This window comes from Miniopterus natalensis, chromosome 7 (genome assembly GCF_054644295.1).
Source record: "Miniopterus natalensis isolate mMinNat1 chromosome 7, mMinNat1.hap1, whole genome shotgun sequence".
Taxonomy (NCBI): domain Eukaryota; kingdom Metazoa; phylum Chordata; class Mammalia; order Chiroptera; family Miniopteridae; genus Miniopterus; species Miniopterus natalensis.
The window spans coordinates 26,310,493-26,597,754 of NC_142087.1; the positions used below are offsets into that span (position 1 = coordinate 26,310,493).

The 287,262-nt window shown below is 44.1% G+C and overlaps 8 protein-coding genes and 1 pseudogene across 9 annotated transcripts; 7 read left to right on the forward strand and 2 right to left on the reverse strand.

The window, feature by feature from the left end:
• The first annotated feature begins 22,217 nt into the window (after positions 1 to 22,217).
• Positions 22,218 to 28,117, forward strand: ZNF133 (zinc finger protein 133). The gene is made up of 3 exons (XM_016211984.2): positions 22,218 to 22,351; positions 22,489 to 22,584; positions 26,432 to 28,117. Exons 1-3 carry the CDS (start codon positions 22,231 to 22,233, stop codon positions 28,030 to 28,032), a joined length of 1,818 nt encoding a protein of 605 aa, XP_016067470.2. The 5' UTR covers positions 22,218 to 22,230; the 3' UTR covers positions 28,033 to 28,117.
• Positions 28,118 to 30,534: 2,417 nt separating this feature from the next.
• DZANK1 (double zinc ribbon and ankyrin repeat domains 1) lies at positions 30,535 to 74,133 on the reverse strand. The gene is made up of 21 exons (XM_016211983.2): positions 74,047 to 74,133; positions 71,669 to 71,785; positions 68,715 to 68,868; positions 65,911 to 66,025; positions 64,458 to 64,554; positions 63,305 to 63,429; positions 60,661 to 60,746; positions 55,021 to 55,138; positions 52,489 to 52,602; positions 49,884 to 49,976; positions 47,764 to 47,883; positions 46,519 to 46,683; positions 45,070 to 45,280; positions 43,314 to 43,417; positions 41,274 to 41,348; positions 39,376 to 39,472; positions 38,849 to 38,949; positions 36,217 to 36,297; positions 35,573 to 35,700; positions 31,667 to 31,741; positions 30,535 to 31,220 (listed from the first exon to the last, which is right to left on the reverse strand). The coding sequence occupies exons 1-21, from the start codon at positions 74,048 to 74,050 to the stop codon at positions 31,097 to 31,099; spliced, it is 2,304 nt and encodes a 767-aa protein (XP_016067469.2). The 5' UTR covers positions 74,051 to 74,133; the 3' UTR covers positions 30,535 to 31,096.
• A 441-nt stretch (positions 74,134 to 74,574) lies between these two features.
• On the forward strand, positions 74,575 to 88,582 carry POLR3F (RNA polymerase III subunit F). Of its 2 annotated transcripts, none has more exons than XM_016211981.2 (9): positions 74,575 to 74,748; positions 76,177 to 76,294; positions 79,556 to 79,623; positions 80,092 to 80,159; positions 82,173 to 82,285; positions 85,159 to 85,302; positions 85,510 to 85,617; positions 86,448 to 86,639; positions 87,697 to 88,582. In XM_016211981.2, the coding sequence occupies exons 1-9, from the start codon at positions 74,687 to 74,689 to the stop codon at positions 87,772 to 87,774; spliced, it is 951 nt and encodes a 316-aa protein (XP_016067467.1). In that variant the 5' UTR covers positions 74,575 to 74,686; the 3' UTR covers positions 87,775 to 88,582. The 2 variants fall into 2 exon arrangements, with proteins under 2 accessions (XP_016067467.1, XP_016067468.1); XM_016211982.2 differs by lacking the exon at positions 74,575 to 74,748 and adding an exon at positions 74,932 to 75,023.
• Positions 88,583 to 89,736: 1,154 nt separating this feature from the next.
• Positions 89,737 to 98,320, reverse strand: RBBP9 (RB binding protein 9, serine hydrolase). Its single transcript, XM_016211979.2, has 5 exons — positions 98,222 to 98,320; positions 96,668 to 96,710; positions 95,429 to 95,534; positions 91,936 to 92,021; positions 89,737 to 91,541 (listed from the first exon to the last, which is right to left on the reverse strand). The coding sequence occupies exons 1-5, from the start codon at positions 98,318 to 98,320 to the stop codon at positions 91,306 to 91,308; spliced, it is 570 nt and encodes a 189-aa protein (XP_016067465.1). The 3' UTR covers positions 89,737 to 91,305.
• A 3,486-nt stretch (positions 98,321 to 101,806) lies between these two features.
• Positions 101,807 to 132,745, forward strand: SEC23B (SEC23 homolog B, COPII component). Its single transcript, XM_016211978.2, has 20 exons — positions 101,807 to 101,863; positions 105,480 to 105,703; positions 107,196 to 107,253; positions 108,377 to 108,463; positions 109,907 to 110,143; positions 110,252 to 110,337; positions 111,174 to 111,318; positions 111,734 to 111,892; positions 112,685 to 112,800; positions 116,736 to 116,859; positions 118,545 to 118,625; positions 120,118 to 120,207; positions 120,901 to 121,007; positions 122,816 to 122,969; positions 123,400 to 123,477; positions 126,190 to 126,351; positions 127,005 to 127,091; positions 129,049 to 129,204; positions 129,660 to 129,725; positions 131,762 to 132,745. Exons 2-20 carry the CDS (start codon positions 105,483 to 105,485, stop codon positions 131,849 to 131,851), a joined length of 2,304 nt encoding a protein of 767 aa, XP_016067464.1. The 5' UTR covers positions 101,807 to 101,863; positions 105,480 to 105,482; the 3' UTR covers positions 131,852 to 132,745.
• A 4,671-nt stretch (positions 132,746 to 137,416) lies between these two features.
• SMIM26 (small integral membrane protein 26) lies at positions 137,417 to 139,386 on the forward strand. The gene is made up of 3 exons (XM_087818589.1): positions 137,417 to 137,551; positions 138,909 to 138,959; positions 139,067 to 139,386. Exons 1-3 carry the CDS (start codon positions 137,434 to 137,436, stop codon positions 139,219 to 139,221), a joined length of 324 nt encoding a protein of 107 aa, XP_087674715.1. The 5' UTR covers positions 137,417 to 137,433; the 3' UTR covers positions 139,222 to 139,386.
• Positions 139,387 to 142,000: 2,614 nt separating this feature from the next.
• Positions 142,001 to 232,692, forward strand: DTD1 (D-aminoacyl-tRNA deacylase 1). The gene is made up of 6 exons (XM_016211977.2): positions 142,001 to 142,132; positions 146,239 to 146,329; positions 148,088 to 148,323; positions 156,920 to 157,026; positions 226,580 to 226,751; positions 232,152 to 232,692. Exons 1-5 carry the CDS (start codon positions 142,090 to 142,092, stop codon positions 226,730 to 226,732), a joined length of 630 nt encoding a protein of 209 aa, XP_016067463.2. The 5' UTR covers positions 142,001 to 142,089; the 3' UTR covers positions 226,733 to 226,751; positions 232,152 to 232,692.
• On the forward strand, positions 173,097 to 174,516 carry LOC107536331 (large ribosomal subunit protein P1 pseudogene; annotated as a pseudogene).
• Positions 232,693 to 245,520: 12,828 nt separating the features above from the next.
• Positions 245,521 to 245,991, forward strand: SCP2D1 (SCP2 sterol binding domain containing 1). Its single transcript, XM_016211954.2, has one exon. It carries the CDS (start codon positions 245,521 to 245,523, stop codon positions 245,989 to 245,991), a length of 471 nt encoding a protein of 156 aa, XP_016067440.1.
• Positions 245,992 to 287,262: the final 41,271 nt, after the last annotated feature.

Below are 287,262 nucleotides of genomic sequence, written 5' to 3' on the forward strand. Positions count from 1 at the left end.
TGTTTCTGTCACATATTTTCATTCCTATAGAATAAACCACAGTTTACTTATCTATCCTGTTGATGGACATTCGAGTCATTTCTGGTTGGAGGATGGTACAGAAAGAAATACAGAGAACACTTTGGGTGGCTCCATGAATTTTTCTTGCTGGATCAGAGGGTATGGGTGGAAATGGTGCCAAACAGGTTTCCCAGGTGGTTGTACCGATTTACACCTGCCTGGAGTTAGTTAACTTTAAGAGGTAGGGGCCTTTCTTTAATAGTTCCTGTACTTAAATAATTCAAAGGAGTCTTGGTATGGCTTGTAGTAATCCCAACTGTCTTCATTTTCAACAAAGGATTGTAAAATGCTGCTCAAGGAATATAATTTGCTTTCCATTTACTAACAGTTAAAGAGAGAAGTTATTTTATTGACCCAAAGACCCAGAGAACAAGGGAAATTAGCATTCTTAAATCACTCTTCCCTGTGTTAACTATCAGTTAATTAACAGCGTGCTGGTCAAGATCTGCGGCCCTGGAGCCAGCCTCCTGGGTGTAGGTGTTGGTTGCCCCACCAGCTAGCTGGGCATCCCAGTGCAGGGCATTTGTGCCCCTGTGTCCTCATTTGTAAAATGGGGATACAATAGTACCTACTTCATAGGATGGTCAAATGAGATTTTCTATGTGGAATCCTTAAAATAAGGCATGACATGTCATAAATGCTCAATAAACATTAGCGGTGGTTGTTCTGATGTCTTCAAAAGAGGATCAATAATTTAAAATAAGATTCAAGGCAAATGTATTAAAACAATGCTGTTAGCTGCTTTGCTTATTACCACACCTACCTCTCCTGGCCAGAGCCCAGTTACTCAGAACCACCACCCAGCGAGCAACCACAGTGGGTTGTGGGAAGCCAAGTCTCCACACTAAGGCTCAAGTTCAAGGCTAGAGTACAGCTTCTCACTCACCGCAGCATAGATGTTGGACCCCAAGTATAACGGGAACTAAGGTTCGGCTCCCTGATGCCATAAAAAACAAACTCATGGGATTCTAATCTGTGGGATTGAGTGGAAGCTACACTGACACCCTCCCAGGACCAAACTGGAATTACAACTAAAATATAGAAAAACCATCCTGAATAATCAACTGCAACTGACGACGAGCTGGAGAGCACCCTCATCACCAAGGACGTAAAGTGGAGACCACACAGAGACTGGTAGGAAGTGAGGAGGCGCAAGAGGGCTGGCTGGGCTCCCACAGGCAGCGGCTGAGGGTCCGGAGGGAGATCTCAGCTGTGGAGGGTTTCCCCTGAGGACTCTGGGGCCTAAATCCTAAGTTGGGCTTCCCAGCCCAGAGCACCAGAACTGAAAAAGGTGGCCACATAACATCTGGCTGTGAAAAGCAGCAGAGTTTCTGTCTGCCAGGGAGAGACAGCTGGAAATGCAGGCACCCTCTTAAAGGCCAACCCACAAAGTTTTGTGTGCAGCCACTCACCTTGGGCTCTGGCAGAGGGAAGGCAGAGTGGACTGGAGGTTTGTGAGGAGAGTCCAGGAATGCTGGCTTGAGGAATAGGCTCATAGGGCAGCCATCTGGGTTCCCGTGCTGACTCATTCCCCCATACGGCAGAGGACATCTTTCTCAGGCAGACATTTACCATCCAAGCAGCTTTTGCCTGGGCCGGAGAAGTCATTGCCCCACCCTGTTGGAAAACCCCTCACCCTCACCCGTGGAGTTTCTACAGCCTGAGGCTCATTAAGAGACTGAAGAGCAATCAGCCACCCCACCCTGTGGAGTTTCTACCGCCTGAGGCTCATTAAGAAATTTAATAACAATCAGCGTCTGGGTGCTTTGAGTCTTTGCCCGATTTGCCTCTGGACCCAGGGCTTGGAAAAGCAGACCTTGGTGCCCATCTTGGTCCTGTCCAAACAAACCCAGCTGCAGCATAGGGAACCACAAGCTGTGGAGGGGGGAAAGCTTCAAACAGTGTGCTCAAGGCCAGTCACAAATAGTATCTGACATTGGCCTGCACCAGAGACCATCCAAAAGACTGGGAGTCCTTGCAGACATACCTAATACATAGAAACAAACCCAAACAGGCAGCCAAAATAGGGAGACAAAAAAACAAGCCCCAAATGAAAGAACAAAAGAAATCCAGAAAAAGAGCTAAATGAAATGGAGATAAGCAATCTATCAGATATAGAGTTCAGAATACTGATCATAAGGATGCTCAGCAGCATGAGAAAAGAAATGGAAACTATGAAGGAAATTAAGAATGACATAGCAGAAATAAAAAATATATTGGAAGGAATAAATAGCAGATTAGGGGAAGGTGAGGATCGGATCAGTGAGTTAGAAGACAGGGTAGAAAAAATCAATCAGAGAACCAAAAAGAAAAAACAATTAAAAAACAGGAGGACAGTTTAAGAGAGCTGTGGGACAACATGAAATGTAACAATATTTGCATCATAGGAGAGTGCCAGAAGATCTAGAAAGTAAGCAAGGATTAGAGAACCCTGTTTGAAGAAATAATGGCAGAAAACTTCTCTAACCTGGTGAAGGAAAAAGTCACACAAGTTCAGGAGGCACACAGAGTTCCAAGCAAGAAGAACCCAAAGAGGCCCACGTCCAGACACGTCATAATTAAAATGCCAAAAATTCAAGACAAAGAGAGAATCTTAAAGGCAGCAAGAGAAAAGCAATCTGATACCTACAAAGGAGCTCCCATAAGGCTGTCAGCTGATTTCTCATTAGCAACTCTATAGGCCAGAAAAGGGAATGACATGAAGTATTCAAGGTCATGCAAAACAAGGATCTGAAACCAAGAATTCTCTATCCAGCAAGGTTATCATTCAAAATGGGTGATAAAATAAATAGCTTCCCAGACAAAAAAAGGTTAAGGGAGTTTATCACCACCAAACCAGCATTGCAAGAAATATTAAAGGGACTGCTGTAATTAGAAGTAGAAATAGAAAAGAGAAGCATAGGCATAAAGAAATAAAATGGCAATAGATAAGTACCTATCAGTAATAACCTTAAATATAAATGGATTAAATGCTCCAAATCAAAGGACATAGGGTAGCTGAATGGGTAAGAAAACAAGATCCAAATATATGCTGTCTACAAGAGACCCACCTAAGAACAAAAGCCTCACACAGGCTGAAAAAAACAAAAACAAAACTTCTGGAGGACTTTAAAGGAGAGATCGACAGCAATACAGTCATAGTAGGGGAATTTAACACCCCACTGACTTTACTGGCTAGATCTTCCAATCAACAAGGATACATTGATTCTAAATGACACACTAGATCAGATGGATTTTATTGATATTTTCAGAACGCTTCACCCCAAAGCTGTAGAATATGCAGTCTCCTCAAGTGCACATGGGACATTCTCAAAGATAGGTCACATGTTAGGACACAAAACAAGTCTCTACAAGTTCAAGAAGACTGAAATCATATCAAGCATTATTTGGACATTTACACCATGGAATACTATGCAGCTGTAAAAACAAAGAATCCCTTACCCTATGAGACAGCATGGTGGGACCTGGAGAGTATTATGCTAAGCGAAATAAGCCAGTCAGAGAAAGACAAGTATCACATGATCTTACGCATATGTGGAATCTAATGAACAAAATAAACCAATGAACAAAATAGATCCAGAGACATAGAAGCTCTCGCCTGGTGTATCCCAGGTGGGAAACCAAAAGGGGTGGGGCCAGATTTGCTTTTGGAATGGTGCTCTGAGCAGGCAGGGCAAGCAAATGGCAATTTTATTTATTTGTTTACTAAATGTGATTTTTCATTACAGTTTATGTTACATATTACTTGTGTTATAAGTATAGTGTTAGACAATCATATACCTTACAAAGTGGTCCCCCTGACATTTCAAGTACCCGCCTGGCACCATACGTAGTTATTACAATATCATTGACTATATTCCCTATGTTGTACTTTACAGCCCTGGGACTCTCGTTACTACCAATCTACTTCTTAATCCCTTCACCTTTATCACCCAGCCCCTCCACTCCCTTCCCCCTGGAAATTCTTTTAGAGAAGCACACAGAACCCTAACATAATAGTTCAATAGTGCCCCCCTTATCCACGGAGGGGGGGGGTAATATTCCAAGACCCCCAATGGATGCCTGAAACTGAACCTTATATGTACTATGTGTATATGGGCCCCTTAAGTATTTCTAGGGCCAGGCCTACATTTGCAAAATGGCAAGGCTCTGCCATGGATAGCTTGAGCACCTTTCTGCTAAATGATTCAGGCTGCACCTAATCTACTTAGCAAGGAACTTGGAATTTCAAAATGGTCAGAGACCTTGAGTAGCACTTTTATAGTTCACATCCAAGGTGATGTGCCACCGTGACACAACCTCCATTTCCTCCTCCGTGAAATGGGTACACATCCTCAAGGTGGTAGGAAGAAAAAACCAGCCTGTTGTTAACATGGAGAGGTCCTTGATAAGAGGTCCAGGAAGCTAGCCTCAGGTAATTCTTTTCCTCCTTGGGTGTGCCCCAGAAACCTCTCCTGCCTTTCTCACTGTGAGGTACTGGGTGACTCACCAGGTTCATCTGGGAGCAGCGCCGAGGGTCCAGCCCATCTTTCCAGACACGCAAGATCCCAGGTTTGTTCTCCAAGTCTTGGTCTCATCAGCCAAAGTTCCTGGGTTCTGGCTGCAAACCGTGGGAGAGTGGAGCACCCAGTGGCTCCTTCCCGTGGGGCATCGTCAGGGCATTAGTCACCTAGCAGAGCCCTGGTGCATTCATTTAACGTAGCAACAGGAATGTTCCATGCCAGCAACTTCTTTGGTATTTCAAACTCCGTCATCTCCAGAAAGCCTCATGGAGCCATTGCCATTGCTCAGCACAGTGCCCGTCAAGGCCTAATGCCAGAGCGTGGGCTGCGTGCCTGGCTCTGCCCATTGTCTGAGCACATGAAAAGGCTACTTACTCTATTTCAAAAGCCCTACCCAAGTTATCTGGGCTCAGGATGTCACTCCCTGGCCACACCTGGATTCTTGACTGATTTATTACATTTTATGGGGAAAGGCTTGTCTCTATTATTTGCTTGGCTCCTGTTCAGAGATTACAAGAAGCTCAGAGTGGAGGCTCCAGCCACGTGTGGTCCCCAGCGCTGCTCCAGCAGTTTCCTGAAGCCTGAGGAGCTGGGCTGGGGCATATGAGGCTGGGCTGGGGTGAGCCACTTAGCTAAAGGTTTGGACACATGGGCAAGCTGAGGGCAACACTGAACATTCCCGCAGACCAGGCAGCGGGGTGTTGGGGACTGCGGTGAGCTGGAGAATGCCTGCCCTTCTAGAGAGCTGTCCCCACCCCTCCTGCTGACATTGCCGGTGGGAATAAGTGCCCAGCTCTACCAGATCTTTTGATTTGTCAAAAGAGGCCAGGAATTTCAAGTTGTGCAATTTCCAGATTTTTCATGGCAACTATTTTAAAAAACACAGCATTGTATAAGCAAATGAAAAGATGCTCATCAGTTATCACTAGGGAAACACAAATCAGACTACAGTGGAATACCACCTCGCACCCATTAGGGTGACTGCTATTTTTTAAAAAGTGTTGCTGAACCCGGCCGGGCGTGGCTTAGTAGTTAAGCATCGACCTAGGATCCAGGAGATGGAGGTTCAATTCCCGGTCAGGGCACATGCCCGGCTTGAGGGCTCCATCCCCAGCTGGGGCCGTGCAGGAGGCAGCAGATCAATGACGACTCATCTTTGAGGTTTCAACTCTCTCTCTCCCTCTCCCTTCCCCTCTCTGAAATCAATAAAGATATATTAAAAAAAAAAAATTGTTGCTGAGAATGTGGACAAATCGTAGCCCTTATGCACTATTGATGGAACCAAATAGTACAGCTGCTGTGGAAAACAATATGGCTACTTATCAGAAAATGAAAAATAGAGTTACCTTATAACCCAGTAATTCCATTTTGGGATATATATTCAAAAGAATTGAGTACAGGGTCTTAACAGTCATTTGTACATCCATCTTTACAGCAGAATTATTCACAATAGCTGAAACTGGGAGCAACCCAGGTGTCCACTGACGGCTGAATGGAAAAGGAGATGTGGTATATCCATTTGATGGATTATTCAGCCTTAAAAAGGAAGGTTATTCTAGCTCATGCTACAGCATGGACAACCTTGAGGACATTATGCTGTGAGAAATAAGCCAGTCACAGAAAGACAAATACTGTGTGATTCTACTCATATGAGGCACTGTACTTAAGAGTTGTCTAATTCATAGAAACCCTACAGAAAGTATAGCGGTTGCCAGGCACGGGGGGAGGGAGAGTGGGGGAGCTGGTGTTTAATGGGAAACGTTTCCGTTTGACAAGATGGAGTCCTGGAGACGGATGGCCATGATGGTTGCAAAACAATGTGAATGTACTTACTACCCTTGAACTATATACTTCAAATGGTTAAGATGCAAATTTTATATTGTGTGTATTATACAACAATAAAAAAATTGGGAAGAAATTTCAGTACAGGCCGAACAAAACTTGCCTTTGGGCTCAGCCGAGCCCCTCTGCTGCACGTGATCCTATCAGCCCTCTCGCTGGATCCACTTCCCTGCCCAGCCCAGCTCCGCAGTCTCAGGCTGGGCACACCTGGGTTTGAATCTGGCTCTGCTTCTTACCAGTCATGAAATGTCAGATCCTTCTATGGGTAGGTTGGGGATTTTAAAAGCTTTGTGTGTTCGTGTTTGTTTCTTACCCAAAGGTTTCTGGAGATAGTAACCCAAAATGCCTCAGTCCAGAGATGTGAACTGGCCATATCTGAGTTTTAAATAGTTGACTCTGGCCAATGTGTGGGCTGGGTTTGAAGGAGATGAAATTAGAGGCAGCAAGTCTGATGAGAGAGCTACTGCAGACATCCAGGTAAGAGCCCATGAGCATCCCAGTTAGAACAAGGAGTGTGGGATGGAGAGGAAAGAGTGCCCTGGAAAGTGTTCATGATGTAGAAAATGGAGTCAGTTCGGCCCCATCTAACCAAAAGGCAGCAAATATGTAAGAGAGCCATTAGCGAATGAGTGAATATCAAGCTCCCCATGGGTCCCAGAAGGACTGCAGGGCAAGGCTGTGCCAGCGAGCGCTCGCCAGGGCAGCCAGCCTGAAGACGAGTGAGGCTGAGGGGCCCACCCAGCACTCCCCTCACAAAGCAGAACGGGGCAGTCTGTAGGAGGCAACAAGGAGATCGGAGACAGAGATATGCCCCCCACCCCAGGCAGCTTACAACGCTGACTTGCAAACCCCAAAGGTCTGTGATCACCTGCAAATTGCTGATTCAGGCTGGGCGTGCAGTTTTGAAAAGGCAAAATGCCATATCTCAGTTTTCTCACATGAGATAAGAGTTGGCTTTTTTTAAAATCAAAAAACAAAATACCCCAACAACTTTCCTTTTTTCCCTTTGGGTAAGATTAACCTTCAACCATGTTGACTCAAGTGTGACTCAACCAATGGATTCATATCTAGAATTTTCCTTTAGGAAGGCCGGGGAGTGTTACCAGGTCCCTCTCGACTGCGATTTCAAGAGAAAATTTAGGAAGATAAGACACTCAGTGAATGAAACACTGAAGAACTTGGGCCAGTGGTTCTCAACCCTGTCGTTAGAAACACCTGGGACCTTTTTTAAAAAATTATTATTTTATTTTTTTCCTGGGAGCTTTTTGAAGTACTTGAGCCCAGCTCCATACCCAGAGTTTGGGATACAGTTAGAGGGCAAGGCCCCAGCACCTGCGTTTGTGTCCTTCTCAAAAGTCTGTGTGTGGGGGGTGCTGCAAAGGTGTTAGCTCATGCACTGATGGAAGAGAAAAGCGTATTGTGAGGCCAGCAAGGAACATTATGCACAGGGGACTTTAAAATCACTAACTTTCACTAACTCGTTTTGTTCACATATTATACTAAATCAATGCTCAAAAGTCTCGTTCATGTTCTCAGACCAAGCCTTTAAGATTTAAATACAGGAGAACTGCAAGTTGAAAAAAAAAATATTCAAGAAGATCCCATCTTAGCCTGGCTTGTGCGGCTCAGCGCAGTTGAGCATTGACCTAGGATGCAGGAGATAGCAGGGTACATGCTATCTCGGTTGAGGACCCGATCCCCAGTGGGAGGCATGCAGGAGGTAGCGGATCAGTGACTCTCTCATTACTGATGTGTCTATCTCTCTTTCCCTCTCTCTCTCTGAAATTAATAAAAGTATGTATTTTTTTAAAAAAGATTCTATCTTACTGATTCAAACTTAAGCACATTATCAAGCACTTAGAAGGGTGATTTATCAGTGTGTTGAATGGGTTTTTAAAAAAATCACTAATTAAACAAACAAATTAGATATAGTGCCTGGAAGCTCTGATAATTCAGTTGACATCTTACATTCTGATGACAATTTTTGTTTCATCAAAAAGTAAACCATATATAAAGGTGTACAGGACTCAGGGGATTTTTTTTCCCTAATAAGTCCCCCAAAAGGTGTGGCACAGTCTGGAGAAACCTGCTTTTCATGTGCTCTTGGGTTCAGCTGTCAATTCCCCTGTGGCTTTAAGAAATCTCTTCTTTTCAGTTTTCCCATCAATGTAATTAGTGAAAGGCACCACACCCCCAGCATGAGACTCTACCAAGTACTTTCAAAAACATAGAAAAGACATGTTCTCTCTTCAAGAGATGCTTAAATTCCCAAACAACACATTAATTTAGACAGTTTAGTGAACAAAGAAAATTATGAACTCCTAAGTAAAACCTTGCTAAGGAAATATGTATTACTAGTGGGATTAATTATCTATAGCAGAGGTCCTCACAGTGCCGATTGTCTCAGTAATTTTTTCATGAAACCCCCTAGGCCAACAAGAATACTTTAAACTTCTGTTATTAGGTTCAAATAATACAAGCATTATATAAGCTATTTAGGAGCCTTTTGAAAAAATAATACACATAGTTTGAAATACATAGTTTTCATCTCTCCCTTAAATGAATGCGCTGAAATCAATTAGATGATGAGCCCGTTGGGCACTCACAACTTCTCAAGCTTGGCATCAGCCAGGATGACACCACTTCACTTCCTGTACTGTGTTGATCTTCCCATAACGTATTTTTTTAAATCACAGCAAACACTGAAAATCCAGCTTTGCAAATTTTATTGAAAGGAATGAGCATGATCTAGAGTTGAAAATGTGAACTACTTCAAGCTAGTCTCAACCTCTCTGAGCCTCAGTTTCCTGACTCCGGAAATTATAATAAAATAAACACATGCCTAGTTTACTTGATGTTACTGTTATGAAACATGAGTGGGATAAAGTGTAGAAATGGTCTAGAAAAATGTAAAGCGCTATGGTAAGAGACACTCTTGTTTCCAGTAATAAATAATAAAAATAAGTTTGCAAATACCATAAAATAAATGGAGTTAAGAAGTTAAATCCTAAGTATCTTGAGAATGGTTAGCATCCTTTAAATCTTGCCAAAGTGTAGTGTGAAGACTAGCAGCCACTGGGAGTATGTTCCAAGTGCAGAATCTCAGCTCCACCCCAGTCTTACTGAATCCAAATCTTCATTTTAACAAGAGGTCCAGATGACTCAAGTGCACATTAAAGTTTGGGGAGCACCCATTTAATTTACTTCTGTTATTTTGTATTAGTTATCAGAGTAAAATTATTTGCCCCAACCATATGGAGTAGAAACCAACAACAGAAAGTAATCTTCGCAATCTCCAAATGTCTAGAAATTAAATAGCACACTTTTAAGTAACCCATGGATCAAAGAAGAAATTCTAAGAAATATTAAAAAATATCCAGAAACTGAATTAAAATGAAAATGCAACATGTAAAAATGTATGGAATGCACTTAAACTAGTGCTTAGAGAGAAGCTTATAGCATTAAATGCTTACATTTAGAAAGGAAGAAGGATCTCAAATTAATTACAAAAGTTTCCACTTCAAGAAAATCGAGCCCAGCCAGGTGTGGTTCAGCAGTTGAGCATCGACCTAGGATCCAAGAGATCGCAGTTTGATTCCTGGTCAGGGCACATGCCTGGGTTTCGGGCTCCATCCCCAGTGGGGGGCCTGTAGGAGGCAACCGATCAATGACTCTCATCATTGATGTTTCTCTCTCTCTCTCTCCCTCTACTTTCCTCTCTCTGAAATCTCAAAGACATATTTAACACACACACACACAAACACACACTCTACAATAAAGTTATTTTTTTAAAAAAAAGAAAATTGAAAAAGAGCAGCATGTCAAACTCACAGTAAACAGAAGAAAATAGTAAAGATCAGAGCAATAATCAATGAAATAGAAACCAGAAAACAGAAAAATCATTAAAATGCAGTTAATTATTTGAAAAAATCAACAAAATTGATGTTTAGCTAAACTGACCCCTTGAGCAACTGTAAGATTTTGTGGCCTCCCAGAGAATAGCAATCGATTAACCCACAAAAAGGACTCTCACCAGGCCGGGTTCGATTCTTGGTCAGGGCACATGCCTAGGTTGTGGGTTCGATCCTCTGTCAGGGCACATGCAGGGGGTGGGCGGTGGGAGAGCTGCATGTGGAAGGCAACCAATGGATGTTTCTCTCTCCCTTTCATAAAAACATATCCTGGGATGAAGATATTAAAAAAAACCCACATAACACTCAAGTGCAAGAAGCTTTTGTTTGAGCCCATTCCCCCTGGGATGATCCAGAAGCATGGTGGGAATTCTGAAACCCACCTAACCACCTGGAAGCCTCAGAATTGCTCAAGCTGTTGAAGTCAAATTCTTTCACAGCAGAAATGGACAAACAAGGTGGCTTCCTTGGCCCACATTTACTTATCTTGTCCTCCGTTTCCCAAGACACTGGAAATACGCACTAGTGTGTAGACAACGCCAGGAGGACCCTCTGAAGTACATTGCTGGAAACAGCAGTGATCACGCTGGGACACACCAGTGTGTGTGTCCCTCTGGAGACGACCGGGTGAAAGACGGTTGTAAGGAAAATGCATCATTAACACACCTTCCTACACATTGACTGGCACTCTTAATTCTCTTACCCTTCTCTGTCCTCATAAAACACCCCATCGTGATCTCCTTTAGACAGCTGCCAGTTATAATGAAACCAGGCAGAGATGAAGGACATTAGAGCAGATTGCACTAAAAACAATGACTGCTGCCATCACTGTGGCTCCATAAATCTTCTTCCCAGGAGCTGAGCTGAAAGTCATTTGCAGACATGACCTCATTTATCTATATGACAAGCCTATCCATAGGTGGGTGATCACCATCCCATTATGCCTTTTGCAGTTAGGACTGTCTCAAGATCACCTGGGAAATTGGCCGTAAAGGTGAGACTGAAACTTAGTGCTGCAATTTTCACTTTTGTTCTGGACCTGTCAGAGCTTGTTGCCACTAGCTGAGAGGAGCAGGAGACACTGGGAAAAATGCATATGCACGTTGCCATCCAAACGTGAAAACAGCAATAGAGCCGGGGTGCTTGAAACACTCTCCAAAAAAGGAAACAAAAAAGATTCTAACGCATCACTGAAAGAAACTGTAGGCTATCTTTGGCTAACGCACATGCCAAAACAACTTGGGTCTTCCAAGTGTCACAATATGGGGGGAAAAAAAAAGATATGAATTTAAAAAAAGATGAAATCAAGAAACATTCCTGTTAACAAAATAGTGCAGACACGGGAGAAAGTTTCCTTCTGGAGCCCTCCACTACAAGAGGTGCCACAAGACTCACACACAAGAGGGAGTCAAAGATGGGGGAAGAAATACAGAGAAATAATTTGCCGTTTTAAGACATCTAATTTTAACCCCCATTTCACTGCCATCTTCTTCCTATCTGGTGTAGTGTTCAGTGACAACCTAAGACCTGAAGCGTCTCGGGGTCTTCTCAGGTAATGCATATGCCCTCAACACGTGTGATGTACTCATGACGCAATGTGGCTGACATACACATCTACCTCGAGCTGAAAATATCCCAGCCTGTTGTTAACACAAAGCTATTTCCTAAATCAGAAAAGTTAACTAGAACTATAATAGGACACAGTTTTAAAATAAAATTGAAGGCGTCTCTAATGCATCAAGTCAAGAGTTTGGTTTCCACCTGGCCCAGCAATGCAAAGCTGTCCTCGCCCACCCGTCCAGATGTTAGGGCGTCTTGTGGAGTGGGACCCGGCTGGGAGGACAGGCACTAGGCACTAGGCATTGCCTGGGTGACCCTGCACAAACCACAGTTCCTAAGTCTTGAACTTTCATTGTAACGGGATAGGGCCAAACCAGAAGACTCCAGAAGATCCTTTCTTGAGCTCACACCTGCTTATACATGAATTTGCTTGATTAAACTGGACACTTTGTGGGGGGTGCAGCTTGTGTCCCCCTTTGTGATGTGTACCTCAGTATGGCCAGAGAATTATCTGATTGAACTCTGTGCACCTTTGAAAGGTTAAAGACCTTTCAACACTCACTACATTTACATGAATATTTCTTTACTTCATCATTTCCCCAATGAGACTGTGAGCATCTTGGGTGCATGAGCAGGGTCCCTCCCCTTCAAATCCCAGCAGCCTGGCTAAGCAGGACGCAGCACCCAATACATGGCGGTTAGCTGTCCACATGTTAGAGTATGCTATTGAACTAGGATAAATATATAACTACTATATCAAACTAATATAAATATAATGTAAATGAATATATTTGCTTTTTAAATTAATCTACTTAAATATTTATAATCTAAGGTAACCTTTTCGTTTCTCTTTAAAAAGTTCTTAAAAACCTTGTTTTCAGGCAGGCAAAAAGAAAATGAATTAATGAATATAAACTGGCTAGATAATGGGAACCATTCATATTTTATTTTTAGTAGAATTTTGAACTCCAAGGAATTAAAAATATATCATATAAACAAGACTGAATTAGCTTTTGTAACAATTTTGAGCAATAAATTGAAGAGAGATGTAAAAGGTAACCATTTATTATCTGACCCCTTGCTGGAGCCCATAAATCAATTCCATAACTCTGAACTTTCAACTCAGTGATTTTTTTCTTGGTGTCTGTCTTTCTAAAGATAATCACTTTATAGTCAACAGCACAAATCCTTTTATTTCATTCTGTAAAGCCACAGTCCAACAGAATGCCAGAATGTCAAGTGTACAAAACAGGAAACTTTCTGGTGAAAGTTCTGATTTTCAATAATCTGAATTTTCTAGTTAGCTAAGCAACCAGTGGCCCATGAGGGCAGCAATAGTCTCCTCCCTGCCATCCCCAAAGCTCATCAAAAGTCTCCCTACAGTCCATGGAGTCACCTGCCTATCTGTCATTCTTGCCTTTCCATTTCAAGGTTTCAACCAACTCTTGAGGACCTCAGAGTATCTGCTCTGAGGGCCTTAGGATATGCAACGACACCAAAGGTAGTTAAGGAGCCCCTGGAGGTTTACAAGTAGTTCAGGTAAATGGTCAGATCTCTGTTAGATAATAGGACAGCAGAAAATTGAAAGGCGAGGAGCCTTCGGAATGCCAGAACACTGGCTAAGAAGCTGCTGCCTTAGTCCCAGGGAGAAAGGATAAGGGACCAAGGCTACACCCAAGTCTGAGACCACTGAACAGAACCTGGCAGATTTCAGAATCTAGAATAGGCAATGGGTGCTTGATCAGTGATTTGATGTTGGGGTGAAGGGAAAGGGAGATGTTGAGGGAGACTCTAAAAAAGGTGGTTTAATCATTTGTGAAACTGAGAGAATAATGAAATCGATGGAGGTCAAGGGACTCAGGAGAAAAATGAGGATTAGGAAAGGGAAATGGGGTAAATTTCAGACTTGATGAACTTGAGTACTTGACAGTCAAGCAGAGACATCCACCTGGAGCTGGAGACTAGGTCTGGAGCTCAGAAACCGATACAGGACAGATCTTATATTCTCCCACGTATACAGAGTTTGGTTTTGATTCCAAGAGACTGCAGAGCCATTGTAATTCCAAAACAATGGAACAATACTCATTCACCAGAGGTGACAAAAGCATGAAAGCTAATCTGGCTGCTGAAAAAGATGGCCCAATGCCAGACCAAACTGGGATGTCTTCTGTGTGTATGTGGGTTTGGTTTTTTGGTCTTGTTTTGTTATGATTTTTGAAGGGGTGCATGTGCAATTTTGCTTGTTGTTTGTTGTGGTCATCTATATATTAGCTAACTGCCTTCTCCCAAGAATGTACTTAATTGCAAGAATATGGTATAGACTTTCTAATCACTGGCATGAAATTTTGTGTTTCCTCCAGGTGAGAAGAGTCAGTGACCAGGGGAAAAGTAGACAGAAAGCAATTACAAAATTAAGTTATGAAATATGTTGGTCTTCTAGTTCTCTCCTACAGGGCTTGATTAGAACTATCAGGAGAGCTGCTTGGTATCACCGTGCAGGGTGTGCACTGAGAAAAATTAGGGAGTGCAATTCACATATCAGACCTGGTAGAAATAAAAATCTATTAGGAAAAATTTCAAGAAGATGGAGGTAAAGTGCCTTAAGGAAAAGGCATTTTTCTACTTTGCACAAAGATGCTATCTGGACTAGTGAAAGCTTTCCTTTCCTGCTGAAGATGGTTGGTTCACTGGTGAGAAATGTAAAAGCAGGAACTATATTCATTTCACCCAAATATTAGAAGGCTGAAAGGAAACACGATCCGTTCATTCCCTAGTTGCTGGAATTATACTACTGTTATCAATCTGGAATCCAGTCTTTAGCCAGAACAAGCACAATTCAAGATATAACCAGGCTTAAACTCTTACTACAATTAGATGCAATGTTCTTTTACCAAAAGGAAATGTGTAGCATCTCCAGCTTCAGCTTATACCTTGTGGAAATGGAGAAGGTGGCCAGAGATATCCTGACTTAAGGTTTTTGCTATGATTCGCTTAGCAATTTCTTAAGTGGAAGATGTTTTCTTACGTGAACACAAGTCTTAGTCCGTTCCGGCTGCTATGGCAAAAATACCTTAGATTGGGTGGTTCAAACAACAACTATTTATTTCTCACAGTTCTGGAGGTTGGAAAGTCTGACCAATAACAAGGTGCCGGCAGATTCCGAGGGCCCACTTCCTAGCTCACAGATGGCCATCTTCTTACTGTGTCCTCACAGGGCGGAAAGGGTGAGGACCGCTCTGGATCTTTTTTGTAAGGTAACTAATCCCATTTATGAGGGCTCTGCCCTCAAGACCCAGTCATTTCCCAAAGGCCGGATCTCCAAATACTTTCACACTGGGAACTAGGTTTCAACACATGAATTCTGGGGGGACACAAATATTCAGTCTCTATCAACATATCATCAAGAATACCGCCAATTATATTTTAATGCTGTTAAAATTAATTAATTTTTTTAAAAAAATATATCTTTATTGATTTCAGAGAGAGGCAAGGAGAGGGAGAGAGAGAGATAGAAACATCAATGATGAAAGTCATTGATCAGCTGCCTCCTGCACGCCCTGACTGGGTATCGAGCCCGCCTGACCGGGAATCAAACCCAGATCGCCTGGATCCTAGTTTGACACTCAACTGCTGAGTCATGCCTGGCAGGGCTGTTAAAATTAATTTCAAATAAAGAAATGCAACTTACATCTATTATACCTTCACTTGTTTATATTATTTTTTTAAATCGTCTTTGGGGGATATTTTTTCCATTGCTTTTCAGACAGTGCAAACGAGGGTGGAGGTGGGGAGAAGCATCCATGTGAGAGAGACACATGAATTGGTTGCCTACAGAAGGCACCCCTACTAAGGCCATAATGGAGCCTGCAACTGAGGTCGGGCCTGGAGGGAAAGGAATGGATCACTGTGTTTAGGGCGCCCCCTGCTGCTCAATGGTGATGAGCCGGCTTGGAAACCAGGCAGGGCTTTCAGTGCATGAGTTAGTTCTTTGGTCAAAGGTAAGAAAACCACCTGTCCTTTCATTCCTGAATAGGACCTTAGAGATGATTAGTTCAAGCACAGATATTAGAAATGGGGAAAGTGGGGCCCAGAGAACTCAAATGTGGTCACATAGATAGTTAAATCTCAAAAAGGAAAGAAGCTGTACTCCCTGACCAGCACTCCCATCAAGGGAAGCTGAACTTGTAATTCTAGTCTCTTCTGTCTTTTTTAAAATTAAGATCACAAAAATTACTTGCTGAAATCCAGCCAACAAAATCGTGACATTAATGAAAAACTCACATTTAGAAAAGCTGCGATAAATGGAATATTAGAGAGCATAGGATCCAATTTAATATAGATTCAAGAGTGTTTATAGGAATTAGTGTAATTTATAGAATGTAAATATGTAAATTTTTCCAGAATAAACAGTTCACAAAAATTGAGTGTTGGAGAAATATATATATACACACATATATATACATGTATATAATATATATGCCTATTTCCACGTTTCTCACAGCAAGAAATCAATAGGTACTGTCTAAAATCGATGTGGTTAAAAAATTAACTCCAATTGCTTTTTCATAATCTTCTATTCCTTATCTTTAGAGAGGGGTCATATTATAAATATTTAGCTGATGTTCAAAGTTCATTTAGAGTCATTTCCCTTTTTTCCTATAAATTCAAGTAAATCTAATTTAATATGGAAATATTAAATTATTTTAATATTTGAATAATTAAAATACGTGGTTAAAAATTACTCCAATTGTGCCCTGCCGGCGTGGTTCAGTGGTTGAGCATCAGCCTATGATCCAGGAGATCAGGAACATGCCCAGGTTCCGGGCTTGATCCCCAGTAGGGGTCGTGCAGGAGGCAGCTGATCAATGACTCTCATCACTGATGTTTCTCTCTCTCTCCCTCTCCCTTCCTTGCCCTGAAATCAATAAAGACATATTAAAAAAATACTCCAACTGCTTTATGTTTTTCATAATCTTCTTTTTGAATATGAGTAATTGAAATATGTGGTTAAAAAACTACTCCAGCCAAGCCAGTGTGGCTCACTGACCTACGAACCAGGTCACAGTTCAATTCCTGGACAGGGAACATGCCCAGGTTGCCAGCATGATCCCCATTGGGGACCATGCAGGAGGCGATCAATCAATAATTCTCTCTCATCATTGATATTTCTAGCTCTCCCTCTCCCTTCTTCTCTCTGAAATAAATATATTTTAAAATGCTGATGCTTGGGCTCCATCCCAGGCATGTTGGTTCAGAACCTGCATGTATACAAAATCCCACATGATATGTGTATGCACATTAACATTTGAGAAGCACTATGGTCAAATGATATGCCCACGTTTGCAGATCAATAATAGCAACAACTAACCAACAATTAAACTTCCGATTTTCTAAAACAGGTTTTTTCTCTACATGACTTTCCTTTCTTGGGGTGAAAGCAGCTTTGTATGAATAATGGATGCCAGAGCCTCACCCCAAACTTATAATCTCTTGCAGATGGTATTCAGTCTTTTTAAAAGCTTCCAGGTACAGCCAGGGTCAGAGGAATCTCAAGTCACCACAGGAGAGAGATCAGGGAAGGTTTCATGAAAGAGGGCTGGGAATTTGTTCTTGAAGGACGGATAGGATTTAGAAGGGTCAGGGAAGGCGGGGAGCAAGCAAGATACTCCAGATGAGGGGTGGAGTGGGGTGGGACATACTCTAGGAAGGAGAAAGAGGCAAGGAGTGTTTTTAGAAAGCAGGCAATCCAGAGTTCTACATGGAAACTCCTAATTATTAAATGCTGAGAACTTTCAAATATGAAACATGAGGCTGGCCAAACAAAACATCTATAGGCCCGGTTGTACAGCTAGATGACATCCTTGCCTATATGCAAGGAAAATCAGACAGATGCAAGACCTTTTGCTACTGAAAACCACCCTCACTGAAGCCAGGGCAGTCTTCCTAGTGGCTCAGACCCTGAGACCGGCCTTTCTCCAACTCTTCTCGCCTATTCCCCTCACAGCAGCTCAGACAGCCCCTCATCTTGGAAGCCTTCCTGGTCTCTTACCACCAGGACCCTGAGATCCCTGCCTTTCGCATACAGCAAGCATCACTGGAAACTTAAACACGGACGTCCCTGCACTGTTACTTTGAACCCCCGAGCGTTACAGCTCGTTTCTAGGTAAATGACTGGGCCACAGGTGGGCCCGTGAAAGAGGCCTGAGAAGGTTCTAAGTAAAACTAGGCACTTATCCGGGGCCAGGGCTGAACTGAATTCACTACGAACAAGGCGGCCTGAGGGCAAGAGACGGGAATGGATTCATCCTGCAAGAGCGTATAAGAAAATTTAGAAAATTCTCGTCTCTACCGGGTTCTCTGGGACATGCAGAAAGTCTCTGTTCTTCCTGGAAAGGAGTAAGTTTCAGAAAGCCTACCCAAGTAAGGTAAAGAGACGCGAGACCGTGTCCGGGTGGAGATGCGCTCCCACGGGCGACGTGGGGCTTGCTCTCCGGCTCCCCAGTAGAGGGGTCCCAGGTGGCCCCTGCACCGCCGTTCTCAACCAGGGCCCCGAGAGAAGACCCAGAGGGCCGACCCGACGACGGGCTCAGCCCCACGCTATGGTCCAGGAGAGATAAGTGAGTTTGCCTGTAATTCTGCGGACTCCAGTTGAGGAAAAAGGTCTCAGGGCACCGGCAGTGCAGGGCCTGGGTGGAGGGCCTGAGCGCAGACTCAGCGTCCAATTCGCTTTGAGGAGCCCCGGGGAGAATGCTGTACCTCTCGGTTCGCCATGGGTTCGTTTAAACGAAGTTAAAAGGGTAGGCCAACTGGACGAGCCCACACCCGTCCGGCGCTCCAGAGAGAGCGGGAACGAACTCGCCGCCCGCAGGAGGAGCTCGGAGCTTCCCCGCCGACCCGCCTCGACCCGCCTCGACCCCAGCGTCCGAAAAGCAGGCGCCCCCGGGAGACGTCATTTCCGCGCGCCGAGGGGCGGGCCGGCGCCGGATGCGGAAGTCGCTGCAGGCGTCACTGGGGAGTGTAGTCTTTGAGGCGAAGGCGTTAGAGGAGGGGTCCGGCCACGGCGGAGTGCTGCGCCCATGGCCCTGTACATATTTTGTGAAAGTGGTTTGAAGAAAAGAGAGTGGGAATCTAGAGGCCGCAGGGGTCACTCTCCAGAGACCCGAGCAAGTTATCCAGAAGCAGCGGCTCCCTCCGAGGGCAAGGGGAGCTGCGGGCCGGCGGCGCGCTCTGGTTGCGCAGAGCATCCTGGGAGGTGTGGTGCGGGCGCCGCCCCGCGGATTATGGGTAGTGTAGTCCGGCCGCGCCGCTGGAGTAGATCCCCAGCTGGTGGAAGGACTGACCCCTTGTTCTTTGGTGGCGCTGGTGAGTGAGGCTCCCGCGGCACCTTTGCCTCAGCCGTGCCCTTCGCTGCTCAGGAAGGTAGGTGTGAAAGGCTGGCCGTGGGCTGAGGTGGGTGCACAAGGCGGGGTGAGGAGGTAGTGGCGGGGACGTGCTGTCGTGGCTCAGGCCGTGCTCCACCGGATGTCTTATTTGGGGGTGTGGGCGCTCATCTCCGACGTGGGTGAAGCTCAGCCTTGAAGCCCAGTGGTGGTGGGCTCTGGGCTCCGGCCTGTCGTCCTAGGGTTCCTGTGGGTTGGTACACGTTCGGCCTTGGCCGAAATAGCGATGTTGGGAGAGGGGGTCGCTCATGCCACAAGCCCCCGGGGCTGTCACTGGGGTTTTAGGGGCGCTCATAGTTTTACTTCGAGCCCCACTACCCTTGGCTGTGGGGAGGCGGGGTGTGGGGCTGGCGGGCTTGGTCAAACGTCCCTGGCTTGGACGAGGTGTTAGAAGGGCCATTTGGGCGCCACCTTAGGGTCTCAAATTGGCGGTTCGCCCCTGGGTTCCGGCCTTGGAGGAAGAAGTGGGGCTGAGGCCCACTGGGCAAGTTTTTCAGAGATTCTGGGGACTGTCACTAACCACAGGAATCGAGAATTCCCACATCTCCGGTGTGGCCAGGCTTTGGGATTTTAAGTTTCATTTTAACTTTTTATTATGGAAAAATTTAAGACAGAAGTAGATAGAACTTCACAGACCCACCACCCAGATTCAGCGCCTATCACCTCGTGACCACTCTTGATTTCACCTCAGAACGATACCCCGAGAACCCTTACAGTCCACAGTGGTTTCTTATCGCTGCCCTGTTCAGGAGCATGGCCTCCACAGCCACATTTCATCCAGGCTCTGTCACTGTATGGCCGTGTCCCCTTGGGCAAGAGACTGACCTCACTGTGTCTCAATTTTCTTATCTGTAAAATGAAGATAAGAAGTCATACTTCATTGGGTTGGGAGGGTAGAATGAGGTAAAACTTGTACAGTGCGTGGAACAGTCTCTAGTATATACCAAGTGCCTGGTAGGTATTAACTTTCCTTACTGAGAGCGAAGGTGAGACTGGACCAGCGCAGGGTCAGTGTCAGTAGCAGGTCTGAGCAGGCAGTGTTCACAGCCCACTTACCAGCTCTCTTCCCGGCAAGCTGCCCACAGTCTTTTCTAATGTGACAGGTCCATTCCTAATGCTTTAAGGAAGAGGAATCTCTACCCTGCTGGATCATGAGGGTTTCCAGTGACTCTCCTGAATCTTTTTGTTCTTGTTCTGCCCCCTTATGGCTCCAGCCTGCCCAGAGAGGACTGTCTAGTGGGCAAAGGGAGGACTCCCGGGCTCCTGACAGCCCTGCTTCAGGTAGGGTCCCACTTACCCTTTGCATGCTGAACTACTGGTGGGTTTCCTTTGCCCAACATAAATAATGTTCACTTAAGCTACATTAAGTTTATAAAACAACTTGAGATTAAGTCAAGCACAAGAGGAAATGATGCGATCAAGAAACATGGTAAGCATGAGATGCATGAGGCTGCTGCTGGCATAACACGGCACACTGATTCACAGCAAACTTTTTTATGTAAGTAGAAAGAGGACACTAAAATAATAATAAATAGTATAGAAATATATAAACCAGTAACAGTTACTTATTATCAGATGTGCCATACAGATGTGCCAGCATCACCATAAACATATGAGTAATGCGTTGCACTACAACGTCACTGGGAAGAGGGATTTTTTTCAGCTTTATTATAATCTAGTGGGACCACCATGGTATATGTGGTCTGTTGTTGACTGAAATGTCTGCAGTACATGATGTACTAACTTGTCATTTAACCTGCTAGAAAGAAACCCTTTTTTTTTTAAATCCACCTGAGGATATTTTTTCTATTGCTTTTCAGAGAGAGTGGAAGGGGGGGAGAGAAAGAGAAACAACAGTATGAGACACATCAGTTGGTTGCCTCTCACATGCACCCCGACAGGGGCCAGGGTTTGAGCCTATAGCTGAGGTACAGCACTTGCCTGGAATCGAACCCGGGACCCTTCAGTCTGTAGTCTGATGCTCTAACCGCTGAGCCAAACTGGCTAGGGCTGAAAGAGACCTTTTCAATAATCTGTTTAGCTTCTGTTCAAACTGCAAAGTCAGACTGCTCAGGTTCAAATCTCAGCTTCACCATATTCTAGCTGTGCAGCCATGAGCATGTTACTTTACCTCTCTGAGCCTTCTTTTCCTCATCTGTAGAATGGGAGTAATCAGTGGTGTCCACCTCACAGAGATGTTGGCTGTGATAACACTTGTGATGAAATTAAAGCACCTGGTATATAGGAAATAATAATTGTTAGGATTATTATTTCCAACTTCTCCTGCAAGTCACTTTTTCAGTCTCTTCCCCTACACCCACCCTTGTCAGATCTTGTTTTACAGCTGCATGAGAATATATTCCATCCTATGCTTTCTCCATGCCTCTGCTTCGGTATGAACTCTTGTTGATTGAGCTCAGATGTGATCCCACAGTAGAACACTCCTGGATTTTCCCAGGCAGTAGTATTTCCAGTCTCCCTGTGCCATTATTGAATTATATGAACTTTAGTCACTCAGGTGCTTCAATATTGATTCAGTTGGTTATGCTATTTAATCTTTTAAATTCTTAAAACTCAGAAAATATGTTATGTTTTACTATTGTTTAATTTTTATATGTTGTCCACTCTTCTCTCTGCCTACATTTAAAGTTTCTGAGAGTTAGGGACTCTTTTTTGCATATATTCTCCAAATAGCTCACCCAGGATCTTGAATTGTAGATTCAGAAGTGCTGCTTGCTGGATAGCCACAGTGGTATAAAAGTCTTGGAACACAGGGCACCAAGGTTGAAGTCAAAGGCAGGATTTAGATATCTCTCTTGCCTGCCCCAGGGAAGCCTTCTCCCTGCCCTCCACCTTGAGTCATGGGCAAGGCTGGGTCCTTGATGAGCAGGGCTGTATTTTGTGTTACAGGCACACATGGCATTCAGGGATGTGGCTGTGGATTTCACCCAGGAGGAGTGGATATTGCTGAGCCCTGCTCAGAGATCCCTGTACAGGGAGGTAATGCTGGAAAACTACAGCAACCTGGTCTCGCTGGGTAAGCCTGGCATCTCTTAAGACTTCCATTCATGCTACTGGGCATTGTAGGATATGCTTGAAGCAGCCATCTTGCCTTCTGACTTGGCCCTTTAGTCCATAACGTGCAGCTGCCTTGTTTTCTTTTCCTGTGAGCAGGAATTCCATTTTCGAAACCAAAACTCATCACCGAGCTGGAGCAAGGGAAAGAAACCTGGAGAGAGGAGAGAAAATGCCCACCAGCCACCTGTCCAGGTGAGTGGGGAACACTGGCCAATGAATCATAGAGCTGTGGGCAGCTCAGGAGGTGGGGGAGAGGAGGTATTGCTCAGGGGTCACAGAGGGAAGACACACACCTCCCCTCCCCACTGCTGTTTGCGTTGCCTGGCATGGCCTCCCTTCCAGACCTTCATCCTTACCCCAGTGAGGGGCTTTCCTGGTGTGTCTTCCTCCACTAGAAGCCTTTCTTCCTTCTCCTGAGTTCCCCTCTCTACCTCACTCAGTTCTCTTCCATATTCATAGACTCCTTTCTGTTGTTACTTTTTTTTTAAAGATCAAGGAAGACTGAGGAAAAAATCTGAGTGAGCTAAAGAAATAAGGCAAGCCCAGGAGAGGAAGGAAGGCTAAAAATCCAACTGAGAAATTGAAATGGAATTCTTAAAAAACTGTGAGCCAAACATAGTTTTTACATTTTTAAATGGTTATATAAGTAACTATATAGTATCCTCATTTTTACCTCTTATCCTCAAAGCATAAACTATTTGCTATCTGACCATTTAAGAAAAAGTTTGCTGACCCGTGCTCTAAGGAATGAAGATATGTAATCCCAGCTTTTCTTCTCCTACTTATCCTGGCTACCACTTTATGTAAAAATGTAAAAACACTGCAATTGCACAGTTCCAATTACTCCTTCCCCTAACATTCTTTATTCTGTAGTTGTCATTTGTATTATACCTACATACATTGTAAATATCCTAATACAATATGCATTTTTTAATCAAGAAAAAATATTTTATATGCATTCAGATAATTTACCATTTTCTGTACTCTTCATTTTTTTCCTGGAGACCTGAGTTTCCACCTGGTATGATTTTAGGCTAAAGTACTTGTTTAGCATTCCGTGTGGTGCAGGTGGCAGTGTATTTGCTTATGTTTTGTTTTTCTGAATGTGTCTTTAGTTCTCCTTTACTCTTGAAGGATATTTTCATTGGGTATAGAATTCTAGATTGGTTTATTTATCTTTGAGGCAATTTTAAGAGATTGTTTCCTTGCTCTGGCCTCCATTGTTTCTGATGAGAAGTCAGCTGTCATTTCCATAATTGTTACCCTGTTTTTTGTTAACTTTTCTTCCTCCCTTCTGGCTACTTTCAGACCTTTCTCTGTATTTTTGGTGCTTCACTGTTTGTCTCTGATGTGACTGTTCAGACATTCCTTTCTTGTATTTTCCTGCTTGGGGTTCACTGAGATTTTTTTAATTGATTTGTAAATTGATGGCTAGAGCCAAATTTGGGAAATGTTCAGCCATTATTCCTCATGTGGTTTTTTTCTGCCCTGTACTCCCCCCCCCCCCATTTAACTGTACTCTGCCCTGTACAGTTAAATGTGTATTAGTCCCTTTGCATTGCCCACAGGTTATGGAGCCTGCCTGTATTATTAAATCTTTTTTTCTCTCTCTTATTCACATTGGATGATTTCTGTTCATCTGTTTTCAAGTTTACTGTCTCTTCTGTCATCTCCAGTATGCTATTAAGCACTGGCCAGTGCATTTTTCATTTCAAGTATTTTATTTTTTCAGTTTTGTCATTTCTATTTACTTTTATTATAATTTTCTGCGTTTGTGTTTCTATTTTCTGTTTATTAATGATAAGCAGATTTTCCTTTACCTTCATCAGAATAACTCAGGTACTTAATGGATATATTATTAAATGAAAAAGTTGCAAAACAGTGTTGTTCAGTTTTTGTTAAAAAAGAGAAGTATGTGAAAGACTATATACCAATATGTTTATATGAACATAGAAGTCTGTATTGTTGTTTACCATGACTAGTGATTACTTCAGTGGGGATAGAATTGGAGAGATTAGGGCAGGTGTTTCTGGGAACTTTTCTTTTTCCTTGGAATTATTTTTAAATGATAGAAATATAGATAATTTTAAGGAATTATGTTTTAATTTTTAAAATACTTTTGACAGTTTTATAAATGATTCATGCACAGAGAAGTATATGTTTTGTGTTTTTAAGAAATTTTCTGTTTCTCTGTTTTATTAAATTTAAAAGAGAGCCTTACAATTAATTTTCCTAGAATTGAGGGGTTATAGCATGTATAATAGAAATTATTTCTATTTTTCAAGTTATGTCCTTATTTTTCATGCACTAGGAAGAGTCATAAAGCTCCGCAATGTCATTGTAATTTATATTAAGTCCTCCATTTATTTCTAAGTTTTTGCCTTATATTTTACTTCAGTAAAATGTTAGGTATATAAAGATTCATCACAATTTAATCCATTTATTAATGAAGTTTTTAACATTAAAATTCTCTTCGTTCCATGTGATACTCCTTTTAAATTTTCTTTCTGGTTAGTCTTAGTGCTCACTTTCTTGTGTATTTTTTTGGTATAGTATTTCTGTGTTATTCTTTTATTTTTAAATAAAAATAATGTGATTTGGGTGTTCTACTTTTAAGCAGTAGCATGTAACTGGTATTACATTTTATGCGGAACCAATTGTCTTTTATAATAGGAACTGTGGCCCTTTCACATTTACTGTAATAACTGATGTTTCATAGGACTTACTTAGGGGCTGACCATGGGGCAGATGCATAGGCGCTTGACTGCAGTGATAGGAAAGATTAGGGCAAAGGAAGTAAAGGCTGCCAAGACAAAATACTACAGACTAGGGGGCATAAACAGAATATTTTTTTAAGTTCTGAAGGCTTAGAGTTCTTGGACAATCAGTATGTCAGCAGGTTTAGTTGCTCTGGACGCCTGTCTTCTTGGCTTGCAGCTGGGTGACTTCTTACTCTGCCCTCACCTGGCCTTTCCCCTGTGTGCACACATCCCTGTTGCTCATGTTTCTCTTGTAAAGATAACACTTATATTGGGTTAGGGCCCCACCCGTATGAGCTCTTTTAACCTTAATTATCTCTTCAAAGGCCCTATCTCTAAATACCATAGCATTTTATATAGGATGCAGTGATTCTGGAATGTAGCCGGGTACACAGTTGATTTTCAGAAGTTCAGTTCATTGACCAAGGAAAGAGTGTACCTGGTGTTTCAAATTGTGTGGTCATTTTATTGCCTTCAGCTGACTAGAACCAGTTGCGATGAAACACTGCTTTTAACGTTGGGATCTCCTACACAAGAGGTACTATAAGAAGAAAATTTTCTTTTGTATTGATTTCAGGGGAAACTTTTATTTATATTATTTATAGAAATTATCAGGGCTTGAATTGGTCAGGAGCACCAGCAAGGAGTATCGCTTACGGCTGTTTGTGTTGCCCATTGCTGTAGACCTACTGCCTTGTAGGAATTCTGGCACAAAGAAACCCTGATAAATATTTGTAGGTGGGTGGGGAAACTAGTTCAGGCATCTCACACATGATCTGTTTAGCCACTTTTTTTGTGCTATTGGTTACACTAGGAGTTCTCCAGTCTGAATGACTGCTCTCTCTGTCTCTCCTTTTGTTCATAGGGAAATAGGGAAAGACATGACATTTCCACAGGGGTCCTCTAGTTAGAGATCTCTCAGTCAAAGAAAATACATGCGGACACAGTTTATATTAGTGTGGGTGGTTGTGAGTAGATAATTGTGGTGGGGGTAGGGGGGAGACTGTTGCATATGAGCCCTATTTTCAGAGCGGAAACTGACTGTGATGCTTTTATAGTCTGATACTAGGATAGGTTTAGCAGTGGACTTTCTGGATTGTATTGGAAATTGGAAGATGTTGTGATGGGCTGGAAAGGTGATCATATAAAGGAAGGTCTTATTTGAGTAGCACTTAGGTTTTAAGCATTTTGAAGAACAGGAAATTAAGTCTTGCCATCAGACTCGGCAGAATTACCGGGTTGCCCCGTCTCAGTCCTGACTCTCACTCATCTCTCTGCAGGAGAGCCGACGCCAGAGCTCCTGCGCCGTGCTTTCTGCGCCCCGGATTTCCCCAGTCAGAAGTTCCACGTGCAGCACGTGCTGTGCGGCCAGCCCCCCTGGATCTTCCCGTGCTTGTGTGCAGACAGTCACGCCCAGCCAGGGGATCTGCGCCAGGGAAGCCGGAGAAAGCAGCAAGAAGCCTCTGACCCAAGCTGCTGGAGTGACAAAACAGAGGGTCCAGAGAGAGAAGGCTCCAGGCCTGCCTTCGGAAAGACAAAGAAAAGAACTTCAGCAGCATTCTCCAGGGCCCCCCCGAGGCAACCAGGCGGCCCCAGGACGGGCACCGGCGGGGTGGCAGTAGAGGCCAGCCCCGCGCCCACGGGGAGTCCCGAGGGCACGGGCGCGTTGCTGAGGAGGATGGAGGCCTTGGGGTTTGGGACAGTCCACTGTGGAGAGTGTGGGCTGGGCTTCAGCAAGATGACAAACCTGCTCAGTCACCAGCGGATACACTCGGCCGAGAAGCCGTATGTGTGCGGGGTGTGTGAGAAGGGCTTCAGTCTGAAGAAAAGCCTTGCCAGGCACCAGAAGGCACACTCGGGGGAGAAGCCCATTGTGTGCAGCGTGTGTGGGCGGGGCTTTAACCGGAAGTCCACGCTCATCATCCACGAGCGGACCCACTCGGGCGAGAAGCCCTACATGTGCAGCGCGTGCGGGCGGGGCTTTAGTCAGAAGTCCAACCTCATCATCCACCAGAGGACACACTCGGGGGAGAAGCCCTACGTGTGCCGGGAGTGTGGGAAAGGCTTCAGCCAGAAGTCCGCTGTCGTCAGACACCAGAGGACACACCTAGAGGAGAAGACCATCGTGTGCGGTGACTGCGGACTGGGCTTCAGCGACAGGTCGAACCTCATCTCACACCAGAGGACGCACTCGGGGGAGAAGCCCTATGCCTGCAAGGAGTGCGGGCGGTGCTTCAGGCAGAGGACGACCCTTGTCAACCACCAGAGGACACACTCAAAGGAGAAGCCTTACGTGTGTGGGGTGTGTGGGCACAGCTTTAGCCAGAATTCAACCCTCATCTCACATCGGCGGACGCACACCGGGGAGAAGCCTTACGTGTGTGGGGTGTGCGGGCGAGGCTTTAGTCTGAAGTCGCACCTCAACAGACACCAGAACATACACTCAGGGGATAAGCCCATTGTGTGCAAGGATTGTGGGCGAGGCTTCAGCCAGCAATCAAATCTCATCAGACACCAGAGGACACACTCAGGGGAAAAGCCCATGGTGTGTGAGGAGTGCGGGCGAGGCTTCAGCCAGAAGTCAAACCTCGTTGCCCACCAGAGGACACACTCGGGGGAAAAGCCATACGTGTGCAGGGAGTGTGGGCGAGGCTTCAGTCACCAGGCAGGTCTCATCAGGCACAAGAGGAAACACTCGAGGGAGAAGCCTTACACGTGCAGGCAGTGTGGACTAGGCTTTAGCGATAAGTCCGCTTTAATCACACATAAGTGGGTCCACTCAAAAGAGAAGCCCTGTGTATGCAGAGAGTGTGGCCAAGGCTTTATCCAGAAGTCATACCTCATCTTACATCAGACGACACACCAGGAGGAGAAGCCTTAGGTGTGGGAGGTGTGGGCAAGGCTTTAGCCAGAAGTCTCACCACCACCACAGGCCCATCCAAACTGACTCTGAGACCTATGGGGCAACCTTCTGACCCATCACACTCTGAAAGTGTAGATGTCGGTGAGGACTGAATACTCAGTTTTTACACTTTGATGAAATGGAGCAGAAAAATGCATTCCGTAAGTGGTCGAAGGACATTTGGCTTAGTTTACTTTCTTCACACTAAGTCTTCATGTTTTGAGGCCTTTTGTTCTAATAAACTTTGCTTCTTTACAAATCTGTAGCCTTGGCTATGTATCTCATTTACTCATCTATAAAAATAGGGAGTAAGGAGTGGTACAGATATATTGAACGCCTAAGTCCACTATTCCACAAGAATTCACTTCCTTGGAAGACGTAAGTACTGAGTCACTAGTATATTTATTAGAAAGTCTGATCCCTTATACAGGGAGGACATTTAGAAACTATCCAGAGATTTCAGGTGAGGGGAGGAAATCTTCCAGATTTCTCCCAGAAAATATGGCTTCCTCTGGAGTCCACTTTCATCTGGAACTACTCTTCCCTTGGCTTTGGTGACAGATCCCCTTCTTGCATCTCTCCTCTTACCTCTCAGATGTCTATCGTTGTCTTTGCTGAATCATGTCCTAACCATCTTTCTTGCTTTTTGTCAGGCTTTTAGTCCCTGGTTGTCCCACCATGGAGCCTCCTTACCAATACACTGTCCCGAAAACTCCATTTCCAGGGGGGCCTTTCAGTTATGACCAAACAATTCCTTAGTGTCAGAGCCTTGGGTCTCCAGTCACACCCATATCAGACCACCCCTAGTGACGCCTCCTTATTGGCACTCTAACAATAAAATGGTGTTGCCCAGCCAGGCGTGGCTCAGCGGTTGAGCATTGATCTAGGATCCAGGAGATCGGGGTTTGATTCCCGGTCAGGGTACATGCCTGGGTTGCAGGCTAGGCAGCCGATCAATAACTCTCTCATCATTGATGTTTCTATCTCCCCCTCCTTTCCTTCCTCTGAAATCAATAAAGATATGTTCAAAAATAAATAAATAAATAATAATAAAAAATAAAATAGTGTTCAAACCATGTTCCCTCCTTGGCCCTCCAATAACAGGTAAGACTCTTGAAGCCACACTCCCAAATTAGTCCTGTAATAGGAGTGTTTAAGACTTACAGTCATGCTCCATCTCAGGCCCAGTCGATTCCTATGAGGTCTGAGCCACAGCAGCAACTGGTGCCCTAACCCACCTTCCAAGCATGATGGCCATTGTTTCACTCCCACCTTCTAAATCTCAAACCCTGTACAGTTTCTCTCGCAGCCAACCTTGAACCAAGAGAACTCTGGGAAAGGTCCCAGCTAAGCAAAGTTGACACAGTGCAACCTCTTCTCCATCCCCAGATGCCAGACCAGATGGTCACACTCCACGGGTCTCTCCAGGCGCTGGCTACCCTTGCAGCGTTCTAACGAAGACCAAGGCTGTGACCAGAAGACACTGTCCCAGCTCACTGGGAGCTTGGATTCCAAGGACTGCACCTGTCCTCCCTACAGACAGCCACCTGCCCATAGGAAATAAAGTGCAGGTAGTGATGATAGCAATACCTTAACAAAGTCTATTATTTATTGTGCCAAATTAATTATTTAAATTAATGAATATTCTAGTTATATACGTTAAAAGAATTTAGAGACTCCATGACTCAATCACCAAAGATTGAAATAACATTCTGAAAAAAATAGGTCACATTTAGACACACCTGCAAATAGTTTATTCAAAGCTTGTCACCAAATTATAGACTATAACAATAGGAATATTGATGAGTTCAACATAAGAAAAACATTTTAAATTCAATCTTTACATACTACCTTGGAACCACCTACAAGACACATTAAGCCAAAGAACAAGATGGGACAGTGTGTAGTTTGCTACTACTTGTCTTACAAGGGGGAAATAATATATATGTGTGTTACCTATGTTTACATTCATGTATACTCTTATGTGCATAGATATACACTACATATACATGCTTCTACCAGCCTACACTACTGGAAAGATACGACACTGGTACCATTGGCTGCCTGTGAGGAGAGGAAGTGGGTGGCTTTGGGGCAGGGATGGGAAGCAGGTTTTTCACTACATTATACTTTATAGCTTTGAATTACATGCAATTATTACCTATAATAAAACATGCATTAAGTTCCTCACCATCCAGGGCACATTAGGAAATGCCCCTGCGGTATTGGTACCTTACACTGTCAGAGAAAGACAAATATCACACGATCTCACTCATATGTGAAATATAATGAACACAATAAACTGATGAACAAAATAGATCCAGAGACCTAGAAGCATGCAACAGACTGACAAATCTCATGGGGAAGGCAGGGTGGGGTGGGGGTGGGGGGGTGGTTAGGAGGGATTAACCCAGGAACTTGCATGCACATACACATAACCCGAGGACACAGACAATAGTGTGGTGAAGGCCTGGGGGAGGGGGGTGCGGGGAGGAGGAGATCAATGGGGGAAAAAGGGGGACATCTGTAATACTTTCAACAATAAAGGTAGGCCGAGCTGGTGTGGCTTAGTGGTTGAGCGGTGACCTATGAACCAGGGCACATGCCTGTGTTGCAGCTTGATCCCCAGTAGGGGGCGTGCAGGAAGCTGAGCAGTAACTCTCATCATTGACGTTTCTCTCCCCCCTCCCTTCCTCTCTGAAATAAAAAAGATAAAAAATAAAAATAACTGATAGTTATTGTATTATTTAAAGTGCTCAAACCACACTCTGTGTTTGATTCATCCAAGTTATAGAATAACATAAGCTGCCACAAAGAGAATTCAACATGCCCAATCTTTGAGCTCATTAGCAAAATACCAATGTTCATAAGTGTAAATAAAATAAATAGAACAAAATATACATACATATAAAAAAGGAAAAAGCTTAAGAGTTCCCCTTAACCTCAACTCCCAAACCTCAAATACACATTTCAGTAAGAAACGAACAAAGAACAGCCAGAGCTGGATGGTTTCTTTCAGTGCACCCCGCGGAGGCCCTCGGGTCTAACACTCGTCCAGGCCAAGCTTAGCTGCAAAGAGCGAGGAGATGAGGTCATCCCCAATCGCCAGAGCCAGGTCGTGGGCTGTCTGGCCTCTGGCATTCTTCTTTTGGATGCTTGCGTTGCATCTGGGAAGGGAATGGGGGTGAACTGAAGGTCGTGGGCACTTGGACCTGAGGGCCTGGCTCTCCCCTGACACAAAGGCCAGTCTGGGAGCCTCCTGGACCCACCTTCTCAAACCTGTCCCCAAGAGGCCACCATGATCCCCAGTCTCTAGGGTGTCTCTCACAAGGGTGAGACCTTTTGGGGAACTTTCTGATTTCAAATGTTCAATTGCAAATCCTGGCTATTGGTCTCCATTGCATCAAAGTCCTACAACCAAGTATGTTTAAGAGGGGGACAACATTTGCATTGTGCATTTAAAAGCCCCTAGTGCCTGGAAGCCATGGTGAGATGGTGGCCCCAATTCACAGGATTAACTATATATCCAGGCACCACGGCCCTCTGAAATCACCCCAGGTCAGCAGGGGATCCCTGTGGCCCTCAAGTCTCCCTAAGAGGCCAGGGAACTTACCCCAGTAGGGCAGCGATGCACTCCCTTCCTGCCAGACCAAGCAGAGTTGCTTCATGAAGAGCTGTATTTTGGAAACTGGAGAAAAAAAAAATCACCCTGGCTAAAGAAACTGGAGAGGGAGCACATGACCAAAGGGGCCTTGGTTTCACCCACTGACCTGTTTAACAGATTGGGATCATGTCTTGAGCCTCCTCTCACTGCCGATTCCCTTGGAGAAATACTGTGATGGTGGCTAAGCTGTGATGTTACGTAGAAAGTGAAACATCTATGAACGTGTTTATTTTTTATTTGTGTATTTTAAAAAATTTATCTAATGCATTTTTTTAAAAGTGAGAAACCCCACAAGGATCTGGTTCGTAAGTGATTTAACAAATGCTAGTAAATACTATTTTAGTAAATTTCCTGCCAGAGTTTATGGAACGTATTAGACATAGTCTCCCCACTGGCTTGGACCTCTTGGGCATTGTCTACATGATAATAACCTTTCAGGGCTGAGGCTCCTATTGTGTAGGGAAATGACTTTGGCTTCGGTGAGTTGGGTTTGTATGATATGAAAGTAAATGACAATCTTAGAACCCACAGCAAGCCCGAGAGGTCAGACAGAGCATGTGTGACTGCATGCCAGACTGTCTCTCCACCTTGCCTGGCCAGGCTTGGCCCGAGGAGGGAGCAATGGGAGGCTGAAATGGAGGGTGGGGTGGTGCCTGCACTCTAGAACTCACGAAAGGCTCCTGATCAGAGATGGCAGGTGATGGTGCCCGGGAGTCATGAGTGGAGTAGAAAGGGGATGAGCAATTGAAGTTCTGCATTCTCCCAGACCTGCTCTTTCCCTTGACATCACCACTCCATCCCCTGCACCTGCAGATGTACCTGCAGCCATAAATTTACCCCAGTGGAGAGAACAATACGGTGGCCTCTTCTCTGAAACAGATAAGTGGAGCCTCTGGTGAAAATCAGGTAAGCAACTGCCATGCCCAAAGGGAAGGCTTCCACTTGGCCCAGCCTGAGAGCAGCTTCATCTACCCCTCAAAACGCCCCAGCTGACAAACTCCACTCATGTACACAGAATCCCACTCATCTAGCACATTCCCCATGTTAACATGGACAGACAACAAAGGGTCACAGACATCAGAAAAACCAAGACACTCAAACATAAGAAAAATTTAAAAGAAGAAACCTAATTGGTATCCTCGGGATGACTGAAGACAGGATCAGACAAAAACAGGAGGCCATGAAGAAGAAACAACCCGAAAAAGTGGTTCTTAGAAAGGAAACAGTTTGCTCCCTTCTGCCTCTAAGCTGTGCTGTCACCACAGAAGAGTCTATTTCCCGCTCTCCACCAGCAGGATTTCTAATGCTCACCTAAGTTTACACTTTCCATGAGGGCTTCTGGATTACCTCTGCCTGGCTCTCCATCACTCTGATTATTTTTGAGTGCCAGCCTGATGCGCCCATTTGTGCCAGGGTCACCATGTCACACGTGGCACAGTGTCTGTTCCTCTCTCCAGGAGCTCCGGGAACCGGTTGTAGATGCAGGGCAGAGGGGTACACAGCATGCTATGGGAGCACTGACAAAGGGTGCCTCAGTCACACCAGGGACACCAATCTCCTCCGTACCTTTCAGCTTTCCTTCCTGCCTAGCAGCATATAGCTTCACTGTCATTTCACCCTCAAGTTCCTTGGGTCTTTATAAGGCACTTGCCATTTGAACTTCGATATACCCATGGAGTTGCCACATCTCAGTAGACATAAGATCGTCTTTCTTCACAACTCTCCCCAAATTGAGAGCAGAGTGTGTTCTATTTACAGTTTAGTTTTGGAAAATGGTGAATTGTGACTCTGCCAATTCTAATTTTGTACACTACTCATCAAACAACTCAAATATGGGAAGCAGAGGGGGTGGTAGAGGTGGAAGAAGGCATAAGTGGTGATGGAAAAAATAAAAAATAAATACATTTCCTTGTCAGAACCCCATGCTTCAGAGAGTTTGTGAGTTAGATCCTCTGAATAGCGATGTTATCTCACTAGACCTTCTAGAACATGTTTTGTACACCAGTTATACCTTGGTGTTCAGGAATTTGTATTTTAAAGAAAGTTTACTAGTAAGGCACAAACAACTAGTAATTCCAATCGAGGCATCACGGTGGATAAAGCTACATTCTCTTTCTAAATCTTGATTACCTAATAGAATAAATCTCCACAGCTGATCCTCTAACAAGTAGACTGGTGGTGGCATTTTCTCCACCTGGGGCAGAGCTAAGAGATTAAATGTTTGAAATTCCCTTGAAGAAGGGCAGCTATTGCCTGGCTGGTGTGGCTCAGCAGTTGAGCATCGACCTATGGTCCAGGACATTGCGGTTCCATTCCTGGTCAGGGCACATGCCTGGGTTGCAGGCTCGGTCCCCAGCAGGGGGCGGGCGGGAGGCAGCTAAATTCTAATAGTAACCATGATAATGCAGCGAGAATGACAGAGGGCTATTACACATCATTTAGACTGACAGCATAACCACAGCGCTAGCCTTAGTAGAAATGCAGTGAGATCACATGTGGATAAATGTCTTGGTGGGTTCGAATGGTGACGAAGTAAAAATGGAAACCGTTAATCTGTTCCCTGTCCAGAGGAGTTTCATCCTCTTAGCTGGACTTTTCATAAAGCTAGGACTCATCAGACTTAAGCATCAATTCAAAATGTGCTCAAGATGTTTTTGTATCAACCACAATGTACTTACACGCTATAAGAAAAGCTTGTCTGAAGTATATATATATCTATATATATAGTATACCTTAACACAAAACAAGGTAGCATTATTTTTATTGATGATAACACAAGTGTGGGATAAAGAAGTTGACAGAGTATGATGAATGTGAACCCTAAGAAAACTTGAGAAAGTAAATTCTAGCCATCAAATATTTATACCAACATGCCAAACATCCTGCTATAAAATAAAACTAAAAAAGGGGTCATGTCTACTGGTATAGCTGTCTTATTGGGCAGAAACTTATAAAAATGCACATCAAAAAACTCAGAGGGATATATTTTGAATAAAAACACTAGAGGAAATTTTGAGAGAGAAACAGAAGCAAAACTATTGAACTCCTGTCCGCTATGCAGGCTTGAGATACTCAGCAGTATCACGCACTGGCTGGGCTTCCACCCTGACTTAGTATTAATTCAGGAGGCAGCAGTGTTAGCCACCTGGGATACCCCTCGAGGCTTCTAGTTCAACAGTTTGGTCCGCAGGATAGGCAGTTAACAGGAAGGGCCCATACTCAAGGAACTTTCCACCCCGGGTTTCCTACAACCGAAACACAAGACCGGGAGTGGTCAGGAGGCAGGACAGTACCAAGACTAGGAGAGCATGTAACAAAGCCATCCACACGACTTGGTATCTCTCTGTCCCGCTTCACAGCTGGGGAAACCAAGGCACCAGGTGGTTATGTGGTGAACTCAGATAGACCAGTCTCCCCCCAGTGATGTTAACATCTGGAGACAACGGTATATCATTTTCTTTCTGCATTAACTTCGTGGGTATATTTCTGTGGAGCTCTCTTATGGGCCTTAACAGTTCAGATCATCATGAAAACATTGCTTAACACCGCAAGCTCTAAGAACCTGCCAGACCCATGATAACATAAATTCATGAATTAACAAAAGGTACCATCCTTGAAAAAGCTACTAAAATTTAGGCAATCCAACAGTCCATTTTGAAGGTTTCGTTTTACCCAAATTTGGAAAATATGAGCAACTGAGTTTCTTACTAAGGCCACAATGGGTTTGAATGGTTCTTAAGTGGATCGGGTTGAACAGGGCCTGCGTGTAGACTGATCCCGCTGCAGCAGAGCCCCCGAGGTGCCGGCTGGCTGCCTCAGGGCACCAGAACTCTCCTTTCATTGTGTTTCACTTACGGTCCCCACTGCCGCTCGATGTCCGCTCCTCTCTGCACAAGGACTGGGATCGCCTCATGGTGCTTATTGATCACAGCCACGATCACAGCGGGTCGATCTTCATTATCACTGCAGTTGGGATCTGCTCCCTGCAGCACATGGAGGACACACCTGCCACAAACCCTGCCCCTGGCAGCACCCAATCACCATCTTACTAACAAACATCCCCGATGGAACTAAATGGCTTTAAATCCACAAGGAAGGGAAACAGGAACCCGGGAACCAACAAAGAACAGACAGAGCTGCCACGTCCCTCCGGCGGTAAAACTCCTGCTTCCACATTGGGCAGGCAGGCACCCAGACAACCTGGCTTCTTCAGGAAACATGAAGGTCATGTGGGGTCTCAGGCCAGAGGTTCTGTCCACCTTCACGCACGTTATTTGGGCTCATGAGCACTTTTCTGCCTATTTTCTTTGCCATAAAAACTAGCACAGGTAACAACACTTCATGGAAAGCTTTGGACTTGCCATTTAATCCATTCCCAACATTTAAAAAAATAAAATGGCCCTGTGATGATCACAATATGAACAGAACTTCCATCTGAAAGAGACAATGAAGCAGGCTGACCCCCGCCCCGCCCAGGCCAGCTCTTTGGATGCACTTACTTCATCAAGCAACTGCTCAATCACAGAGACTCTTCCTTCCCCTGTCGGTCCGACTTCCTTCAGCAGGAGTGTGTTTTCGGGCTGCAGCATTACAGAAGGGGGTCATTTCCAGCGCCGCAAAATATTTTCACGTGGAGCCCCACTTGCCTAGGCTCAACCCTCCAGGTAAATGATCCTCTCCAAGGTTAAGCTCTGAGCCCCAGGCAGAGGTAGGTGTGTGTGTGTGTGTGTGTGTGGGGGGTGGGGTGTGTGTGTGTGTGTGTGTGTGGGGTGTGTGTGTGTGTGTGTGGTCTTCACCAGCGAGCAGCACTGATACACATCTCATGTAAACCCTGCTGGCCCTGAAGACATAGCCTTGATGAAGGGCACCATACTCACATAAGGACCGGGATGCAATGAGAAATCTCGCCAAAACCCAGAAACACCACACTAGCTTTGTTATGACTATTCTAGGAAAAGCAACCAGGTGAACCCTAAAATTTGCTCTGCATGCGGCATAAAGTGTTCGCAGCCAGCCTGAGTATGACAGTTCAGAAGGCAAGCTCACCTGAGGTGGGAGTGAACCAACAAGGCCGGCCTCTTGCTTGGGAGAGAAAAAAATCTCTCATCTATCATCAGAAATCTGAAGATTCTATTATCTTTTATATTTTCAAAATGCAATGAAACTTATCTTTATATAATCTTTCCTTATTTACAAAGGGTTGCAAATGCTGGTTACTGGAAGACTACAGGAAGCCTTCTGGAAGGCAGGAGACGTTACTTCTAGTAGGTGTCTGCCAGTGGATCCCAGCCAGGGTGGCGGCGGGGTAGTCCCAGGGCAACCGCTTCTCTGCTTATGTGGAAGTAACAGCGCCCTTCCCTGGCCCTCAGGAAGCCACGAGGACGCTGGCCAAGGCCTCTGAGCCTTTCAGAAGACGCAAGGCTCACCCTGTGTCCTCCCAGTGAGTAGCTCGGAACAAGGTGCTCTAATCAGTTAAATCCACATCTTTTGCAGGGAGGGCAGTTGTTTATACTGAATTCCATTCCTTATGGAAAAAATGTACTAGAATGCACTAGAATGTCAACTTCATGAGGTCTCAGACCTTTATGCCTTTTGTTTATTTTCAACACCTAGAACTGCACCAGGAATATTCATGCTCAGAAGTAATCACTGAATGAACAGATGGTATAGCTTCTGTCACTTACCCCCTAAATGCGAATGAGAAAATAAAGGCACACAAAGGAGATTCAGCTCACGTACGGAGTAAGTGGGTAGAGTATCCAAATTGGTAAAATTGTTACTAAGTTTATGGAACTCTATACTTCTCATACTTAATGACAATATTTCAAACTGGAAGAAGGTAGAGAGTACAAGGAAATCATAAGCAATTAAATTTAAGACAATTCTCAGGTATTCTTCCCAAATTTATTGGTGTGTATGACACAAGATGAGGAACAGAGTCCCTGCCTCCAGGGAAATCACGACAGGAGTGAGGCAAGTGAGGAGGCGAGTATGTGCGCCCCTGAGGACCCCGAGGGCCTGGCTTAGCTGATGCTGGAGGGAACACTGACACTGTGTCCATCTCCAATGCGAGTTGGAGACCCAGGCTCTAGGCTTGTTGCTAAACACCTCTGCTCTCTCTGCTGCAGCCAGAGGACCGGCTACAAGGGGAACTGGCAGACTGAGCAAGGACACCCACTGTCTCTTTCTGCAAAGCTCCCACTCAAATGCTAACAGCTGTGGGAACCCTGCAAGGATGCCCTCAGTGGATCAGAAATGGGGAAGAATCCATGAGACTGAAGGAGATGGAATCTGACCCACAGGGAAATCTAAGCAAAGAGAAAACCCAGGTGAAAACACCTGGGGTATGAGTGTGCTCTCTTCAGGGAGCCCCGCAGGTGTTCGAAGGGAATCAACAAGGGCAGAAGCTGGTGCTGCTGGATCCATGCGTGTGTCATTAGAGGCTTTACCGTAAATAGCTGGGTCCTCCCCTGGTGGTGTCCTCCCCTCCCCCAAGGGCAGGAGGCTTCACTCCCGGTTTAAACTCTGATAACAGTTTTCCAGAGGGCACATGATTTGCCTAACAAGGGCTTCTCCTGGGAGCACGGGCCCAAGGACCGAGCTGGCCTCTGTGACAGACACAGGGAGGGTTTGGGCCGACAGCCCTCACCTGAGCCCTTCCCAGCACCGCCCTCACCACCACAAGGAAGGCCTCCTGCCCCCCTCCCCCAGGGAGGTCTGCCCCAAGCCAGCCCATCCGCCCTCACAGGGCCCCAGGCCCACAGACCCATGCTGGCGCCCACAGGCTCTTGTGACAATCAGACTAGCCCTTCGAGTGTTAACATGACCTGACAGTCAAGGATCATCACACATGAGACAAACAGAAAACAAGAACCAGAACGATGGGCACCTGGAGCTGACACCAGAGGAAACAGGTGTCTTGGGACACTGATGAGAATTTTAAAATAATTCTAATGAATAATCGTGAGATATTTTAAAGGATTACAAAAAATAAAAATATGCTGTTGTAAAAAAAGGAACAGAAAATGAAAATGAAAAAAATATTCTTCTATTAAAAAAAAAAATCTCAAAATAAAACATTAAATAGATGGGCCAAAGAAGACAGCTGTAAGGACCAAGGGATCCACATACTGTAAGCTGCTCCTCCTTTTCTTGAAATGTTTGGGTCTTGAAAGTCTTCGTCTTCTTGCTTTTTTCTGTGGTAGCTGAGGTGCTCTGGCCACAGTCACTCACTGGAATGACAAGAGTTGAGGACGAAAATGATGCCCCCCAGCCTCTCCCCACAGGCAAAGAGCTAGAGCCTAGTGCCGCACCCCTCAAAAGGACAAGATGGGTTTTGTAAAAATTTGTTTGATTAAACCTGGCAGGAAGGACTCCTGTGGCCACTCCTCTCTGTCCAGGACCAGGGGATGGGTGGGCAGGAGGAGAATAGAAGAGACTATAGTTTTTAGGCCCCAAAGAGCACCCACCCCCAGTTTACCTTGAAAGACTTCAAGAGTCTCACCCCTGCCTTCAGGGAAACCAGAGGAATGAAATGGCTGGCTTGTGAAAGTAAGACACATGCTTGGGCTGGCAAATTTTAAGCAATTCCACCATCCTTGCCAAGCCAGTGTGTTCCTGGTCAATGGCTTTGAAATCAACGGAAGGGCACAACTCACCCAAGCTGGACCTGCTGCCGAACAGCCCATCACCACCCTCGGTGACACTGCTCAGAAAGTGGTCGCTGAAATTCATCGCCTTACTGAGGTAAAGGTTCTGGCCAATAAGAAAATGCAAGCACCACAAATGATGAGGCTGCGGTGTCCTAGCTCCTCCCTGCCCACCTGCTCTTCTTCTGTTAATGACAAGTGTCTGCGCAGAGTCAAGACTGAAACCCGGACATCCTTCCAAAACTCCCTCACCTGCTAGGATGTTCTGCTCACTCGCCTCTTACACAGCTCCTCGGTCTGGCCCCTCCTCTCGGTCACCACAGCCTCACACAGGTCATCACGGCGGCCTCACAACAGGCTCTTGCCAGCCCACCTTCCATGTGGCTGCCCCAGGCACCTTTCTTATGAGTAGCTGTGTCCTGCCCCTGCTTAGAACCCTTCTGTGTCTTGGAATTAGGGCAGCATGATGGGGAGGCTCAGGCTATAGAATTTAAATCCTGGCTCTGTCACTTGTTAGATTAGGGACCTTGGAAGAAGCAAGTTGCTTAACTTCTCTGAGCCTCCCAGGTCCCTCCCCTATAAAGTGGAAATATTATGACCTGCCTCAGACGGATGTTGCGCAAGTAAAACGAGGTGAAAGAGCTGTGCATAACAGGCCAGATAATACACGGGCGGACCGGGGATCCTGCATCCGGCCGGGAAGATGCCAGCCCTGCCCTACCCTCAGGCGGCTGCCGGCTCCTGCCGGCTCCTGCCGCGGGGGAACCACCTGCTACTCTGAACACTACACCATGCAGTTAGGAGAAAACAGGGAACCTGGGCATATTTACTCCCCTTCTACTTGATAGGCAGCGTGCCCACCCGGTTCCCCCTCACTGGTCAGCTGCTGTGTCAGCTGCCAGCAGCTCACAGCTGACCCCCTTTTCTGGCCAATTGCCCTCAGTAGTTGGGTGCTGCCTTGCCCTAGGTTATGCCCCTCCCCTCCCTGCCTCAATTAGGGACAACTGTGTGGTGTCATTCACAATCCAGAGCTCGGCATGGGTTCAGCTAAAGCTAGACATTACTTATGACCACTTGCTCATTTAGCCCCTTCCCCTGCCCTGTCCCATGTCCTTCACTCCCCTTCTCCTGAGGCGCCTCCCTGACCCAAGCTCTGCTCTAGCCACACAACTGGACATGTGGCATTTAGTGCTTTACTTGGTTTCAAAGCACTTTCATGGGCGTTATCCCGATGGACATGCCCAGCCTCCCTGTGAGGTAGGCAGGGCCCATGAATGTATCTTAACTTTAAAGACACTGTCAGCACCCTGCTGGGCATGTGGCCAGGACCTAATAAAGGGCAGTTCCTCTCCTTTTCCTTGCCTACGTTACCCATCTTCTCAACCCACTGATTATTCTTTTGTGTATTTTGACCTCTTGTCAATGACACTAAAGCTGTCAATATCAATCAGTGTTTGTGACACACAGGCAATGTGGCAATGCCTCAGTCACCATATAAGAGGGCAGATCAAGGGAGACATGGGCACAGTGTTTGGTTTCTTTTTTATAGGCAAATAGGTCACAGTACACATCAGCAAACACTTTTGTCAGTCTTTTCCCAAAGCAGTTGTATCACAGACTTGCCATCAGATGTCAGTGAGCAGAAATAAGCCTGAGAACCACAAGCCAATCGGGTGGGTGACAATTCCTGTTCTCACTGAAACACTGTGTGCCTGAAAGCTAGCTTCTCTCAGGCTTAGCTCAGGTATTTATCTAATTCTATGAAGGTGTTGGCCTACAGTTTAGTTTTATAATATTTGAAAATTTTCCTTTCTGTGGATTACACAGAAACATTTCAATAAACCATAAGCCATGATTTATAAGTTCCATCAATTCTCCAATAAATAACTTCTGAAGGTTCCACTCACCTTGTTTGAGACTTGAATATAATTCAGCCTGATGCTAACTTCATAGCCATCTTCATGGACAGTAGCAGAAACAAGCTTTTAAAAAAGTATTAGAGGGGAGTCACAACTGTGGGTATGGAACTCAGTGCCCTGAGCAACAACAAAGAAATTCTGAGAAGTTAAACTGTAAATTTAATAAAATATTTAATTAACACAAAAGAAGATAAAAAGAGAAACAGAAGAACAGAAACTAGATAAAATAGAGCACAAATAACAAAATGGCAGACACAAATCTAGCCATATTTATAATTTCATTAATACTAAAAAAATACTCCAATTAAAGAGCCGAGGCTGCCAGGATGGATAAGAAAGCAAGATCCAAATTGATACTCTCTACGGGGGACACGCTTTAAGTCCAATCAAGCCATATGGCTGGATGCCATCGCCTTGGGAAAGGTGTTCTGGGGGCCAGGTCTTGGCACTCAAGGGCTGTGTACCACGGCTGAGCAGCTTTCTCTGTAAGTAGTGGGAGGAATTTAGATCAAGCCAGGGATCAGCAAATGCTTTCAGGATCACATAGTAAATGTTTTAGGTTTTGTGGGCCATAGAATCTCTGTCATGAATACTCAGCACTGCCATTGTAACACAAAAGCAGCTACAGAAAATAAGAAAATGAATGAGTATAACTGTGATCTGATAAAACTTTATTTATAAAACTGGATGGCAGGCCAGAATTGTCCCACAGGCCATAATTTGCAGACCCCCGGATTAGGCCAAAAAATTAATAAACCATCAAAATAGATTATCGAAGGAAATTGAGCAATGCTTGACAATGAAATAGTTTCAGTGTTGGCCTTTTAGTGGCAGAGGAGCAGACAAGCTGTTTCAAAGGCTCCTCTAGTCTCGTGACAGAGGAACGGGTCTTCTCACAAGGTGTCTCTTTACAATGGAAGAGAAAGGGCATGGTGTTTGGGGTCTGACAGATCTGCTTCAAAGCCTAAATTCCTTGAGACCAAGCAGTGTAGTCCTAGGGAAGTCACTCCCCAAACCTCTGAGCCAGTTTTCCTTGGAGCCACGTAAGGTTTGTTCTGATTATCTACTGCGGTGTAAAAAATCCCAAACTCAGTCTCACTAAAGAAACCCCATTTTTATCATGTTCATGAATTCCAACGGGCCCAGCAGCGATGGCTTGTCTTTGTTCCATACGTCTGAGGCCTCAGCTGCAAAGACTCAAGTGGCTAGAGATGGATTCACGTTTGGAAACTGGAATGACCTAGAGTCTCGTCAGTCATTGCCTGGCTCCTGAGCTGGGGTGACTCAAGGACTGAATATCTGGAGCTGCAGACGGTACGACTAATGTGGCCACTCCATGTGGCCTGGGCGTCTCAGAGTAGGATGGCTGGGCTCCAAAAGGAGTTCTGAGGTGAGCATGCCAAGCGAGAGGAAGTCACATGCCTACAGGACCACACCTTGAGACCCTCATAGCATCATTTCCGACACTCTTTTCCAACAGTCACAAGCCCACCCAGATTCAAGGTGAGGGGATATAAACTCCATCTTTTGAAGGGAAGACTATCAAAGAATCTGTGGCCATGTTTTAAAAACTGCCACAATAGTAATACTCCTACCTTGCAGGTTTGTTTTGAGGATGAGAGATGATAAACGTGATACAGATATTAAGTGCATTGTTAAATGGTTAGATCTTATCATTACTATTGTTAGTATAGTGTAGGGCTTAAGTACACAATTTGGCTAGGTTAACTATTCTGGGTCATTTACCTCTGACCATCACGATTTCCACAGCATGTGGCATCTAAAAGCATGAGATGCTCACAATTTACTGTGTTAGGTCAGGTGCCCAGGAGCAGACCCTAAGACAAGACTCATGTGCAAGTGGTTTGTAAAGGCAGTGCCTGCAGGGGAGAGTAAGAAGTGCAGAAAGCAGAGCAGGGGAGGAAAGAGCCAAGCAAAGTGCAATTTCAGGTGAAGTCGGTGGAGGGCAACTTGAGCCTGATCCCATGGGACACTGTGAAGGGGAAGTTCCACTCAGAGTCCACTCACCTTTCCCATCCTGGGTTCGGCAATCAAGGCCCGGAATTCAGGGTTGTTCTGAGCATAACATCTGAGGTGAGCAGAGATGTGATCCAATTGTTTTCTCCAGTATCCTAAAGAAGAACAGAGACCTGTCCCCATGGATAATTCTCAGGATAAGAAAGAAAGTGCTGATGTGGATCATGTGTTCTCAGAAACACTGTTTTCCTTTGCCAAACTTTGTGGTGGTTTTACTTATTTGAACCTCAGCTATACAGTAGGATAGGTTCTATTTTTGTTCCCAGCTTCTTTGTACACATGATTAATCACAGAATACTCTAGTATCTCAAAAGAACATATTTTGATTGCTGCACATGGGGTCTTCTTCTTTTATTCTTTTAACATTCTTTTAAAATCAATCATATTGAGATATTATATTAGTAAAATGCACCTATTTAAAATGTACAATTTGAGCGCTGGCCAGGTGGCTCAGTTGGTTGGAGCTTCATCCCATACACCAAAGGGTCGCAGGTTTGATTTTCAGTCAGGGTACATACCTAGGTTGTAGGTTTAATCCCCAGTTGGGGCACATACAGGAGGCAACCAATCAATGTTTCTCTCTCATATCAGTGTCTCTCTTTCTCTCCTTCCCTCTCTCTCTAAAATCAATAAAAAAACATATCCTTGGGTGAGGATTTTAAAATATATATATATGTATATATAAAATGTACAATTTGAGCTTTGGCAAGTGTATACATCCCCATCAATATATAGAACGTTTCCCTTGTGCCCCTGTCCAGTCTACACAGGGTTTAAAACACCTTTGAATTAGTTGCCACCATTTAAATGCTGGGGGATTTCACATGAGTCTAGCTTTCTGGTTTCTCATATGCAGGGGGGAGGTGCAGCAGGGTGGGAACTGCCTTCCTGCGCAGGTTTGGCTGCCTGGGGCGAAGGGGCAGCTGCTCTCTCTGGACAGGGCACAAGCCTCCAGCTGGCCACAGTCCTGCAGGCCCAGCCGCCTGCCTGTACTTCCCGGTTCTGCCCTGTTGGCACTTGAGCCTGTAAACGTGCATCAGGTTCCACCTTCACTCTACAGTGAAGACACCAAAGTTGAGAGCAGTCAGGTGGCTTGTGCGAGGTAACCCAGCGTGGTTTTGTGGAAAGAGCACATGATTTGGAGTTTAGAGAACCCTGCATTTAGATGCTAAATCTACCATTTATTAGCTTAGTGAACTTAATTAAGCCAGACACTTAAATCTCATTAAGCCTTACTTTCCTTACCTATAGAATGGGACTACTACCTCTTATCTCATGTTATTGTGACATTAAATAAGAAAACCTAAGTGTCCTAGTAATATTTGGACTTTAACATATAAAAATGTAATATATTCACAATAACAGGACAAAGAAGGTGGATGAAACCAAAGTTGCTGAGCTGCACGCTTTAAATGGCTAAAATGGTGAATTGTTATGTGCATTTTACCACAATAAACTAAAGTGATAACAGCAAACAGCAATAACGACACAGATTAGCAACATTTCTGCCGTAACAGTAGAAATCCATGTGCACTATTTACAAACTAGATAGGGGGCTGTGAGTCAGACAAGCATCACAGCACTAAAAGTGAAAGGGAGAGCTCTTATTCATTCAAATGAAAATTACTTCAAAAAAGTAAAATAAAGGAACTTATTTCTTATATATTAAAATAAATCTAAAGGGAGAAAAACGGAAAAAAGGGAGAGCGAGTTCCCGCCTGAGAAGCAAGCATGTCTCCCTCCTCACCTCTTCCCGGGCTGATGGCTGTGAGCACAGGCTTGTGGTCGCTCATTTTCTCCTGCCTCTGCTGCTGAGAAGCCATCTCCAGCTCCTTTTTCGCTAGCAGGTTGCCAGACGGGTAGAAGAGGCCAGAGGTCTGTGTACCTACATTCTTTCTAGTCCCGACATCATGGCCTTTGGGTAAAGGAGCACTTAGGGGCTGCCAGGCAGATCGGGGCTACAAGTGAGGCAGAAACGTAAAATATTAGAACAGAATTCAATTAATCCTTTGTGTTACTCCCAGAAATCAACTGTAATCAGAAGTAAAAGTATCTCAAAAAAACAACTGTATTTTGAACTAAAAATGGGTTTTCGCCCCTGCCTCATTTTCCTTGTTTCTGTCTTTCCCAGCAACTCTCAGCCCCAGCCCCTTCACCATTTACTGTCTCAAATTCAGTAAATCAACTGATGGTCCCTGTCCTGCATTAGTTCTGAAAGATACCTCTCTTTTCAGCTCTATACTCCAATAGAGCATAGACTTTACTATCCATCAACCCAACTACTGGGCACCAACATTTCCTGTGAAATATTCCCCTGCATCTAGACCATGGGACCTAAGAGAATGAAGGTTATGTAGGTTGTGTATCTAAAGGGGTACTAGTCACATAGTGGACATGATATATTTGCATATTTATTAGGACAATTTTTCTGGTGAATAGAAAATGTCTAACAAAATTAGTATATTATAATCAATTTCCAACAGATGGCGTTCAAGTGTCTTGAGGAAAGAATACATTTGCACAAAGGTGCCATGTGGACTATTGGCAGTCCCAGAATGTATAATCCAATATGGATTAAGGCGGCTATGAATTCCCTAAAAATGAACACAAAGTTACTGAGTGCACGTGCATTCTCTCTAATAATGATCAATTCTTCTAATGAAGAGATAAGAAGAAACCTGGAGTATTTATGTAGCTTAGCGAAAGTCATAAAAGGCTAACACAAAGCTCGTGAGTGTTTAAGTTCTTCTGAAAATAACCTTGTGAGATTTTCCTTAAACTACATCCAGTTTTTATAAATGGAAAAAGTAATTTTATATATCTGATCTAAGTTTTCTAAAATAGAAAAGACTGGGGGGAAATTCTTGGTGTGCTACACAGAAATTCAAGAGAAGTACTTTTTATCTCATGTATTCTAAATTCACTTCTCCTACATGACATTATATCTACTTACTGTCTTGTAAATACAATTAGACTTCAATCTATTATAGATAACCACATAGATAACTGATTTCTGAGGAAATCACTGCAGTGTTTAAAACCCAAATTAATTTATTTCCACACCTGGTTGAAAACTCCACAGGAAAGATCTAAATGTGTTGGCTCTCTCTCCCCAGGGTGATTCACAGAGTAGAATACACAAACTCAGTTACAACCTCTTCCCAGGCACCAGTTCTTACAACGGTGGAGGCCTCACCTCAGCAAAAGGGTCAGGGTCTGCAGCCGCTAAAGCCAGGCTGTTCTCCACACTAAGTTTTGCCAAGGACTTCAGGTAAACGCCACAGGCACCACAGAATCGGGCAGATGGGTGATTGCTGGCCCCACATTTAGGGCAAACAGAGTAGCAGGTAGGAACGACAGGCTAGAGGACAGAAAATATTTTTTTATTTTTATGAATATTAGTCATAATTTTCCCACATAAATTATTCCCATATCAGCCATCAAAATAATACATGCCCATACCCTCCAACCCTGCAATTCCACCTTCTAGAATAAATGTGTATTTTACTCTATGGATGGACAAGTACACAAGGAAGTGCATCCAAGACCATTCCCCGAAGGAAGGTGATTTTATAGAAAATAACTGGAAATAACCTAAACGTCCAGCAAGAGGGTATGGCTTAAATATATCATGGTACATGCAGACAGTGGAATATTATGAAGCCACTAAAAAGAATGGGGAGGTTACTAACAAGATATATTGCTAAGTGCAAAGAAATGGACCAATGTTCATATTAAACTATCAGTTTACTTAATGCATTGAATGGCTGAAAGAACGGTAACAATGACTGTTTCTAGGGAGACGAGCTATGGGACTGGGACAAGAAGAAAGACTAACCCTTCAGACTAAATCTTTGGTATTATTTATATGAAACACTCAAATAAATAATTTTGAGTATTTTATTAAAAAGGTTAGCAGATGACTAATTCATAAAAGAAAAAATATCAACAGTCAACAAATGACTGAAAAAGTTTAAGCTCAGTCCTAGCAGGTTTGGCTCAGTGGTTACAGCGTCAGCCCATGGACTGAAGGGTCCCGGGTTTGATTCTGGCCAAGGGCACATACCTCAGTTGCAGGCTCTATCCCGAGCCCCAGTCGACGTGCGAGCAGGAAGCAACCAATCCATGTGTCTCTCTCACGTCGATGTTTCTCTCTCTCTCCCCCCACTTCCACTCTCTCTGAAAAGCAATGGAAAAAATATACTTGGGTGAGGATTTAAAAAAAAAGTTTAACCTCAAAGAAATGCAAATTAAAACAGCAAGGAGGGACCATTCTCAATTTAAGAGAATTAATTATCTGTCTCCAGATTCTTGGTAAATAAATGCTAGACCCAAATCCCAAGATGTGATTTCCACAAGGCTGTGGAGAGGGGGAGCCTGGCTCTCTCTAGGGTTGTGGTGAGGTGCTCGGCACAAAACAGCTCAGTTTCAAAATACCCACCGTGGCTCCACACCAGTCACAGAAGCAAGCACCCCGGCGGTTCCAGCGGCCACACTTGAAGCAGGAAACGGTCTCCCCTTTCAGAGTGGGCCCAGGAGCTTTCTCGCCGCTGCACATGGACTGGTGGACACAACGGCATTGACAGGCAGATCAGTGCCATGCTCTCCAATCCCCTCCCAGTCCAGAAAAGACAAAAGCCCCAAGTCAACACAAGACCTGGAAACAAGGTATTTCTGGCCCAAAGAGGAAAATGATCATAAGCTTCATTGATTAATAAATTTGCACAAAGAGCATGCATTCCTTCACAGAAAGTCAATGAAACTGGTGCCTCACACAACTTAATATTCTTCAGTATCTTGAATACCACAGTAGCAAGCCTACTGCTGATTTACTATATACCAATATCAACAAAGAAAGAGTGTAAGGAGAGCAGAGCTACCTAAGGTGTCACCATTGAAGTTTATCTTCTATCATTTGGGATTCTGGTTTCCATCTGGAAATGCGAGTTTATTTTCCACTCCTGACATATGAAAATAATTACTTTTTGGGGAGGGAGATAGAATTGTTCCGTGAGAATTTCTGAGACTTTGTTAGGTAGATCTGTATTAGAATCTTTGCTCCTACTACTTATTTGTACTGCCTAGTAAAAGATTTTCTCATCATATACATAGGGATGATATTATTCATCATTGCCATGTGATTACCTACTATGTGCAGGCACTGTTCTGAGCACTACCCCTGTACCCTCACATCAATTCCCACAACAGACCTGTGAGGAGGATGCCATAATCATCTCTGTTTTACAGAGAGGGAAGCTGAGGCACAGATAGGGTAAGACCCAAGATTTGAACCCAGGCCATGATTTTTATCCATGGCTCCACAAGTCCTTTTCAATACAACAGTTTTTTCACAGGTCTGTAGGGGGGCTTCTGATCAATAACGGTAGGCCTTAATTTGACACGACTAGTGTTTCTATAAAAAAGAGAAATCTGGACACAGAGACAGACACACAGAGGGAAGACAATGTGAAGACACATGGGGAGAGGTCGCCATGTGATACATCTACAGGCTAAGGGAAGCTTGAGGCTATCAGAAACTAGGAGAGAAGCATGGAACGGAACCTTCCCTAGAGCTTCAGAGACAGTGTGGCATTGCCAACACCTTGATTTTGAACTTCTGTCTTCCAGAAAAGTGAGATGATAAATTTTTGTTGTTTTAAGCCACTCAGTTTGGGGTGCTTTGTTTTAGGAACCCCAGAATCCAACATCCCATTTGATACTAACCATGTTGACCACAGGAATCATCACCGGTTTGTCCAGTTTCCCAAGGAATCTCTCTGAGATGAAAACAAATCCCCCAAACTGTCAAATATAGGGTGTCCTCCCAAAATGTATACACACTTTAACTTTATGAAAATGAAATGTATTTTAATAAACACTGCCTTTACAATTATTCAAAGTATAGTGTATACATTTTTTAGGACACTATATAAAGTGGCTCCAAAGAAGCAAGTTTGTTGGCTTGCTTTTCTTCTAAGTTGGCTAGGAAATGACAACGTCTTTTTGGTATTGTTAGGTCAAGGCAACAGTCACCTGGAAGTAATTTTTAAAGCCTCCTCTTCATTAGAAACATTTTATAAACATAAAACAGATAATCTAAACCGAACCCATTCACTCTGCTTAAGTTGCATCTACTTCTATTCCTTGGCCTTAAACACTCAAAACAGGCTGGCAGGAAACCCAGAAATGGGTGCCCAGTGTTCTCAATTTCAAAAAATGGTATGGTACAGTTAATAAACACACATCTGACTGTAAATGAAACGTCAGTGGGTCCACTACCCCAATGGCTGCTGACAGCCTTCCATGCAAAGCTACTAAACAAAAGTGTATAAAATCGTAGATTTGATTGCATCCCTGGGAAGGTTTTGAAAACAATTTTGTACCGATGACCACATGAAGCTCTCTCCACATTTAGAAGAGTTGCCTTGTTTACCACGAGAGGCTTTTCTGTCATTGTCTCTCCCTCCTCCCACTTCCCCCTGCTCTGCAGATTATATTTGTTCATTAACACTGAACATTAGCAGCCATGAGGTAGAGGACAGGCACATGCAGTCCACCCACCTCTTGTGATGAAGGCAGGGCCCTCTCACAGGTGACGCAGTATTTCAGGTGAGCGGGGTTCCCTGTGCCACAGGTGCGGCAGATCACTTTCTCCTTGAAAACAGACCATGAGAAATTCAGGTTCCTCTGAGCAAAGAATTGTGCAAATAAAGCAAACAAAAGCGTGAAGCCACTTTAAGATTCAAAGTCGGCATTAATTGCGATGTTCAAGTTTAAACATATGAAGTAAAAAATTGTCTAAGTTAGCTGATAGCAATTTGTCCTCCATGTCCACGTTCAGGGAACACATTTCTGTGTGTTCCTCTCTTTTTCTTTTTTGCTCAGTCCCTCCACCGCCCGACAGCTGTCAGCATGCTCTCTGTCTATGAGACTGCCATTATTTTGCTTGTTCATTGTGTTCATTGGATTCCACACGTCAGGCAAATCACATGGTACTTACTCTCTTTCTCTGCCTGGCTTATGTCACTTAGCATAATGTTCTCCAGGTCCCTCCATGCTGTTGCAAAGAGTAAGAGATCTTTCTTTTTTATGGCTGAGTAGTATTCTGTTGTGTAAATGTCCCATGGCTTTTTTATCCATTCGTCTACTGATGGACACTTGATCTGTTTCTAGATTTTGGTTATTTACTGTAAATAACTCTGCAATGAGCATAGGGGTGCATATATTCTTTTGAATTAGTGTTTCGGGCTTCTTTGAATAAATTCCCAGAAGTGGAATTGCTGGGTCATGAGGCAGTTCCATTTTTATTTTTTTGAGGCAACTTCATACTGCATTCCACAGTGGCTGCCCCAGTCTCCATTCCCACCAAAAGTGCACGAGGGTTCCCTTTTCTCCACCGCCTACAGGCACTTGATATTTGTTGATTTATTGATGGCAGCCATTCTGACAGGTGTGAGCTGGTATCTCATTGTGGTTTTAATTTGCATTTCTCTGATTAGTGATGTTGAGCATCTTTTCATATGTTTATTGGTCACTTGTATGTCCTCTTTGGATAAGTGTCTATTCGAGTCCTTTGCCCATTTTTTAATTGAATTGTCTTCTTGGTGTTGAGTTGTATAAGTTCTTTCTATGTTTTGGAAATGAACCCCTTATCAGATGTATCGACAAATATGTTCTCCCACTCAGTGGGTTTTTATTTTGTTGATGGTTTACTTTGCTGTACAAAAACCTTTTAGTTTGATGTAGCCCCATTTATTTATTTTTTCCTTTGTTTCCCTTGCTCAAAGAGATATATCAGAAAAAAATGTTGTTATGAGAAGTGTCCAAGATTTTATTGTGTATGCTGTATTCTAGGATTTTTATGGTTTCATGACTTACATTTAAGTCTTTAATCCATTTTGAGTTTATTTTTATGTATGATGTAAGAAGGTGGTCTAGTTTTTGTTTGTTGGTGTGTTTTTTGTGTGTGTTTTTTAACATATCTGCCCAACATTCCCAGCACCATTTACTGAATATACTATCTTTACCCTATTGTATGTTTTTGCCGCCTCTGTCAAATATTAATTGACTATAAAGGCATGGGTTTATTTCTGGGCTTTCTTATGTCTGTTTTTATCCCAGTCCCGTGCTGTTTTGATTACTATGGCCTTGTAGTATAGTTTGATATCAGATGGTGGGATTCCTCTAACTCTGTTTTCCTTTCTCAAGATTGCTATTGCTATTTGAGTTCTTTTGTGGTTCCATATACATTTTTGGAATATTTGTTCTAGTTTTGTGAAATATGCCATTGGTATCTTGATAGGGATTGCATTGAATCTATAGATTGCTTTGGGTAATATGGACATTTTAATGTTGTTAATTCTTCCTATCCACAAACACAGTATATGCTTCCACTTACTTGTATCTTCTTAAATTTCTTTCTTCAGTGTCTTATAATTTTCTGAGTACGGGCCTTTTGCATCCTTGGTTAAATTTACTCCTAGGTATTTTATTCCTTTTGAAACAATTGTGAATGGGATTGTTTTCTTAGTTTCCCTTTCTGATAGTTCATTATTGGTGTATAAAAATCCAACCGATTTCTAGATATTTATTTTGTATCCTGCTACTTTACTGAATTCATTTATCCATTCTACTAGTTTCTTGGTGGAATACTTAGGGTTCTCGATATATAGTATCATGTCATCTGCAACTAAGGACAGTTTTACTTTCTCCTTTCCAATTTAGATGCCTTTTATGTTTTCTTCTTGTCTGATCACTGCGGCTGGGACTCCCAGTACCATGTTGAATATGAGTGGTGAAAGTGGACATCCCTGTCTTGTTCCCAGTCTTAAGGGAAATTATTTTGGTTTTTGCCCATTGAGTATGATGTGGGCTGTGGGTCTGTCATATATGGCCTTTATTATGTAGAGGTATGATCCTTCTACTCCAACTTTGCTGAGCGTTTTTATCATAAATGGGTGCTGGATATGTATTCCTCTTAACATTATAGATCCCATTGATAAGTTAAACTTTTGGACAGCACGCCTTTACAAAAATTAGGGTGCATTTTGTTCATAGATATTAGCTTATCAATTGTTAGCCAATTTCATCAGCTGAAGACAGACAGTTAATTGTTCAAACATTATTTTTTATATATTCATGTTTTTACAAAATTGCATTTCGTTACCTTTAAGCGGAGGCTGGCCTGTGGTTGAAGCTGTAGAGCAAGAGGAGCCTCACACACCACACAGAAGGGAATGTTTATGGGCACCATGCTTCCACATTCTGCACACAAGCCCATCTGTGCAAAGAAAGAGGTCAAGTTTGTCTTGGCATACAAAAACTGAAGCTGTAAATAGATCTTAGAATGTAAGGTTTAATTTGCTTTTGTAAGAAATTTTTAAATAATTACCTTTATTCTTATTTTTTCATATTAAGAGTAAAACCATGTTTATTATAGAAAACAGATGTAAAAACACAAAGAAAAAATATCTTCCAGCATGATAAAGCAAGGAAGTTGACAAATCCTCTCTCCAAAAAAGCAATTACAAGTTGGTAAAACTGTCAAAAACCAACCATTTCAGACTCAGAACATCAACCAAAGACAGACAACAAACTGAAAAGTACTGAACTTCAAATAAGAACACCGCAAGTCTGTGTGGTTCTTGCAGGTGCCACTCTCATACCCCTCTAGTTCTATCAGCGTGGTAGTTCCACCAGTGCAGGGCAGGCTGTGAAAACCACAAGCTTTGTAACTACTGATGAACAGGGCTCACTTGATTTAGAGCACTTCTAAGGTTACAATCTCAGTGGCAAGAAGGTCAGTGGCTCTGCTATTTTGAGATTGTGGTTCTGTTTAGGGCAATCAGTGGACCAGCAAGCAGCCAGGAATTTAACAGGGAGTTCTAGGAAGTAAGTCAACCCTATGGGACAAGTTAAGGTGTTGGCAGGGGCACACTCTCTTTGAAGCTCTAGGGAAGGTTCCATGCCTCTCTCCTAGCCTCAAGCTTCCCTTGGCTTGTAGACATATCACTCCAGCCAGCTCTTCACGTATCTTTAGTTGACTGGAGGCTATGCACATGTGCAACATAAACGGGAGTGGGTCCACGCCACCTATACAGCCCTGGCTGTACATGGAGATACAACAGAGTTCAGCATACAGTAAAAGCTGGGGCAGATTTGAAAACAGCCTGAAGTTTGAAGGCTCTACCTAGCCCACACATAGACCCATCACCAGAGAGTGGAAGCCTCATTGTACCAAGGTATCTGAGCACAATTTCTGGCCAATCTTCAGTTTAACACTAAGTTATGTACACCCAGGGGTGACCCCAGGCTTAAAACTAAAAATAAGGGGGGGAAATCCTGATATCAGTGGTTGGAAATTGCAGGGAAGGTAGACATGAAAGATTTAATGCAAGTAAAAAATAAAACACTACCACTAGGAGACAAAGTCAAAATCCAGAATTATTATATTACCTAAAATGTACAAAATTTTAAAAAAATCAATGAGATGTACAAATAACAAGAAAATGTGACTCATACTCAAGGGAAAAAACAGTTAATAGAAATTGTCTATGAGTATCCTCAGATGTTAGGTTAGCAGGTAAAGTCTTTGGAACAGATGTTATAAAAATGTTCAAAGAACTAAAGGAAACCACATGTCAAATTAAAGAAAGTGTGATAACAATGGTCTGAAAAATAGAAAATCTCAAAAAAGAAAAATTATTTTAAAAGAACCATTTCAAACCAATGGGACCTATTAGTATTTTATTTGTTGTATTATCTCCTCCAAGGAGTCCAAAACATATCACAGAAGTAAACAAAATTAACTTCTACAACATGTCCATTTAACATCTGACCCCTTACTTGAAGTCATAACTCAATTTTATTTTATTATTTTTTCCTTTGATTTTTCCCCATCACCATTTATCCCCATACTCTCCTTCAACCTCCGCCCATCCCCCTACCCCTGCAACTACCACACTGTTCTCAGTGTCCATAAGTTCTTTCTCTTTTTTGATCAATCCATCCACTCCCAGCCCCAGCACCCTCCCCACCGGAGATGTCTGCATGCTTTCTATCTTTGAGTTTCACTTTCATGGTCATTTCACAGATCCTTTTATTCCCCCCTAAACCTCAAAGTATCAAGTACATAAAAGACGGATACATTTTGGTGGAGGCATTGATTTTTAATAAGCCAAGTATGTTTTCTAACTAACTGCAAATTTAGTGGTAGGATAACATCAATTATTATCTATACTTGGCTAAAACTTTTTAAATTTAGATACACTGATCTATCTATAGCCTATATAAACAGCTTCTTTGGACAGAATGATGTATCTTATGACTACATATAGACTTGTAATTCATACATCTCATTTATTTCTAGAATATATTTCCTTATTGTACCCAGGTTATGAACAGAAATATCACATAAGTAGGAAATTTATATTTATCCATGCATGCATCATTGAAACAATAAGATTTCACTCTGTTTCTGAGCCTGCACTTCTACAAGGCCACATACCAAAAAAAATGGCTTTGCAAGCATGTTTCTTCATTCCTAAGTAAGGAGTCAGACAGTAAGAGATTAACCTGCCAGTAATATTTTCAACAAGTATTTATGTTTGTGGTTTGTGTATGCCAGGTACTGTGCTACTGCTGCAAATAAAGATAAAATAAACCAATGAAAGAAGCTTTTAAGGACTGTGCTGCTCACCTGAACTCCTTCTGAGGGTGGGAGACGACAACCAAACATGGGTGAGACAGGAAAGCCACAATCTTGACAGAAGCGAACAAACGGATCAGTTGGCCGGGGGGCGAGGCACTGGGCACACCTACAACAGAAGAGGTTCCTGATTGGCCACGCTCTGATGGGTTCACATTAAGAAGTCTGGTGGAAATCTAAAAGTGTTCAAGAATTTTTAAAAGATAAAATTAAAAACAAAACAAAAAGCAAAACACTCTCAAAGGCTATGGAACAAGTTCCCTAGTCATTTTATTACAAAGTGGCCTCAAGCTGGAACCACTGGTTCCCTTCACCTACAAGGCCATCTCACTTCCTGAAGCAGCTGAAGTTAGCAGCAGCCTTGATCCCACTTCTAGTGGGACTCGGACTTGTCCTATCACATTGGATTTGGCATTGGATTTGTGAGAATAAGCCTAGGGAATTCTAGTAATGTCTACACTGCAATTTTCTTACTTCCTACTTGAGAACTGAGCCTAGTCTGTGTGACACTCTGGAGGGTCACTGTCAGTTAAGCTCTGCCTTTGTCTTCACTTACCTGGTTAGAGTTCCAAGACCCTGCCCCAGCAGCACCTGGCCAGATGAATCTCGTCGTTTCGCCCTCACGTACCTACCTGGGTTCTGAATATCAGCCAAAGTGAAAGCACTGACAAAATTTAGCATCCTTTTATGATTAAAAGCATTGAATAAACTAGGGACAAATGAAAACATCCTCAACATGCTAAAGACCATATATAAAAACCCCACAGCTAGCACCATACTCAGTGGCGGAAAGAGCAAAAGCTTTTCCTCTAAGGTCAACAAGAAGACAAGGATACTGACGTTCACTGTTTCTATTCAGCATAGTATTGGAAGTTTTATACAGAGCACTTAGGCAAGAAGAAAAATAGAAGGCATCCAAACAGGAAGGAAAAAAGTAAAATTATCTCTGTTCACAGATGATATGATCTTATATGCAGAAAACCCTAGAGAACACACACAGACGTAAATCAGTAGCACTACTAAGGAAATTTAGAAAAGTGGTAGGATGAAAAAATCAACACACAAATATCTGTTGTATTCCTATGAACAAATTGAAAAGGAAATTAAGAAAACAATTCCATGTATAATAGCATCAGAAAGAATAACATATTTAAGAATCAATTTAACCAAGGAGGTAAAAGACTTGTACAATGAAAACTACAAAACTTCTCAGAAAGAAATTTAAAAAGACATAAATAAAAGGAAAGGCATCCTGTATTCGTGAATCAGAAGACTTAGTACTGTTAAGATGAAAATACTACCCAAAGCAACCTACAGATTCAATGCAATCCCTATCAAACTCTCAATGACGCTCTTTTTTGCAGAAAGAAAACTTATCCTAAATTTATAGAATCTCAAGGAATCTCAAACAGTCAAAACAGTCTTTAAAAAGAACAACAAAGTTGGATGACTCACATTTCCTGATTTCAAACTTTACTACAAAGCTAACTAATAAATGAAGTGTTGTTCTAACATAAGGACAGACATATGAACTAAAGGAATAGAGTAGAGAGCTCAGGAATAAACCTTTGCATGTATAGTCAACTGACATTTGGTGAGGGTGTGAACACCATTCAATGAGGAAAGGACAGTCTTTCTAACAACGGTGCCAGGAAAACTGGCTTATCCACATGCAAAAGAATTAAACTGGACCCTTACACCATCTACAAAAACTAAACCAAAATGGATCAAAAACCTGAATGTCAGAGGTAAATATATAAACCTTTTAGAAGAACCCATAAAGGACAGGCTTCATGACACTCGACTTGGCAATGATTTCTTGTACATGCCACCAAAAGCATAGGCAGCAAAAGAAAAAATAGATAAACGGGACATGATCAAAATTAAAAACTTTTGTGTATCAAAGGACACTAATAAGGGAGTGAAAAGACAATCTACAAATGGGAGAAAATATTTCCAAATCATATACCTGATAAGGGATCAATGTGCAGAGTATATAAAGAACTCGTACAACTTAAAAAACGAACAACCTATTAAAAAATGCCAAAAGACTCGAATAGACATTTCTCCAAAGAAGATATACAAATATCCAAGCAGCACATGACAAAAAGCTCCACATCACTTGCCATTAGGGAAATATAAGTCAAAACTACAATGAGATACCACATTATACTCATTCGAATGGCTATTATCAGAAAAATGAAAAATGTTGGTGAGAGTATGAAAAATTGAAACCTTTGTGCGTTTCTGATGGAAACATGAAATAATGCAGCTGTTGCAGAAAACAGTTTGGCAGTTCCTCAAAAAGTTAAACATAGAGTTGCCATATAATCCAGGAATTCCACTCTTAGGCAAATACCCAAATGAATTGAAAGCAGGGATTCAAAATATATACTTGGTACACCAATGTTCATAACAGCATTAATCACAATAGACAAAAGATGGAAATGACTCTGATATCTATTAACAGATGAATGGACAAACATACAATTAATATGGTACATACATACAATTAAATATTATTTATCTTCAATAAGGAATGAAATTCTAACACATGCTACAACATGGATGAACCTTGAAAACATGCTAAGCAAAATAAGACACAAAAGAACAAACATTGTCTGATTTCACCTACATGAGGTTACTACAATAGACAAAGTCATAAAAACAGAAAGTAGAAGAGAGATTACCAGAGGCTAGAGGGAGGGAGTAATGGGAAGCTATTGTTTAATGGGAATGGGGTTCTGTTTAGAATGACAAAATGGTTCTGGAAATTGATAGTGGAGATGGTTGCATAACATTGTAAATGTACTTAATGCTATGAGATTTTACACTTAAAATGATTAAAATGCTAACTTTTATTTATGCATATTTAACCACAATAAAAAAGTATAAAGGACCTCAAAAAATGATTGATTATATGAACTAAAAGTAATAATGTATTAAGGGGGTTCATAATATTTGTAAAAATAAAATGTATGACAATAGCACAAAAGCTATTGGTATTCAGTTGTTGGAAATATACTGTCAGAGATTCTTATGCTATATACGAAGTAGTATAACACTACTTGAAGATAGACTATGATAAGTTAAAAATGTACATATATTATAAACTCTAGAGCAACCACTAAAAAAGGTATAGCTAATAAGCCAACAAAGGAGACAAAATAAAATGGAATCATGGAACATACCAATTAATCCAAAAGAAGGCAGAAGAAAAAAAAAAAGAAAAGGCAACAAAGAATAAATAGGATAAACAGAAACCAAATAGCATGATGGCTTATATAAATTCAAACATATCGATAATCAGAATAGGCTCTCAACATTTCAATTAAAATGCAGAGATTGTCAAGTACAATTTTTAACAAAGCAATTTTTAACTATATCCTATTTTTAAAAAAAACAATTTTATATAATAAGATAAAAATAGGTTAAAAGCTAAAGAATGAAAGATAGTCCTAGCCAGTTTGGCTCAGTGGTTAGGACGTTGGCCTGGGACTGAAGGGCCGTGGGTTCCATTCTAGTCAAGGGCATGTACCTCGATTGCAGGCTTAATCCCAGGCCCTGGTCGGGGTGCATGCGGGAGGCAACCAATCTATGTGTCTCTTTCACATCAATGTTTCCCTGTCTGTGTGTCACCCCCTCCCTTCCATTCTCTCTAAAAAATCAATGGAAAAATATCCTCATGTGAGTATTAACAAAAACAAACAAACGAACAAAGATTTTAAAAAAAGAATGAAAGACACATCATGCAAAAACTAGTCTTGAGAAAGGAGTGGCACAAGAACAGGCATACAGAGAAATAAACCCATGCCTTTATGGTCAATTAATATTTGACAAAGGAGGCAAGAGCATACAATGGGGTAAAGACAGTCTCTTTAATAAATGGCGTTGGAAAAATTGGACAGATACATACAAAAATATGAAACTAGACCACCAACTTACACCACACACAATAATAAACTCAAAATGGATAAAAGACTTAACTGTAAGTTCTGAAACCATAAAAATCCTAAAATAAAACATAGGTAGTAAAATCTTAGACATCTTTTGTAGTAATAAGTTTGCTGATACGTTTCCTACGGCAAGGGAAACACAGGAAAAAATAAACAAATGGGACTACATCAAACTAAAAAGCTTCTGCACAGCAAAAGAAACCATCACCAAAATGAAAAGGGAACCCACTTTATGGGAGAACACATCAGCCAATGATACATAAGGGGTTAATTTCCAAATTATTAAAAATCTTATACAACTCAACAACAGGAAGACAGACAATCCAATTAAAAAATGGACAAAGGACCTGAATAGACACTTCTCCAAAGAGGCCATACAGATGGCCAATAAACATGTGAAAAAAATGCTCAATGTCACTAATCATCAGAGAGATGCAAATTAAAACTACAATGAGATATCACTTCATACCTGTCAGAATGGCTAAGTCAACAAACAAGTGCTGGCAAGGCTGTGGAGAAAAGGGAACCCTAGTGCACTGGTGGTGGGAATGCAGACTGGGGCAGCCACTGTGGAAAATAGTATGGATTTTCTCAAAAAATTAAAAATGGAACTGCCTTTTGATCCAGTGATCCCACTGCTGGGAATATACCCTAAGAATCTTGAAACACCAACTCAAAAGAATATATGCACCCCTATGTTCATAGCAGCACTATTTACAAGAGCTAAGATCTGGAAACAGCCCAAATGCCCATCAGTAGGTGAGTGGATAAAAAAGCTGTGGGACATCCACACAATGGTACAGTACATGGCTCTAAAAAAGAAGGAAACCTTACCTTTTGTGACAGCATAGATGGACCTGGAGATTATTACACTAAGTGAAATAAGCCAGTCAGAGAAAGACAAATACCATATGATCTGACTTATATGTAGAACCTAATGAACAAAATAAACTGACGAACAAAATAGAAACAGAGGCATGGATACATGGAACAGACTGACAGCCTCCAGGGCAGAGGCAGAAGGGGGGACGACGAAAAAAGGTGGAGGGATTAGCCAAAGAATATATATGCATAACTCACAGACACAGACAATAGTGTGGTGGTGGCAAGCAGAAAGGGTGGGGGTGCGGGGGCGGAGGGCAGGGTCTGTGTCCAGATGAGCCAAGGGGGGAAAAATGGGGCCATCTGTAATCAAGTCAATAATAAAAATAAAGAAAAAAAATAAATGTTTGATACAGGCAAAACATGGACAAATCTCAAAATAATTAGGCTGAGTTAAAGAAGCTGGCAAGAAAAGGAGTACATACTGAATCCTTCTATTTACATGTGGAACCAAATGCAAACTAATCTACAGTGACAAGAGCCAGATCACCAGTCGCCTGGGGAAAAGGAAAAGCACGAGAGAGAAGTTTCCAAAGGTACACACTTTTGGAGGAGACAGATTCGCTCATTTTCTGACTGTGGTGATAATTTCAAAGTTATATTCATATGTCAATTGTACTCATTAAATAAATGCAGTTTATTGTCTGCCAATTATGTCTTTAAAATCTGTAAAAATGTAATAAAAAACAGTTAAGGGTGGGCAAACACCATTATGCTCCATCCTTAAATTCTTTTTGACCCCAACATGTCTCAGAAGGATTTAAGAAATAGTAAAGGGAATGAGATTACTTACTTGAGAAAGTCTGTCTCCCTTTGAATTCTCATGATCTCCGTGGCTGTCAAACTTGTATGGCCATTTATGTGCGCAAAACTAGGGAACTAAAATTAAGAATATAACAGAACCATGGTAAAAGCTGTGGTATAGTAAAATGTCATTAAAAATTAATTGTAATATTGTGTCTTACATCCAGAATCCACCCTTTAAAAGCCATGATTGAGGAAGTCACAAGAAATGATTATCCTAGTACCCACCATTAAAAAATTAGTCCGGCAGCATGGCTCAGTGGTTGAGCATTGAACTATGAACCAGGAGGTCACGGTTCAATTCCAGGTCAGGGCACATGTCCAGGTTTCAGGCTCGATCCCCAGCGAGGGGCATGCAGGAGGCAGCCGATCAATGACTCTCTCTCATCACTGATGTTTCTATCTCCCTCTCCCTCCCTGAAATTAATTAAATATATATATGTATAAAGCAGTTGTGTCTGGATAAAAAAATGTGACTCCATGTACGCTCCACCTGGCGCTCAGACTGGAGGACAAGAGAGCAAGAGCTCTTGGGCTGCATTTAGATGCCAAAATTCTAAGTAGGCTTTTAGAAACACTGAAGAATCACATTGCTGCAATAGTAGCAGTAGTTGGCAACTGACATAAGGGCATCCTCCCTGTGTTATATGGTAAAAAATGTACTGACATAGCTTTTATTTAGGTCATAAGTCACCTCCAACTTGTCAAATCCAACGGGCAAGTCCCTGTCCTTGTCTAATTGAATCCCAGTAACATCTGACAGAGATGACCATGGCCTTCTCCTGAAACCCTTTCTTCTCTAGGCTTTTCTCCCCATTCTTCCTCCTTCTCAGGCTCTTCCTCCTCTACTCAACCTCTAAGTCAGGGGCTTTGTCTTGTGCTATCTTCTTTTTCTGTACAGCCTTGGCAAGTGATCTCATAGAGACCCAAGCTTTAAATACCATCTATCCAGGGCTTGGCAAAAGTAGGTTTACAGTTATGAATATGCAAAACGAAGTTTATCCTTGTATTATTATTTATTTATTATTGTATTTCCTGTAGAAACAACTGTAAATCTACTTTTGCCAATATGCCATATTAAATATTTCCACACATATATATTTCCAGCCCTGACCTCTAACCTGGGTTTGAACTTGCATGGCCAACAGTCTATTTAACACTGCTTGAATTTTTTAAAAATTTATTGATTTTGAGAGAGACAAAAAGAGAGAGAGAGACATCAATTTGTTGTTCCGCTTATTTATGCATTCATTGGTTGCTTCTTGTATGCGCCCGGATTGAGGATTGAACCTACAACCTCGGTGTACCCAGCCATGGCTTCCACTTGAATTTCTAATGAGCCCTTGAATACCTGCTCCTCCCTCATCTTCCTCATCTCAATTAATGGTACCATCACCTCCAGATGCTCAAGGCAGAACCTTGAGAGTCACTCGTGACTCTTCCTTTTCCATCATCTGATCCATCTGATCCCTCAGCCAAACCTGTCGGCTCTACCTCCAAAACACATCTGGATTCCCACTGCCTCCTGTGATCACCACGTGCACAACCTTGGTACAAACCACCCTCATCTTTCACCTGAAGCAAAAGCCTCCCAAATGATATTCCCTTCTAATTCCTCTACAGCCTAATCTCCATTCTATGGCCAAAGAGAAAACTTTTTCCCTCTCCTTTTCTTTTAAATGTAAATGAGATCATGTCTTATGGTCCAAATGTATTCCCTTTACAATTAGAAGAAAATGCAAACTCCTTACAATGGGACTCACTGATAGCATCTGTGATTCCCAATCATGCTTGCCCATTAGAATCACTTGTGGGTGAATTAAAAATAAATAAATAAATGAAACCATGCCCAAACCCCACACCAGACCAATTAAATCAGGATTTCTGAGGTTGGCTTTCTGGGATTGGCTTGAAACCCCTTAGGTGATTTTAATGTGCAGCGATGTTCGAGAGCCCCAGTTCTCCATGCTCTGGCCCCAGTCTACCTCTCCCACCTCTTCTACAACCTTGCTCTCCACAGCAGCCTCCTTGCAATCCCTCCTTTTCTGTACTTGTTACTGCTGCCAAGATCTTTGCAGGGCTGGCTTCTGTTCATCTTGAAGGCTCAGTTCAAATGCCGTCTTTTCAAGGAAGCCCTCTCTTATTACCCTAAATTAGAACACTGTTCTTCCTTCATGGTCATTCTCTATCCCAGTGGTTCCCAAACTTGAGTGTGCATCAGAAGGGTTAATTAAAACAGATTAGTGGGCCCACTTCCAGAGTCCCTAATTCAGTAGGTCTGGGATGGGGCCTGATAATTTGCATTTCTAATGAGTTCCCATGTGATGAGGTCCACACTGTGAGAACCACTGCTCTACCCCATAACCCAGTGGTATCTTTTTCATTATACTTATCACAATTTTAAAAGTTTTGTTTGATTATTTACATATTTATTATCTGCCTGCCCCCACCCCCAATAAAATGTAAGATTCATGAGTACAGGAGACTTTCTTGTCCAACACAGTATTCCCAGCTCTGGAACAGTTCCTGGCACATGGTGAAAAGGCTAGGAAACACTGCCTTAAAGTATTTCATGGGAAACATTTAAAAGGCAGTAGATATTTAGTATCCTAAAGATTTTCCTTAGAAGTTACCTGGGACTGGCGGGTGGGTGGTCTAGAACGGGATTCTTCACGGTAAACTGGCATTTCCAGAGGACCGTCTGAGAAGCGAAGATCTTTCAGTGTTTTAGGTTCACTTCTTTCACCTACCTCGAGGTCTACAATTACATCAAAAATATTCTGTGAACAACTGTAATTATACATGTAATCATGCATATACATCTTCGTAGTTACAAACCTTTTAATAAGGGACCACTGTCATCACAGTCTTTCCCTAAAGTAGCAACTACATAAAGATGCCCCCACTCAGTGGAATGAGCACTAAGAAAGAAAAAAAATTAGCCCAGACTGAGAAAATGAAAATCTGCCCTGCTACATTCCAAAACACTTCACATCAGGCTGGAAAAATAGATAAATCCAACTGCAAGTTTATAAGGAAATATTTCTTCCCGGGACACAGTGCAGCAGTAAAATGTCCTACCAGCACCCCCTTTGAGTGACATTTTTCCTGACCTGCCTAGAAACCTTGTTCTCTAAAAATCAGGTTTTCAGAAATTGCTATTTCAAATCATATCAGTAAGAATGAAACATCTGACTCTTGCCTGAGGACCTAAAGTCACCATGACATAGACAAGCAGCCTTAATTTCCAGCTCTGGTGTAGAGCTTCAGAGGAGGGTTTCTGAGCACAGCAGTCGCATTTATCTTTGTTGTTTCCAAGGTAACAGCACACTGGTTCCCTTAGGCAGTCCATTCCGGAAGGTGACCACTTCACTCAGCCCTGCTGTGCTTTGAGCCTTTTAAACACTCTGCTTTCATTTACATTTCACCCAAACTCCACTCTTCCCCCAAACCCTCTACTATCTTTTCCTTTGTTTGGCGATACAATCCACGGGTCCTCTGGCGTGTGGCAAGGAGTCAGAAACCTGACTTCGTTGGGCTGCACGATGAGCCCTCATGGATAAGCCATTAGCTAAGGCAGCACTAAAACTCAAATTAAGAACTACAAAGGAATACGTTTCAATTAAAGATCATTTGACAATGAAAAAATAAATCAATCAATCTCAAATTATAGCTTGCTTTACAGTTCCAGTGTTTCTTATTCCGACCCTTCTGCGGACAAAGTAAGCTGTGACCCTGTCTGGGGTTTAGAATACTAAATGTTACCCTCATTCTCTTACGTCATACCTAGAAATTTCCTACGGTTAACATTCCAACCCAGTTTATTTTCAGCACTCTTAGATTTCTTCCTTAGTTTTGGTCCAACAAACCCGTTTTTCAGTTCCTAGGAATGAGAAGATTGCATGTCAATAATTTAATTAGGCCCACTTAGAATGTGAACATCAAAAGTTACCTGGTAGAGGCAGGGTCATAGCATGTACTCCCTACTTGAGAGGATTTCCAGTAGTTTTTACAAAGTGACCTCTGCCTTACCTTACTCTGGAAACACACAGCTTTGTATCTGGGCTGCTCGGTTGGCAGCCTGTCTGGTTGGTAAGCCACCAGGTCAAGTGGCCAAGATGAGAGGCAGGTAGTAACACACATAGGCAGGATGTTACTGTTATGGGAGTCTGAGTAATAACAGAGGGACCACCAGATCCAGGGGCAAAGACAGGGTGGGGTCAGACCAAGATAGGACTTAGGTACACTACCTGCCCACGTACAGTACTTAACACTCCTGTCTGGGCTTTCTTCTCCATGGATCAGTCTCTTATGCCTGATCATCCTGAGCACCTGCTGAGACATGTAGGCTGGCTGCCGCTGCCCCAGCGTAGGTCCCTTCCCTGATCATACCTGAGCGCCACACTCTGCCTACACCTACTGCTTTGGTCCCACAGCCTTCTCTCTGGCCTCTGGTCCACTGTTGGGCTGAAAAGATTCCCCAGAAAACTTTATGTCACCCCCAATAAGACCTCTGTGACAGACTCTTTAGTTGGTTGCCTTACCATGGGTTGGCCCATTCTCTGAACCTTGGATCTGTCTCACTGATGCCCACAACCCAGGGTCTGAAGTTTCAAATGTCCTTTTTAGATACGTCTGCTTCACTCTCCAAAGTGAGGCTTTGCAGCTATTTGGGAATGAAGATTTCAACATAACAGAAGGCTATGCCCACTGAGGACTTCTCTACTAGCCTGGTGCATCTATTCAACAAATACACACTCACCACCCTCTCCTACCTGGCCCTGTGCAAGGAATTCAATATGGCAGACATGCTCTCTGCCACCTTGGAGCTTACTGTGCAACCGGGTGATAGACAAGGAGCAAAGTAATCAATATTCAAAGCATTTTATAAAAGGAGAAGGTCTGGGTGCTAGGGGAGCAGTGATAAAACAAAGAAAACACAGTTTAGTTTGGCTGGAGCATATACAGGGGAGTCACAAAGCAAGAAAGGATGACTGAGGACAGAAACTGATCACTTGGGATGCCAGGCTAAAGGTTTCTGTTTCTTCAATAGGTAAGGGGGAGTCATTGAGGAACTAGAGCATGGGCAGTTATGATAGGGGGAATTTCTAATGTGCAGGGTAGAAGACTGACCACAGGGGGAAAATCAGCAAAGATACTTTGCAATGGCTGACATGACCTCAATCATAAGATCCTGACTGTGGTGACTATCTGAATGTATTATAATTCCATTACTTGCCTGTTTTGAAGAATCTTCGAGAACGTTTTCAACACTGTCTTCTGAAGAGACTGTGTTTGGTGGTTCATAGTCCACCTGAAACACCTTTGTTACAACGCCACTCTGTCTGCAGTCTCTGAAAATTATTTTAAAAAGAAAAAGTCTGTGTATTACACAAAGATTCCAAAGAAGCTGGCTAGCAATTAAGATAACTCTATTAAAGTCCCTTAGTCTAGCTACTAAATGTATTATATTTTAAATTGGAGAAATCAAAATACAATTTCTATGGTTTTTCTTTACCTTATTCTAATTTAGATTATCTATTGCTTTGTAACAAACCACTACAAAACATACTGTCTTAAAACAAATCTGTGAGTTAACCAGGGTCAGCTGGGCAGCTCTTGCCTGTGATTTCTCACGTGGTTGCAGTCAGATATTGGTTGGGGCTGAAGTCAACTGAAAGGTCAACTTGGCTGGATGCCCAAAATGGTTTCTTCCCTTCTCTCCCCTCCCCTCTCCACCTCGCCTCTCTGATTAGGTGGTTAGCTTGGGGTTCCTTACAATATGGAAGTCAGACTTCTTACATGGTGGGTGGCTTCACCTAGTGTTTTTGTTCCAAGAGACCAGAGCAGAAACTGCAACACTTTGTGTAATCTAACCTTAGCATCATTTTTAAAGCATTCTATTGGTCAAAAGTAAGTCATAGGGCCAGCCCAGAGCCCAGTGGAGGGACTCCACTGGGAGGCATGGTGCATTTTTGGAGACTACCTACCATACTCACCATAAAGATTTCATACTTTAAGTCTCAAACTATTCTAAAACAAAGAATAGGATTACCTGTGTATCATTCCATGCGACTCAAGGGAATTTTCCTTACCCCAGCTGTAGGTAGCACAATATATGCTGCTCTGGTAGATTTAAAATGTTATTCCTCAAATACTACCATGTTTTCAATTTATTCATAATATTTTACAATTAATCTTGTTCCTCTCTGGTGCAAAAGAAGTTCCATGAGAACTTCTTAACTATTTTCAATTAAGAAGTTCTAAAAACTGGTGGTGATTTATTCTGAGCACCAGCAGCTTACCTATATTCTGACCTTTTAAAACAGTTTTATTGAGGTAAAATTTACAAGCCATAAAATTTACTTATTTTAAGTATATAGTTTGATATTTAATAAATTTATATAATTGTGCAATTATAGTCACAATCCAGTTTTAAAACACTTCCATAACCCCCCCAAATTGAAAAGAAATATAATCATACAAGTATAGCCTTAGCTGTCTTACTTCTTTCACTTTTTGCAGGTTCATCCATGTTGCTGCATGGATGTATCAGTATCAGTATTACTTTTATTGTTGAATAGCATTCCATTTTATGGATGCACCACTGATTGTTTATCCATTCCCCAGTTGATGGCCATTTGAATCATTTACAGTTTTGAGCTATTATGAATAATGCAGCTGTGAACATTCACATATTAGTCTTCATGTGAACATGCTCTCATTTCTCTTGGATAAACAGGAGTGGAACTTCTGGGTCACATGGTTTAAGTATATATTTAACTTTTTAGAAACTGCTAAATTCTTGCTGTTCCATTTTACATTCCCACCAGCATTCTCTGAGGATTCATTTCTCCACATACTTGCCAACACTTGATATTGTCAGCCTTTAAAAAAAATTTTTTTTTTTTAATCCTCACCTGAGGATATTTTTTCCATTGCTTTTCAGAGAGGATGAGAGAGAGAAACATGAATTTGAGAGAGACACACTGATTGGTTGCCTCCCCCACACACCCCGACCGGGGCCGGGGATCAAGCCTGCAACCAAGGTATGTGCCCTTGGCTGGAATCAAACCTGGAATCCTTCAGTTTGCGGGCCAATGCTCTAACCACTGAGCAACTCAAAATGTCATGCAGGAGTTCAGCCACCAGAGGGAGTCCTGAGAATCTTTTTTAAGAAATGTTTTTATTGATTTTAGAGAGGAGAAGAGAGAGAGAAACATCGATGAGAAACATCGATCAGCTGCCTCCTGCATGCCCCCTATTGGGGATTGAGCCTGTAACCAGGGCACGTGCCCCAACCGGGAATCAAACCGATGACCTCTTGGTTCATGGGGTGACACTCAACCTCTGAGCCATCCTGGCCAGGCCTTAGAATCTTTTAAAGTAGTACCTGGGCCAGCCAGGTATTGGTTTGGGGCCTAAAAGTGTTCCAAAAATGTGGTCAAACCTGCACAAAAGAATTCCTGTATCACAGACTTGCAAAGCAATTGAGTTTTTTTCCCTACAACACAAGGTTTCCAGCTTAAGACATGTTTCCATATTGGTAAAGTGGTAAAAGTCACTGAATAGGAAAGAAAGGACAAAGAAAGGAATAAAGTAGCTAATGTCCAACAAATGGCAGCAACAATAGCTTTCAAGGCCAATTAAATCAATACAAAATAGAGAATGATCATGGTGGTTGTAGGCTGTGTCCTGGGGAATAAAAGAGCTATTCCTTAAAAACAGTATTTTCTTCAGAGCCTGATGAATCTCTTCAAAGGTCCCAAACCCTGAAGAGGTTCCTGAAATTTGAATGTGGAATTCAAAATAAAAACAGTATTAATATACAAAGCACTTCATTGAGCTGTACTCTTATGGTTTCTGCATTTTACAGTATACCTCAACAGAAGACAAAAAACAAAAGTTACAGATATGTGCTGAAACAAAAATAATTTTTTCTTTAGTGCCCTTCTAGTCCAGCACTGATTCTTACAGGAAGATATAAATAAACTGAAAGCGTCATTATATTATGTTATTTTAATCACCATGCTCTTAACTTACTTAGAGACTGCAATAGCTTTAACTTGTATTTTTCCATCAGGCAGAGTAATAGGCCTTGTATACTTAAACGTATTATTTTCACCATAACCAATTCTTTTTAGAAATTCAGGCTTGCTGCCATCCAGGGTATAATATATGCTGACATCTGGGGTATCTGAAAAACCCAAAACAAGATAACTGCATTTAACACTAAAGTAACAAGTCTGTGAATAATGCCGATGGGTTAGTTATTTAAAGAGAAGTTTTTACATATTGTAGAAATCAATACCAACAACAATTGCTGAGTCCCTTCTCTGTGCCAGGTACCGTGCCTTTCGTGAATATGCTCATTTCATCTGTACAACCCTATGAGATAGGTCTTATTTTATACCCACTCTATAGATGAGGAAACTGAGTCCCAGAGGAGTTAAGAATTCTGTCAAATAACAGTAGAGTTGTGTTTTGACTTCTGCTAAGTTGGATCCATAGCCCATGCTCTCGAACCACTAGGATTTTCTGCATCTCCAATAGGGCATTGATACGAATAGAGTAGGGGTCTATTTTAAGACTAGAACAGCCATGTAGAAAGCAGTAGCTAATTTTTCCTTTGCTCCTGAGCATTGCTTAAGAAATGCTTTTATATTTTATTTGGACTTGGTAAATGATTTGGTCCTACATTTCTTAGAAAATTTGTAAAGGTGGTAAATTCATATAAATCAGGATTCAAAATGTCACGCCCAGCCGGTGTGGCTCAGTGGTTGAGTGTCGACCCATGAAACAGGAGGTCACATGGTTCGATTCCTGGTCAGGGCACATGCCCGGGTTTCAGGGTTGATCCCCAGTAGGGGGTGTGCAGGAGACAGCTGTTCAATGACTCTTGTCATTGATGTTTCTATTTCCCTCTCCCTCTCCCTCCCTTTCTCTGAAATCAATAAAGATATTAAAAAAAAGATTCAAAATGTCAAAAAATGATATATAATTAAAGCTCTCCTTCCCACTCCCAACATCAGCTTCCCAAAGGCAATCAATGGAATCTTGAATATCCTTTCAAAAATACTGTATATCCATAGAGGCATAAATGTACATGTTCCTATTTCCCTTATTCCTTTTATACAAAGCTGGCATATCATACCCTGTTCCACACATTTTTCTCTTCATTTAACCACGTATCTTGGATACTGTTCTATATTGGTATATAGAGTCCTCACTCTTTGTGATGGCTGTGTCGTATTCCCTCCTTATATAGATGAACCATAACACAGCCACCCCTACAGATGGACATCTAAATGTGCTCTTTTTCTGTTTCTTTCTTTCTTTTCTTTTGCCATTATGAGCACTGTAATGAATAACCTTGAAAAAGCCTTTTATAAGTAGATTTGTAAAATATGTAGAACTAGTACTGTTGAATCAAAAGATATGTGCATTTATATTACCAAACTCCCCTCCATGGATGCTGAAACAATGTGCACTGCTACCAGCAATTCATGGAAGTGTCTGTTTACCCACAATCTCACCCATATTGTGTGCTATCAATTTTTATTTTATTTTTGCTAATGTTAGGTTAAAAAAAAAGTATCTTTAACTCATATTTCTTACATTTTGAGTAAGATTCATTCATTCCTTCAACAAATATTTACCAAGTACCTATTATGTGCCAACACTGTTCTTGGCACTGGGGAACACCAGTGACCAAAGTCCCTGCTCTCATGGAGCTTCCATTTTAGGAAGGACACGCAGACAGTAAACAAACAAAAAATGATATACAATCTGTTAAATGGTAATTAAATGCAATGCAGTAAATAAAGCAGGGGGTAAGGTCTGCTAAGCAAGCAGGTAAAGGGGTAGGCAGAAGCATATTTTCACATGTTTAAGAGACACTTATATTTTCTTTCCTATAAAATGTCCTTTCACATCCGTTGTCCATTTTTTATTGGGTTATTTTTATTCTTTTTGTTACTGAATTATAGAACCTCTTATTTATGAGACATTGTAAATACCAGAGAATATAGATACCCTGTTATTCACATCATCAATTGTCAATAAACATCCAGCTTCTTAGAGTCATGGGCACATACGTTAAAACTTGTATTTTGCTTTGAGAATTTTAAAAAATAATATTAGCTTTTAAGATAAAAGGAGACATAATATATTCTTAGCTGTAACTCTTGGTATAGGAAGCCCAGGGGTCATAACATAAAAACTGATAAATTATTTTTACACATATCAGTTAATAAAGTATACTGGAATCTCAAAGTCTGTTTTAAACAAGTATTTGTTCATATGTTTTATCTATAAAACTTTCCCTCCTTGTATTATACATACATATCCGTAAGTAAATACATATGTATGTATATATGTACTATCTATATATGCATACACACACACATATATACATATGTATATGCTCACTGGGTTATTTCTGTAATAATAACTAAGATTTATTTTGGCATTACTACATGCCAGACCCTGTGTACCTCACATCAATTCATTTAATCCTCACAATGGCTTGAAATGGTAGAAATTATTATCACTATCTTATAATGAGGAAACTGAGATTCAGAAAGGGTAAGAAATATACCAAAAATCACTAGAGGTTGTCAAAGCCAGGATTCAGTCTTCAACATGAGTGGAGAGCCTGTGTTAGTAGGTCAAATTTATTATTCCAGCAATATAATGAGCACTCTGGGAACATTTGGGGAAGCACTGGGACATCTTACCTTGGCTAAGGTGAGTCAAGCATTGCTGCAATTATGCACCTATACAATTGAAAGGGTAGTCAAAGCTAACCATTTCAATCTAAATACACACCACTTTATAAACCACCGAGTATAACACTGTTGCAAATTTGGGAAGTTTTATATACCTCCCAAGGTCCTGATTATATAAAACATGCAAAGAAGAAAATCAACAACTAGATGAACATAAAGGGTATGGTCATGTTATTTTATAGCATTTCAAGTATGTTTGATTCTTACCTGATTTCATTTCCAATAGTGTATTGTTATCAATTTCATGGTTGGCTTTTCCAGGCTGAGGCACTCGCAGTGGTATGATCTGAGGAACACACACTGAACCAGCAGTCATTTTCCCTGCTTACATTTAAAAAAAAAAAAAAAAAGGCAGATGAAAATAAATTCCAACGGCCACCTATATTTGAACACAAAAGCTGAAGAGAAGCACCTCATTTAAATACAGTAAACTAGTAAAAACTAAAGAGAATGCTATTAGTATATCACTTAAAAATATTACTCAATTTTTATTTGAAATAATTATTGCTTCAGCTGTATTTTTGCTGTTGAGGTCTTGTGTGAGGTTTTGATGATCTAAATACTTACCTTACTTCTGGGAAAAGAGAATGAACGAATGAGATGGGGGAATGGAATTATTTTAAATGGGCAAATTAAATGAACACATCAGAACAGAGACCATCACTAATGATCTGGCGCGAGCTCCCGCTGGATCATTATCAGCGTTTCCTGTCTTTTATTCATGTGCTACCTCTCTTGGCTTCAAGGCAAATTATCATGCAAGAAAAACGGAAGTAACTCTGTATGTAGCATGAAATGTTAATTTAGAGCCAACTCCTTTGGGAAAGCTCCAGGTTCAAGGCCCTGCAGTCGTCACCAAGTAATTCTTGCATTTGAAAGCTGCAAAGAAACGTTAGAAGGATGGCGGAGTATCACACCTTAGCTGAAAGAAAGTTGGCACCAATATAAAGTGAACAACAAACACAAAAGTCTCCCACTCCATCTCTTATATTTATAAATAAGTATGAGTATGGAAGCCTTACTGATCTTTTCCTGGGGCAGTGTCATAATTTTTAATATGTAAAGGATTCAGGAGGAAAAAACAACACTTGCCTTAATAAAATAACCATTTACATCACTCTTTAGCCTACTCAAATTCCAATGATTATGGATACATAGGTTTCACTCAACTATAATCTACATATACATTCCATTTTTATAGTCTACTTATTGCACTCTCACTCTATTATTTACAATTTCAATGTACTTATATAATCTTATTTATCAATTTGTGATTGGGTATTAAGGATATTACTAGTTTCTTTTAGTTTTGGTTGTTGCAATTCTAAATAATGCTGCTCTGAACACCTTGAGATTTGAGTTTTGTCACAGACTATTCCCAAAAGTGAGATAAACAAATGTAGGAGTGAACCTAATGCCTGGTTAGGTAGTCCCAGGTTAGAGGTCAAGAATTTGAACTGGGCCCTAGCAGGTTTGGCTCAGTAGTTAGAGTGTCGGCCTTCAGACTGAAGGGCCCTGGGGTTTGATTCCGGCCAAGGGCACACACCTTCATTGCAGACTCCATCTCTGGCCCTGGGTGAGTGCAGGAGGCAACCAAGGGATGTGTCTCTCTCACATTGATGTTTCTCTCTCTCTCTCTCTCTTCCTCCCCCCTCCCCCTTCCATTCTCTCTGAAAAAGCAATGGAAAAACTATCCTCAGGTGAGGATTAAAATTAAAAAAAAAAAAAGATTTTTAAATGCAAATACTGACAGATCACTAGCCCCTCCGAGAGCATGGCTAAACTTGGGAGACTTGCCCAGCTTCACATTTCCATTTATGTAGGAGGAAGTTAAAATAAAAATAGTTGAAAAATTAGTTCAAAATAAGAACAGCTGGGGAGGGAGAAATTCGACCTCGAGGTAACTAGGCGCTGCGCTTGGGAGGCCAGGGCTCCAGTGGCCCCAAACAAAGGGAATCAAGAAGTAGACCAAGGTGCCCGCCCATGTGGCTCAGTGGCTGAGCTTCGGCCCACGCACTGAGACGTCTCCACACGGATCCCTGGTAGTGGCAAGTGCCCGGGTTGCGGCTCCATTCCCATTGGGGGGGGGAGGGGGCGTGCAGGAGGCAGCCCGTGGATGGTTCTCTCTCATCAATGTTTCTATCTCTCCCTCTCTCTCTCAAATCAATACAAACATATTAAAAAAAAAAAAAAAAAAAAAAAGGAGGGGCGCCCGCCGCTTTGCTCAGTGGTTAGAGCGCGGGCCCGCGGACTGAAGGGTCGCTGGCTCGGTTCCAGTCAAGGGCACTTACCTGGGCTGCGGGCTGGGCCGCAGTCGGGGCGCGAGCGGGAGGCAACCAATGGACGTGTCTCTCTCACATCCCTGTCATCCATGTTTCAGCCTCTCCCCCTCCCTTCCGCTCTCTCTATAAATCAATGGAAAAAATATCCTCAGGTGAGGATTAACAAAAAAATTTTTTAAAAAAAGGAATACCAATCCGACAGGCCCAAATGGCCCCCAACAGCACCCCTAACCCCCAACTCCATCCACCCCCACTGCCCCTCCACCGCCCAGATCCGCAACCCCGGCTGGTCCCGGTCCCCACCCATCAGGGGCAGTCAGAGACTCTCTTCCTTTCCGCAGGAGTGAGAAAGGTCCTCCTCCTTCTCCTCCTCCACCTGCGGCCACCGAGACGGAATTAGACCCCCGAGGTACCTTCGGCGACCCCAGCCAGGTAATCTCACTGCCTCTGGCCTTCTCCTTCGTCAAGGTCTCCGTTACCACTGACGCCGCAAGCCGCGCCCCGCCTGCCGGGAGCCGGGCGGTGATTGGCGGGAACGCTGCTTCCTAGCAACAGCGGCCCGTGACGTGAGGCCGGAGAGCCGTCACCGCCCGGACCTCCTTTCCTAGGCCCTCGCCGTAGGCATCCGCGAAGACGCCTTCACCGAGGTCGAAAAATGCTCGAAAGCGGCGTCTCGGCTCAGAAGGAGGAAGCCAGGCTCGTCCGTCCGGCAGGCACTGGCATTCTGGAAGGCGGGCATGAGCGCGCGTAGCGGCGCCGGGGAGCGCGGCGGAGCAGGCGCGGCTCGGTCACCTCAAGCCGACGGGCGAGGAAGGACCGGCTGCGACGCTGGGAGAAGCGCGGCGCCCAGGCGGGCCGCGTCTTCGCCTCTTGTCCGGTCCTGCCGTTTGGGGTCTGGCAGCCACGCTCTTCTGTCCCCCGCGGGGGTAGGAACCGCGTCCTCATGGCCGAGGTGAAGGTGAAGCTGCAGCCGCCCGACGCGGACCCGGTAGAGGTAGAAAGCAGGTGGGTCCGCGGGGGAGGCTCGGTTCCTGGCGCGGGAGCCCCCGCAGGCGGCGGGTCGTTGGGGAGGCAGGACCCTTTCTCCGGGGACCGCCGGGAGAGCCGGGACGAGTTCAGTGATCACGCGGCGAGGGGCCGGCCGGGTTTGGGTCCCCCTCCCACCCCTGGAGAGCAAAAAACTCGAGAAGTTCGAGACGAGTTGGACGGTGTGCAGGTTTGTGCGGCTGTCTCGATGCTGTTGGGGAAGTTACGACGATGCGCTGCCTCCCCGCGTTAAGGTGATCGAAGCTCACAGAGGAGATGGCATTTTTTACCGTAGTCCTTGAGGATGCAGGTTCTGACCCAAGAGCGCCCCTGTCGCTATGGGAACTCCCACGACAGGACGTTTGGGCGAAGTTAGGGTGCAGTTTGTGATTAAAAGCAACAGTAAGCCAACAGTGGTTTCGGTGCAGTATTTAAGTCAAGATTGTAGGGCCCCTAAAGCCTCTCAATTTTATAATTCTCCATCAGTGCTCTGCTATTTGTAGGTTACCACATAGTTTTTTAAAGAACCCAACCTTCTCAGACTGTTATGAGTAACATATGAGGATCCCAGGGGCTTATTTCTGTTTGGTAGGGACAATTCCAAAAGCAGGCCCCAGTTGTGGTAAATTGTCATAAATTTTGGTTTCCCACCAGAAGTATCTGATTTGCCTCCTGCTTGCAGACTTATGGCTGCCCAATGCACTGTATCTTTTTTTTTTTTTTTTTAATATATCTTTATTGATTTCAGAGAAGAAAGGAGAGGGAGAGATAGAAACATCAATGATGAGAGAGTCATTGATCCACTGCCTCGAGCCTGCAACCTGGGCATGTGCCCTGACGGGGAATCAAACCCTGATCACCTGGATCCTAGGTGGATGCTCAACCGCTGAGCCACACCTGGCCGGGCAGCACTGTATCTTAACTTCGTGTGCTTGCATCTGAGAAAAGTGAAGCTGCAGTGTTAATTTTTTCCCCGTGTTTTCGACTTTTGTTCTATTTTAAAGTTCTTATTAGTGAGAAAAAGAATGTTTTCCTTAAATAATAATACAGACATGTATTTTGAAAGCTTTGATTCAAAACCGTCATAGAAACCCAGACTATGTGCCAAATGTGAAAAAAGACAATTTCAAATTGTTCTGCTGGTTTTCCCCCCACTGCCTCTTTTTAAAATTTTTTTTTTTTTTTTTTCACTTTATGTTTTTATTGATTTCAGAGAGAGGAAGGGAGGGGGGGAGAGAGATAGGAACGTTAATGATGACAGAGAGTCATCGATCGGCTGCCTCCTGCATGCCCTGTACTGGGGATCCGGCCTGCAACCGGAGCATGTACCCTGACTGGGAATAGAACTGTCCCACTGCCTCTTGAAATAAGTAACATAAATAATATCATTAATGCCTTTGTTCCTAGGATTATAGAATTATGTCACCAGTTCCCTCATGGAATCACAGACCAAGTAATTCAAAATGAAATGCCTCATATAGAAGCTCAGCAGCGGGCAGTGGCAATCAATAGACTGTTGTCTATGGTAAGGTGAATCCAACTAGTTAATGTAATTACATTTTTAAGTTACCATTGTCATTACTTCCTGTTATTATTCATAAAAACATTGGAAGATGTGTTAGGTTGTGACTGACAAGATTCTAAATCAGGAAACGGCTCAGACTGCTTTATTTGTTAATCTGATTGTCATTAAGATACATAAAGGCACATAGGCATAGTCTCTTCTCACCTTTTGTTTCCCACTCCTGGTATTGGGCCATTCTTTATGAAATATATCCCCCTGATTTTTCTGTGAGTCATCACAGAGCCAACTCATTAGGGTATCATTTTCTACAATCTCACCCTGAGCATTTCAGGAGGCAGGAATGAGTACAGTTAAATGTGACCATTGCTGGGCCCCTGGGAGGAAGTGCAGGCTCAGCCCCCAGTGATAGCAGTGGGTTTTTTTCAGTGAAGCCCTTCTACCTATTCTTACCTTTTCTGTTTTCCTGGAGCCCTAATGTCATTCTCCTCTACTGTCCAAAACACCCCACATAGTGGTACCGCATGCTCTAAATCTACCTGTTTCTCCTTCCTTTCCCCATTGTCAAAATTCCCATGTCCTGAGAGCATTTCAGTTTGTCTTAGTAGCAAGTAGGTAAAACATTTCTATACTAAGGAATCATCTGAAGGCTGATTTGCTTTTTTAAATTTTATTGTTTTTTTTTTTTAGACGGAGGGAGGGAGAGAAAGAGAAAAACACCGATTTGTTTTTCCACTTATGGATGCATACATTGGTTGTTTCTTGTATGTGCCTCAACCAGAGATCGAACCCACAACCTTGGCTTATCAGAATGACACTTGAACTAACTGAGCTACCTGGCCAGGACCAAGGCTGATTTGCTTTTAAATATACCAGCTTTGTTGGATTTCTAAGGGCTCTGGATATGGAGGTTTGAGGACAGATGAACTTTCTGTTAAATTATTCCCTTCAACCTTCTAGTTTAGGGGTTGGCAAACATTTTTATAAAGTGCCACATAGTATATGTTTTAGGCTTTGCAAGCCATATGGTTTCTGTTACAGTAGATTAACTCTTCAAGAAAGTAGCTGTGATTCACACATAAACAAGTGGGTGTGACTTTGTCCCAATAAAACTTTATTTATAAAAACAAGCAGTGGGCCAGATTGCTGACCCTTGTTTTAGCACTAGGAAAAAAGGACTGTTGATTATTTCTAGTCAGTTCATTATGATGAAGGTCTTCAGCTCCAGGAAGGATAGAGGAAGGGATGCTGGGAGGTTGTGGCAATAGAAAATGTTTTTGTCCTGTGACTACCCTTTCACCCCTTTCCTTTCTGTCTGAAAATCATCCTCAGTACCTCCCCCTTGTTTACCATCTCTGTGACCGACCCCACCTACTGTCAGTCGTATTGGCTATAGGCTGTAGGCAGTGGTGGAGCTATTGAAGAATTTTAAGCAAGAGAGTAATTATTAATAAATCACAAGTTATTACTGATTTTAGCTTCTAAATAAGTCTCAAATCTGTTCCTCTATTTCCATTCCTACTATCACTGCATGTGTTCAGGCTCTTGGCTTTTACCTGGACTATTACAGTGCATCCTGACTGGCTCTCCTGACTCCATCTGCCTCAGAGCAGACAGCTGATCTGTCTTAAATACAGATCTGACCAAGTCACTTCCCCATCAGAAATGATTCTTTCAGTGCTAGAGATTTAAGCCCAAACTTATGGGTTCACCACATTGAGCCTCTACCTTCCTTACCTTCCTCATCTTTTGCCATCATTGTGCCTCAAAAGTTAGGTTTCAAAGGGAACAGATTCTGTTTGTTTCCCAGCAACATCATGCTGTTGCATGTCCCAGGTCCTTTGCTTACACTGTCATCCCTGCTTAGAAGGCCCTTCTTCCCATTCTTCACAGATTAACTCTTCGTTGTCCTCTAAGACTCAGTTCTGCTGTTGTCTCCAGGAGGCCTCCCTGAATCCCCAGATGGGGCCAAAGCTGCTTCTCTGAGAGCCCATCCCACCCATTACTTACCTCTGTCTTAATGCCAACCAGATGGTATTGAAGTTAGATGTGTGACTCTCTTTTAGAATTCATAGTCCTAGTGTTCATTAAATGTTCACAGGTTGAATTAAATGAGTAAAGCCTCTAAATTGAGCTTTGTGTCTCAGTTTTGTTACTTAGTGGGATTGGGGGAGGGAGGGTATTACTGCTCAGCCGTATGTAAACCCATTTCTGAATCATGGGTCTGCCCAATCTTAACATGGGAATGAGGCCTCTCTTAGCTGTGGTTTCCCCAAACTGCCAGAAGCCCAGTGGTATAGCCATATAGGTGTTCCTAAGTTCAGACCCAAGGAAATTCCGAAGCATGTCAGACATGCTTTATTTTACTTTTGACTTGTAGAAAAAACAAAACTGTGGTCTTTTATTCATTGGTTGACCTTTCTGCCTAATTTTTGTGTAACACAATAGAAAAATCACATACCAGTAAATGTCACTATTAACTTTGTAAATTTTAATCATCATGTTATAGAATGTTTATGCATGTTAGCTTTTTTTATTTTATTTATCTTTATTGTTGAAAGTATTACAGATGCCCCATTTTCCCCCCATTGGTCCCCTCCACCCTGCATCCATCCCACCCCCAGGCTTTCCCTATACCAATGTCTGTGTCCATAGGTTATGCATTTAAGTTATTTGATTACTCTTTCCCCACCCACTGTCACCCCCACCTTCCCTCTGAGATCCCTGTCTGTTCCATGCTTCTATGTCTCTGGGTCTATTTTGTTCATCAGTTTATTTTGTTTATTGTGTTCCACATATGAGTGAGATCATGTGGTATTTCTCTTTCTCTGGCTGGCTTATTTTTCTTAATATGCATGTTAGTTTTTATTTGAACTTTATATTATGTAAATTATATTCTATTTGTATTATACTTATTTATATTTATTGAATATGTTTTTATTTGAATACAGATTTTTATTCTAAAGCTGCTTATTTATAATTCTTTATGCATTGTTCATGTAACCAAGCCAGGATCTATCATATAAGTACTGGTTAGGTATTAATATTTTAGAAAATGACAAGATAAAGAGCTAAGGTTTAAAAATTGCACTGCATGTGATAAGTAGGCAAAACTTAAATCTCAAGTGAGGAACTGACAAATAACTATGGGAGGTAGGATATTTTAGTCTGTGTAAAATATTAAAGAATGCATTAACATTTGTCATTGGATATGATGTATCTCCAAAGTAATTCACTGCTATTTTCTATTTTTAAAAAATTTAGGGTCAGTTGGATCTCTTAAGGAGCAATACAGGCCTGCTGTATAGAATAAAGGATTCTCAGAATGCTGGGTAAGCACCTAATTATATCATTTTAAGAAAACGTTAATTATTACAAAAGTAACATGTGGTTTTAGAAAAAAGCCAATACAGAATTGCATAATGTCCCTGCCTCCTATTGGGAGTTCCATTTCCCAGAGATAACTGCTCTTAATAATTTGGTATATATCTTCTTTTCTAGATATATATAAATACATATAGGTGATTATATGTTTATATATAATCTCTCTTTCTTTCTTTTTTAACAAAAATGGGATCATTCTATCCATACTGTTTTGCACCTTGTTTTTTCACTTACTCTGTCTTGGACATCTTTTCATTCTGGTACATACAGCCCTGTCTCATTCCTTTTAAGGTAAGTCCTTCTCTTGGTAAATACTTGTGATGACCTTGTCTGCTAATTCGTTTAAGTAGTCATGTAGATTGCTACATTCTCCTGTACCTCTTTTGCTGTTTTAATTCTACTTTATTCCCCTGCAGTAAAATGAAGGGATCAGATAACCAAGAGAAACTAGTTTATCAGATCATAGAGGATGCAGGAAATAAAGGTAAGCACGTGAAGGAAACAGCAGAAAAAACATTGACTTTAAGACCAGATATAGGGACTGAGAGCCTGTCTTCCCAGGGTATGGATCAGCGTGTATGCTGCCATTTATGTAAAAAGGAGAGGAAAATGTAACATACTTATATACAAGGTGGGGCAAAAGTAGGTTTACAGTTGTGAGTATGCAAAACAGTTTATTCTTATATTATTATTAATTACTGTATTACTTTCTGTACCAACAACCGTGAACCTATTTTTGTCCTGCTCTGTACTATACATATGCTTGAAGGACATGCAGAGTGGTGTCATTGTTGACTCAGAGGAGGCAGGAATGAATTACATGACTGTGGGCAGGGATGGAAAGAAACTTCTGAATATTTAACCGTGTGAATATATTATCTGTGCAAAATAAATTAAAAATTAAGATCCCTTTTTTAATCTTCACTTTCTATACTTTGGAAGCCTTAGTGTCTTCATCTTATGTGTAAATTGTGGCCAATAAAAACCTCTGGTTTTGGGAAACAAACCAGAGAGATGTGTAGTGCAGCGTGGCCGTGTCCGACTCGGTCCCGCACAGCTACTTAGTTCATCTGTCTTCACTGGAGAACCGTATCTAAGCTGCTGTTGCTACAATTTAGGATTTGTTTGATCTATAGGCTTTAATGTTTATGATGTAATCCGCAACCTTATAAGTCTTTTATTTACTAGAAAGGTCAATAGACCTATGAAAAAGCCATTCTCTTGTTTAAAAAAAAAAATTCTTCCCATCTCGTTACGCCTCTGCTTTGGGAAGGAAATACGGCAAAATAGTTTTACATAAAATTCCCTCTTCCCATGCAACACTTTGTTTCTTTGAAAGAAACATTATGCCTTCCTGCGCAGGGCTTTAGTGGCTGTAAGAACTATAATCTTCCCATTTCCCATCTCCTAAATACAGTGCCGTGTAAATAATGGGCATGGGTGCTCGCATAACGGGATTTCTTTCCCTTGAGGATTGCAGCTGACCATAGCCCAGGCATAAGTTTGTGTTTCACATGTACAATCTGAAGTGAAATTTATAGGGAATAGGTTGGGGTGCAGGAGGGGATGGAAGAGACAATACAGTCAGGCACCACTTAACAACAGGGATAACTTCTAAGAAATGTATTGTTAAGTGATTTTGTTGTCATTGTGCAGACATCATGGAGTTCACTTACAGAAACATAGGTGGTGTAAACCTACCACACACCTAGGCTATGTGGTACAGCTTATTGCCCCTAAGCTGCAATCCCGTATGGCATGTTACTGTACAGAACAACACAAGATTAAGTCAAGTGCAAGAAAAGCATATAATCAAGAGACAGTAAACGAGATGGATGAGACTGGGGATGTGTGAGGCTGCTGCAGCATACTGTTTTACAAAAAGCTTTTATTTATAAGAAAGTACACCCTAAACTCATGATTAAAAGTATAGTGTAGTAAATATGTAAACCAGTAATATAGTCACTTATTATCAAGTATTATGTACTGTACATAATTGTATTGCTGTATTTTTATATGACTGGCAGGTTTGTTTACACCAGCATCACCACAAACACATGGGTAATGAGTTGGGCTACATTAGGACAGCTATGATGTTACCAGTTGATAGGAATTTTCAGCTCTATTATCTCATCGAATCACCAGTATACATTCGATCCATCATTGAGATGTCAATATGTAGCACATGACTGTATAAATTCAACAACATTCAAGATTTTTTTCTATTACAAATACGTCTTTTTTATTTGTTTTTAAAAAGGTTCCACATGAGAATTCTAAGAAATTTCCATAGAAAATAGAACATATAACTTACGTATTATTTTTGCATATTTTTGTTACTTTATGTGATTCTTACCTCTAAGGCACTTAATTTTCTAATAGTTATGCTCTAGGAATATAAACATATGTATATTTTGCTGATTTTGGAATGAGATATAAGCAGTGGTATTATAAACCCAAATCCTAAAGTTTTCAACTTATGTTACTTTACTTACAGGAATATGGAGCAGAGATATCCGGTACAAAAGTAATTTGCCATTAACAGAAATTAACAAAATTTTAAAGAATTTGGAAAGTAAAAAGCTTATCAAAGCTGTTAAGTCTGTGGCAGTGAGTAGTTTTCTCTTTTCTTCTCCCAGATGTTGGCTGTACATATGTTGCTCCAAGTATATGTCAGGTTTTATTCTTCTTTAAGCTATATTGTGAACTAAAACAATTGATCAAAAAAGATTTTTAAAAATTTAGCTTATATTGGTTTGGAGATGCTGCTTAGATATGTTACTGTCTAGTTAACTCTTAGTGTCTTACCCACTCATAAAACAAAGCTGATTTACTCTATTCAGGAAAGAATTTTTGGAATCATGAACATTTTTCCTGGATTTTGTGATGTGTAAGAGAATTTACTTCATCCTGGCATATTAGATTACTCATTGAACAAATATCTATTGTGCATTTGCTGTGTGCCAGGCACTGTTCTGGGTGCTTGGGATACGTCAGTAAATAAGTCAGAGAAAGATCCCTGCCTTGGTAGAGCGTCTGCTCCAGCACATAGCATTTTTCCTCTCCTCAGCCCACCCTGCCCATCACATCCTTCGGGGGCTCCACGCTCAGAGCGGGGTCCATCAGGGACATCTGCTGCTGACCTCACTGATTTAGGTGTCAAAGGAACCAAAATTCCCCTAAAGTTTGCTTGAACACAAATTTCAGCATGTAAGAATTTGATACTCATGCAAATTGGTGCAGCCTCTACGGAAAACACTATGGAGGGTCCTCAAAAAATTAAAAATGGAACTCCCTTATGACCCAGCAATTCTGCTTTTGGGAATATATTCAAAGAAACCCAAAACACTAATTCATAAGAACATACACACCCCTGTGCTCATTGCAGCGTTATTTATAGTAGCAAAGATATGGAAGCAACCCTAGTGCCAATCAATAGATGAGTGGATAAAACAGTGGTACGTATGTACAATGGAATATTACTCAACCATAAGAAAGAATGGAGCCCGGCTGGGCATGGCTCAGCAGTTAAGCGTCGACCTAGGATCCAGGCAATCAGGGTTCGATTCCCGGTCAAGGCACATGCCCGGGTTGAGGGCTGCAGCTGATCAATGACTCTCTCATCATTGATGTTTCTATCTCTCTCTCCCTCTCCTTTCCTCTCTCTGAAATCAATAAAGATATATTTAAAAAAAAAAAAAAAAAGAAAGAATGGAATCTTTTATCCATTTGTGACAGCATGGACGGACCTAGAGAGTATTATGCTAAGTGAGATAAGTCAGACAGACAAAGACAAATATATGATTTTACTATTTATATGTGGAATCTACAGAACAAAATATATGAATAAATAAAACAGAAACAGACTCATAGATACAGAGAACAAATTGATGGTTGATGGAGGGGAGGGGAGTTTGGAGAGCTGGGTGAAAAGGTAAAGGGATTAAGAAGTTCATATTGATAGTTACAAAATAGTCATGGGAATGTGAAGTACAGCACAAGGAATATAGTCAATGATACTGTAATAACTATGGTGCCAGGTGGGTACTTGAAATATCAGGGGGATCATTTTGTAGGGTATATGATTCTCTAACCACTATGCTGAACACTTGAAACAAATGTAAAATAATGTTGAATGTCAACTGTAATTGAAAAATAAAATCAGGTGAACTGCCAAAAAAGATTTAATAATCATTTGATTTTATTTATCAATGATATTTATGTCATACCACTCCTTAAATTAGAATATTATTTCTGTTCTACATTTTTAGTGGATAATTTCCAATATATACAAAAGTAAAGAAAATAATACAATGAACTCCACATACCCACTAGCTTCATTTTGACATTTTAACTTTTATTGAGATAATTTACATATTATAAAATTAATCCTCTTAAAGTGTATGATTCATTGGGTTTTAGTATACTCACAGACTTGTGCATCCGTCACATTCTTCTAATTTTAGAACATTTTCATCACCCCAAAATGTGACCCCACTAGCAGTCACTCCCCAGCTTCCCTACCCCAAGGCCCTAACCACTACTAATGTACTTTCTGTCTCTATAGATTTGCCTATTCTGGACATTTTCTATAAATGGGATCATACAATATGTGGTCTTTTGGGTCTGGTTTCTTTCACTTAGCATGATGTTTTCAAGGTTGCAGATTAAAGTAGTATAAATATTCATGAGTCCATACTGATAGATAAATGCTTGAATAAATAAATGAATGGGGCAGATTAGACAAATCTTCCCAGACAGAATAATTCCAAATTTATGTAGACACTTCACCCTAAAGGAAGCAGAGCATAATTCCCAGTCCTTAACTGTGGGCTGTGCATGGTGACTTTCTTCCAAGGAAAGGGCAGGAAACAAAAGTAACTACAGTGAAGAAAACTGTGAATCACCTTTATCCAGGTGATTAAGGTTAGTGTCAACACTGATAAGTCATATTGATGACAATCAGTCATCACTTGGTGACAATCAAATACCCTTGATATGATGTGATAAGGTCATTTGATCTCTATGGTCTTTTTTCAGTCTCATCATCAGAAAAACATCAGACTAAATCCCAATTAAGGGTATTCTACCAGTAATTCTCAAAACTGGCAAGTTCATCAATAGCAACACTTAGAAACTGTCACAACTAAAATTTGCCTTAGGAGACATGACAGCTAAATCTAATGTGGTATCTTGGATAGAATCCTGGACCAGAAAATGACATTATGGAAAAATTAAGAAAATACTAATGAAGTGTAGATTTTAGTTCATAATATATCAATATTGGTTCATCAGTTGTAACAAATGTACCCTATTAATGTAAGATGTTAATAATAGGGAAAACGTCACAAGGTAAATGGGAATTCTCTACCATTTTTACAATAAGTAAATCTAAAACTCTGATGTTTTGTGTGTTTTTTCACATCTTAGTTTTGGGAGACTGTTAGCTTATAACCACATCTGCTATGCATGCTTTTTCCTAGGCCTCGAAAAAAAAGGTGTATATGCTCTATAACCTGCAGCCTGACCGGTCTGTGACTGGTGGAGCCTGGTACAGTGACCAGGATTTTGAATCTGAATTTGTAGAGGTGCTTAACCAACAGTGTTTTAAGTTCCTACAAACGAAGGTGAGGCATAATTGAATAAACAATCATTTCTTTTTACGTTTCTTCATAAAGAATGTTTAATTTTGTAGGTCTTGTTTTATAGGAATTAAATATTAAATTGGTACTTTTTACTAAACAAAATATGTTCTGCTGTTGATTTCACTGTGTATAAATTGTATTCATAAAACACTAGTGCTCTTGCTGAGATTTATGTTTCTATCCTTATAGGCAGAAACAGCCCGAGAGAGCAAACAGAATCCAGTGATACAGAGAAATAGTTCGTTTGCTTCATCACATGAAGTGTGGAAATACATCTGTGAACTGGGGATTAGTAAGGTCAAAGCTGTTTCTAATTTTAATCTCATTTTTAAAAACTTATTTATCATAGGGATATAGTTTACAGTTTATTCCAAACCTATTTGACCCAGACCCTTTCTTCAGTGATAACCTGTGACCATTCTGCAGGACCCACTTTGAGAAAGCACTTTCCTGAGCCAGTTAGGCAATGTCGATCGTTGCCATTGGCACTGTCCGCAACGTATGTACTTGAGCTTGGGAGATAGGGCAGCAGAGTGGAGGACGCTGGTCGTACATTTTACAATCCGAATTCAAAAGTCTGTTCTGACAAGTTGTTGACTTTCTCGGACATTTCAACATATGTGCCAAACATCAGTCATCACATCAGTTGTCATTTATTGGTAGTTTCCTTCTTATGAGATATATGGTGGTATTAGCATATTTTTTTTGAAGACCTATACATAAGGTACTATATACATAAGGAAACTGAATGCTTTTCATGATCAGAGAAGAAATTGGACCCTTGGACCAGTCATTTTTCATTTCCTAGATTTCTCATTTATTAAAAGAAAGACAGGAATTTTGACTAAAGACTGATGTCTAAAGTACCTTTCTGCTCATGCATTTTATAAATCTCCATCAAGTTCTTGCCAAACAAATGTTACAAGACTTTCAGATTTTACTTACGAAATAAAGATATCAGAAAGTGTCAAACTCAGTTTGAGGTAAGATTTCTGTCCCTAGCATTTGAGTGGTTTGTGCTAACTTGGACCATTGTTCAACCTCTTTGTACTTTCGCTTGTTTTTAACCCTTCCAAAACAATGTCTCCTTGTCCTTTTGTTTCCTTTTTAATATATCCCCTTTATAGGTAGAGTTGTCCATGGAGGACATTGAAACCATTTTGAATACACTCATATATGATGGGAAAGTGGAGATGACTATCATCGCTGCAAAAGAAGGCACAGTTGGCAGTGTAGACGGACGCATGAAACTCTACAGGGCAGTCAATCCAATCATCCCACCCACGGGGTTGGTCCGGGCCCCCTGTGGACTCTGCCCGGTGAGTTAAAGGGGCTTCACTTTACACTTGACTGCCACCAAGTGCAAATGCCACGTAACATACCAGCAAGCATGCTCCAGTTTTCTGACTCAGGGTTGACCAAGAACTACTCAAACCTCCATGTAACCTTTATCACAAACGTTTAATGAACAAATCATTGTCTTACCTAAGAAATTTGTGTTTTCTGTTCTTGGCCCTAAAATGGACCAATTTTGACAACCATTAATCATTTAACCTAAGTAGGATGGGAAATGAGGTTTGTTGAGGACTTACCATGGCCAGACATGTTTTTGAAGATTTATGTGATTTCATTTAACCCTCCTTACGTCCCTTTGAGCTAGTGGTGAATTTCCCCTTAAGTAGGTAGGAACTTAGGCTAAGGAAGACCTGAGAGCATGCAGCTTAGAAGTAACAACCAGGATTCAGACTCCAAGGTAATGTTCTTTCCCCTGCAGCATGCCCAAGCACTCATTCATTCATTCATTCCCATATGGTTTATGAGTGCCAACAGTGTACTATAGGCACTGTCCCAGCCCTCATCACATTTATATTCTTGGGCTGTGAGTCTGTTTTATTTCATTATACTGGCCCTTTTCTATACATCTAAGCACTCCATGCCATGGTTTGAGTTACTAGAAAAAAGGCTAGCGTATTGGGAATTCTATTCAGCACCCTTCATGAAAAGGAAGGTAGCTAAACATGAAACAGTTAGTCAAAACTAAGTCATTCTTATGGTATAGATCTCCCTTCTTGTATTCCTGTTACCTGCTGATAGCCTTTTCCCCAGTTGGCAGGCGAACATGGTCATCTTAATGCTATAGTATAAGGTTTCCCAGATCATAGAGCAGGTCCTATTATAGTAAGTTCTTAAATACAGCCCTAATCTCTTTCAATTTGAAAGTTTTGTCTTAAGTAGTGCTTTAAATAAATGTTTGGGTCTTGGATATTTTGTTAACAGAAATTTGAGTTATAGTTGACATTTAATTTGACTTGATCTATTAGTGTAATAATTTTTTTAAAACTTCAGTTTGAATATAAACTTTTTTCTTTTTTAAAGGTTTTTGATGACTGCCGTGAAGGTGGTGAGATTTCACCATCTAACTGTGTTTACATGACAGAATGGCTCGAATTTTAGTAGAGGGCTAGGAACTTTATGACATTTTTCAAATGAAGTTACTTTGGGAGCAAGTAATTTAACTCATGATGGAACATCAAATTCCCGTGAAAGCAAACTTCACAATAATGGATACAGACTTGCTGCTATGAAAATATATATTTTTTATCTATGAAGACTAAATTTATATTGGTAGAGTATCCAACAGGATATGAAGCAGGTAAGTGAAGTCCATTCTTGAATAAATAAAATACTCTGAAGTTCTGGACAACAACATCGGAAGCTTTCAAGACTTGATTGTCCAAGAAAAAAGAAGCCAACAAATGCATATTCACCACTGGATAATGGCTAGAGTCTAAAAACGCTTGTTTTGAAGTTATTTATTAGTTTTCAGGGAAATTGTTTATACTGGTTCACTATCACCATTTATGTTTTCTCAGTGGTTCCAGTGAGAAGAAATTAAAACAGGGAGGGTGGGAAGAGCAGAGCAGTCTACGCACTGTGAATGGAGGGGAGAGTTGGAACATCCCTTTCCCACACTATTGATTCCTTTTTACGTGAGAAATATTTAGAGGATTACGCCACTGCGTTTACCGCAAACCTAAATGATGACTATTGTTAATATGTTTTCAGTCCATAAATAATATTATTCTCATCCTAAAGGATTCTTTTCACTAGATCTTCTTTGTTAAAGTCTTACAAGTTCACTCTGTGACTCAATTGTGTTATTTACTAGGATTTTCCCCCTAGATTCTTAGTATTTTAAATTAAATACTAATTAAATTAAATTAGTTAACTGCTAAATAATTAAAATTAAAACTAAAAGTAATCCATTGTCCTCCACACTTTATTTTCGGGAGGGGTACCATTCTTCTGTTCTTGTTTTAGATTAGTTTCTTTTCCTTATTCTGTTCTAAAAATCATGATGTAATATGTCTAAACTGAGCAGAAAGCTATTATAGTTGTCCTCAGTTCTAACAGCACTTTCAATTCCAGGCTTGAGCCATATAGAAAACACTAGTTTATTTGATGTAGTGTTGCACAGAAGTTAGCTGGAGGGCTTTTTAGGATCCCAGCTGTTGTATTTTCCCTTTTAACTCCGTTTAAAAGTTTCTGTGTCACCCTGGCCGGTCTGACTCCTTTGAGCATTGGCCGGTGCACCAAGAGATCACTGATTGATTCCCAGCCAGGGCACATGCCCAGGTTGCAGGCTTGATCCCTGGAGGGGGTGTGAGGGAGGCAGATGATCTATGGTTCTCATCACTGTTTCTCTCTCCCTTCCCCTCTCTAAAATCAATAAAAACTTATTTTTAAAAAAAAGGTTTCTGTATTTAGTCCAAAAGTATGGTACCAAAGGAAAGGAATGCAAGCTCAGCTACTTCAGAGGCCTGAGTTCAAATACCAGTTTGTAGATACTCCAAATGGACAACCATCAGAAGGGTTATTTTGAGATAAATGGGGTTTGTAAAATGAATTCAGCTCAGTAACCAGTTTAAGAACCAGATAAATTCTGTGGCCAACTGTATAGAATTAGGATTTGATAACACTAGCTCTTTGAAACAAAGGTCATATAAATGTTTTATATATATATATAAAACAGAGAATCTAGGAGCCTGCAACTATGGGTTTCTATTGCACCCCAATGAGAGTTGGAATGGAAATAATATCTCTTTCCTGGGACCTGGCCTATCACAGGGGCATTGTCTTATTTAATAAGCAAACTGAACTCCAAGGAGAGTTAGAATTGGAGAGCAGGAACCAGTTTTAAATACAGACTTTGCATTATGTCTTGATAACCGGAGATTGATTTTTTATTCAGAGATTGATTTTTAAAGTTTACAATCAATGGCTAAAATATAAAAATATCCCTTGCCTCACTAGAATAAAGAATCTCTTTAAACATTTTTCTCAGAGTGCATTTTAAATTCTGAATATTAAGGAGGAAAGACACAATAATTTAAAAATACAACACCACTGGTATTTATGTACAGGAGTAAACTCTGACCAAAACAAATACTGGGGCTCTAGACCCATGACACCAAAAAATCAAATTGTGAGTGAAGTCCTAATCCTTATATTTGATTTTCATTTAGTATAAGGTATTTTGCTCACCTGAGAACAGTTATTCACTGGAGTCTGTCAAGGCCTCACTGTGGTTAATAACGAGCCGTATATAGTCAGACACAGAATCATGAGAATCTATGATTTGATGGATGGTGTAAACGAACAGTTAAGGATTCTTCTGTGAAACTGCTCTGATCTTAGTTTGGTGATAAGTTTTATGGAGCCATGATTTTTATGGTGATCGACTAAGCAAACTAGTCAAGTAATTTCAAGCAGAGTCAGTTTTACTTCGTACTATTACTAGATGGATGATGAGGGGAGAATATAAAATACATGCCCTAGACTCCAGTGCTGTCCAATAGAACTTTCTATAGTAGCAGACTGGAAATGGAGGCAATACTCAGGGATTGTAATAGGCAAAAACTGTTGAGAAATGAAAAAGGGTTCTTTTGACATGATCAGAAGAAAAACCATGGAGTGATGCTTGAAGTTAAAAGGTAGAACTCTACAGAACAAAAACTTGAGGAATGGAAAGATTATTTTAAAAATTAAGACTTTGTAACAAAATCCAAATTGTTTCCATGATTTTATCCTTTGACATTATGTTCATTTCTCAGGCTTTGTAGAGCCTTTTAAGGCACCTGCCTAAGTTAATTATGGCACAGGCCCCAAATGGGTGGCTTGGATTTTGTGTGTGTTGCAGTGTTTATAAATTTTTTATTTATACTGTAGTTGCCAACTAAACCGTATGTATATGGACTGGACATAATTCACGTACATATGGAATATACATACATATATATTCCCTGAATATAAAAACCACTGTATAAAGTTTTTCCTCGAAAAATCAGAAAATTGGCAATACCTTGCCACATTCCCACATTACATGAGTTCTCCACGTTGCCCTTGTCCTCGAGTACCACTGTGGTCTTAAAGCTGATTGCTCGTGTTCCCTGCCCAACCCTTGCAGACTCCTGCCTCACAGCATCCTTATGTTTCATTCGCAACCTGTTTGAAGGACGGGAAGGGAGGGCAGGCTGTCAAAGGTGAAGGCCCCAGCCTGGGTTTAATGTCCTGGGCCAGCTCAAAATAGCTAGTGTTTTGAGCTCTAAGCCAACACTCTGGACCTTCAGTCATGTTTTCTTTCTCTAACAAAATACAAAAGTTTTACTTCAAAGAGTACAATTCCTGTAACATGCATGAAATTTACTTAGTTTTAATCTGGGCTGGAAATCAGGAAACCCGGGTTCCATTTCGGTCTTACTCACTTTGGGTGGTTAAGAAGTCCTTATGTCCCTTATCATAGAGAGAAAATACTGTTTTAATTCAGAGCAATCTGGAGAGATGTAGATTCTATGGAAAGTGGAAATGCTATTTGTAATTTAGTTCGAACACTAAAACTTGTGTTTGTTTTTTAGGCATTTTTGATGATTATTTACCTGTAATCTGATAATTGCTCTACTATACTGGTATGCAAAATAGCAGAGATCATTCTTTTTGTGCTGGTTCTTTCAGCATAGATTTCACCACATTAATCAGTTCGGGAAACTCCGTGTTTTGAAAGTGGCCACGGTCGGTGAATCTGTACAACTTGGCTTCCAACCTATCGGCCACTTCTTGTTGTTCCTTCCAGGGAAGGAAAGGGTCATCAGTGGAGCCAAACTGCACAATGTGAGGGCAGTTGGCTTTGATCTTCTCCCACTGCCAGGGGCGGTTGAAGTAGCCTATGGAGAAAAATACATATAACCTATCAGTGCCAATGGGCAATTTCCCTTCTAGCCATTCTAAAATATGTAGTGAAGACTGTAGGAGAAACACAAAGAATCAGAGCCTAAGTGGTTTTCAGATCCGGGAGCTTGAAACCACGGGTACTTGTGAAGGGGAAGTATGGCTCAGATACAGTCAGGCCTTAAGGGTTCCATTCTAGACTATGGATTAGAAATGGTCTACGCCGCTCAAAGTGCCAAACTTATAGCTAAAGATGGGTGGTAAATATTTTTCATGTGCTATCAGATTTTTTTTGTAGCTTATCCAAAAGACAATGCTGTTCTATGACCTGAACAAGGAGCCCTGTGACTAGAGGAAGGGCGCCTCTGCAGTTTCTGCCTTCAAACTTACCACTTGCACGCTCGTTTTCATCTCCTAAGTCTGACGTGTACGCAGACACCAATATGATCATGTAGACTCGATGTGTTTCTGCATACCTGGGGGGAGAGAAATGACGTTAGCTAACATTTAACGTTAAATCTGGTCACCAGAGTCAGTTAACCACCAAAAACTCATTTGGTTTCGCTTATAGGAAGCATGTGCTATATGCTGTTAAAGTTAATCCGAAAAATAGTAAGTAAACTGCAGAACTACAAGGCCAATGGTTAATCACTTAACCGTGGCTACTTAATGATTTTCTACTCATTTTTCAAGGTAGTCCAAACCTCTTCTGCAATCCTTTCTGAATACACAGAGAAAGTAATCATTTTCTTCAGCGTGTGCAATCTACCTTTAGTATATATCAGCATTACTTGGTTAACACGTAGATTTCCAGGCTCAGTCCCAGAGCATGATTCAAAAGGTTGGGAATGAGCCCCAGAAATCTGCATTTGGAGGAATGCCACCTCTCCCAACCCGACCATATTTGAAGAAACACTGCAAAATGTATCTCTTTTACCACACGCTCCATGTTGCATTGTATTACTCATTTGTGTAGTAGTATATCTATCTCCCCCAATGTAAACCATCAGTTCCTTAAGGGCACATCTGAACCTCAATTGTCGTGACCCTGGTGCCTAGTACAGTGCCTGGTAAGTAGACAGTTAACTTTTGCAAATAGTTCCCTCAGCAAAAACTAGGCTAAGGTAAGACATAGAATGGTAGCAGTTTCAAGGAGCCTTTATGCCAGGAAAGATTTAGGGTTGGTGTTTTGTACTTGCGCCTAAACTTCTTTCCCCAACCTACAGAAAAGTTAGAATGACAAGCACCTAGATTAATGCATTAATTTTGCTATATATCACCCCTAAATACTTCAGCATGTATCCCTAAGAATAAGGCTATCCTCTTATGTGACTACAGTACCACTATTACACCTAATAAACTTAACATTGAAACAGTAATGTTAACTGTATTTTCCCCCAAATGCTTTAAAAACTGCTTTTCAATCCTAGATCCAGTCAAAGATCATGCACTGCATTTGGTTTTCATGACTCTGTAGTCACTTTTAAATTATTCATGTTAAATAACATTGGTAATTTTTAAAAATTTAGGGTAGTGCCCTGGCTGGTGTTGCTCAATGGTTAGAGCATTGCCCTGCACACTGAAGGGTTGTGAGTTTGATTCCTGGTCAAGGGCATGTACCTGGGTTGCAGGTTCAATCCCTGCCCCAGTCTGGGTGTGTGTGGGAGGAACCAATCGATGTGTCTCCCTCACATTGATGTTTCTCTCTCTCTCTCTCTCTCCCACGCTTCCACGCTCTCTAAAAATAAATGGAAAAAGTATCCTCAGGTGAGGGTTAACAACAAAAATTTAGGCCAGTTGTCTTGTACATTGTCCCATAAGCTGAATTTGCCTGTTTTTTCATGATTAGACTGAGTTTAAACACTTGGCAAGGATGCTACATAGGCGATGTTGTGAACCTCCCAGGCCTTCCTTCAGAGGCACCTGAAGCCAATTTGTCCTATTATTGCTGAGATTAAGTTGGATTACTTGCTTAAGGCAGCAATTTTCAACCTTTTTCATCTCCTGGCACATAAACTAATTACTAAAATTCTGAGGCACACCAAAAAATACATCTTTTGCTGATCTGACAGAAAATAGGTACAATTTTGATTCATTCACGCTGGATGGTTATCGTGTTGGCTGTTGTAGTTTGTTTTTATTTGACAGGCAAAAGAGGTCAGTGCCCCTAACTAGTCAGGATTTGCACGTTTCAAAAATCCTTGTGTACGCCAGTGTGCCTGCTGTGGCATCAGTTGCAAACTGCAGACTTAAGGTGATATCCATCAAATCCTTCCATTGTAAAGTCACTATTTCCCCTTTGTGATTAACAAGTAAACTGTGGGGTGATCCTCTGTGACTGTCGATATCCTGTGCCCCTACAATCCCCCATGGTTTTGGCATCTATTTTTCTCTTTGCCTACCTTAACTTTATTTTTTAAAAATATATTTTTATTGATTTCGAGAGAGAGGAAGGGAGAGTGAGAGAGATAGAAACATCAGTGATGAGAACCATTGCTCGGCTGCCTCCTGCATGCCCCCTCCTGGGGATCAAGCCCGCAATCCGGGCATGTGCCCTGACCGGGAATCGAACCTCAATCTCCTGGATCCTAGGTCGATGCTCAACCACTAAGCCACACCTGGCCGGGCCCTACCTTAACTTTAGAAGTTAGTTCGTAGAAGGTTGCTGACAGTCCTGCAGTGAGTTACAGGGATCTTTAAAAGAGGGCACATCTTCATTAGCCAGTGGCCTGAGAAAAATCCAGTTGGCCTTGAGTTTGTATAGATTTCAACAGAAAGGGATTTCTTCATTTTCCAGACAACCCTTGGCAGCTTGTAAGCACTGACTGTACCGTCATTGTGTAGCTCCATATTGGAAAGCATTATTCTTCTCGTAGCTTTGATTAGTGTGGCTGAAAGGTTATGGAATCTGGTGAGGCTCTCTGACATGCAATTCTTGCGACATCTTGAAGGACTGCTTGGGATGAGGCTAGATGAATGGAAACCACAAGCCTTTGCCATCCAGCCTGGCAAATATGGAAGAAACCCAAGCCAACAGGCTTATTCAGCCACCTAAATCCCTAACCCCTGGCCTTATAAACCTAAAGGGAGAGGTGTCATGTTCTATGGAGAGCATCGGGGATGTGCCCATGGGTCCTAAGCACTTAGCGGTTAAGGAGGAAAGGAGAACAGCCTCTAATCGCTAACAAATATTTATTGAACACCTACCATATGCCAGACACTCTTCTAGGCACTGGGGTTTCCGAGTCAGAGTGAACAAAGTCCACCCTCATGGATCTTACATTCTATCGGCAGGAGACAGATGAGAAATAAACAGGATGTCAGATGATGGAAAGTGGCATAGATAATAAGGGCGATGACAAGGCATAAAGGGACCAGGAGTCAGTGGGGTGAGGGGTTTCAAATGGAGTGGTTAGAAGAGGGCCCCACTGAAAGGGGACATTTGAGTAGAGCCTAAAGAGAAGGAGAAACCAGGCTGGTACCTAGGGACAGAGTTCCAGGTAGAGCAAGACCAAGCATGGGCCTAAGGTAGGTGCACACTTAGCATGTTGAAGAACTACAGTGAGGTCTAAACCAGGCTCGGGGAAGGAGGCAGACATGACATTAGAGCTACTGGGAGCCTTGAAGGCTGAGGATTTTTTCTGAAGGGATGGGCAGTGGCTGGGGTTCGAGCCACTAATGTTTTCAAAAGATCACTGTATCCCAGTAAAAGCAAAAAACCCCAATTTTTTTAATCCAGTAACCAAACCAGGAAGGAATTAGGATAGGTTATGTTACACTTTTGAGGTCAGCACTGTTCTCGGCAATGGAAACCAGATATACACAAGGTTTTTCCCAAGCAGACTTGGTCGGAGCCCACATGGGGTGATAACAAGGATCCCACCTCATGGCTGCAATGGCCCCGGAACTGTGGCCTATGATGATGGTCTTCTCGTCACAGTGCAGCTCTGTCTCCATGAAGGGCAGCCAGATGCTCTCTCGAGCTGTAACTAAGGTTCAGGGTAAAGAAAGAGTCTGTCACTTGATAGGGACAGCCTTAGTCTAATGCCGCCCACCTTTCTAATAGAAGACTACGCAGCAGTTCACAACTTTGAAAACTTCAGGACTACAATGGGAAATGGGGCCACTTTAATAGAGACAAAGATTTGTATGTTGCTCTTTGAAAGAATCAAATCTGTAGTCCTTTTTTAAAAAAGACAATATTGCCCTGGCTGGTTTGGCTCAGTGGTTAGGGCATTGGCCTTTGGACTGTAGGGTCCCGGGTTTGGTTCCAGCCAAGGACACGTACCTCGGTAGCAGGCTCAATTCCCAGCCCTGGATGGGGTGCGTGCCAGAGGCAACCAGTCAATGTGTCTCTCTCACATCGATGTTTCTCTCTCTCCTTTCCACTCTCTCTGAAAAAGCAATGGAAAAAATATCCTCGGGTGAAGATTTAAAAAATAAAAAATTCTCAAATTTGTATATAATTTCTTTTCAAAACAGAAATTTCTGAGACAAGTCATAGCCAAACTCCAAACAAAAGTGGCATTGTTATATTTTTAAATATTAGGACCTCATAAATGCTGTAAAGTTTTGTGTTACCTCTGCCTCAAGTGAAACACCCATAAATTTTGCCTGGAAATATTTGTTGAGTTATAGAAGGGAAAATCAAGTTGTTTACCAAGTTGAAAATTAAATTTTACCAAGTCCAACTGCTTTTCTTTTTTTCCTTTTTTTAAAAAATCCTCACAGAAGGATATGTTTTTATTGATTTGAGAGAGAGAAGAAGGGGGGGAGAAACATCATTTGGTTGCCTCTTGTACACGCCCTGACCGGGGATCAAACCCACAACCTAGGAATGCTCCCTGACTGGGCATTGAACCCGCAACCTTTTTGGTATATGGGACAATGCTCCAACCAACTGAGCCACCTGGCCAGGGCCCACATGCTTTTCTTGATCCTTACTAGAATTGTCTAGAATGTTTTTGGTATACACCCCCCTCCCCAAGCTACCTGCCATCATTCGTTCTTAGGTACATATTCTCTTTGGCTGCTCTACTAGAATATTCTTGCTCTCTACCAGGAAAATGCAAGATCAAAACCCAACAAGAGGAGGCTATTTAAAAACACTTTTAATACTCACAGGGGTCAGGCATGTTTTTAGCCAAACACTGGAAACCAGGTACCTATGACATGAGAGGGGAAAGAAAGCTATAATAAACAGCTTAATTACAACTAATACTTTGCTAATAAACAGTGTGACACCTGATATGATCTTTCTCTATTTTAATAAGTATTTGTTTATGTTATGAAATGAAGCGGATTAAGCACTACAGGATTACATATGAACATACAGTCCCTCTCATGAACTTCATGTGTCTGTAGTTCTGTATCTAGCCAGCTCTGTAGGTCTCTACATAGAAAGACCTATGTGTATAGAAAGGGCATGACTGAATGTGTTCTAGACAGAATGACCCAGAGCCAGACAGACTGTGATACAGAAAGTTGGAGACTCTCCCTCTCCTTTCCTCTCTCTGAAATCAATAAAGATATATTTTAAAATAAAAAGATGAGAGAGTCACTGATCAGCTGCCTCCTGCACGCCCCCAGCTGGAGCTCAAGCCCACAACCCAGGCATGTGCCCTGACAGGAAATCGAACGGAGATCTCCTGGATTCTAAGTCGATGCTCAACCACTGAGCCACTCCTGGCCAGGCCAACCCAGGAATTTTATTCTAGAAGCCTACTCTAGAGCTCTAGAGGACGGCAACCCAGGAAGCAATCCTATTGTCTGGTTATGGAAGAGAGTTAAACCCCAAGATGTACAAGACAACCTACAGTAGAATGCCAATTTATAAAGCTCACAAAGAAGCCAAATTAAACAATATGTTGTTTAAAGGATACATACATAAGTTGCAAAAGTACTTTAATTTTTAAAAGAGCAAATGCAAAAAAAATTCAGGATGGCAGGGAAATGGGATGAGGGGCACAGAGATGGCTTCTATTGGTAATGTTCTAGATTTTAGTTTGATGATGGATTCTCAGGTTTGATTACATTATGACTCATTTACATACATGCTACATAAATCCTTTGTATATACTAATTAATATTACATGTTGAATTTTTCAAAATCTGAGCCAGGGAGCAAAGAAGACAGCTGTAAAACTTCATGGGGCCCTAGCTGGTTCTGCTCAGTGGTTGGAGTGGCTGGCCCACAGACTGAGGGGTCCTGGGTTCGATTCCAGACAAGGGTGCATACCTTGGTTGCAAGCTCGATCCCCGGCCCCCAGTCGATGTTTCTCTCTCTCTCTCCCTACCTCTCTCCCCCCCCCCCCCCTCCACTCTCTCTGAAAAGCAATGAAAAAAAATATCCTCGGGTGAGGATTTTTAAAAAAACAAGAAAAAAAATCTACTTTATGGGAAGCCCCAAATCTGACCCCACAGCAGATCCAGGGGGGTGGTCTGCGGTTCTGAGAGGTGGTGCCTTGTACTCCAAGGACTCAGAGAAGTCCTCCTGGCAGCTTTATCAGGGTTCCGACCACCAGTCCTGGAGCTGAAGACGGCAGCAGAGGAGAGGAATGAAAACACAGGGCTTGGGGCTGGGGAGCAGCGGGGAGACGACGGTCCAGCTTCAGGCCGCCAGCCCTCCTGTCCCCCCAGCTCCGGGCTGACTCCCCGCAGCGAGGCGCCCTCCTACCTGATCCAGCCTCTTCTTCACCCAGCCATACCAGCCCTGGGTGGCCACGTCCCCGCCTCCGTTCCCGGGAACAATTACTGCCTTGCTAGGACAAGCCATGGACGCAGAAGGGCCTTGGCACCCCGGCGGCCGACCAGCAGCGCTTAGAGCCCCAGAGCGAGTGGGGGGAGCCTGCCGCGGCCTTCTGGGAGCTGTAGTTCCAGGGAGCCAGCGGGGCAGTCCAGTCGCTCCGGCCCCCCTTTCTCTACCGGGCACCCGAGGGAAATCACCTTTTACTTGCCTCTTACTGGCGCTCGCATCTCCTCCTCTTGATTAAGACAGGCTGTGACATGCCCAGAATGTGTTATGTCTTTACTAGAATTATTGGTATTTCCATAGGAAAGTGTGCTTCTAGTTCCAAACCTGCAAAACACGACTATTAGTTCAGGGTTCCTGGAATCCATATCATTTCTCCTTCTGATTTCAAAACAGTTCTTAGTATAAGCACCTCCTAACTACCGGCATGAGTTTGTTTGCTCCCGGGGTGAGTCCTTTTACTGGTGGAACTGGGGCAACTGGTGATCCAGGGGTCTTTTGAGAGCCACGCTTTCCTCCCACCAGGCCCGGGGTTGGCAAAATTTGGGCAAAGAGATCATTTGTGAGGCTGTGGCAGTAATCTGATGAGAGAGGATGGGGGCCTGAGCTAAGTAGATAAATGGAATTGAGAAATATTTAGCCCTAGCCAGTAGGCCCACGGACGGAAGGGTCTCGGGTTCGATTTCAGCCAAGGGCATGTACCATGAAAGGCAACCCATTGATGTGTCTCTCTCACATGAGTTTTTCTCTCGCTCTTCCTTCCACTCTCTCTGAAAAGCAGTGGAAAAAACGTCCTCTGGTGAGGATTTAAAAAGAAGAAAACAAATATTTAGAACAGCAGATCAACAGGGCCAAATGATTCATTGTTAGTTTTAGGGGTGGAGGGTTAGAAATGTAGAGGAAAATATACAAATTTGTTCGTTATAAATTCTGCATGACATAGGAGCCTTCATGAGGAAATGAAGACCCAAGGAAGCAGTTAAACCTGATGGTTTTTATGCTACTAGGTTTGATGAAGCGTGGAAAGTCATGGGGAAATGTGATGGGACAAAATGAGCAGTATGGGTAGTAAACTGGGGGAAACTTAGCAAGGCCTGTTCAATCTGTTTCATCTTTGGAAGGAAGAATGCTCCTCTACTCCTGGTGAAGGGAGGGGACCTTTCACATGAAGGACTTAGGATCTGCTTTAGGGAAGGGAGGGGGAGGTCAGAGTCCTTCCTTGCATCTATAATTTCTCAAATTCCTTCAGGTTAAAATATTCAATATGCCGAGGTGCCATATTTTGTAGTAGTGTGTCCTGAACCCTGTCACAGGGGAGGCCAAGGATAACTCCCTAGTTTTCAGCCTGAGTCACTGCGAGAATGGTATCTCCAAGTGAAACAAAGCACAAGAGACAGGGGTTAGTTTAGTGGCAAGGGGAAGTATGAATTCAGTGTAGGACATAACGAGATTGAGATGCCCGAGAATATCCAGGGATATCCAGCACATTGTTGAATCTTATGTTAGTTAGAGAAGTACCAGCCAGAAATACAGAATGTAAATGATACACACTGTATCATATCTCAGGGCAACTGTGGGAGAGACTTTGAAATAGTCAAAGGAGAACTTTCTATGGAATGCTGGGCATTGTTCAAGGACCCTATGGAGTGATCTGATCTTAAGAAGTGTGACCTTTTTCTTTGGCTAAACTCTTTTACAACTCTGTAGAGATAGAAATTAATGTACAGAAAATGGATAATCACACAAATGTTTTCTTCCCATAACGATGCAAATGATTCCTGTGCACAGCAATGAAAATGAATTTTGCGTGGTAAAGAGTATGTCTCTATAAATCAAATTTTTCTTTGAACCAATTTAAACATTCTTATTGGTCCTCTTATTAGTGAATGAGTTATGGAGAATCTTCGACACCTTGTCACCTTGCATTTGTATGAGGGTCATAATTTTACCTTTTTGAAACTTTAACAATTTTGGAGGTTTCACCAACATCCCAATGGATTCACCTGACAAAACCAGGGAAATCATGTTGCTGAAGAACATGAACTCAGGTTAGCACATCTCTTAAAGGAGCTCTAACTGGCTTATGAAAATAAATACACATATAAATTACCTGTCCCTAAATTCCCAGAAAATAAGGACATTAAATTTCTAATACTTTAAATGTGCTAAATTAAAAAAAAACCACCTTACAGAAATTTCTAGTACAGAAAGAATCTAGGTTCAAATAATCAAAACAAATCTTTGCCAAATTGTATTTAATGTCTGGTTAAAAAAACCCCATCTATGTCTTCCCTCAATGTAAAGTATAATACAAGTATGTATTTTATTTGAGCTTATTTCCTGAGGGAATAACTACTTTGAATGTCCTAAATTTATATAAGTGTAATGGTCAAATGACCTAACATTACTCTTACATAATGTTTTAGGAACATGAAAATGCAAATTTGCTCAACAAAGCTGAATAATTATTCTGACCAACTTCTTATGTTAACAATAATTGTTTCATAGGACATCGACTTAAACGAATTTCTACGATCTGTAACTGAAAACTCCCTACTGATACTAAATGGAGCGAATTCATCGTAACTCTTGGATGCCTATATTCTAAGCATAATTTTAAGTTTATGGTTTTGCTTATTTTTATATGCTACAGAAAGGCTATCTCTAAATCAGATTAATAAACTTAAATCTCATTTTTGCCGCGTATAAAGGAGTGACACAGTCGCGGCGGCTGGAGAAGTTGCGCCCGACGTAGCTATGAGGGCTGCTGAGTCTTCTCAAGCGCTTAGCGAGGGCAGTTCTCGGCCATTCGCCTCCTCGCACGGCGACGGGGCGACAAGCGCAGCGAGGACCTGGGCCCAGGTGCGGGTCTCCGCAGAGCCCACGAGCCGCCGGGGCGGGCGAGCGGAGGAAACCCCGTGACGCGCAGATGCAGAACCACACCTGTGGACAGACCCGGGGACCTGCCTCCGCACAGGTAGGTGTGCGCGCGCATGCGCCCCTCCACGCTCCTTGTGCCCCGCCCCGCCCTTCAGCGCGCTGACGCCTCCTTCCGGTTAGCGTCAGCTTCCTCCGCGTAGCGTCACTCCTTCTTCCGGGGCCGTACGTCATCGTTTTCGCTTCCCGGTAACTAAGGCGATGAGAGGAACTTCCCACTGAGGCGGGCGGATGTCATGTTGAATCAGAGGGAGCGCCTGAGGCCTGCGGGCTGCGCCTAGAAAACAGTCCGACAGGCGCCGGGGTTCTCTAAAGCGGGAACGGCTAGAGGTAGACGTGGAGAAATGTACGTTCGGAGGAACTGCGGTTTTGTAGAGCGAGGCTCAACGGTCTTGCCCTTTTCCAACATGGCGGCTCGGCGTCCCTGAGTGTCTTGCTTCCTTCCGCTCGTCCGCCGGAAGGCCGTCTTTGATTGGGCCGTGGGCGGCACCCTTGCGTGACGCATAGGGCCGCTGACCAATCGATTGAGAGCTGAGCTGGACTTGGCGGTGGGAGCCGGAGCCGGAGCCGGGCTGGGCTCACGTAGTTTTAGGTGCCAGCGGCTGCGGCGAGGCGGGCGGCTACGGCCAGGTGAGTGGGGAGCGCGGGAGGGGACGGAGGTCTGAGGGCGTGGGCGTGAGTCTGTAGGCGACTAATGGTTTGCTTGCGGGATGAGTCCTTTGGTGGGCAGAGGAACCGGGCAGTTGGCGATCCAGGGGTCTCCTGAGAGTGATGCTTTCCCCGCCAGGCCTGGCGTCAGGCCGGCTTCTGACTCGGGTTTCCTTACAAAGGCGGGGTGCGGAAGGACCCAAACCCCCCTTTTCAGTTGAGGTCCTCGCGTTTCCGGTGAAATGATTTCTGCTTCGTAAATGAGCTGAAACTAGAACCCAGGTCTTCTGATTCCCTTGGATTTAACCTTTGGTTAAACTTGGTGTCTGTGTCCTGAAAACTTATGCCTTGGTGGGATAAGAGTGGTTCTGATTTTTTTTTTTTTTTGGTCGGAGACTCCTATTTGATCTTTCCAGACCGTTCATTTACTCATTCATTCAGCTATTAATATTTTCAGATACCCTTCTCCTTTGAGAATTTGTTGTTAAGACATAGACCCATCTCCCTAGAAAAATGCATATTTGCTCATGCACAGAATTTCATGTAAGTTTCAGAGGATAGTTTGAGCCCCAAACCCCGGGTGGGTTTTGTGTCCAGGGTTAAGAATCGGTGCTGTACTCACACACTCAAGGGGCAGACTCCCTGAGGACCAAAACCCAGCAAAGCAAGTCCTGCACCTAAGGGTCGGCTCCTGCACAGCAGCTCCTGTGCTGTAGTCGCAGCAGGTCCTCGCAGTTGATGGGCCTGCGGTGAATCCCTTCCAGGGATGCCAAGAGCAGTCAAGGCTCAACTACAACAGGACAGTGCACACAGGGGCCCTTGGACCGCTCATCTCAGGTGAATGGAGAGGCTGTGCCACTGGACCCTACAGGACACCTAGTACACAAGGCCACTCCAGCAAGTCCAGGACACATAGCAGCTCTACCTAATACGTAGAAATAAGCATAGGGAAGCAGCCAAAATGTGGAAACAAAGAAATGGATTCCCAAATGAAAGAACAGGAGAAATTTCTAGAAAAAGCACTAAGTGAAATGGAGGCAAGCAAACTACGAGATACAGAGTTCAGAACAATGGTTATGAGGATGCTCAAGGAAGTGAGAACTTCAACAGCTTGACAAAGGACATGGAAACCATAAAAATGAGCCAGTCAGAAGCGAGGGATGCACTAACTGAAATGAATAATTTATAGAGAATCAACAGTAGAGTAGGTGAAGCTGAGAATCAAATCAGTGATTTGTATAAGAATGCAAAAAACACCCAATGAGAAAAGCCATAAGAAAAAATTCCAAAAAATGAAAATAGTGTAGGAAGCATCTGGGATAACTCCAAGCATTCCAACATTCATATTGTGAGTGTGCCAGAAGGAGAAAAGAGAACAAGAAGTTGAAAACCCATTTGGAAAAATAATGACAGAAAACTTCCCTAACCTGGTGAAGAAAATAGACATACAGGTCCAGGAAGCACAGAGTTCGTAACAAGATGAACCCAAAGAGGCCCGCACTGAGACACATCATAATTAAAATGCAGAAAGTTAAAGACAGAGAATCTTAAAAGCAGCAAGAAAAAAGTTAAGTTACCTATAAGGGAGCTCCCGTAAGACTGTCAGCTGATTTCTCAACAGAAACTTTGCAGGCCAGAAGGGAGTGGCAAATATTTAAAGTGATGAAAAACAAGGACCCACAACCAAGATTACCCAGCAAAGCTGTCATTTAGATTGAAGGTCATATAAAGAGGTTTCCAGACAAGAAAAAGGTGAAGGATTTCATCACCACCAAACCAGTATTGCATGAAATGTTAAAAGGTCTTTTTAAGAAGAAGAAAAAGATAAAAAATATGAACAGTAAAATGACAATAAATACATATCTATCAAACAATTGAATCTAAAAAACAAGCAGAACAGAAACAGACTCATAAATATGGAGAACATTTTAATGGTTGCCAGATGGGAAGAGGGGAGTTGGAGGATGGATGAAAAGGTGAAGGGGTTAAGAAGTACAAATTGGTGTTACAGAATAGTCATGGGGATGTAAAGTACAGCATAGGGAATATAGTCAGTAATATTGTGATAACTTGTATTGTGTTAGGTGGGTGACAGATTTATGGGGATGATTATTTGGAAAGTTATATAATGTCTAATCACTGGCGTTTACACTTGAAACTAATATAATATTGTATGTCAACTGTAACTGAAAAATAAATGTTAAAAAAAGAAGGAAAAAGTCCATGCTGTAGAAGAGGGCGTGAAAGGAAGAGACATGGGAAACCGATAGAGCAGGTTTTAATATGCTGATTGTTGAGGACATTGGATGGAGCCAGTACCTTTTAATAATGAAATGTTTTGAGAAGGGAAACAGTTATTGAAGCCTGTTGATGTACTTGCTAAGAACTGTGATCGTAGAACTTCATCCCTTTAGCGTCTAGGAAGCTGCAGAAGTGCCTCCTGTGTACACGGTGCTTCAGTTCCCCGCTTTTGCCAGAAATAACAAATATGTGCCTTAGAGTAGCAAACATTTGGAGCTTGTGGGGGCTGGGTTGTGTGTAGTAGAGTAATTCATTCATTTGCTTTTCTAGCCATATAGTCCTATTGGTTCACATTATTTACAGTATGGTGCTTCTGATCATAACATGGAGGCAATTATTATTCAGCACTGTATGAAATGAACACTACAGGCCAATAATATGGTAGATTCTTTAATTTGCTCCCCCCATTTTTCTTGAGGTGTTTGTTCCCTTAAACCCTAATAGCTGAGGTGTGTGTTAGCCTAGATTTTAGGATGTAAACAGGATGTATAAAACATTCAATGGAGTTGGTGTTATTGGGGTTTGAAAAGGTTAGTCTGAATGACTATTACTGGAATCTTGCAAGGCATAGGCATAAGCAACCATGGTGAGGAGAGAGGTCTTGGTGAAGAACTCTCTCAGCACAATAGCAAACTTCCCTTTGTAATTTTGGTGATCCCAAGTAAAAATTCACTCAGAACTGGCAGCTGTTCCCATTATGAATTGGAGTCACACATCAAAATCCATTCCTTTCCTCCGCAGGTAACAAAGGGAGGAGGGAAAAGGGCACAAAAACAAGATCACCTGGAATGTAAAATATAGTAGTGTTTACTTTAGTAGAGCAAGGAAGGAAGGGGATCACGGAGGAAGGTAGCTGGGTGCTGAAACAAAGTTTTAGTCTAACTCTCAGGCAAGGGGCTGAAATTAGGTTGGCTGAGATGATGAGATGATACGAGGAAGTTTAAATGCAGCTTAGCGGTGATCAAAGGATTGTAAGCCTCCTGCTCCATTTATTTATTTATTATTTTTAAAAATTTATCTTTATTGTTTAAACTATTATAGATGTCCCCTTTTTTCCTCCATTGGCCTTTTATTGAGTTCTTGACAGGAGGGTTGAGAAAGGAACAGTAATCAAAAATAACTGAAGTTAACCAGCTTTAGGGGCCAGCAGAAAGGGAAATGTTGTCATCCTATGGTGACAGTTTCTTCCAGACTAAGTGTTAAGAAACATTGAGGTAGGGGACCATTTTTTTTTGTCTTTGAAGTTTAGTTGACAATTTCACATACAATTAAAACTGTATCTTCATTTTCTTTTTAGACTATGGCAACATATCTGGAGTTCATTCAGCAGAATGAAGAACGGGATGGTGTGCGTTTCAGTTGGAATGTGTGGCCTTCCAGCCGTCTCGAGGCTACAAGAATGGTGGTTCCTCTGGCTTGTCTCCTTACGCCTTTGAAAGAACGTCCAGACCTGCCCCCTGTACAGTATGAACCTGTGCTCTGCAGCAGACCAACTTGCAAAGCCATTCTCAACCCACTTTGGTATGAATTCTTTTATAAACTAGTAAATGATGAATACAATAAATTAGGACTTTTCTGTGATTCTTATATAAGTGATTGAATTTGTACAAGTCGTAATTTGAGATTAGTAGATGGTGAGATTCTTTATTGATGAATGCTTTTAGAAATCTCCCTGGTGGCCTGGCCAGGAAGCTCAGTTGGTAGAGTGTTGTCCCGATATGCTAAGATTACAGGTTTGATCCCTGATCAGGCCACATACAAGAATCATCCAATGAATGCATAAATAAGTAGAATAACAAATCAATGTTTCTCTCTCTCTTCCCCTCTCTCTTTCTCTCTCAGAATTAATAAATTAAATTTTTTTTAAAAAAGCGATCTCCCTGGCATAATACTTCAGATAAAATTAGAATTTATGGGAATGAGATGGAGGTAGAGGGAAAGGATTTGAAATTCACTTTTTTTTGGGTCAACTGTAGATTTTATTGGTGCCATTTAAAGCATTTTTCCAAAAAAATCCAAAAGGTTTTTCATACATACCTGCTATAATGATGCTATAATAGAAGAAATTTTAACTTTATGTAAATTTTTATTTATTGCTTGATTTTGAGAGAGACAGACAGACACAGACATAGATTTGTTGCTTCACCCACCTGTGGATTCATTGGTTGCTCTGACCAGAGATTGAACCTGCAACCTTAGTATATGCAGATGACACTCTAATCAACTGAACTACCCAGCCAGGGGGAAATTTTAACTCTTAATGATTTTATTGTTAAGTGTACTTTTTTTAGTCCCTGAGATAGTGACCTATGATATTTCTCTTAAATGTAGGTACTATTTGAAAGAATTTCTAAATAGGTGGAGTGTCATAAATACCCTTTAAAAGATAAAATTTTTATATGAGGGAACATTTTTTACTTCATTTCCTAATGTGCCCACATATAATATATAAGATGCTGCTGGCTTTTTAAAAATGGTAGCCGCTGATTGTTAATTTTCTAAATGTAGAAAGCGGGGGTGGGGATGGGGGAGCAACTAAAGTATCTTGAACCCATGTAGGAAGTTTATCAGCTCAGAAGCCTGCTCATCTTCAAGTAAGCTGTGTGGTAAGTCTGGGAAGTTTTTTCTTGTGTGAAATATACTTTTTAGTATTGAAATTTAGTAGTTTCACATATTTGAACACTGAAGATGTTAGAAAAATTACAAAGACTATGTTAAGATAACAGGGTAAAAGGATATAATCTACAATTCTTACAAAGCATAGAATTTTAAATGTTATCTAGGAGATTGAAGAGAAAAAATGATTTACTAGCCCTCCTCATCGCTGTTGGAAGGGAACTTTTGTTGTACTTAACAGCCAGAACACTAACTGCAGTAAGCGTTTTGCATACCTTTATCCATGCACCCATGCAGAAACACATCTGTAATTTATGAAACTTGAAGTTTATGTTTGAATGCTCTCTACCTTAAAAATGAAAATGTTACCTAGTTGTAATATTTATTTTTTTCACAGTCAGGTTGATTATCGGGCAAAACTTTGGGCCTGTAATTTCTGTTTCCAAAGAAACCAGGTACGTGAATTATTTTTAAAAGTATTTCCTATGCTCGAATTGTACTAGTCTGAAAAAATTTAAGTGAGGTTGAATTGTGCCTTGGTAGGCAACAGTTTATGCTAAACTCAAGATGATAGCTCTAGTTAAGTGTGAAATTGAATGCTGAACATTTGGGACTTTTCTGTTGAACGGCGACTCCATTGTATCATTTGGGTCCTTTTCATTTGCTGTGGAGGGATACAGAATTCCCTTTCTTTGTAAATTCTCTGTAGGCAGTCAGTATGCTACCATGAGAAAGCGGGTGTCCCGTTTGTGTTTCATTTGACTTTGGTTTATCCTAATTGGATAGTATACATACTGACAGTGACTGCCTCAAGTTGATGGGATTGCAAGGCTTTTTTCTTTGTTTCCTTATATTTTTCTGTACTTTTTCATGTTTTCTGCAGTGAATATGTATTACTTTATTGATAATGGCTGCAATACTAAACCCAAATAAGAGCTTTGGTCTTCCACATAGACTATTGATGAGACAGCTAAAATCTTTGCCTTTAGTTTGCAGGACAACATTTAAGAAATGTTTTTTAATAGTGCATTTTTTAATAATTTAGATGTTACAGTGTAACCCAAAACTGCATTAAAAAATGCTATAATGTTCCCGGCTGGTGTGCTTCAGTGGTTAAGTGTCGACCTATGAGCCAGGAGGTCACGGTTTGATTCCCATCAGGGCACATGCCTGGGTTGCGGGCTCCATCCCCAGTAGGGGTTATGCAGGAAGCAGCCGATCAATGACTCTCTCATCATTGATGTTTCTGTCTCTCTATCCCTCTCCCTCTGTCTTCCTGAAATCAATAAAAACATTTTTAAAAAATATATCTTGATTGATTTCAGAGAGAGGAAGGGAGAGAGAGATAGAAACATCAGTAATGAGAGAGTCATTGATCAGTTGCCTCCTGCTTGCCCCCCTGCTGGGGTTGGAGCCCACAACCCAGGTATGTGCACTGACTGGGAATCAAACCGTGATCTCCTGGATCCTAAATGGATGCTCAGCCGCTGAGCCATACTTGGCTGGGCAATAAAAACACACAAAAAAAATTATAATGTGATATAAATATAAGGCATGTCTTTGTTTTTGTCCCCCCAGTTTCCTCCAGCTTATACAGGCATATCTGAGGTGAATCAGCCTGCTGAATTGATGCCCCAGTTTTCTACAATTGAGTACGTGATACAGGTAACTTGTTTGTCGCACATTTAATGGACAGTGTTAAATACTGAGATTCTCTTGAATGCTTTGTTTTCCATGTCTCTTTACCTGTCTGGGGGAGTTAAAGCTGTGAGGGCAGGAAGATCCTAAACATTAGGTTATGGTGTGTGTGCACTTTCTGGCATTGTTTTCAGGTCTTGGGAGAAGGTTATAAAAAAAGGTAGCATTGCCCTAGCTGGTTTGGATCAGTGGTTAGAGCTTCCGCCCTAGGACTGAAGGATCACAGGTTCGATTCTGGTCAAGGGCATGTACCTCTGTTGCAGGCTTGATCCCCACCCTGGTTGGGGCGCATGTGGGAGGCAACCAATCAATGTGTCTCTCTCACATCGATGTTTCTGTTTCTCTATCTCCCCTTCCACTCTAAAAATCCATGGAAAAAATATCCTCAGGTGAGGATTAACAACAACCAAAAAAGGTAGTGCTGAGTAAATTCAAACCCTGTATTCACAGCCTTCTCCATTTCAGTTGATGGTACTCAGTCTTCTAGTTGTTCAGCTTAAAAATCTTAGATTCATCCTTGACGTCTCTCATCCCATATCGGATTCATTAAGCCATCCCATTGGGTCTGTATTCACAATTTATCCAGAATCCATCCACTTCTTTCTACCCACTGCTTCTGTCCTGGGCCAGCCACCACCTCTCACTCGAATTATTGGGGCAGTCTCTTAATACTTCTTGTTTTACCCATGTCCATTTACATTTTATTCTTAACTCAACAGCCAGAGGAACTCTAAAAACATATGTTATTTCTGTGTTTGGAAACTTCCAGTGGTGAAAGTGGCTCCCTTTTCTCCCAGAGTAACATAGTTTCACAGCCCTTTGTGAGCCAGCCCTTGCCACCACTCTGACCTCGTTTTTGCTGGTGTCGTCATTCAGCCAGATGGGGCCCCCTGACTTGCTTCAGGCCTGCCAGCAATGCTTCTGCCTGTGGGTCTTGCTCTCGCTTTTCCTCAGGTGCACTCTTGCCCTTCTCCCTCCCTGTCCTCCAGCCTGTTACTCAGATACTACATTTTTAACGAGACTGTTCTGACCTACTATTTAATACTAGAACCTGCCCCTTAACCTCCATTCCTGGCATTCACAATCGCACTTACCTTCTCCATTCCAGAAAATTACTTCCTTGAGGCCAGCTGGGATCTTTACTGTTTTGGTTCACTGATTTATCCCAGGACCTAGAACAATGTCTGGCACTTAGAAGGCTTTTAAAAACGTGGAATAAATTGTTAGATACAAATAGTTTTTTCTTTTAGTTTGTTTTAGTAGAACCTGCTATTAAATCAAGTTTGTTTAGCTGTTCTTACCCCCTGTCAGTAAATATAGAAGACTTGTTATTTATATACTTGATGTGACTTAAAAGCTGGATATGTCTTCTTGCATACTGATTATTATTTTGTACTTCTCTGCATAAAGCGAGGTCCACAGTCTCCTCTAGTCTTCCTTTACGTGGTCGACACGTGCCTGGAAGAAGAGGACCTTCAAGCACTCAAAGAATCTCTACAAATGTCTCTGAGTCTCCTTCCTCCAGATGCTCTGGTGGGTTTGATCACGTTTGGGAGGATGGTGCAGGTTCACGAACTCAGCTGTGAAGGAATCTCCAAAAGTTATGTTTTCCGAGGGACCAAGGATTTAACTGCAAAGCAGATACAGGTTTGTGTTTTAACTTGTACACAAGCAGGAGCAAGGATATTTCTTAAAAGTTAATTAGTCCTTTACTTTCAGTGTTAGAGGAAATGAGTCTTTTTGGTTCTTTTTTAGGATATGCTTGGCCTGACCAAGCCTGCCATGCCCATGCAGCAAGCAAGACCTGCTCAACCACAAGAGCACCCTTTTGTTTCGAGCAGGTGAGCAGTGTGTTGCACATATAGTAGTTGGTATGCAGGGCAGTCCACTCAAGTGAGGGAAGAAAAATGTTAGAATTTTTAGTTTCTTATTTTTAGAGAAAAAAATAAATTGTTAATCCTAACCAATATTTAACGTTAATAATGTATTTAACACAATAGTACCTGTGTATCATATATATGTGTTCACATACATGTGTGGCAGGTTTGTTCATAATGTTTTTCCTGTTAGCGTTGTATCATCACAAAGGTTTTGAGACGGTGTTCAGTTCTGCCCCTCCTCTTAAACATATGGCTCTTGTCCTTTTTGATTCTTAATTAAAACTGGGAAAACTGAAAAGGCTTCTGTTGGGTGTCCTCAAACCTGGAGCCAGGCATACACTTCACTCAGTTCTTGGAGTGTCCGTCTGCCCTGGGCCGGGTTAACATTCAGCAAACATGATAAAATGCGTTGCCTGACCTGCTGGGGACAGTCTTGTACACTAAGAAACCAGTGTTTCTCTATTACTACAAAGGCTCAAGAGAAGCACAAATTGTGAGTCTTTAGAATGATGAGGATTGTCTATATAATGAACATTATGATTTGCTCCTATTTAAATTGACTTTTTTCCATGCTACATATTTGAATTGCTATATATTAGGCTTTAAGGTGTATTTTTGAATAAAATAGCTTTGAGTTGTTTTGTTTTTGTATTTAGAGATAACTTTGAAGAAAAAAGTTGGAAGGTTTTTCTATTCTGGGTAATTATTTTGAAGAGCAGTAACTGTGTGTTACTTAGTGCTGAAGACCAGAGTACTTTTTTAAACCAGGATTGATGTGTCTGTTCAAAATCATGCAGGTTTCTGCAGCCTGTTCACAAGATTGACATGAACCTCACTGACCTTCTTGGGGAGCTGCAGAGGGACCCGTGGCCCGTAACTCAGGGGAAGAGACCTTTGCGATCCACTGGTGTTGCTTTGTCTATTGCTGTTGGCTTGTTGGAGGTAACTGAGAATTTACTGGGACGCCTCAGACCATGCATACTCGCTCTCAGAAGTTGTGTTTATTGGTAGTGCTTGCAAATCAGTTGCAACCTAAGTCAGCTGACTGTTAACTTATCAGAAAGTGCTTCAGTTATTATTATCCACCTTGAAGAAGCCCTCGATTTTTAAAAAATACCAGGTTTTCATGAGAAGCACAAAGCAATGAGGGCAATGGGAAGTGCTCTTAGTAGATTAATAACAGTGCAAAACCTTCAGCTTGGAAGAGAGAAGGCTGCTTCTTTGCATTGTCGTCTGTGTTATTCTGCAATATTAGTACAGCTGATGAGAACTCATCTTTGTAGTATTTTTTTTAGGGAAACAAACATACTTGGAGTGGGGTTGTCTGCTTCTAAAATGCTGTCATTTACTGTTTTAGGGCACTTTTCCGAACACGGGAGCCAGGATTATGTTGTTTACAGGTGGTCCTCCCACCCAAGGGCCTGGAATGGTGGTTGGAGATGAATTAAAGGTTCCTATTCGTTCCTGGCATGATATTGAGAAAGATAATGCACGTTTCATGAAGAAAGCAACCAAGGTAGGTGCTCCTGGATACAGGGGTGGTCGAATCGTGGTAGCCCAGTTCTGGGTTTAGGCTCATCTGGAGTGACAGCTACTTTGCTGAGGCCGTGCTTTGTGGTCAGCAAGTTTGTCTTGCTGAGATGACCCTGCAGATCTTGTTGCTGTTAAATTACTGCCCTAACTTTGAGAACTTAGGGTAGGTGGCTTAAAATTGCCCTAAGTGCCCGGCTGGGTGTGGCTTAGCGGTTGAGCATCTACCTAGGTTCCAGGAGACCATGGTTCAATTCCTGGTCAGGGCACACGCCCGGGTTGCGGGCTCTATCCCCAGTTGGGGGTTTCTAGGAGGCAGCTGATCAGTGACGTCTCTCTCATCATTGATGTTTCTGTCTCTCTCTCCCTTCCTCTCTCTGAAATCAATAAAGATATATTTAAAAAAAACCAAAAAACTGCCAAAAGTGTTTCGAGATTGGAAGCTGTATTTTAATTGTTTGGATATGTTTTATTTAAATATATCTTCATTGATTTCAGAGAGAGGAAAGGAGAGGGAGAGAGAGAGATAGAAACATCAATGATGAGAGAGTCATTGATCAAGCCCGCAACCTGGGCATGTGCCCTGACCAGGAATTGAACCCTGATTGCCTGGATCCCAGGTCGACACTCAACCACTGAGCCACGCCCCGCTGGGCTTGGATGTGTTTTAAAAGCCTATCTCCGTATCCCTATATTTGATTGCGTCCCTTTGGTACAGTAAGGCGCACCTGGTAAGCAATGTTCTTGCTTCATGAAGCTGGTTTACTTCTCTTCACAGCACTATGAAATGCTTGCTAATCGAACTGCTACAAATGGCCACTGCATCGATATTTATGCTTGTGCCCTTGATCAAACTGGACTTTTGGAGATGAAATGCTGTGCCAATCTTACCGGGTATGTTGATAGCAAACACCTGGAAACATGAGAGTGTTTATCTTAAGGAGACAAATGTGTGATGGAACGATGGGGAAGGGCAAGGCTGACTTAGATAGGTGTTCGCATAGCTCCAGGCTGTGGCTTCAGTGGCTGGGAAGGCGTGTGGGCTCCTTGAAGGAAGAAATGTGAATAGGTCTCAAGGGTTCACTACGAACAAATCATTATTGGAGAAACTTCATTTCCTTCTTAGAGTTACAGATACCAGAGCCGGAGAGCAAGCAGGCGTGGAGTATGTGCCTTCAGCAAGGCTCTTCCCTGTGAGAAGGCAGGGGGAAATTGGGTTTGAGTGCCAGAACAATTAGGAGACCCTCACCTGCCTTAGTGACCTTGCCTCATGACTAACACTGAGCACATGCTAACCCTGGAGGGTGCATTGCAGGGCACACTAAGAGCCTAAGTCTATAACGTGGGCACAGATCACAGTGTAGAGTTATGATTCTCAAACTGCAGTGGTGTCGGGACAGCAACCTTCACAGCTCCTGGGGACCGATTAGAAATGTATGTCCTCAGGCCTCACCCCAGACCCGAATTAGGAACTGTGGAGGTGCAACCCGGCACTTGGTTTTAACCAGCTCTTCAGGGAATTCTGGTGCATGTGAAAGTGAGAACCACTGATGTACAGCACTGATCTGAGGCTGGGGAATCTTATCAGAATCAGGCGGGGAATTTGAAAAACTACTCTTGCTTTGAGTCTTGTTCCCAGAGATTCTGACTTAACTGGCACGGGGTGTGGCCTGGGCATCAGGATTTTTTAAAGTCCCCACAAGTGATTCTACTAGGAGCAGAATTTGAGAACCACTAGTGTGGACCCTTGGTACTCAGAGTGTGGCTGAGCACAGGCAGCATCAGCCCACCTGAAAGCTTGTTAGGAACGAAGCGTCTGGAGCCTTACCCTAGACCTGTTGACTCAAAACCTGTATTTGAATAAATCCCAGGTGGTTTATATTCACAGGACAGTTTGAGGAGCACTGGTGTGGGGCTGCTTGGGGGCCTGTGATGCTGCTGGTCCTCACAGTAAAGGGGAGAGGGAAGAAGATAGAACCCAAGTCACCTGAAGCTGTCTCATAGAGAGAGCCCAGATGTGTCAGGTGACACTAGCTGTATCAGAGAGCCACATTTAGTAAGGTGAACTCCTACAGTCCCTCCAGGAATTCGTGACCTGGAGCATCCACACAGAAGCTTTAGTGTATTAGTGAACATTCCTGAGTTTGTATGCCAGAGTTTATGTATGTGTCTGTGTATTTCTTCTGTGGAGAGGAACCATGGCTTCCAGCAGATTTTCAGTAAGGTCTTTGACTCCTGAATGACTTCAGTATTTAGGTCATAACACCTTTTGCACAAATAAAGTCTTGGAAGTGTGCAATGACATTTCAAAAGAAAAATGTTCTAGAGGTTTTAGTTGATAACTCACCTAAAACGGGCCAGCAGTTTGGGATGACTTCCAGCAAAGACAAGATGATCCTACACTGTTCCAGGAATCGATTATCATCAAAGAAGATCATAATCTTGATTTTCTTGTTTTTGCCATGCATTCTCTCCATTGTATCATCTTCCATTCTGAGCATTTCAGTTCAAAAGGAGTGTATAGATGAACTAGAGATGTTCAAAAGGGAGCAGTAAGAGTGATGGAGACAGCCTGAAACTATGTCATATAGAGGATGATGGATGGAGCTAGAAAAGTGCTGAAGACAGATGGTGTATGAGAACTATATTCAATTGCAGCCTGTTCTGTGGAGAAGAAATCAGATCTGTACGTGACCAAAGGGGCAGAACTTGAACCAGTGGTGGAAGCTGCTGGGAAACAGAATTTTACTCAGTATAAAGGAAGACCTTTCTTAGCAGTCAGCACTGCCTAAGCATGGAATTGACTGCCTCTGGAGGGCTTAAGCACCGGTGCTGGAGGCGTCTAATCTGGGTGATAACTTGGCAGGTGCATTGGTAGAGGGTGGATGTGAGCCAGTATTAGGTTTGTGTGATTATGACAGAAAACCCCAAACTGGTTTTTTTTCTCTCTCCCTGGAGGTAGGCAGCAGGGCAGGTATATTGATTTCATCGTCATCGGGGGCTGAGGCTGAGGCTCCTCTGCTGCTCTACTACCTCAGTGTGCTAGCTGTGGTTCAAGATAGTTGCTGAGCTCTAGCCACATTGTAGCAGCCGGAAGGAAGGAGGGTTGAAAAGTACATGTCCCTTCCTGTAAGAACACCCCTAAGGGCCACTTCCAATAGGCAAAGCTGAGTCACAGCCACATGCAAAGCAGTGTGGGAAATAGTCTTAATTCCAGGAAACCTTGGGTCCCATGATAGGGAAGGTGGGGAGGGTTGATATTTAGGGCCAAATAGCAATCACTATCAGTGGAGGAGCTAGACAGTGAAATAGCTGGACTAGATTATCTTGTGTTCTCAATTCTGAGGTCCTGTTTAATGAACGAGGACTGGATGCATAACCTGCAATAAGCTGTGCTCATTTGCCCAAATACGTGAAATGCTGACTTTTTTTCCTTTAATATGTTTTTATTGATTTTAGAGAGAGAGGAAGGGGGAGGGAGAGATAGAAACATCAATATGAGAGAAACATTAACCGGCTGCCACCTGCACACCCCCTACTGGGGAATGAGCTCACAACCCGGGCTGAGCTACACCGGGTAGAGTGAAAAGCTGAAATTTTGAACAATATTTTTCTCTACCTTCAAAAAGAGATGAATATACTTATAAACTAGAAAAGGTAATTCATGTAAAACCAGGAGTTCACTGTTTTGAGGCAGTAAATTAAACCGAAAAGGATTTCCCACAGGCCTGGGCATTTTTCCATACCAAAGAAGTGTGAGGAGAGTTGCAAATGTTTTCTCAGTTGATGATGTATTAAACCTGCACCCGTGGGTTTATTGATTGGAGGTTTGGGGTTTTGTGTGTTTCTTTTTTCTTTTTTTTCTTTTTAAAATATATCTTTATTGATTTCAGAGAGAGGAAAGGAGGGGGAGTGAGAGAGAGAGAAACATCAATGATGAGAGAGTCATTGATCAGCTGCCTAGCCCGTAACCTGGACATGTGCCCTGACCGGGAATCGAACCCTGATCTCCTGGATCTTAGGTCGATGCTCAACCGCTGAGCCACACCCGGCTGGGCTCTTTTTTCTTTTTTACTTTTTATTTTGAAATAATTGCAGATTCACAAATTGTAAAAGTAGTACAGAGGTCTCTTCATACTGTTCATCTATCTACTCCCAGTGGTACCATCTTACCCAATGGTACTATTTTACTTACATACTTATAAGTATAGAGTACAATGTCAAGGTAGGAAATTGACACTGGCACAATACACTTAGCTCTATTACGGACCTTACTTGGATTTCCCCAGTTTTTACATGCACTTGTTTTTGTGTGTGTGTGTGTGTGTGTGTCTAAAATTCTGAGATTTTCTTATCTCTCTAGATTGTATAACTGCCACAGTGATTGAGATACAGAACTGTTCTAAAGTGTTCTATTTTTATTTTATTTTATGTTTTAAATATATCTTTATTGATTTCAGAGAGAGGAAGGGAGAGGGAGAGAGAGGTCATTGATCAGCTGCTTCTTGCATGCCCCTGACTGGGGATTGAGCCCGCAACCTGGGTATGTGCCCTGACTTTGGAATCAAAACTCAATCTCGTGGATCCTAGGTTGATGCTTTACCGCTGAGCCATGCCTGGCTGGGCTAAAGTATTCTATTTTTAATGTTTTAAAAATAGTGTTTTTCCTAAGTATAAATTGAATTTTCTGTTTCCATTTAAGTTAGTAGCACTTTTATGGACATGGTTTCCTTTTTTTCCTTCCTCTTTAAATTATTGTTTGTAAGTACTGAGGGAACATCTGAATGGCCTTCAGGCATCCTAAATATTTACCTTTTTTTCTTTTCTAGAGGCTACATGGTCATGGGAGATTCTTTTAACACATCACTTTTCAAGCAGACATTCCAAAGAATTTTTAGTAAAGATTTTAATGGAGATTTCCGAATGGCATTTGGTGCTACTTTAGAAGTAAAGGTACAATAAATTAAAACTTTAATGGAAGAATCGTTTTCTTACTTATTTAGTGATCAGACTTATGGAAGCCTTAACTTGCCAGACACGGGTAAATTAAAAGGTTCTCAATACTTTGCTTCTTGAGAATGGCCTATATATTCATTAATATTCTAAACAAAGAGTTTTCTGGCTCCCCTGTAGGCTCTGCGCTGCTCTAGGACAGCAGGCCTTAGAAGGGGTGGTGGGTTCAGCACAGAGGCAGCCACACAGTGTGGAGCATTTTCCAGCTGTCGGTATGGGTCACTGCTTGCACAGAACCTTGGTTTATGCTTAGTACTTTCCCAAAATGTAGCCAGCGTGCTCTAAATAAAAGAGTGCAGATTGTGAATTGAGTTTCGTTTTTCCATATAGGGACTGATAGAGCGCTATACTTGATCATAAGTCATTGAGAAAACATTAAAAGGGGCTGTTAGGACATACGATTGGAATTAGTACTTTGAGAGTTGGAGATGATCATTAAATCATCTTGGTGAAACGTCAAACAACATTCTCAAGTGTTTGAGTTTTTAAAAATTATTATTTATTATTTATTATTTTTAATCCTCACCTGAGGATATTTTTTCCATTGCTTTTCAGAGAGAGTGGAAGGGAGGGTGGAGAGAGAGGAGGGAAAGAGAGGGAGAAAGAAGGACGGACAGATGGACGGAAAGGAAAGGAAGGAAGGAAGATAGATATGAGAGAGATACATCAACTGGTTGCCTCCCACATGAGCCCCGACCGGGCCGGGGGATTGAGCTTGCAACCGAGGTACGTGCCGTTGGCCGAAATCAAATCCTGGACCTGCCGATGCTGAGCCAAACTGGCTAGGGCGAGTTTTTGTTTTTTTTAAAGATGAAGAGGAATGGACTTTGCTGAAGTGAATTCCATTTAAAAATTCTAAGTGTTTGTTGGCCTTGTCATCATGTTGGAGTTCATGAATTAAGTATTTTTTATTTTTTTACTGATTTTGAGAGTATGTTTACTAAAGTTGGGGACAGTGAAATAATGAAGGGCTTATGATAGAGGAAGCAACAGGTGGGGCTGCTTTGGCTCTCTAGAGATGTTATAGGAAAGAAATGAGCTCAGGTGGGGTTGCTTTGGCCCACTGGAAAGTCAGAGAAAAGGGGCTTTGGAGACAGGTTCCAGGGGTTAGCCTGGGATGAGCTGCTGCTGCCCATTGCTCCCCTGGTTGCAAGTCTTGTGGGGACCCTAAGAGTTTAGGAGAGGCACGCCTGAGAGGGAAGAAAGGTGTGGGCATGCTCCTGAGAGGGAGAGTGCCTGAATTATTAAGGCAACACAAGTCAGTATATTCACAGATTAGAAGTTATAAATCATTATGACTAGGTGGCATTAGAAAAGAATGTATTAGTAAATTGTTATCTTTTGTGTGTACAATGATTTCAAAGTTGAGAAAGTTGAAAATCTGCATCAGCTTTGGAACAAAGGTGATGTAGTTTCTAAGGGAGGATTTTTACTGAAATTTTAATCATATCACAGTGGCCCTGGAAAAGCTTCTAAGAGCATTTGTATACCATAATCCCTGTGGTCTCTTCTCTTGGTGGGATGATATGCTGCCCCGTTTTTTATCTAGTCTTCAGTTGTGGCCTTTGCGAAAGGGTGGTTCTCAGTGATTTCTAACTTTATACTCTTATTTAATTCTGTTTTAGACCTCTCGGGAACTGAAGGTTGCAGGAGCCGTTGGTCCTTGTGTATCTCTGAATGTGAAAGGATCATGTGTGTCAGAAAATGTAAGGAATACATTCTCTATCACCCTCACTTCCTGTGCCCTGAGATTAGCCCATTAGAAATGTTGGCGCTTGCTGACCTTGCAGTGTGATACCTGTTTGGATGTATCGGTTGACGGCAGAAGGGCTGAAGATGGTCACAACTCTGAAGTGGTTTTATTTCCATTTGTCCATTTATCTAAAGGGTCGGAGAGGAGGAAACTGAGGCTCAGAGAAGTTAAGTATCTTGCTCAGGGTTAGAGCTGATATAGAGGAGCTAGAATCTAGGTTCCCCCTGACCCCACTACCCATGCTTGGGTTGCTGTGTCAGAGCATTGTATTGTATTCAGCACAAGGTAAGCGGTCAGCAAAATCCTTCAGGAATAACCCATGTGCTGCCCTTAGAGATGATTCCTTTGTCTCGCTTCTCACAGACCATTTTGAGTTGATTGGGCAGTGGATGACACTTTCGTGTATGCAAACATCTGTGTTCCTTGGGTAGAAAATTTTGAATATTATGTATATATACACACACACACATATGTATATGTGTTCTATATGTATAGAACAGTGCCTGGCTCCTCTGTTTCCAAATCTCATTAATTTGCCCTTGAACCAGCAATTCCATATACCAGCACCCCAGAACTTTCTATAACCTGGGGTTGCTGGCTTTTCACAAACTATCAGACCTTACTTGAGAGAAACACTTATTAAAATTCTTTTGCAAGGAAAAAAGTAATATGACTCTTAATGCCTAATCACATTAATTTCTAAACATGGAATTCCTCATTTTGATGAGGTGTGTTAAAATGTGTAGTACTTGCTGTTTCTAGAGTGATAGAATGTATGTTTCAGGGGCTGGTGATCTTCTCAGTTTGTGATTCTAGGTATTTTGATACCTGCAGCCTTTTCTTCCAGATAGCATGCTTAAAACAGTGATACACTTCACATTTTAGTGAACCTCATGCTTATCACTGGGAGCTATTCAACTAGTTAATAAAAAGCAGCCTTCATACCACTAAAATCTCAGTTCTCTTGCCAAGAATTTATATGTAGCTTTTGCACAAAGGAATTAGATTAAAAATTAATATTTAATAGTTAAAATGTGTAACTATTTCTTGTTCTAACAATGAAAGAAGTACATAAAACTTACAAGCTAAGCAGATAATTCTTTTTCTTTTCTACTGTTTAATTCTTGTCTAACCCTATTCTGAGTCTTTCATTTGCTTTATTGTCATGCACCATACGTGTATGTATATGTGTTTGTATGTATAAATATACAGATATATCTTGGTGATGTAATGAAAATGATCAAAGTACTAGTATAAAAAGCTTAAAGTACTGTAAATACAAATGTTAAACCATATTCTAATTTCTAATTGTACTTTTTTCAGTTAAATTTTCATTTGGAATGAGATATTTTAAGTGTCCTATTCTCAGCGTCTGTGCTGCTTCATCAGCGTTTAACAGCAGGAATAATTTTTTGTTTTGTTTTAATTCCTTTTCTCACCCCTAGGAGGTTGGTGTCGGTGGCACGAGTCAGTGGAAAATCTGTGGTCTGGATGCCACAACTACACTTGGCATCTACTTTGAAGTAGTCAATCAGGTGACTTGAATTTCTTCATGAATATTTATGTCTCAGTGTTGCTTTTTGTGACTTACTTCAAGACTGGTCGCCTCTGGTTTCTTTCTACATAAACCGATGCTGCCAGTCTCTGATGGTCTCTTTTATTCCCTCCAGGGTTTGGTCAGAGTTAGACAGCAAATTGTTTTCTTGACTTTATTGTTGAACTGATAAAGGTCATTAGAAGAGTAATGCTTTATCAGCCATTGTTATATTGGTGAATTTTTGAGTGTGTTAATTCTTTCCCCAATGTTTTATTTTTTAAAAATTCAAACATACAGAAAATTAAAGGAATTGTAGAGCAAACACCCATACACCCACCACTTAGATTCCATAATATTTACTGTATTTGCTTTGTTACATATCTATCCATTCATCAGTCCACCGTATTTTTGTTGGATTTCAAAGCAAATTGCAGTCATCAGTGTGTTTCATGTACAAACACATCATTAACTTGATGATGGCAGCATGTATTTGAATTTGGTTCTTTTTTTTCTTTTTGAGTTAAAAGGTATATACAGTGAAATGTGCAGATCTTAAGTGTACCATTGAGAGTTCAAGAGCCTTGCCGTCACCTCCATGTCAGTCATTTCAGGAAGAGCCCGGTGGGCTCTGACTGCTTTGTCTGAGTCATGCCTCTAACAGTGACGTAGTGTATGGCCTCTCGCCCTGCAGCACAATGCCCCGATCCCCCAAGGAGGCCGCGGCGCCATCCAGTTTGTCACGCAGTATCAACACTCCAGCACCCAGAGACGCCTCCGTGTGACCACCATTGCCCGAAAGTGAGCAGCCCAGTTTCCTTTCTGTTGAGCTACTGACCAATATTTTGCCCTGTGAAAGATAATTTAACGTCTGTTAGTTTATCTTTATAATTCCATTAAATGTTTCTCACTGGCTCATTCAATCAGAGGAGGAAGAGGCATTGTTGGCTGACCCAGTTAGGCTGGCGGCACTTGCCCAGAGGAATCCTCTCTCAGTATGAATAAGTCCATTCAAAATTAGTTTTCATTATTTTATTCATAAGTAACCTATAAATACATCCTCCTTGGAAAAGGTTCAAGCAGCACATGGTATATAAAGAATGGGTCTCGCCCTGGCCCAGGTGGGTTCGACCCCTGGTGGGGGTTCATACGTGAGGCAACAGACCAATGTTTTTCTCTCACGTCATGTTTCTCTCTCTCTTCTTCTTCTCTCCCCTCTCCCTCCTTTCTCTCTCTAAAATCAATAAAAATATATTTTTTAAAAAAAGAATGGATCTCTTTGCCCACCCTCCCCAGAAGTAAAATGCTATTACTGTGCTGGCATTTAATGTTACAATCCCATTTCTGTGGAGTTATATGCTATATGTGTTTATTATATACATGTATGGCTTCTTAATACATTTGTGTTTTCCTCAATTTGTGTCAGGGAGCCCTGGCCGATGTGGCTCAGTGGATGAATGTTTTCTCATGCAGGAAAAGGTCGCTGGTTTGATTCCTGGTCAGGACTCATGCCTGGGTTTTGGGCTCGATCCTCAATGGGGGTGTGCAGGAGGCAGCCAATTGATGTTTCTCTCTCACATTGATGTTTTTCTCTGTCTCCTTCTCCCTTCCCCCTCTCTAGAATCAATAAAAAAAAGGACACTGACCTTCCTTAAAAATAAAAAAGTGTCAAGGACATCTTCTATGACAGTAGCATAATAAGGCTCTATCTCATTCATTTTAATGGCTGTTACATGGTTTGGATGGGATGTACCACTCCTTTACTAAAGGCCATTTCAGGTCTTTCTTTCCTGCCAGCAGTGGTGCTACATTCATAGTTTTAGGTCTTTGTGTACATGAGTATTTCTTAACAGCCACTTCACAGAAGTGGAATTTTGGATACTGCAAAACGACTTTCCTAAGAAGCTAATTTGTATTTTCCTTAGTGTGAGGAGAGGACCCTGTCTTATAAATAATGATATCACTAATCTTTAACATGCAAATATAGAGCAAATGTCACTTTTATATGTATTTTCCCATTTACCAATGGGTGGAGCACTTTCCATGTTTATTGACCAGATGTATTTCTTCTGTGATAGCCTTTGCCTGTTTTGTAAAACCTGTTTCTTTCCCTTGTTTATTGAGTTGCGGGACTGTGCATATTTTGTTTGTTGCTTATACCTGTTCCTGGTCTATGTTTTGTCTTTTAGCTTTGTTCATATTACCTTTATTCATGTGGAAAACTTTTATATATGTGCTAATAGTTTTCTCTGCCATGATGCTGAAGACATTTTGTGAATTTGTAAAGATTTAGATTTTTGTAAGATTGACTTAGAGGAAGGAACACTAGCTGGAGACTTAGGTACCTTTTGGGTATCTACTTTCATGATGTCTTGTAGTATATTGGGAGGTTCTCTACAATTTTCTTTCATACTTACAGCCTTCAGAAATCACATTAGGGTAAATGAAAATATGTGTAAAACTGCTGGGACTCTACCAACAGTGCAGTTGGAATTGGTTTAGTCTGAAACTTAGGTGAAGGAATAGGACCTGTGTTTCTTTGTCTTAATGAAGAGCTGGCTTTCTGGGCTCCTGAATAATAAGCGTGGTACTGACTGTGGAATTGTCAGTTGGGCAGATGCACAGAGTCAGTTCAAGCACATAGAAGCAGCATTTGACCAAGAGGCCGCAGCAGTCTTGATGGCACGGCTGGGAGTGTTCCGAGCAGAGTTAGAAGATGGGCCTGATATACTCCGGTGGCTGGACCGACAACTCATTCGACTGGTAGGTTGGGAACGGTGGCATTAGGTTCCATCTTAGCATTCATGTCACTTTGCCTTTGAAAGGGGGAAGAAAATTGAGTTGTAGAGTGACGGAACATCAAGGCTGATCTATAATTGGTAGTATTTCATGGACTTAGAGGGTCTTTTTTTGTTTCTTGTTTTGGAAGAGGCACCTGACAGAGTGGTTTTTGGCCAGCTTGGCTTGGGTGCTGGTTAGAATGCAGGATCTCCAGGCTCTCCCCAGGTCTACCAAACCAGAATTTGCATTTTAATAACACCCTCAGGGATGTGTCTGCCCCTCTGGCTGAGAAGTGCTGGTCTGGGACATAGTGGCAGAGTTGAGATTGAAATGTAGCTCTTTTGCTCTGAGGATTTTTCCAGGTGACACTAACGTAGGGTTTTCCCCCCTTTTTTTCGTTTTCTTTCAACAGTGTCAGAAGTTTGGGCAGTATAACAAGGATGATCCTACCTCTTTTAGGCTATCGGATTCCTTCTCTCTGTATCCTCAGGTGAGTAATATAAAATAACAATAGAAGAATAAATTGTGATAGAAATAAAACTTGCTGCTCTTACTGTTCTCGGTGCGAGTGACGACGTGGCGTGTTTTGAGACAGACTACAGGAGATGAAGGTTGTTCACTTTGAGACCATACTGTGTCTCTGTGTGAGGCGGTGCCCGAGCCCTATGGAAGACAGAGGTGACATGCAGAGAGGAGAAAATAACTGGAAACTTTCATGGAAAGGCAAAACAGGATTGTTGCTATAAGGCCCCAACAAAACCTCTTAATTTGTAGAAGTTCTGGGTGGGCAGTTACTTACCTCAGCAGTAAACAAACATGAAGCATAGAGGAAGATGGAATAATAAAGGAGATAGTGTTAATATGACATGTTTAATGACATGGTTATCATGTTGCATTGTGACTAGGAATCCACAGTAATAAGTGGCTTCTGTAAATAACCGCTTTATGTGGGAACTAAGCGTTTGGGAGCCGTTGGACAAAGGAAAGGGGGGGTGAGGGGGGAACCTGAAGTTGCTGTCAGGAATCTGGGTATCTACCTTTTTTGAACCTTCCTCCTCATCTGTAAGTGAGGAAACTAGAGCTTAGCTCAGTGGGTGGCTGAAGTTACACAAACTGAGCCGGTCAAGTGTTTAGTGCTTTGTAAATGTGAGCCCGTGGACTCAGCTGGGGCCTGGGACTTTCGGGGTGGGCTCTTCACAGGTGCAGCTTTTCCAGCACTGGAAGCAAACTCAACTTTAGTTCCTCTTTCCCTAGAGACACCTTTGTGAGGAATAAAGACAAGGGGACCTAGGTATCCAAATGTGCATTACCCTTTCAAATACTTGTTTTGGAAACCGCGCACGTTTTTCAGTCATGAACTTGTATAGCTTGAACTCTTAGGGTTAAAAGGGGCCTCACTCAGCCCCTGGCCCAGGGGAAGACTCTAGTACCTGACTTGTGCCTCTTCTCTGCCTGTGCCTGAGCAGTTAAGGCTGTGCAGTGTTCTAGAAAGAGCCAGAATCAGGGCCAGGTTCCAGCACTAGCTCTGCTGCTGCTGATCTTGGATGAGGTACTGGACCCCTGTGAATGCTGGTTTCCTCTTTTAAAGGAAGGTGTTGTTCTGGAGAGCTGATGGGCAGTCTTTTCACAGCTGTGGAATTCTTTCTTCCATAGGACCCTCTTAAAAGCCATTACCTAAAGCAGACAGATTGGGTGCTGCTCTGGTTTTGCCCAGGCACCACCTGCACCCACTGGGTCCCACCACTGTACTCTCCACCACCTCACTCCTAGGGCCCTGTAGTTGTGCTAAAACTCAGGAGCATGGTGTGAAAGCCACTGAATGAGATGGTTTTTAAGATTCCCTCTGTCAGGCACCTAGGATAGAGTTCAAGAGCCCAGTCGCTGGAGCCAACAGCCTGGATTTAGAGTCTGGCTGTGCCACTCAGTAGCAGGTGGCCTTGGGCAAGTTGCTTACCCCTCAGTTTCCTGATGTGTAAACTAGGGATGGTAAGAGAATCTATCTCATGGGCTTATTAGAAGGATTTGAATAATTCTTGTCAGGGGCTTTGTGCCTTGCACATAGGATGTGAATGTCAGCTGTGATTATTGTTTAGGGACCTATGCTTCAATATGTGGAGTCTTCGGAGGAAGCTTTATACTTCTCAAGGCAGCTTATTTCCATGTTCTGGTAACTCTTTAGAGTGAGTTAAACATCTGCCCTCCGCCTTCTAATTCTCAGGGTAAAGAACATAACCTCTCCAGCAGCATCATCTTGTCCCTCTATCCTTTACATCCCTCATTCCACCATATTAGCCTGTGTCTGAGCTCTCTAACATCTTACCTGCTGTTACTGTGCTTGGAATCCCCTCTCCCCTGGCCCTCTGGCTTCCTCATGAATGTCTTTCAGTTTCAGTGGCTTTGGGAAGTCTCCTGCTGCTCCACCCCACTGTAGCAGTACTTTCCTGTATGGAGGCTGAAAACATGCTGCCCCAAATGTACCTTTTCCCTACTAGACTGTGACCTCTTTGACAGCAGACATTCTGTCTCTGCAGCCCAACCCAGTGACTCCAGAAATAAACGCTTCTTTGCCTTTCCCATTTCATGTGGAATCTTCGACATACCCAGAAACGCCCCCACCACCCTTTAAAAATAATTTAGAAAACTTTTTAATTGTAAAAAACACATAAAAGTTACCCCCTTGCTTGGCCGGGTGTGGCTCAACAGTTGAGCATTGACCTAGGATCCAGGAGATCATAGTTCGATTTCTAGTCAGGGCACATGCCTGGGTTGTGGGCTTAATCCCCAGTTGGGCGTGCAGGAGGCAGCCGATCAATGACTACTCTCTTTCATTATTGATGTTTCTGTCTCTCTCCCCCCTCCCTTCCTCTCTCTGAAATCATTAAAAGAAAAGAAAAATTTACCCTCTTAACCATTTTTAAGTGTACTGTTCGGTAGTGTTAGGTATATTCACATTGCTGTGTAACAGATCTCCAGGATTTCTCATCTTGCAAAACTAAAATGTTATTCCCATTCAGCAGTAGCTTTCCATTTCCCATTTTCCCCATCCCCTGGTACCAGCATTTTATTCTCTGTTTTATGAACCCAGAAGCCTTTTTCTTAAAAAAGGGTTCTCCTTCTTCAGAGACCTAAAGCAAGTCTACTCTTTGGGTATCTAAGAAGGTTACAGCTATAAGTGTGTGTCTTTTGTTCTTTGTGAATGCAGTTCATGTTCCATCTTAGAAGATCTCCGTTTCTTCAAGTGTTTAACAACAGTCCCGACGAATCGTCGTATTACAGACACCATTTTGCCCGACAGGATTTGACCCAGTCTCTCATCATGATCCAGCCCATTCTCTACTCCTATTCATTCCATGGACCACCAGAGGTAAGGTTTTATGCGAATGCCTTTCTCAGAATTGGAATCACCCTAGTATACTACAGTAAACGGATTCTGTAGACCTTGATTTAACAGACTCAGGATTTAACAGACAAAATTTCTGCTCCCTATGCCATATGTGAAAATTAACACCCTGTTAATTTTAAAATGCTTTTAACCAAGATTTGCTTATAATTAAATTACCAGGCTTTTTTGTTTGTTTTGTTTTGTTATTCACTGTTATTTAAAACAAATTTTAGGGAATAGTCCATATGTTGGAAAAACCACTGTAGTAATTCGCTGACATAAAAAAGTCTTACCTACCTACAACTATAGTCTACATATTTAAATTCAAGAGTCACTGCTTGTAAACAACATTTGGCAGATGATTGGATAAAATACATTTTTAGCACGAAACAATGTTTGGAATAACTATTGGTTCGTAGAGCAAAAGATACCATTTATCTCCCTTCCCAATTGATGAGGGATTATTTGGAGCCTCTTTCTTTTACAAAGCTGAAACAGAGCTGCTGAGTCAGGAAGCAGAAAGTGGGAATGACATGAAGAGGGGGAGAGCCACTGCTCCTGGGGCCATTGGCTGCTGTTGTGGCCATGTGGGGAACGCGGGAAATCCAGCGTCATCTCTTTCCCTTTTTCTTCAGCCAGTACTGTTGGACAGCAGCAGCATTCTAGCTGACAGAATTTTGTTGATGGATACTTTCTTCCAAATTGTCATTTATCTTGGTGAGGTAAGGTATTAATTTCTTTTCTATTGTTTTTACTTCTTAATTTAGATTTTTATGCATTTGAAACAAGAATCTGGGCTTAGAAAATCCACAGTTTATTATAATGAGTATTATAGTGAGTAAAATCTTTTTTCAGGTTCCTGGGGTATTTGTATATTAGTAATTTTACTAATATTTGCTGTAAGTAAATGTCAGGTGGTCCTTTCAGATCACCATAATTTATTGCTTTCTGAGTTGTCAGGCAAAATCAGTTACTTTTCTTCAGTAAACTTGTTACATGCACCACTACCCTTTCAGAGTTATGTAAGAGTTAGTAGTAAACACTCATGTATTTGGGACTAAAGTTTTTCTTTGAAATAATGTGGTGCAGTGAACCTCACGCTGGGTCTGTGGATCTCCAGGATGGCTGTGGATGGCTTTCAGGGCAGAGTCCATTTCTTTCTCAGAGGTTCATTCCCTAAGAAAGGGAAGGGCTCTTCTGGAGCAAATCCTTAAACTGAGCATTATATTCAGTGACATATTCTTTTTTTCCCATTGTGCATTCTTTACCTTCAGAGAGTTGCTTCGGTTGTTGACTTGACTTCCCAGTATCTGTACATTAGAAGTGATTTCAGATGTTCTGAAAAGATATAAATTATGTTTCAGAATTCTCTTAATACCTTAGAAAGAATTCATTTTCTAATACTAATGGGCATTTTATAACTTTAAACTTTCTTCAGCACATTAATACGCAGCCTGCTAGGCACTTGCCCACAGATGGTAGGCCATCAGTAATGGTCGTAGACCAAGGCCATTTGTGACCAGCGGCAGTTCCCACTTGTTCCTTTGAGGACAGTAATCACAACATAGCTTTCTTTGCTTCAGCTTATTCCTTTTAGATGTCTCTGGCCACAGTTCCTGATAATATTCATTCACATATTTCTTGAGCACCTTCTGTGTGCAAGTGATTGAGTCTAATGACAAAGACAGTGACCTCGTTCTCACCTTCCAAAGCTCTAAATCTGCTGGTAGTTGGGTGTTCTTATGAACTCTTGGGCCCAAGTGAGGCTTATGGTAATTTCCTCCATGCCACCAGTCAGTCAGAAAATTAAGACCTAGCAAATGGTGCTGGAAACTCTCAGAAGGGAGAAGAGATTGCAGAAGGAAGCATCTAAAGAGAATCCTCCTCCTGATATCAGGTTAATAGTTCACATGTGAAAGCACTTCAGCTTATTTATAAAGATATATTAACCAGTCAACAGGTATTTTTTTATTTCCTGTGTGTTCAAGATATTTCCTAGACCAGTTGCTGATAGGATCCAAAGAGGGAATGAGAAAGTATTTAGCCTAGTTGGGGAGACTTAGTATATTGCCTTCCACTTGTTGCCTAATTAAGTCCCATACTTGGATTCTTACAGCATTTATATTCTATAAAATACTTTCCCACCAAGAATGTCCCTACTCAGAGCCTAGGGGAGCTGGGGATGGGGTCAGTCCCACCAGGTGCATGTGACTACTATGCACTGGAAGAGGGTGCACAACGTGTACTGATTGGAAAGAGAAGGGGGAATGGATTCTGTGGGGGCAGCCCGCAATCCCTTTGCCTGCCAGGTTTAAGAAAGGAGAAGCTAGACCAAGTGATGTCAGGGGGAGTGGGAAGGAAGGGAGCCCATAGTTCCTGGGACAACTAGTCCCTGGAGGTTTAGCTGGTTGGCATTCACTGTAAGAAAGGGAAGGAGTGTGAGTAATGACTCCGATACTTCTGGGAGAACTGTGTGGTTGGGGTGTCCTGGGTCACCTCTTTGCTTACTTATACTTCTAGTCAGCTCCCTTTGTTCCTGTCTAACACTTGTCCTTCCTGAGATAAGACTTCTGCACTGGAAGCAAGCTTGGGGTGGAGAGGTGGTGGTAGAATGTCAAAAGTATGCAAAGCTATTGTTTCAGTGTTTCCACAGTGGTTTGTTTTGTTTGTTTTGTGCAGACCGTAGCCCAGTGGCGTAAAGCTGGGTACCAGGACATGCCTGAGTATGAAAGCTTCAGGCACCTTCTGCAGGCACCACTGGATGATGCTCAGGAAATTCTTCAAGCACGCTTCCCAATGCCCCGCTACATTAACACAGAGCATGGGGGCAGTCAGGTGGGCTTTGGTATTTGCTCATTTCTGTGGTGCACTTTTATGGCTGTAAATCCAAAGGGCATGATTAATATTTTGTTTTTATGATGTACTTTTATGGCTATAAATCCAAATGGCATAATTAATATTTTGTTTTTATGATATATTTTTATGGCAAATCCAAACGGTATGGTTAATATTTTATGTGGTGACATAAATTGACATACAGATAAATTTCCAAATATGACTTCTTTTTAAATGAGTGGTCAGAATATGTTAATGTAAGAGTAGAGGACTGCCAAAATAAAATACATTTTATGTGTCTGAAACCCTAATAAATTGACAGCTATTGGTCTTAAGCTAAAGAAATGGGTTCCTGTGCAATAAAAAATGTATAATTTAACAAAAAAATTAAAACTTTTTTTCCTAGTGCACTAATATTAATGCCACTTTAATCTTTAAATCCTTTTTTTTTTAAGGCTCGATTCCTTTTGTCCAAAGTGAATCCATCTCAGACACACAATAACCTGTATGCTTGGGGACAGGTAAGAAATTGCCAGGTATTTGGCGGGGGAGGCCAGGCTATAAAAACTAGTTATAAATTGGATTCTTTCTGGCCCAGAGACAGAATAACTTGGGTATTTTGCTGGGAAAAAACTTTGAACATAGCTTGGGATTTGGGGGTTGCTACCAGTGTGGGTCCCATTCTGCAATACACAGTGTAATATGGCAGGTCCAGACTGGAGAACAGAACATCGTAGTGTGGCCTCCATTTGGCTGTCATAGACACAGCAGCATTGCCCCAAGTCCTCCCTCCCCTTCTTCCTCTCTCCCAAGAGGGCAGCGCAAAAACATCTACAGATGCTCACCATTGTTCCGTGTCCTCTTTACTTTTCAGCCTCTGATTCCGTCTTTAATTAATCCAGCCATTTATGTCTCTCCCAAATGAGTCTTTTTTTTCATTCTGATTTCTTACAACATTTTTAAAATTAAACTCTTTTTGAGGTAAATTTATATGCAGTTGTAAGAAATACAGAGATTCCCTATACCCTTTACCCAGTTTCTCCCAATGGTAACATCTTGTAAAACTGTAGTGCAATATAGTCAGAATTCTACATTGATAACAGTGCAGATGCACATTTCCATCAGCACAGGAATCTTTCATGTTACCCTATTAAAGTCGCTCACTTCCCTGCTGCCTCCACCCCTTCCTAATGCTTGGCAACTGCTAATCAGTTCTCCATTTCTATAATTTTGTCATCAAGAATGTTATCTATATGAAGTCACATGGTACATAACTTTTGGGACTGCCTTCTTTTCCATCAGCATAATTATCTAGAGATTCATCCAGGTTGTTGTATGTATCAGTTTGCTGAGTAGTAGTCCATGGTACAGATGTACCATGGTGGTTTAATCATTCACCCATTAAAGGACATATGGGTGGTTCCATTTCTGACAATTAAGGAATAAAGCTGCATTAAGTATTCATGTATAGGATTCTTGCGAACATAAATCTTTGTTTCTCTGAGATAAATGCCCAGGAGTACACTTGTGTAGCTGTTTGCGAGCTTCTGCAGCCCCGAGTCTGGGATGTATAAGGCAAAAAGAAAACTCAGGGAATTCACCATTGTGTTGTTCCATGGATGCCAGGGTCCCTAGTTTGTCTGCTGTCTTCTCTCTACCTTTCAGAGTCGTCTTACGTTTGTTTTATAGAAAATGTCCAGAGTTTTTAGTTGTACCTAGTGGAAGGAATAGGGAAAGTACATCTAATTCTTCTTCCTAGGAGGAGTCTTTTTGTCACATTTTTATCATGCTTACATTTTTCTAATTATAATAGTACAGTTTTATTTTAGAAAATTCGAATATGTAAAAAAAGATTAGAAAATTAAAATTACCTATAGTGCTACTATCTAGAGTTAACTACTTCTGATTTCTTGTTAGGTGATGTCAAATATGTATGTCATGTATATATATATTTTTTCTTTCTTTACTTTTTTTTTTCCTTAAACAAATTTGGGGTCTTATTAGAAATTGAGATTTATATTCAGCTCTTTCCCTTAACATTAAATAAATCATAAGCATTTTCTGATAGTATAGATATCATCTGTTCAGTGGAGATACTGATTTACTTATTTGTGAATATAGTATTATCAATCTTCTGTTGTTAGCAGAGCATTTAAGAGCACCGGCCTAGGTGCTGTGGCAGACTACTGGGGAAGGTGAGAGGCAGGGTGTGTAGGCCTCTAGGAGTTTGTGCCTGGTGGGGAGCCAGACTCTGGATGAGTCATTAGAGCTGTAGAGGGGGGGAAGTAGAAGAGCATGTGCTCAGATCTGTCTGGTGGCAGGGACGGCTTTAGTTTAGTGGGTCAGGGAAGGGTTTTGTGAGGAATTGGTGCTTCAGTTGAAAGAATTAGTTAGCAAGGCAAAGGATGGGGTTGGTGGGAGTTCTCATAGCAGAGGGACAGCACTTACAAATGTTCTGAGTTGGACAACTTTTGGGAATGTTCTGAGTCATTAATAACCCATGAATTCTAACAGTTTTTAGGATTCCTGCCAATTAACCTTTATCATTAAATTTCAGGAAACGGGAGCACCCATCCTAACTGACGACGTTAGCTTGCAGGTGTTCATGGATCATTTGAAGAAGCTGGCTGTCTCCAGTGCCTCTTAAGCTGGGCATGTGAGCTGGAAATTAAAGAAAACACTGTCAGTTGTGTTTATGATTGTTTATAAAAACGTAATAGCATTCCTTTTACTTTTCTTGTCGATTTAAATAAATAATCAAAGGAAATGTATGTAACTCTTTTTAATTTATTTGTATTTCTTCTCTGTGCCTCTTTTCTTGCATCATAAAATTGTAAATGTTTATATGCTTTTTGTATCCTAACTTTACAGTCTATATAAAATCAAAGGTAATGTATTTTGGCAACCTGCTTAGATGAAAACCATAATGGTCAGAAAGGAAATAAATTTGAATGAAGAAAGCACTGGCTAAAATGATGCTAATACAAATTTGATTTCCTGAGAGATGTGTGTGTTTTAAGTGACAGCCCCCCAAATTTCCTGTATTTAATCCTCATTTACTCCCTAAATGTTAACAGATCAAGGAAAAGTTTGAAATATGTGAAACTTTGTTGAGGCAGAGTGGTCTAGAGAAGCACTGTCCCTGAGTCACTTAAACATGCCATGTAAACCGTCCAGCCTAGGTAGGCTGATGGGCATATGTAGCTCTAACAGTGACAATACATTTATCTTGGGCACAAGTAAAATAACTTTAACAGGTACTGCTTTTTAATCAAAGTAAAAAGAAACAAAAAAACTTAAAGAGCTTATAACAATGACAATTTCCTCCACTTCCTAAGCCTAGACCCTACTCTTCAGTGGTAACTACTTTTAACCTTTCCTTTCAAATTTGTTGTTGTTGATGTATCGGTTTTAGCCAGTACCTCTCAATTCCCATTTTTAAGAATGAGGATTTTAATACCTTTCTACCATTCAGTTTTGATCAGCTATACCTTTATTTGTATATTATCATGGTTAGTAAAATTTACATTCTAACCTATAACCATAGTTGTGTTTTTTATTTTAAAGTTGATTCTGAAAGTTGAAAATGAATAGAGTGTCTACACAGCTGTGATAATGTAAATGTTGTTCATGTCCGAGTCAGGTAGTAAATTTTTCTCCAGGGGTTTGATGTCCCAGTCCCTATGCCACTTGGAGAACAACATTCCTAATGACAAAAATCACTCTTCTTACATTCTAGCATTCCACAGGTTGGTTTGCTTCCTTTTTGGATTATGACTTATATTTGCTCTTGTTTTCCCTAAAGTTTCTAATTTTTGTTTTTTGAGAGATTTTGTTCTCTATTAAGGAATTCCATATTCTTCTTCTACTGAATGAAGTATTCTATAGAGGTCACTGATGTTCCCTTTAAATATAGACCAATTTCTATGACAACTCTCATCGAGGAATTTTTTTATTTGGACTCCTGGGTTCTACTCTTTTTTTCTATTCCCTAAGTCATTTTTCCATTTTATGTGAGTTTTCCTTAAAAAAAAAGTACATGGAAGATAATTCACTGAATCGATGCTGCCTTCATACTTGACATCTTTGCTGAGTATAAAATTCTTAACCTAAATAAATTTCTCTTTCAGAATTTTGGAGCAACGATTTCATTCATTTAACAAGTAATTCTTAAGTATTTGGTATGTATGGTGGTGTCTTCTGGGCACTGGGAAGGTAGCCAGTGAGACAAAAATTCCCACTCTCGTGGAGCTTATGTTCTAGTGAGGGAAGACCAACAGTAAAAAATTAGAAGTAGCCCAGCCGGGCGTGGCTCAGCGCTTGAGCGTCGACCTGGGATCCAGGTGATCGGGGTTTGATTCCCGGTCGGGCACATGCCCGGATTGTGGGCTTGATCAGTGACTCTCTCATCATTGATGTTTCTGTCTCTCTCTCTCCCTCTCCTTTCCTCTCTCTGAAATCAATAAAGATATATTAAAAAAAAAAAATTAGAAGTAAATGATGTAATTTATTAGAATGAGTGCTATGTTGAAGGGTAAAGCTGGGAACTCCTGTTAATTGGGTGTCGGACCATCCGGATTGATCCTGATGCTGTCTTTTGAATTTGTATGTTCTGCCGTTTTGGATCCGCTCTTCATTCTTGGGAGGGTTTCTTGTCTTAAAGTGTTTAACAGTTACATTTAAATGGTAAGGGCTTTTATTTTCTGTACTTTTCCATAGAATACTTTTCTTACTTTTTGGATATAATTTTTAATTGAGTTACATCATGTAGAAGAGTATATAAAACTGTGTATACAGATTAAAGCTGAAACTGTTTTCTCCTTGGGCCTTTCTGTTTCAAATTAACAGAAGAATGTGATAGACTGAGCTCACTCGGGTGATCTCTCCAAGCGAAAATGAGTTGTGCTGGCGGGAGAGGGAGTACCGGTAGGTGACCTAATATGGAAGACGTGACTATTTCCATATTGAACGTGGAGGGTGGGGATTAGTGGTCTGTGGAGAGCAGCTGTCCCAAGAGGGGTACATGGAGCCCTGTGTGCCTCATGAGGACTCTGGATTCCATCTTAAAGGCAAAGAAAGCCTGTGAAATGGGCTTAGGGTGTGAAATGACCAGTTGGGGTTTTAAAAACTCTAGGGAAGTGACATCTGGGAGGAGGCTGGAATCCAGTGAGGTCTGAACCAAAGGTATGTGTTTAGACAGAGGTTATAGATTGGGATGTTTAGGCAAGAGGAGGAGTCCAGGTTTCTGGCTTGGGTGATCGTTCTCTGAATTACAGAAAAGGAAGGAAAGGTTTCTTTCCTTTTGGGCGGTGGAATTGATATATTTAATCCTGGACATTTTGACTTTAAGGAGCTAGTGGGATCTAACAGTGTAAGTGCCCTGCAGGTTGGCAGTAATTAGTGTGGATTTGCTTTCAAGAGGACTGGGTAGATTTGAGAGTCATTACATATAAAGTAAATAACTTGAGTAAAGTTGCTCAGGATGAAAAGAGAAGGAAGCTTGGAACAGAATACTGATTTTTCTGTCTTGTTTTTAACAACTTTATTGAGGTATATAACTTACAATCAACTGCACCCATTTAAAGTGTACAATTCGGTAAGTTTTGACAAGATTGTGTACACTTATGAAGCCACCATGAACATACAAGAACATTTCCGTTGTCCACAAAATTTCTCAGGTCCCATTTTTAGCCCTTCCCTTGCTCCACATTTAGCCATGGGAAACTACTGTCAACTTTCTCCCACCACTACAGATTAACTTGCTTCTGGAATTTTATGTTTGGTTTCTCTTGTGTCTGGCTTTCATGTGGCATCATCCATTTGAGATTAATTCAGTAGTTGCATGTAGCAGCAGTTCTTTTTTATTGCCAGGTAGTATACCACATTGCATTTGTCCGTTCAGTAGTTGATGGACATTTGAGTTCTCATTTTAGTCTCATGAATAAAGATCTGTGGACATTCATGCACATGTCTTTGTGAGGATGTAGTTTTCATTTCTTTTGGGTAAATAGGAATGAAATGTCTGAGTTGTGTACGGCAGGTGTAGTTCAACGTTTTAAGAAACTGCCTGCATTGCCCCGGCCTGTGACTCAGTTGGTAGGGCATCGTCCCGTGCAGCAAAAGATTGCCAGTTTTCCTGGTCAGGGCTCATGCCTGGGTTTTGGCCTCTAGGTCCAATAGGGGCATTTAGGAGGCAGCCAATAGATCTTTCTCTCCCTTTCTCTAAAAATCAATAAAAAATCTTAAAAAACAAAATACTATAAAAGATTAAAAAAAAAAAAAGCAAGCCCTACCCAGCGTGGCTCAGTTGGAGCAGTCTCTGTACAATGAAAGGTCTCAGGTTCAATTCCTGGTCAGGACATATACCCAGGTGGTGGGTTTGATCTCCTGTTGGGGTTCTGGGCAACTGATGGATGTTTCACTCTTGCATCGATGTTTTCCCCCCCTCTTTCTCCCCCTTCCTCTCTCTCTAAGATCAATTTAAAAAGAATGAAACTGCCAGTATTGCATAGAGGTGGTGACATGTTATGTTCCCACCTCTCCAAATCCTTACAACTCTTGGTGTTCTCAGTCTAGTTTTTAGTGATTCTAATAGGTGTGTAATGATGCCTAGTTGTGGTTTTAATTTACATTTGTGTGATGACTAATGATGTCCCTGTGCTTATTGACCATTTGTGTATCTTCCTTTGTTAAGTATTTGTTCAAATTTATTGCCTGCTTTTTTTAGTTGGGTTCTTTACTTTTTATTTTTTGTTGTTTAGTTGGGTTGTCTTTATAGGTTGAGTTGTAAGGGTGGTTATATATTGTGGATACGAATTCTTTTTCAACTATATGTATTTTGAATATTCTGTTGCTTATTTTATTTTCTTAACTGTGACTTTGAAGAATGAAAGTTTTAATTTTGAAAATGTCTAATTTCCCAATATTTGCTTTGTTTCATGCTAAGAAACATAAGTCTTTACTTATCCCAAGGTGGCAAAGATTTTTCTTCTATTTTTTTTCTAGGTTTGTAGTTTTAAATTTCAGCCTCTGATCCATTCAGAGTTAATTTTTGTGTGTGGCAAAACGCCAATTTCTAGAGGATGGGCAAAGTAGAAAGAGCCCTGAAGGATTTGGAGGTATGGAAGAAAGTGCTTATGAAGCCATAAAAGAAGCAGGTGGGGTCAGTGGGGTCAAATGCATTAGAAATTAAGTTTGATTATGGCTGAGTAGTTACTATATATGGCATTTGAGTGTCCACTCTGCCAAGCACATAACTTTTGCTCTCAACTTGTTGGGCCTGTTGAAGTAGGGATAGATTATGCTTTAAAGAAATGCATGGATAAGAGAAAAGCTGAAGGTGAACACAATCGAAAGATCTTTAAAAAAAAGATTTTTTATTGATTTTTAGAGGGAGAGTGAGAGAAACATCTATGTGAGGGAAACATCCATCGTCTGCCTGCTACACACCCCCTACCAGTAAACCCTACCTGTGCCCTGACCGGGGATCAAAAGGGAATGAGCCCCGCCGGTGTGGCTTGGTGGTTGAGCATCGACCTATGATCCAGGGGATCGCCGTTGGATACCCAGTCGGGGCACATGCCGGGCTTGTGTGTTAAGTCCTTAAAGGGAATGTAACCAGCGACCTTTCAGTGCGCAGGACGGTGCCTAACCAACTGAGCCACACCAGTCTGGGCAGATATTTTGTTTGTGAGATATGGGCACATTTGTAAGATGAAGGGTAAAAATTAAATGAAAATGTGTGGGAGGTGGGAGAAATTAGGGTGTAATCGATGGGAAAGGCCCGGAGGAAAGAGTAAAGAAGGGGCCCAGAGCATAGTGGAAGGATTAGCTTTGAAGTGGAGGAACTCGGTGCTCACCCAGAGAGGATTCCAGAAAGGCAACGGGGGTAGATGAGTTTGCAGGGTGAGACAGGTGGTACCCTCGCAGATCCGAGCTGGAGGAGGAATGGAATTACACGTACCACCTGAAGCCTGTTAAGGGAGGCGTTACAATTTTGCAAGTGAGAAGTTTGCTTAGAGAAACTGAAGGTTGTACGTTCGCAGCAAAGCACCGAAACCACCGGAACAAAGCTCCGCAACCTGAGCCCAATCCGGGGCGCGACTTGCCGGACTACAAGCCCCAGGATGCATCGGGGCCACTCCCCATTGGAGGCGCTTGCGACACGCCCACCGGAAGACCCGCCCACGCCCAAAGTCCCTGAGAATCAAAGCCTTCCCCCCCGGCGCCATGCGTCCGGACCAGGCCTCATCTTGGTACCGGCGCATGTCTGCTGTCTACGCGCTGGGCGCCTGGACCGTGCTGGGCTCCTTGGTTTTCTTCGGCCGGAAGAAGAGCAATCCGTTAGGTACGGCTTTCCCTCCCGCAGGAGCTCCCACCGGCCGTGCAGCCTTCCGTGGGCGCGCCCGGGGTCAAAGGAGCGGCGCCGCCGTGCCCACATACTCTACAAAACTCGGGGACGGTTGTTTAGAGCCATTCGGTATAATGCAGCCTGCCAGGAACTACATTTTAAATTCTCTTACCGAAATCTTGTTTATTTTTTGAGTGAGGCCCTCATACTAAGAATTTGAAGAATGGGCGTGGCGCTTCTGTAACGTTAGCCCTTGTCGCTTTTGCCGAGCACACACTTTCGGCACTTACACCAGCTGAGGAATATTAAAACCGTACCAGCAAGGAAGTCCCTTCGCTTTAAAGAATGTGCTTGGAGCCCGCGCCGGCTTCGCTCAGTGTGAGAGCGTCGGCCCTCGGACTGAACGGTCCCGGCTTCCATTCCGGCCAAGGGCACCTACCTCGGTTGCAGGCTCTGTCCCCCCCGGGCTGGGGTGCATGCGGAGCAACCCATCACTGTGTCTCACATCCATGGTTCTGTCTGTCTGTCTCTCCCAGTCTCTCTGAAAAGCAGTGGAAAAAATATCTTCGGGTGAGGATTTAAAAAAAAAGTGCTTGGAAATCTGCTTGTAGACTTGTGGTTGCTTAGGGCTGAGTGGGAGGAGTGATGGGGAACGACAGTAAAGAGTATGGGGTTTAGTTCTGTGGATGAAAATATTGTAAAATTGTTGTGCTGGTTGCACAGACTGAATGTACTAAGAACCATTTAATGTTACACTTTTATTTATTATTATTTTTGTTAATTCTTATCCCAGGATATTTTTTCCATTGATTTTTAGAGAGTGGAGAGGGGCGGGACGAGAAACATCAGTGTGAGAGAGACATGGATTGGTTGCCTCCTGCAAGATGGGCTGGGGGCTGGGATGAACCTGCAACCCAGGCACGTGCCCTTGACTGCGAATTGGACTGGTGACCTTTTGGTGCACGGGACACACACGCACGCACGCACGCACGCTCACGCTCTCGCTCTAACCACTGTGCACACCAGCCAGGGCAATGTTACCTTTTAAGTGAGTAATTGTATGATATGTTAAGTTTATCTCAGTAAAGCTGTTATGTGGAACTCTGCTGAAGATTACATTGGTGATTAAGATTATCAGTGGCCTGAAAGTGCACATGTCCAGTATTGAGTGTTTAAAAATATTAAATTGTCGATAGTGGTCACATTTTATTTTTCTTTTTTACAGAAAGGAAATGGTGTCAGGAATCTCATAGAAGTGGGGCTAGTTCTTACTTTATTTGTAAGACTTTACCAATAATGTACATGACTGCTGTAAGTTAGAAGTTAATAACTCAGGTGTTCAATTTTTTTAAAGGTGATGAAGCAGAACAAAAAGATGTCTCAACAAATGAAATCCGTGAGCTAAGTAAGTCTTACCCTATTTTATTTTATTTCCAAGACTTTGCTAAGTAATTTTAATGACTGCTCCCTAAGTTAAAAGTTAATAATTCACATGTTCCGTATTTTTTAAAGGTGGTGAAATAGAGCAAAAGGATGAAATAACTGAGCCCCCGAAAGGGTTTTATGTGGAAACGATTATCACATATAAAGAAGATTTTGTTCCAATTACTGAAAAGATTCTCAACTATTGGAAATCATGGACTGGTGGCCCTGGACCAGAATCATGACTGACTGCTGAATTCTGGAAACCAAGACTTTGTTTCACCATATAAATTTGATAGATGCCTTGATTTCCATTTTATGTTTTTGAAAATGTATACATTTAATTTAATTTTGCTGTAAAGTATGATCACTAGTAATATGCAATAAATATTTCCTTAAAGAAAAGTAAACTTGCATATTCAAGAAGTGTCTCTCTATACTTACATGGGTGAAAGGTTGAAGTGAAATTTTACATTGAGCTTCCATATGCTTGCTTTCTGAAACTAGTTCATGAACTTTATATTTCTTTTATGTTGCTGTCAGGGCTTTAGTGGTCTGTTTAAGGTTACATTCAGCAAATGTCCCTGTTCAGTTTGGGATTTATAGCAGCTCTTGGGATTGGGTACTTGGTAAGAATATTATGAACTAAATAGACTCAACCAGAACAGGTATGGATTAAATTCCAACCGTGACTACCAATATTCTAGACACAGGGAGTACAAAGTTGAGACAAGATGGTTCCCGTGCTAGAGTGCTGCACTGATCTCTTCACTGGTTTCTCTTGGTTGCAAGTAACAAATTCACATAACTGAGCTTAAATCAAGGGGGTGTTTATAAAAAATGTGTATGGACACCTCAAAATTAAAGCAAATTATGTTGTAGTCTTTAGGAGGGCCTGGCACCAGGGACTGGAATACAGCCAGCCACTCATTGAACCTGCCTACCTCTGTCTCAGATAAAGTCTAGCCCAGCCAGTGCGGTGGCTCAGTGGTTGACCATGAGCCAGGAGGGCACGGTGCAATTCCGTTAGGGCACGTGTCCAGGCTGCAAGCTTCATCCCCTGTGGAGGGGTGTGCAGGAGGTAGCCAGTCAATGACTGTCATCATTGATGTTTCTCCCTCGCCCTCTCTCTGAAGTCAATAAAAACATTAAAAAAAGAACCTGTTCTTAATAACAGGAGACAATTGGAAACTAGTTATGTTATCAAAGATTTGACTGGAATGTCACATTTGAGAGGGATGTGCATAGACTCCGATATGACCAGACAGTTTTAAGACTGACTGACGGAAGCGAATGAAATCCCTTAGAAATATTGGCTTGGTACCTTGCTTGCTTAGGTTCCCAGCAGCCTTAGCAGGTGAGTAAATGTCACTTCTTGGCAGGTGCAGAAACTTCAGGATATTTTGTGGAGCTTGAGAAAAGAACTTACCAAGATCTCTAGGTATTGCAGGCACGGTCTGATGGCTAGTTCTTGCTATGGCTTTTCTGCCCTCAAGAGGCCTTTTAAAAGTTCAGTCTGAAGATTTCTTATGAAAGATTCCAGCACAGGAGATTTAAAAGACCCTATCTACTTAATTACTATTCTTGCTGGATTTACACAAATAATCAGGCCAAATTTATTGAAATGACTTATTTTGCAAGTAAATTAGACTTAACTTGGCTATCTTTGGTAAAAATAATGACTTTAGAGGGAAAAATTATGTTTCAATAGAAACTATAACATACCTTTGTGGATATAATATACCTTAACTGTAGTAAACTGGGGGAGACCTAGCAAGGCTTGTTCTTGGGAGATAAAGATGCTCCTTCCTTCAAGTATAGGGATGGCACCTCTCACATGAGGTGTTTATGACCTGTTCCAGGGGACAAGGGTCAGCGGGAGGTCTAAGGGACTTTCCTGCTTCTGTTTTCTCAAACTCCAGCTTTATTATTTAATTTTTTTAATCCTCACCTGAGGATATTTTTCCCATAGCTTTTCAGAGACAGTAGAAGGGAGAGAGAGAGAGAAACACTGATGTATGGGAGACATCCATTTGTTGCCTCTGGCTTGGGGTTGAGGAGCAAGCCTGCAACCAAGGTATGTGCCCTTGGCTGCACTCGAACCTGGGACCCTTCAGTCCGTGGGCTGGCGCTCTAACCATTGGGCCAAACCAGCTAGGGTCATACTTCAGCTTTTAATATTCAGTGTGCCAAGGTGCCATGTTTTGGGGTCGCTTGTCCTGAACCTCATCATTCTACACCCACCAATGCTATTAGAGGACTGTAAGAAGAAGACATATTGAGAGGAACTTTTTTTTATCAGTGATAATAATTTGTTAAGGTGATACTTGTATAGTCCTTCGCAGCTTTCTAAGCACTTTTACATAGTCTCTTTTATTTAAATCTAATAACCCTGTGGGGTGGGGGTGGGAGGGCAAGTATTAGTATTTGTATTAGAGGAAGAATTAGAATTACAGAATCACAGTGTACATCTGCATTACCATCACGTGGATAAGTCAAATGCATACTTAAACAGTTAAATGCTATTTTAGGGAGCAGCTCCTGTTCTGCTTTCTGAGAAGCCACCGAGTCAGGAAGACTAGGGAAAAACAATTTGGGAGGATACCGGGGCAAAGGAAGCGGGAACACAATTAGAATTAGGATTCAGGACACAGCTGGGATTTAGAAAGAATGGTCTTAGGCCTGAGGAAGTGAGAAAAAACGTGCGGAAACCGGTCTGGGCGGAGTTGAGCTTGGGCCGCGGTGGGGCATCCGAGGGTGGTTGGGGCGGGGCCCAGCTGCGTGTGGAGGGGACGGAGAATGGGGCGGGGCCTAGCCCGGGATAGGTCCGGTTATAGTTAGACCTCAGGTGGGCGTGGCCAGCCCATGGGTGGGCGTGGCCGACGTCCGCGGGCCTATCCCTGGATAGGTCCGGTTATAGTTAGGCCTCAGGTGGGCGTGGCCAACCTGTGGGTGGGCGTGGCCGACATCCGCGGGCCACCGCCTACCTGGCCGGAGAGAGCCGCCGGGCACGCTTCCGGGTGTCACCTGTAGAGGGCGGAGGCCGCGGGCCCGCTGGCGGAGTCGCGAGGCCGGAAGGATCGCGCTGCGGCGCCACTCGCCCAGCAGCCGCCATGAGAGCCCTGGTGCAGCGCGTTACCCGGGCCAGCGTCACAGGTCAGTCGGGCGGGGCCCGGCCGGGAGGAGCCGCCCTGACCCCGCGCCCGGCAGTCCTCGGCCGCCCCCGCGACCGTTTCCCCGCGCGGTCCCCGGGGCCGCTGTGCCCGGCGGCCCCGGCGCCAGCTCGCACCCCGCAGCCTCGAGTCCCCGGCCGCGCGCGGGCCCCGCCACGGCCCCAGGTCGCTGCCCACGTTCCTGGCGGGCCCCGGCGCGCTCCTGGCTTCGGGATTTCCGCTTCGGGTTCCCGAGGAACACGCCTTATTCTTTGTGTTTTGGTCCCGAGTACCGGGGGGCAGGACCTCGGAGCATCCCACGGCCCGCGCTTCGGCGGACTGTTGCACAAACACGCAGGGAGCGTGTCTGGAGCAAGAGCATCCCCATTGCCAAGTTCTATTTTACATTCCCCGTTTTGCCCAGTTTCTACACGTCCTAATTTCTGTGGAGTTGACTCCCAATAAAACGCACGATGTGAGCGGTTGTCCCTAAGGGTGAGCCCTGACGGAGGCGTGCACCCACGCGACCGCCCCCCCAGCTGCAGAAAGTTCCCCGCGCGGGGCACCCCCTTCCCCACTCGCCGAACCCCGCAGGAAGGGGGCCAGAACCTAAGGAATGCAGGGCGAAATATCTCTTTCCCTCCAGTTTCTTGTGGGCCAAGCCAGCCAGTCATTCGTCATCACTTGATCACTGTAGTCTAATTGGAACAGTGATTAATGTTAATCACTGTTAACAGGGTCCAGATGATTCATGTAGATAAAATAAGGTAGTCCTTTTAAAAACTCAAACGAAGATAATATATTTAAAAAATTTTAATGAATAATTTTAGATTTTTTTTTCTCTAGCCTTTTCTACTTCTATTGGCAGAATTATAATATTGTTTCAATCCAGGTAATTCCAGATATCCTTCAAGCCAGTTTATACCAAATATGTGTTCTCATGTCTGCAAAAGTATACATCTAAGAACAAAACAAAAAAAATTCCCTAAAGAAGCAGCCAAACCCAGCAAAACCATATACAGGTATTTAGATCTGAGATTCACCTTTCCGACCCCGCCTAATGATTTCCAAGCTGTTCTGGTAACTGGTTTTGGATATGGCCCTGGAGTAATAAGGAATAGAATAACACAGGGATCTATAGAACTTGAAAACAATTGTTTTTTTTTAGCATTTCAGTTAATATTTAAGGTTACTAAACTACGGTAATTTATAGATGAAAAGATTTTTTGCTTTTTTTGAGAAGAATCTTGCAGTCTGCTTTATATGGGCATCATCAACAACGACTCAGTTTTGGAGAATTTAGGTTTTGATCTTATCTCTGAATTCTCCGTTCTGGAATATTGAAAATGTGTTCTGTGAGATTTGCTGAATAGTTTGAGTGATTTCAGTTTACTATTTAAATTGGATGCTTTCAGTTAAAAACAAACAAACCAGCCTGCTATTAAAAAGATAAGTGTCCATTGTGGGAAGGTGTTAATAAAATGGAATTCTCTCCATGCTAGAGGGACCTTGGAGTTAGCCAGGCCTTCTAGTTGAATTGTGATGGAAAGAGATTTTCTGATTCCTTAAAAATATGACTGGCTCCACTGAAGTGTAGCTGTAAGTGAATGACATTTATTTCAGGGGTTTTAAAATGTCACTTCCAATATTATGGTTGGGACAGAGTAGACTATTAGGAGTCATATCTTATTATGTGGCAGATTCACTTTATGAGATTGGTCAGCCAAATTTTGTTGCCCTGTTATTCTGATAATCTAATTTTAAAAGCTTGGTTATGAAATATTTCAAACATAGTCATTTGGTTAAACTGGTGAATAGTGCAGTAACCCCCATGTCTTGTCGCTCAGCTTCAGCAGCTAAAATCTGAACAGAATGATTTTAGACCCTCTTTCCAACGTTCTAATCTCACAGAAAAAACGTTGGGAAGAAGATCTAAAATCGTTGGGTTTTTATGTGTTAATTTGGGAGGTTGTGACTTCTCAGAGAAGAGCTTCATGGGTGATGCCACTTGTACATGGAGAAACTGCCAAATATCTCAGGTCTTTTCTAGCCTGGTGACCTTTTGTCTAAAATTCTTATGTTTTTGTCTGTGGAAATCTATTAGTCTATAATAAAAGATCCCTTTGAACTTCCTAATTCTTCTACTTGTTCCGGGAGCAGGGGCAAAACTGGTCTAAAATAAGAGCAAATTGTGTCATATATAGGCTTTGGGGCATAATTTGTTTCTTACTAAGACAATACTACATCGTAAAAATGTTGAAACCTCAAATAGTGATTTGAATGACTTCAAATAATGATTATACTTTTGAAAATCTCTAAGAAGATAGTCCTAATTATAGAAAACACTTTAGAGGGATGAAAAGGCAGAGCACAGAGGATTTCTAGGGCAGTGAAACGACTTTGTGTGATACTGTAAAGGTGAGTACATATCATTATATATGTATTTGTCCAAACCCATGGTATATACAGCACCAGGAGTGAACCCCAATGTAAATATGGACTCTGGATGATTATGGTGTGCCCTTGTAGGCTCATCAATTGTAACAAATGTACCCCTGTGGTGGTTAGTCAGTCTGCTGGATGGAATGCAACTATTAAAAGATGTTTAGAAAAAGCCCATAACATGGAAAAATCCTTATGCAACGTTAAGAGAAAAGATGAGATACAAAGATTTGTATACAATATTAAAAAAAATATTACAATAATATTATTGTTCTTTTTTCCTTCCTATTTCTTATGTTTCCTAATTTTTCTATAATGTATATTTTAATGGTGGGTATAGCTCAACAATCATTATTTTGTAAGCTTTTAAAACATACTTTGGAGAAAATTTAAAAAATATAAGAAAATATATACTCCAATCATTTATTCCTTATTATGTTAGGATAGATTTTTTTAGTTTCAGCTTTTGAGTCAGTGGCTCAGAGAACAGTAAATCACTCATAGTCCATTGTAAGAAAAGGAGCACAGAAGAAAATATTAAAATATTTGTTTTTTTAGTATAAAACTAAGAGAAAGTAAGCTTGACAGGTATTTCAGAATAGGTTGATGCTGGCACTCTCCTGGGGTCTGAATGTTGGGTGGTGACTTGTCGGGTACCTGAAAGAAGAGGGGAGTCTCACTCTTTTCTTAGCTTGCAGGATATGGCAACACAGCGAGGCCTGTGATTCCTTGTCAGGTATAGATATTATTATCCAGCAGAAGCAAACAAGGAAATGGCAGAGTTGACCCTTTTCTAATTGGAACATTAGGTTAGTACACGATAAACAAAACATTGATAATCTAACGAGATTTGGCAAAAAGTTGGCTCCCAAAAAATAGAAAATTATGAAGATCAATGTTTGAAGTATGGGCTTTGATTTTCCATCGTAATGATGCATCTTGGCCTAAGTACTGTGCCAACACCTAATGGTAGTAGAGTATACATTTAACTATAAGTATATACACAAATGTTTGGAATAGAAATAAATGCTCAGAGATTATAGATGAGGTGCATTATTCAAAAAGATTTGGAGATCATTGGCTTAGAACGCAACTTTAGTACTAAACTGGGAAATAATAGAAGTTCGCTGACTTGAAGCTTAACTTTTAAACAGTGGTTTTTGTGTATAATAAATACATTTATCTTTTCTGGAGTAAGTAAAAACATTATTTCTTTATTTTTATGACATAAGTGTTTTCCATTTTGTGCTGTATATTGTGTTACCAGATTTGCTGATTCAAAACCAGCAGGCATCTCCTGAGAATTAATATAGCTGAGCTGGATTCTCTGGGCAGGAAAACTCTTCTGTTTTTACACATTGGCAAACTCCATCAGAGAAAGTTTCATGTATCTTACCCAAGGTCACGTACATGAAATTGTGGCCCTAAAATCCTGCTTAATGGTTGTTCACTTCAGAGCTCATTCATTCCAGATATAAAATCAGAATGGACATAAATTAGGATCGTCTTACTGCATTTACGTAACTACTTTCATTTTTTAATACCCGCTGTCTTTGCCGAAGAAGTTATAAGAAGTATGTGTGATATTCAAACATTCCTGTGGTTATTTAAAAGTGCTTCATGGTACCTATTTGGTTCTGAGTCTTTTTTCCCTTTTGTTTCCTTTAGTTGGAGGAGAGCAGATAAGTGCCATTGGACAGGGCATCTGTGTGTTGCTGGGTATTTCTCTGGAAGATACACAGAAGGAACTGGAGCACATGTAAGATGTGGATTTCTAAGTCATTGCTCTTTGAATGGGATATGTGGTAGTTATAGCCTATTATAGATGAGATATATGTACACACACATACACACATACTAGGAACTTCTATAGTATTTTATTCGTATAAGGTGAGCCCCTGTTACTTTGATCAGTGTGACATTCGATGTAGTATGGTTATCTTCGTGTTTGCAGTGATGAGACAGAGGAAGAGTAATCTGTCAGATGTTACCCACTAAGTGGGCAGCAGAGCAGGAGTACAACTTAGCCTCAGTCCCTATTTGCTGCTACATCTGAGAACCATTCTCTTAATGCCAAAACCGAGCCTCTTATGAATAATTTTTCCTTTTTAATGCATTTTTAAAATGCCCAGTTGTGCATTGTACACATAAGGATCTGGGTCTCAGAGAGTTTAAATTTCTTGCCCAGAAACACATACACATAGTTACCAAACACCCAAATCTGAATTGGAATCTGTGCTACCTGACCTGGAAGCCAGTGCTCCTTTTACTAAAGTAGTGGAGTTTGTCATTGCTGTTGCCTGACTGGCTGTCTTAGTACTGGCAGCTTCCCCCTCCCCATGTTTACCACCCCCTTCCCGCCCCAGCACCCCTTGACAGCTTCCTTCAGATGCTCGAATCTGTTTTTTCTGCCCTTTGGTGTCCAGAGCCTCGATGTAACTCCACCCAATGGTGCTTTTTGTAGTAGGTTGAAAATCAGACTTGGAATCCAATTCCTGCTAAGGTGTTGATGACTGATAAGGATAGTTCATTACCACTTTAAGGATGTTGGTATTTTAATACTGTCCCCTGGATACTTGAAGCAGTGGAGTGGTGTGTGGTGGTTAAAAACTGGTGCTCTGGGGTGAACCTCTTTATGGCTCTGACATTCTAGCGAGCTGGTGCTTATCTTGGTGGTTAGGCGATTCAACTCAACAGAAGACACCCCGTGGCTGTGGAGGGGGAGATGAAAAGTGCCCACTACAGAGAGTACCTGCGTAAAGAGCCAGTGAATTACTCTTTGTAGAGCTCTTGAATGCGTCTTCAGCAACATCCCGGGTGGCTTTCCAGTGGTGGAATTTCAGCTTTCATGCAGGCTGTTCTTTGTCATGCTCCTGAAATCTCATCTTATAAATGTTACCTAGTCTTCCTTGCCAAGGTGGCTGTCCTTGGTCATCCACGTGTATAGGGGAAGCCCCTCTAAGACTTAAGGAGCATGTGACACAATTGTTAAGGTATCTTCCTCCAGATCTTCTTGCATATTTGCAGTAATTCCAAGTTCTCTCCATGGTATTTGCTAAATTGTTCATTTTAAGTAGCTCCAAGAAGGGGTGTAAAAATGGGGTAGCATTTATTCCAGTGTAAAGATTGTATCCTTCTATAAACAATTAGAATTGCACCCAGGTTTTGACATATCCCCAACTTGAAGGAGCATATAATGGGTGGTTGTCATCTTGACTCTAGTTACTACTGACACTGGCAGCTGCTGTAAATAAGAGGGACCCACCAAAAAAAAAAAAAAGGGAAATCCCCAAATAACCCTATGAGGTATGAGGTAGGACCACTGTTACCCTGTATTAATGATAAGGAAACAGGCATAGAGTGGAAAAGTAACTTGCCCAAGGTCACACTTTCTTTAAACGATGGAGTCAGCATTATGTTCTTGTTTGGCAGGATGCTGGTGACGTGTCGGGGGTATGAAATGTGTTGGGGGGCTTGCGGTTCTTCAGGTAGCTCTCACTGCTCTTTTTGTCCGTAGGGTCCGAAAGATTTTAAACTTACGTGTGTTTGATGATGAGAGTGGCAAGCACTGGTCGAAGAGTGTTATGGACAAACAGTACGAGGTGCTGTGCGTCAGCCAGTTCACCCTGCAGTGTGTCCTCAAGGGCAACAAGCCCGACTTCCACCTGGCGATGCCCACGGAGCAGGCCGAGAGCTTCTATAACAGCTTCCTGGAGCAGCTGCGCAAGACGTACAGGCCCGAGCTCATCAAAGGTAGGCGGGGGGGCCCTGGAACACCTCCGACCTGGGAGGGGAGAATCTGCATTGCGGCCTCTCCTTTGTCACAGAGTTTGTTTGTGCTTATTACCTACTTAACACAGCATAACGGCTGCTGCCACTGCCTGTTGCTGCACGTGTCCTCTGACTGCCCCCGACACCCTTTGTCCGTCTACTTACCCTGCCCGACAGAAACACAGTGCAAGCCACAAATGTGAGCCACATGTCATTTTAAATTTCTAGTAGCCTTATTTAAAAAAGTGAAAAGAAGCAAGTGAAATTAATTTGAAAACTGTATTTTCTTTAGCCTACTATATCTAAAATGTGAATTTACCATGTAATTAATATAAAAAGTTGTAATGAAATAATTTATATATATATTTTGTACTGAAGTCTTCTATGTCTGGTGTGTAGTTTATACTTACAGCACATCTCAGTTTTTTTTGTTTTGTTTTTTGTTAATTCTCACCCAAGGATATTTTTTCCATCGATTTTCAGAGAGGGGAAGGGGGAGGGGGAGAGGGAGAGAGAGAGAGAGAGAAACATCAATGTGAGAGAGACACCTATCGGCCGCCTCCTGCATGCCCCCGACTGGGGATTGAGCCCGCAACCCGGGCATGTGCCCCGACCGGGAATTGAAACCTGTGACCTCTTGCTTCATGGGTCTCACTCAACCACTGAGCCACACCGGCTGGCGGCCTCTGTGCCTCTATTCCTCTTCCCTCCTCCTCTCATCCTCCTGGCTCCTCGCAGCCTGGCGGACGCAGGGTGGTGGGGTTCCTAACATGGTGGCTGCTTCTCTCGGGGCATGGTTCCAAGAGCGGGTGTCCCAAGGGACAGGAAAAGGAAGCCAGGCCCCTGGCACTGGGCCTGAAAAGTGGAGCAGCGTCACCTCTGCACTAGGCTGTTGGTCGGAGCACTCTCAGGCCGCCCAGATTGAAAGGGAGGGGGACGCAGAGCCATCTTGCGACCAACGCCAAAGAATTTGGGGCCATCTTTAACCCTCTATAGCTCATAACTTTGGTGCTCTCAAAGGATCTTCCTCCTCCTCTGGCTCTTCAAATAATTGCTTTATGGGGGAAATAAACTAGCACAAATTCTTCAGTTTTTTCCCTCTACTGCAGAATGAGCCAGAGGTTGAGGGTGCTTTATTGAACCCCCAGACTGACTGAGTGGGCCCAGGAAACTGGATTCACATGTCGCCCTCTGCAGCCCCCCAGGAATTTCCATCCTTCAGAAAAATGCTAAAAATACTGATCAGTGGGAGGTCTTAAACACTCTCAAAGTTGACTGGTGAGCATGCATTGCTTTTATAGCTAGGAAAAAAAAAAGATTTCTGCTCTCAAGCTTCTTGTTCCAACTCTGAGCTGTTTGTAGTGGGCTCAGGAAGCATTCACCTGTCGGCTTTGTTCGGCAAATCAGAAGCTGCCATGGTATTAAAAAGAGCAGCCTGTGCACTCTCTGTGGGGTCTGAGCTATCGTGGGCTCAAAGAGCTTAAGAAATGTGGAAAGACATTTAAGGAGGGCTGCAGCTTTGCGATGGCCTCAGCTCCCCTACAGGTTCACATGCAAGGAGAAGGCGCCAGGAGGAGGAAGACAGCGTCTAGTTTTTGCTTCATGGCTGGTGTTTAATTTTTATGGGTTTGTTTAGTGCTCTACTCTTTTCGCTACTTAAAACATTTTAGCGTGAGTGAACCTTCAGCGGAAGCCTTTTTTACGTGCTTTGGAAAAGGGCTGTGGTTAATGTAAATTTAGGAAATCACAGCGTGGCCACTTCTACATTGCTGATAAATGGCAAGGCCGGCTGAGTGCGGCACAGGCTGATGATGTCGTGCAGAAGTTTAATGCAGATATGGACTGATTTTGGCCAAATCAGTTAATGTTTTGTGTCCTTCCTTCCTTTCCTTTTATTCTCTTCAGAAATTTGCTTATCAACTTCCTTATTTATTCCTGCATGTGTCTTTTTGGTCTTACACTTAAGCTACATCATCTCTGTGGCCACAGTTTATACCTTTCTTCTGCCTAAATGGCAAACTCTCTCCATTGGGGCTGGTCCTCAGAGGAGCTGCTATCGCTGTTGGGTGCAGGGCGCTCCTCGCCAGTGCTTGGAGGGGCTGCTATGTCCAGCAGTGCCTGGCTGGGGTCCCCTGGCCCTAGGTCAGTGGGAAGAGGAAAAGATCTCTGCCCCAGAGCCACAAAACTCTGTCTGATTCTCCTTGAGTTTGCCCTCAAGATCCCTTCAAGAGAGTATACCACAGGCCCGGGCAGCAGACTCCTGGGCAGGGCTTGAGCTCCGGTGGGGTAACAGGGCGCTGAGAGGGTGGGATTGTATAGTCCAGATTGGAGGGCAGTGACTGCCCCAGGAAAGATGGCATCTGTGAGTCGTTTGGGAGAGGAACTCAGCACAGGGACCCTGGTGGCTGACCCTTCAGCTCTCTTCCTGGAGCCACACAGCCCAGCCTGTCCTTGCAATACTCTAGTCTGCTCCAAGCTGCCTTCCCTCTGCCAGAGCCCCGGGTGAGTGGCTGCAAAGGAGATTTTGTGCATTGGGCCCTTTAAGAGGGTGTCTGTCTCCTCTGGTGGACAGAATCCCCGCTGATTTTTATAGCCAGATGTTACGTGGGCACTTCTTCTCTGCTCTGTTGCCCTGGGCTAGGGAGCCAGGCGTGGTGTTGAGACCCCAGGTTCCTTAGGGTGGAATCTCTGCAGCTGACATATCCCTCTGGATTCTGAGCCACTGAATGTGGGAGCAGGGCCAGCCCTTTTCCCATCTCCACCCTTCCTACCAGTCTCCATGTGGCTTCTTCTGTAAGTCCTTGGTTGTAAGCCTTCTGTTCAGCTAGTCTTCAGTTGGTTCTTCAGGTTGATTGTTCCATATTTTAGTTATAATTCCAGTATGGTCCTGGGAGGAGGTGAGTGTAACTTCTGCCTACTCTGCCACCATCTTCTATTACCCTGCCTTTGAAATCTTTGAAGTTGCTCCTGCTGTCTGTCTTTTGTCCCCAGAGGCTCTGAACTGGGTCATAACACTGCTGTAGAAGCACCTCCAAGGTCACTGTGCTCTCAAAGTGAAGACTTAGTCCCTAGTCTGTGTCCCAAACTGTGCCCCAGAACATTGCCCAGCCCAGCACACCAGAGGTTCTGCAAGGTTAAGTGATGACATCAGTATACTCCAATAATAAAATATGCAAGAAACTAATAATGCCATCAGCATGGAGATGCACGAAATTTGAATGTAAACCCTCTTCTGTTATCGCAGTCCCAGGGAAAAATTGCACGTCAAGTTTAAATCCTATGTCATATTCACGTACAAAGGCTTTCAAGTCCACAGGAATTAGTCTGAAATTAAATGTCCTGATGAGTTCAGAAACTGCCCTCCCTGGTTTCTTACTCTGTTGCTCTTGGCAAAGGGGTGTCCATGCCTGATGGAGTTAGCTGCTTCTGAGCTGTTTCATACAGGGGTCCATGTAGGTCCTTTGGCACCTCAAACACTGCCTTGTCTCTGCACATGCTCATTCCCACCGCAGTGAGGAGACCAGGTAGCCTCCGATGCAGTTATCCCAGGCTGAGTGATGGCTAGGACTTCAGCAGAGCTGAGAGATCTGAGCAAAGCTGATGGTCAGAGAAAGCCATGCCTTGAGCCTGCTTGTTGAGCAAGAAGGGCTGCACCAAATCCATGACCTCAGAGTTTCAGCTCAGATGAGAATTTAACCTCCCAGCAAGAGGTCAATTTTGATCCTAGGCATTTACTATGTTAATGCACGTTTCCCCCCTTTGGCTGGGAATTGGGTGGCCCCATTTGGTGACAGGTGCCCTCACTCTCCTGTGAGTAGGCACTCTCTGTCCTTGGTCACAGGGCTTATCCCACAGTGATTTTTGCCACAGAGTCCCACGCCTGAGACGTTTGCTGCCCAGAGGAGGCATCTCTCTTGAGTGGACTGAACTGCTACAGAGCCAAGCAGAGACCACCCATAAGGGTGACCTGAGCCTGGAATGAAGTCAGAAGGGTCCTGGGATCGCCTTTCCAGTCCCCTCCATGGCCCTGAATGTGGCTGGAATTGGAGAGTGGTTCTCATGCTGCCCACCGGGGCCTGGGCCTTGTTCTCTGAGAAACTTGGCTCTCAGGGGCCTTGTAATGCACCCTTTTTCCAACAACCGGTTATTTCCCCAGACTAGTCACGCAGGAAGTGCCATTATTTGAGCTGCTCGTCTCTGCTGATTCCCAGAGCCCCGCCTCTGCTTTTCAGGCCCCCCTTGAGTGTGTCGGCTGCTATCTTCAACTCCTTCCCCCAATGGTGGCACCTTGCATCAGCTGAGCCCTCTTGGGAGGTGGTGCCAAGGGGCACTCTGCCTGTGTTGAGGCAACTGGGTGCTTGTGGACAGAGCTGCCATAGTGCCCGCAGCCTGACAGGGTCGTACTTCCATGGGCTGCGGGCGTGGTGCAGGCTGCATGTCTAGAATGAACGCCTCCAGCCGCATGGCCCTAGCCTCACCATGTGCTTGCTTTGAGCCCCCCAGGGCCACACATTTGCTGATTTCTTGGTTCCCAGCCTGTATACCCATGTTGGGGTCTCTGTTAGTAGCACCCTCATGCTCGTCTGCCCAGGCCCTGAACAGGCTGAAAGTGGAACTAAGGGGAAGCCTGAGTGGCAGAGGGGGCTGCCTTTGGGGTGTGCTCATGGGCTGGCCCAAGGCTGTGTCCAGGTGCTGTCCCCAGAGATAGGCTGAGCCCCAGCCTGGTGGCAGCCGTGCCGGGCCGGCTCTGGACACCGAGGTTTTCTTCGGTAGCGCTTCCTCGGTGTGGTTCTTGCCCTTCCCCCCTTACTTGCCCAGGCACTACCGTGGGCAGCGGCAGGAGTGACGGCAGGACATCGCCCTGGCCGCCTCACTCGCGTGTACCCTCGTGCACGTGCCCTCCCAGGGGGACTGTCCTTTCGTTCCAGATCAGACGGCATGAGAGGCAGGGCAGTGCTTCTTGAGGGTGGTCACAGTCAGCCAGGCAGCTTTTAAAGGGATGGTTCGTCGGCTTCTAAGGTAAAAGGGGTGCCCTGGCTGGGGTCGGGCCTTGGGCAGCGGTGTGGGACCAGGCCACAGCAGGCTTGGCTCCGGTGGGGTTTTCCTGCTGGAAGGCGGCACAGGCGTGTCGGACACGTGCCTCTCCTCCAGCTCCGCACAGAACCCCGGGATTTGTAGGCCTAAGGACAACTTGATCATATCACCATTGGAGCCCAGATGTAGTTTTATAGATATGCTTTTGTTTTTTAAGATTATTTTAACAAATGTTTTTATTTCCCCTGGCCAATATAGTTTTTCTTGGGGGCTTTACTCTTTGATCTAGACTGGAAAAAATGTTACCATTTTAAGGCCTCTGAAAACCTGTCTTTGGATTTTTTTGTCTGTACAAATGGAGATTCACATAATAGCTCTGCTCTTAGCGGAAGAGAAACAGGAAGAGGAAATAAATTTCTTGCTTTGGAATGATAAACACGGTGAAGCATGTGCCGTATATCCTGGCAACAGGAATCCAAGGTCGGAAATAATTCCTTCCCCCCTGCGCCTGCCGCCGGCTTCCCTGAGGAGTGCAGCAGCTGAAATTTGCTACTAATTGTAGCCATAATTTTAGCATGCAATTAAACACATGATTTCCTTCTCAGCTGATGTCTTTTTAGCTCCCTGACATGGATAAAACAAAAACTCTGTAGATATGAATGGCCATTTTAACTTGATAGGAGGTCGCGGGAAGTCACCATTAACTTGAGCCCGCCTGGTTGCCCGTAGGAACTAGACAATCGTGCCTATAAAAATGGAGAACAGCACGGGTGCTTTTAACACGGCTCTCAGGACTGCTGCCTGTGCTCGGAAGGAAGCAACAGTTGCTGTGCGCACTTCCCTAAGGCCCTCCGCGAGGTTGCGGACCGGACGGCTGCAGGGAGTGATAGTGATACTAGGTGGGGAGGAATCAGAGGTGAAAGCTGTGTGGTGGTGGTGGCAGGGGCTCACAGAGGTCGCTCACGCCGTGGCGGGCCTGGTGTCCGAGGGACCCCGGGACCTGAGAGCAGAGCCGCTCCAGGCTTCAGGCTGGCCTGCCCTGGGCTTTTTGCTTCCTTGGCCTCTCCCAGAGGGTCACTGGCACTCTAAAGGATGCTCCCGGTGAAATGAGGGCTCCCTGCCCAGGGGAGTTTGGTAACTACCAGAGCAAAGAAATGAAATAGGTTTTTCTACCTAAGGGTGTCTCGAGAGCCTGGTATATGCTCCTGTACCTCGTGGTCCTACGAGGACGGGTTCAGACAAGCGTGGTTCTCAGAAGCACCTGGCTGCGGCCTTCTTTGTTCCGGTTGTGTGCAGCGTCTTGAGCATGACTTTTCCTCATAAGGGCAAACACTGATTTTGCACACACCACGTCTTAGCCACTGTCCCAAGCACTTCCATGCATCGTCTCACTGAAATTTCCTCTTGTTAGTATCCCTGTGTTGCAGGCGAGAAACCGAGCCATTGGGAGGTTAAGAAACTTGCTCAAGGCCTCAGATCTTGCCAGGGGCTGGCCTGTTCTGTTTTCCAGCCTGAGTCTTGGTTTCCCTTCAAGGGTTGGACCTTGTGTAGGCTCATCCGAGAAGCCTTTCTGATTCCCTTCCCATCCCCCAAGGTAGGGACTCTGAGCCCTCTCTGGTCTGAGGGCCAGGAGCCCTCGTGGTCATCATCACGATGTGCCCGTTTGTCCTTCACATTAGACCACAGGGTTCATGGGTGTCAGGCCTCTGTGCCTTTGAGCTGGTTCTTCGGTGTCTAGCACGGAGCTTGGTGCAGTTGCTGTGAGTGAAAAGCGGTGAGTGATTCTTAAATGCGGACTTGATCTCATACTCTCTCTGCTCCTTAATGGTGGGTAGGGGCAGAAGAGTTCTTGGTGGCTCTTGGTTTCTGAGGATTCAAACTAACTTTACTCTGTGGACCCAACTCTTTCCTTAATTTTGGATTTCTCAGGGGTGGTATGCAAGTAACCCCCCTACTTGTCAAAAGCAGCGTTCCCTACTGTCAAGGCCATCAGCAGTGTTTAAGCCAAGTGCCTAACAGAGGCCCTTGGATGGATGGAGATGACATTATGACTATTCTGATATCATCTCGAGAAGCATGTTCTTGGTTTTCTTTATAAATGTAAGTCAGGCTTTGGGGATTGATCAGACGCAGCGAGTGGGTTTGGTGTTAAAACAGAAAGTTGGGAATAGGACAAAGAAGTGATCTTTTGGGGGCAGCCTGTGGCCAGGCAGACAGTGCATTTCCTGGGATCGGGATGGTTCTGCTGCCTTAGTGGGGTGAGGAGGGAACATGGAGTGGGGAGACGAGTGGCCCACTCTGGCAGCCTGTCCTGCGAGGAGTAAGGCTTCTCTGCAGTGCTCTGCCCTGAGGTGCTGCCTGTTGCTTGACCGGCCTCTTGCCCCACAGTGAGGGAGCAGGACCTTCTTCTGCCTTACTCTGTGTGGGCATGTGGGCCAGCTACAGTCCCCCAAATTATCTCCTGAGCTTTCTTTTCATTTATATTTATATTGTTTAAAAATTATGAAACATGCCGACCTAGGATCCAGGAGATCACGGTTGATTCCCGGTCAGGGCACATGCCCAGGTTGTGGGCTCGATCCCCAGCAGGGGGCATGCAGGAGGCAGCCTGCCAATGACGCTTATCATTGATGTTTCTATCTCCCTCTCTCCCTCTCTCTTCCTCTCTCTGAAATCAATAAAAAACAAAACAAAACTTGCTTTAAAAAAAAAAAATTAAGAGACATACAGAAAATAGATACCTGTGTACTTGCTACCCAGTTGGTCACATTTATTTCAGATCTCTCTCAAATCCCACCACCTCCTACCTTCTCTTCAGTATGAACGTTGCTGCTATCCTGTGGTTGCATTTGTCTTTCCTGCCCATTTTTTTTTCATATGTGTGCGGGCACATACACACACTTATGTATATCCATAAATAATATAACTTGTATTGCTGTTAAAAAAATCATATAAATGCTATAACAATGTATCCTTCTTACAGTTACTTTTTAAAGATTGCATCTTGTTTTTGAAATTTGCCGCGTTGACAGATGTGGCTGCTTTACAGTATCCCATTGAGGAATTAAGGTAGTGCTTATGCATTCATTCCCCCACCGAGGGGACAGTCAGGCTGTGGTCACTCTTTTCCTTTATAGACACTGCCAGAATGAACCTTTAAATGTTTCCTTATGCTTGAGACTTTCTAGAGTAGTCTCACCAAAGTAGAATTCCAAGGCTGTAGGGCTTGTTCAACTTGAACTTTACTGGGTACGGCACCAATATGCCCTGCCAAGTAGTTACACCAGTTTATTCCCCTGCCATTTTACAGTCCTCTTAACCCACATTCCCCCCCTCCTTTCGTGTTGCCAGGTCTTTCATTCTTGCCAAGTCTGTAGAGGGTGTGTGGTGGCACCTCCGCTGACTAATTTTGTATTTCCTTCACTGCTGGTGGGGTGGGCCATTTCTACTCCCCAGCTTTCTGATTACACTGATACAGGTGTGCTTTTTAGATGGGGTAATCTGGGGTCTCTATCTCTTCTGACTGTTTGACTTGCTCTTTCAGACGGCAAGTTTGGTGCCTACATGCAAGTCCACATCCAGAACGATGGGCCTATGACCATAGTACTGGAATCTCCAGCTCCTGGCCCTGCTACCTCTGACCCAAAGCAGGTAAGTCTGGAGTCGGGGTCTGTTCCGTGAGTGCCTGAAACATATTTTGGCTTCAGCTTAGTCCCTGGAGCAGTTCTCAATCTGGTGGACAAAACACTTCAGTGCAGTATTTATTTTAATACATCCCTTTCTCCCCTGTTGACATCCCGCCTCCTTAGTGCTGTGGCAGGCAGGGACAGCCCTTCTCCCTGTCTCCTCCTGACTTTGGATTCCAGAGAAAATGCCCTTTGCAGAGGGCCCAGTTCTTTGGGCTCCTGCTCCCTGGCAAGGTGCTTTGGCACCCATGCGCCACTGGGTGGCAGCAGAGTAGCGGCACAACTCCCCTTGGCTCTGGACTAGCAGGCTTCACCCATTTGGAATGGTTACCTGGAGTGGGTTTTATGCCAGGTGTAAGCAGATGTGTCATCTGAGGTTCTTTGTAAAACCTCATTTTTCTAAAGCAACATCTGACCTGGATTCACTGCTGACTCTGTAAGCTTTCAGAAAAAATTAAAATTAAAATTGAGAAAGGAACTCTGTTGATAGTCCTGTAACCTGTGTGGTTCTCCCATAGGTGCTCAACACTTCTAAAGGCTTTAATCAACACGCCCACTTAGTAGCCTTCCAGATACAGGGGAGGGCAGGCAGAGGAGTGAAAACTGAAGGGATGTTCCAGTCCCACCCCCCTTTCTTGCCAAGAGGCTGTGACGCAGAGCGATGCAGTAGATGTGGGGAAGCGTTATATAAACGTAAAGCTCTATGACCTGTTCAAAGTTATAATTTCTACAGGGAACATAAGCTTCCTCTTTTGTTCCAGATTCTTTGGGTTGATAGAGAAGCAGGAACATGTCTGACGCAGTAGTGCTAGACTTCAAAGGTGTCCACTGAGGTTCCTGGAATTACTGATAACATTAAAGAAATCACAAATAAAACATCCACATGAAAATTTACACTTTTTATGTTGCAGTAATTTGGGATTTACAGGAAAGTTGAAAAGGAGTCAGAGTTCGCACTCTCTTGTCACAGCTTCCCTGAATTTTACTGTCTTTCATAATCACAGTACACTGATCAGAACATCGAAACTGATACTCATACAGTACTGTTGACTACGCGACAAGCCTCATTTAAATTTTACTAGTTTTTTCCGTATCTCCTTTTTCTGTTTCAGGATAATCTCATATTGTATCCAGTTAATCTCCTCCAATCTGTGGCAGTTCCCCTGTCTTTCCCTTTCTTTCATGACCTTGACTCTTTTCAAGACTGCTGGTCTGCTGTTTTGTAGCATGTCCCTAGGTTTGGGCTTCCTATGACTGCGCTGAGGTTATGTGCTCTGACAGGAATAGCAAATAGCACAAGAGTGATCGTGTGCCCTTTTTAGTGTATCGTATGAGGAGGCACGTGACACTGAATTGTCTTAGTATAGGTGACATGAGCCTTGATTGCTGGGTTAAGGTGGAGCCTGCCAGATTTCTCCACTCTGCTGTGAACTTTCAACCTCTCTCCCTTTGTCTGCCATCTGGCTCATTCATGGCAAATGACCCTTTTTCTGCTTCACAGAGAAAGACACTGTCGGATGGCACTGACCCTGCCTCTCCACTCCCTCCCCTGCCCTGGCAGCCGAGCTGTCCTTCCTGGTGCTGAGGCCAGCACCTCCCTGGGCCTGCGCATAATTTGTGAGGCTTAGTGCAAAATGAAAATGAGGGGCCCCTTGTTCAAAAATTTTAAAGAATTTCAAGATGGTGACAGCAGAGCATTAAACCAAGGGTGGGGCCCATCTGAATGGGGGCCCTGCCTGTGTGACTGTACAGGTTGTGCACCTGTGGAGCCTCCCGCCCTTCCCGCTCCTCCTGCCCTCCCCTCCTACCTGCCTGACAACCTCCACCAAGCCCTTCGTCCCCTTGTCAAGTCAGTCTGCTCTTTCACTATTTCTCTTATTCCCGTTGGCCTTTAAATATTCCCAGCTGAGAAATATCTCTATTTTCTCCCATCTTGCTGCCCCCTCAGGGCACTAGTCTAGTCTGCAGAGACTCTCACGTGGTCCCCAGAGATCTCCACATTGCTTTAGTTCATGACTATGGACTCAGCCACTCAGCAGCTCCTGTTCCTGTAGCCCCCTCGCCCCTGAAAACCGTCTTGAACTTTGTTTTCCAGGACCCAGCTCTCCCCATTTCCTCTTGGCCCTGGTGGCTCCCTCTGGTTGCATTTGCTCAGTAGTCTGTAGTTTTGATTTATTACTCTATTTTAATTGTATTTGAATAAAAAATGTAGTCTTTTTTTCATTCTAAATATTTTTCTAGAAGTGGTAGAGTAATACTTCATATTTTTAGGATCTTCAACCTTCTTTCAACTAGTGCCTTCTCTGTCCTCACCAGAGGGTATGTTTGTGTTGATTTTAGAGAGAGAGGGAGAGAGAGAGAGGGGAAAACATTGATGTGAGAGAGAAACAGCAATATGTTGTCTCCCTTATGCACCTTGACCTGGGATCGAACCTGCAACCTAGGTATGTACCCTGACTGGGAATTGAACCCGCAAACTTTTGGTATATGGCACGACTCTCCAGCCAGCTGAGCCACCTGGCCAGGGCTTTCTTTTCTTTTTTAAAACAAAAACAAATTTCACCACAATTTTTTAAACCTCTAATGAGGTACATTAACTTGACTTACTAGGGTAAGAAAATATTTTATTAGTTATTTCTAAATCTTTTAGGAGCCCTTTTCTCAAATTCATGAATTGTCCTGTGTCAGTTTCAATTATTTGTCCCCGTTAACTGACTCCAGAAGTCTCAGGCCCTGGAAACTGCACAGATCTCTGTCCTCGGCTGTCCAGTAGGTGGCGACGGGCAGGCATGGAAGGGGGCCCATGTGATGGTGGTGCTAGCCTTCGCCTACGGCCTTTCCCTGCCTTTCCATGCTCAGTAAGAAGGGGACTCCCTTTGGGCAGATAGCTAATTTATTTACTTTTGTGTTGGTAGGAAAACTCCAGCCAAATTCTTTTCACTGATAGGTAGGCAAGCATTTCTGTCAACTGAGATTTTAATTCTAAGTGTTTTATTTTCCCAGTATAATCCAACTGCTGTAGTGGTGAAAACTGCATACATCCAGGGGAATGATTCCTGTGGCAAGTCTTTAAATGTGGGTTCTTCAAAGCATCTGAACAAATGAACAGTGTGTGTGCGCGCAACAAATGCCTTTTTTGTATGCAGCAGTGTGCTGGGCATACTTCCCAGTCAAGGAAGAAAGAAGTGAGGAGACATAGCCCCTGCTTTCAGGGTTTAGGGCAGCATACACTGGCAGGTTAGTAACAGTGAAAGAGGGAAAGAATGGCCCGTGTCAGTTTAGGACGTGCCACGGCCCCTCATGTCACGCTCCTCTCGAGGCTGCAGCCCGAGTGCCTGGCCTTCTATGTTCTCTGCTGTGCAGCCAGCAGGTCCCTTACCCACTCTCGCCTCCTCTCTGTCCTGAGAACAGGCTGAGCTCTTGCCTGCCTCTGGGCTCTGGGCTCTGGGCTCAATGTCAGTGTCTCCTCAGAGGAGATCCTCTGACCCCCGTGATTCAGAGCGAGCCCCTGCCGGCTACTCTGTCACGTTGCTCTGATGATTTATTTCACAGCGCTCAGCACCATCTGTTTTCTGCTGGTTTTCGTGCTCCTGAGCTGTTCACACCTCTCCTAAAACTTAAGCTTCCTGAGTCTTGTCCACTGCTGTGCCCGCCCCGGGAGGTGAGCCCAGTATAGCTGGTTTTGGAATCATGTGTCATGGGCCTGTGAACTGTGACATCTGTGGATGTCCTGAGTTCTGAGGAGGTGGTGCCACAGCTGTCGCCGCTGAGCTGCATAGGCTCCCAGTTTTCGCTGACCTTTGAGGACGCAGAGGAGAGGAGGCATTCTCAGTTGTGGTTTCCAAGCTTGTACTGCAGAGAGGGGTAGGTTCTTGTTTGTAAGAGTCCCAGAGCTCCATTTCTGGGTGGTACAGCTACTGCTGGTGAAGACTGGCTGGTAAAGGTAACTAGTTGTTTGCCTGCCTTAACCAGATCTGGTTTTGGAACTGGCCACTGACGCCCCTGCACGTTTTCCCACGGCTGCATCAGCACTGAGCAGAGCTCTTACAGGCTGCTGTGTGGAAGAAGAGATTCCGTTCTTGCTCTGAAAGACGTATTTCTAAAGGGAACAGGGCGGGGAAGCAGTAGCAGAGCCACCAGACGGAAGCTGTTCTCCCTGTTGCATTTTTGTGGAAGATTATGATCCTGGTAGGCACATCCTGACTATTACTTAGAAAAGATTGCTAGAATGTGAGCTCTTCTGTGGGTGACTAGATGTTGGGAGATTTCAGCACCCTGGTCAGCCATTCCTGATAGTAGAAATTTATCCTTGACTTGTTTTAATCTTAAACGCTTTTTCTTTAGTTGGGGATGGAGGGGTGTTGCCTGGGTCTCACATAGATGGGGCGCATGTGTATGAGAGCAGTTGGGGGTTTTCCTGGTGCAGGGGTGCTCTTCCTGAGCCTGGGGCCCACCTAGTTTATAGTGTTGCTGTTAATTATTTATATTCTCATTTATTTAGTGGAACTGAAAGCCTCCCTAAGTGGAAATGCTGGGAGGAGCTGAAGAAATGAATTTTCAGACACTCGCTGAATTAGCTCACGTGGTTATTCACAAATCACTGGGGTAAGCTGACCAGTGAAAACGGTGCTGGCTTCTAAGTTTGTGCTTCTCTGAACATCACTGTGACGCCTGTGTTTCCCTTCGCACACCTGTCTTAGCAGCAGGCGTCACCATAGTGCCCGAGAACCGTGGAATGTCGAGTGGGACATTCGCAATTTCTGTGGGCCGGGAAGAAGGCTCCAGGGCCACTGGTGGAGGGGGAGCCCCACCTGGTTTCCTTTATTTGCTCTTCTGGTGACAGGGCAGGCTTTGCAGGGACTCGTGCCCTGGAATCCAGGAGGTGAAGTAGGACACAGGTGGCAGCCCCATTGCAGGTGCCCAAAGGGGCTCACAATGCCTGTACATTTCAGTTTGAGGCACAAATCTAATGAGAAGTATTCTGAATATAAGGAAGACTTATGTTGATGCCCATAAGTTTGCATTTTTTCATAGAAGAATATTTATTTAATGTAGGCTTTCTCTTTTTATTCTGTTTTTAGTGTTGAACTCCAGACGCTAATTTCCTGATTTCTGTTGGTTTCAACTGAGTTTTTGCATGGCCTGAGCAGACTTGCATCAGGAGTGACCTTCTGAGTCTCATTGCCAAAATGATACCCAGATCCTGTCATTTACTCTGATCATTCGTTCATTTGGTGGCATTGATTTATTGAACACTCATTGACTTCCGAGAGCCCCGTTTGCTTATATGGAAGTGTTACTAAAACAAACATGGGCACTTAGCAAGAGCTTCTCCATGACAGAGTTTTTGGTGTTGCTTCTGTTCATCTTTGTCACAGTATCATGGTGGGCATGGTGATAGCCCTGAGTCCTGGGACCTCGGCTGCTGCACAGAGGGCTTCCCAGCAAGGCAGGGCTAGCACCTGCCAGGCCTCTTGGGCGATGGGATCACCCCTGGCTTTCTTTCAGTGTGAACATCCACTTTCATGATTTAGGAAACAGCACAGCCCTCTCCAGGGAGGACTGGGTGTGCAGGCTGCTTGGCTTCTCACCTCCCTCAGCCCTGCCCTCTGCCCACCAGCAGCCAGAATGTGTACTGAGTCCTGCCAGTGGGGGGTACCCCGCCCAGGGCATGCCCAGGGCTGGCAGGAAAGGTTGGGATCCTTGTAGGTGTTTCTAAGCAGGCTGGCTTCTTCCTAGTTGGAGAGGTGCAAAGGATCGCTTTTATTTCAGCATTTTAACGTGTTTCCATGTAGACAGTAGTCCAAGTTGGTGCACTGTAGAATTAAAAAGAAGCCTTCCCAAGAGATACGTGCCTCTGCCTGGGGACCCACTGATGGACTGACTGCTCGATTGACCTTCATTTTACCTGCTTAAATCTACAGCATATGTTATCCAAATTGCAAATATTGAAGTTTGTTCCCTGCTATTGGAATATGGCTGAGAAATCGAAAACTATGATCTCCTCTTCTACCTTTGACACGTACAACATTTCTAATCTCCAGCTAGAGCAAAACATCTGTTTTGCTTTTAACAACTCTCTCAGGACACTAACGAGTTAGTGTGTGTAAGGTTTAAGGGCTTTACTTATTTGTTCTTTACTTATTTGTATGTATTTTGGGAAGATTCTAAGTCATTTTAATTTTCTAATCTCATTGGTGGATGCGTTAAAAAAGCAAACTTCTTACCTTGCTGACTTGACCTGCTGAAGATGAACTGGCATCTTATTTTATTCCCAGAGGAGGGAGGTAACATTTATCCTCTGTGGATCTGTACATTGAGCACAATAGTAATTTAATTACACAGACTCAAGGTTTAAATTTGGGATTCTCAGCTTTTTAGCTAATTTATCAGGAGCTTTCTAGCCTTGGGCAAATGTACAGAAATGTTGGACAGGTCTGTGGTGTTTTGTAGGAAGCCTTGTTCAAACATTTGCATTATTAACAGAGAGAGGGAAGAATGTTCTGGAAGTGACAGAAATAAAAAATGAAGCCCTTCCTATAATTTTTTCCAAAGAACTGCCAATCGGTAAAACACTTAACTACACAGAAGGGTTTTGCCAGCGTACTCTAGTTTAGGTGCAGTCTGACTGAAGGGGCTTTATCTTTTTTAATAAGTTGGTCTCTAAGAGAAGGTAAGGACGTATGGTAAGCGGGGTATGAATTGGGTCACATGGTCTTTGGGGGGTTCACAAACAGCCCTGGGCTTGTCCTCCCAAGTTTTTTGTGTATCTGTGTGTGTGTGAGTGCCTTTTGCTGAGAGGGTCCAGGGCTTTCATCTGATTCTCAGAAGGCCCCAAAGAAGCGAAGGTGCCGGCGGGCTGGGACTGCTGTGTGCTGTGCGCAGGGATTTCTTACCACGCTCCCCAGACTCGGGGCCGCCGGGCGTGGTCCTCAGAGGCTGTTTGAAGACCACCGGCTTCAAACCACTGAGGGTGCGTGTTAAACTGCAGAGTGTTGGCACTGCCCCTTCACTCCCAGGTTTTCTGAACCAGAGTCCCTGGCATGTCTGGGTGTGGAAGGCAGAAGAGTGGGATTTATGTTTTTAGCCAGTTCTTCGTGAGCTCGTCGAGTACACTGATGTCTGAGGACTGTTGGCCGGGGGAAATGGGACATTGCCGTTTTCATCTGCTCCCGGCCTTGGTCTCCTCTGGACCACCCTTTCCTCTCCTCCCTCCACCCTCAGCTGAAATGTCTAAAAATACTTTACAATTTGTGTTACTGCAGCTGCCAGGAAACAAAATGCCTGGGCTTGATTGTTATTATTTTTAAATATGTTTCTTTTTATTTTAGAGAGAGAGGGAGAGAGAGAGAGAAACATAGGCATCAACATCGATCGGCTGCCTCTTGCACGCCCCCTGCTGGCGATTGAGACCACACCCCGAGCGTGTGCCCTGACCAGGAATCGAACCGTGACCTCCAGGGGTATGGGGCGATGCTCAACTGCTGAGCCACACTAGCCGGGCCGGACTTGATTATTGAGGTCACAGATGAGGCTATTATTCATCGATGCCCCTTGGTGCCTCAACCGCCTTCCCCCCCCAAACATAGCAGTGATGAAAGTGTTCCCAAAGCATGGTGCCTTCCTGACACAATTACCGATGTGTCAGGGAAAAGCTGATAGAGCAGCAACAGCTCAATAAATCGGTGACTGATGATGGGTCTCCGTGCTAAGTGACACTGAGGCATATGCTACTGGAATAACTTGTTTCTTAAGAGAGATGAACCCGATGAATGGGTTCCCCAGTGGCTGGGTGAGATTGCAGTGGTGTAACCTTTTAAGATTTTAAGTTGAAAAGCTATTTATAAGTCTCTTGGCCTTTTGGGTACCAGACATGGATGGAATGCCTTACTCATCGATCAACTTATTGATGGGACTAGAATAAAAACCCAGGGTGATCAACACCTAAGTCTTTGCTTAGAGAATTGCAATTTAATGAAGCATATAAATGTCAAGGTTTCATGGGGAGTTGGCCAATCATTTACGTTTAAACGCACATGGGACATTGTTAAGGGTTCATATTTTATGATGTAAGGTCATGGTAAAAGCTTTTCACATTGAGTTGTGGGACTAGTTTCCTGCAGACTGTTTACTGTTTCTTGAATGTGTTTTTTTTTATTCCACCTGAAATGAACTCCTTCCATCTCTACCTGTTGCCATCTTCCCATCTTTTTTTTTTTAAATCCTCACCTGAGGATATTTTTTCCATTGCTTTTCAGAGAGAGTAGAAGGGAGAGAGAGAGAGGGAAACATTGATGTGAGAGGGACCCATCGATTGGTGGTTGCCTCCCGCATGGGCCCTGACCAAAGCCAAGGATTGAGCCTGCAACCAAAGTATGTGCCCTTGACTGGAATCGAACCTGAGACCCTTCAGTCCTCGGTCTGATGCTCTAACCATTGAGCCAAACCAGCTAGGGCCCATCTTCCCATCTTTTAAGATTCATTTTGGACAGTGCTTCATTCGTTATGGTTATCTCAGTGCCCATCCTGGTGAGGTCACTGTGGCATGGCACTGACTTCATTGTGGTTAATGCACTTAATAGTAGTGTGTGTTTGTTCATTGGTTAACTTGTTTGCTTGCTCATTTATCCGCTTATTGTTCCGCCCACCTGCCCACCACCCACTCATCCACCCATTCCACCCAACAGGCACTTACAGAGTACCTCTGTATGGCCTTGCATGTAGGCACAGCATTGAACCGAAGTTCTACCCTCATAGACCTTGCATTCTAATGGGAAACATACAAAAACAAGTATAATTTAAAATTGGAATAAAGAAGTCCAACCAGGGAGTAGAGAATGCTCTTGGCAGGGGGCTACCTTAGGTGCAAGTGCTGGATAAAGACAGTGAGCCGAGAGGGAGCCAGCCATGTGAAGACTGGGGAAGAATGTGCTAGATGAAGAGGTCAGCAAGCACAGAACCCTGGGGCAACTGGTGGCAGGAAGGCCCATGTGGTGGAGCTTGGTGGGTGGCAGAGAGAGGGTGGGACACGAGGGCAGAACTGAACCCCGGGCCTGGTGGTGCGAGCAAGGCCTATGGCCAGAGTGAGTTTAGATTTCATTGGTAGTAAGCTGGAGAGTTTCTAGAATGTGAGAGCATTGGTGTGTGCTCAAAGAGATGGGTGAGACTGGATTGTAGTGTGGGCTGGGGCCGCGGCGACGGAGAAAGTACAGTGAGGAGCAGGTGCCCCTGACAGAGGAGAGGCGGAGAGGCAGGGGCACTCCGGAGGCCCTCAGCCACTCTGGTGTCCCGCCTCCCACGACAGAGCGTTTCTGTAAATGGCTCAGCATTGGGTCGTGGTTCACTGCAAGGGGTACCCTCCCCATCCCTGCCTCCAGGGCAGGACGGCGAAGGGTTCCGAGGCGCGAGTTTCTAGGATGAGGTTAGACATTTAGACATCAAAAGATGTGATGCTACCCGGCTTCTGAGTGATCCTTCGGCACAGTTTAGACACAAAACAAAGGGGAAAAAAGGCCCATTTCAGGGATTTGGCCCCTTCTTCAGGTCAACTCCAGATCTCTGTTGCCCAGCTTTCCCACAATGCAAAACATCTTTAATTATAAAACCTTCTTAGTTGTAAAAATCCCAAGAAACAACATTTATATAGAATATGATTTATGTATATTATTTTTACTTATATTGTCAGGGTAGTTTCTAAATCTAAGTGTTCGGAGCTTGTCAGAGGGAAAAGATGGATTTCTGTTTGGAAGGGTATGTTTCCTGGTGCTCATTGAACTTGGAAATTTGGGGAAGTGATTGTCAGAAGGGCTGTAGCAGGTCCTGAGGCAGAGCAGAAATCCAGGGCTGGAGGAGGTGGCTGTGCCTGGACGCCGGGCGCCCTTGGCTGGTCGCAGGTCAAGGATCTCACACTTGCCACCTGCCGGATTCCATCACCTTAGTTATTTGTCAATCTGAAATGCAGAATAGCACTTCCATGAGGATTCTTCACATAAAATGTTTTCCTTCGACTACTTTCCATAAAATGTGAAGCTAATTTCTTTTTCTATTTTTAATCGTGAAAGTGAAGCCCGGAAGCCTCAATTTCTGTGTAATGGAAAGATCTGAGCTTGTGCCTTGTTTCCATTTCCATTCCTGCTCGGTTGGGAACACGATGCCCACAGAATGTGCCCCGGCTGCAGAGGCAGGGCAAAGGCTCTTCTTAACTCCTGGTGTCACTGTTGGGTCCTGGAACCTGAGCAGTTTCTACAAAGTTTCATTTCAAAATCCAGACCAGATCTGGCCTCATGCTCTGTGCATTCCTTTTGTTTGTTTGTTTGTTTCATGTCTTCCCTTCGCCTCCTTCACTTTCTTCTGGGAAGAGTCTCTTATTATTACTTTTTAAATTTCATGCAAGCAGTGTATTAACTTGGAGGTGCTAGTTTAGAAATATTTTTTATTCATAAATTTTTATAGTAGTCCTGGGTAGAAAGGTATTTTTATAGAAACAGTTCTTTTACTGTCTTTTATTTTTCTCATGAGTCTATAAAATAACATTTTTATGTCAATTTTTTTGTGTTATACAATAGGTAAAGTCAATACCCTTTAAAAAATTAGAAATTTAAAATACATTAAAGATGCTTTTAACTATAATCTCTCATTCTCAGAGGTAACACCATTAATAAGTTCTACGTATTATCTTCCAGACTTATTGGAAATATATTCCTGCCCTGCGTGGCTCGCTGGTTGAGCGTTGACCTGTGAGCCAGGCGGTCACGGTTCGATTCCCCGCAGGGCACATGCCTGGGTTGTGGGCTGGATCCCCAGCAGGGGTCGTGCAGGAGGCAGCCGGTCAATGACTCTCATCACTGATGTTTCTCTCTCTCTCCCCCTCCCTTCCTCTCTCTGAAATAAAAAAAGAAATATGTCTACCCACATTTATACATACTCATAGAAAATACATGGTATCTCTGGGAGTGTGTATATTATAAATTTTTAAAAATTGTAGTAAAATATACATTACATAAAGCTTACCATTTAAACCATTTTGCTATTTAAAAAAAATACGTTTTCATTGATTTCAGAGAGAAGAAGGGAGAGAGAGAGAGAGAAATATCAATGAGGAGAGAGAGTCATTGTGCAATCACTGGCACTAAGGACATTCATGTTGTGCAGCCATCACCGCCATCCATGTCCAAAACGTGCTCATCTTCCTCAACTGGAATCTATTCATCAACACTAACTCCCCCTCCCCCCGCCCTCCGGCCCTGTCCGTGAACTTGACTACTTTAGGGATCTCACATAAGTACAGTCACACAATATTTGTCTCTTTGTGTCTGGCTTATTTCACTTAGCCTAATGTCGTCAGAGTTCACCGGTGCTGTAGCATGTGTCATCGCTTCACTCCTTGCTAAGTGTGAATACTAGTCCATTGTATGTATAGAGCACATTTTGTTTAGCATTCATCTGCTGATGGACCTTTGGGTGGTTTCCAGTTTTGGCTGTTGTGAGTAATGCTGCTGTGAACACTGGTGTACAAATATCTGTTCAAGTCCCTGCCTTCACTTATTTGTATATACACATAGAAGTGAAATTGCTGGATCATATTTATAATTCTTTGTTTAATTTTTTTGACTAATTTCCCTGTCATTTTCCTAACATCCTTGTCAACACATATTCTTTTCTTTTTTATAATAACCATCCCAGTAGACTTCTTTCCTGAGCCATTGGAGGAAAATGTTATGTACCTGATGCCCCACCACCCCTGAAAACATTAGTGTATATTTCCTGCAAACAAATACATTTCTCACAGAACCCCAAGACACTTACTAAAAGCAGAAAATACCACTAGCATTTTAGTACCATCAATCCTCAGGCCCTATCCATGTTTTAGCAGATTTCCCAGTAACTAGTCTTTTATAGTGGTTCAGAATCATGCGTTACATTTAATTGTCATGTGTCTTTAGTTTCCTTCATTCTACATAAGTTCCTCAGACTCTCCTTGACTTTCATGACCATGGCCCTTTGGAAGAGTATAGGCCAGTTATTTTGAAAAATGTTCCCCAATCTACGGTTTCTTAGCCATAGATTGAGGATGTGTGTGTGGGGGGGTTCCTTAGCTGTAGATTGAGGGTGTGTGTGTGTGTGTGTGTGTGTGTGTACACATATGCATATGTACGTGTGCACATGTCCTTGACCTGAGTGGCACTGTATTGCATATAATGTGAAACACGCTTTTTCCTCCGCCTGGCAATGTTATCTGCTCTGTTACACCTATGGCTAGTTCATTCATTTGAACTGCGAGATAAGATTGTCATATGAATATGCTCCATTTTGTGTAGTTGTTTTTTAAACGGGCTTGTGGAGTTGCCAATTTTTTGCTGTTACCAAATGATAATGCAAAAATCATCCTTGTTTATATTTCTTTCTGTGGATGTAGGTTTTCTAGGTAATAGACTTTTATTATTATTTTAAAATTTGAAATATTTCGAACATGCTAAAAGTGGAGACAATAACATAACAAAACCCGGCTTCAGCGAATGTTAATAGCGACTCTAGAATCTTTAATTTGGTAAAGTCGCTGTCCCATTCAGTAAGTGGGGCTTTTACTGAGGCTTACTCAAAGTTAGTGTCCCGCTGAGTGAGAATTATTGTTGATGAAATCGCCTCAGAAGTGTGTAGCTTTATTCCAGAGAGAGAGCTTTTGGGAAAACCAGCCAGATTTAAAGAACAGAAAACATTAGGCCTACCACCCAGATGTGAACAGTGAAAAAAACACCAGGTAGGCTCAGCCAACTTTTATTTTAGTCTTTCCTCACGTCTTTCTTAATAGAATTTAATAAAATGAGACAGGAGAGGAGGCACAAAAGGTTAAGAATAATACGCCTGGAAGACTTGCTCGGAAGCCTGATGCAGACTCATTGCTCCCCGTGGACCCATTCCTTGGCCCTGGTGTCAGGTGAGATGAGAGGTGTGTTCAGGAATTCCTTCCAAGGCTGTTTCAGGATCCAGGAGAGCTTTTCAATAAATCAGCTCTGTCCCCATATGTGATATAGGCCAGTCAAGGGAAGAAGGACAGGAAACAGGCCAGCACCCAGCCGACGTCATCAAGCCGAGGGAAACAGAATTCTCTAAGGATAAATAAATACTCAGGACTTAGGGAGAAATGATAGCAATAGGCGGCATTGGGAGTTTTACTGGAGCTGCTCATTTTTTAACCTGAGGAAATGGAACTGCAGAGGAGGGTCCTGTCTCCTAATTCACACACCTGCAGGGAGGGGTCAGTGTCTCTCTCTGGGTTACAGGGTCCTCAGGCCGCTCGTAGCCCCTGCCAGACACGGAGCCATGTGGCCAGTTGTGTCTTCCCACCAGTACAGGAAAATGTCATCCACTTCGAGCTTTGGAGACATAGTCTCAATACCTAGAAATGGAGTCTCGTGTTCCTGTCACTGGGTGTTTCATGGGTTTTGTTTTTAATGCTTAATAACATCCTCAGGAGAATTCCTCCTGGCTTGTGTACTGATAGCAGAAGAAAAGGCGCCATGGGGGTTTCTTAATATCCGCACTGCACCAGGATCCTATTTCTGGCTGAAATGGCTTTTGGGAGGACTGTGTCTTTCAGTGTTTGCCTCGTGATGCCTGTATCGGGGCTAAGGAGGAAAGGCCTGTGGCTCCAGCCTGCAGACAGCAGAAATCACAGTAACCACACTCGGAAAGTGGTCTGGGGTTCTTCTGGATTCAGTGTCCTCAGTGTTTGAAGTACCTTGTGTTTCACGGCTATAGCAATGGAACATCTGTCTTTTAGCATACAGCAGAGGGGATATAACTTGCTTCAGTCATCGGTTTAGGATTTCGGCATAGATAGTAATTCTGAGGGGTTTTCCCCCATCCTTTCTAGGATGCAGAGTATTTGCCATTGGATGTGATGCCATCTGGGGCCTCAGATTGCTCTTGTAGGTCTCGGAGGCCCGTAGGTGCCACTGTAATGAGTGCCAAGGCTCTGAGAGAGACCAAAGCAGAAACAAGCCCTCTCTGGGCGAGGGTGAGAGCAGGACAGCCACATCAGACCTTCACCAGGTACCGTGTTTTTGTGGCCATCAAGGCCCGTGGTGAGCTGGCAGTGTTTTACCTGTAAGAGGCTTAAATATGCATTGTGGAAGAACGTTGTGTGAGCTTGTGCTGCAGGTGCACGCTGGTGAGTTTGTGGTCAGCGTCTCAGCAGGGAGGGCAGGGTCGTCCCCAGGTCTCCTTGTAGCCTCGTGTCTACCATTCACCCCATCTCCTCTTTACTAAAGGCTGGGGAAAACACAAAATGCAGAGGATAGCTTTTCCCTTCTTGATTTTCCTTCCTGAAGGCCCTTGAGGAGTTTGAAGAAAGGAGAAGAGTTCGGAGCAGGGTTGGGAACTGGGTGCCTGCGACTTTTGGCTTGCCTGCTACTAGGTGACTTGGGCCACATCCAGGACCCCTTGGTGTTGGTGTTAGGAGTCGGGCCAGCTGATCCTATGGGGCCTTTCTAGCTTTAGAAATCTGTGATTCTGTAGTGCTGCTGGTTGGCCGTTTGTGGGACCACCTTCCTCACCTGCCCTCTGGCTCTCTGCTGAGGCCTTCATCTCTGGGAGAAACCCACAACCCCGGGTGGTTTTGGGATCTCCACTAGGGACTACCGGGGTCTGTGCAGGCCTCGGCCTCTGTGCCTGGATGGAGATCAGATGCCGGCAGAGGAGGGCGCGCATGCTAATGGGCCATGTGGGCCGGGTTGGGTTTCAGGCTCTTCAGTCCTGACTTGACACGAATCAGTTACACTTGGCTTTACCTTCAGCTCTGCAGAACAAAGCAAGGCCCTGACAGTGGGGAAAAGGCATTCCTTTGCTCCTCTAATCAATCAACCTGAAAGTCTCAAAGGCCCAGTGTTCCAGAAATAACAAATGCGGATAACTCAACATTTGTATTAAAAATCTTTATCTTCCAGAATGTATTGGTGTTTTTATTGGCTTTGAGTTGGAGGCTAATTTCTATACTTGACCCATAATTGTATATGTAAAAATCGAGCCAGTTACCTCCCTTTGTTTCCTTTTCGCAAGTATTTGTTAACCACCTTTCATGGGCCAGATTTTGTGTTGGTCATGCATACAAGAAGAGAAATAAGGCACGGTTTCTTCAACAGGCTTGTGCTTTAATGATATGGAAATCACACTGGGACTGTTCTGAGGGGACATCATTGACCTGCTGCTGAGGGAGCGAGTGGAATGCACAGAGCCTTGGGCGGGGAGATGGTCGTTGGAACAGGCGTCCATGAGCAGATATCAAACATTTGAGTTGAGCCTTGAAGGGTGAGGAAGAGTTGGCTGGGTCTGAACGCTTGAGACAGGAGCTGGCACATTCCTGGGAGAGTGTGAGCGAGGGGAGGGAAGCTTGAACCTGCCTGGTGGGATAGCAAGCAGTCGTCTGATGGGGCTAGAAGGCTGCTGGTGAGAGGACGGTGAGCCTGGAGAGGCAGGCAGGTGATGGCTGTGTGCAGTGTCCACCTAGGAGCTTGGGGCTTGGTCCGTTGGCAAGGGGCAGCCACTGTGGAGAGTTCAGCAGGATGGGAAGGTCAGATTTACTTGTTAGCTAGGACCCTCTTGTAGCAGGGTGGCAGATAGATGGGACTGCGGAAGACGAGAGATGGGGGGACCTGAGAGGTCAGCACTGCGCTGGGCCAGACTAGCAAGGAACAGAGTGTGAGCCAGTGGACAGAAGGGATTGGTGAGCCGTGGAGAATGAGGACAGCCAAGGACGTGGCTTGGGTTTCTGGCGGAGGTGACGAAGGTAGCGATTTTCAACCTTTTCAATCTCCTGGCACGTAAACTAAGTACTAAAATTCTGCGGCACACCAAAAAATAGATTTTTTGACAATCTGACAAAAAATAACCTTGATTCATTCACAGCAGACGATTATTGTTGTGCTGGCTGTTGTCATTGTTTTATTTGATAATCTAAGGGAAAAGAGGTCAGTGCCCCTGGCTAAACAGGCAGGTGTTGCACACTTTAAAAATTCTTGCAGCACACCGGTTGGAAATCGCTGGACTAAGGGATGGTGGTATCAGTATCCAAGGTGAGTCCCCATCAGGAACATTGCTTTTAAGAGGTCTTTTTTGTTTCTTGAATTACTGTGGGTCTTACAAGTTGCTCTATTTGTACATCTTATCTCATCTCTCTGGTGCTGTTAGTTTTTCTCAAGTGCCAGTGACCCTTGGTGGTTGATGACCAGTTGCTTACGTAGGAAGGTGGTGCAGTTTTCTCATCTGATACCGTGGCAGGCCTTGCTGAAAGTGCCAGCTGCAGGATCTGTAGCTGTCGGTTGGTGTGTATGCCCTTGTACCTGGTACCCTCAATCTAGACCGCTGGTTCTCAACCTTGGATGCACATTAGAATCACCTATAAAAACTCCCAATGCCTCGGCTATACCCTGGATCCATGACACCAGATTCTCTGAGGGTGGGACCAGAGGTTGTTCCAGTCTGCATTCAAGATTGGGACCACTAATCTGGGCTGTAGGTGCAGGGACCAGGAGGACAGGCCACTGTCCTGGCCCACTGCCTGGGTGGGAGTCTTTTACCTAGGGCACCTACAGGTCTGGCTAGATAATTTTCAGGGCTCAGTTTTAAATGCCAGACTCCTGTTCAAAAGAAGGAAAAAATACCTTTAAAGGTAGTATAATGTAAAAATATTTCCTTTCATCTGTAGTCCGTCTCTGGACTTGTCATGGGACTTTTTATTTGCTATTTAAAGCCATTTCAGCTTTTCCCCAGCTGCCGGTAAGGTGCTCGGTTCTTCCGAGGAGGCTGAGGCCGCGTTGGGGTGAGGCCCTCCTTTCATCCGGCCCCCAGCACCGCTCCTGGCAGCGCCGGCCCACTACCCGCCCACACCATGGCCTCTGAGCTCGCCTGGATCTACTCGGCCCTTCTCCTGCATGACCATGAGGTGACGGTGACAGAGGATAAGGTCAATGTCCTCATTAAAGCAGCTGGTGTAAATGTTGAACCTTTCTGGCCAGGCTTGTTTGCAAAGGCGCTGGCCATTGTCAACATGGGAACCTCATCTGCAGTGTAGGGGCTGGTGGACCTGCCCCAGCAGCAGGTGCTGCACCCTCAGGAGGCCCTGCCGCCTCCACCGCTGCTGGAGGCAGAGACAGAGGAATCCGAGGGGTCTGATGATGACATGGGCTTTGGTCTTTTTGACTAAACCTTTCGTAACACATTCAATAAAAGGCTGATCTCTGCTGAGAAAGAAAAAAAAGCCATTTTAACCAAGGACAAATTAAAATTCTAATTTAATCATGAATTTTATGGTTTATCTTTAAATTCTCCAGTGCCAGTTTTAAGTGCAAATTTAACTTACATGTGGAGTCACTGAAATTATACACTTTGTGTTTTGCAGCTTATGCATGTGTATTTTGTTCTTACCAGAACAGTGGGAATGCTAAACAAAAATAATTGACCTATTTTTGTTTTGCTTCTTGATAAAGGTACGTTCTGCCAGCACCCTCTGCCTGCTCAGGTCAGCGCCCGCGAAGTCAGCCCCGCCCCCCTCTGTCACACAGCAGCCCGTTCCTCCCTCCTTGCCCAGCACCCTGCACTCCCGGCCGCCTCTCCTGGCCGCCTTTCTTCATGCGGAGCCTGCCCTCCCTCCCTGTACTCCTGGCTTCCTGTCCCCGTCACCCTAATTCATCCTGTATCCTGCCCCGACCATCTCTTCGTGTACTCTGGGGCCTCTTGCCTTGCTATGCTTCTTACTACTTTTGTAAGACCACCTTCTAAAATATTACAACTGTATGTACTGGTTATTTGCTTTTAAAAATTGTTTATCTCCCAGCTAGAATATAAGTTCCCCGAGGGCAGGGATCTTATACCAATTAAAGGAAGGCAGTAAGCAGTTCAGAATTGAGTATGTGATACTTGCTAAGAATATCATGTTATAATGTAGGTATTACAAATTAATGGCAGATGAAAGGGCTTCTCAGTGAGCGGTAATTGGGTAACTGGTTGGCAAGTATAGAAAATTAATCATTTTAGATCCTTACTTTATACCGTACTTAAGATAAGTTCCAATGGAATTAAAGACATAAATGTAATTCTAAAAAATCTCCTGGCGAGTATTGGTCTTCCTAGATATCAGAGTGTATTACAACACGGCAGAAGTGAAAAACGATGGTGCTGGCAGAGCAAGAGAGAACCTATTGGTAGACTAGATGAGAGACCTGAATGAAAACCTGAAAACATTTTTTGAGCTCCGGCCAGGTGGCTCAGTTAGTTGGAGCATTGTCCCAAAAGGTTGCGGGTTTGATTCCCGGTAAGGGCACATACCTAGGTTGTGAGTTCCATCCCCAGTTAGGGCACATATGGGAGGCAGCTGGTCTGTTTCTCACATTGATGTTTCTCTCCTTCTCTCTCCCTCTTCCTCTCCCCCTCTTTCCCTCCCTGTCTCTCTTCCCCTCTCTCTCTCCCTCTTCCTCTCTCTCTCTCAAATCAATAAAACATATCCTTGGGTGAGGGTAAAAAAAAGTTGTAAAAAAAATTTTGAGTAAGAGGTTAGGTTAATAAGGGAAGCTTCAGTTTTATACATATGCAAATAAAGTACCTTAGAGTGTTAAAAGAACCTCCTTTTTGAGCATTCATATTAACAGTAAGATCACATTATTATTTTAAAAAGTAACCATGGAATACTGTGCAGCTGTAAAGAAGAAGGACCTCGTACCCTTTGGGACAGTATGGATGGACCTGGGGAATATTATGCTAAGAGAAATAAGCCAGGAAGAGAAAGACAAACATCACATGATCTCACTTATATTAAAGAACTTAATAAACTGATGAACAGAATAGATTCAATGACATGGAAGCAGGGATCAGACTGACGAATCTCAGAGGGAGGGAGGAGGGCGGGTGGTGGTGGGGGAGAGTAACCAAAGAACTTATATGCATCTATGCACAACCCAAGGACATGGACAATGGTGGGGAGAGGGACTGGGGAGGGGGGTGACCCTGGGTGAAATGGGTCATTGGGGAGGAAAAGCGACATTTGTAATATTTTAAACAACAACAAAAAAGTAACCATGACATAAATGTTTATGGGTTCTGTTTTTGTATTTTATTTTTATCTGTAATTTAAAATATAAAGTTATTTCCAAGAGTGTTTTTGGTTATTAGAATGTTTATCTATGTTATAATATTCCATTTAAATTTAATTTCAGTAGCAACAAAACAGGAATCTTGAATTTTAGGGTCAAAAATACAGTCTAGGAAATGAGGATCCAGTGGGAATGCTTCTTATTCAAAATTTTTGTTTTTCAAACAAGGTCATGGACTCTTAAATGAATCTAGACAAAAATAGCTTCGATTACCACTGGATTTATGCAAATTATTATAATAGACTAATGAGTTAATCAGCTAGAAGCCCATTCTAACCACTGATATACTAGACCAATTGCTTTATCTGCCTGGGTTAGTTTTCTTGCCTTTTTAAGTGCGTGTAATAATTTCTGTTTATAGCAAGGGTTATTCCGTTTTATTACGGCAATTCTTCTGAAGTATACATTTTAAAAACTTTGTATTAGAGAAAACTTCAAACCCACATAAAGAGGGTAGGTAGCACAGCAAACCACACGTGCCCACCACCCTGTGTCAGTGACCGTGACCCATCACAGAAAGGGCACGTGCAGTGGGCGTCCTCGTGCGTGGCACAGCGGGGCACCGCTGCCGGGGACCAGCTGGAGAGAGGTGGGCGAGCACACTGCAGAGGGAATGTGGGATGACAGAGAAGCGTTCGTTGTATGGCCCTCTTCTTTCCCTGTGTGATGGGCATTTAGCTTGCTTTCGTTTGTTTTTCTGACACAAACGGGCAGCGTGGCACTAGACAAGCTCGTATGTAAATCTTCCCCACTCGCGTGAGTGTTTCTGTGGGACCGTGGAGGAAACACCTAAATACGACGGGGGCTTGGATATACTCATTCCCCCATGAAGTTACTGTCTTTTTGCTTTTTTCTTAGAAGTTCTAGGTTAATTATTCTCAATGGAAATACCCTTATTGGGATTATTATTATTATTAAAATATATCTTTATCGATTCCATAGAGAGGAAAGGAGAGGGAGAGAGAGATAGAAACATCCATGATGAGAGAGTCATGGATCGATAGCCTCCTGCAGGCCCCCGACTGGGGATGGAGCCCGCCACCCGGGCCTGTGCCCTGACCGGGAATCGAACCCCGATCGCCTGGATCCCAGGTCCACGCTCAACCGCCGAGCCACGCCCGGCGGGCTGGGGTTATTTTAAGAAATGCCAGCTGCCACAGCAGGCACTCAGGAGTCTGTGTGGCTTGCCACAGTCACTGTCATTCTCACCAGAGTGCAACGTGGGCTGGCGGACCTGCAGAGGCTCCCTCCAGCTTGTGAGGCGGCCTCCTGGCAGGGGAAGAGGGTTGGAGGCACCTCACCAACTCTCACGCGTCGCCTCTGTCCGCGCTCCCCCTGAACCCCTCCCCCGTGGCAGCCGCGTCACCTCTGTCCATGCTCCCCCTGAACCCCTCCCCCATGGCAGCCGCGTCACCTCTGTCCGCGCTCCCCCTGAACCCCTCCCCCGTGGCAGCCGCGTCACCTCTGTCCGCGCTCCCCCTGAACCCCTCCCCCGTGGCAGCCGCGTCACCTCTGTCCGCGCTCCCCCCTGAACCCCTCCCCCGTGGCAGCCGCGTCACCTCTGTCCGCGCTCCCCCCTGAACCCCTCCCCCGTGGCAGCCGCGCCACCTCTGTCCGCGCTCCCCCCTGAACCCCTCCCCCGTGGCAGCCGCGCCACCTCTGTCCGCGCTCCCCCCTGAACCCCTCCCCCGTGGCAGCCGCGCGTCACCTCTGTCCGCGCTCCCCCCTGAACCCCTCCCCCGTGGCAGCCGCGTCACCTCTGTCCGCGCTCCCCCCTGAACCCCTCCCCCGTGGCAGCCGCGTCACCTCTGTCCGCGCTCCCCCCTGAACCCCTCCCCCGTGGCAGCCGCGTCACCTCTGTCCGCGCTCCCCCCTGAACCCCTCCCCCGTGGCAGCCGCGTCACCTCCGTCCATGCTCCCCCCTGAACCCCTCCCCCGTGGCAGCCGCGTCACCTCCGTCCATGCTCCCCCCTGAACCCCTCCCCCGTGGCAGCCGCGTCACCTCCGTCCGCGCTCCCCCCTGAACCCCTCCCCCGTGGCAGCCGCGTCACCTCTGTCCATGCTCCCCCCTGAACCCCTCCCCCGTGGCAGCCGCGTCACCTCCGTCCATGCTCCCCCCTGAACCCCTCCCCCGTGGCAGCCGCGTCACCTCTGTCCATGCTCCCCCCTGAACCCCTCCCCCGTGGCAGCCGCGTCACCTCTGTCCATGCTCCCCCTGAACCCCTCCCCCGTGGCAGCCACGTCACCTCCGTCCGCGCTCCCCCCTGAACCCCTCCCCCGTGGCAGCCGCGTCACCTCCGTCCGTGCTCCCCCCTGAACCCCTCCCCCGTGGCAGCTGCAGACGCGGGGGGAGCCCTTGGGTGCGGGGTGAGCACCGTGTCTGCTCCTGTCCCGTCGTTAGGGGAGAGGCCGTTGTGCATGAGGCTGCCCTCACCCCAGGCCGCATTACACACCCCAAACGCCTGAAGCCTTTGCCCAGCAAGGAATAGGTAATAGGCAAGAATCTCCAATAACTTTGGAGACATTTAAGATAAATATGACCTAAAACTCTACTTTGATCATATTTTTCATGATCTTCTCTGTGGCCACAGATAACCCCTCTAACATTACTTAATTGGGTTACCCAGACGGGCTTGGCCACGGGTCCGAGTGAGGGAGTCTAGGCCAATCAGAAAATCAGCCTCACTACTGCCTTAGTAGAAGCCTACTGAGTGCTGGGGGTCTTATAGAGAAATAGGGGTTATTAGTCATCTATTGCTGTATAACAAATAACCTGAAACACGTAGTGGCTTAAAACAATTCGCATGTATTATCTCATACAGTTCCCATGAATCAGGAATTCCGGAGCGGCTTAGCTGGGTGGTTCTGACTCAGGATCTCTTGTGAGGTTGTAGTTCAGACATCAGCCGGGGCTGCGGTCACTTGGCCATTTGGGGTTAGCTGTTGGCAGGAGGCCTCAGTCCCTCTGCGCATGGGTCTTCCCATAGAACTGCTTGACGTGGCTTATGACATGGTGGCTGGCTTCCCCCAGGGTGAGCAGTTCGAGAGAGAGAGAGCCAGGCGGAGGCCATAATGTCCTTTGGGACCTAGCCTCGCAACTCCCACTCCATCATTTCCACAATGTTGGCTACGCAGGTCAGTTCTATCCACGTGGGAGGTGAGTACCCGAGGCCTGAAGAGCAGGAGGCGGGGACCCTTGGGGCCATCTCGGAGGCTGGCTACTGCAGTGGGAGATAAAGCAGGGACAGGGATAAGTGACCCTGAATTTGCCATTTATTGAAAAGAGCATTAACAACAGTTATGTAATACTGGAGATTTGGTCCTTGTGGCCATTGTGGTGTTTTGTATTTTAATGAAAAACAAGCCAGGAGTCAGAAACAGGATGTGGGCCTTACCTGCATTGAGGTTTGGGGGGCAGAAGCAGAGATGTTGAGTCAGAAGGCAGGGTGCTCATGGGGGAGCCTGTGTCTCCTCAGACAGGGCGTGATGACCCTGCACTGTGACCCTCCCCGTCTGTTCCAAAGGGTAAGGTCAGATGGGGGGATGCATGGATGTGCAGTGTGTTATGGGAATATCAATTATGGTGGTGAGGAAGCATTTTGAATGCAGTGAGATTCGTTCAGTTAAACCTGGAAGCAACCGAGTATATTTTTCAGACCAAATGTTTTAGGATTGAGCTTTATTTTTTGGTGCTGGATAAAGATGCTGGTGACTCCACGTGCCTTTGTCACGAGGGGCTGTGATGTCACAGCCGTGGCGTTGGCAGGAGGTGCCTTCACAGTTCTGTAAGGAAGTGTAAGGCCAGGCGGCACCTCCGTTGGCAGTTTCCCTCAGAGCCTTTCCTTTGAGGTTGGGCCTTTGCCCTGTTTGCCATCGCTGCTTGGTAAGTCATGAATCCTTGCCCCTAACTTACCAGTGTTTCCCATTTCAGGGCTCTGCCCTGTCTGTCTCTTTCATTGTGGGGGAGCGAGGCCTCACTCAGAGGCCTCATTCTAACTGCGGTTGTGAGGTCTGGAGCTGAGTGTTTGGGTGTGTAATCCCTGAGGTCTGCACAACAGATCTTGGAAAAACGGTAGAAAGTGAGCTTAAGGTCAGGCAAAGATTTCTGAAAATCCATATTATAGGTAGGAAAAGCTTGAATTATCATAAAATACTTGGTGCTCAGTGTTTTAAAATAAGGTTTCTTCATTTGTATTATGTCTATCTACACAAAGCTATTATTTATTAAACCTTTCCAGAACTATCTTGGGGAAGAACATTCCAGGGAGAGCATAAAGGTCTGGCTGTGTGTGTATTTTCTTAAAGACTGAACTGTAGGTCTAAATACCCAAACTGTAGCCAGTCTCTCTTCTATTATACTTAATTTCTAATAATTAAATGCTTGTGTCTTTTGCTTTGTCTTTGCTACAGATATGAATAGATGAAAGTATTGATGAAATTTGACTATATTTTCTAAAATGAAGGAATTGTGCCAGCCAGTTTTATTTCTCAGTGGCCACTAATGATTTGTAATTTGGCCTCAACCACCCCAGATAAACACACAGGTAATTTGGTTAGTAAGGGTACAAGAAGAGGAAGACTCATGACTTTACTATTTGTTTTTCTTTTAAATTTTCTTCTAGCTGTATTGAGATATAACTGACCTATAACATTGTATAAGTTTAAGGTATACAGTGTGACGATTTAATACACGTATATATTTTAAGTGATTACTACATTAAAGTTAGTTAACACCTCCATCACCTCACATAATTGTAAGTATTTTCGGTGTGTGGTGAGAACATTTAAGATTACTCTTAACAAATTTCAAGTGTACAATACAGCATTCTTAATATTGTCACCATGCTGTACATTATATCCCCAGAATATGCTCATAACCTTAAATTTTATACATTTCACCAACATCTTCCCTTTTCCCCTACTCCCCAGCCTCTGGAAACTACCATTCTACTCTCTGTTTCTATGAGGTTGGCTTTTTTAAAATTCTCACTTGGGGATTTTTTTCCATTGCTTTTCAGAGAGAGTGGAAGGGGGAAAGAGAGAGAGAAACGCACCCATGTGAGAGAGACACATCGATTGGTTGCCTCCCGAACTTGCCCTGACCAGAGCCATAAACATAGTGTGTCTGTCCATTTATGATAATTTCCTTTTATACAAATAAAGAACTAATACTTGGAATCTATAAAGAGCATCTACAAATCAGTAACAAAAATGGCCCAAAACACATAGGAAACTGGGAAAAGGCAATTCCCAGCAGAAATTCAAATGGCCACTCAAGTTTAAAAAGATGCTCAATCTCACTGATACTGCAGGAAATTCAAATGATAAGATCCCATTGTTTTGCCTGTTTAGATTGGCAAAATAAAAAATTGATAATATCAATTAACGGGAGTGCAAGGAAATGGACACTGTGATACACCGTTGGTGGGAGCAAGCTGGGGAAGCCTTTATCAAAGGTGTTTAGCAGCGCTGATCAAAATTAGAACTGGACATAACTTGACTGAGCAGTGCAGATTCTTTGACTCTCGCACAAAAGTCTGTGCTCATGTGCACAAGGATATTGGTGCAAGGGTGCTCAGTGCTGCGTTAGGGAAACACCCCAAATGCTAATCAGTAGAGGAAAGGTTAGAAAAATTATGTCTCATCCATAGTGTAAAATATGCTGTACCAGTTAAAAAGAATGAGGGTGACCTTCATGTACTGCAAATTAAAATCAGATAAGAATAGGAGAGAAGTCTAATTCCCCCCCCCCCCCCCCCCCCCGCCTCGTTCCACTTTCCTTTTATATAGACATAGAGCAGCCATCTGGTCGATTCTGACTTTCTTGTCACATTATTGAATGGCCACAGCTGCTTCAGATAATTCTCTTATGGCTCAAGGATGCTAAGTTCCTGATAAATTAACTTTCTTTTTATGGCTCTTATCTTGGAGTCATTTTTACTGCTTTCATTGTGTACCAGTAATGTAGAATAAATGTCCGGGGGTGGGGGTGGGTCACGCCTCAGGCAGGAGCAGTGTGCCTCTGGCCTGCCGGTGGTCTTGTCCTCTCAGGTCCCTGCCTTTTGTTGTTTTCCTTGGGTCAGAAGGCACCGCTCACCTCTGAGGAGTGGCTCTTCCTTCACTAGGGTTGGCATCTCGAAGAAGTCTTATTTTCATGATCCAGTTTGGGAGAATAGTTTCACAAAAAGTATCCATGTAATAGTTGATTATGTTTCTTGATCTGTACTCCCATCAAAATGATTTCTTCATTATGTTTAATAAATCGAAGTATATTTTTCTAAATTTCAGAACAGAATTGCTTCTGTGAGCAGAGCTCATTTTCTGTATGTTTTTGTCTAGTTAAAAACATTTTATTGTGAATTATTTAAGACAAATAAATAAGAAGGGATAAGACAGTAAACACTGGTGTATCCACTTCCCAGCGTAAGAAAGTGTTCTTTTCACTTGTAGCTTCTTGAAGATGTTCCAGTGAAGGGGGGACTGGCCATTTAATGTCCCTGTGCTGGTGCTTTCTGATTTAATATTGGCATCTGGGGTTCAGTTGTTTACTGTTTCTTGTAGTTTTCCCCTGTGATGGGAAATTCTATACAGGGCTCAGTGCTGGAAAAGAGACCAAGCTGAGGGATCAGACTCAGAAAATGGCTTCTTGTGATTTCTTTTTGTTGTTGTTCAAAATATTACAGGTGTCCCCTTTTCTCCCCATTGACCCCTACCGCCCCCTCCCCAGTCCCTCACCACACTATTGTCTGTGTCCTTGGGTTGTGCATATATGCATATAAATTCTTTGGTTAATCTCTCCCCACCCACCCAACGTTCCCTTCCCTCTGAGATTCGTCAGTCTGATCCCTGCTTCCATGTCATTGAGTCTATTCTGTTCATCAGTTTATTTTGTTCATTAGATTCCACATATAAGTGAGATCATGTGATGTTTGTCTTTCTCTGCCTGACTTATTTCACTCAGCATAATTTTCTCCAGGTCCATCCATGCTGTCCCAAAGGGTACGAGATCCTCCTTCTTTACCGCTGCGTAGTATTCCATGGTGTAAATGTCCCACAGCTTTTTGATCCACTCACCTACTGATGGGCATTTGGGCTGTTTCCAGATCTCAGCTATTGTGAATTGCACTGCTATGAGCATCGGGGTGCATATATTCTTTCTGATTAGTGTTTCAGGATTCTTAGGATATATTCCTACAAGTGGGCTCACTGGGTCAAAAGGCAGCTCCATTTTTAATTTTTTGAGGAACCTCCATACTGTTTCCCACAATGGCTGCCCCAGTCTGCATTCCCACCAGCAGTATACTAGGGTTCCCCTTTCTCCACACCCTTGCCAGCAGGAGTCGTTTGTTGATTTGTTGATGGAGCCATTCTGACAGGTGTGAGGTGATACCTCATTGTGGTTTTAATTTAAATCTCTCTGATGATTAACGATGCTGAGCATTTTCTCATGTGTCTCTTGGCCATCTGTATGGCCTCTTTGGAGAAGTGTCTATTTAGGTCCTTTGCCCGTTTTTAAATTGGAATGTTTGTCTTCCTCTTGTTGAATTGTGTGATTCTTGTGATTTCTATGTAAATGAAATTTAGGATTTAATAAGGGTTTATAGGAAGCTGTTCTCTGCTCTTTCCAACACTGTTGTAATATGGTGCCCTTAGATGAGCTCCTGAGGCTCTGCATTCATTTGCAGTACAGGAGACCAGAGCTGGTCTGTTTTCCCACCTGCTTCCCTGCTCTCCCACCAGTCGGTCCGTCCATCCATCCATCCATCCATCCATCCATCCTGGCAGCCCTTCATTGATTCAGTATTCTGTGAGCGCCTGCTGTGCTAAGACTGTGTGCCCAGCATGGCCAGGCTGTTGAAGTCCCACCTAGAACCATGAGGCAGCCGTAGACTATCTTGGACCAGCCCCGTCCATCTTGTGGTCCTGCAGTGGCCTCAAAGTGGAGCCGGGGCAGAGCACACTGCACGGAGGCGCTGGAGCCGGCGGGGCTCTGCTCCTGGAGGCCGTGCTTCCCTGGGCAGGGTTGGGGCTGATGCTGTGGTTGTTGCAGTCCAGCTGCTGGGGACTATCTAGGTGGCAGTGGATGTCCTCCGCCAAGAGGATGGCGGCCATACAACACGGGTGGCCCTCCTGTGCAGGGCACCTCAGTGGAAGGGCCTCGCGCAGTGTTCTCTTGCCTTCCTGCACCTCACTTTCCATACGGCGGGTCCGTACGGACTGAACGTCCTGACAGTGGCCAAAGCCGGGACTCCAGGGGCTGCCACTACCCCCTCCTTTAGGCCCCGGGGCCGCAATAATGCAGTGAGTTCCAGGTAGATCCTGGCCTGCCCAGCTTGGTTACACACATTCTGTTTGAATGATGCCCGAGTTAAAAACATGACAAGTCGCTTTGATAACGGTGTGAAATGTCCTTAGCATTTGGGACCCCTGTTCTTGAAGGGTTACGCTCTTTAGCGTTTGATGACGCACCCATCCTTTGTAAGCCTTTGTTTGCAAGGGTTACTTTATAGTCTGAAATTTTTGAAAAAGTCAGTTTTCATAGTCTTTTCAGTGACTTTGAAATATCTTTACAAAAGAATGCATCTGGTCTACAGGGTTTATTTTTATAATCTTTTGCATGGTCCTTAAAAATGTATCTTTTTTAACTTCTCATTTTGAAATAATTTTAGACAGAGAAAAGTTACAAAAATAGTACCAAAAAGTATCTGTATGCTCTTCATTTGGCTTCCCCTCACGTTAATATCTCACATGAACGAAGCACACTTATGGAAAGTAAGAAATGAGCATGGCTACACCACCTTTAACTAATCTCAATCCTTATTTGAATTTTCCCACTTTTAAAAATAATGTCCCTTTTCTTTTCCAGGATCGAATCCAAGGTCCCACATTGCTCTTGCCATGTCTCTTTGGTTCCCTCCAATCTGGGACAGTGCCTCGGTCTTCATGTTATGTATTTGAAAATGTGTAAATCTCAGTGTGTAGAAATCCTTTGACCATAATTTTGTTTTCAGAGTCCCTGTTGCCCCCAGCTATGACCTGACTTCTTCGGCAGAGCCACAGCCAATCATGTGCCTGGCTCATAATTGTTGCTCAGTAAATGGTAACTGCTGTTGTTTTGATTGTAAGTGAGGCATGGTCATTGGTAATGCCACCAGTAATCGTTACTTACTTACGGAAGAGCTCATCGTTGGCATCTGTGGGCAGATGCTGTTAGTTCACTCAAATGCAGATTTCTGAATGCAGGTGTGAGCTAGGAAAGGGCCAGGAGCATCTGTTTTCAGTCTCAGGACGTCTGGTGCAGTAGCAGGGCTGGCCTGGTGTTCTCTGTTACAGATGCTTGGGGCTCGTATGGATGCATGTCAGGCCTGAAGAAGCCCAGATCGCAGTGTTTAAGTCTGTGCACGGTGAACCACACTTCCAAAGGCAGTCCTGTGGAGGGGCCTTTCCCCAAACCCTCGGCGTGCTCTTGAAACATATCGCGGCTGTGAAGGGCTACGTGCAAAGGCAGCATTCGGTGTTTACAGACCGTAGCAAAGAATTCCTTTCTTCCTAGGCTGACATTGGTCATAAATGTATAGTGGTGGTAGGTGGATGGCAGAGAGGAGGGAAGGTTGTTTTATTTTAGAGTTTTTTATAAAAGTGAAATAATTACCTGGACTCTAGAGTTGTACGTAACTTTTTATTTAACTCAAGAATCCCAGTGTGTGTGTGTGTGTGTGTGTGTGTGTGTGTGTCGTGTGTGTGCGCTTATGACACAGATAACCACATACAAACACACATGGAGAGACAGATTGAGAGGACCGGGTTGCCAGGACCGAGGGATTCTCTGGGGTGGGGGACTTTCACTGCTAAACCCAGGCCAGGCCCAGGCAAGTCAGGTGGCTGGTCGCCTGTGGAGGTCCTATCTGGGACAGAAAGTGATGTGGGTTGGTGCGACCTAGAAGATTTCCGGTGTGAAGTTTCTGGTCGTCATCTTTGGCCATTTGTTCATGTCCCTTTTAAAAGAAATCCGTATGTAAATCACGATTACCAATACTTTATTATTATTTTTTCAGCTCCCTCCCTACATTTCGCTGGGGAACTTTGAAGCACTTCCCCGATATCCTCTCATTTCTTTACATTTTACTTTTTTAAAGTAGACTATTATTTTGGAGTAATTTTAGATGGACAGAATGCTGCCAAGAGTGGATAGAGTTTCTGAATAACCCCCATCCAGCATACCCTATTGTTACCATCTTAAACATTTCCATGGCACGTTTGTCAAAATTAGAAACCGACATGAGTACGTTACCATTAACTAAATGCCACACTTTATTTGGATTTCACCAGTTTTTCCATTTATGCCCTCTTTCTGTTCCAGGATCCCGTCCAGCGCACCACATTGTTTCATTGTCTCTGACAGTTTCTCAGCCTTTCTCAGTAGCAGGAGGAGAAAGAAGCATTTTTTGTGACCTTAACAGTGGTGAGGAGCCCTGCCAGGTACCCTGTAGAATGCCCCAAATATGGGTTTGTCTCACCTGTTTGGAATTAGACTGGGGTTATGGGTTTTAGGAAGAGCACACAGAGGTGACATGTCCTTCTTGTTGCATCATCTCAGGGGGTGTCTGACATCCCTGTGGCCTCCCTGGTGACGCGCACCTTGGTCACCTGGCTAATGTGGTGAGCAGGCCTCTCCCTCTCACTCTGTTATTAGAAGGGACGCCCTGAGCATGGCCCACCCGGGCGGCGCCCAGGGAAGATTAAGCTCCGCCTCCTGGAGGGGGAGAGATCTACATGTGTTATTTGCAGGGTTGCAGGCCACCTAGGTGACTTTGATTTTGAGATAAGCAATGAAAAAAATTGTATGTTCCTGGAGATATCAGAACTTCAAATTTAACTGGGCGGCCTGTAATTTGTTAAATCTGGCAGACCTAATTATTTGGAATTCTTTTGTAAGAAAAATTGGTCTCTTTCCCCTTACATTTGATTTTTAGTTTGATTCCACCATCTTCTTGTTACAGTTTTCTTACCACTTCCTGTCATCTTTAGCAGAGTTTGATATACTCGAGTGGTTGTACTTTGTCTACTTAATTTTTTTCTTTTAAAACAACATGGAAAATAGTTTTGTTTGCCTCAAAAAATGAATTTTTGGGTGTGTGTGTGTGTTTAATCAGGATTTTTTTCATTACCAAAAAGTACATTAGTTTTCAACCCCTATGAATGAAACCCAGAGTTGAAGGAAACGAGAATTGTGAATTTCTGTGGATCGCGGGAGGGGCAGGGAAGAGGGATTCCCAGGCTGATGTTCCTTCAGGCAGCCCCAGGCGGCTAAAGTAGCAACAAGCACTCACCTTGGCAGTGCCAGGCCCTTGTGATTGCCTAAGCTCCTAACTTCTGGCAGGTGTGAGAGAATGCTAAGGAAGTGGATGTGGAAGCAAAGGAGGGTGGGGGTGGTGGGGACGCCCGAGAGGTCCTGTAATTGTCCTTTCAACAGAAATCCAGACCTCTTGTTTCCCTGGCATGCACCTTGCCCATCAGATGGTGGTGCGTTTTGTTAAAGCAGCAGCTCTCCATCCAGATTACCTTGGGTGTCTTGGTCTCAGCAGCTGGTACCCATCAAATCAGGGCCTGCTTCTCATCAGCAGCAGGTGTCCCAGGAAGTGGCCAGGGACTCCAGAGTTTAAAGAGGGCTCAGCTGCTCCTGGACAAGAGACCTCTGCTGTCCTGGGGCCCGCCGAGCCTACCAGAGCGGAAGGATGGCTGATGGCCCAGGCAGAGGGAGGTTTTGGAGCTCGGTGAACTGGATGTGGCTATGCCTTGCTGACAGTACCTTCTTATCAGTTCTTTTGAAAGGATGTGCCTGGCACATAGTAGGTGTTTTATTAAACGTCTGTCAGTTGAATTAGGGCAATCATTCTTTGTCCTGCCACAAAGAAGACTCCTCAGCAATTGTGACGTGGATCCATCTCCCGGACTAAACTGAACCCTGTCTTCTCTGTTAACAGTTCCAGTCACTTGTCATTGCTTATCTAAATCAATTCTCTTCAACTGTGGGGTCCAACTCTTGCCAGGTCTGCACAGAAAGCCTCCAGCACTCCCAGGGCTCTGGTGCCCTTGGATCTGAGTGCCCGATCCTTTCCTTCACCAGGATGGGCTGCCTGCGCCTCTGTGTTTGGAAGACTCTTTCTTTGCTTCTGTTTCTGTGGCACCTGGCACAGTCTTGGACCTGCAGAAGGCCCTTGTTGGATCTGTGGGGAGTGGATAAATACCTGTCTCAGCCTGGAATTCTTCGTATATCCTGGATAACAAATGCTTGCAGGTACAGAGATGTCCAGGGCAACTCATTAAAATATCTGCACATGTATACAGTTAATAAATTTAGCCTGCGGCCACCAATTCCTTTTTCCTAAGAAAATAAAAAGCCTTGCTTTTAACATAGCTTCCTGAAGGTGTTACAAATGTCTGTGTTTGGTTCTTGTCTCCTGTTGAGCAGAACAACATATGTTTTTCCACGTGTTTATATTTTTTAAGATACCAGATGTCAGTAGTACAAGTTTTTATTGTCTATTTTTGAATTTATGTTTTGAAACTTAAAAACACATTTTGGAATATTGCTGTGGAAGTGAGCGCTGAGTGCTACCTGACCGTAGGATACATTTTGCCAGGCTGTTCTGAGTTTTGAATTTTCTTGCGTTTCTGTTTATGGGAGGCCAGTGTGTTAAAGACACAGATGGTAAACAGTGAGGTCAGTTCGTAACAGTTCTCAAAAAGAGCAGGCAGCTGTATTTTTGGTGAGGGTTTTGGAGTGAAAGCAAAAGCTCCAAAGAATGACAGCTGCACTCTGCATTGCTTGGAGGCGAGGAAGCCAGGGCTGGGCACGGCGACGGGGCGCCATTTGTAGTTCTTAGTTGTCAGGTGAGGTCAGCTTGACCCGCACCTATTGGCAAAGCCCCTTCCTGACTGTGGCCCAGCAGAGAGCTCATGGCAGCCACCGCTCTGATGGTCAGGGGTCAGTGGCGTAGAAATTGAGCCCTGCAGTAATTATTCTGAGATGTGACTGTGGGTTGGTGCCCTGCTGTGTCTGGAGCCACAGTGGAATTGCTGGGTGAAATGAGCTGCGGAGTTCTTGTTTTTGCACAGACCACAATCTCTTCTGAACTGCTCACTGTTTTTTTAATGAGGAAACTTAAATAGCTTTAGTTGCCCTTTTCCAGATTTTTCTGCTTCTTTTTATAGCTGAATATGAGGTCACCAGAAGGTTTCCTTCTCAGCTCCAACGTTACCGAATTGAACATTCTTGCGTCTGTCGCTCCTCGTTTTCAGATATGTTTCCCTGAGTTTTGGCTAACTAGCGTCTCAGAGGCGCAGAGAGGCTCCTGTAGACCAAGTGTGTTTGGGAGGCACAGCTCACCTGGGGCGGCTCAGCTTCATTCTCTAACAGTTAGGGAGGGAGACTCCGCAGAGCACTTGTTTTCAGACTTTATTAGCAGGGGGCCCTTTGTAGACATAAAATTATATCCCAAACATATAACCCCAAATGAACTGCCAAGTGACATGGGGTGATGGTGAGGTAGGTGATACAGGGCTTAGAGCTGTCTCTGTAGGTGGCACTGGGAAGGGGTGTCTCTGAGGCTACTTCTGATGAGTTGGGCATTTGTGGGCAGGGTCATCTCACTCTGGTCAAGGTCTGTTCTTGGTGCTGCCCACCTCGCTCAGGCCAAATAGCTCTGAAAGTACCGTAAGTCAGTGTTAACATTTCCTCTGCCGCTTTCCTCTTTTCCCTGTCATATTCAGGACCTGTCATCGGCTCAGGCCCTGGGGACCTGCCCCTCTTCCCTGGTCTCCTGTTTGTCATCTGTAGCCAGCCCTGTTCGTCAGTGTCTTGGCAATACTTAAAGCAACATTAGCGGCCACCGTTGGTGGAGCACTCGCTGTGCTGGGCCTGCTGTCAGTGCTTTGCATTCTTACCTCCCTCGCCCCTCACCCAGCCTTTCCAGGTTAGGTGCAGATGACCAGAATTTCCATTTCTTGTATCATTGTTGAACTCAAATTGGAATTGTTCTAATTGCTCCTGGCGGGGCTGCATGCCAAGGGTTTCTGTACTGTGTCTTGCATCCCAGGGTTTCTTAATTTTTCTCAAACACTTGAATCGTAGCAGTCCCCTCCCTAAGTCTTTGCTGGCTCCACTTCCCTCAGGGTGAAGATCAGACTTCGGCCCAGCACAGGTCCCTGCCTCGGTCCCTGTCTCAGGCGCGTCTCCCCCACTGCCCTATAGGAATGGTCAGTGAGGGCACACGCTTGTTTTATCCCCAAGACTGCGCTCAAACTCTTAGCACCTACGTGGCTGCAAATCAGTGCACCTTCCTCCTGCTCTCCCTTTTCCAGCAGGAGTGTGTCCCCCATTTACATCTGAGCAGCAGGCAAGGCTGCTGTGTAGTGCCATGTGCAATGTTGGCACTCTCACTGTCTTGAAATGTAAGTAAGGCCTTTATATTTGACTTCTCTAGAGACCATCCCTTTTCTACAATGAAATTGTAAACTCTTGAAGGGAGAACCAGAACTTAAAAATCCCGCCGGAGCACCCATCACAGTGCTCAGAGTAGGCAGTGGACAAATACTTGCTTTGGATTAGAATTCTAGAGAAAGTCATGCCTCCAGCTACAGAAGCTTCCTGTCGCCGCACGAGAATGTGGGGCTCCTGCTGGGCCAGCCTTGTCCTCCAGCCTCCAGTCTTGTCCTGCGAGGTTCATGAGAGGCTCATGACGGCCTCACCCAGAGCCCACCAAGCAGAACAGAGAAGCCGGTGCAGGGAAACGTCCTAAGGTTTCTGTATAACGGGACAGTGAAACCCTGGCGTAATCATCATTGTCTGCTAACACAAACTAAGCTGGGAATCCTGGTGACATGCGTCATGAGCTGCTTGCCTCCTTTCTTCTAAGGTGTACGACGTGGACCTCCTCCGCGGAATCTCGGGCAGCTGTGGCTGACAGCTTCACAGAAATGGGAACTGAGTGGCCTTGCCTCTCCCGAGTCAGACTCCTTAGAAAGTGTCCCCTGTGGAAATGCGCTCGAACCCACAGAATGCCCGGGCCCCGGGGTTTCCTAGAATGAAGCAAAGCGGGAGGGGAGAGGCCGCCCCTTCACAAGACATTCTTAGACTGAGGGGCTCCTGCCTTATTCTGAGACCTTGGTCTCATTACAGTTTAAATTTTGTTCTCGTACTTTAGCGGCTTATTTAATTGAGAACATGTCAATGAAAAAAATGTGTAAAACCCTGCCGTTGTAAAGAACCTGGGGTTGTGCAGAGGCTCTCATTGGCCCTGTGATAAATGAATGAGTGTAACTCCCCCTGGGGCCCCCTTTCTTTATCTCCCAGGGCCTCTATCCCATCCACATCAGCACAGCGCAGTTTCACGTTTTTGGCCAACTGTACTCTGACTTATGCTACTTTTAAAGCTTTTCCTTCACAACCAAGAGGCCGAAGCCAGAGCAGGCTGGATAACTTATTCCTTGCTATTTATTGCACAAGGCATTAAAAACAGCACCACACGGTCATCTGTTTTACTTTTTATAGGCTCTGTCATCACTCTAATTGGTTGTTAGAACAGATGTTTTAAAAGGAATATTTTGGCATGACTGTATTTGTTTATTTAATTTCTGATGACTCGCAGGATATTTATATCTACATGTTTTTTAAAAAAGAACTGTGGGCCATGGGAGCAGAGCAACCCGTGAGCCCTTCCTTTCCCGATCTGGCCTGGGGAGGTTGCTGAGGCTGCTGGGCCAGCTGCACCGGGTGAGAAGGTTGAGGGAGGCATCATAAACTTCACAGGCGAGGGGCAGGCTGCAGAACTGTCCCCATTACAGTCAGCAGGAAGTTCACAGCAATCCAAATATCGAGCCACCTTGAAAGATGCCTTCTAAGAATGCAAAAGCCAAGTTAATGTTGTTTTAAGGTAAACAAAATTAAAAAGAAAATTGTCACCTGTTTAGACAGAGCTTATGAGTAAGTTAAGGCCTTTGCAACTTAGACTCCTTTGTCAAGTGAAGTGACCTCAGACTTGGACCTTAGCCCGGCTCATACGCCACAGCTTAATCCAGTGATTATTTTTGGTTCTTTGAACGTGGGCAGTGATAGGAAAGCTTATCAATACTATAAAAAAAATTTGCTTCCATGTTTGGGCCAAACTATACTTCCTAAATTGCTACTTCATAACCATGTTTGTAAGATAATTAATATTATAAGAGTATTTTGAAGAATTTTAGTTTCAGAAAAAGTCTCTAAGGATCATTTTAAGGCTGTTTTATTCTTTTATACTATTTCAATCATCTTCTCTGCCTTTAAAAAAATGTGTCTAGATTGTGGAACTCCATTGGTTAAACCTAGAGCAGACACCTAGTAAGTCACTATGACACCATCAGAGGAATTGGCCGTGATGAACCCTGTGGTCTAGCACATTTCCTACTGGTTAATTGCTACATTATCTGGTTTGAGGCTGTGCCTTTGTGGTTGTACAGAAAATGTGTGTTATAGTAAGCCAGAGCCCTTGAAATCAGGCTTCCTAGGTGTAGACGTCTTTTTTTTTAACCCTCACCGGAGGATATGTTTTTACGGATATTTTAGAGGGAGCGGAAGGGGCCGAGAGAGAGAGAAACATGGATGTGAGGGAGAAACATCTTAGTTGCCTCCTGTACACCCTGACCAGGGATTGAACCCTCAGCCCTCTGGTGTGTGGGATGACTCTCCAGCCAACTGAACTACCTGGCCAGGGCAGGCGCCTCTTTCTCCCAAGCTGGTGAGTGTGGTCTTCCGTTCAGCTGGGTTCTGCTTTAACCTCACCTTTGCAAGCACTAAGCATGATGCTTGTTTAGTGCGTAACAAGCACTCAGTAACTGTTTGTCTAATTAATGAACTGGCAAAGAGTTTACAAGTGACCAGATGTCATTTGTGTACAGAGTAACTTATTGGTGGAATGCCACTTGTTTCCATGGTGTTATTATTATCAGTGAGCGTTAATTGATAGCCAAGCTGTTCAATCTGTCTAGTATATTTAAGTCCTAATTGAAATTCTGAGGTTTTCTTGGATTATGTGACTTTCATTTTCATGTGATGTCAAAACCATTTGAGATCCATTGATCAGTTTTTTTGTTGTGTTTTGTTTTTTGTATTTTTTACCCACTTAAGCACCATACAATTAATAAAATGTTAAATCTTTTCTGGTGTGAAAATGCTACAAATCAGAGCACATGGTAGACCATGTCTATAATCACTTTTTTGTGTGATCATTATTTATTTTTACATGTAATTGGGGAAGGGTGGAAGGGACTCAATTCTTAGCAGGTTTCTACCCTATAATATAAAGGGGAAGGTGTAGAGTGATGAAAATTATTCTTGTCAAGTTTATGATTCTTGATCTTTATAGAATAATGTCTATCCTAGTTGATCAGAAAAATAAAAGTACAGTTTCTTTGAAATACCATCACTCATCAACATCAAAAGAGCCTGAATTCTTTAAAGCTTACATCATATCTAAAGCGACACTAAAAGCCTCACCGTTACAGGACAGGAGAAATGGTGTTACTAGTTTGTACCTGGGGAAATAAGCACAGAAATCTTCCAGTGGTTATAGAACTAGTTTGGTAGCTGAGTGGGACTAGAGTATTTCTCAGCAAAGTGTAGTCCTAAACCACTCTGGTGACATTTATCTAATCATGTTTTCTCCATTGAAAAAATGAATCCAAAATGAAGTAAAGCCTACATTGAGGTATCTTTCTGTTTAGAATTCACAATTAAAATTTTTTATTATTATATTTATTCTATTCTGATATCAACCGTTTCAGAATCACTTTTCAAGGGAAAAGATGCCTACTTTCTCTTCGTATATTAAGCAAGTTAAATTTCTCAGGTTTACAGTTTTTCCTGTACTTGTATTGCTGAATTCCTATTTTTTCCATGTAGATTTATATCAGAGGGACTTCTCTCCTACTCTGATGATTTTTTTCCAGTTTACTAACTTGATTTGATGATATAAATATAATGGAAACTGTTGTATTGAAACATTCTGAGCAATAATAATTTTATTGACTTGGATGCCCGAGTTGTCTTGATTTTCAGTGTTTTTTTTTTGCAGTGTTTAAAATAAGTGACAACCCTAAGATCATTACCAAAAGTTTATGATAAAAAAAAAAAAAAAAAGGGAGGGGTAGTGTGGGGAATGGAAAAAATGCTGTTTAAATTACAAACTGCCTGTAGCAGTTACAAAAGAGGGCAGTTCACTCAGATCACTTAAAATATGGTCATATTATTGAGAGTTAAAAATAATTTTACTTGAAAAAGACCGCAGGAGCAAATATCAAAAAGTTCAAATAAGCATAAGGTGCATGGATGGAATGGTTGGGCTGCACACACAATTTCAAGTGTCACTTTGTGGAAGGAAGGTTGTTCTGTGGGTTTGCCTACAATTTGGGGCCACATAGCGATCTTGTGGCCCCCAGATTGCTTCAGAGTGTGCTCTATTGACAAGGTCAGATGCTGTCTCCTCTGAGGGAGTTGGGGCCCCTCCTTGGCTGGCCCAATTAGAGTGTTCACCCAGAAGTTAGCTGGCCTCCTAGGTATCACTGGAGGGGCCATAGACCTTGCTGACAGAAATGTGTCCCTGCCTCTGCTCCTGGTAGACCACGGGCCGAAAAGCGCGTGTGCCTGTCAGAGACCTTCTGGTCACTGGGCAGCAGCTGTGCTGCTGGAGACCCCCAGCCCCAGCTGCTGCAAAGTGAATTCTGTGTGGGTCACGTGGGTTGTACCTGTCAGACCATCTATGTTAGTTATCTGGTGCTGCATAGCAAATTGCCTGCAAACTCAGCAGCTCAACACAATAAACATTTTTCATACAGTTTCTGTGGGTCAGAAATTTGGACTGTTTAGCTGGGTGGTTCTGGCCAGGGGTTACCGTCACAATGTTAGCAGGACAGTCAGGAGGGACTGCCTCCTATGTGGCCCTCAGGAGGCTGGCAAGCTGGTGCTGGCTGTGGGCAGGAGGCCTCTGTTTCTTGCCGCATGGAGTTGCACAGGGCTGCGCAGATGTCCTCACAACATGACAACTAGTTTCCCCCAGAGACCTAGCCCCTGAAATCACATGCTGTCATTTCTGCAGGGTCCTGTTGGTTGCACAGGTCACCCCTATTCATTGTGACTACTCAAGGTCACAAACACCAGGAGGCGGGACTCACCGGGGATCACCACACCATCCCAAACATGCCTTCCCATTGGGAAAATCCATCCTGTCGCCTCTTCATTAGCTTAAAGATGAACCAGATGCTTGCAGAGTACAGGGACCTACGTAATGAATCATATCCCGGGAAGCCTGCAGAGGTGGCTGTCTAGACACGGTGGAGAAAAGCTTCATTCCTGCTGAGCACACGGTGGAAGTACTCAGTTTTCTTTTTAGATCAGTGATAATGCTTAATCTTGTTTTTACAAAGAAGAAAATAAAATCACCATTAATTCTCCCCTCCATGGTACCAAAATGCTTTTATTCTCTTTTTCTATGTAGTGCTTTCCTCCTGTGCTTGTATATGTCAGGTACTATACGTATGTATACTTATAAAATGGGATCATACTGTTTTATAACCTTATTTTTTCCACTCACAATACCATGGACATTTTTGCATATCATTAAGTAATCTTTTCAACCTCAGTTTTAATGGGAGCCTACTATTCTGCCATAAGATGCATCATAGTTTATTTAGCTGCTCACTATTGTTGGACATTTAAGTCATGTCCTAGCTTTTCCTCTTAGGAACAAGTGCTACAGTGAGTGCATTGTGTCTTGTCTTGCTCTGTAGTCCGGGCTGATTCTTGCCATAAATTCCCAGACCTATAACTTCTGGGCCAAAGAACACAGACATGTCCAGGGTTTTGATTCTTTTAATCAAGAGCCCCCTCTCCATGGTGTCTTTAGGGTTCATCTTCACCTGGCAGAGTTTGCAGGTGACCCTTCCACGCATTGGGCTCAGCATATCAATGCCAGTCTCTGCCAACTTGATAGATTAAAAAATAGAAAAAGATAGACATTTTCTTTATCTGGAGTATGCCTCACTTAATAAAAAGTCAGTTAATTCCTAATGGCCACAGAGATTGCATGGAGGTGGTGGGAGGACGCGGGGAGTAGCCTGCACACGTGGAATGAACTGCCGTGCAATTCATGCAGAAACCCAAGCAGCCTCCCCTGCAAGAAGCTGTTTCCTCCACCTGCGCTGTAGCCAATAAATTAGAAAATGGACTGTTTTATGTTTCATCCCTCATTTCTCTGCCCACCACAAATCTGAAGGTTCTGCCGAGCCGAGGAACAGGCAAGAGCAGAGAGTGGGAGCACTGGGGAACTTGTCCACAGCGTGACCAGTGTATCTTCAGGGCACTGGAGGCGGCCACTCCTCCGACTGCGATGGCTTTTAGGGTGGCATTTTGGTCATATCTGTTCTCAGCTTTTGCGTTGGTTAGCTTAGGGCTGGGTGATAGACAGACTTTGGAGCCCAGCCTCGTGCCCGATGCTGGGGTGACTGGCTAGCTTTGCTGGCCCTTTGGCTAATTCTGCCTCAGGCCCCAGCAGGCAGGAGTGGGGAGGGAGAGAACTGCCATGTGCTCACTCCTGGCGCCCGCCCGCCAGACATCGCCCTTGCTGGTACTCTCACTCTGCCTTTCCTCTCCAAGAAAGGAAAAGCAGCAGGCATTCAGAGATAATATTTTATCCAGGTGACAAAGTGGTTAATCACCGTCATAAATAATGCACAACTTACAGATCTCTCTCACATGAGCTTTAAGAGCAAGTGAATAGTTTCTCATTTGCAGTTTTTGTTTTCTCTGCTTGGTGTCCAGAGCTTTCCAGCCCGTCGCAGCCATGCACATTGAAGTGGTTTGGGGTTTCAGTGTGTTGTTTCTGTATACCTAAGGAAAGTGTAACTTTTCCACTGAGGGAATGGTAGCACATGGAACTCTTTTGTGAGCTGGAGCCTGACTTTTGCACCTTAACTGCAGACTGGTGTTGTCTCTGTGCCGTTCCGAATTAGTTAGGGGTCATTTCAGTGAAGAGGTGTCCCTAGTTTATTTTACTGTTTATTTTTCTTCTTGGAGCTGCTTTCTGTCATTTAAGAACACTGGACGCAGGGGATGGGGAGGGTGGCTGAGACTGGCTAAGGCGCCTCAAATGTCCACCCTTTGCTCAGCTGTCTCGGGTGGTAGAGCCCGGCCCCGGGGCCTGCTTCTCAGGCGGCCCCCACCTGTCAGTGCCTGGGCTTAGGTGTTTAGCAAATAAAAAGAACACATTTTAAAAGAACACGTTTTCACTTTCCAGTGTGTTTAGAACCTTTCAGATGCTGTTTTGTTAAGTTGTCCCCCTATCCCAGAGGAGGCCTGTATTGACTTTACAGATGAGAAGGGCAGAGAACTGGGAGGCTGAGTCCCACGAGAACTAGCCCCCAAACTCCCTCTTATTTTCCTATATTTCCTTGTCTTTACCAAATTCTTCTCAAAATATATCTGCAAAGGCAAAATTCGGGAGCATATACTTTACCAAAGTCTTAAGCAGTAATTTGAGAAATGGAGTTGCTTCTTTTAAAAAAATTAAAGCCCAGCTCTCCTTACTGGACACACAAATGTGACCTTCAGAGGTGCTGGGGAAAGAGGAGGGCTTGCGTGGACAGCACTATCCCTGGAAGCTCTGGTCTCTCGTGGAACAAACGGTAAGGCCGGTTTCCCTGAGATTTTGGTATGATGTGAGTGGAAATATAAAAGAAAGGCTTAAAAAGAATTTGAACCCAAAAGGTGCTCTAAACGCTGGCAGGCCAGCTAGGACAGCCGCTGTGTGTGGGACTCTGCTGTAGACAGCCTGGGCTGAAGGGGGCCTTGAGAGGCCTTGGAGCCATCTCTGGGGGGGCACCAAGCCTGGGTCACCTGATGGGGGGAAATAGAGCTGATTTTAAGAGGTTTCTAGGTGAGGGATGGGCTGTTAATTGGGCTTCACTGTCTGGAAATTGTTATTTCTAGGTTAACCCACTGCTTGCTTTCCCTTACATCTCACTGGAGATTTAGTATCTCTTGAGTTCTGACACGTCATTTTCTGCAAACTCATTATAATAACTTCAGTGAATGTATATTTTGAAACTTGATTACAGTTGAGGCCATATTGTAATTGTGATTTTTTTCTGAAAGAAGAGATCTGAAAACTATATCAGAAATAAACCTTTAGGATCTAAAATGCATTTTATCTGAATGCGTGCGGTTGAGGTGAAATTGTCCAGGTGAACTGTTTACCCTCCAGGAAGATAACATTTTACGTTTTCAGTCTCAGATTCATTTTCTGTCTCTCACTGCCCATGCCTGTCTGTGTCCTGCCTCTTGTCACCACCCCGCCCCCTCCACCTGCATCACCCCATTTCTCCCCTGCTCACCCCAGATTCCCATAGAGAATTGATTTTATTTCTTTTCAGTATATTTTGGACTTAGAATCCGTAAACTCTCCCAGACACAGCCTTCTCCTCGCCGTCCTGTCCCTTGGCTCTCTAGGAGAGCTCTTTTCTCCGTGTTTGGCCTTACCACCCCCAGGATGGCTTAGGAGGAGTGGGAGGAAAACTGGCCAGACCGAAGTATGTCCTGAGTACCCTTTGACTACTAAAGAAATATCAAATTTGCTACCAGAGTTAAATCCATAATGAGCTACATCCTTCTGGAGTCCCTGAGTGAACCAGGGCCTTCTCTCTAGTTTTCCTGAGGCCGTACTTTTGAGTGGTTGAAGCATTTCTCGATTTACATTTTCTTTGATTGCATCTGAAAAGGCCTGTTGGCCTGACGACGTTGCTATGGCGATGATACTTACGGTTAGTGCTGCGGGCAGTCACCGAAAGCTTAAGGTGCTTCTTTATTCAGGGAGTGGAACAGGTTCTGTTGTAAAGCACATGAAAGCGACCCACCCTACCCTCGTTCTCGCCTGATCACCTGATCACAGGCGGGATCCTCACGACAGATATTCCAACTCTGGTAGTCATTGTAATTTGCCTCTGCTGCCTTTAATTTTCTAAGGAGTCTGGCACTTGAGGTACTTTTTTTTGAAGAACAGATATTAAAAATGGCGTTTTAAACAGTTGTCCTCTGGTCTGATTTATATGTAACACTGACTGACAGGAGGAAAATGGATAAGCCGCTGCTGAGAACTGACCTACTGACCTGGCCGTGACAACTCTTAGATTCTTTTTGGTAGGTAACAGTCACCACCCGAATGTTTGGGGGCTTAGTTATTCCTGCCACAGCCTTCCTGCCAGATGTGATGGATCAAGTATCAGACCCGATTCTCCTCTACAGGATTTATGAAAGAGACTCGCGCTAACAAGCAGGCACAGAACAGCCCTGCAGGCTCTTCATTCGCTTGCTAGGGCCCCAGTGCTAAGCAGATGCTGTATCTTCTAGGCAGCGGGTGTGTGGCTCAGAACTCGGGGCCACTGATCCCTTGCCAGGCCTTGCAAAAGCCGGCCGGGTGAAGAACAGAGAACGCTTCCTTCCTGCAGCTGGTTATTTGTCAACTTTGTGGGAAGACTGGTTAAAAACTACTGGGAGCCCAATAAGCTGTTGGGACACATTCAAAACAGAAGCCTGTCTATGGTGGGTTTAGGAACAAGGAGCTGAACAGAAGGCTTTTAGGTTGAAAATTGCCCTGGGGGTATATAGGTAACTATTAATTCAGGGAGTCGTTACCCAAGTTCCATCTTCCATTCTGAACTGGATCCACTTTGTGCTTGACCCCCTGAGTATGGGCGCCCCATCTGCTCAGGGTCACCTTGCGAGTAACAGCTGAGCGGTTGCTTTGCTTTCTCCCCTTGGGCTGAGACACTGAGACGTTGGCCACATGGCCTGTCAGGAGCTGACACGGCAGGAGCAGGAGCGGGCAGCCCGCATCCTCAGCTGGACCACACTCCAGAGACAGCGACACCAGGGGCTTCGTTATGCACACCCTGGCAACGGGCTGTGTCACAACCCAGCGGATGTCTGAAGAGGACGTTCCCTCCTGCAGGAGCCTCCTGCATTGGAGGATGGCAGTTTATTGTCCCTGGGTCAGACACCAGCTGGGCGTGCTGAGCAGCCTGTCAATTTGGGACATCTTATGAGAAATCAGATTTATTTACAGTCTGGTTTGCTTGCAAGGTGTGGAATTATTTTAAGCATTACAGTGCAGATATCAGGTGAGGCCCTTCATAGACGCTTTTATGACAAGATATCATCGACTTGAGCAGTGTTAATTTGCCTGGATTGCACTTATCATTCAGGTTTATCTCATTAGAAATTTTATGGGATCTTTAAAGACTGTCTCTATTTTTGGAGGAAGGTGCTTTGCTGGAAGGTTTTCAATATGGCAATGCAACATCATTAGAGAGGACCAAGGGCGGGAATTAGAGTGGGCTTCTTGTCAGAAACCATGCAAGCAAGGAGGGAGTAGAAGAAAATATTTCAAGTTTTGAAAGAAAAACCAGTATAGAATTCTATGTTCAGTGAAGTTACCCTTCAAAAGTGAAGGAGAAATGCTTTCTCAGACAAACAAAAACAGAAAATTTATCACCAGCAGAAATGTCTTGCAAGAAATGTTAAAAGAAGTTCTTTAGGCAGAAGGAAAACAATATAGGTCACAAACTTGCATCTCCATAAAGAAATAAACAGTGTAAGAGAAGGAATAAATTAAAGTGAAATACTTTTTTATTCTATTTTTAAAAAATTTATCTTTATTGTTGAAAGTATTATAGATGTCCCCCTTTCCCCCCCCATTGATCCCCTTCACCCGGGAGCCCCCCCCAGGCCTTCTTCACACTATTGTCTGTGCCCATGGGTTATGCATTTATGCATATAAGTTCTTTGGTTTATCTCTCCCTCCCTACCTCCCCCCACCCCCCTCTGAGATCCATCTGTCTGTTCCATGCCTCTTTGTCTCTGGATCTGTTTTGTTCATCACTTTATTTTGTTCATTAGATTCCAATATGAATGAGATCCTGTGATACTTGTCTGTCTCTGACTAGCTTGTTTCACTTAGCATAATACTCTCCAGTTCCATGCATGCTGTCCCAAAGGGTAAGAGATTCTTTTTTTACAGCCACGTAGTATTCCATCATGTAAATGAACCACAGCTTTTTTGTCCACTCACCTACTGATGGGCACCTGGGCTGTTTCCAGATCTTAGCTATTGTAAATAACACTGCTGTGAGCATAGGGTGCAGATATAATTTCTGATTGGTGTTTCGGGATTCTTAGGATATAGTCCCAGAAGTGGAATTGTTGGGTCATAAGTCAGTTCCATTTTTAATTTTCTGAGGAAGCTCCATACTGTTTTCCACAGTGGTTGCATCAATCTGCATTTTCACCAACAGTACAGGAGGGTTCCTTTTTCTCTTCATCTTTGCCAACACTTGTTTGTTGATTTATTGATGGGAGCCATTCGTAAAGGTGTGAGGTGATAGCTCATTGTGGTTTTAATTTGCATTCCTTTGATGATTAAGTGATGTTTAGTATCTTTTCATATGCCTGTCAGCCATCTGTATGTCCTCTTTGGAGAAGTGTCTATTTAGATCCTTTGACCATTTTTTAATTGGATTGTTTTCCCCCCCCTCTTTTCTTTTTTGGTGTTGAGTTGTATAAGTTCTTTTTTAAATTTGGATATTAGCCCCTTAAAGGATGTATCATTGGCGAATATGTTCTCCCATTCAGTGGTTGTCTTTTCAATTTGCTGATGGTTTTGTTTGCTATGCAAAACCTTTTAAGTTTGATGTAGTCCCATTTGTTTATTTTTTCTTTGTTTTCCTTGCCTGAGGAGATATATCAGAAAAAATATTGCTCTGAGAAATGTCTGAGATTTTACTGCCTGTTTTTCTTCTAGGACTTTTGCAGTTTCGAGTCTTACATTTAAGTCTTTAATCCATTTTGCATGGTGTAAAAAGGTGGTCTAGTTTCATTATTTTGCATGCACCTTTCCAATTTTCCCAACACCATTTATTGAATAGACTGTTTTTACCCCATTGTATGTTCTTGCCTCCTTTGTCAAATATTAATTGATCATAAAGGCATGGGATTATTTCTGGTCTCTCTGTTCTGTTCCACTGATCTATATGTCTGTTTTTATGTCACTACCATGTGTTTTGATTACTATGGCCTGTAGTACAGTTTGATATCAGGTAGCATGATACCTCCAACCTTGTTCTTCTTTCTCAAAGTTGCTGTTGCTTTTTGGGGTCTTTTGTGATTCGATATAAATTTTTGGATTATTTGTTCTAGTTCTATGAAATACACCATTGATATCTTGATAGGAATTGCATTGAATCTATAGATTGCTTTGGGTAGTACGGACATTTTAATGATGTTAATTCTTCTTATCCATGAACATGGTATATGCTTCCACTTGTTTTGTATCTTCTTCAGTTTCTTTCTTCAATGTCTTATAATTTTCTGAGTACAGGTCTTTTGCATCCTTTGTTAAATTTATTCCTAGGTATTTTTTTGATGAAGTTGTAAATAGGATTGTTTTTCCTTTCTTTTAAAAAAAATATTTTTATTAATTTTTAGAGGGGGGAGGGAGAGAGAGAAACATTGATGCAAGGGTAACATTGATTGGCTGCTTCCTGCATACCCCCCACTGGGAATTGAGCCTGCAACCAGGGCATGTGCCCTGATCGGAACTGAACCTGTAGCCCCTTGGTGCACGTGATGATGCCCGATCAATTGAGCCACACCAGCCAGGGCATAGTTTCCCTTTCTGATACTTCATTATTGGTGTATAAAAGTACAAGTGATTTTTGGATATTTTTCTTATTGATTTAAGTCTTGTTTTTTCTACAGGTTAGAGCAGAAAGTCTTGTGGAAGAGATTTCATGAATGGTTGAGCCACCACAATGCATACTGACTCAGTTTTACAAATATTTATTCAGCATCTTCTTTGTGCTGGCCACTTTCTAGGCACTTGGGATATAGCAATGAACAAAAAAAAGATATACATGGAGCTTGTATTCTGGTGTGTTGTGGGGTGTGGAACTCTGGGAAACAATACAAAAATAGACAGTGTGCCAGGTGATGAGGAATGTGATGGAAGAAAGTAAGGCAGGGGAGGGCAGGGAATTCCTGGTAGCCTGCATTTTTAGGGCAGCCATTTGCACCAATGCCTGAGGGAGGGAGGAGCCATGCAGAGGTCTTGGAAAGGCATTCCAGGTGGAGGGAATGCCCAGCATGGGTCTCAGAGAGGGGCAGTGCTGGCTGAATTTGGGAAATAGCCAAAGAAACTTGTGGCCTGCAAGCAGGGTGTGAGGATGGTGATGCTGGTGAGAGGGAGGTGAGGGGAAGCCAGGGCCAGGGCATGTAAGGCCCCAAATTGAAACTACTTTAGAAATGAAAGGGATGTAGATTGTAGAAGTATCTTCTAATAAAGGAGCAACTGCTTCTTGACTCTAGTAGCACAGGCCAGAGAAATAGAAGGGAAACAGAAGGTGAAAAGGAGTTGCTTCTATTTGTAAAAGATAAAGACAGTGTTCGGATTATGGGCTCACAGTCTTTTAACTGTAATGAAGAAGACAGTTGTCTAGAATTTGAGAAAACTTGTTTGTAGAAGGCTGTTTGGACTTCTGCCTCATCATGTCATCTCATTCCACCTCTAAGGTGGTTCAGTGGATGATTTCTACCTTAGGCGGTAGGTCATTTCCCAAAAGGGCAATCTGATACCTGGGGCTCGTGTCAAAGACAGCAAAATGGAGTATCTCTTTACTGCTTTGAATTAGTAAAACCCGTGCATCCAGCTATCTATATTTGAAGTTATGTCTCAGTACAGGAACACATTTCCCTGATTGTCAAAAGGTGTTTTTTCGTTCAGTAATCAATTTGTTCATCCATCGTGTATTATTGATTACCTGCTATACCACGCACAGCACTGGGCACTGGGACTATAATGATGAACAGAGCTGACACGGAGCCACTTCTCACTGACTGTTCCGACATGTGGGGTAGCCAGACATTCTCCAAATAATTCTACAAATAAGTATCAATTATAAACTGAAATAAGTGCCGTGACGCATAAATACAAGGTGTCTTGAGAGTGTGGATCGGGGCAACCTGGACTCATTGAGGGTGTCGGGAAAGCTTCCCCAGCGGAGTGAAGTTGAACTAAAGATTGAGGAGTGTTAATGAGGTGAAGTGGTGTGGGAAGAACATTCCAGGGAGCAGGGGCAGCATGTGCAAAGGCCCTGAGAAAAGGTAGAACAGGGTAACTGGGGTGTTCTTATATAATGTCTGGGAAATGTATCATAGTCTTTGTGTATGTTACGTGCAATTGAGTCAGCTCCGACTCCTGGCAACCCTATGAATGAGTGATGTCCACAGTGTCCTATTCTCAGCAGCCCTACCAGCTCCTGTAGACTCACGCCTATGGCTTTTCTTCATGGAGTCAACTATATAATATTTGGTCTTTCTCTTTTCCTGCCGTCTTCTGATTTTCCCAGCATTATTATCTTTTCCAAAAAACCCTGCCTTCTTATGATGTGCCCAAACTTAGACATAGTTAAATACACTCTGAGTCATAAACATGTGGAAGGTCCCCTGTCTGGAACAATGTACTGTAATAGATGACCCCTGACCTACAATGGTTGACTTAGGATTTTTCAACTTTACAATGGTGGGAAAGTGATGCGCATTCAGTAGAAACTGTACCTTTTAAATTCTGAATTTTGATCTTTTCCCAGTCTAATGATGTGCAGTAGGGTACTCTGGTGACGCTGGGCAGTGACAGCTAGACGCAGCTTCCGGTCAGCCACAAGATCACAAGGGTGAACCACCGATGCTTGTCATGTTCAATGATTTTGTCCAACTGTGGGCTAATGTAAGTGTTCTGAGCACGTTTAAGGTCGGCTAGGCTGGGCTGTGATGTTTGGTATTAAGTGCATTTTCCAGTTACGATATTTTCCACTTATGCAAACCCATTGTGAGCTGAGGAGCATCTATAGATATTTAAATGTTATTTTTGTTGTCTGCTTTTCTAGTGTTTGATCTTTACCTGTGATGCATTCATGGAAATTACCTGAGTCAAGATCTCCTTCTTAGGGAAGTGGCACTTAATTGGGTAACACGTGTAGCTGGGAGGAAATGCCAGCAGAGCATGTGTTGGAGAGCTCAGAAGTCTGGCCCTCATTCGCCCTTGCCTGGGAGGTGGGGGAGGGAGGAGGCCTAACATGTAGCAGTTGGAGCCAGCACCAGCCAGGAGGGAATGACTGAATGAAAATAAAAAATTCAGAACTCTCCGAAAGCATTACAGACCATTAAGGGACTTGAAATTAGAAACTTTGTGTGCATTTTTAATATTGTGCTAGGAAAGAGACTGTAGCCACATTAATGTTTAATGCATGGACCGTAATAGCTGAACAGCCCTCCATGGTCCAGCTAGTTCCAGCCTGGTCTAGAAGAAAGAAGCTGGGTTCTATTTTAGGCCTGTATTCGGGAACTGGATTCTCCTGTGGAATGAGGCCCCAAGGGCTCATTTCTCTCCTATGAATAGATATATTTGGTAGGAGAAAAATGGTTTGTTCTGTGTCATTTGCCCCCTCCTCCCCCCCGTGTATATATGTTAAGTGTAATTTTCAGGGGTTATACAGTTTGATAATTGTAAATTTATTATTATTATTATTATTTTTACCAGTTTTCTCTCCAGATTTTCATAGAATCAGCTATAGACTTTCTGTAGAGTAGGTCTGTTAGGGACAGAAAAAGGGAGTAAAACACACATTAAAATTAAAAAAAAAATTTTTAAATTTAAATTTTTAAGTTTAAAAATTAGCTCCTAGTGGGTGGAGGTCAGGGATGCTAAACACTTAAAAATACACAGGACAGCCCTTACAACTAAGAATTATCGAACTCTGAATGTCAGGAGGCTGAGGTTGAGGCTACAGAAGCTCGTGTGGTGTCTGAGCCGTTCGGAGCCTTCTCACGCATCCTGTTTTCTCCTTGACTCTGCGCTGGTGGGGTCGTGACTGGTCAAGCCTTTAGCTGAGGCTGGACTGGAAAAGGGGACGGCTTCATGCGTGTGGCTTTCCTAATTCTCTTTTTCTCAGAGGGTAAAAGCCAAGTGAGCTGCTCTCAGGAGTGTGGTTGGATGCTAGAGCTTGAACAGCTGTCGACTCTGAGTGGGGAAATAACAGGGTCTTTGCCAGCCACAGACTTTGGAACCCTTTCCCTAGGTCAAGGGTAACCCCAGACAAGTGCGCTGTAGAGGCAGCCATGCCCTGTGTTCATGGGAGCCGATTCGCCTTCCCGCACTGAGGCTTATTTGGGGGTGTTACCCTCCTTCAGTACTTGGAAGGACCTCTTTATAAAGAGCATAATGGAAATTGGAAGGCAAGAAAATGAAAAGATAAAATCCCTTGTAGCTTTCAGTTTTCTCCTTGTGGTAATGTCTTTTGGAATAGAATCTTCTTGCTTTGATTTCCAGTCAGTGGGTAACTGGTCAGAGGGTGGGATTGCTCCTGGGTTTGGGCAGTTCAGGGCGTCGTGGTTGACTCTGGAAAAGGAGTGCTGGGCTTTCTCTGCAGGCAGAGGAGAAATGAGATTTGATGCTTTGACACTGCTGTAGAAAGTTACCTCCAAGGAGATAGATTAATAGCTAATCTCAGGAAAAAAATAACACAAAAAATGACCTTTTACTTCTGCTCAGAGGCAGATCAAGTGGAGGGCATTTCTAGGCAGAAAAACATTTTGTGTGAATTATGCCCAAGGAAGCCGTGTGGCCCCGTGCTCTGTGATTAGCCCTGTCCTGGTGTTTAAACCCTGGAGGGAAGTGCTGCCTTTGTAACTGAGTCTTTGCATCCCTTAGTGGCACATTTACATATTTTAATGGAATGTTTCAGTATTCAGCAGGTGAAGCAGTTTTGAGAGTTGACGCCGCGTGCGTCAGGCGTGCCCGTGGAGAGCCAGCAGAGCCAGCAGAGCCAGCGGACTGAAGGGGGCTAAGCAGCAGCGGGAGCCCAGCCCCGAGGGCAGGATGCGTAGAAGGCGCCTGCCCGTGGCGGCCTCTGCGCTTTTTGTTGTTCCTGCGTGGCTTGCCATATTTCTCCTGATGGTCATCACTTAAGCAGTTACTGTCTTCATGGGAGACTCAGAAGTCAGGTGACTCTAGTCCCTTTTGCTTCCTCAGACATGATCAGGATTTCAGTTATTTTCAGAATGAAAGTTTTGTTGGATAAAGCACATGGTAATTCCAAGGCCTGCTTGGTCTCAGCTCAAGGTCTTCAGTTTAAACAACCTCTTTAGCTGTTTAAAACCACATCATTGTTGTCTAAGTAAAATACCTCTAAATGCATTAGAAGAGATTATTTCTTGAATACACAGTGTCTGAGACTAATCTCACTTGCTGTCCTCATATATATATAGAATGAGATATGCATCTGGTCTTACCAAATATATCAAGGTAGGGTGGTGAGTGCCTTGGGGACATGCCAGCTCCCTTGGTCGAAGGGTACTGTGCTCAAACAGAGCCCTGGTTGCCTGGAAGGGTAAATGCCCTGTTTGAGCCCTCTGCTACAAGGCCTCCTCAAGGCATCTTGTGTTAGTCCCGTTGGAGACTGATCCAGTATTGAGGGTGGATCTTAGAGCTGGTTCTTTTCTCTCTGGACAAGTGGACTTTGCCACAGAAAATCTTACTTACATGATAACACTCAGCATGTGTGCATGTGTACACACACACACACACACACACACACACACACACACACATACACATATGCACACACGTCTAATGCTGCCTCCTTTCCAGCCAAGGAGAAGAATTCTGTGAGGGTACCTGGCCAAAGAGGGAATGAAGGGTTACTGCCTCTCAGACCTCTTGCCCATGGCTCTCTCCATGGCCTGCTGGTCCTCAGGAACCCCAGCTGGGACAGAACTTCCCTGTGGACCCCAGGCCCAGGCTCCAGCGCCAGCACCTAGCCCACAGGCCCACAGGCCCACAGGCCTCCCAGACAGAGGTCTATGAGCGTGTCTTACTGTGAGTGGGCAGGGCGTGGGGGCTCGGGGAGGATGGAGCATTCTTCCTCTTGAAGTGGGGTGTGCCACTGTGTAGGCTCAAAGCACGCTGGGTCTGGAGGGGTCAGCATAGAAAGAAGGCAAAAGATCTCATTAATAATGGTTATATCGATTACATAATATTAAAATTAATTTAACCTTTTAAAAAGTTCCTTAACGTATCTACTGGAAAATTTGAAATTACATATGTGGCTCTTATTTGTAGTTTTTGTTATATTTCTATTGCATTTATTTCAGACCTAGAGGTTTTAACTACTATCAGGGTAGCCTGGTGAATAAAGAATGTGCTTCTTCACACTGAGTGGTACTGGCTGCCCCTAGGTCTCAAAAAAGGGGATTTTCCTTAGGGACAGTTGGGAATTTTTCCCAACAAAAGTGAGGAAAAGGTGTGTATGTGTGTATGTCCGTACGTGTAAGTTGCCGAGGACGTTGTGATTAAAGTTACTAGAATCTTTTTTTATTTATTTAAATATATCTTTATTGATTTCAGAGAGAGGAAAGGAGAGAGAGAGAGAGAGAAACATCAGTGATGAGAGAGTCATTGATCGGCTGCCTAGCCTGCAAGCCAGGCATGTGCCCTGACTGGGAATCGAACCCCGATCCTAGATCTTGGTCGATGCTCAACCGCTGAGCCATGCCCGGCCGGGCAAGTTACTAGAATCTTAATCGTAAACTGCACTTTCTTCCACCTCCATATCTTCGCCACATCTCATGATGGTATATTACGGGAAAACCGCATGAGGATTATTTGATGTAGTAAAATAAATGTTTGGTCTCAAGAGAGCAAGAAAGTGCATTTACTGTTGAAGTAAACTTTGTTTAAACAAAAATGTTTTTATATACAGGGAGGCGATTTGGCTGATGACTGGCTTGTTGGTTACTCATTTTAAAGAGAGCAATGTGTGGTTCAAGATTTTTCCTCAAATGAAATTATTTGTTCATCTAAAAAGTGCTCCTTTATGTCTCCTCTTTCTTCTGATAATTTTATTCTGTTGTTAGGATAAATGGGATGTATCCATCGCTACCTAGGGGAAGAGAGGTCAGAGGGAAAACAGAGTTTTTCATAATAATAGTCAAATTATAATTTTTAAAGTTAAAACCTAATTCTCAGACAAATGGAGAGTGAGCAGGTATCAAAGATTTAATTAACTCACTAATGAAGCCAGTCAGACAGCAGTGGGGTCGTGGGAGGCTGTGAGGGGCTGGTGGGAATGAACAGTCTGCGCAGAATGTTGGCATAATGCTGCTGAGGTGACTACGCCTCGCTTCATGGCCATCAGATGGTGACCTTTGGGCTTTCTCTCTGTTTCTGCAGAACTCCTTTGCAGGTTCTCAGTCTTCCAATATGTAACTTTTTAGGGCCTGGGCCCTGATCAGTAGTAAACAGTGAATCACAGAAGTTACGTTCTCCAAGCATCAGGCTGGACTTACTAGACCGTGTTCCAGGACAACGCTGAAACAGTGCCCAGACATCTTTTGGCTCCATTTCGACATTCTGGCTAATTTTCCCCAATAGAAGAGGCTCATCCTATCTTTTCTGGTGTTGGTGATTCCCTAGGGCCTTTCCCATTCTCGTAAACTCACAGTGGACTTCTGGATATTTTAGGATCACGAGGCCACGCACTCCTGCAGTCTGATTTAGCCTGTGGCCTGAATCTTAGAGTAGACATACGCATCAGGTCTCCCCCATGGAGAGCCTGCGCGCTCTGGGGGAGGGGAGTGAAGGCGATGGATGCTTCTCTAACTGTGGGGAAGGGCCAGGTAGTTTTGTAGTTTGTTTTATCTGTTAGTATTTTTGTTTTCTGTGTCCTTTCTACTGGGGCTGAATACTATAAACATGCACAGCAATGTTGCATTGGATAAACAAGTTATTATTTCCCACACTCTCTTGTGGTTATTTTTTCTCCTTGACTCTCCATCCCCTCTTCTGTTTCTTCTTGGAAGGTCTTGAAGGAACCTTATAGCCCACCTGTCTGGACCCTGAAGACTCAGGCCATGGCTGTGCCTAAGACCTGCAGGTTCTACCCACAGGTCTCCAGATGGTGGGGCAGGGCTCCCCTCTCCATTGCCTGTGGCAGAAGCTCCCCGAGGGCCATGGTAGGCAGAATATCCAGGCCAATGGGAATCATCATGTCTTTCTTTTTTACTGAGTGTCAGGTAGTTGAATTCTTGTAAATTAAATGTACATGTAGTGCAATTTATAATACTTAATATAATAATCTTAAAAGTTTCTCTGGGGAACTTTACAGTTGAACAAAGGGAATGAGAACAACTGGTAAAGACTTAATAAGCCACCTTACACCAGGAGGAAGGGGCTGGGAGGGGTGGGACATTTTCATTTGTGAGTATCTGTGAGGGTGTGGTGGTATTTTTTTTTTTTTTTTTGGAACTGCCTGGGAAGACATATAGAAATGGGCAACTAGGAAATTTTGGGCTTCCATCCTAATCTTATTTTTTATTCTAGGATATATTAGGGTAAATCATTTAACTCTGCTTATATTTGAGTATTTGATCACTTTTGACAGTACAGTGTGCTCACTTCCATTACGAATGGAGCAACCCTGTGCAAGACCATCCAAACTTGGGGCGCTACTGAGAATGCGGCTTTGATTGTCCTGGGGAACCACAACATATGGTCACCTTCATTAAGATCAGCTTGGGTTATTCATCCCAAAGTCAGAAATTTGGATAGAACTGAAAGATCAAACACCATGTTTTATATTCTCTCTACAATAGAAATAAAAGAAAATAATAATAGAATTAATAATAATAATTATAGAAATATAGTATGGGAATAATATAATAGAAATAATAACAGGATATTTTCTATTAAAACTATATAAATTTAGTTTTATACGGTAAATCTATACCAAGTTTCTTTACAAAAAAATAGAGCTTTTGACAAAATAAAGAATGGCATTATACTTTCACAGTCTTTTATTTTTTAATTTTTTTTATTTAAGAGTTTCTTTTTTTTTTTTTTTAATATATCTTTATTGATTTCAGAGAGAGGAAAGGAGAGGGAGAGAAAGATAGAAACATCAATGATGAGAGAGTCATTGATCGGTTGCGAGCCCACAACCCAGGCATGTGCCGTGACCAGGAATCGAACCCCAATTGCCTGGATCCTAGGTCGACGCTCAACCGCTGAGCCACGCCCGGCTGGGCTACTTTCACAATCTTATTAAAATATTCTGAGAATTTTTTTTATGGATAGTTTGAAGATAAATAGTGGCAGTGTTTATTTTGTTAAGGAGTCACATACAAATAAGCCACTTATTTAGAATTACCTCAAAGATTTATAAATCTCACTCAAATCTTTAATAATCAGTTTATTTTTATAAGATTGGCATTTCTAATAAAATTATATCCCATGACCTACAATTTTATCCAATAAGATAGGTTTTATAGAATATAAAAGGAAAAATCAGTACCTTAGTATTTTTAAATTGTTTTATCCCTAGAAACAACTGAATACTTAAGACTTGCCCGTAGCTTAGAAGACTGTAGAAAGATTCACTGCACTTCTTGTGAAACAATAGCCCTTTAGTGGCGGTGGCTGGCAGGCAACCGTTACAGATGTCATTGCATGTTGGCTGCCCTCTGGCCCTAGATGACTGCCACTGAAGCCACATCTTCCTGGGCTGAGTTAGTTCAAAGTACCTGTCCGTGTTTTCAACTTTGGCCATTTGTGGGTTAAGGAGGTTGGACAGATTTCCAAGTTTTTACCTAGTTGAGGACTCGATATTTTTGTATCCCTATAAATATTCTTGAGACTTCAGTTAAGTTACTTGGGATCAGTTTGATTCTTATGGGTCTTGCTTTTATGACATACTGAGGCCAGGGCACTGCTCAGTCCAGGGCTAACTGTTCCCTTTCTGAGCATCCTACCCACTGCCCCATGGAGCGTGAGGTTCTCCAGTCTGGCTGGTGGGAACAGGCACTGCTCCCAGCTCTGTGTGAGCACCACACACTGGAACCCCTAATCCTTTCCAGTGGCTCTTTCCCTTGAGTAGTTGCCTCATCCACAGGTGCTATGTGCTGCTCTCTCCTCTCCAGGACTCTGCCCTGAGCACTTTAGCTGCCTTGGTGTCCAGGACTACCAATTTCATCTTTTCTACTTAGGGCATCCGCTTGGCTCTGCTTCAGTTTCCCTGTCTGTGCTGAGGCCTGGAAATTCCCTGAAGATGGTTAGCTGGGGCTGCCGAAGTCTCACCTTTTTTGTTTCCTGTCTCAGAGATCACTAGCCTTAGTTGCTTTCTGTCTAGTGTCTTGAAAACTGTTTTTATGTTTGTCTTTTATTTCTTTTTTGGTTCAGGTGGGAGGATAAATCTGGTTCCTTGTGCTCCGTCTTAGAAGCAGAAGTCTCAGGACAGAAGTGTTGTTTTTTCAGTCTTGATTCAGTTTTTTCTTATGAGCTGTTTGTTTTGGCTCACAGTCCTGTCTCTAGATCAAGGGTGGTATCTGGGTTGCCTTGAAGCCCTTCCTTCTCTGTGTTGCTTACTTAGGTCCAGACCTTCTTTAAGAACCAGCTCGTGCCTTACTTCTTCCACAGGTCGTTCTTCACTGACTCCCATGGGCATGGGCTTCTCCTTCCTAGAGTACTTGGAATGGCAGCGGTCAGCAGTGCACTGGCCTGCAGTGTCCCGTCTTTGTTTTACAGTGATTAAGTCTTGTCTTTCTAAACTTCTTGAGCCAAGGGCCCTTGTTTATACTTTTCCGTGCCCTTTCATAGTGATTAGCACAGGAATAAGCCCATAAAGCATCAGCAAATACTTGTTGTTAAGAATATTCACCTTTTTGGCCAAAGGATGCCATAGGGATGTCAGAGAGAGAGAGAGACAGAGAGAGAGAGAGGGAGAAAGAGAAAGAAGTAGTGACTCTCACCTGTGGTCAGATGTGAGTGAGACAGCCCTGGCTGCTGTAATGGTCTCCTTCAGTCTCTGTTTCAGGTGGCCTTTTATTTACCATGAGATCGTTGGATCACAAGTCAGCTTGGAACTTGACCTGAGATACCATATAAAAATTACACCTTAACAATGGAGACAAGTACCCTAAAATAAGGTCATTCCCCCCTTATATAGACATTTTAATAAAGTAGCAGCACATTCACTGCATCTGCATAGATCCTCAATGGAAAGAAATCCACCAAGTGCACACATTTGAGATCTGCAAGCTTACTGAATGTGTCTACTGCGACTCTATCTTAGTTTAAAGAGGTCAAGACCTTCCACTGACTCACGTGGAACCCATTTTACCAATAGCTGTGCTGATGCTGGAGTCTTTTCTCTCTTCAGTCCATCTGAAGTTCTTCATGTCCAGACCTCCCTCCTCGCCACACCACATAAGGTACCAATTTCAGCAGAGGTGTCTGGCAAAGCTCTCATGGTTGAACTGTTACTATGTCTCCCTGTAATGGGATTATCATTTTAATGTGTTCTCTCTCCCTCCCTGCCCCAGGATTTCTATTTCCCCAGTGTTTCTTCTGTTCCTTTGGCCTTTGCTGGAAGGGGCTGCAGGAGCGCTGCTCCCAGGCTCATTGCAGCCTCTGCCTCCCCTCCAGTGGCCTCCTGCCGAGGCTGGCCCACTGGGCATCCTTAGCAGAGGTCACTCTTTGAAAGATGCCTTTTTGTGTGCCTCTTCCAAATGCTCTTTCTTCCTAGTGCATGTCTTCTTGGCATTTTGAAAGCTATTTCATGAAGTGTCTGACTTTGTGAGTTCCTAATGACAAAAAAATTTAATTTTAGGCAGCCGTTTTCTTCCCCAAGCTTTCTTTCAGAAACATCCTCTTGTCCCAGGTTCCCTATGTGTGGTTGCGGACCCAACTCTCCAGTTTGCTTGGATGAACTAGCCCAGAAGCATGTCACACTGCCTTTGGGAACATTGCGCCATGTGTTTAAGACCTGGGGAATGGATCACAGTGCCCACAATGGTGGTTGGTTGAGCTGCCCTGGTGTTCCTCGTCCAGACAGACCTTAGTCCGTGGTGCAGGACTAAGGATTTGGGGGATCTTTAGCCTCGTTTCTGACCACACCTGTTATCACTCTTCAGTTCAAGCATTATGTCATCCCCAGACATTCTTTGACTTTCAATTGTCTCTGGCCCTTTGTTTATGTTTTTTCTCTAGACTGAGATATTGCCTTGCTAATATGGGCTATACTCATTCTTACAGGCTCTACCTAAGACCATGGAATCCTTGTCTTCCTCAGGGGAGGTTCTGTTTTCCTTGGTTTGACTCCTTTCTAGACCTGCCATGATTGTGGATAGTGTGGGTCATTATTAGAAGCTTTTGTTGCCTTGATGTGGGTGAGCTCTCAAGACCCCATCACAGTCTGGGTTCTCATCTAGAGTCCTGGCCTAGACCAAGGAAACTTGACCTCAAACCTCCACTCTGCCATACCCTAGAATTGTGAAACTGGGAAGATGCAGAACTCTGAGCTTCAATTCACCCATCTATCAAACGGGATGATTGTGAGGCCTGCCTGCCCTCCCAGATCATTGTAAGGCTCAAATAAAAGAAGGGTTATGAAAGGAGGCCAGTAGGTGAGCATGATTTCTTCAAACAGGTACTCTTTCCCTTGCTCACTTTCTTCTCCTTTTGGCAACCCTACGATGTGGATGTTGTTGTTTCATGTTGTCCCAAAGTTCCCTTAGACTATCCTCATTCTTTTTAAATTTTTTTTCTTTTTGCTGCTCTAATTGGGTGTGGGTTTTTTTTTACCTTGTTTTCTAAATCACCAATTTGATCCTTTGCTTAATCCAACCTACTTTTAATTCCTTCCAGTGTATTCTTTTTATTTGTTAATCCTCACCCAAGAATATTTTTTCCATTGATTTTTAAAGAGAGTGGAAAGGAGGGAGGGGGAAAGAGAGAGAAACATTGATGTGAGAGAGACAGATTGATTGTTTGCCTTTTGCATGCACCCCGACCAGGGCTGGGGATAGAACCTGTGACCCAGCTACGTGCCCTTGACTGGGAATCAAACCCATGACCCTTTGGTGCTCAGGCTGATGCTCTAACCACTGAGCCACGCTGGCCAGGGCACCAGTGTATTCTTTTTTTAAAAAAATTTATCTTTATTGTTGAAAGTATTACAGATATCCCCCTTTCCCCCTCATTGACCCCCTCCATCCCTCACTCACTCCCCAGGCCTTCACCACACTGTTGTGTGTGTCCATAGGTTATGTATATATGCATGTAAGTTCCTGGTTAATCTCTCCTGACTCCCCTCCCCCCCATCCCCACTTTCCCTCTGAGATCCGTCAGTCTTTTCCATGCTTCTATGTCTCTGGATTTATTTTGTTCATCAGTTTATTTTGTTCATTAGATTCCACATATGAGTGAGATCATGTGATACTTATCTTTCTTTGACTATCTTATTTCACTTAGTGTAATGTTCTCCAGGTTCTTCCATGCTGTTGTAAAGGATAAGATTTTCTTCCTTTTTATGGCAGAGTAGTATTCCATTGTGTAAATGTACCACAGCTTTTTTATCCACTCATCTACTGATGGACACTTGGGCTACTTCCCAGTTTTTGATGGCATTCTCTTTGTGGGATGTTCCAGTCATGTTGAGTAAGATGCCTTGCCAGTTGCACTTTGAACTCTCCAAGGCACTTCCTGATTGGCTTGCCCTTAGGACCCAATCCCAAGCACACTTGGTTTTCAGATGACTCACATCTCTCTCTGGGTGGCAGCATTCAATGTTATCATCATACCACACCAGTGTTTCCTCAGATTTGGCCTATTAGTTTTAACTGTGTTTCAGCAGATGTCTAGCAAGCAACCTCCAACACATTATCAGCATTTTGTTTCATTCCCATCTCCTGGTCTGTGTCTGGTGTGGCATTTCATCCCTTAGAATTTGGACAACCTTTCGAGGTGGTCAGAGGCAGATGCCAAGCAGCGCTGGAGTCCCCTTCCCTTCACTCTGTTCTGTGGCTTTTCCTAGGCAGATGGATGCTGGGGTTGGTTCTAGAGACTGGAATCTTTGTGTGCTGCTCCCACCATCTGGATTATTTTTAGTAGAAGAAGCGGCTTTTGTGCCAAAATATTGGATTGTCCTCAAGTTCACTTGTTCAAGGTCCTCAAAAATCAGGGATATTTCTGAATTTAGGTGTGAAGTGGGAGGGCCTCTGGCATAAATGGCCATAAATAATTGATTGAACCTGAAATTTAGACATTTATCTTGCCAATCTGACCTTCCTAGTGACAGCGGAGGCATTTTGTATTCATGATTTGTCAAATTCATTCTTCATCTATTTGTACAGAAATGTTCTCAGTCTTGATTTAATAATTGAAAATCATGCAATTTATTTGTTGGCCTCTGAGCCCCATATTTACATGAATTCTCATCATGAAATTGCATTGTACAGGCACTCTATCACCATAAATGCAGCAACGATGCAGGGAGCAGGGTTGCCAATTCAGGGTTTTTTCCCCTTACTAGCTTGCTGACATAATTCAGTCAGTTAATCATCAGTTTAAATGTCAGCTGCTGTCACCAAAATTTAGGTGCCTTGTGCATGGACATTGAAGGTGTGAAAATCTTGGAGATGTTTCTGTGGTAGGCCTGTTGACATGACTGGGAATTCTAGTCTTTGTCATCAGGAAGTTAGGCTCAGTAGACTCACTCCTTTGACCACCAAGCAAGATCCAGGTTTAGTTTCGGGGGCTTTGATACAATTTCTGTCTTCTCTTTCTCCCTCCTGTCTCCTTTTGTGGGGGACAGACAACCTTCCACATGACTCTGCCTTTCTTGTGGTAACTAAAGCCATTTGTAGAACTTTTGCTGTGAGCATTGCATCTATCCTTGAGCAAACCTTGTCGCAGGAGATGATAATTCTTGATGGCATTCTCACAATGAGTTGGGATAATGACAAAGATTTCTTGGAGTGGGGCAGAGCAGCATTTGTTTGTACCAAAAAGCTGATGTTTTTATAAATACATTTTCTCCCACAGAAATGGAATACATGAGAGCTTTGTGGTGGTGTGCTAACATTTCTTTTTAGAAATAAGTGGCAATGATAATAAACATTAGATTTCTAAGAAAATTTGCCTGCTCCATCTCTGGCTCCCAGTGGGGTATGTATGTGTGGATCCTGAGACTAAACAAGGGTGCTCAGAGCTGAGGTTTCAATGAAATTTGCACGAGTGTTGTAACCACATTATTGAAGAGCACTTTATCTTCTCTGACAGGCTGCATGCTTGAGAACTGTAAATTTGTGATCAATAGTAGAATTCTGTTTTTAGATTTCTGTTCAGAGGCAAGTCAGATTGTTGGAGCTGTTTGGGCAAAGGTATGACTGAAAATGAAGTGTCATCACTCACATGTGTTTTAAAAATATTTTATTGTATAATATTTGACAGCTGAAGGATGTATGCAACACAGATTTATGCAAAAAGCACGATAAGATGAATGCCCAAGGATCTGCCTCTTAACTTAAGACTAGAGCATCTGTTATACCAGGAACCTTTCCGTTTCCTGTATCCACCAACATCCCCTGCCCGACAGCCCAGAGACAACCACTATCCTGCCTTTTGTGTTGATCATCCCAGTCCTCTCTCCCAAAGTGGCTCCTAGATTGTGTGTCACCAAGCAGCAGTGTCTGGCTTCCTTGAGGGCCTTATCAATGCTGTCCTTTTGCACCTTGAGCCTTTCTGTCATGCTCGGCCTTGCTGTGTGTGCTGTGGTGTTTCAGCACTCTCCACCACCAGACAGGCCCTCACAGCTGAATTTATACTGTTCCCCCAAATCTCCTCTTTTTCCCCTCCAAGTGCAAGAAGAAATTTATTTAGCAAACAAGGTGAAAGTACACTGGAAGAGAAAAGTGAAGTGGGCCGATCAGAAAGCTGCCTTGGTCTTTTGGAAAATCCCAGAGGCAGAAGAAGTGAGCCAGCGGGGCTCTGTGAACGCAGGAAACAAGTAACAGAGGCAGGAGAAGGGCCCTTGGAGACAAATTCAGGGGTTTGCGTGGGACAAGCTACTGCTGCCCATTGCTTCCCTGGTTGCAAGTCTCGTGGGGACCCTTAGAGCTTAGGAGAAAGAAAGCAAAGATGCATGCCTGAAGAAAGAAGCCACAGGCATGCTCTAGAGAGAGAGGGGGCGCCTCCTCTTTTTTTAATGGTGAAGAAATGGGAATTCTAGTTTCTGACTACTGCAGCCATAAATCTTCCATAACAACACCTCAAATGGTAAATCAATCTGTCCAGAAAGTCTCATAAAGAATTCCCTTTTTATGGGCATTTAGATTGCTGCACAGTTTTTACAGCATCCTTTTGCATGTATCCTTGTGCCCTAAGCTACTTATTTTCCACAAAATAAATCCTCAGAAGTAAAATTGGGGGTGTAATGTATATATACTTAGTGCTTTGAAATGTGCATCGCCAAACTGTGCCCTCCAAAGTCCAAATTTACACTCTCCATCACCAGCATATGAAGATTCTTTCCTCAAACCCTTGCAAAGACTATTGTCGTTGTTTAATCCTGGTCAACTTGATGAATCATAAATTATATCTTTATTTATGTTTGTGTCAATTTAATTGCTAGAGAAGGTGAACTCTTCTTTCATAAGCTTGTTAGGCATTTGCACTTCTTCACATTGTTTGAATCTGGATTTGAGATCTCGATAAGTTTGTTCAATGTCTTGTTTGCATTTTATATTTTATTTTGCACCAGTTAGTTTTGGAAGTTGTATAACTCATCTTATTGCTTATGTTACTTAGCACAATTTCCTTACTATTCTCTCAAGAGGCTGGAGTTCTATATGTAATTTATTTACACATTTATTTTTAAGAATGGGAATGGCTACAATACTTTCAGCTTTTTGCTTTTCTGGGAGTATGTACTTGTCTTTTTTTTCTTCTTGAAATCTTGCTGAAAGTATTGTATTTACATCTCCTGCTCCCAAAGCTGTGTCCCAGGCATTCTCTCTAGAGGCCTTTTCTCTGGGAACACAGCCACTAGGGTCTCACCCTGCTCCTTTGTGGATAGGTTGCTCCTCTGGCTGCCAGGCATCTTGCCTAAGCCTGGCCTTGATTTCTCTCCCAGGTCATGTCTGCTGTTTTTCTGGGTCCCATGTCTTCCTCTTTTCTGGGTTATTGTTGTTTTGCACAATAATTCTTCAGTGTTCAAACCTGCTGTATTGGCATTAGTACAACATATAGACCAAGTGGGGCAGAGAAAAGATCCCACCCCTCCTTTTTAAGACTCTTGGAAATTGAAAGAACATTTTGAATCATTTAAAGAACACTATTAGTTTAAAATGCTCATGAACAGTTTTCTGTTACCAATTAAGCACTGGAATACCAAAACTGAAATTGTTTTAGTGTCTCCTTCAACTTTGCTACAGTTCACGATTATTAACCAGACATGTGCCAACAGCGTGATAGATGTTGACCTAAGTCTAACGTGGCTGTTGACTAGATAGTTGCTTGTTATTTCTGCCTTCAAATAGCTTATGGCCTATGAAACAATAAATGCACATGCTCGGAGGAGGAGGGGATGCCATTTGCTTGGTATGTGGTGTGGAAGGAGGCTAGTCTCCAGCCTTTCAGATGCCCCCAGCTGTTGCTTCTCTTAGCGCAGGGGAGATGGTTACTTCTCTCCCATAACTCTTGGAATTTTGCAATTAGCCCCCATCAGAGGAGAAGCCCAGGCCACAGGTGTGATGAAAAGTTGGGAAATGTAAGAAATCAGCCCATGCCTTGCTCTCCAACAGGGTTAGAAAGTGGAGTGCTACATAGTAAAACTCCTGGCTGCTAGAATAGATGGTTTGCCATGCACAGGGGTGACCAGTTTTCACAGAATTAGCATACATAATCAGAATGTCACAGGCTAGCCCCCTGCAGCAGATGCTCTCAGGGTCTGACATATCCCCCAGCCCAGAAGTCACCTGCAGTGTCAAACTCGCTCAGCCGCCTCCTTGTGCTGCAGCATCTCTCAGTGCCAGAGTGGGTAGTCCTAAACATTGCCAGTGCCCTCCAGTGCCCAGGCCTGCAGACCAGTGTAGAATTCTGGCTCAGAGGGGACCAGGTAACACGCAATTACACATAACAAATTATCACGTTAAAATGTGGCTTACTTCAACTCATTAAAATGCTTCTGGCTTGGGTCCCCCCAAAGTAAAATAATTTAGGTGTAGGTAGTTAATTTAAGTCTTCTTCCCAGGAAGCACAGTGAGGGGTAGAGGTGAGACAGGGAGGGGGAAGCCTGCAGGGGGTGGCTTGATGATCCCTGGGTACCCCCTGGGGAACTGTGTAGAACATGTCCAGAGTTGGCGAGGTGAGGAGGCTGGGAGTTGGAGCCCCAGAACTGCCATTTTTCAGTGATGAGATCACTTCTAGAGGCTTTAACTTCCTGGTAACTTCTGGCCTGCCCTGCAGTCAGCTCTGGCTCCCTCCCGTAGCCTGGTGGTATTTTCGGACAGAGAGATACAGGTGCTGCAGCTCAGAAGACGTGGGCTTGTAGGCTGTTGTCCACGGACACTGCAGGTGACCTCTGGGCTGGGGGAGATGTCAGGCCCTGACAGCGTCTGCTGCAGGGGGCCAACCTGGGAGATTAACCTGTTTTAGGGCAGCTGCTCTGACAGATAAACACATGTGTAAGCTGACCTCAGACCCCTCAGCATGTCCTTCCATGGCCTAAAACAAGCTCCCTCTGGGGCCTGAAGGCTGGAGCCTTTCCAGCGTGGGCTGCGCAGTGTATAGACCAAAGGAGACTTAGCTAAGTAAGGATAATGGGAAAGCACCCGAACACCCCACTCCCACCCCTGTTGTTTCTGCACGCCTAAGAGGGTTTTCGTAAACAATGGGGAATTAGAAAATAAAATTAGCTTGCATGATTTCAGATGGGAACAGATGCCTGCTTGCTTGATTTTTTTCAAATTCCCACAAAAACCTCAAGCAGAGTTAATAATGTATGAAAATTAGGTACCATGTGTGCACTTTGCTTCATGATGTTTTTATTAAGCAGCGAGTTGATTTAAAAATAACACAATGTGACAATTGACATAATGGCAGCCGCTGTGGTGTGTATGGAAACATCCTCTTCGAATGTTCTATCCGGTTTTCCATTACACAAGAACATGTTTAAAAAAGCTCTCAGAATTATCACATACTATGAAATTATATCAATTTACAATTCGATAAAACAAACTGCGCAAGTACGAATTACAAATGCTTTTTAAAAACTGGCTTAGCCGGGCCCGGCCGGGGCTCGGTTGGCTGGAATGTCATCCGCACACTGAAAGGCCTCCGCTTCGTTTCCTGCGCAGGACACAAACCCCGTCGGAGGGGCTGGTCCCTGGGTGGTCACCCATCGATGTTCCTCTCTCATGTCGATGTTTCTCTCTCTAAAATCAATAAACATATCCTCCGGTGACGATTAAAACGATGGCTTAGCCAACTAGCGATAGCTATGGAAGTGGTTTTCTACAGATTGCCTAAGGCTCCACAGTAGGTGCACATTTCTGTCGTCTCAGGTTTTCGCCGGTATCATCTGCTGGCTGGAATCTGCCTTCTCTCCTTTCCCCTCTCCACCCTCTGCCGTCCTGCCGTATAAGCGGCAGGGTTTGGTGCTCACACGCCAGAGCACAGGCGCCTGCAGCCCGGGCGGCCAGCCTGGTAGGTGGCATCTGGCGTTTCCAGAAGAGCAGGCCGAGGCCAGGCGGGGTGGGTTCAAGGCCGCCCCGGAGTCTCTGTTTTCTTTCTCCTGAGAGGAGGGGCTCACCTGTGGCGCTGCCTTCAGAGGGCACTGCCGTGTGGGCCCCGTGCCCTTTCCTACTCTCAGGTGTTGGTGAGGGGCTGCTGAGTCACACCCCTGACATAAGCTTCCTTCAGGGCCATCACCCGGTCATTCTTCAAACAAAGCAGGTCCTGGTCATTCACTTCTGCACTCACGTTATACAAGGAGAGCACGAACATCTTAATTAAAAAGGAAGTCCCGTATTTTCTCAGTGGATTTAATCATGAGTCGGGAGGTTTGGGTCTAGGTTCTCCAGGCTCCCTCGCTTCGGTCCCCTTCTCTGAGACCCGCCAGGAGAGGCACAGACTGGCCATAAGGTGGTTACCTGGCCCCACGGTTCTGGGTGCCCGGAGCTGCCTTGAAAGGTGGAATTTCTCTCTAAGCCACTAGAGCCAGTATGATTTGGACAGTGTCTCCTTTGCGATATTGGACATTCTATTTCATCATTTAATAAATAAACACGCAAACAACCCCAAAAACAAAAGTACTGCCTTTCAGTGTTCTCAGGGCCTGTAGTGGTTTCTGTTTCTCCTTGATGTGCTTCTCCCTGCTAATGAGAAAGCTGCTGACGTTACACGAGTTTGTACACACCACCAATTTCCTTCCTTCCTCTTTTTTCCCCCTTTTCATTTGTTTCCTTCCCCCAAAGTAAAAAGAATCCAACTGCTTTCTTGCCTTGAGATGTAAATTCCACATTTTGGCTACATTGGAGTTCACGTTTTCTGAGAAAAGTCTTAAATTTATTAGGTTGGTCCGCAGTGTTCTCATATAAATCTTTCCTTTGCGGCACGGAGCCATATGTGGTTGGGATTGTTTTAAGATAAAGAGTGTAAGAGAACTTTGCCTTGTTTACAGAAACGTGGGCTGTGCCTGTTGCTTAAATAATTATCACACGTGATTTTCAAGCGTGGTCCGCGGTGGGTGGAAGGTTGAATGGACTTCTCTGCAGTTTTGCACCCCTGATGGCGCCTCTGAGACAGTGCGGAATCAGGGGTGCTGCGGGGGCCAAGGAGCCTCCTGGAACCCACTACAATTGGGAATTGTTCCCCATCATCCTTCCAGGACTTGGCTTCTCCACAGCATTGAAGAGCAGAAAGTGACTAACAGGTCGATCTCAAACAGACCTTTGCGCGAGGCTGCATCTCAGCAATAAGGGGAGGCTTGGTTCCGTTATTTCTCTGGTTATATTCAGATTTTCTATAGTCACTCTAAAGAGGGGAAACAAAACGTGATTTTAAAATAAAAATCATGCTTTTACAGTGTCTAGCTTGGATACATTTATAATTATATATGTGTGTATATATGCAAAATCCATCTAGATACATACACATATATGTAATACACACATGTACAAACACATATACAGACACTGAGGTAAAAGTAGACTGCTGGCAGCAGGAGGCATCAGATCACAGTTCACTGCAGAACACTGATTTCCAGATGTTTGGATTTCAGGAACTAGGCATATAAAAAGAAAGAAATCGGAGGATCCAGCGTGGGTTGCCAACTTCATGCTTTCCAAGATCATTAAAACATTATTTTTTTGGTGCTGGAAGTTAACTAGACTTATTTTGGTGATTGTTTTGCAGCACAGCTGATCCCTGAACAACACAGGTTTGAACTGCGTGGCTCCACTTACAAGTGGCTTTTTCTCAGTAGATACTGTAAATGAATTTTCTTTCTTTATGATTTTCTGAATAATATTTTCTTTTCTCTAGCTTACTTTATTGTAAGAATATAGTATATAATACATATGACATAGAAAATGTGTGTTAATTGATGGCTTATGTTATTGGTAAGCTTTCAGTGTAGGTTATTAGGAGTTAAGTTTTGGGGAGCCAGAAGTTAGACATGGATTTTTGACTGCGTGGTGAGGGTGCGTGTGCGCCAGGGCCCCTAACTCCTGCATTGTTTAAAAGTCAACTGTGATGCAAATACTAAATCAGTATTTTGTATACCTGAAACTAATATAGTGTTACATGTCAATTATATCTCAATAAACATTAAAAAAAAATTCGTAGTAAAATACGCATAAAATTTACCATCCTGACAAACATTTTTAAGTGTATAGTTTAACAGTGTTGAGTACATTCATGTTGTGCAATCCAGGATCATTTTGCAAAAGAGAGAGAGAGAGAGAGAGACTCCCATCTACTATCCTCATCATTTCATAAAAGAAAGAGCATTTTAACACCAAAAGGGAAACAAGGAAGGAAGGCCGTCATCTTAGATGTAAGAAATTCCTCCCTAACCTGTGATAGAATAGTACACAGAAAAATAATCGTCCAGGGAAAGATAGTAGCACAGAGAAGAACATAGCAAGGAACCCTGTACAGCCGTTGCTCAGATTAAAAAAATCGCTAACCTTCTGCTGCGTTTTGAATGATCTTTGCTCTGGGTCATTCCTACTCAAAGCGACTGTTTGTTGAGTCTGCCTCCCAGACCACTACTACAGAAGTGAACTGTTCGTTACCAGGCCGCGGCGAGAGAGAGCTGGCACGAGATGAAATGAGCTACACCCCTAAGCACACGGTGTGGGAGCTGGTGCTTTTTCACAGCGAGGTTTTGCTGGTGAAGGAAGCTTCGCGTTGGTTTGCATCCTTGGCACGAGCATCTTATCATCAGTGATCCGAGTGCCAGTAGCAAGCAGTTCACGAAGTGGCACGTCAGCAGCCCTGTTCTAGTCTAGATTTGGTTGTGTTTTTATATATATATATATATATATATATATATATATATTTTTTTTTTTTTAAATATATCTTTATTGACTTTAGAGAGAGGAAAGGAGAGGGAGAGAGAGAGAGAAACATCAATGATGAGAGAGTCATTGATCGAGCCTGCAACCCGGGCATGTGCCGTGACCAGGAATCGAACCCTGATCGCCCTGATCCTAGGCCGACGCTCAACCGCTGAGCCACGCCCGGCCGGACTGGTTGTGTTTTTATAGAAGTGAAAGTTATGTTGAAGCCCATATATATCCATTCCACTATGAGCCCATTCTCGTCTCTTTCTCTCCAAAGTTGACGCCCTGAAGCTGGTTTGTATTCTCCTGGCCCATGCTATATCTGCACGAGCCCTTTAGAGTACATAGTGGTGTTTTATGTAAATGGAACCCTGCTTTATACAGCCTTCTGAAATTTAATTTGGTTCACGTAACATGATTTTGAAGACATCCATTCTGATACACGTAGAACAGCTTTACGGTATTGCTGCTTGTGACTGCACCACATTATGCGTCTCTCCTGTCAGTGGACATTTGGGTTGTCGCTAGGCTTTTGCTAATACAGACCACACCGCAGTGCACATTCCTATGAGCCTTTCCTGCCCACATGAGCATGGATTCATCTAGGGGAGTGACCTTGGAGGAGAGTCGGTGGGTCAAGGGTGAAGTCATGTCTTCGTTCACAAAATCTAATTAGCATGTTAAGCAACCTAGTTGTTTAGCTTTTCAGGTAAATGGGGAATGGGAAAGAAAACATAAGTCAGCTATCAATAAAATTAGTTTTCTGGACCAAATTGAGAGCTTCTGATTGCTGATCTACCTGAAGATGTAGCTCAAAGTCTGTCTGTAATCTAGAGATGATCTGGCGGGTTGGTTACAGTGACTTCTCTTTGTCTTTGTATGTGGGGCAGTTGGGAAAAGCCAACCCTACATTCGGTTTCCCCCTTTCCATGTGAACTAGAAAGTGTTTGTAGTCGTGGTCTGGGAGGCAGATGGAACTGGGTGTTGCTGTCACTTGGGCTTTGTTACAGATGACTTTTTTTGGTCCAAGAAAATCCTGTGGGTCAAAACTTGGCCAGCCTTTCCAGCTTGTTTCTCAGCAGGCCTTTCTGGAGTAGCCGTGCTGTTGCTCCGAGTGTCAGATGATCTAGTTTCTTTCTATCATCTAGTCTGTGGTTTCTTTGGACAGTTTGGGCAGATGTCCAGGGAAGAAATGGACTCAGGTTCCTTTGGGGTTGGATGCCACAGGCATGTCCCCAGCTGGTCTGGGGGATGTCTGAGAGGGTCCCAGTGCCAGGGTCCCTGCGTAGCCACCACCAGCCTGGTAGGAGCACTGGGAGTTTGGCTATGGGTGAGTCAAGTGCAGGCTCAAAGAAAAGAGAACTGAGACAATGTCTGAATGTGACTAATGTACTTTATTCACAGCCTCTCTCTTATCTTAGCAAATAGTGGAGTGTTTTGATATCTCTTTAAAAAACAGTAAATGGGAAGACAACTTGGTAAGAAAAAGCTATAGAGACATCAAAGAAAAAAATAAGACTAACAGCCTTTTCATTTATAGGGCTCCCCTCAGCTCGCCCAAGAAGCCTGCTGGTTGACCGTTCCCAGAACCACATGGCAGGCTGAGTGACGGGTGGAGCCTGAGAGAGGTCACACATGTGGCTGCCCTGTGTCGATGCAGGTGCCTGACTGATAACCATTTTGTGTATAATTTGGAACATGGAACCACGGTGGTCGCCATGTTATCCGACAAAGCTTTTTTAGTGGCTGCTGTTTGTGAAGTACTTGGTGTATTGGACATACAGGCACATGTTTACATCTGCAAAATAATTTTTTTTTTTTTAACTTTTGATAATCAGCTGGCAAAGCTTGAAAAACAACAGCAGAGGAAAGAAAAAACCAGAGCCAAAGGGCCTTCTGAATCAAGCAAAGAAAGGACCGCGCCTCGCAAAGAAGACCGCAGCGCCAGCAGCGGGGCCGAGGGGGACGTGTCTTCTGAGCGGGAGCCGTAGACCTCGGGACGGAGCTCAGGTAGGACGGTCTCCTCCCTGCGTAGCCCCGTCTTCCCGCGTTGTGGGCAAACCAATGGCGAGAGAACAGAATGACTTTCGAGGTCGAATTTATTCTGGGGGCGCTTGTCTATAAGCTTCTTTAAATCCACTGACTTCAAGGATGGAGAGAAAAGTGAAAATGCGGGAGAGAGAGGCGCCCATGGCCTGGGGTGTTCACCCAGGAGGTTCTGTGTGTGTCACCGCCCTCAGTTACCTATGTTGACAACTGCTGCTACTATTAGCATTTCCAGAGCGGCCGTAGATCCAGAATCTAGCCCAGGAGCTTCACACAAGCTCTCGCCATCTGTCCCTCCTGCCGCACTTGCCCTTGCCCCTTGCCCTCGGCAGCAGTGGGGACCCCCGTCCTCAGGGGCAGCGCCTGCGATGGTTTCCAGCCTCCTGCCGCGCCACCCTCCACTCCACCCTGCAGGCCTTGCTGGTTTGCTTTTCCTAAGCCATCGCTTCCATGCCTAGAATGAGCCTCAGTGCTCAGAGTGATTTGATATTAACTCCGCCTCCCTGCTGGGTTGATCAGAGGCCCCTAAGATGACCCGACCTGGCCTTCTGCTGGCCCTTTGCTTAAGTTCATCACCCCAGTGAGCACATTACCAAGAGCCTCGTACTGTGGGAGTTCACAGCTCAGGGAGAAGCACAGAAGCAGTTTCGCTGCAACGTGGTGCGTTGTGGTGGTGATGGGGTGTTGGGTGGGGTGGAGAAGGGGGTCGGGAGGCTCCATGAGGGGAGACCTCTGGAGCTGGACATGTAGAAATGGGGAGATGAGGGCTGAGGGTAGAGAGCTGCCTCAGCCAAGGGAGGGAGGCACAAGGACAGAGGAGTTTTGGAGCAGAGGTAATGAAGAACAGCAAATCATATACAAGCTGCAAAAAACCAAGGAGAAAATCTGGGGTTGGCAGGGAGGGGGAGGCAGGAAGGGGTGCATATGGGACAGCCGTGAACCCACCTTAGCTGTAGAGCGTCAAGGATTAGAATCATGGAGGATTTTTTAGAAGAAACTAAATGCTTCTGTAAGGTGCCTGTAATACACGTGAAGTGGTACAGTGTTATTTGAAGGCTGACTTAGGGTAGTTTAAAACACATACTGCCTACTCTAGGGAACCACTAACAAAACTGTTTTGAGTTAAAAAAACAAACAACAGCAACAACAACAGCAAACCACCACCTCAGAGGCACAGCTAGTTTTATACTATGAAATACCAGCGTGTGGACGGGGCAGTGGTTTGAATGTTGACACAGGGAAGCAAAGGGAAGCTCTGGAATGAAAGAGTTTCTGCCTTCTGCAGGGGAAAAAAGGGGAAAAGTGGTGGACTTTCCTTTTAACACATACACACACACACGCACACGCACCCCCCCCCCCCCCCCCAGCTTATTAAGAAGAAATGTGCTCAGCCAGGACATGTCTTACTATTCAGATAAAGGTCAGGTTGGAAAAGCAAACAGATGGCAGCTTCCAGAACAACTTCCTTGTTTGTTTTCAAGTGCGTTGACATTTGAGGACAGAAATGTGGAGCGCTGCTCAGGAGCATGGTCCTCTCCCCCGAATGACAACAGTTAAGTAAATACTCGAAGCAGGCGATACTTGCAGTCAGAAGTAGAAACCACGTTCCTTCAGTGACAAGTTGCCCCGGCACCTTTAGCTGTGGGCCAGAAGGGGGGCAACTGAGTTGCAGCCTCAGAAAATCTCGAATCCTCCCAGTGAGGTGAGGGAGCATAAAAGGAATGAGACGGGGGGCGAAAGTAGAGGTTAACTTGAGCAGTTTCATGTTCACTTAATAAAGAGGAATCAACACGTACAGTGTGACAGAGAAGTGTAATTGCATTTATTCTGAAAGTAGTGCAGATTGGGTAGCGTAGAACCTGGGGTAACTTGTCCTGTTGTCCTGTCAAGACACCCAAAAGGAACTAGCCAGAGAGGGAACACAGCAGTGGGAGAAGTGAACTCAGGGGACACAGTGTTTTGAAAAGAGTAGACAGATGTATTTTCCTTCCTTTTCCCTGTAAATCAAGGTCACTGCCCCCATACCGTCATTATGGCCTGGGGAAGACATGGGGAGGTGAGTGAAGAGGAATGCTGTAGGGAGAAGCCCTGGCCGGGCAGGAGGGAGGGTGAAAGAAAGCCCTCAGGTTAGAAGAATCACTGGGAGGGAGGAGAGGGACAGATGGAGGGGACACCAGAGGCCACACTTGGTGTTCTGGCTCCCTGTTGCAGGCCAGGATTCTCGGGTGGGAGTTAAGTTGGTGCGAAAGCTGGAAGCCGTGAGGGCCTGAGCTCTGGTCCCTGGTGGGGATTCTGGAAGGAGACTGCTGTGCAGGATGGCCCCAGGTCTCCACGGGGGTGCTGCAGCTGAGCAGATGGGCATTAGGTCACGGAAGGAGTTAATGTAGGGTGTCACCTACCATGGGAAGGGTGAAGAAGAGAGCTGTGTGGATGTCCACTGGGCTGACCATGGGTCTGGGTGCAAGGGGTGGTATGAGCCTGCCCTAGAAGATGTAAAGGAACAGCTTCATCCAGGAGAGCAGAGGGGTCATGACCTCATCTCTTAACAGTACTGGCAGTCCCTGCAGATCTTAGAAATCACCCCTTCTGGCCTCCTGGGTGAGACTTGAGGGTCTGTGGTGCTAGGGAGAGCGGAGGTAAGGCCAAGTCAGCCAGGGAGGGCCTCTCACTGGTGTGCACCAGCCACCTGACCACAGAGGCCACTGAGGACGCAGAGAGCTGTTTTGACACCAAGGTGAGACAGTGCGACTGTGCATTCAAGACTTACCCAGCTGCTACTCAGCAGGATGGAGGCTTGTGAGGAAGTTTGAATGGGCCCATGGAAATGCAGAGGCCACATTTTGTTTTTTGTATAGTTATGTAGTATGATCTGGATTTTTGACTAATTGCAGGAGGAAAACCATTCATTTATTGACAGGGATTCACTTGAAATTTTTCAAACCAGAGATCGGACAGCAGAGCCTGGTGGCTGGTGCTGACATCCAGCTGTGGATGGACGTAAGTGAGGGGACTTTTGAGTCTTCATGCTGGCTGCCTCTTCATGCAGGGAGGAGCTGTGGCACCCCCACTTCTGGGATTTTAGCCATGTTCCCAGACTGTAGACCCTGAAGGGGGTTAGACCAAAGGGCAGCTGTTACTCCAATATATGTATCTGGGGTTTTGTTGCCTGAGTGGTTTACCTAAAAGCTTTGAGAACCCTTGGGATAAAATCTCAGAATTCCTTCCAATTCTGTGATTCTCTAGAAAGGAATTAGAATTCCTAAATCATCTTTCTCTTACAAAACTTATTTTAAAAGCTATGCTTATTATAAAATAATGTTCATTTATTATAGAATGCTCAAAGAAGAAAATAAAAGTCACTTGTCATCTTATTATACTAAGATAATAATTATTGACATAATGCTTTTATAATATTTTCTCTAAGCAGCTAATTCTATATCTCTTTCCAAAGTTAGGGACATACTGTGTATTTAATGTCACCTGCTTTTATGATTTAACGGAATATCATGAACATTTTCTAGGTCATTTATTCTTCTATGTAAGCTTTATTATTTCCACCTGCACAGCAAATATTTGAAGCACACATGCAGCATCCCAAAGCATTAAAACTTGTAGGATATTTAATTGGAGTAGGTGTAAAAGAATAATGTAGTCAAGCAGGATCCCAGAGCTCATTTTGAGTTCAGAAACAGGTTTTAATTTATACCAAGAAGAGGGAGTTCTCCCAAGGTCAGTGTGCGAACCAGATTCAGGATTTCAGTCATTAGTATTGCATTAATATAGACATTGGGTTCTTAGGCTTGGGTTCACATCTTGATTAAAACATAGGAAATAATAGGTTGCTTTCCTTGACTTTAAAATGGACATAATATGGTTCCCAGAATTACGTTGTATCTTGTCTACCCCCGGTGGTCTTTCAGATATCTCTTAGGAAGTAATGCAGGACCTTGACAAGTGGGTTTCAGAGCATGAGGGCAGGCCTTGGGGGAAATTTCAGTCTCTTGTGTGGATCCAGATAGAACCGAGGAACACGGACTAGCTGCAGCTGCCTTTAGCGTTTTTTGTGTGGGCCCATGGACCTCAGTATCAAGCTGGACTCAGGACAAGAAGGATATTAATTCCATTGAGGCACCTGCTCACAATTAATTTCTTAAGAATGTGGCCTGTGTCAAGTGCATCTGGAAGTGTTTTCAGACATGGCACCGCCACATGCAACCCCCCGTTATCGGAATCTTTTCCTTTTACTGAAGTACATCCAATTAGAATTTCGATCCGAGGGAGTAGAAACTGCCCTGTTAAGGCTGGGATTTAGTTGAACTCTTGGATGACAAACACCTGCCTCACAGATCTTGGCAAGACCAGCTAGTTTTTGATGTAGCCTCAGAATTACAGAGGGAAACTCAAGATACTTGGATATTTTATACCAAAGAACCTTCCATACCTCAGGCAGTGTCGAAAAATATCCCAAGAACAAGCGATTCCTTTATTCCCTGGCCCTCTGCTTTCTTTAGTCTGGCACCTCTCTGCCTTCCTAATTGTTAAAAGGATGGAAATGAGGCTTTGTATCTTTTTACAAGGAATTCACCATTTTATCTATGTTGTCTAATTTGTGGGCATAAAGATGTTCGAGCTCTAGCTTTTTTACCCTTTAAACATCTATAAAGTCTATGCTGATGTTGCCCCTGATTCCTGTTCTTTGTAACTTGTGTCTTCATTTTTCTTGGTAAGTCTGGCAAGAGGTTTATTGATTTTATTGATCTTTTTATTTTTCTCTCTTGTTTTTCTGTTTGAAATTTCATTCGCTTTTGTTCTTGTCTTTATTATTCCCCTACTTCTGCTCGTTCTGGGTTTACTTTGCTTTTATTCTTTTAGTTCCTTAAGGTGGGAACTCAGATTATTGGCTTGACAGCTTTTGTCTTTTCTAATATAAGCACTTAATGCTATGAATTTCCCTCTAAGCACTGCCTTAGGTGAGTATCTCAATTTTGCTATGTCATATTTTCATTTTCTTTCATTTTTGTTCACTTTAAAAGGTTTTCTAATTTGCCTTGTGACTTCTCTTTGCTACAGAGGCCATTTAGAAGTGTGTTGTTTAATTCCAAAATATTTGATTTGGTATTGTTTTGAACTCTAAGAATGAAGTTTTAATAAATTGAAAGTGGTGAGAAGGCATTTAAATTTATACATGACAACATGGCAGATTTTTCACAGTGAAGTGAAACACTGTCATGCTATTTTCATTGTGTGAACTTGAAAACGGGTATCTTCAGCTATTTTATTAATACTTAGTAATACTTTTAATAGGATTTGAGGGCAAATATTGGGACCCTTCTGAGTTATGTGTCTTATCTTTGTTCTTTTTAGTACATTATCATTGGGCAGAAGTGGATCCTGAAAGTTGCTAAGCACCTACCCTGTTTAAGAATTTGGAACTGAATCGTGAAAAGGAAGCCAGAAATAAGAAATCGGGAGCCTGAAGAGCCCTACAAGGAAACACGGAAGGAATGTGGCCGCTTTCTTTTGTTGCTGTGGCCTAATGGAGGAAGTGAGTGCTGCCAGGGCAGGGGGGGTGCCCTGTGCTCCTGGCAGCAGGGCATACACCTGGGCCTCCCCGACAAGAAGGCTTTGTTGGTTCCTATGACGTCTTGGCTTACCTTTGGAACAGGTTGAGCCAACATCATTTCTCACTGAATTCTCCTTTAACGCTGTGGTTCATTTCCACGTGTCCACGATGGGTCTCAAATGCATTCACGCCATCCATGCTCTTTCCAACACTGGCTAAGCCAGGGTTGTGGTAAGGTGTAAAGAGAACAGTCCTCAACGATAATGTATTGCGTGAGACCTTTGCATCTTGTAAATTTTCTCTTTTTTCTAAAAAGAAATAATAAAACTAAACTTCAACAGATTATTTTTTCAAATAACCCTCTTATAAGAGGCCTTCCCTTAGTGGCCCACAGAGGCCTCTGATCCCACAGTGAGAGCCTGTCTATGGCAGTTTTGGGTTGATGACATTTTACTTGGACATGAGATGGCAGGAAAGGAGAGTGTATGTGGGAAAGAAATCCAGTTTCAGAATGGCCAGATGACTGAGGCCAAGTGTGGCTGCCATGTCTGGTGTATCCACCTTTGGGAGGTGGGAGTAAGGCCTCGGCATGTTAGACCATAGAGATGCCCTTTTCCCTGGAATTGCATGGTTGTCTGTGTGCCCAAGCCAACATCTCCACAGTTATATCAAGAAAGAACCACATTCTGCCAAAGAATTTCTCAGTTCATTTTAACCTGCCATAGCTATAGTGATCATTTTTGACATTATTTGATGTCAATAGTAATATATATATTTATATAACATTTCTAATTTATTAATGATTATATTAACAGAATTAACCTCTCTGAAAATACTCCTTGCCTACCTATAGAAGAGTCATTATTTGACATTGTTATAATGCTGAAACTCTGTGACCTTTATAATAACTCAGTCCCTCTAGTCTGACCCAATTGTCTACTTCAAATAAAAACACAGAAAATGTGGGAAAAAATAAAAAGCTCAAATTTCGTCTCCAGTGTACATTCAGGTACTTAGAGTATGGAGTTGGAAGGAGTTTGCCAGACTGCTTTATTCTGAATTGCTACAGGTGGTCCAGGATAATCCATGATGGTTTAAACTGGATTTGAAATCATTTCATCCAGAGGCAAACCCCCGGCCAGCTCCCCCAGCTCTATGGACAGCTTCTCTGTTTCTGTTATCTAAGTAGGCTTTTACAGAGTGAATTCAAATTCACTTGCAAGTTACTTGAATCTACAGTTTTGGAAACTCAGCTGTAAGGCTGTGGACTTGCTGAACAGATTTGTCGTTCATTTCCCTGCACTGCCCTGTCTCAGCACCAGGTAATGCTGTTGAACAGCTGCCCTTGTGGTGATGGCTAATGAAGATGGCAGAGAGAGAAGAGCTGACGTGCTTGGTGTTTGGATGGTGGTAATATGATAAAGTCCCTCATGGCCCACAGTCTGGTTCCTGGATCTCATTTCAAAGGGACTTAGACAAATTAGAGTGTGAGCAGTGCCACACGGTCAGCTTGCGGAAGGGTCTAAAAACCCTAACGGAAGGAGCACTGACAGGGAAAAACACCAAACTCTGAATATTTGAAAGACACAGACAAGACACTTGGATTGAGGAACAGAACTAGGAGCAGCAGGTGTAAGTTGCATTAACATAGATGCTGACTTGAGCAGAAGTCCAAAATCAAGGTGTCGCAGGGCTGTGCTCCCTACCAAGGCCCTAGGGAGGGTCCTTCCCTGCCTCTCCCAGCTTCTGGTGGCCCCTGGCATTCCTTGGCTTGTGGCCACATCACTCCAGTCTCTGCCTCTGTCTCCACATAGCTTCCTCTATGCCTGTGTCTCAACTCTCCCTCTATTTTTCTCTTATGATACCTGTCATGGGATATAGGGACCGCCCTAAATCCAGAGTCTTGAAATTCTTAACCTGATGACATTTGCAAAGATCCTTTCTTACATAAGGCCACACTTATAGTTCCCACCTAGCATTGGGGTCCACCGTCCAATGCGTATAGACAGTGTCTTCTCCCCTTTGGGGGTGGCTCACCTCCTGAGCTGTCCTCCCAGCTTTTCCTAATGTGTTTTAGGCCCTGTCCGTCGTTGACCCGGAGACTTGGGTGCCCTTGAAGTCCCCGGACAGGAGGCGAAGGTGCTAGTACCTTGATAAAGCTTTGGTACAAGAAGAAAGAGTGATGGTCTTTCCCCTTCGCTGAATTATGGCCGAGCTCCCATTCCTGCTGGCCTGCTGCTTCCTCCACCCTCTTTAGGTCCTGTAGCCCTCCTCCCTCCCAGCTAAGGGTCACACAGTCAACAGGAAGGACAAGACAATGTGTCCCCTTGAAGAAGACAGCACTGAGGAGGGGGCAAGCCCACCCTCAGAACTCCAGATGGATAGCTGCTGCTGGTTGAAAGCTGACAATTGCTGATAACAAAGTTAATTCCTACCCACTACGCCCCCCCCTAAAACCACACCTTGTGTCAAGATGCTGACTTGATACAAGGTGAAGCTTTCTAACACCATTCAGGAGCGCACAGTGATGACAGGAGCTGTTGGTGTTTGAGCAGAAGTTCTGAGCCTTCTTATGCATGGGGAGATTTTTATTTATTTTCATTAATTAAAAAGGGTCCTGTGGGACGTGTTCGCACAGCCCGTGTTGCTGGGAGCTCGTGCTGGCTCCGGCGATCGCTGTGTTCTTCCCACAGGCTCACACCGTCTGTGTAACCATCTCCTCCAGGATGTTCCCGGGAATCCTCCTCTGAGGCGCCTGGAGTCTGTCTTTTTGAAACTGGGATTTTTGATGTTTGGCGTTCGGTCCTCTCGGCACCTGCGTCAACGTGCGCTGGGGAAACCCGGAAGCTGAAGCGGCAGCGTGCCTGTGGGCCCCGGGCAGGCCCCTCGCACGCCCTTTGCTCCTTGATCTCACCCTGGCCCACAGCTTTTGGAAGCCACACCTGGGGCCCGGGGTTTGCAAGGAAAGCAGGAGTGAGGATCAGTCCTCTGCTCCCGGTCCCCGGCTGCTCGGCTAGTGCTGCGACTGCTGCTTAACGGGAGAACAGAAATGCCACGTGGATGACTGACAGCAAAGAATATTCTGCCCGCACTTCTCACTGCTTCCCAAGAAGGGACGCTTCTAAATAAGGCAGGGAAAGAGCAGACCCCCCTGTGCAGGGCCAGGGCGCGGCCCAGAGAGAGCCAGACCGAGCTGTGCTCTGGGTGAGAGCAAGGCCCGGCCATAATTATGATCCAAATCCAGCCACCACTTGCCTGGGAACAGAGCGGGCCATCCTCTTACACAGGCTATTCCAGAGCCCCCCCCCCCCCGGAGGATTATAACCCATTTTGAGTATACCCACCTCTCTGAAAAGCAGCTCTATGTGAACAAAAATTAAACTCTACTTGGCATTTTTGAACCAGTGATACGAAGACCCTATAAATATGGAGGAAAATATCTGCGTTTCCAGGAATGTTGGGTTACACCCTGTTCTAATACAGGTTTAAAGGATTACTTTTTAAACTGTTTATTTGGAAATAATTTCAAACTTTCAGAAAGGTTGCAAGAATAGTGCAGAGATACCTTTATATCCTTTATCCGGATTTGTCTCTTGCTAACCTGCCCCGCTTGCCTTAACATCGCTCCCTCGCCCTGTTGTGCACGCGCACATCTGTTTCTGATCCTTCGCGGGTAAGTTACGTTCCCATCTGAGGGTAAGTTGCACATCTCGCAGCTCTTCAACCCTGCGAACCTCAGCGTGCGTCTCTTAAGAATTGGGGACCTCCTTTTATGAAACCACTGCAGAGCTGTCAAACTCAGTTAGTGAAATGTACCTTTCTGCAATCTATTGCTATTCTGTTTTTGTTGGACTAAGATAATAATGTCTTTTCTTGCTCCATTTTTGTCCTTCCTTCAGTACAGGCCTCAGTCTAAGGTCTACCTGTCTGTAGCTTCTTTTTCCTCCAGAATAGCCCTGTGGCGGACCACTTCCCCACAGTGGGCCACAGTTTCCTCATCTGTAAGATGGGGTCAGAGTGGCTGACGTCTGAGTTCTTTGGTTACCTCATGGCCCAGGGTGCCCAGCACGGGGCTATACATCCTAACTGCTTTAAAGATGTTTAATTAAGTCATGCTTTTCAGAGGATTAGGAATAACTTTCTACTTGAGGGAGCTGACGTCTTACTGTCCTCTCTAAAACAGGGCTGCTGGCATTGGAAACAAATCTAAAGACCCTGCTCTGGTCTCTAAGAGATGCCTGTTTAAAGTAATAATAGTAACAATGTATTTGGTGGTTGTAGCATATGGATAAGTGAAATGAATGACAGTAATGTCACAAGGCTTGGGAGGGAGGAATTGAAAATAGTTTGTCATAAGTTACCTTCACTACCTGTGAAGTGGTATAGTATTATTTGAAGATGGATTTAGATGGATCTACATTTTAAACTCTAGGGAAATTACTATATGCTTTCTATAAGAAATCCACTTTACATATAAAGACTCTGAAGAGTAAAAGTAAAGGGCTGGAGAAAGATGAATCATGCTAACACTAATCAAAAGAAAGCTGAAGTAGCTGTATTAATTTCAAACAAAGCAGACATCAGAACAAGTAGAATTCTGTGGGGAAAGAGGGCCATATATAATGATAAATGCGTCCGTTCTCTAAGAATACATAACATTAGATGCATCTAACAACAGATCATCAAAACTGGCAGAGCTAAAAAGAGAGACAAACCCACTCTAGCAGTTGGAGACTTCCACATCTCCTTGCCAGTAATTGATGGGTCGAGCAGGCAGAAAATCAGTAAGGATGAAGTTGACCTGAACAGCACTATTAATCAACTCGATCTAATTGACATTTACTGAACACTCCATCCACCACCAGCAGAGTACACATTTTCCTCAAGCTCACTTGGAACATTTACCAAGATAGACCACATTCTGGCTCGTGAAACACACCTTAGCAAATTAAAGACTCGCAATCTTACAGAGTCAGTTTTCAGGCCACAGTGGAATTAAACTAAGAATCATAATAAGAACACTTGGAGGTCCCTCAAGTAATTGGGGAATAAACAACACTTTTAAGTAATTCAAGGGTCAACAAAGTCTTGATAGGAATTTTAAAATGTTTTGAATTAAATGAAAATAAACATACAGCTTATTAAAACTTATGGAAGTAAAAGCAGTACTTAGAGGGAAATTTATAGCATTATGTGTGTATATTAGAACAAAAGAAAGCTATAGTGAATAATCTAAGCTGCTCTCTTAGGAAACTAAAGAAGGAAGAATAACTTAAATCTAGGGCAAGTAGAGGAAAAGAAATAAAAATATATTCAGTTCCCCCCCAAAAAAGTGCAAGCAAGAGGTGGCTCCACTGCTTGGAGAAACTGTGATAATAATAGTAGTAATGACATCAGCAATTTAGTGGTGGTGATGATGATGATGATGGGTGATGATGGTGATGATGACGGTGATGATGATGATGGTGATGATGACGGTGATGATGATGATGGTGATGGTGATGACAGTAATGGTGATGATAATGATAATGGTGATGATGGTGATGATGACAATGATAATGGTGATGATGGTGATGATGATGGTGATGATGGTGATGGTGATGATGACGATAATGGTGATGATGATGATGATGGTGATGATGATGGTGATGATGATGATGGTGATGATGATGGTGATGGTGATGACAACAATGGTGATGATAATGATAATGGTGATGGTGATGATAATGATAATGGTGATGATGATGATGATGGTGATGATGACAATGATAATGGTGATGATGGTGATGATGGTGATGGTGATAACTAATGGTGATGATGATGGTGATGATAATGGTGATCATGATGGTGGTGATGATGGTGATGATAATGGTGATGATGATGGTGGTGATGATGGTGATGATGATGGTGATGATGATGGTGGTGATGATGGTGATGATGATGACGATGACCACAATGCTGCTGCTGCTGCTGATGGGTAATATCTCTTTAGTGCTCTTTATGTGCCAGAGGCTGTTCTGAGCAGTCTCATGTGCTCATACATTTAATAGTTAAAATAGCCCCATGAGGAAAGTACTATTGGAATCCCCACTTCACAGATGAGATGCCGAGGCACAGAGCCATTAGGTACTTTGCCCAAGAGCACACAGCTACTAAGGGAAGGAACCAGGATTTGAATGAGGCAGCCTGGCTCCAGAAGAGGCAGAACCATTCAATTCCTGTCCTCCCGTCTTCTCCAGAAGAACGGCGACTGGAACAATTTGTGTAGACTAGGAATATGTAAAGGATGGGAGCAGGAGCCCTAAGACGCCATCATGGGGTATGCAAAAAATAAAGATGCTCTTTTGACCTTATGAGCTGTTGTTAAAGTTTGACAAATTATAGAGGATAGGAATGCTGCCAGGAGGTTTGTGGCGGGTAAATTCTGCACAGGAATTTGCTAGGGGAATGCCACAGGTCTGTGCTCCAGGGAGCACATTCATCAATGTCATGGGTAAAGTCACTCGCATCAAGTGGGCTGGTTTGTGAAGTGGGAAGGCCAGAGAGCGCTGAGGAATGCCGGAATCGGGAGACCACTTTCAGTACAATTAAATGAGATTATTTGGGTAAGACAAAACTTACAAAACATAAGCTAGACAGGACCTAGGTGAAAAGGGAAATTTTTAAAAGAATTTAAAGAATGCATCAATCCATCTTATTTTTGATGCATTTTAAAATTGCGGACAATGAACAGATGGGGTCCTTTTAGGTGCAACAACATCCTCCTATCAGGAGAGTGATTTATGATCTAACTTTAGAAACTCGAGTTGCCCTCAAAGTCTCGCCCAACTCAGTGGAGGAAGGGTTTTGTGGACAAAATGTTCCCTCCATGTTGAAATCGTGACAAAGCACCAGTGAGTGTAGAAATGAGTGGGAGTGTTTCACTTTTCAGGGGTGCCAACAATGTGCTCCTTCACCTGAAAACAGGGTACAAAGGGTTAGCAAGTGAACAGTAACCGTTCATCACTCAACTCAATAGGCCTCCTTTGCATCCGAGGCAAGAGAAGGGATTCTCTTGGCTCCACTTATCCCGGCTTTGGCCTATCTGCTCTGAGAAAGGACCAGATGCCCTAAGGAGGGGTAGCAGACACTGAAAATATCCGGAGGTCAGGGGAAAACATGCCAACAGCTTTCCCCTCGAGAAACCTCCCTCCCCCTGAGCTCCTCGGTGCACTTCACGCGCAGTACCCAGCAGCCAGTCTTACATCCCCGTTTGCAAATGGTAAAAAGTGGTGCAGGGACGCTAAAAAGGCTCACTGGAGACTACAAGCGAAGCCAAATGTTCAGCTCAAAATAGAAACCAAGAGCTCTGGGGAACTCAGGCAACCAGAGGGCGTCCTTTAATCTCTGAAGCCTTCCCTCGCTTTTTAGACGATAAGCTTTTTCCTCTCCCTCTGCCCACAGGGCTGCCACCTCTAACCCCCAGGATATTGTAAAAAGGTGGCACCTAACAGTGGAAATTGAAACCCTAATTGACTTCTCCTAAAGCAGACAAACAAGTGCCTTGTATTCCTTCTCTTGGCCAGATGTTTGTAATCGTCCCCTTGGGATCCTACCTGGAGGGAAGCTGCAGAGGCAACTGCAGAGCAGTTCACTTGAATCGGTCGGAGCACACTCAAGGTTTGTCCTGCACGGTGAGGACACGGAGAGGCCCTCCAGACAGAGGTTTTGGGAAGGGGTTCGAGCTCATGTCACTAGACCCTGGGGCCAAAGCAGCTCCCGAATCTCTTGCAGCGATGAAGAGCTGGAGGTGGTTGCTCCATTTTCTGATCTGGGTGTACGGAGGCCTCTGATTATTTGGATTAGTTGTGTGACTTGCTCTGGCTGATGGAATTTTATCAGAGACAAAGTGAGCTGCTCAAGGAATCAACCCTGGAATAGCAGCCAATTTGTCCCTGTTTGCCTGGAACTTTCCACGGTTTTAGCACCGAAGGTCCTGTGTCTGGGGAAACCCCTCAGTGCTGAGCATGCCCCATGGTAGGTCACTCTAGCCCTGCCTCAGGGCTTTAATGGGAGATAACTTCCTTTATGAGATTGTCAGGCTTGAGCTTTATGCTCTTTGGCTTTATGCTCTGCTGTTCGGACCCCCAGGGGTGGCAGTCTCGCCTTCTAGACCTGTTAGGGCAGAGGTGTTGCCCTGTTAGCTCGCACAGGCAAGCTCTCACCCCAGGGCTGCTGGGTGGTCCCATCCCTACAGCTTTGGGCAGATGCCATCTGGCGGGCTGGAGGCAAGGCAGCTGTCCTTTTGAACCTAAGGAGGCAGTCTTGGTGACCTCTGAACTGACTTCAGGATGATTCTTTCCTTGTCTTGGAGAATGAGCATGTTCTCAGCCAAATAGCTCTATAGCTCTAAATAGCTCAGATAGATCCTATAAAATCCAAGAAATCTCATGGCCTCCCTCCCTCCCTCCCTCCCTCCCCCCCCCCCCCCTTCTTCCCCTTCAGTCCAAACAGGCAGTGTTCCTTCTGGGGTGGCTGATTAAGTCCATGCGTGGTTTGCACTCATATGAATTTCACTCTCAATGATCGCTTGGCCATACTCTTAGTGCACTTATTTTTTGCAATGTAGATAGGCTGAGAAATTTCCACATCTTCCAGGTCTGTTTGCTTTTTACTTAGCAGTTCTGCCTTTAAGTCATTTCTTTCTTCTTGAATTTTGCTATAAGCAGCTAGGAAGAGCCAAGTTGCACTTTCAACACTTCGCTTAGAAATCGCTTCAGTTAGGTGTCCAATTTTGTCATTTCCAAGTTCTGCCTTCCACAAAGCACCAGGACACCAACACAAGCCAGTCAAGTTCTTTTCCGCTTTATAATGAGGTTCCTTTCCTCCAGTTTTCAGCAGCACAGTCCTCGTTTCCATCTGCGACCTCGTCAGAATGTTCATATTTCTATCAACATTCTGTTCAGGCTGACTTAGCTTTTCTCTAAGAAGGTTGAAGCTTTCTCTACAGCTCTCTTTCCTTTCTGAGTTTCTACCAGAATGACCTTTAAAGTTCTGTTCATGGAAATGTAGGGTTTTTTTGTAGCATGCATCTTAAAATTCCTCTGGCCTCTATCCATTGCCCAGTTCCTGAGCTGCTTCCACATTTTTAGATATTTATATAGCAGAACCCCACATCTCAGAACTAATTTTCTGTCTTAGTCAGCTCGGGCTTTTATAACAAAAATGGCAAAGACTAAGCGGCTCATAAACAGTAGGCATTTATCTCTCAGTTCTGGAGGCTGCAAGTCAAAGGCCAGGGTGGCAGCCTGGGTGGGTTGTGACGACAACCCCATTCCAAGTTGTAGGCTGTCAGCCTCTCACTGTGTCCTCTCTCCGTGGACTCTTGTGACTCTTTTATAAGGATACTATTCTCCTTCATGAGGGCTTTACTCTTCTCCCTTCATCTGATCCCAATGACACCCCTCCCCCAAGGCCACCTGTCCCAATATCATCACATTGTGTGTGTGTGTGTGTGTGTGTTGGGGGGAAGAGTTTCAACATAGAGTTTGTGGAGGGACACGACTTTCAGTCCATGGCAATACCCTTTGCCCTGTAGCCTGGCAGTGCCCTCCCACTGAGACTCTGGGTTTGCCCCTGTATGTTCTTGGGCTAGTAGGTGTCAGCAGAGGCTGGAAAAGCACTCACGTGGTTGAGGTTGTCTGCTCACGCCCTGCCTTCACCATGACAGTGTGCCTAGGTTAGCCTGGGGGAGAATTAGTGTCACATGGCCCAGGCACCCAGCTGACAGACACCTGTCAGACTTGTGAGTGGGCCCAGAGGAGACCAGAAGAATCACCAGCTGAATCCATCCTAAACGGCTGGTCCATTAACTCATGAGCAAAAGTCAGTGAGTATGGGGGTGGTTTGTTACACAGCATTATTGAGGTAATTGATAACGAAGACATCTTTTACCCATCAGGGACAATTTGGAAGGCTGTAAGGAGTTAAATGTCTTGGCTTTCTGGCAATCGTATGTTATACAATTTAACTTAGAAGTTACCCAATAATCATCTACTTGGGCATGCTTATGTCCTATTCAAAGATAAATGTAACAGTATTATTTTAAGTACATATGTGTGTCTTTAGACTTTTTGCTTTGTCCCAAAATGAGGTTCCCTCACATATGGCTCACATCCCACCAATGGGAGCTGGTCTCTGTTCCACATGTGGGTTAAATGGAGGTTTTAGGAAGGGATTTTTATATGCATTTGGTGTAAACTGGTGATTAAAGATGGGGGCAGCATCCCCTAGATGCCCAGGTAACATCCCTATGGTGGTTAGAATGATGCTGGGGTTGTTTCCCAGGATGCTGATGGAAAATAGCACGTGACTATTTTAATTTATTACAACTAAATAAAATTAATTCAGTTCTTCAGTCATACTGGCCATATGTCAAGTACTCGACAGCTGCAGGTGGCCAGTGGTCACAGGTACCTAATATTTTCCTTATTTCAGAAAATTCTGAGCAGTCCTGGTCTCAGTGCTTATGTTCAAATTTCTTATTTACACTTCTCTGTCTAAACTTCTAGTTTCTGCTGGCCACCGGGTTCTGACAGCCTCTCACTCTACCCTCCGGGAAAAGTGAGCTATTGCTGTCTAGGCTATTTTATAACACTGAAGCTGGCCTGCATTGGCACCTACAATGTTAAATATTCTCTTTGCTTATAGGTCACAAAGCTGGCCATTAAAGCAGAGTCTTTATTACCTATACTGACGGGATGTATTCATTCTACCAGGGCACAGAGGCTTGGGAGGGAGCGAGGGCAGCTGAGAGATCCCCCAGCTTGAGTTATAAAAACCCCAACAAAACCTGAGGGGAAAAAAGAAGAAACTGAAGCACAAAAAGAATATTAGGCAAAATTATGCCCTATGACAAGGCTCCTTGGATTTACACCGCCCCCAACCCCGGCTAGAACACTTGCATTTCCTAGAGGACAGGGCCTGTCTCCATTCTCTGCTTTTTTCAAGGAGGGATTTTCCTTCAAAGTGATTTCTCCCCATATCACTCCTGGCCTCTCTTCACCTCCTTACTCCCTTTAAAGGCGGAGCTGTCCACTTATAAAAGATAGAAACAGGAGGGCAACATGTATGGACTATGGGACTGTGTCCCCTCTCATGTGCCAAGGCAGGAGTGGCGGCCCAGCTGGGGACCTATATGAATTATTCAGAAAAGACATCCCGCCCTCTTGAGGGAAAGCAAATACGGGGTGGTGATGGGGCCCATTCTCTGATGGTTGCTCATAGTGAACTTACTAGGGAATTGCCTGCCTCTTCATTTTAAATTTTCTACGCAGGTATTGTCCATACCTAGTGGTCTCGGTGGACTTGCTTTCGGAGGCCACTGGGTTTCGGTTAACTGCTCCGTGTAGATAACACCAGCTCGCCCATCATGTACCAAGGGAAATGCGCCAATCCCCTTGTTGGTGTCTGCACTCCTCCCGGACAGAACAGAGCTATCAGCAGCCCCCCTTAGTGCACCTCACTCCCGCCTAAAGCAGTGTGGTTAGGAAAGGACACAGGCGCCAGCTTGATGGAGCTCACGACGACCAAATCCGGGACAGTTTGCAAGAAAATAAATAATGATAATAGATTATGATCCACAGAATAAAATAAGTATCCACAAGTTCATATTGAAACAAATACATAATTGAACAAATAAAGAAATGGGGGAGGGGGAGAAGGGAGGGGCAGCTCCTCCTACGGCAGAGTTCCAATTGTTAAAACCGAAGGGAGCGATAGGAATAGGAAATGACCGTTTAGCACCTATGGCACTGATGGCCCACGGTGGATGCAGAAAGGACTGGGCTGAGGTATGATATGAAACAGGATATTTGCAAAGTCTCAAAGTATCTCCCCACAAGGTACTTATTCATTACCAAGGGAGAAGCATGCCCGGCCGGCCTGGCTCAGCGGTTGATCATCGACCTAGGATCCAGGAGATCGGGGTTCGATTCCTGGTCAGGGCACATGCCTGGGTTATGGGCTTGATCCCCAGTCAGGGGCATGCAGAAGGCAGCCAATCAGTGACTCTCTCGTCATTGATGTTTCTATCTCTCTCTGAAATCAATAAAAATATATTTAAAACAACAACAACAACAAAAAACAACAAAGGGAGAAACAGTAACTGCAGGGGAGAAACCTGGTAGATACCACCTTAATCAAGTGATCAAGGTCAACATAACCGGCCATGGGACATATCAACACCACATACCTCTTGACATATGCACTGAGAAGGGCATGAGAGTGATTCTGTGACATTCCTGCCAAAACCCCCTCACCCTAATCCCGAGAAAGCATCAGACAGACTAAAAGTGGGTTCCAGAGCCAGTCTCCCTCTGTTCAGACCTGGCTACACTATTTACTAGCTGTGTGACTTTAGGCAAATCACTTCTTTTCTCCCTGCCTCAGTTTTCTTATTTGTAAAATGGGAATGAAAAGTAGTACCTTCCTCAAAGTGCTGTAATGAGTATTAAAAACGTTAATAGAGTACAGTGCCTAGAACAATGCCAGAGCGAGGACTGTTATTGCCTGCAGTTGTTATGCAAGACCAGAAGGATCTTCTGCTCACCTCAGGGATATTTCTTTATCTCTTTATTTGCCCTCCCTCTCTCAGTGCTTCTGGGAGCTTTCTGATTGATGCAGGCCCTGTGCTGACCCCTTGTCCAACCAGCTATTTTGCTCTAAAAGCATTTCCCCTCTACCAGCAGCCAGGGAAAGCCCAGCTCCCACCACAGCCTTTTGCTTAAGGATTATCCACTCTTGAAGGAATCAGAATAACTGCTCTCTCAGGTAAGGTTGCTACTGGGAGGCGCCTGCACTGTAAAGATAGAGCTCATGTCACCAGGAACCTTCTGGGGTGAGTTCCCCTTATTCCCATCTTGAGATCCAGACCTTTCTGAGCTTGGGAGACCAGTAGCCCTGACTGGTTTGGGGGTTGGTGGTGGGATCTGCCTCACAATGACCTGTCTGAGCCCTCACCCCATGTCATGTTTCAGCATCTGTTTAGCCAATAAGACTGCAACACACACGCACCAGCCTCATTACCTGCTTGGGTCTTACCTCTGATGTCACAATTTGACCTTCAGATATTACTCTGGCCACAGCTGCTCACAAACCAGACGGCAAGGTCAAGAGGACCACCACAGTGAGATGTGGAAGAGAACTGACCATCAACCCAAGATCAAAGCAGGAGATGGACCTCAGGTGGGTCAGTTCAAGGACCTGGGTTCAGCTCGGGAACCTGCCATGCCACACCCTCTAGAGCTGTCTGAATTCCAGAGCCTCCTGGTGTTTGAGGACATTAGCCATCACATCAAAGAAGTGGGGGCCCAAATGGTAAACAAAGTCAAAGCCATCTTTCAGCTGGACATCACCAAAGATGGGAAGACCATTTTGCAGTGGACCATTGATCTGAAGAATGGTTCTGGGGACATATATCCAGGATCTGCCAAGTTCCCAGCGGATACTGTCTTCACGATCCCGGAACCTGTCTTTATGGAGTTGGTTTTGGGCAAAATGAACCCCCAGAAGGCTTTCCTTGCTGGCAAGTTCAAAGTAACTGGCAAAGTTCTGCTTGGCCAGAAGCTGGAGAGGGTTTTCAAAGACTGGGCTAAAGGTTAAGCATGCAAAAATATCAAGAGAATGATCAGAACTTCAGTTAAAATGTTGAGCGGAAATCATGCTTAAGCTGAAGATTAAAATGAAGTATCCAATATTTTTACTCTAATTCTTCCTATTCAGGCTTGGTAAATGTTCCTGCTAACGAGTAAAATTGCAGTGAGGGTTCTAGGGCAGTAAAGAGTATTGGAGTGCTATGTCACCTAAAACCTTTGTCTTTTTCTTTTCTTAGATTCATTTATATTGAAATGTGCTAGTTTGAAAACCACATGAAGAGAAATGGGTCTTTTTGACAGTTGTACTTTTTTTTTTTTTACTCTTCACCTGAGGATATGTTTTTAAATTGATTTTTAGAGAGAGAGAAAAACATTGATGGGAAAGAGAAACATCAATTGGTTGCCTCCCATATGTGCCTCTCCTTGGGAAAAACCCTGCAACCTAGGTATTTGCCCCAACTGGGAATCAAACCCACAGCCTTTTGGTGTATGGGATGAGCTCCAACCAACGGTGCCACCTGCCCAGGGAGACAGGTGGATGTAAATGGTTCAATGATTGAGTTCCTGGTTCCTTAGAATTTTGTTTTTCTTAGTTTGGTGCTTTGGGGAAATAGGGTAGGTTTGCCTTCTAGTTGGTGACTCGGTTCTTTGAGGAGACTAACACGGGCTGCAGAATCCTAAGAGGGTGGAACAAGGCAACAGAGGAAATGGTGTGTCATGACTTCTGATAGGTTTAATTCCGAGTGAGGCGAAGGGCTTGAAAGGTGCTCAAGACCACTGTTTCTTAAGCTGGAGCATGTATCAGATCACCTGGCGGGCTGGTGAAAGCCCAGAATGCTGGGCCCCAGTCAGAGTTTCAGCTCTGTAGGTCTGGGTTGGGGGGAATGCGCATATCCAATAAGTTCCAGGTGATGTTGATGGGAGAATCCTTGAAGAACCCCTGCTCTGGTTCATGCCACAGCTTTCAGTATTGATCTTAACTTTTATTCTAGGCCAGTGAGATGTCTTTATTTAAAGGATCCCCTGGAGACATTGCATAGCCCTCTGGGGCCATTTCTAGTGTGTCAGGAGCTTGTGCACTGGACATTTTATAAAATTGAAGGCCATCCTGGGAGATTTCCCCCTCTGGAAGCCCTCTCCACACATTGGGAGGACTGGAATGAGGCTGGCTGTAGGATGTAACTTCCTCGTGGGTGAGTATGCGTGTCTCTTGTTCCTGTGTAATCTGTGTGTACCTTTATTTTGTAGGCTAAATATACACAGTGTGGACACTCTGAAACCCACAAGGAAATTTTAGTAAATTGGCAATGCTTAAACACACGCCTACCAAATGATCCAGCTATCCCATTCTAGGTGTTTTCCCAAGAGGAAAGAAAGCATATGTACAAGTATAAAAATCTGTAGTTGAACGCTCATGGCTATGAGTCCCAAAATGAGAATAAACCATGTGTCCATCAACAGGTGAATGAATGAACAAATTGTGTTGTGTCACACCATGGACTACTACTCAGCAATAAAAAGGGATGTCTTATTGTGTACAACAGCACAATTGAATGTCAAAATAATTAGGCTAAAAGAAGTCAGAGAAAACCAAGAAAACCAAGGACATGCAATATGATTCTATTTATGTAACATACTAGAAAATGCAAACCCTAGTGACAGAAAGAAGATCACTGGTTGCCAAGAGAGGGGGGTGGGGAGTAGGGAGGGCCAGGGGGCTTACAAATGGCCATGAGGAACCTTGAGGTGATGGAGAGGTTCATTATCTTGACTGTGGTGATGGTTTCATAGGTGTATGTGTAGGTCAAACAGCAAATGGTACACAACATACACACGTGCAGTTTAGTAAGCGTCAACATGAGCTCAATCAGGCTTTTAAAAATCTGCTGCCCTCCATTCAAACAAAGCTTTATAAAGAGGATTGAAAATTCTACCCTCTCAGCACAAGGAATCCTCTGACCTCATTGTGTGTCTGCCTTTCCAGCCCCTTACTGATTCGGGTGGTTCCTCAGGGGCCTTCCTGAGTTCTCCATGTCAGAAGGGGCAGAGTGAGGGCTCATTGCTAACCAAGTCTCATCCTTTCACTGGGAAAGGAAGAGACCTTTTGTTCAGCTGGCGCTCAACTTCGTGGCAAGACATCGCTGGGGGTTTGTGAGTGGGGACATGGAGCTCCCTGGTTCTTTGCTCTCCTGGGTCATTCTGCAGGCGATCTGTGTCGTGTTCCTTCTCCTCTCCCCACAGGGCAGTGGTGGGTGTCTCAGAGGTGTTAGACTGATTTTAAATATTTTTAAAAATTGATTTTAGAGAGAGAGGAAGGGAGAGGGATATATATAGAGAGAAACATCGATGAGAGAGAGGCACCAATCGGCCCCCTGCCCCCCACACACCTGCCACCAGGGATTGAGCCCATAACCAGGGGATGTGCCCCAACCGGGAATCAAACCTGGGACCTTCTGTTCATGGGTCAATGCTCAGCCACTGAGCAACACCGGCCGGTTACAGAGGGTCATGCCTAGGCTGGAATCTGACTAAAGGGAGGCACACCCCATAGGCTGGCCAGTGACCCACTATGACTCGGGGCAACAGCATGACCTGAACCAATTACATCCTTTCTCAGGAATCTGGCACTGGGAAGCCGAGAGACTGAGCTGCAGAGAGCAGTGGGGATGGAGTCGGAAAGGCTGGGATGCAGGAAGGGTGAGGAAGGTGCTCTGGGGATGGATGGCAGCCACCGTGGTTGGAGCCAGAGAGATGGAAGAGCCTTGAGTAAGGGGAGGGAGCTGGCTAATTGAGGTGAGAAGAGGCCAGGCCTTGGGAAACACAGCAGCAAACCCGTTTTGCTTGATGTGGATGCCACGTGGAGCAGTTGGAAGGACTCAGATTATGGAATCAAACATGGTTTTGAGCCCAGGTGTCAGCACTTCACATCCGTGTAATTGCGGGCAATTATTGAGTCACTCTGCGCCTCAGAGGTCTTGCCTGGAAATGGGGCCAGCAGCCCTTCTGACATCAAATTGTTGGGGAGCTCCAAATAGGTCACGTCTGGTGTAGTCAGTGGGTTTTCCATGTATGTGACTTCCCTTTCTCTCCTGGATGAGAGGAAAGGGGGACTCTCACTGGCTCCCTACTGGCTCCAGAGACCTTCTGCCTTGTCTCTGACTCTCAGCCGATGCCCTAGAAGGTCACATATGGCTCAAAAACACGCTTCTCTGTGTTGCTTGATCTGCCCAAGTTTGGCCAGCACAGTGCTTATGAAGTTTGAGTCAGGACACTTTATATAAGAATTGGATTTCTGGGTTCTCTTGAAAACTTGGATTCTGTGGCCATGCTGAGCTCATATTCCTGCCGGGAAATAGCTCAGGGGACTCTCCAGACCCCCCCCCCCCATGCTCCCTCTGTGACTCCCAGGCCTGGTGTTGGTAGCCCTCCCTCACTGAGCCTGCTGTTGTGTCTCTGGCTGGGCCTGCTTTGCTGGGCGCTGCAGGTATTTGCATCCGTGACCACAGTCCCCTTGCAGATGCCCTTCCACATCCCCCTAACACAAATAACCTGTCTTAGTTTTCTACTGCTGCGCAAATTACCACACATTTAGTCCCTTAAAACAGCACCTGCTCTTGTCTCACAGTTGCTGCAGGTCAGAAGTCAGGGTAGGTTCAGCTGGGGCCTCTGCTTTGATCTCATGTCACAGCCTGAAACCAAGGTGCTGGCCTGGCTGGGCGCTCATCTGGGGGTGAGGGTGGGGGTGGGGGCGGGGGAAGAATCTGCTCCGAGCTCAGAACTTAACAATGTCCTATTGAAAGGCTACCATTTCATCTGCTGAACAGTTCACTTCGCGAGTGTTTATGGCTCATCTTGTCGGAGGCGGCCCTGTGCTCAGCACTGAGATGTGACAGCGAATGAAGCACTTCCTCTCTACCCAAGGAGACACCTGCAATCGGAAGACAACCCTTAAGGCAGGAATCGGGTTCGAGAGAGGCTAAAAGCACCTTGAGTCTAGGCTGTTGAAAGGAGCTAGTGGCTGGGCTTGGGACACCACTTCCTTCAGCTCCGAGAAAGGCCTAGCCGCGCACCGGGGCCTGGAAGCGATGGAGCATATGGCTCATGGCCCCTGCGCAGGTTTCTCTGAAGTCCCAGGCCTGGATGTGGAGCCTGGGGCAACTGCTAGGGCCCCCAGTGCCTTGCAGCCGCTTTCTCCCTTCCACAAACGGGAAACAGGGCAGTCACAGCTCCCACAGGTGAGTCCACTCACACGTGCTTAGGCACGAGGTCCAGGAGGCACCATCAGTGACAGCAAGCTTTCTACTCTGGAGGGTTTAAACTTGGGCAGGTTTTGGATTTTTAGCAGTGGACTGCCAGGTTTCCTTTGTTCATTGACTGATTGACTGATTGGCCCACCCATCTATCATATGTTAGGCATCAACGATATTAAACACCTTGCTGACCAAAGTAGCCAGCCGCACGGGCGAGTTCTGGCTCAAAATAGCTGGTCAGCAAGGTGTTAATTAATCTGCGTATACCAGGTATTTGTGAACCAGGATCTGTCCAGGCCTGTGCTCTGCTTGGCTTATCCCTCACCAGGCTCATTAGGAAACCTTCTGGAAATCGCTGCTGGTCCTAGGTGCTGGGGGGACACTGGCAAGCAGGCCGTGGCTGCTCCTTTCCTGGAACTTTTACCTTCAGGTGGGGATATATGTGAGTGGTGGGGAGAAAATAAACGGTAAACAAATAACCAAACAAGCTGATTTCAGAAAGCGAGTATTGGCAAAAGAGAAGAAAATGTGGAATGTGGCCCAGGGGACCTGGGCGGTCAGGGGAGCAGTCTCTGAGCAGGGGGTGCCTGAACTTGGGGCTCCCAAGCAGCCCCTGGGGCACGGAGCTGGTGGCAGCAGTTTACTGGGGGCGTGGGGATGTGAGACCAGGCAGGGGAGGAGGGAGACTCAGGGTTCTCAGAGAGAGGGTCACTGCTGTGGGCAGCTGGGCTCGGTCCCATGGGGCTTGGGCACACCCGAGCACACCTGGAGCCTTATCACTGGGGAAGGAGGGAGCTGGGGCGTTTTAAACCAACTCCAGTCAGCGTTGAGGGGAGGGCTGCTCTGGGGACACGGGGTGTTGACTCCCCAGCAGAGTGGGCTCCAGGCACCTGAGAAAGCCCTCAGGCAGCTGGCAGTCAGCCCGAGGAGACAGTCATAGCGAGACCCAAAGAAGGACCATGGTGGCACCGTGTTCTGGACACCCCAGCAGGGCTCTAATTTATGGGGGACAGCGGGACATTGGGCTAAGACCTTGGACTCTGGAATCAGACTGCCTGGGGCTGGGTATCAGCCCAGCCATTTCCCAGCTGTGGGACCTCAGGTGCGTTTTACTTATTTTTTAAATGCACTTTTTATTGAGGGAAGTCAACAAATCCTAATGAGCAGCTCAACAAACTTTCCCAAATGGAACAAATCCCTGCACCCAGCACCTGGCCCTGTAATGGCCCATGACCAGCACCCCGGAGCTCCCTCTCCTGCCCCCTCCTAGCTCCTCCCTTTTGGGGGAGAACCACTATTTAATTTCTAACATCACAGATTTGAATTTTGTCTGCTTTTGTTTTTTCACCCACTCAGCATTCTCTGCCTGAGGCTCACGCACACTGTTGTGTGTGGTTCGCTTCGTTCGTTTCGCTGCCGAGGGGGTTCCATTGTATCTGGGTGGCTTCCAGATGGAGGCCATTTCAAACAGTGTCCCTTTCTGTCACTTAGTATTTGTTATCCACAGTGTGGCATCTTGCACACAGTAGGTGCTTCATGAATGTTTTTGATGTGAATCAAGAGGCAGGGCAGATCCAGGCGGGGAGAAACAGCCCATGTTGGGGTTGGGTGTCTGACTCGCAGAGCCTCTGGCTTGCTCCATGGTCCTGGACTTTGGGCCCCACTTGCTGGGTTTTAGAGGGAGACCTACAGCAGGAAGGAACTCTGCAGAGAGCCCGAGCTCACCCATGTCATGCAGTCCCCATAGGCGGCCGCTGCAGAGCCTCTCTTTTACTTTTCTTTGGGGGGGGAACACTTTCTTCCAGACCTGTGACTTGGCTAATCACAAGAAACATCTGTGATCTTCTAAAAAATCCACTTTTTACCATTTTGCAAAGCACAATATTTATATAGCCCAGCACTGTAATTAAACTAAACAGTTAACTCTTGAAAAACAGCTGGAGGCTCCCAAAGCCCAGGTGGAGATTTGCAGGCAGCCTGTGAAGTGGTGGGGAAGGGGTCCTTGGGGATGTAACTGCAGGCTTTTGGGGTTGGGACCTGGAGGGGCTGCGTGATGGGGGCAGGGTGAGCAATTGGGAAAATCCTGTGATGGAGGGATGCTCAGCCCCCTGGAGCAGCTGTGATGGTTATTTCCATGGTCTATCTGGCAGCTTCTGGAACATTTCCTAGAGAGGGAAGGTTTTCCCTTAAAAACTGATCAGAAAGGGCCTCGCCTCTAAGTGGCTTTGTTGTTGTTTTATAGCCTGAGGAGGTTAAGTGGGGGTAATGGTAGATTTTTCTGGAGATGTTCTTGCTTGTTTCCAGGGAACCACATATATTAGTCAGGATTTTAGCCAGTGGGGGGTAGAGCCGCATGCTGTCTCTCCTCACCAATAAAGACAGGAGCACAGCTGAGGAAATTTTTCAGGCAAAGGAGTCTCCTACTTTTCAGCTGAGCAAGTTTCTTACTTGAATCCCTGGAGGCCTGCAAAGCAGCATTGGAGCCTCTTATGGGAAAGTGGTCTCAGAACCTCCGAAGTCTTGGGGACTCCATTCAACATGAAGTCCTCCCAAAGCACGAGCAGGGTTGGGGTGGGATTCAGACAGGCCTCTAGCAGGAGTTGAGGAGAAATCTAGAGCTAGGGAGACATTTTAGTGCTGACTATCCCCTCCTTTGACACCCTGCTCTTTGCCAGCCCCCCAGCTTGTATTCATTCATTTAGCAAAAATTCCTGAGCACCTACTGATGTACCTACTCAGCCCTGTGCTGAATGTAAATGTTACTGTTGTAATTAGCTAGTTATTAATCATAGGAAAGGGGCAAAAGGGAGGCCAGACATTATGAGCATGGCCACCTGGGTGACTTCACCAGGAAGCTGCAACTTCACACTCCCCAGGGAACCACCCGTCCTTCCCAGCAAATCACTGGGGGAAGGGGCCCAACAAAGGGAAGATGAGAGCATGTGCAATAAAGTTGGGGTGATACAGGGAAGGTACCTGGCAGTCTAACTTGGAACAGAAATCATTGGCCAGAGGGGGTGGGGCCACTGCAAGCCCATGAAAATTTGGGGATACATAACCCCAAGACAAAGGAATTCCTGCTCTCTTGTTCCTCTCATTTCTCTGGTTTTGCTCTCACTACCTTGCCTTTGCCTATGTTCCCCCATGGCCATGCAGACCCCACATGCAATGCAGCGATGGGCTGCAGCTAGGGACATAAAGTAAGCTCGCCTGAGCCTGGATTGGACTGTGCAGTGATAGAACAGAAACTCTGGGCAACGGCTGTAATCCCTGCCCTGCTAAAGGCACAGCTGGACTTCTTCCTTGGTGGGACGAAGGGATATGGAACCTTGGAAATTCAGGGGTTTTATTCCATAAAAATAAAGCTTTATGCAACATCTCATTCTGCTGTGGGATCCTCAGAAAAATCTTTTTCTCATGACGTCTCAAGAAACCACTTCCCCCAGCAACAGGTGGGGACCCAAAGAGTTCCCCACCAATAATATAAAGACTGCAATGGCGAGCCACACGGAGACCCGTCTGCCTGGAACTTCCAGTGTGGGGCCTGGTTATACTCATAGTGGAACAGGCTCAGAAGGAAAGGCCAAGGGGGTCCTTTTAGACTGGATGGGGAAAGGGCAGGCTCCTGAGGAATGAGGTGAGAGGAGTGAGTGAGAGGTAACCTGAGGTGGGACAGAGATGAGACCATTCAAGGCAGAGAAAATAACGTGTAAGTGTCCTGTGGCTGGCAGAGCAGGATAAGTTCTAGGGACAGAAGACTAGGGCCTAGTGCGTGGTGGTCACTGGTGGATAGTGACAGAGGGCTCTGCTCTTATGAGCCTCCTTTTTATTTCTATTTTTTAATCATCTGAGGATATTTTTTCCGTATATTTCACCGTCCTCTCGCCCTGCCCGGGTCAGGCGCTCCACTGTTGCTGCGGCCACCACTCTGCAAGTTCTGATGCGGTGTTTTAGATGCTGGAGCACATGACAGTCACGGCTACTATATAACTGCTTCCTAGAGGAAGTGGCTGTAAGGGACCCTTGATAACAAGATGAGTCCCAGGCTCAGGGCTGTCGGAATAGAGAAAAAAGTGTGTCTTAGAATCATTGTAATGCCACAGGCCCACAGCGACCTGCAGGTCGGCTCTGCTGTCCCCCAGAACCGTGACCGTCCAGAAGTCTGCTGTCTTGTCACAGGTTGTAGCCTGTGTCTGAACGCTTGGCTTTTCTTCATCTTTCTGAAGTATTGTATGTAAACCGATTACATTGCTCCACTCCCCACGCCCCTTGAAAGTAAACCTAGTGGCAAAACTGAGTAATTTTATTAGAGTAAGATGAAAAAGTGATATCAGTCCTCGGGCCCAGGAGGGCTGTGCATGTGTTCATTGTCTAGTCGGGAAACAATTCAACATCAAAGCAGCTTCGGGGAGGGCCGAGTCTGCGCTGCCTCCAGCTTCCATCCTGGCCTTCGTCACACACCCTCTTTGTGGGGTGAGCCACGTGTCTGGACTTATGAGAACGAGCCTACGTGAGGAGCAAAGGATTAATTTTCTGCTTGATTTCCCTGGCTCGCCCAGGGATACACTTTGGCCCAGGCAGATGGATGCTCTGCTCTTCACTGCTGCTCTATTAAAGTGCTACCCCGGGACCCCTATAAAATTTTGTTTTGTTTGTGTTTCGGACAGAGATCCATTCAGAAAAAGACTCGGGCAATTCCCCAGGGGAACTTGACTCATTTTTGATGACTTGGGAGCCCGGAGATTCCATATTTATCTCCCCGGCTTCAGAGCTTGCCTGAGAAACGGCCTGGAGGCTGGGAAGGCGATGCCTTATTTTTCTTTTTAGAGTTTTGTAATGGGCAGCTCAGTACATCATAGCCAGACCCAGGGGCTCTGCCTGTTCTACACATCGGTTTGGGACAAATTTAGTTTCTTAGCAAGCTTTCTGGAGACTGTAGAGAGAGACAGTCACTTTCATTGAGGAGATGCCCTGAGCTTTGGAGAAGAAAACAATGCTTGAGGTTTGAACAAAAGAGAAACCGTTCTGCTGAGATGGAGGGAGGGCTTTTCCTGAAGCTCTGGAGAGAGGCGAAGTGGAAAAGAGGACAAGGAGGTGGTGTGAGGCTGGAGGATGGCAGGAGACCCACCTGAATATTTAATCCCAATTCTTCACTCCCTTCTAGTATTGTGCACCCACACTCTTGCCATGGCCTAGTGGAAGGGGGCTGAGTGTTCTACCCTACCCCTTGACTTTAGGCTTGCCTATTTAACTCTATTTGGCCAATAGGACTTTAGCAGATATGACATGGGTAGGAGCTTGAAATGCTCTTGGGCAGGGATTTTACTCGGTGTGGCTCTTCACTTTCACTATGGTAAAAAAATGCCTCAGATATTTGCAGGACCAAGGGCCATGAGGAATACATGAAGAACTGGGCCCAACCCACAGCTTGTGCCAAGCCCACCTATGTCCACACTGGATCAGCCAAACCCTAGCTAATCCACTGATATGTGATCAGGGAATAAATTCTCATTGTTGTATAACACTGTGCTTTGGGATTGTTTGTTGCACAGCACCTGTGGCAAGAGCTGACTAATGCAGAATTTTTTTTTAACCCTCTTAAGCCTTTAGGAAAGTCAATAAACTCATAAAATGCTTGAGATAAATGATTTTTTAAAAATAGAAACTAGTGATGGGTTGGGCATAAGTCTGAATTACAAAGGAGTATGGAGGGAGAAAGTAACATTTGGAAGAAAGCTCTCGATAAAGAGAGGCCATAGGGAGAGCTTGGAACCTCACATGGACATGGAAATTAGGGCTGGACATAGTTTCACCAGCTCCCTAAGAGGTCCAGTTTAAGAAAGGGCATGAAATTATGGAGATACATTTATGGGCATGCAGTCACAAGTCCAAAATCTACTGGGAATTCAGAAAAGAGCTGATGTTGTACTTCAAGCCCTGACAAAGTTCTCCCTTGCTTGGGGGAGGTCAATATTGGGTTTATTCAGGCTTTCAGCTGATTGGGTGAGGCCCATCCACATTATGGAGAGTAATCTGCTTTACTCCCAGTGCACACATTGAAATGTTAATCTCATCCAAAACACTCTCACTGAAACATCCAGAATAATGTTTGACTGTACATCTGGGCAGTGTGACCCAGCCAACTTGTCACATAAAATTCACCACCACAGTGGGCTTTAATCTTTCTCTGGCTTTGAGGAAAAGAGACCCATTTGCCCCTTGTTGGCAAGAGGTTAGCCCTATAAGAGGGCTAGCATTTGGATGGAGTACTTTTATACTCTCAATTATATCCCAGTGGAAGTGGTGAGCTACTGTTGAGGAAATTTTGGATTGGACCTATTGAATTCACCCAAGCTTTGTCAAAAATATCATTTCTAATGTTCTTACTTTTTTTCTACTGAGTGATAAGCATACATCCACAGTGTGCACACATCAGTACTGCCTGATGAATTCTCATTAATTAAGCATTTGCCACCCCTCCATTCCACCCCCCCCCCAGGTGCTGAGGTAAGGACTTTATAGCTATCATCTCAATGAATCCTCATAATACACAAGGAGGTAGGTGATGATAATAAAACGACAATACTAATCTTGTTTTATAGGTGAGGAAACTGAGGCTCACAAGAACCCTTCAAGTTCATTATTTTGTGAAATATACCCAATATGGGAGCAACCCACTGAGGCTCACTGGGGTGCTGACCAGTCTTTAACAGGTGTAGCTTTCTCTCCCATCTTCTGTCCTGTTTTCTCATTGTTTCTCTCTCTCTCTCTCTCTCCCTCTCTCTCTCCCTCTCCCTCCCTCCCTCCCTCCCTCCCTCTCTCTCTCTCTCTCTCTCTCTCTCCCCCCCCCCCAGGTTCTTCTCTCTCCTTTGTCCACATCTCAGACCTCTCAGCAGCTTCCCTGGGCATCATTAGCCCCAGGGGTGGTGTGCAGGCCCAAAGGTATGAGTGTCACTCTCCAGTGTGGCCAGCAGCAGTGGCACTGTGCTTCTGCTTTCTCCCTGTCACTCTCCAGTCCATTCTTCCCCCCTCTCTGACCTGATGGGTGTCCTGAGAGGCTGACCTGTGTGGACCACATCCCTGGATGCTCTTGCCCCAGGCTTCCAGTTGAGTTTGGTCATTGGATGGCACCAGAAGGAAAGAAGACAGGTCAAGGTGCTTCCTCCCTCCTTCCTGGAGGGAAGTTCCTGGAAGTGGCTTCATTTTTCCATGGCTCTGGCTCCCGCCCGTTGGCCCCTCCTCCAGGGCTGCTGTGCTCAATGGGCTCCAGTTCAGGCCGAGGCTGGGGATGACTGGCTGCCATCGCTTGTCTCCAGTGCCTCACCAGGTCCTATTTTTATTCCTTTAATCCTTCCCACTTTAATAAATTCCTTTCTTAACCTACTCAAAGTTGATTTCTGTTTCCAGTTTCTTGCTGAAGCCTTAGGACACTTCTCTGCCCAGACTTGGTTTTGAAAAATTGCTGCTTCCCCAGCTGATGGTGTTGAGACCGAAAAGCTGTCCCATAGGTATCATGAAAAAGGTGCGCCTTGAACTTAAGGCCATGTGGAGGGGCCAGTGCTGGTGTGCTTTATGAAAAATATCTTGAGTCCATTTTCATAGCTACTGGAATGTATATGAGGGGGGTAGAGGACCCCTCTGAGAAGCTACGGAAGGCTGCTAAAGACTGTAAAAAGGACCACACTGGCTCATTCTTTGCCGCGTTCATCTCTCTTGCAGTGTGACTTTGCACCTCCTTCCATTGAGAGGGGAGTCTGTTTCCAAACCCCTTGCATCTGACTTGCTTTAGCCAACAGAATGAATGGGAGGAGGTAGTGAGCCAGTTCTGGGCCTGTGCCTTACGAGGCTTGCATGCTTCTGCTTGCCTTTTCAGACCCCTGCCTCCACCATGTAAATAAGCCAGGGCTGGGGGAGGAGAGGTCTAATGCTCTTAAGCCAAGATGTCCCAGTGGAGGCCCATGCATGTGACAGGGCCCAGACAAGATCACCACAGCCCCTTGCAGCTGGCTATAGAAACAGGAGGGCATCCGGTTGAGACCAGGGCTGCCCAGCTGAGATGAATCTACATTTGTGACCCACAGAATTGTGAGCTAAATAAGTGATTATTTTAGAGATATTTTTTGCAGAGCTATAGCTCATTGGTACCCAGGCCTTGGGAGGCCCAGGAACAGCTCCCGTGGGCACGGTGGGTGGGTCGCCGTTTAGGGCACATTGGGCTGTTTACAAGCTATAACCAGTCACTGCCCTCATTGCACGTTAAGAAGGGGTGAAGAAAGCCTGCTTGCTGCTGAGCTTAAGGGAGAGGCAAGTAGCTGAGCAGCGGCTTCCGCCCTCAGCATCTACACAGGAGCTCAGAGCCAACATTTGTCGTTTTTCTGGTACCACTCCTCTCTCAGCACCGAGTCCTCTGCCCTGACTCCTCTGCTGCTTTTCTAGAGGCAGCTGCTCGCCTGCTTCTGGTGTGTCTCTTTCAAAGCTAACGCTTTCAAAGAAGGACCGCAGAAGCCCTGCACTCCCGTCTCTTGCCTGTTCAGCTGGCTTCTGAGCCATCGGGAAGTGGTGGGAACCTGCCTTCTTGTCGCTCTAAATGAGAAATTAGCAAACACAGTGCAATAAAATTGCCCCAAATTGGAAGGATTAACGCGAGGATGTGAGATGGATGGGAGCAAAAAACCATAATCAGGAACAATGGCCTGCGATGAATGGGGGGAAATGAGAACTCCCTGGGCGGTACTCAGAGCCCAGACTGCGGTTCCTTCCCCTACAGATCCCTCTCCTCCAGGCTTCCAAGATGATTTTGTTTACCAAACACTTGCCACTGGCCTCCTTGCACCATGCTCCACGCTCCCAGCCCCCAGCCCCCAGCGCAGGGCCTGTGGAGCTCCCAGGGGCAGCAGTTGCCTGGCACTCTGGGTGGCCCAGGCCATATGTTTCTTAGGGAAAGGACATTGCAAACCCAGGCTGACTCCTGACTGGCTCACACCTTCTCGCCTGGATGACCCGACTGCTCTCGGGTTCCACATCCTTTATCTACGAGGCATCCTTGGTGTGAAGTCAGGGTAGGGAACAGCAGAGGCTGGAGGGCCTCTATTAGCTGGAGGCTGGCGGGCCTCTGTCGCCTGGAGGCTGGCGGGCCTCCGTCGGCCGGAGGCTGGAGGGCCTCTATCTGCCGGAGGCTGGAGGGCCTCTATTAGCTGTAAGCTGGCGGGCCTCTGTCGCCTGGAGGCTGGCGGGCCTCTGTCGCCTGGAGGCTGGAGGGCCTCTATTAGCTGGAGGCTGGCGGGCCTCTATCTGCCGGAGGCTGGAGGGCCTCTATTAGCTGGAGGCTGGCGGGCCTCCATTAGCTGGAGGCTGGCGGGCCTCTGTCGCCTGGAGGCTGGCGGGCCCCTGTCGGCCATCAGACAGGAGAACTCGCGAACTTGCTTTGGCCTCCACCCAGGAGAGAACGAGACTCCTCACGAGGCGGCTTCGCATGGCCCGGTGATGATTCGGAGGTGGCCTGGCTTCTTGGAGATCTCTGTGACGTGCATCGGGTGGCCGTGCCTATGTTCAAATGACTCAAATGCGGTATGGGGGGGCGTGCAAGGACGCGAGGCTTTGAGGCGCCCCGGCCTGCGCCCGGGAAGGCTGCCACGCGCGGCCACACGGGGCATCAGGAGCACGGCGGTGGGCGCGGGCGTCGGGTCGATGGTGTTCTTTGTTACCAGGCAGAGAGAAGATACTAAATTTGATATTTGTGTTTCTTTGTAGATTGCCTAAGTTTTTTTTTGTTTTTGTTGTTGCTTATTTGCCTTTTTTTCTTTTCTGGTTTTAAGACCTGATTTTTAAAGGCTCGGTGTGGGTTAGCTATTATTTTTATATTGCAGGCTACCCACCTGCGGGCGGCACCAATTAACAGGAAACTTGTTCGTTCAGTTACTTTTCAATATTAAAGCTCTCAAACAATTGTTTCTCCTACATATCGCCCACCTTTTTTCTTGGGTTACGTGTGACTTTTAGCTTTGTGTGTATGGGTATGTTTTCACCATTCAGGAAGCTTAAATTTGACACAATTAGATTTATTTCTTCCTTCACAGTTTTTTTCTTTCAGTGAATAGATAAAACATCCCTACCCAAGATCACGTGGATCTCTTCCAATTCTATGGTGGTTTTTTCTCTTACAGCTAACTCTCGAAGGCAGCTGAAATTTATCTGGGAGTCTGCCGTAAGGTAAGGACCTAACTTTAATGCTAGAAAATAGCATTTAAATGCTCTGATGAAGTCATAGCCCCAAACCTCCTCTCGGGCATCAGGAAAACGTTGTTCCCAACCACTGTTGGCATCTGGAGAGGCTGAATCAAATTAAAGTCTGAGCTGCACTGGACCAGGGCATCCTCTGGGGGTGGGGCAGGTGGACAGCAAGTTACTCATTGACAGCATGTTGCCTTTCTAGCCATTTCACCGGATCGAGATCTCAGAGAACTAAAAAGGATGACTATCCATTAATCATCCATGCAGGACACTTTTGAGACTGAAAGGAGCACCATTAATTATTATGCAAGGACTACAGGCACACACTGGGGCTTTCCAGGCAAACTGAAATGATTTGTTACCCTACCCGCAGGGGACTGAGTAGGCTTTCGGTTGTGTCTTGACAAATTGGGTTTGTTTTAGGCTCAGAGTTTTCTGTTCAACAGCCCTTCTTTAATGGCAGTTCCAAGAAGCCTCTGATGTTTAAAAGGCTGCTGTTCTTAAGTTTCCAGTGACATCTCTGTTCTGTAGCTAGGGCAAGCAGTTTTTTTTTTTTGGTTGGTTTGTTGTTGTTTTTTTTGTTTTGTTTTGTTTTTAAATTGAGGCATAGTTGCCTGGTCAGTGCAGCTCAGTTGGTTGGGCATTGCCCCATGCACTGAAGGGTTGCTGGTTCAGTTCCCAGTCAGGGCCCATGCCTGGGTTTTGGGCTCCATCCTGGGTTGGGGGTGTGCAGGAGGCAGCCGATTGATGTTTCACTCTCACATTGATGTTTTTCTCTCTCTCTCCCTTCCTCTCTCTCTAAAAATCAATAATAAAAGTGAAATTGTTTAAATCGAGGCATAACTTATATACAGTGAAATGCACAGGTTTTAAATTCACAGCTTAATGAGTTGTGAAAAGTGTTTATGCCAGGGTAACCAACACCCCCATTATGACAGAAAACATCTTCCTCACCCCCACCCCCGAACTTTCTTGTGCCCTTTTCCAGTCAACACCTTCAGCACTGCCTTGAGGATCAACCTCGATGAAGCTTTGTGTGGCCCCTTCTAGGATTTCACATGAGCGGAATCATATGGTATGTACACTTTTGTGTCTGGCTTCTTTCATTCAGCAAAAAGATTTTGAGATTCATCCAATGTCTCAGTCGGCTTGGACTTCTATACAAAAGTACCATAGACTGAGTAGCTTAAACAATTAAACAATAGAAATTTATTTCTCACAGTTCTGGAGGCTGGAAGCCTGAGATCAGGGTACCTGTATGCTTGGGTTCTGGTGAGAGCCTTCTTCCTGGCTTGTAGATGGCCACTTCTTGCTGTGTTCTCACATGACGGGTGAAGAGAGGGTGTGAGGGGGAGTAATCAATCTCTCTCTCTCTCACGTTTTTTCTAATAAGGGCACAAATCCCATCATGAGGGCTCCACCCCCATGACCTAATTATCTCCCAAATGTCCCATCGTCACATACCATCACATTGGGGATTGGGATTTCAACTTATGAATATTTAGGGGACACAGTTGTTCAGCCTACAGTATCCAATTTGTTGCATATATTATCAGTTCCGTATTTTAATTGCCAGGGGGTATTCCATTCTGTTGTTGGGATGCAATGCAGTTTATCCATTTTCCTCTTGATGGGTATTTGGGTCATTTCTAGCTTCTGCCTTTTATAAACATTCATGCACAAGTGTTTGTGGGAACATATGTCTTCATTTCTTTTGGGCAAAAAGGAGCGGAGTTGGTGGGTCATAGGTAAATGCATGGTTAACTTTATAAGAAAAACTGCCAAACAGTTTTCCAGAGTGACTGTATTTATTTATCTTTTCCAAGGTGAGAGATGAGCGGTTCCATTCTCTCGATTCATTGACTCAGGCAATGTTAAGACCAGGCGGTAATATGGAGTTTCTCACACTTTTCTACCCAGTACCTCTAGTGTTAGAAGAAAATCACAGTGTGGGAGTGGAGAGTATGACTGGAAGCAGCCAGCCAAGCACCAGTGATGCTCGTGGTTGATCCTGAAAACCCTCTGCCCCCCTTCCCACCCTCATCCCTGGAGGCAGGTGCCCACAGGTGTACCTCTGGGGTATTTAAGCCTGTCCTTGGGAAAAACACACCTCTAGCTACCCCGTTTGTTTTGCAGATTGCATCTCAGGTACAGGGAAGCCAAGTGGCTTCTCTAAGGTCACACAACTATCTAATGAAACAGCCAATTACTAGAATCCAATTTTCTTAACTGGCAGCCAAGAAAAATAAAATTTTGCAGTAGCCCCTGGTCACTCCTCCAGGTTTCTCAAGTTGGGCAGTGAGAGATTTGGATGAATGCTTTCTCCTTTGCCAAGGAGAGTTTTGTAATGTTTTAGACCCCCCCCCCATCCTATTGGAGCTTTAGTTTTCGAGGCAAACAGAACCCCAGCTTTCACTTAAAGCAGCCTCAGGATGCAGGCACACATGGAATTCACATGGATTGAACTGTTAATACACCAACGGGGACGCCAGCAAGTGGCAATAGCGATTAGAAGCACAAGCATCAAACGGTAGGAAACTGGCCCAGAATAGCAGCCTCCTCCACCTCCCTGATGGGGAGATTAGCATGTAGGGAGGAAAGATGACATTAACAGGGGAGACATCTGGCTCTGTGTTCTAGCTGTTGGCAGAACAAGTGTCTCTTCCCATTTTATGCAAGAAGTTAGCAAGGTGCCAGCCAGACCTACACCTTGGCTGGCTTCACATCGTGGCCGCTGCACCCACAGGACCCTGCTGTGTAAGGCCCGTGAGCTGGTCTGTAGGTGTCCACCCAGCCCCCAGCCCTTGGCAGCCCCAGTGTGCAGAGGGGTGGGAGCCGTGCCATGATGGTTTCATCACCAAGCATCTTGTGATGGTGGAAAGAGAAGACATGAATTCTATTCATGAGTCTGCCACGAACTGTATGACTTTGGGCAAGCCACTCCACCTTCCTGGAGCTGTTTCCTTGGTACTCAAAAACAGCGATTAAGCACATACTATGTGCCTGGCACAATGATTAGCTCTGGGGATAGAAAGTGAGTAAAGCAGGACTCCTAGCCACAGGGGGTGGGGAAGATTGCGTCAAAGCCCCAGTTCTTCATTCCACCCTGTGTAGAATCTATCCTGTTTGCTTTCGATTTTGTAGCCCTCCCACTGAAGAGGTAGAGTCTATTCAATTTTGACCATGTGAGAATATTGCTTTTATTAAAACACAGATTTTACCTTTTCTAGAAAAATTAGAAAGTCTGGTGACACTGGGCCTGCTTCCTTCCTTGGCAGAATGTCATGCCAATGAATAGTGGATGCCTCTTTAGAAATGAGTCCTCTCTAATTCACTAGAATCCCTCGGTCACCCCAATATGCTTGTTTATGAGACTGCCTACTCCTGCAGATGCCTGAGTCTTCATGTCTGGACTAGATCAGGTCTATGCTGGTTCAAATTCACTAATTCTTATCAACTGTGCTTTTCCCCATGACTATATATACTTTTATTCCTAAGATTTTGAATCAGTCTTTTAATAGGAATCTGTTCTTTTTCATCTCTCTTTTTAATTACAATTTTAATTTTGGAGTAATTGTAGATTCACATGCTGACGTAAGAAGCGATACAGAGAGATCCCATGCACCCTTTATCCAGATGCCCTCAGTGATAACATCTTGCAAAATTATAATATTGCAATCAGGATATCGACATTGACACCACTCACCTACCCATCTTGTTTAGATTTCCCCGATTGTACTTGTACTCATTTGTGAGTGTGTATTTAGTTCTGTGAATTTAGTCACACGTGTAGGTCTGTGTTCACCAACACAGTTATGAGACACAGCGTTTCCACTGTCACGAAGATTCCTCATGTTGCCCTTTTATAGCAGTAACCGCTTTCTTCCCACCCCCCTTCCCTTCCCTCTCCATCCTTAACTCCTGGCAAACACTGATCAGCTCTCCATTTCTATAGTGAAATCCTACAGCATAACCGTGGAGACCGACTCTTCCCACTCAGTATAATTCCCTGCAGGCTCGTCCAAGTCGATGTGTGTCAATGGCTCATTTTTGCGCCTCGCAAGTCCGTCCCTTGGTAGGGCCGTGCCAGCGCCCTGAAGTATTCGCCTGTCGAAGGCCATCCGCGCGATGTTCAGCTTTTGGAGAAAAGCTGTTAGGAATGAAGCTGCTATGAACACTCATCTATAGATTTCTGTATGAACATAAATTTTCATTTCTCTGGGCTAAATGCCCAAGAGTACATTTTCCGGATCACATGGTAATCGCACATTTCGTTTTATAAGAAGCTATCAAACAGTTTTCCAGAATGGACGTATCACTTCGCATTCCCACCAGCAACGTGTGAGTGACCCGGTCTCTCCACATCGTTGCAGATGTGTGGTGTCACTTGTCACTTTTTTATTGTAGCTGTTTTGATAGATTTGCGGTGGTGTCTCGCTGAGGCCTTAATTTATATTTCCCTGATGGCTCATGATGTCGGGCATCTTCTCACGTGCTTATTTGTCATCTGTACAGCTTCTTGGTGAAGGGTCTGCTCTGAAGGGAGCAGGTGGCTCCTGGAATTGAGCTGGGTTCAAGTCTTCCCTTCTCCTTCAGCCCTAAAATTCATAATCCAGGCAGCAGTAAGCTACTTTTTCTGGACAGCCCCACCTCAGCTCTTGGCTTCAAGCAGTGCACCTGGTTTGCCCTCTCGCCTCAAAACACCTTTATTCCGATTACCCTCGCTGGAAAGCCCCAAACTGTGCCCAGGGAAGTCTACATGGAAACACGTCCTCTGTTCACTGACGGGTCTCTGATTCTTCTTTCCCCAGCACCGGGGCTTTGTTTCCCAGCATAACATGGCACCGCCTCAGCTTCATGCTGATGTGTGTTTTGTAGGTTCTGGCCCTTTGGGGGTGGGTGGTCAGGTGGAAGATGCTCTGCATGGAGGGCAGGGGTTAGGTGGGGTGAATCTAGTGGGCACTGCAGTTACCCTGCCCCAGAAGCAGCCCTCACCCAAAGCGGAGTAGGACTTGGTGGATTGATACCCTGCTTCCTGCCCCCTCAGTGGTACAGTTTAGAGGTATGATCTGCACAGACTCACAGAGGCTCCCCAGAAGGACTGAGGGTTCTGCCGTGTTTGCTCATAAAGGCCCAAATGCATCAAGGACAATACAAAAGAAATCCTTTTACCCCAAATGTTAACACTTACAACGTTTGCTTTATCAGTCTCTGTCTGTGACTTCCTCTCTTCCTTTCTCTCTGCCTCAATACTTCAGTGTGCATTTCCTAAAATACAAGAAAATTATCTTTTTTTTTAAAATTTATCTTTATTGTGAGAGTATTACAGGTGTCCCACTCCCCGCCCCCCAATTGACCTCCTCTACTTTGCTCCCACCCCCTCCCCAAGCCTTGACCCCATTATTGTCTGTGTCCATGGGTTATGCTTATATGCATATAACTTCTTTGGTTAATCTCTTCCCACCCTCCACCCCCCTTCCCTCTTTCCTCTGAAATATGATCGTCTGTTGCATGCGTCAGTGTCTCTGGATCTATTGAGTTCGTCAGAGTCTTTTATTCATTAGCTTCTTCTTAAAGAAGACCCTTCAACTTTTCCTGTAGTGCTGGTCTGGTGGTGATGAGCTCCTTTAGCTTTTTCTTATCTGTGAAGCTCTTTATCTGACCTTCAGTTCTAAATGATAGCTTTGCTGGGTAGAGTCATCTTGGTTGTAGTTCCATGTTTTTCATCACTTTGAATATTTCTTACCACCCCCTTCTGGTCTGCAAGGTTTCTGTTGAGAAATCAGCTGACAGTCGTATGGGGGCTCCCTTGTAGGTGTCTCTTGCTGCTTTTAAGATTCTCTTTGTCTTTAACCGTTGGCATTTTAATTATGATGTGTCTTGCTGTGGGCCTCTTTGGGTTCCTCTTGTTTGGGACCCTCTGTGCTTCCTGGACTTGTAAGTCTATTTCTTTCCCCAGGTAGGGGAAGTTTTCTGTAATTATTTTTTCAAATAGGTTTTCAACTTCTTGCTCTCTTTCCTCTCCTGGCACCCCAATAATATGAATGTTGGGTCTCTTGAAGTTGTCCCAGAGGCTCCGTATGCTATCTTCATATTTCTGGATTCTTTTTTCTTTTTGCTCTTCTGGTTGGGTGTTTTTTGTTTCTTCATGTTCCAAATTGCTGATTTGATTCTCAGTGTCCTCTACTCTACTGTTGATTCCCTGTAAATTATTCTTCATTTCAGTTCGTGTAGCCTTCATTTCAAATTGGTACTTTATTATGTTATCGATTTTCTCAGTTATTTTCATAATAATATGCTTGAGCATCCTTATAAACAAAATTCTGAACTCTGTATCTGTTAGCTTGCTTGGGTCTATTTCATTTAGTTCCTCTTCTAGAGATTTCTTCTGTTCTTTCGTTTGTGACATGTTTCTTTGCCTCCACATTTTGGCTGCTTCCAGGTGTTTGTTTCTATGTATTGGTAGAGCTGCTATGTCTCCTGGAATTTGTAGAGTGGCTTTGTGTAGCAGGTGTCCTGTAGGGTGCAGTAGCTCAGCCTCCCCAGTCACCTGAGCTGGGCCTTCTAGGTGCTCCCCTGTGTGGGCTGTGTGCACTGTCTTGTTGTAGTTGAGCCTTGGTTGCTGTTGGCGTCACTGGGAGGAATTGATCCCCAGGCCAATCAGCTGTGAGGAGCAGCTGCAACTACAGCCAGAGAGCTGCTGTGCTGGAGACACCCCTATGGAGCAGGACTTACTTCAGTGGAGCTTTGGTGTTCACCAAGTGCGCCCCTTGAGTGTGTCCCTCGTGGCTGTGGTAGGGTTGTCATCCAGCGTGGTCGAGTCTGACCACCAGGTGCACTGTCTCTGGGGCCTCCAGGGAGGTGCAAAGTCAGCCTGTGCCAGTGCCTTGCCCAGGGCCACCCAGCATGAGCTACACAGCAAACCGTAGTTGGCTGCTCCTTGTGCTGGGCTTGGAGGTGCCCAGGAGAGGCCCAGCTATGAGCCAATGCAGCTGCTGCTAGTGCCAGGCCCGGGGCCGCTTATCAAGCCGTATGGGGCAGCTGCTGCTTGTTTGAGAGATTTTAGGAAAGTCCTAAGCATGAGGCCCGAGAGGCCACTTGCACAGAAAAGCCCCTGGAAATGGCCTGGATGAGCTGCAGGTGGGGGGGCGGGGCCTCCGGGAATCACGGGGCGGGGCCAAAGGTGTGAGTCAGGTGCTGGCGATTCAAACATGGCGCCTGCTGCCGGCTGTGCGGGGAGGACTCGCCACAGGAGCCACGGCCTCCGCCAGCCCTTCTGCCCGGGAGGAAGCCGCCCTCCGCCTCTCGCCCGGATCTCAGGCAGGTTAGTTCCTCCCCGAGTGTCCCGGGTCCTTTCCGGCTGCTCCCGGCGCTGGGCTCAGAGGGGGCGTCCGAGTGAGTCCGCGCCGGGCCCTTTAGAGGAGCTGCTGGGGCTCGCGGGGCCTCCGGGACCCTCAGAGACAGTCCCCGCTGGTTTCACAGCCCGGAGGTGTGGGGACGTCTCTTCCCGGCCCTGGAGCCCTGGGCTGGGGGCCTGCTGTGGGGCTGGGACCCCTCCCTCCTCCAGGAAACCCCCGCCGCCGGGATTCCCTCCCGGGTTTAACCCGTGGCTCCGGGTGTGGGCCCGCGGCCGCGTCTCCCCGGTTCAGCTCCGACCCGCCCGGGTCTCTGCCCCTCCTCCCCGTCTCGGTGCTGCTTCAGCTCCCTGGTTGTGAAGCTTCTGTTCAGCCAGCTCTCAGGAGGCTCTGAGTGCTGGTGGTTCTGTATTTTAGTTGTGATTTTGATGTGGTTGCGGGAGGCGGCGGGTGCAGCTGTTCCCTACGCCGCCATCTTGTTTCTCCGCCAAGAAAATTATCTTAAATAACCACAGCACAATCGTCAAAATCTGGAAATTAACACGGACACAAAACTGTTTGTTGACCTGTAGATCTGATTCAAATTTTGTCAATAATATTTGCTACATCAAAAGAAAACTCATTTTCAGGGTCAGGATGACAGAATCACGTTACGCGTAGCTGCCGTGTCTCTTCAGCTTCTAATCTGCAACAGTTTTCCAATCTTTCTTTGACGTTCATGGAAACGTTGAATTTTTTAATTTTTATTTAGTATGGGCCATTTATTTTGTAGAATGTCCACCAATTTGGGTTTGTCAGATTTCCTGATGATTAGACCTAGTTGATGTGCTTTTGGCAGGAGTACCCCAGAAATGGTGTGTGTCCTCTCAGCGCATCATATCAAGAGGGAGATGACACCCATTAGTTCCATAATTGGTGATCTTAAGACTGGTGCCTTTTATTTTTGTTTGCTTATTTATTTAAATATGTTTTATTGATTTTTAGAGAGAGAGGAAGGGATAGGGAGAGACAGAAACATCGATGAGAGAGAAACGTTGATCAACTGCCTCCTGCACACCCCCTATTGGGGATCGAGCCCGAAACCCGGGCATGTGCCCTGACCAGGAATTGAACCGGCCCCCACTTGGTATGGGCCGATGCTCAACCACTGAACCACACCAGCTGGGCAAGACCAGTGCCTTTTAAAATAGGAACTTAGGAGGAAGCAAGACCCCTGTGTTTTATGTTCTTGAGTGGAGATCCACTCAAAATGTGTGTCATAGCCTGGTGGAGTCAGATTTCCCGTCGGACATTCTCTTATTTGTGCCATCCACGCAGATTACTAGAGCCTCGAGGGCGGGTCTCCACCCTTCTCAGGCTCCGCCCTGGCCTCGGGTGTTGCGTAGGAGGAGAGTCCTGCTCTCCTCCCCAGCCCCTGGATGCAGAGGATGCTGGGGAATTGAGGACACGGGGTCTGTCCCTTGGGCGCAGTCTGTTCCACCAGCTATGCTCTAGACACATCAGGCTCAGAAGCCTGGTGGGACCTGTGCCCCTTCATGTAGGTGTTGGCTCCACTGACTGCAGACCAGGTATTTTAGCTGGTACGTCACTGTTGGTTGTTTTCTAATGCAGCGTTGCCTACAGCCACTCTTAGCGGACTATCACGTGAATTTGGACAAGTTAAACTCCGAAATCTAAGTTTCTTCACATGTAAAATGGCAATCCTAATACATACCTTCTAGTGCACTATAAGGATAAAATGATATAATTGAAATAAAATGCAGCAGGTGCCTGGAGCACGTTAAATGCTCAATAAACAAATCGTGTCTATCATTGTTAACGGTAATGACTTAAAAAAGCCCACACTGTTAGGAAATCTGAGTTGGATCCCAACCCAACCTCTTCCTGGCTTTGCGACCTTGGGAAGTCTAACCTCTGAGCTAGCGTCCTTGTCTGTAACCTGAGGATAACCATGTCTCCCCTGGCTATCTCACTGCACTGTTGGAAAGACGAAGGGATTTACTGTGTGCGAAAGCCACCTGTCCGGCAGTGGATTATGTAAACGTGAGCGGACCCTGGTGTTCTGTCTCTACACCAGCCGGGCTGTGCATCCACAAGGAGGAGATGGGGCTATAGCGTAACAGTGGTGCTGGAAATGGTCACTGGTTCTAAGGCCTACCAGGGAAAGCACTGAAAATCCTGCCTTGCCCCTTCCCTGAGCCCTGACTATCCCTAAGTTTGGCCCTTAGGATGTCTTTGGTGGTCCCTGGCCCCTTGGTGGCTGCCTGCTATGGCATTGTGCCTCTGCAGGCTCATTTCCCATGTGGGTGGCTGCTAGATCATGGGGGGCGGGGGCTCTGGGCCCTGCACATCTCTGCCTCTGACACTGCCCTGGTCATTCTGCAGAGCCCTCTCTTCATCTGTGTAATTGATACCATCAGGCTTCTTTAGTTTCTTCCAGATCTCTTGTATCAGTTGTTCTCAACCTTGGCTGCACATTGACTGTCACTGGGGAACTTTAAAACACACTGGGTGGAACCCAGACGTGAGTCTTTTTAAAGCTGTCCCAGTGATTAAAGATCAAGAACTACTGCTCTACATTGTGTTTTTCTCCAAGTCATAAATTTATGTCTGTGGGGTCTTGGAGGCAATCCACCCACATGGACTTGGACCTCCGTCCATCCTGGCTGCAGTTGGACTAGCTGGTTAGCCAGGGAACGGGCGTGGTAGAGGAGTGACACAGCACCTTTAAGGGCACTGCAAAGCAGTAACCAACACATCAGTTTTGAGGAAGTTTTGATGCTACATGATTTTGACCTATGGTTTAGCTTTGGAATCTTCTGTCTAGAAAAGTGCGGCCCTGCCACACAAAGTAATTCAATCCCTTCCATGAGCCTATGAGATGGGGACTCATATAAAACTCACTTTGCAGCTGGAAAACTGAAACTCAGGTGGTGGTAAGTGGTTCAACATCATCAATTGCTGAGTGGCATCATCCCAAATCTAGGTCGTACCACTACAATTTGTTATTCAGTTACTCACGTCTCCAGCTTTTGTAATATTTCCCACAACTTTTAGTACAAACTGGGTATGCGGTGGATATTTATTATGATTGTTAGAAGCATTTTATCGAAACAGTCAATATTTGTAAAGCATCTTACGATGTTCAGAGAACATTCATATGCATTGTCTTTCTATTATAATGCCTGCTGAAGAGTTACGAAGAAGCGAAGGGGCACGTGGTTTTGAATGGAAGTTGGATGTTGGTACCGAGGCAGGGTAGTAAGCTAGGGAGACTCCTTGGCAAGTGGGATAAGGGAAACTAAGACAAAATAATTAAATAGGGATGGAGCAATTGACAGCCAGCTAATGAATCACAAGGTTTTGTCTTCCCAGCCCAAGGACACTTAGGAGCAAATGGTTAACACATTCCAGACCGCCCCAGGTAGACCAGCCTCGTCCGGGTCCCTCTTGGAGGATGTTCTTTAAGAGTGAAACTAACCAGAGAATAAACCTAACCCTCTAGACCCACGTTTTGATGAATCAGCATATTAAAGGAGAAAGCTAGCTCACCTGGAAAGCTAATGAATACTGTGTTAAGACCCTCCCCAGACCTGCCCTAGGGTTCCTGAAGACTAAAGGGAGGTAAAAAGCCTCTAGAGCCCACTGCAGGTTCTCCCTAGAGCACTCCAAGTCTTTCTCCCTTAGGCCTGTGTCCATGGTCTCTTTCTCCTGAACGCTAAGGTCCCCATGAGACTTGCAACCAGGGGGGCAGCAGGCAGCAGCAGCCCCCCCTGGGTTTCCCCCCGGATCCTGTCTCCAAGGCCCACCTTTTCTCTGACAGCAGCCCCGCCTTGGCTCACTTCAGTCACTGTGACTTTTACTAGTGAGTTCATGCAGCCCAGTGTGTCCCACTTTCTTCCTATAACGTTTCTAAAAAGCCAAAGCAGCCCCACGTAGGCTTTCTCCTATTGCTTCTTCTACCCTAAGCCTGTCCTTTGTTTCAGTGTCTCCAGCTTTACTAAATATACTCTCAAAATCACTCGGACCCATGTTACAAAATCTTTCCTGCACGAAGTCAAGAAATCACACACTACTGGCCGGCCTGAGGCAGACGCGCTCCAGGCTGGTCTCCATAGAGTACTAGCATCCTCTCAAATTCCCTGAACACGCAGGAGGGTAATTTCGTGGGCAGCCTGCATCTCTAGTCCAGTTAAGATCATGCCCGTCCTTTCCGGCATCCACTTCTCGGCATCTCACAGAGGCTGTAACCCTACATCCTAACTGGGTGCTCGGGAAACACTCGGGTTTAATCTTGCCTCTGCCACTGACGACCAGTGTAAAGTTTGGTAATTCATTTCTCTGGGTTTCAATCCCTGCCTGTGAAAAAGGAGAGAGCTGGACTAGGCTGGTGTTAAGTATGCATCTCTCCTCACCATGCGCGAGCCAGACCGGCTAATTGTGCAACTTCTCCCCTGCTGTGTTTGGATGCAGTCTCAAAATCCTGCTCAGTCCAGAGTGCCGGGCAAGCATCACAAATGCACTTTAGTTAGCATTGAGGGTGAAACCCGTTAGTCATCCTGGCAGTAAGCGGTTCCCGAGTTCCAGCTCTAGTACGTTTTTCTCTCTGGTTTTCTAAAGGTCAGGAGCATGCGGAGAGCATCTTGCAAGTCATTATGATCTGAAAGGTGGCACTGGCAGTATAACTTGGGATGCCCAGGGCATTAATGGGGCTCAAAGATTTCTTTAAAGCAGTGGTTCCCAGGTTTGGCTGCACATTAGAATGACCTTGGCAGCTTTTAAAAAAAATTGAGGTAGAGGTATATCACACATACAATAGAGCACCTACTTCTCAGGTGTGCAGCTTGATGGATTTTTACATAAAAATGTAACCACTACCCTAACCAAGAAATAGGACATTTTTAGCACCCAAGGAGACCCCAGAGGTAACCACTGTTCTGTTTTCTATCACCAGGGATTCATTTTGCCTCACCTTGAATTGTATAGCGCGTGTATGTCGTCTCTCATGCCTGGCTTCTTTTGCTCAGCTGACTGCTGTTGAGATTCATCACGTTTTGAGTGAGTTGGTAGTGAGTTCCCTGACACTGCAGATGAGTTTCCTGCTGTCTGAGTCTATCGCACATTCCCCACTCCCCATTGCTGGGCATTCCTGGGCATTTCTGGGCACTCCTGGGCTTGCACTATAACGAGGAAAGCTGCTCTGGACGTCCTGTACTCCCCTTTTGGTGACATCCGCTCTCCCTTCTCTCAGAGGGGAGCAGGTTCCAGGCCTGATGGGCAGTGCATCCTCATTATTTATAGATCCTTCTTTGTGCATTTGCCCATTTGCTAAAAGACATCGGTAGTCCCCAAACCGGTACTCGCGCCCTTACCCGCTCATTCACAGTAGGCAGAGCAGTGGGAAATTTGGGTGGTTTTCCCAGCTGAGGTAAAAAAAAAAAAAAAAAAGGCAACACTCTGCCTTCTTGTAGCAGCTCTTTACTGTAAACAACTGTATTTTTCACTACATACTTAGTGCTGTGGTTAGTTGTTGTTGTTGTGCTTTATATTCTTTGTGATTTCAATGTTGAAAATGGCCCGGGGCCTGATGCTAAAGTGCGCTCTGTGTTCTTAGCTCAAGAGGCTGGAACATGCTCGGGGGGCACAACAGGGGTATTAGCTGAGTTTCTTTCAGGTCTGGGTGGTGGTGCCGCTGGCCAGGAGTTCAACGCAGTGAATCAGCAACGGATAAAAACCAAAGTGTCCTCGGGCAGAAACACTCATAAAAGAAGGGTATGGATTGGTTGGCTGAGGAAACCACCATGACCAGAGGTCACGGGAACCTAACCCTGCTGAGTAAGTCTTCCCTTAAGCTCCTCCAGAGGCTCTGCGACTTGTAGCAGAGTAACTTAGAACAAAACCAATTTGCCGTAGACCAGTAGATGTAAAGAAGAGTTCAGTTCGGGCATCCCGTCAGCATTAGAATGAAATAATGGTGAAGGCTGCGAGGTTGTTCAAGGACCTGCTGTATTTCCCCTAGGAGCAGGGGCCCAGTATTCACTAATTCAGCGTTCGTGGCAACTTTATAGGACGTAACTACCATGAGTAGGAAGAATTGGCTGCATTTTCAACTCTGATAAATACTGTCCAACCGTCCGCTGAGGCTGTCTTAGGGAAAGAGAGAGGATAATTTACTAATATCGGAAATGAAAGAGGGGGTTCCTATGGACATTCAAAGGACTGTAAAAGAATACTATGGAAAACTATACCCAGATTTGATAACCCACATGAAATGGACTGGTGCCTTGAAAAACACAATCTGCTAAAACTCACATACAAATAGACAGTCTGAATAGGCCTTTATCTATTAAAACATTGAGTCATTAACTAATAACCTTCCAAACCAGGTGCCAGGCCCAGATCAGTTCTCTGGTGAATTCTATCAAATATTTAAGGAAGAAATTCTCCACAATCTCTTTCAGAAGATATAAGCAGAGTAAATACTCTCAACCCATTCTACGAGGCCAACATTATCCCGATACCAAAGTCAGGCAAAGACATTACAAGAAAACTACAGACCGATATCAGCATACATGCAAAAAATCCTCTAAAAATATTAGCAAGTGAAATTCAAAATGTATAAGAAGAATTATATGTCACAACAAAGTGGGATTTATACCAAGTATGCAAAGCTGGTTCAACATTTGAAAATCAATTAATGTAATCCATTACATCAACAAGCTGAAGAAGAGAAATTACATAATCATATTAACAGATGCAGAAAAGTGTTCGACAAAATCCAACACCAATTCTTTATTTAAAAAACAAATCTCAGCTAAGTAGAAATAGAGGGGGAAATTCCTCAGCTTGAAAAAGAACATCTACAAAAAACCTGCAGTTAACATCGTATTTAATGGTCAAAAATTAGAAGTTTTCTCCCTAATATTGGAACAAGGCAGTGATGTCCCCTCTCAGTACTTCCTCTCAACATTGTTAGGAAGTTCTAATGAAAGCAATGCAACAAATTAAGAAAATAAAAATAAACAGATTGGGAAGGAAAAAATAAAATTGTCTTTGTTTGCATATGACATAATTGTTTATGCAGAAAATTCAAAAGACTTGCCAAAAAAACACACAACCCCAACAACAACCCCCCCCTCCAAAAAAAAAACCACTCCTGGAATTAATAAGTAAATACAGCAATGTTTCAGGATATAAAGTTAACATACAAAGTTAGCAACAAACAAGAATTTGAAATTAAAAACCATAACCATTTACAGTAACACTCCTCCAATGAGATACTTAGGTGTAAATTGAACAAAACATGTACAAGATCTATATAAGGAAAACTACAGAGCTCTGATGAAAGAAATCAAAGGATTAAATAAATGGAGAAATATTTAGTGTTCATGAGTAGGAAGACAGAATATTTTCAAGATGTCAACTTATTTCCAACTTGATCTACACATTGAAGACAACCTCAATCGAAATCATAGCAAGTTATTTTGTGGATATTACACACCGATTCAAAGTTTCTATGGAAAGATAGAAGACCTAGAGTAGCCAACTCAGTATTGAAAGAGAAGAACAGAGTCAGAGGACTGACACTATCTGACTTCAAGACTTACCACAAAGCAACAGTACTCAAGATGCTGTGGTTCTGGTGTAATAACAGACAAGCAGAATCATGAAACAGACAGGAAAGGCCAGAAATAGACCCACATAAATAGAGTTAACTGATCTTGGACAAGGCACGAAGGCAGTGCAACGGAGCAAAGATGCTAACCTCTTCAGCACATGGCGTGAGAGCCACTGGACAGCCACATACAAAATGAATAAGTAAGTAAATGTAGACACAGACTTTGCACCTTTCACAAGAATTAACTCAAAAAAATGAATTGTACACCTAAATGTAAGATGCAAAACTTACAACACTCCTTGACGATAACATAGAAGCACTAGATGTCCGGGGTAGGGCGATGACTTTTTTTTTTTTTTTTTTTAATATCTTTATTGATTTCAGAGAGAGGAAGGGAGAGGGAGGGGGGGAGAGAGAGAGAGGGAAACATCAATGATGAGAGAATCATTGATTGAGCCCGCAACCCAGGCATGTACCCTGACCGGGAATCGAGCCCCGATCGCCTGGATCTTAGGCTCAACCGCTGAGCCACCCCCGGGCGGCCTTTTTTTTTTTTTTTTTTTTAAGGGCGATGACTTTTTAGATGCAACACCAAGGGCATGATCCGTGAAAGAAATTATTGATAAGCTGGACTTCATTACAATTAGAAACTTCTGCTCTGTGAAATCCACCGTCAAGGGAGTAAGATGACAAGCCACAGATTGAGAGAAAATGTTTGCAAAAGACGTTCTTGGTAAAGGACTATTGTCCAAACTGTGCAAAGAACTCTCAACACTCAACAAGAAGATGAACCACCTGATTAAAAAGCGGGTCAGCCCTGGCCGGGGGGCTCAGGTGGTTGGAGTGCCGTCCCCCACACCGAGAGGCTGGGGGTTCGGTTCCCGGTCAGGGCACAGACCTAGGTTTCAGTTCTGATCCCCGGTCAGCTGGAGAGGGAGGGGCTGAAATGGCTTCACTTTTAAAACAACAGCAGCCATGTTGTGAGTTGGTTATGGTTTTCCTTTTAACTTTTTAATTTTGATACAATTTCAGATTTACAGAAAAGGTATAAGAACTTTTTCTGCCTCTTTGAGAAGAAGTTACAGACATGAGATCCCTTTGCCCCTTTAGTCTTCAGAGCGTATTTCCCCCAAACAAAAATCCCCTTATAGAACCATCACACAGTTGTAAAAACGAGAAAAATTAAACATTTATAGAATGCTGTTATGCAATTTACAGGCATTATTTGGATGTCAGTCCTTTATAGCAAAATTAAATAATAAAACAAAATAAATCCTGGCTTAAGCATTGCATTGAGTCGTCATGCTCATGCAACCGATTTGGTTGTCACATCTCTTTAGTCTCTTACAATTGGGAACATTTTGAAGAGTGTAGAACATTCTGTCGGAGGATGTCCCTCAATCTGAGTTTGTCTGCTGTCTCCCCATGATCAGAGTCAGGCTGTGCATTCTTGGCAGGAACACATGATGCTGCCGAGTCCCCTCACGGGGGAGTGATAACTTTGATCACTTGGTTAAAGTGGTATCTGCCAGGTTTCTCCACTCTAAAGTGGATATTTTCCCTCTACAGCTCATAATTATCTTGAGGGGAGATACTTTGAAACTAGGCAAATATCCTGTTATTCTTCAAACTTTCACCCTCAGCCAGTTATTTTTAACACACACTTTATAGATGTGGAAATAAGTGCTTGGCTCCATTAAGCTTATTTATCCAGAAGTTGACAGAGCGAGTGGAGGGCTGGAGGTCGAAGCCCTTTTGGGAGGCGGCTGCCACGGCTGGGGTGAGAAGTGCTAGGTACCATCACGAGTGCTAGGACCTTCTTTACGTATTTAACAACAAAAGCTGTAGTTGAAGGTCTGGAATTACCTTGCCTCCTATGTCTTTTTTTTAAGAGATTTTAAAAAAAGTGATTTTTTAGAGAAAGAGGGAAGGAGAGGGGGAGAGAGAGAGAAACATCAGTGTGAGGAGGAAGCATCAATCAGCTGCCTCCTGCCCGCCCCCAGCTGGAGATGGAGCTGAACACCAGGCATGTGCCCTGACCCGGGATCAAACAGGCAAACGGGTGCTCAGGATGTCACCCGACCAACTGGGCCACACTCGGCACCGCCTGGGTCTTCAGCGCAGGGTTTTCTTCTGGGGGACTGATTTTAGAATTTGATTTGATGAGATTCAGGACATGCTACTCCAAAATATGGCATCTTGGCATACGGAATATCTTAAGCTGAAGGAATTCGGGAAAACGGCAGAAGCAAGAAGGCTGCTTTGACCCCCAACCCCTTCACCCACCCCTTGCCCTTTCTCCTTTGAATGGGCCATAAGTCTCCCCTGTGAAAGATACCCTCCTGTACCAGGAGAAAGGAAGACATTCTTATCACCAGAAACAGGGAATTCGGGAGCCAAGAAATCTTACGAACAAGGCTTGTTAAGCTCCCTCTTGTCTCCCTAATCACTCCTTTGCCACTCACTCACCTAGCTCAAACCTCTTTGCTTTGTCAATTCTTCACAAATTTCTTGTTTCTTTGTCTACAAGGTATGAAAGCTTCCTGTTCTGGTCACTTCTTCAGATGTTCATTCTCTGCTGAAGTCTCTCATGTACATGTAAAAATTAAAAAAATATTGCATGCTTTTCTCTTGTTAATTTGTCTCTGCCAGTTTAAGTGTTTTACCCAGCCAGGGACCCTAAGAGGGTAGAGGAAAACTTTTTCCTTCCCTACAGATGCTGATGCCATTTATAGAAATCCTGAAGACTGAGGGCATGACTGGGAGGCTGCAGCGTAGCGAGAGAACCTGAGCAAGGCCAGGGTGATGTCCAAGAAGTGGTGCTGAGCTGTATGCACCAAAGGGAGGGCACACGGGTAGTTATATTGCTCAGAGAGCTCAGAAAACCCAACTGTCAAGGCTCGCAAATCTTTCAGCATTGCAGGTGGGGTTGGTGCCCTGTCCATTTGCCCTCATGTTTGCCTTCAGTGCATGCTGGGGGCTCCCAGCTGCAAGTGCCTCCAGCTCTCCACCTGCGGGCGTTCTTCACATTTGCTCAAAGATGGGCAGGTGGAAGTTAATGCCCCCTGGGGATGGCCCTCAGCAAACTGTGGTATATATCCCACTTCCTCGCTCCTGTCTCAAGGGTGGGACAGCTCTGTGCCATGTTCAGTGTTGTCTCCCAAAGTGCCCAGCTTAATTGATCCTCAGCTGCCCACAGTGACATCCCGAATCCATTCCATATCCTTTATTGGTTGGCTTCCCTTCCCTACCTCATGTCTCCATTTCTCTAGTGGTATGTCCTGGGACCATCTCCTGGGACCACCTCCCAAATAAACTACTTGCATGCAGATTCCCATTTCAGGGTCTGTTTTGGGGGGAATCCCAGGTCCCGTTCCTGCCCCAGGCCACCTCCTTCACTTTGAGTGTTGTAGTACCTCCAGGTTTCTGTCAATCAGGAGGACATTCAGGGACAGTGTGTGAGAATCGGCTTTGCACAGTTTGGTTGGTAGCTTCCCGTTCTGGTGGAACAGTGTGCATGGTTGCTGTGTGGCATTTGGAGGCAAGGCCAGATCTAGGGATGGAGGGTAGGTGGCAGCAAAGTCTTGGTCATGTCCATTGGAAGTTGATGTCATTTTTTCCATAACACGTTGAAGATGAATTTCGGGCTCACCACTCCAGGGGTTTGAAAGCCTAGTCATGACTCAGTTTTCCAACAATCTGACATCCCCTCCTTGAACCCGTCACTTTCCACGGCCATATTGTTTCCGAACTGTTTACATAATCAAGTTGGAAAATTTAAAGCCAACAAAGGAATGATGCCAATAAAAATAAGGGAGAACTCTTAAGTCTTACAAATCTACTTGTCTGCACATCTGAGGCCAGTAATTTTTAGTGCATGTGAGTAAAAGTAATTTGTTAATTCCCATTGTCTTTTCTTAGTTCTTTCTTATGAGCCTGACTCTTCTGCGGGTCCCTAGAGAGGGAAGTCACGGGGCTGAAATGGTTTCTGGTAACTGATCCCCAAGAATGCAAATTGAATAAGCCAGAGGACCTATAAAACACCAAATGTGCATCAAAAAAGTCATACAAGATGAACTTCTGAATTTTGAACATCAAAAAGTGATTCTAAATAACTAGAAGTATCAGCACTACTGTCCTCTGGGTAACACAGTCGATTGTCAAAAGAGCCATCAGGGCATTTTTCTTGGGCAATTTTAGTTCCAATAATGTTTTGAGACTTCTCTGTAAGGTCATAGTTGAGCTCAAATCTCAGCTTGTCTGAGTGTCTAAAATGGACCTTTGTGACCGCAGCCATCAGCGTGAAATCTTATCTGTTTGTTTCCTATCTCTCTCTGGAGCTGTGCTTATTGAGAGGGTGACTTTGAGGACAAGGTTAGCGCAGCACCATAAATAACCAGCCCATCTGTAGCTTTTATGATGGGGCTCAGGCAGCCTTTTCCGTCCCAGAGACCCCAGTAGATTCAGAGAATGTGTCCAGCACCCAAAGTTCTTGATAACATGCTAAGAAGATAAAAGAGTCCCCCCTTGGGGGGGTGGCAGTCTTTGATGAAGGGATAAAAATGACTTATCTGGGAGAGGACGGGGGTTGGATAAAGGTGCCAGATTGAGCACACCTGTGAACCATGACCCTTCTGCACTAGGTCTCTAGAAATTACAGAAAAGACATAAAGCATTCATGATGCCTCTGTAAAATTGCATGTATTACCTTTTATGAACCAGAAATGATGAGGAATGCATGAAAGCCAGAAGGAAGAAGAAACCAGGTTGCAAGTGGAGTTTGCCAATCAGAACACGTGCAGGTGAGGATTCTTTGAGGGGGGAGCAGTCCAGGGGTGCTGCATGAGGGCTCCAGAGCTCCAAGCTTGAGGTAGTGGAGGCAGAGAGGGTCATTGGAGTCACCTGTCCAGGTGCTTGGTGGGTTATTGTTAGAGCGGCCAGGCGGGTTGCCACATACCTTCATCAAGTAGCAGCAGGCAGGTGCGAGCAGTAAGCGTGGGTGCTTGGGAAAGAGGGCAGTGTACCAGGTAGCTGCTGACATAGTGATTAGCAAGCTACCGACACATCCAGCATAACATCTTGATACGAAGCATCTACCAAACGCCTGCAACATTTCCATCAGATTTGGGAACAAGACAAAGACAATCATCACTACTATTAAACATTATACTAAAGGCCAGTGCAATTAGGGAGGTGAAAATGAGATATTTGGAGATGATAGGATTACTCGGAAAATCAAAGAAAATCAAATGACAAGCTATTAAAACTGCTTGGATTTCTAGAAAGTGGCCTAATATAAGATCAACATAAAAAGTCAAAAGATTTCTTAAACTTTAGCAATAATATATTAGCAGATGAAACACAAAATAAGATTCTATAGCCACAAAACTATAAAATACCTAGTAATAAATGTAACAAGAAATATGCAAGATCGACATTAAAAAATTCCAAATTCTTATTAATGTCACCGGTAGAGATCCAAGTTAGTGAAGAGCCATACTCTGTGCCCATACTGTCTAATTCTCACGAAATCCACAAAATACAAACAGGATTTTAAAAAAGTGTAAGATGAAGTGCATTATAGGGTCCTTGACTTATTGGTATAAATGTATATTTTATATATGTTATGTACAATAAATTAAAAGCAAAATGTATATGTTGTAACTGTAAAAATATTAGAAGGACATATAGGAACATTTGTTAATCTCCAGGTCGGGGAAATTTTCTTAAGCAAGACACAAAATGCACCAGGCACAACTGATACATTTTGATAGACTACATGAAAATTAAAACTTCTATATAACAAGTGGTAGCAGAGAGCTATTGAATCACAATATAATTACCAGAGAATATTTGTAACATATGGCAGCTGAATGAGAATTATCTGGACTACATAAAGCCTTTAAAGAACAATCAGAAAAAAGATAAAACAATGCTATACAAAACGAGTGTGGCTGAATCACAAGATTACCATACACTCAGAAGTGTGGATAAAGTATATTCCACTTTATTTCTCTGTGCTTGATCTTCTGTTTTCTAGTGGGACACCAGAATTCTGTCCACTCTGGTAAGCTTCATACGAACTGATACATCCAGTGGTTTCATTTGTTGACTTCTGGATTGTCCCTCATGTCATCTCAGCCCATGGACTGGTGATTGCCCAGGTGTCACCTGTCCCGTGCCCAGGTCTTCTGTTTCCATTGGCATCTGAGGCTGAGGTCTGCAGAGGTGTCTTGGTTCTGGTTTCTCTCCCAGCTTGGTCAACACCAATGGCCCTTTCTGGCTGATCAGGCCCCCCTAAGGTCTGCTTATGTCCCTGTCGTGTGGCCCATCCTGTAGTTCTTACCTATGAGTGAGCTACTTCTCCTCATCGCAGTGCCCTCCTCCCCCGTTTGTGGGCTCCCCTGCTAGCCACCCAGGTCCTCTGCACCCGAAGAGGCTGCAGGAGACTCTGGGTTCCATCAGTGCCGCAGGCAGGGTCGCCAGATAAAATATCAGATTCCCAGTTCAGTCTGAATTTCAGAGAAACGACAAATAAATTTTTAGTATAAGTATGGGCCAACTATTGCAGGTCTCAAATATTGAATGGTACGTAGTTACACTAAAAAAATTTCACCGTTTACCTGAAATTCAAATTTAACTGGACAGCTTGCATTTGCATTTGCTAAATCTGTCCATTCTAGCCACATGGGAGCCTAGGCTCTACTTGGGGAGTTTCATTCAGGCCCTCCCTCCTGCCGCCCGGCGCTCCTTCTGCCACCCTGCGCACTGGGCTGCGCTGTTTGTGCCCACGCCTGCTGGGGCTGGGGCTGGGGCGGGTGCGAGGCCGCCTCCTCCCAGCCTGCATTCTCCTGCCTTTTCCTTTCCCCTCCATCTACATACGTCTCCACTCCTTCAACCCAGAGCTATTCAACGAGACACTCTCCTCTCTTGGCAGGCCAGGCCGCGGGGGCTCTCCTTCCGATCCGCCTGGCCCTCCCTTGGGGCCCTCAGGCTCTTGATACAGTAAAGAATAAAGATAAAGAAGTTTAGAGAATCTCACTCTCTCTGCACAAAGCCTGGACGTAGAGCCCATTGCCTTGCTGTGAACTCAGACCCTACTTTAAATGTCAGCATCGGAACGTTAATTCTTGGTATCACTGCTGTAGGTAATTTGAAAACTCCTCGATGGTCCTCAACCCCGAGGGCAGCTGAATTCCTCGGGCTGACCAAGGAAAGTCTGCTAAGGTGTAATTTTCAAGAAGTTAGAAACATAACTCTTATACAAATATGAAATGAGCACGTGTCAACGATTTAACTTAGCACATTAATTATTGTAGGAGTTAGTCAGCTGTTGAAATAGATTCAAATCAGAATTTGAGTTACAGAGAGTTATATTCTCTCTGGGACAAAATATTCCCCCTGCTGTGGATGGGAACCATTTACAGTGCTACTAGTTGTCTTCAATTTAACTGTTACCCCTACAGGCATGTAAAGTAGTCCACTCAATGGAAAGTCAATCAAAGGCACACACCTCTACAGAATTAGAAATCCCTGGAAGGTTCCCTAGACAATTCCCAGATCTGCCACTGAAAGGACACCTTGGGATCTCTTTTGCCCATTCTTGGATAATTTCTCCTGAAAAAGTATAATATTCTCCAAAAAAAATGTAAGCTGTTATAAATACTAAAAGATGGTAAGTTCAAAGAAGAGGGAATATACATGAACAATAAATACAAGACTAACTGTTCAACCTCACCAGCATATGGGTGAAGAACCCATATTAAAACCAAGTAAGAATTTTTATCAGTTAACCTCCAGGGTAGGAAGCAAAGACTTCCACACATTGATGTTGGCAGTGTCTATTGGTTCCCTTTTTTGGAGTATAATTTGGTAATATCCACTGAAATTTTAAACACAGGCATCTTTGACCCAGCAATTTTACTTAGAGGCATATTTCCTAAGAAATATTCGCAAACATGCAAATGAATAATAACGGAGGCATTAATCCATGTACCAGATATTCATAAAGCACCTACTATATCCCAAGCTTCGAGATGCTTGGGGTAAATCCGTAAACAAGGCAGGCAGAGATTCCTGCCTTCATGGAACTTGTATTCTCATGGGCGTAGATAGACAGGAAGCAATTAGTACGAGGAATACATACATTTTCTAGAATGTTAGACAATAATGAATGTAAGGGAGTGCAGGAGAGGAAAACGTTTTCCTCAGCTCTTATTGGGCCCCTGGCTGGGTCTGAAAATCACACTGACAAAGATTAACAGGAGAAAAGCATACACATTTTTAAAATATAAGTTTTATGTGACATGAGAGCCTTCATAAGGACAGGAAGACCTGGAGAAGCAGTGAGACCTGAGTGTTCTGTGCTGGGTTTGATGAAGAGAGGGCGGCTGTGGAGGGACACGATAGGTCAAGGTGTAGGAGGTAAGCGTTGCAAGCTGGGGAAGACCTGGCAAGGCCTGTTTGTTTAGGTTCCTCTGTGTCCTTTTGTCTGCGGAGGTAAGAATGCTCTTTCATCAGGGTGTAGGAAGGGTTTTAGGAGCTGTTCAGAGAAGGGCTGGGGGAAGAATGACCTTCCTGCTTCTGCTGTTTTCTCAGACTCCTTCAGTTGAAAATATTCAAGAAGCCAAGGTGCCACATTTTGGGGTAGTGTGACCTGAACCCCATCAGGAGAATCAGAAGTACTTAGGGTGGAGGTTAGATGTGGGGAGCAGTTTTCAGTATTAAATAAGGTGGTCAGGAGAGGCTTCACTGAAAAGGTGATATCTGAGCCAACTGAGAGAGGGAATTGTGCAGGTATTTGGGGAACAGCAAGTGCAAATGCCCTGAGGTGGGACTGTGTTTGACATGTTTGAGAAATAGTGAGGACTTGGAGCCAAGGGAGAGAAGTAGGAAAGGCAGTCAGAGTCGTTAACAGGGCACCTAACCTAAGGGGCGGGCTTAATGGGCAGTGTAAGAACTTTGGCTGACTCTGTTCTTAAAATGGGGAGCTTTGTAGGATTCTGAGCAAGGGAAGGTACGCAAGCTGATTTATATAGTTCCAGAATTCCCCTGGCAGAAAGTCTTTGGTAGGGGCAAGAGGGCAGAAGCAAGGGAACCTGTGAGGAGGCTTTTACTCTGGGCCTGGACTAGGGTGAGAGCAGTAGAGGGGTTAAGGGTGGTCAGGTTCTGCCTGTGTGCTGAAGACAGAACCCACATCATTTCCTGACATTGGATATGGGGGTCAAGGCAGACTCTGAGCTTTTGGCCTGAGCAACCTGGCTGTCAACTAAGATGAGGGAGTCTGAGGGCGGAGTAGGGGTCTTTTCTGGGGTGAGTGTGTGTGTGTGGGAAGCTCATCAGGAGTTGAGTTTTGAACATAAGATGAAGCATTTTGGGGGGGGAATAACTAAAAGTTGAAAACAGCTTAAATAGCTATCATCAGGGGAATGATTATGTAAAATGTTCTACATAATGAAGTAAAGCCATAATTGAGCATAGCAAGGTCTCTAAGACAAGGCATTAAAAAGAAATGTGCATTAGGATCTCAGCCGTCTGCACACCCCAGTGACGACAAAAACAGCAACAAAAGAACTGTAGATTTCTACACCGCCTCAGATAGGTGGAGACAGGTCTCAGAAGGAAGGCCCTTTCTGCTTATAAAGATTTCTAAAGAAAATCAACTTTTAGGTATTGGTTATATACTTTAAAAAGTAATGTAAAGAAAACAAGAGAAATGATGAGAAATCTTGTCTTGCCTTGGCCCCAGGTGCCCCGTAAGGTCTTCCTGCTTCTGGGAATCCATGTTCTGTAATTTCACGTGAACCCGAGTTGTTCTTCATTTGAAGCCAAAGCCTGTATATATTTTTTATGCAGCGGCCTCATTTCTGGTGCCGTCAAACATGGCTGTGACCAGAGAAGGAAAGAATTGGACTTTTTCGTCTCATAATGAAGCTGAGGGGTCACTTTTGAAAAGTTCCTGACATTTGAATGGTTTGAAACATGGGGTTTCAATTCAATTTCAAATAAAGGTGAAGGCCAAGGCTGCCGAGAAAGCCTTTTCCTGGCTGGTGGCCCCCTAGATGACAGTGGTGTAGCGCGTTCAGGTTGGACAGCAGCCCCCTGACTGGGCAGTTAGCTCTCGGGTCAGGGTACGGTCCCTAGTGAAGGACTGTCCCTGGCAGATGGACCTTTGAAAAGAGGACTGGGACAGAGCATGATCCTAAAGGCTAATGCATTTCCGCTAATGGGCTCAATCCACACCAGCCTCCAGGTGCTAAGGAGGGGGCCCGGGGATGGTCAGGACGTGCCATGGAGGTGGGGTGAGTCTGAGTCTGGACGAGGGGAGCCTGAAGGAAACCCTTTCAGTGCCTTTGTGTGGGCGGTGGGGTGGCTCAGGGGACAGTGGGGAGAACTTCGTGGAGACGCTTCCTTCTCCCTCCCTTCCTGCTGCCTTCTCCAGGCCTGCTCGTCTTCAGGAGTGTTCTGCTTAATTATATTTCCTGATAAAGATTAACGGCAATCGTCCAGCTCATGAAAGAGTGAAAAGAGAAACTGTGTGTGAGCCATCCAGGGTCTTTTTCCCAACCTTGCTGGGAGCTAAGCTGAGTTTTTTACGACTTCTGTGCTTTGCAAGGACTCTCCTTGCCCCCGTTGGTGAGCATTACGGTGCTTTATATAGAACAGTAAAAAGTGGCACATTAACCTTTGCAAATGACACGGTTAGATGGTGCCGTGTAAGCAGCAGGCTCTGATGCAAACGCTGGAATGAGAGACGCATTGGGCTCTCCTACTGCTGTGCAGAGCTTTCCCCCTGTGGCTCATGTGACACTGTTGAAGCAGCATAGACAATGCCAGCTTTGTCCCTAACTCCTGAAGGCAGGGAGAGGGGGCCACAGGAGATGGTCAGTAGAGCAGGATGTGGGCATCTGACCAGCTTGCACAGCCCCCTCTGCTGTCCTCTTGCTCTTGGCCACCGTTTTTGCCCCTAGGTTATTGCAATAGCTTTGTACTGGGGTCTCTGTTTCTACGACTGCCCCCACAGTATATTTTCAGATCAGCAGCCAGAGGGATCCTTTGACATCATAAGTTAGACCATGTCACTCCTCAAAGCCCACCCAGGTTTCTATCTCACTATGCAGAGAAGACACAGTTTTCACAATGCCCCGGATTCCCGGCCCCTCTCCTGGCTCACTCTGCCCAGAGGGCTTTTGCACTGGCTGTTTCCTCTGCTGGGAATTCCCTTCACCACATTTCTGCAAGACTCCTTTCCTCGCCTCCTTCAGGCTTTTATTCAAATGCTATTCTTTCAGAGAAGTCCTTTCTGCTATAAAGATGCAAATTTATCCCACACACCCCCCTTTCCTTTCCCTGGCACTTGTCAGCATCTACTGTGCTATTTTTAAATGTAAGGCAAACAACCTACTCGTTATAGATTATTTTCAAAACCACCAGTTTTGCATACTATATTTAAATGAATAAATAATAAATATAAAATATTATGCCTATTACTCTTTATCTCCCCCAAGTGAAATAAGCTTCCTGAAGATGGGGCCTTTTGTCTGATTCGTTCCCTCTTCTTGGGATCATATCCTTTCAATCAATGCTTCTCAAATTTTAACATGCCCAGGAATCACACGGAGATCTTTCTAAAAAGTAGGTTCTAATTTGGTAGCTTTGAGATGGGACCTGGGAATCTGCATCCCTCACAAGCTGAGGTGGCCTGGGCCGGGAATAGCCAGGCTGGGGTCCAAGTGGATCTGCCACTAAAGGCAGGACCGCCAGATGTCTTCTCCCAAAGCCAAGTTCAAAAAGCCAGAGCTGGGCTGACAGTGTTAGAACCGTGT

Bases quoted from the DNA above. Each gene is read 5' to 3' on its own strand.
- DZANK1 (XM_016211983.2), bottom strand. The intron at 64,555-65,910 runs GCAAGTAATGGA...TCTCATTCCTAG, and splicing joins TCGAAGATTCTTCAAAACAG to GAACTGAAAAACGGGTTTGT. The intron at 45,281-46,518 runs GTGAGGCCTCCA...CCTCACTTGTAG, and splicing joins ACCCTGACCCTTTTGCTGAG to CCCCGATCTGCCTGGCAGCC.
- RBBP9 (XM_016211979.2), bottom strand. From the start codon at position 98,320: ATGGCTTGTCCTAGCAAGGCAGTAATTGTTCCCGGGAACGGAGGCGGG. The intron at 96,711-98,221 runs GTAGGAGGGCGC...CTCATGTCATAG, and splicing joins TGAAGAAGAGGCTGGATCAG to GTACCTGGTTTCCAGTGTTT. The intron at 95,535-96,667 runs GTGAGTATTAAA...CCTGAACCTTAG, and splicing joins TAAAAACATGCCTGACCCCT to TTACAGCTCGAGAGAGCATC.
- SMIM26 (XM_087818589.1), top strand. From the start codon at position 137,434: ATGCGTCCGGACCAGGCCTCATCTTGGTACCGGCGCATGTCTGCTGTC. The intron at 137,552-138,908 runs GTACGGCTTTCC...ATTTTTTTAAAG, and splicing joins GAAGAAGAGCAATCCGTTAG to GTGATGAAGCAGAACAAAAA. The intron at 138,960-139,066 runs GTAAGTCTTACC...TATTTTTTAAAG, and splicing joins AAATGAAATCCGTGAGCTAA to GTGGTGAAATAGAGCAAAAG.
- POLR3F (XM_016211981.2), top strand. From the start codon at position 74,687: ATGGCCGAGGTGAAGGTGAAGCTGCAGCCGCCCGACGCGGACCCGGTA. The intron at 80,160-82,172 runs GTAAGCACGTGA...CTTTACTTACAG, and splicing joins AGAGGATGCAGGAAATAAAG to GAATATGGAGCAGAGATATC. The intron at 82,286-85,158 runs GTGAGTAGTTTT...GCTTTTTCCTAG, and splicing joins AAGCTGTTAAGTCTGTGGCA to GCCTCGAAAAAAAAGGTGTA.
- SEC23B (XM_016211978.2), top strand. From the start codon at position 105,483: ATGGCAACATATCTGGAGTTCATTCAGCAGAATGAAGAACGGGATGGT. The intron at 110,338-111,173 runs GTGAGCAGTGTG...AAAATCATGCAG, and splicing joins CACCCTTTTGTTTCGAGCAG to GTTTCTGCAGCCTGTTCACA. The intron at 129,205-129,659 runs GTGGGCTTTGGT...TTTTTTTTTAAG, and splicing joins CAGAGCATGGGGGCAGTCAG to GCTCGATTCCTTTTGTCCAA.
- SCP2D1 (XM_016211954.2), top strand. From the start codon at position 245,521: ATGTGGAAGAGAACTGACCATCAACCCAAGATCAAAGCAGGAGATGGA.
- ZNF133 (XM_016211984.2), top strand. From the start codon at position 22,231: ATGGCATTCAGGGATGTGGCTGTGGATTTCACCCAGGAGGAGTGGATA. The intron at 22,352-22,488 runs GTAAGCCTGGCA...TCCTGTGAGCAG, and splicing joins CAGCAACCTGGTCTCGCTGG to GAATTCCATTTTCGAAACCA. The intron at 22,585-26,431 runs GTGAGTGGGGAA...ATCTCTCTGCAG, and splicing joins CCCACCAGCCACCTGTCCAG to GAGAGCCGACGCCAGAGCTC.
- DTD1 (XM_016211977.2), top strand. From the start codon at position 142,090: ATGAGAGCCCTGGTGCAGCGCGTTACCCGGGCCAGCGTCACAG. The intron at 146,330-148,087 runs GTAAGATGTGGA...TTTTGTCCGTAG, and splicing joins CAGAAGGAACTGGAGCACAT to GGTCCGAAAGATTTTAAACT. The intron at 157,027-226,579 runs GTAAGTCTGGAG...TTTGATAATCAG, and splicing joins CTACCTCTGACCCAAAGCAG to CTGGCAAAGCTTGAAAAACA.